We start from the raw sequence: 251,486 nt of genomic DNA on the forward strand, positions 1-251,486 counted from the left end.
TGTGGAGTGGAATGAGTAGACATGAATTGCTTGTTTACTATTTTCCAAAATACAAGGCCTAGGGGATCATATGCAACGAAACTACTGAGTAGTAAATTTAAAACAAACTGTAGAAAATATTTCCTCACTCAACGTTTAATTAAATTCTGGAATTTGTTGTTCCTGGGAAATCTGCTCTGTGTACAGTTGATAATATTGCTGCGTCTCTTTACTGCATCGCAAACTGGCTAACATTAAAGAAAGTGGCTGTACACCCCCCCCCCCCACCCCCTTTTACCTTAACATTCTAGTTTGAGTTTTCTGAAAATAGCTGTCTGCTGCCCTCAAATCCTTCAAAAAAAAAGATTTTGAAACCCTAAAGTTATAAGATTATAATCCTGAGTGAACCATTTAAAACAATGGTGAATAATGATATGCATACTGATACTGAAGGATCACACTCGAGTCTATGAAAATGCTCCATCTTGCAAGAAGGTCTGTATTATGGGCTGATACAACTATGAATAGTAACAGAAATTATGCAGCGTGTGTGTGTATATATATATATATATACACACACACACACCTTCCCTTCAGCCTTCCTCCTCACCCCCTAAAAATTATATATATATATATATATATACATATATAATATATTTTTTAAAATTTAAACATCTATTAATTGTTCCTGATTGATACTCCTACTGGAGCAAACCATTACAGTAAAAGCAGATTAACCAGCTGGCATCGGTGATGTGAAAATCGTTGGGCACTGAGATAGAAACAATCACCAGTTTGGCCACAGCCACAGACAGTTCCATGTCCTTCCTCACATTTTAGATGCATTCAGAACGGTGGCTACTGGCATACACCCTATTGTGAGACGCACAGGAGAGCCAGCCATGTGTTTTCGGTTCCTCCCCTCCCCGCCAACAAGAATACCCTCCCTTCGACCCCCTTCCTTAATCCTTCCCCTTCAAGTTCAAACAGAACAGAAGTAGCCTTTAATCTTAGGCTACCCAGACGAACACAAATGATTTTAATCTTAAATCCTACCTCGTGATTCTCAGCAGGTTATGTGCCAGCTAAGCAGGGCAGCAAGGGCACAAAAGGACTTGGAGAGACCACCAGACGACCGTCACCATCCAGACGCTGCACGCTGCAGCCTCGTCGTCGACTCGATTTATATGGCGAAAAAGGCGGCAGGCGTGCAGCAGGATCGACGACATTACATCAGCTGATGCAGGCAGGCGCTGGCTGGCACGCACATGCACATACGCTGCCTGTAGCCTGCCTGCGTCGGCCCACGCCGCCGCCGCGTGTGCATCAGGTGACAGGTCGGACGTCGGACTTGGAGCGGGTCATGTGATGCGATGACCCGAGAAACCCGGACAACTGAAGGGAAAGCGGAAATCCACCCGGACTCCCGACGGCGCCCTCAAAAAGAGGACATGTCCAGGGAAATCCGGACAAATGGTAACCTTATGCCTGGTGGCACGTCTGAATCCTGTCTTCTTTTGGCTTCCTTTCCCTCCTGTCTGAGTACCCTGATCCCCTATCTGCCTTGCTTTCGTCTAGGTGCCTGTGGGCACTTCTGAACCCTGTCTGCCCTGCTTTTGTCTAGGTGCCTGTGGGCACTTCTGAATCATGATTCCTGGTGTTCCAGCCTGCTAGTTCCAGTACCGGTTTTCCTCCAAGCCCTGCCGGCTGCCTGCACCCAGGGGCTCAACCCCCGGGGAACGGCGACTAAGTGTAGGTGAAGCCTAGGTCCAGTCCTGTGTGTTCCTGTCCAGTGTGTTCCAGTTCAGTGCGTACCAGTCCGGTGCGTTCCAGTTCAGTGCGTAGTAGTCCAGTGCATTCTAGCCCAGTGTTGGTTGATGGGTTTTGCCTGATGCTGCCGCTTCTCGTCAGCAGCCCAAGGGCTCACGATTGCTCCAGAGTCCGTGCCTGCATGTTTTGAACCTGAGAACCTAACAGTGGGTTGTGTCCCTCTACCAGCAGGTAGAGATAGAGAGAACCTCTGAGGTTTGCTGTATGTGAACCTGTGCAGCCAGCTGAACCTCAGTATGAACGATACCAAAGCAGTGGAATGGAAACAATAGAAAACTCTCCTGACATTGTGTCACGTACTCAAAGCTGGAAACTGGGTTGTGAGCCCTTGGACCACTGCCGAGGAGCGGCAGCGGCAGGTAAAACCACCCCACACAGGAGACTAAGCAGAACAGGACTGGACCCCGGACTGGAGTCGCAGCAGAGGCAAACAAGCAGGACTAAAGCAGAGCAAGTACCTTTAAATGTCACCTGCACTAGGCCACTTTTCACCAAGAGTTGAGCTCCTGGCTTCAGGTGGCCGGCAGGACAAGACTGGATAACAGCTAGGCAGCACAGGGACTGAGGGCCAGAGGGAAAAGGCACAAACAGGGACAGCAAGGCAGGGAAAGGATGGGCCAAATGACAGGACTGAAAGCTGCCAGCAGCCACCGAAATAGGGAACAAACACAGATAGACAGGAGACTGAACTGAAAGCTGCAAGCAGCCACTGAAGCAGGGAACAAACACAGACAAACCCAGAACTAGGCAAAGACATACAAACAAAACACCAGACTGGGAAACAAGCAATACAGTAAACAAGCAATACCCCAAAAAAAACATAGACTAACTAGTACAGGCAAGATTTCAGGCAAGAACTAGAGCAAGGAAACAAAACTCAGGCTGAAGTGCAAAAGCACCAACATACCAGGGCCTTAGACGCAATGCAAAGGCAAAGGCAGAGAGTATCAAAATGGCTAATAAGCCCAGCAGCATCTGGAGCTCAAGCAGCAACAATCACCAGGCAGGTATGGGTGCTGTGCAGGGCCAAACAAGACAGACAAGTCTGGCAGCCTGGAAGATACGGACTGGACTGGGCTAAAGTCTGGAACGGATGATAGTCCATAGCAGCCACTGGTTTTGGCCACCAGAGGGCGAGGTGAGCACAGACGTAACACATTGTCAGACCAATTGCCCAACATACTTCCACCACTTCTATATTTATTTGTTTTATTTTATTTTTTAATCAAACGAAGGAACATTCAGAACAACCGAACCTGAAAAAACTAACCAACCGCAAAAAAAAATCGCAGACAGTAAACCCAGGGGGGCCTCTGGATTGATCTGTTGGGACTAATGGAAAGAAAATTATCAGGTAAGAATTAATTTTTCATTCCATGGTGTCCCACAGATCAATCCAGAGACTTGTGGGATGTACCCAAGCTGTCCTCAAGTAGGGTGGGACACCCCCAACCCGACAGAAATCACAGATGAGCCAAACACTGCATCTTGACGAACTGCCACATCCACCCGATAATGACGAATGAATGTATGGACTGAAGCCCATGTAGCTGCCCTGCAGATATCTTCCAGAGAAACCAAATGGAACTCTGCATAGGAGGAAGCTTGAGCTCGTGTAGAATGAGCACAAACTTGCAAAGGGGCTTGCTTGCCCAATGCCACGTATGTCGAAGAAAAGGCCTCCCGCAACCAACGGGCTATGGTGTCCTTGGACACCATATGACCCTTCTTACTGCCTCCAAAAAGGATGAAGAGATGGTCAGAAAGATGAAATTTATTCATCACCGCCATGTACCTGAAAAGAGCCCGTCTCATGTCGAGGCAGCGAAGAGCCCGAAATTGCTCAGGGTAATCTACCCGGCGGAAGGCCAGCAAATGCAGGTACTGCCCCAAGTGGAAAACGAAGGAACTGTCCTAATCGATACCCCCGCCTTTGTAAAACACAGGAAGGGGTCTCTGCAAGAAAGGGCCTGCAACTCTGAAATTCTCCGAGCGGCAGTAATGGCTACTAGGAAAATCGCCTTCAAGGTGAGATCCTTAATCGTAATCCCCGATAAAGGGTTCGAAAGGAGGACGCTGAAGCGCTTTGAGAACTAGATTAAGGTTTCAGGATGGAAGAACTGGCACGTGAGGCGGGCGCAAATGATTTACGCCCCTCAAGAAATTAACCACATCTGGGTGGGAGGTGATGGACGCCCCCTGAAGCCGGCCTCTAAAACATGCCAGAGCTGCCACCTGCACCTTAAGAGAACTCAATGAGAGTGATTTTTGTACAGCCTCCTGAAGAAACGCGAGGATAACCGATACTGAAGCCGAAGCCGCTGACAATCCCAAACTTGCACACCACAAATCGAAGGTACACCACACCCTAGCATAAGCTATCGAGGTAGATCTTTTCCGAGCCTACAGCATCGTAGCGATAACCGCATCCGGATACCCTTTTCTTTTCAACCTCGCCCTTTCAAGGGCCAGGCCATAAGACCAAAGGGGGAGGGATCCTCCATCGTGACTGGCCCCTGCAACAGGAGACCGTCCTGCGCCGGTAGCAGAAAAGGATGATCAAACAGAAGCCTGATTACAGCTGCGTACCAGGGTTGTCTGGGCCAATCCGGGTCCACTAGGATCACTCGACTGGGATGACTGGCAATGCAAGTCAGTAACCTGCCCACCATTGGCCACGGAGGAAAGGCATAGAGCAGGCCCCTGGGCCAAGGTTGAAGGGCATCGATGCCTTCTGAGCCCAGCTCTCGTCCTCTGCTGAAGAAACGGGGAACCTTCGCATTGAATGCGGTGGCCATTAAGTCCATCTCTGGCATCCCCTAACGGGCAGTTATCTGATCGAAGACCAGAGGGGAGAACCTTGTTTCACTGAAACGAGCATGCATGGCGTGACTGAGAACACAGCAGGGCAGGCAATGCAAGACCAGCACAGGACAAACGTTTCAGCTGGCGGGGGTTGGGGACCCCCGCTAGCCAAGGTACCATCATACGGCGGGGGGTGGGGGCGACGGTGGGGAGGTGGCCCAAAATGTGCCTCCCCCTTTGGGCTCTGGCCCCCCTGTCGAGGTCTGGCTACATCCCTGCCTGCAACTAAATTTAGTTGCGCAGACCTGTGCTCGGCGTATTATATAATCTGTGTGGAACTTTAGGCTTATTCTATAAAAGTACACCTAGGGCTTTTTTTTTTCTGCGCAGATTTTTCAGGCGCCAAATATAGAATCTAGTCCATTATGGGCCAGCTACAGTAAAAGGTGTCCAATGCTAGGCACTGGGCAGAATCCACGCTAAGTGCTTTTCTATAAAACGTTCTCTGTGTAGATTCGTGTGCCCAACTGTGGGTGTGTAGACTTAACATTTGCTGAAACCAGGTGTAAATCCTAGTGTGCAAGTATTCTATAACACTGCCCCTAAATTTTGGGAATGCCCCTGACTCACCTATGCCCCTCCCATGGCTACACTCTTTTGAGTTTCACATAAGAAACTTTAGATGTGCAGTATTATAGAACAGTGCATAGGTAGATTCATGCACAAATCCTAATTAGTGCAAATTAACATCAATAATTGTTAATGGCTTGTTAACTAATTAGATCTGACATTTGCGCCCAAATATGGGCAGCCTATATTGAAGCTGGGAGTATGGGTGTATACTTTCAAGCTGCTGAAATTCCATTCATCCATACATAGCCGACTTACCCGCATAAAAAAAAAAAGCTACATTTGTAGAAATATATGCCCGAAAGGGTCAGGATGCGGCATTTTTGTCCATGAAGAGAGTATAGGTACATATTGCTAGGAGGATGGAAAGAAAATAAAGTTGAAACAGATATAAGGACATACAGAAAGAAGTGAGGGAAGAATATGGGAGTGCATGAGAAAGAAGGGGAGGAGAGAAATGGGTGGGACCTGCCTCGCCTCAATCTCACCCAGGCTGGTGGCCAATCAGGCCCCCGAAACATGGTATCTCACTATTCTATTCATAGTTTTTGTTGTGTGTATGATCTGTGTATGTAGGTTCAGGACAAATATATTCCACGTATTAGAAAAAAGGGAAAAAAGACTAAACGTCAGCCGGCGTGGCTAAACAGTAAGATAAAGGAAATCATTAGAGCCAAGAAACAATCCTTCAGAAAGTGGAGAAGAGAACCAACTGAAAGTAACAGGATAGATCATAAGGAATGCCAAGCCAAATGCAAAGCGGAGATAAGGAGGGCAAAAAAGGACTTTGAGAAGAAATTAGCGTTGGAAGCAAAAATACATAGTAAAAATTTTTTTAGATACATTAAAAGCAGGAAACCGGCCAAAGAGTCGGTTGGGCCGCTGGACGAAAATGGTGTTAAAGGGGCGATCAAGGAGGACAAAGCCGTAGCGGAGAAATTAAATGAATTCTTTGCTTCGGTCTTCACCGAGGAGGATTTGGGGGGGACACCGGTGCCGGAAAGAATATTTGAAGCGGGGGAGTCGGAGAAACTAAACAAATTCTCTGTAACCTTGGAGGATGTAATGGGTCAGTTCAGCAAGCTGAAGAGTAGTAAATCACCGGGACCTGATGGTATTCATCCCAGAGTATTAATAGAACTAAAAAATGAACTTGCGGAGCTACTGTTAGAAATATGCAATCTGTCCCTAAAATCGAGTGTAGTACCGGAAGACTGGAGGGTAGCCAATGTTACTCCGATTTTTAAGAAGGGTTCCAGAGGAGATCCGGGAAATTATAGACCGGTGAGTCTGACGTCGGTGCCGGGCAAGATGGTGGAGGCTATTATTAAGAATAAAATTGCAGAGCATATACAAAAACATGGACTGATGAGACAAAGTCAGCACGGATTTAGTGAAGGGAAGTCTTGCCTCACCAATCTAATGCATTTTTTGAGGGGGTAAGCAAACATGTGGACAATGGGGAGCCGGTTGATATTGTATATCTGGATTTTCAGAAGGCGTTTGACAAAGTGCCGCACGAAAGACTCCTGAAGAAATTGCAGAGTCATGGAATCGGAGGTAGGGTATTATTATGGATTAAGAACTGGTTGAAAGATAGGAAGCAGAGAGTAGGATTGCGTGGGCAGTATTCTCAGTGGAGGAGGGTAGTTAGTGGGGTCCCGCAGGGGTCTGTGCTGGGTCCGTTGCTTTTTAATGTATTTATAAATGACCTAGAGATGGGAATAACTAGTGAGGTAATTAAATTCGCCGATGACACAAAATTATTCAGGGTCGTCAAGTCGCAGGAGGAATGTGAACGATTACAGGAGGACCTTGCGAGACTGGGAGAATGGGCGTGCAAGTGGCAGATGAAGTTCAGTGTTGACAAGTGCAAAGTGATGCATGTGGGTAAGAGGAACCCGAATTATAGCTACGTCTTGCAAGGTTCCGCGTTAGGAGTTACGGATCAAGAAAGGGATCTGGGTGTCGTCGTCGATGATACGCTGAAACCTTCTGCTCAGTGTGCTGCTGCGGCTAGGAAAGCGAATAGAATGTTGGGTGTTATTAGGAAGGGTATGGAGTCCAGGTGTGCGGATGTTATAATGCCGTTGTATCGCTCCATGGTGCGACCGCACCTGGAGTATTGTGTTCAGTACTGGTCTCCGTATCTCAAAAAAGATATAGTAGAATTGGAAAAGGTACAGCGAAGGGCGACGAAAATGATAGTGGGGATGGGACGACTTTCCTATGAAGAGAGGCTGAGAAGGCTAGGGCTTTTCAGCTTGGAGAAGAGACGGCTGAGGGGAGATATGATAGAAGTGTATAAAATAATGAGTGGAATGGATCGGGTGGATGTGAAGCGACTGTTCACGCTATCCAAAAATACTAGGACTAGAGGGCATGAGTTGAAGCTACAGTGTGGTAAATTTAAAACGAATCGGAGAAAATTTTTCTTCACCCAATGTGTAATTAGACTCTGGAATTCGTTGCCGGAGAACGTGGTACGGGCGGTTAGCTTGACGGAGTTTAAAAAGGGGTTAGATAGATTCCTAAAGGACAAGTCCATAGACCGCTATTAAATGGACTTGGAAAAATTCCGCATTTTTAGGTATAACTTGTCTGGAATGTTTTTACGTTTGGGGAGCGTGCCAGGTGCCCTTGACCTGGATTGGCCACTGTCGGTGACAGGATGCTGGGCTAGATGGACCTTTGGTCTTTCCCAGTATGGCACTACTTATGTACTTATGCCTTTCTTGACTTGACTATAAACTCCAGTGAACTGTGAGTGTCCATTTTGGGGGTAACTTTATAATGGAACACTTAGATGAAAAGTCCAAAAAGGCTCCCAGATTCAGCCTCAATAACGTACAAATGCCAATGCACAAATTTACAGCTGCTCCGAGAATTTGTGCATACCCATGTGCATATGCATTGCAATTCTGCCTCTGTTCTGCCCAAGCTTCGTCCTCAGGTTGCATAAAACTAGGCACACATTTTCTGAGTATATTTATTTATTATCTCATTTGTACCCCACAGTTTCCCAACAGTGTTAGGCTCAATGTGACTTACAGCGCACCACAGAGGCAGACGCCAATGCAGTGAAATGAAGCTAATATAGCAGAAAAACCTACAAGAGAGCAGGGGCATAGCCAGACACCCAAGTTTGGTTGGGCCTGGACCCAAGGTGGGTGGGCAGAACTCCGCCTTGTCCTACAAGTGATTTGGTTTCTCCCTCTCTCGCCTGCATGCCATACAGTCTTTCAAGCATCCCCTCTCCCCTGTATACCTTTTAAATAGCAGATTTTCATCGGCAGCAAACAGTTGTTGGGAGTTTTTGGCTGGTGGGGCTTGGGGTCCCTGCCAGCCACATTATAGGTGTTCTGGTACTTGGTGGGCCTGAACCTAAAGTGGGTGGGCCTGGGCCCACCCCAGCCCACCCTTGGCTACGCCACTGCAAGAGAGAATGGGGAAGAGTAGGAATGGATGGAAGGAGTAGGAAAACCAGGAGGGAAGAGGGAAGGGCAATGTGTCCAAAATGTCTCTAAATCGATGCGCATCCAATAGTGGAGACACATGCAGAGGTCGTTGGATAAGAATTTCCAAATAACATGGTCTTTAAAGATTTCCTGAAAGTTAGATGGTTGGGGATGGTTTTTATGGTTTTCGGCAAAGAGTTCCAAAGCTGAGTGCTGATGAAAGAGAAGGATGTAGCATACGTGGATTTGTACTTGATGCTGTTGCATTTTGGATAATGAAGGCTAAGATACGAACGAGAGAGTCTGAATGTATTCCTGAGAGGTAGGATGATGAGATCTATCATGTAGCCAGGTACCTCACCATATAGAATTTTATGAACTAGAGAGCAGAGTACACTTGGGAAGGAGGTGGAGGTGGAGGTGAAATAAACATAATCAACTATCAAATATATATATACATATCAAACATGGGTATACACGTCACAGAGCTTATGATATAGAGAAGAAAATCCTCGGGAAGCCTTGACCTACAATCTAGGTCTGTATAGGCTTAAGTTTTATCATCGGCATAAAAAAACATCTTATCCAAAATTCAATGTACAAATATTTAATTGTCATAGGAAAAAACAGTATTTAAAGCAACTCTCTCAATTTTAAACAACCACTTGCCCGCTTCCTTTTTTCCATTTTCTTAGTGCAAACTTTCACACATGCAATATATGTAAACCACTTGGATTGTAACCACAGAAAGGCAGTATATCAAGTCCCATCACCTATGTGAAGTTGGTCGCAAACTTTTTTTAAAAAGCCCTTTTCTGCAGGTAATACAGGTTTTACACACAGAAAGAACGCTATAAAATTACTCCATGTGACTATGTAAGCACTGCATATCTATCATGCACTACACAAATCATAATAGTAACATAAACTTTGGCCTGGCCCACATTTTATGGACTACCAGTAAAAGAGGCCCATTTCAGACACAAATGAAACGGGCGCTAGCAAGGTTTTCCTCGGAGTGTGTATGTTTGAGAGAGAGTGTGTGTGAGAGATGGAGTGTGTGTGTCAGAGAGAGAATGAAAGAGAGACAGAGACAGCGTGTGTGTGTGTGTGTTTGTGTGAGAGAGAGAGAGAGAGTGTGAGAGACAGTGTGTTTGTTTGTATGTCTGACAGAGAGATAGAGTGTGATAGACAGGGAGTGTGTCAGAGAGAGTGTATGTGAGAGACAGTGAGTGAGTGTGAGCCCCCACCCCCCCCTCTCGCAGGGCCCCACTCCCCACCCCCACCTCTCTGGTCTCAGGACCCCCTCCCCACCTCCAGCCATCCATGTGCAGCGACCCTCCTCTCCCCCTGCCCCCCCTGCAGCTACCCATGCCCAGCGGACCCTCTCCTCCCCTCCTCCAGCGACCCATGTCCAGCGATCCTTCCCTCCCCCCCCATGTCCAGCGACCCTCCCCTTCCCCCCCCCCCCCCGGCGCATCAAACCCCCTCTCCACCCGCAGCTGCAAGTGGTAACGTTGTCCGGCCGCTGCTGCTTCTCCTGTTGAGCAGCAGGGCCGCTTCAAAAAGAAAAGAAGCAATAAATGTTTTTAAACCCAGCCCAAATCATTTGGAAATGCCCAAGCCTTAAAACGCAGTCTCTGCATCGGCTCCTCCGCTCCTCCTCTCGCCTCCACGTCACTGTCCCTGGAGGAAGACCCTGGAGGAACGCAGTGACATGACAGGCGAGAGGAGGAGCGGCTGCAGAGACTGCGTTTTAAGACTCGGGCATTTGCGAATGATTTGGGCTGTGTTTAAAAATATTTTTCGCTTCTTTTCTTTTTGTAGCGGCCGCTGCTGCTCAACAGGAGAAGCAGCAGCGGCCGGACAGCGTTACTACTGGCATCTGCGTGTGGCGAGGGGGGTTTGATGCACCGGGGGGGGGGGGCTTGGGTGATGTGCTGAGGGGGGGGGGTTCTGTGGTGCCGCGCTTGGAGGAGTAAGGAAACACGTTAGTTGGTTGCCTTGCCTCTCACTGTTCCGCCCTCGACGTCATCACGTTTTGACGCGAGGGCGGGACAGAGAGAGATGGTGACAGACTGACGAACCTAACGAACCTTACGAACCCTTCACTTCAGTGAAGCCACGGAGTCAGCTTCAGAACGTTGGCGGTGGAAATTATTATAGTAAGATATTCCTGTTAGTACACATGCAGACAGAAGGATCACTAGCACACTCTACTGGATCAAAGTGCAGAATGAATACAAGTTCATGTCAGGTCAAATGAGGAAAAACAAACCAACCACTGCCGGCTGCATAATCTCTATTGTTTTCAAAATGTTACAAGAATAATGGATCTGCCTGGCAGAATAAATGTTATAACTACTGTATATGAAAACTCACAGATTCGGCATTAGTGGGTTGGGGGGGGGGGGAGCGATTTAGGTAAGGAAACAGGAAATTCTAGAGATTACAGATAAGGCGACAACCTCTCCCATGGGCCGATGCAAAAAGCTACCATGTGCCAAACTGCAGGCTGCTGTGGGTTTAGTGCAGGTTACTGGCCGAGCACTGCATAAAGGAGTTGATTGCTGACGTATAATTCACGCAGTAAACATGGCTGCATGCTATAGTAAAATGAATAGAACTGTGGTCGTTACCAAATCCCCAGGAATGCAGAGAAAAAAAGTTTTTTGACATGCCACCAAGTAACAAAAGAGAGGGTTCGAAAGTACACAAACATAAACAGCAAAAGAAAAAAAAGCACAGCAGGGCCTTCAAGACTGGAACAACTGAGAGTCCTTTATTCATAAAGTCCTGACACGGGCCATGTTTCGGCGTACCAACGCCTGTCTCTGGGGTCCAAAAGTTCTGATGCTCTCAAAAATAAAGAAAAGGGGACAAAAAACACTCCCTTAAGCAATTTTACAAGCAGACTCAACTGGATGGATAAGAAACGCCGTAGCGTATCTATAGTATCAAACCTTTTCCTGCAACGATGGCAATTCTAACATGAATATCGCTACCGCATCAAGTGAAACCTCCATTGCAAACACTGTCAGTTATTTTAAAAAACACCAAATGTTAAAACTAATCCGGAAAAGCTGGTGATTGGTTTTTTTGCATGCAATATGCCACTGGCTTTTCCGGAGCAGTTTTGACATAACAAAGTAGAAGCACTTAGCTTTGACCGTCACTTTTACTACCTGTTTGGAAGTTTTAAGGTCATCAGACACAATCATCCCCAAGTCCCGCTCTTCCTTCGTACACTGAAGCACTTCACCCCCTATATTGTACTGTTCCCTCGGATTCTTGTGACCCAAGTACATGACCCTGCATTTTTTAGCATTAAATCTTAGTTGCCAAATATCGGTCCATTCCTCCAACTTTGCTAGGTCCTTCCTCATGTCATTTACACCCTCCAGGGTGTCCACCCTGTTGCAGAGTTTGGTATCATCAGCAAAAGAACCTTACCAGACAGCCCTTCCACAATATCGCTCACAAAGACATTAAAAAGAGCCGGCCCAAGGATCGATCCCTGCGGTACTCCACTGACAACATCCCTTTCTTCAGAGCAAGCTCCATTTACCACTACCCTGTATCTCCTTCCATTCAACCAATTTTTAACCCAATCAGGTACTCTAGGTCCCATACCGAGGGCACTCAATTTATTTATCAGTAACCTGTGTAGAACCATGTCAAAGGCTTTGCTGAAATCTAAGTATACCACATCTGGCGCCCCTCCCACGTCCAACTGTTTGGTCACTCAGTTGAAGAAGTCAGTCAGATTCGTCTGACATGACCTGCCACTAGTGAAGCCATGCTGCCTCTGGTCCTGCAGTCCATTCAGTTTGAGAAATCTCAAAATCCTCTGCTTTAGTAGCGTTTCCATTAGTTTATTCACCACCGAGGTCAGACTGACAGGTCTATAATTTCCAACCTCCTCCTTACTTCCACTCTTGTGCAAAGGAAACACATTGGCCCTTCTACAGGCCTCCAGAAACACTCAAGTCTCTAAGAAAGCATTGAAGAGGTCAGTCAGCGGAGCTGCCAGAACCTTTCCGAGTTCCTTGAGCACCCTCGGGTGTATCCCATAAGGCCCCATCACTCTGTCTTCGTTTAGCTTAACTAGCTCCTCACGAACACAGTCCTCCAATAAACAGGTCTTGGTCTACCATACATCCATCCCCTTTAGCATTTGTTTTCTGCAGCTCTTCCCACGGTCTTTCATTTGTGAACACAGAGATAAAATAATTGTTAAGCAGTTCAGCTTTATCCTTATCATCTTCCACATATTTCTCTCCCTCAGCTTTGAGCCTCACAATGCTATTATGGCACATCCTCCTGTCACTTACGTATCTCCCAATTTTACTGTATTAGCTATCTTTTCTTCCATATGCCTCTTTGCTTTCCTGACAGCTTTTCCAACTTCTTTTCGCTTATCCAGGTATTCTTGCCCTTCTTCATCTTTTTGAGTCATCTTATAACATGTGAAGACTAACCTCCTTTCCCTTATCTTTTCAGTTACTATGTTTGAGTACCAGAGCAGCCTTCTTTTCCTCTTACTTATGTAATTTTCTAAGTCTTTGAGTCTTATCCATTGTTGTTCTACTAACTTCAGCTGTTCTCATTGTACTAACTGTTCCTTGAGAAATTCCCCCATCTTAGCAAAGTTAGTTCTTTTGAAATCCAGGACCTTCAATCTCAAATGAGCCCTCTCTCAAAGGAAATCGGATGCAAATGAGTTGAACAGAAATTCTGCAAGAGGCACGGTAGGCAAAGTGCTTAGCACATGCGTAGAACAGTCTTGCAGTAAGCGTCAATGTTATATGCATGCCCAGGGAAAAAAGGTGACAACTGAATCATAGGGTTCCATGACTGTAGCAGCGCTGTTATGTGTGGAACACACACACAAATACACAGCACATTTCCCACACACATGCAGATTCTATTAACAAATGTTCCACAACAACTTTTTCGCACTAGTACGTGCAGAATACAGACATATAATACACACACATGTAAATACTAAATACTATTAAAAAATGCAAGCAGACTGCTCTGACGAGAAGTCATCTTCATGCAACGACAGCTCCAGACCTGCCGGAACATTTTGAAGTTGAAGGTAGGCGCACGGAATGCTCATTTTAATACTAATGAGCTCGTTGTAATACATGTGCATAGGATTCTCGGTAGTTGCTACCGCAAACGGTAAAAGCGGTGCAGAACCCTTTGTGTATTAGGCACTAAATAACACGTTTGCTAGACTGGCTACAACCAGTCTAAATCAAATGTTGGAAGCTTGGTAAGCTTTGAGCATCAGGGCCTAAGTCTAGGAAACAAATGTTGAAAGAGTGTGGTGCCTACCTGTTGCTATTCAAACATTCTGCAATTGCCCATTAATGTCTCCTTGAGGTCAACATAAGACTTAAATATAAATAATTTTTGTTTTCCCTAGTTAACTAACCCCCCCTGTTTACTAAGCTGCGCTAGTGGCTGCCCTGCGCTAATGCCAACACAGCTCATTCACTTTGAATGGGCTGTGTTGCATTGCCGTGCGGCTTAGTAAACAGGGGTGTTAGTTTTTGTTTGGATATTTTATACAGGTAACATAGATGCCTTTATAAAATACACACCCTGAACTATCCCCAGCAGCACACTCACACATGAATTTACACCTGCTCCAACGAAAAGGTAAAAATGGGTATGTATAGTTTATATGTACTTATGTATTTTGTTGTTTTTTATTTTAAAATAAAAACAAAAATCACAATAAAATATCATGAAAACATTTCCTGTGGACACTAAAGAGCTGCATGGGAACGGGGTTAGCAAGGATCCCCCTCCAGGCCCACGGGACTCCTGCGGGGATGGACACAGGTCCTGCGGGATTCCCGCGGAAGTGTAGTGCAATGCCAGCTTACCTATCCTTTCACTGCAATTATAATCGCATTAAAAAATTAATGGATATGATTGATAGCTTTGAAATTCCCATAAGCACTGAGAAATTCCCGTAAGCACTGAGAGGGAAGTTATCAATATGGGCTTCTATTAAATTGGGTTATTTTACCACAAGGGATAGGCGGGGATGGACACGATTACTTGCAGGGTCAGGTTAGATTTCAGTGGGAATGGTGGGGACAAGTGAAATTTCTGTCCCCTTGCAACTCTCTAGTGGGGATCCCTATTTGCGAACCAGAATGCAGTTTTCAGTTGACCCTCAGGAGGGCGCTTTATGCAATGTAAGCCACTTTAGCATCAAAGTGAAGGAATCAATTAGTTATTTATTTTTACCCAGCTTTCTTATGATTGGATGGAAATTTATTTTTAAGGAGTCTGAAGGAAAACAAAAGTGTATAATGAAACACCACAATTCTGACTGATTCATTTTAATCTTAATGATGTTGAAGGTGTCTTTAAAGAAAGCTGTCCACACTCCACCCTATGCAAAAGGTCAAACAGCTGTTATGATTTAGAAGCTCATTGCTTACAAGAAAGTTGTTTCCTGTGTGGTCCATGTAGTATTTTAAAGCGACATAACACTGACTGGAGGAGAAGCTCAACATTGTTTTCAGCTTGGGTCACATCAAAAAGTCTTCCCTGCTTCCAGTGATAATCAGGGGCATAGCCAGACCTCGGCTGGAGGGGGATCCAGAGCCCGAGGTGAGGGGGCACATTTTAGCCCCCCCCCCTGCCACTTTTGACCTCCCCCCCACCTCCGACCCTCCCTTGTCTCCGCCAGGTACCTTTGCTGGCGGGGTCTCCAACCACCGCCAGCCGAAGTCCTCTTCAGCGCCGGTCTCCAGCGCATTTGCTGATCTGTTTCTGTGAGTCCTGACTCCTGACATCCTGCACATTCCTATGTCAGGAATGGTACCTGGTGGTGGCGGCGGCGGAGGGAGGGGAGTTTGAAAGTAGAGGGAGCCAGGGCTAAATCTGTAGGGGCCCATGCTCCCGTGGCCCCACCTAGCTACACCCCTGGTGATAATCTGATTTGTATTATCCCCTGTTTCGGTGGCAATTTTTGAAGTTTCATTTCCCCCAACCCTATCAATTTTTCACATTTTGCTGTACCCTCTTCCTCCCCCACCCCAGGTGATACTCCAGTTTTTCTGGGGTCTTCCAATCCACCCTCTTCCAAAATTTACAGTTCCACGCTACCCTTCTCCAATCTTCTGCTTTTTTTACTGCCCCCGCCTGCTGCTCAGGACCCTCCAGTTTTTCTGTACTCTCTCACTCTCCCCATGAAAATTCTCCAGTATTTACTATCCTCCCTCTTTCAGTCTATCTTCTCCTTTTCACCTCTTCTGATCTCTAAATTTTACTGCCCCCATCCCGAGTCTATTTTTATTGCAATCTGTTCTTACCCCAGCACTCCAATTTTACTGTTGCCCAGTGACCCTCTAATAATTATTGCTTCCTCCATTTACCCCCCTCACTTCAATTGGCCAGTCCTGTGGTACTCTCCTGGGATTTTGGTCTTCAGATAGTGACAGGTGGAGACAGTGAGAAAGAATTATAGACACTAAGAGCTGCTCCTCATTCCAGGCATTGTGCTACTTCTGTTTCACTGCTTTTGTTTGAAGATAGGTATCCTGGGGCAAGAGTATCATGTCAATACTCAAATATTAATAAACCTAAACCTTAATGCAGCCCTGGAAAGGCCTATGTAGCCTTCATTTATGGACTGAACAAAGACTTGCTGCCAGGGGCTGAATGAAGAGCTCCCATGAGCTGAGTATGCCCACAGGCTGTAATCTATAAACCTCTTAATATCACACACATTATGATGGTAATTTCCAAAAGCATTTCCACAGGTTTTTGTAAATTATCCATCCAATATGCAGGTAAACGTAACCATGTTCAACTCGAATGCACATTAGTTTACCTGGACCAGTAACAGGTTCAGGAGGTCTTTGTACTTATGTACATATTTTTGAAAATTCAATTTATATGCTTAAATGAACTCTGAACATTTCTGTGCACCAAAGAGCAGGTGCAAATGTAAGCACATCATTTCCCTGGAGTAAATTTCAAAGCTTCTTCTCAAGTCTAAAAAACCTCCTTCAATTTTATTTTATATTTTTCTATTTTAATCCTGTGTAATTCTTCCTCATTTATTTTTCAAACCATTTTTTGCATTTTTTTCTTATATTGATTGAAAACAGTCATTAATACAAGGAACAACTTATCTGACAAAAGATGTACTCAGATGTGCTCAACAGAACGCTGCCATTTTACAAACGAGCTTCATCAGTAGCAAGCACCAGTGGACTCTGACGTCAATCACAGAGTAGTTTTCTTTACCTTATTCTGTATTTGCACTACTTCCTAAAACAGAAAAGACAAGCCCAAAAGCTTGTCTCGATGGGCCCCAATTAACCGTTGGCTGGGCCATCTTGCCCAGGGCTAACCCGGTTGGCTGGCGGCCAGTGTGGGGCGGTGACAGCATAGGCAATTGGACACATTTAACAATAATGGGTTGCCCGCGAACCTGCTAGCAGGGTGATTGGACAATCAAGGGAGTGAGGCTGGTCGGGTACTGGCACATAAAAGCAGGCTCCCTCCGAGGAACAGAGCGTTCCTGCTCCTCGGAAGTGGCTTAGGTGAGCGATATAGCATTCAGCCCTACGGTGGAGGTCCACGGGTCAGAAGGAGTCTCCCTCTATGATAGTGGCTCCCTTGATGCTCGGACAGTTCTGAGTGGGTCCTCAGCTTTCTCCATGACCCATAGGTCTGAGGGGAGCATCTGGTGGCCAATGCAGCCCTTGGTGTGGACAGGAAGTAATCGGGAACCTTCTGAGTTGGGCCTGCAACTGGTTCGGGTCTACAGTCAGGCCTACCATGTCCGGGCTTGCTGTCAGCTCTGGGTGTGGGTCCCGCGCAGGTTGCTCTGCAGGAGCTGGAGGGGTCTTCATTGGTTTTACAGGCTTCCCTTCCTCCCCCCAGTGCTCCTACATGTTTCTTTGGTGCAGTGGTCCTGGGTTTCCTTTGCACTGGTGTTGGGGTTGGAGTGCGCCACTTCAGGAGTTCAATTCCTGCTGGCGCTGGACTGGGGAGGGTGGGACTCCTGTTGCCTCCTCGCTCAGCTGGTGCCTCAGCCAGGGACCCCTTGCATGCAGGTCACAGGAGTAGCCAGGTGGTAAGTGATGTGTGGACTGTGGCCTGAGGAACTCAGGTGATAGCCTCACTGCAGCTGGTTTGCTTCTCTAAGTGGATAGCCTCCCTCCCTCCCTCCCTCATGTAGAGGTTCGTACAGTCACCTGTTATTCTGAGGTTGCAAGTTCAAATTCCACCGGAGGTGCCTTCTCCTAGTCCAAGATAACCAACGGTTTTTTGGACCCTCCAGAAGTGTAGGGACTTGGCAGCCCTATTTTTGGCCTCCTATCTCTAGCCCCATGTGGCCCACAGGAGGGTTTTTCTCCCACAGCTTGTGGCAGGTCTGTCTCTCCTTGGGCCCTATGATATGGGGGAGGGTTGTCTCACGGGGCAGGGGCATGAGCAGGAGAGTTGCGGGTTTTTTCTGCTGCTGTTCCTTTTGTGTCTCCACAGGTACTGTCCTCTGGAGGGTGGGATCTAGCAGGCTCCAATGCAGATGGCGAGATGGGGCCATTGGCAACACTGCCTACGAACTTGGACACAGGACCATTGGCAGCTCGTAGAAGCGGCTATGCTGGTCCTGGTCATGCTCAGGCTTTGGCCCCTAGGGTGTCTGTGACAGCTGATTCATGGGAAGGTAGACTGAAGAGGGCTCTGCTGAACTTCTGTGGCAGAAATATGGTAAACGATCTACACATTCTTCTGAGCAGAAGCACGACCTGGGTGCAGGTAGTAGGGGTACAGAATGTGGTATATGGGTTCTTCCTCTTCTGATGTTTCTTCTTTGTCCTCTTCTACCTCTTCTTCGGCTTCTCCTCCTGCGCTGTTGTCTATGCCTTTAGGCTGCCACGGCTGGGGGGGATAGTGCCTGGGGCCCACTTGTCATGGGGGCCCTCTACAAATTATGGGAGCAGGTCCCTCGTGATTTGCATAGGTAGATTAGGAGGGGGGGGGGAGTATGTTGCAGCTGTTGGAAAGGCAGGTGCATGGAAAAGGGCAAGAAGGTGGCTGCGAAGGAAATGGGCCACAACCGTAGTTAATTGGAGGCGCTCCTTTGTGAGACTGGCCAGTGGGGGGGGGGGGGCACAAGTACCCCAGTCAATACAACCTTATGTTAGCATCCACGGATGCAGTGCCAGATGCCTTTCAGCGCAGTGGCTGATGGTTGTGGTTCATTTACAAGGAGGCATTTTGCAATGGGATGGAGGAGAACTTCCGCATGTTGTGGAGGATGCAGGTTAGTAACCTGTGGATCATCAATCTGGCTACTAGGTCTTCATCAGTAGGTGCGAGTGGGTCAGGGGCAGCATCGTCGGGGACCATGCGTTCCTTTGTCTGTCCGGATCTGGGGGGGGGGGGGGGGGGAGCTTCAGGGCTGGATGGGCCTTCGACTCTAGTCTCTTAGCGTATCAACAGGTCTTCTTGCCCCCTTTCAGGCTTGTAAATTTGACATGACTATGCCTTGTGTGGTCAGGGACACTCTCCAGCCTAATGTCCCACATGTGCCAGTGGGGTTTTCTTTGCAGGGCAGCACTGATTCGTTTCTTGGGCACTGACCCCAATGTAGGTGGATATTATGTGGCCTGGGTGCATCAAGGCTCAGCTCGGGAACTGGCAGAGTTCCAGAAGAGAGGGTTCCGGGTGGGGTTTCTTCTGTTCTAGGGTGTTTTAGCTTACACTTTGGTGCAGAACTCTGTGCCTACTGATCGGTTGAGAGAGGTTGTTAGTGAGAAGCTGCCAGAGGAAATCGGATTTGCTAGAAATGCTGTCTCCCTTGGGATTGCTGTCCTGTTTCAGTGTTAATTTCACCTTCAGCAGTGGCCCTGAGAGGGCAGCCAGGCCCCAAAAAATAAATAAATACAAATTTTAGCTTACTCCACAACTTCTTTCACCCGCTTGGTGGGTCGGTCAATGTGGGCATTCACATAGAACTTGTTTGGTGCTGTATACTGGTCCACCAGTGTGGTGTTGGGGCACAGTTGGCGAAAGTGGACAATGAATTGGCCTTGTGGTTGCTGCCTGTACACCTTCCTCCTTCCCATTGTTGGGATTCTGGGTTGAGGAGGCCTTTTATTTTGTCCAGTGTATGCTACCTGGCTGTTCCATCTCCTGTGCCTTCGTAGAACAGTTCAGCTCCTTTTTCCAGGGGATGAGCCTAGATAGTATACTGAACTTTTGAGTGACTTTCTCTTAGGAGGCACCTCTGAGGGTGCTGATGGTAGTCATTTCCAGGGTGTTCTTGGAGATAGCCAGTGATATTGGCATTTCTTGGACAGTGCCTAGAGTGGGGTCCCTGTTTTTTGGTACCAACTTTTCTGGGCACTGAAGTAATGATCAGTTTACAGTGACCCAGGTGCCTAGGGCCAGGGTCGAGAGGTTGCAGATGCAAATATTGTCTGTTTGGCGGGCACAGAAGGCCCCCATTGCTTATGGCACACTTGCTCATAGGTGGCCTCAGTTTTGTTCATGGAGTCATTCTGATGGGTCTACATTTCTTGACACTTAGCCTTCACCATAGCAGGTATGCTGAAATTGTACTATTCTGCGAGTATGGCCGCTGGCATTCAAATGAATCTTCAAACGTGGCTGGGGTTTTTGGTCCTCCTTCTATAGCACCTGGCATTACAGTGCACTGGGTGTCTGGTGTGGATATGGAGCTATTTCCAGACACGGAGTTCAGAGTTTCTTAGGCAGGCTCTTCACAAGCAGCATTGTGGCCCAGGTCTTGGATGGACACTGGCTTGACGAGGAACATCACCTTCCTTAAACTATTTCTTTTGTTTGTTGCGTGTGAGCCCTGGCCTAATAGGATGCGACACAGGCATATTCTGGTGTGGTGCAACATTTGGGGCGTGGTTAGCGAGCAGACTGTCAGATGTTTGATGGTGAATTCCTCAATCAGGGATTTGGTGCTCCACTGTCTTCAATTGGGTATATATGCCAGGACTCAGCACTTGCTGAGGGCTACTATTGGGCTGGCTGATGCATTTTCTCATTTTCAGTTTCAAGCTGTCAAGTCCCGGCACCGGGTATGGCAGTGGCAGGAATGTCAATGCAGGCCTGTCTGTGGTGAAGTGGTCTGATGTCTGGGGGATGCTGAGGAACATGGGTGGTGCCTTCCACGCGGTCTGTCTCTATATCCAGCTTTGAGCGTGTTGTGGATTATCTTTATAGTGAGGGATGGGACACTGGTTATGTGATGGCTGTGCTACTGGCAGCATATGTAGTACACGCCAATGTGCTGGGGTGTTCGAAGAGTGCTGTGAGTTAACACTTGGTGAGATTTGCCTTTTGGCATGGATTTGGTGGTGGTCACCTGCTGTTGGATTTCTGTGTCCTATTCATGTGGGTCTTGTCCTCCCATTCCTGATTCTGGACAGTCATGTCCACTCAATCTTTTGCATATTGTCCCAGATGTGATGTGCTATGCTTCCGGGACGAGTCTGTTCTGTGCGGCATTTGCATTGGCCTTCTACCGTGCCTTCCGGGTGGATGAGTTGGTGCCTGGAGTCAATCAGCTTCTGTCCTTAGTGGGCTCCTGTGGGAGTACATGATCATACAGAATGTAGTTCTGAGGATTTGCTTGCCGTGTTCCAAGACTGATCAGGCAGATGTTAGGGGCACTATGGTTTTGGATCGGGTGCCAGGGATTGCCTCCTGTCTGGTAACCTTGGCTGCAGCATTTCTGAACATGTGTCCTGTGGGTCCCTTGCCTCTGCTTGTTCCAGTGGATGGAGAAGCATTGCTGAAATATTTGGTTTGCTGCCATTCTGCGCTTCTGCCTACCTTGTGTAGGGGAGGATCCCAGGCATGTTGGCACTCACTCCACATTGATGTGGCAACTGATGCCTGCAAGGCAGGCTTGGAAGTGCCAGACTATAAAAAGTTATTGAAGGGTGGTTGTCCAGGGCCTTTCAATGCAGTATCCAGCTCTCCTAGTTTTGCTAGGGATGAGTTGGGGGATTCCCTGGTTTTCTCTTTGGGGATGGCTGTTGTTGGCCCGGCTATGGGCTCTTAAATTTCCCCTTTCTGCATCAGGGCCCCCTTGTAGCTGTTGGGGGATTGCTCCAGGTGTTCATCTGCCTTCCTTGCTCTCTCCCATTTGTATGGTTGTTTTTCCAGGTGCTGTTGGCCAAGACAGTGTGGTCAAGTCTGGATAAATCAGATGTTCTTTTGTTCACTGGGGTCTTGATGCTGGTTGGGAGTGACTTTTGGTTTCTATGGGAATGCACTGTCAAGCAGGGTGCTGGCCTGTCAGTAGGGACAGTACTCCTTTCCCAGGCGTTGGGTTGGACCTGTTCCAAATGACATTCAGGGGATGATTGCCCAGAGTGGTCTAGGTGGGTGGGTTGCTGTAGGCTGCAGCTTGGTTTTGTGTGTGTGTGTGGGGGGGGGGGGGTGTCTTTGACAGGTGTCAAAGGCCCCTGTGGCGGAAAACCCGAGCTACAGGGCTGGTGGCTCATGGGGGATGAACCAGGTTATTAATCAGGAGTCAGAATACTTGGTTAATGAGTGTGGAGGCCACACCTGCATCAGGGCTTTTGCTGTCAAGGTGGAGCTGGAAGAAGGAGATTGGCAGCGATAGACTGGAAGCAGATTTGCTGCTCTGACATGGCAAGCAGCGGCAGAGGTTTGGATATTCTTACACTTGATAGCTGTAGCTTAGGGGGTATCATCTATTTATGAAAGATGTTGCAATGTTTAAAACGTTGTTTAATAAACTAAGCTGTGGCCTACTGTTATCCCAGATAAGTGTATTATTGAGTTATTTGATGTGTGCTTATTGGGGTAGTGTGGGAATTGGCAAATGAGTTTAAGGATACAGGGAAGGGGGTATAGAGTGCACTGGCAAGTTAGTCCCAGCTCCAAGAGTTGAAGAATGACTCAGTGACTCCAAATTCCACTTATTACATCCTTCTAGACAGTAGCGTGTATACATCCCCAACACAGGAAGAGATTATCATCCCAAAAATAATTTTTAGTTAATTTATCTTTTTGGATAAAGCAGCTGATATATTCGTTATCTCTGCTGTCCCTACTTTCAGCACTACTAGTGAAGCATTTTCAAAATGGGGCCCATATTATACATTGGACGCTGTCAGAGAGAAAGCCAATCATGCATCAGTGAATACCCCTTTATCTCTGATTGGTTTATACTCATAGCATTAAAAATGCTATCAAAATGTAGTTGTCAGAGTTGTGAGTTCCTTAGGCCAAGTAGAGCGCTGCCGGGTGCGAAGACACGAATCCAAATACTGCTTGGCGGCCAAGCAACCCCGAAGTTCACCTGCCGTGACCACCGTTCCCCGGGGGTTGAGCCCCCAGGTGCGGGTGGCCGGCAGGACTTGTGCAGCGAGACGAGAGTAATCCAGGTGCAGGCAAAAGTCAGTAGGCAGACAGCAGATCAGAGAGTAATCCGGGTGCAGACAGGAATCAGTAGGCAGGCAGCAGGTCAGAGAGTAATCCGGGTTTAGGCAGGAGTCAGTAACGAGGAACAAGTAAAAATGGAAGCAAAGCGTGACACCTACCTCAGTAGAAGCTGAAGCCCCGAGGGACAGGGAAGGCTCATGGAAATAGTGGCGGTGTCTGACGTCAGCCGGCTGCGCTGGGACAGAGAGCCACGTCATGCTGGGGCGTCGGCATCGGTGCATCTTTGGGCCAGCGTCTGATAGCTGCTCCAGTCTTGGGTGTCACATTCATGTCTACGGAAACCTTATCTCCATGCTGCTCCAGTCTTGGGTGTCACATTCGTGTCCAAGGAACCCTGCTCTCCATGCTGCTCCATTCTTGGGTGTCACATTCGTGTCCAAGGAACCCTGCTCTCCATGCTGCTCCAGTCTTGGGTGTCACATTCGTGTCTACGGAACCCTGCTCTCCATGCTGCTCCAGACTTGGGTGTCATATTATTCTTCTGCTGGACTGGAGATGTCTAGGGAACACTGCTTTCTACAGTTTGCATCTTAGGTGTCAACATTCGTGTCTAGGGGACCATGGTCTCCATGCTTCTCTGGTCTTGGGTGTCACATTCTTTTTGTGCCAATGGTCTTAAGGAACCTCACCCTGTGCACTGCTCAAGTTCTGGGCCTCTCATTCTTCTTGTGCCAATGGGGGAATGTAGTCAGTCGCTCAGCTTTTTCTGTTTTCCTTCCTTTCCCAGAGGCTTTGAATGCATGAAAGGAGAAGCCTGCCATGTGCACATGTGGTATCTAATCTCACACCTAATGTGTAAGACTTGGCATCTCTGTAAACTCCTGGCAGGGATATCAAGATAGATGGCGGGATGTGGAGGTCTACAAGTCCTAGAATTTTGCTGGCAGCTTGTTGCACAACCTTGCCATATTGAACTCTGCTTTGCTTATTTTGGCTCTTAAACCAATATTGATTTTAATCAACGATGAACAGTGTTATTTCATTAGATGTTTAACACGATGGAAGTAGGGGGTTTGAAAGCATATTTGAGTAACCTAATTCAGAGATGAATGAAGTGCTGTGTTGTGGCTGCTAACAAGTCCAATAATACTGGGCCCTGTTTACTATGTTGCACTATAGTTATCGTGATAACACTAGAGACATCAATAGGAATATATAGGCATCTCTAGCATTAGCGCGCGCTAAAAACGCTAGCGCACCTTAGTAAACATGGCCCACTATTTGTAAAAGAGAGAAATAACCTGAGAATTAATTTTATAATAACTAGAAGTCTCTCATTCTATGGGTTAGTAAATTATAAATTTTTTATTCATGTCAGGGACAGCAGAATACATCTTTGATTGGAGGGATCAACCAAGCCATCTCCTGCTCTGCCTCAAGCTCTCTCGTTGCTGAAATTTTGTTGAGCAAAATATTGCTTGGACCATGTCCCCATTGGCCCACCCCATTCTGCTTTCTATGATTCATGTTATACGCTATGTGGTGTAGGGATGGGTAACCTTAAAATGTTTATTTTGTATTGTTTCCTGTGTCATTTATGGAAATTTTCATGTTATTCTTTGTTTTCTAGCCATTTTTTAGTCAGTTTCTGATATTACTGAGCACTATGTGGAAAAAGGTGCACTCTTTTGCTGAGTTTCCATATGTACACTAGTTTATGCATGCACAATGGTTCACACATGTGTGGTAGCTCCACTATTGGGAAAGTGTGCACACTATTTCAGAAAGAGGTGCACTCTTTCGATGAGTTTGCGTACGTACACTGTTTACACGTGCATAATGGTTCACACATATCTGGTGGTTCAACTATCGGGAAAGTGTGTGCAGTATTTCAAAAAGAGGTGCACACTTTCACTGAGTTTGCATATGTAACATAGTAACATAGTAGATGACGGCAGAAAAAGACCTGCACGGTCCATCCAGTCTGCCCAACAAGACAACTCATGTGTGCTACTTTTGTGTATACCCTACTTTGATTTGTACCTGTGCTCTTCAGGGCACAGACCGTATAAGTCTGCCCAGCACTAGCCCCGCCTCCCAACCACCGGTTCTGGCATAGACCGTATAAGTCTGCCCAGCACTATCCCTGCCTCCCACCACCGGCTCTGGCACAGACCGTATAAGTCTGCCCAGGGCTATCCCTGCCTCCCAACCTCCAGTCCTGCCTCCCACCACTAGCTCTGGCACAGACCGTATAAGTCTGCCCCGCACTATCCCCGCCTCCCAACCTCCAGCCCCGCCTCCCACTACCGGCTCTGCTATCCAATCTCGGTTAAGCTCCTGAGAATCCTTTCCTTCTGAACAGAATTCCTTTATGTTTATCCCACGCATGTTTGAATTCAGTTACCGTTTTCCTCTCCACCACCTCCCGCGGGAGGGCATTCCAAGCATCCACCACTCTCTCCGTGAAGAAATACTTCCTGACATTTTTCTTGAGTCTGCCCCCCTTCAATCTCATTTCATGTCCTCTCGTTCTACCGCCTTCGTATCTCCGGAAAAGGTTCGTTTGCGGATTAATACCTTTCAAATATTTGAACGTCTGTATCATATCACCCCTGTTTCTCCTTTCCTCCAGGGTATACATGTTCAGGTCAGCAAGTCTCTCCTCATACGTCTTGTTACGCAAATCCCATACCATTCTCGTAGCTTTTCTTTGCACCACTTCGATTCTTTTTACATCCTTAGCAAGATACGGCCTCCAAAACTGAACACAATACTCTAGATGGGGCCTCACCAATGACTTATACAGAGGCATCAACACCCCCTTTCTTCTGCTGGTCACACCTCTCTCTATACAGCCCAACAACCTTCTAAATACAGCCACCGCCTTGTCACACTGTTTCGTCACCTTCAAATCCTCAGATACTATCACCCCAAGGTCCCTCTCCCCGTCTGAACCTATCAGACTCTCGCCACCTAACACATACGTCTCCCGTGGATTTCTATTCCCTAAGTGCATCACTTTGCATTTCTTCGCATTGAATTTTAATTGCCAGACCTTAGACCATTGTTCTAGCTTCTTCAAATCCTTTTTCATGTTTTCCACTCCCTCCGGGGTGTCCACTCTGTTACAGATCTTAGTATCATCCGCAAATAGGCAAACTTTACCTTCTAACCCTTCGGCAAGGTCACTCACAAATATATTGAACAGAATCGGCTCCAGCACCGATCCTTGAGGCACTCCACTACTCACCTTTTCCTCCTCCGAGCTAACTCCATTCACCACCACCCTCTGGCGTCTGTCCGTCAACCAGTTCCTAATCCAGTTCACCACTTTAGGTCCTATCTTCAGCCCATCCAGTTATTTAAAAGCCTCCTGTGGGGAACCGTGTCAAAAGCTTTGCTGAAATCTAAGTAGATTACGTCCATAGCTCGTCCCTGCTTCAATTCTCCAGTCACCCAATCAAAAAACTCAATGAGATTCGTTTGGCACAATTTCCCTTTGGTAAAACCATGTTGTCTCGGATCTTGCAACTTATTGGCTTCCAGGAAATTCACTATCCTTTCCTTCAGCATCGCTTCCATTACTTTTCCAATAACCGAAGTGAGGCTTACCGGCCTGTAGTTTCCAGCTACTTCCCTATCACCACTTTTGTGAAGAGGGACCACCTCCGCCATTCTCCAATCCCTCGGAACATCTCCCGTCTCCAAGGATTTATTAAACAAATCTTTAAGAGGACCTGCCAGAACCTCTCTGAGCTCCCTTAATATCCTGGGGTGGATCCCGTCCGGTCCCATGGCTTTGTCCACCTTTAGCTTTACAAGTTGTTCATACACACTCTCTTCTGTAAATGATGCTGTATCCACTCCACTATCATTTGTACTTTTTCCAGTCCATCGCGGTCCTGCTCCAGGATTTTCTTCTGTGAAAACAGAACAAAAGTATCTATTTAGCAAATTTGCTTTTCCTTCATCACTATCTACATAGCGGTTCGCAGTATCTTTTAGTCTCACAATTCCCTTTTTAGTCATTCTCCTTTCACTAATATACCTGAAGAAATTTTTGTCACCCCTCCTTACATTTCTAGCCATTTGTTCTTCCGCTTTCGCCAGACGTATCTCTCTCTTGGCTTCTTTCAGTTTCCTCCGGTATTCCTTCCCGTGTTCCTGTTCTTGAGTTTTTGTGTATTTCTGGAACGCCAACTCTTTAGCCTTTATTTTCTCAGCCACTTGCTTGGAGAACCATATCGGTTTCCTTTTTCTCTTGCTTTTATTTACTTTCCTTACATAAAGGTTTGTAGCCCTATTTATAGCTTCTTTCAGCCTGGACCACTGTCCTTTCACTTCTTGTACTTCCTCCCCGCCCATCAGCTCCTTCCTCAGGTATTCCCCCATTTTAGTGAAGTCAGCATGCTTGAAATCCAGGACTTTGAGTTTTGAGTGGCTGCCCTCCACTACAGCAGTCATATCAAACCAAACCGTTTGATGGTCACTGCCGCCCAGGTGGGCACCCACTCGGACATTTGACACGCTATCCCCATTTGTGAGCACCAGATCCAGCGTCGCTCCCTCCCTCGTGGGTTCCGTCACCATTTGTCTGAGCAAAACACTTTGGAAAGCATCCACGCTCTGTCTACTTCTCTCCGATTTCGCCGACGGAACCTTCCAATCTACATCCGGCAGATTGAAATCTCCCAGCAACAGCACCTCCCTCTTCTTTCCTAACTTTTGAATATCCGCGATCAGATCCCTATCTAGTTCTTCCAGTTGTGTCGGGGGTCTGTAGACAACACCCACATGGACTGAGGTTCTATCGTCTCTTTTTAAGGTGATCCATATCGCTTCTTCTTTTCCCCAGGTCCCTGTCATTTCAGTCGCCGTGATATCATTTCTCACATACAGAGCTACTCCTCCACCTTTACGACCCTCTCTATCCTTCCTAGTTTGTGCATGCACAATAGCTCACACATGTAGTGGTTCCACTATCGGGAAAGAATGCACACTATTTCAGAAAGAGGTGCACTGTTTCACTGAGTTTGATTATGTACACTAGTTTATACATGCACAATGGTTCATACATATATGGTGGTTCCACTACCAGGAAAGAATGCACACTATTTCGGAAAGAGTTGCATTCTTTTGCTAAGTTTTCATATGTACACTAGTTTACGTATGCACAATGATTCACACATGTGTGGTGATTCCACTATCGGGAAAGAATGCGCACTATTTCAGAAAGAGGTGCACTCTTTCATTGAGTTGCACATGTGCACTAACTTGTGCATGGCAATGGTTCACACATGTGATGGTTCCACAATCGGGAAAGCATGCACACTATTTCAGAAAGAGGTGCACTCTTTCGCTGAGTTTGCATATGTACACTAGTTTACACATGTACAAGAGTTCACACACACGTGGTCATTCCACTATCGGGAAAGAGTGCGCACTATTTCAGAAAGAGGTACACTCTTTCACCGAGTTTGCGTATGTACATTAGTTTATGCATGCACAATGGTTCACAGATACGTGGTGGTTCCATATTGGGAAATAGGGTGCACTATTTCGCTGAGTTTGCATATGTACTGTCATGGCTGTGCTCCCGCATCCAGACTCACTTTTTTCCAGTGGTTGGGCTCTGTAACTTCTCCAGACTGCCTTGTCCTTGCATTGATGCATCTGCTGTCTGTTTTCCTGTTATCCAAGCCTCGCTCTGGTGTTCCTGCATCCAAGCACCACTCCAGTCTATCCAAGCCTCACTCTGGTGTTCCTGCATGCAAGCCTTACTATGGTGTTCTTGCATCCAAGTCTCACTTCAGAGTCTATCCAAGCCTCGCTCTAGTGTTCCTGTGTCCAAGCACTTCCAGGGCACCAGAGGTTCTGACATCATCAGTGAGGACCTTTATAAGGAACTCTGGGACTTTCCTGCTTTGCAAGAGGTCTCTTAGCCTTGTCTTTCTGTTCCCTGTTTGGATCCAGTTCCTGCTTGGCTTTGTTCCTGTGTGTCTTGTCCCTGAATCAATGTTCCTGAACTTTGTTCCTGAAAGCCTTGCTCTTGCAAACCTTGTTAATGGAAGCCTTATTCCAGTGTGTCTTGTTTCTTGCCTAGCTTTGTTCCTGTGAGTCTTGTCCCCGAGTCCTTGTTCCTGAAAGCCTGGCTCCTGCTATAGCTAAACCCAGTTCCTAGTTTCTGTTATAGTCTGACCCTGCTCCTGGCTCCTATTACAGTCTAATCCTGCTCTTAAGTCTTGCTACAGTCTAACCCTGCTCCTGGCTCTTGCTACAGTTAAACCTTGTTCTTGGCTCCTGCTACAGTCTAGCTCTGTTCCTGGTTCTTGTTACAGCCAAGCTCCATTCCTAGTTCCTGCTATAGCCAAGCTCTGTTCCTGCCTTTTCTTTAGTCTTGCTTCTGTTTGCTCCCGTTGCCTAGCTCTAGCCCTGCCCTGTTTTTGCCTAGCTCCAGCCCTGTTTTGTCTGCTGTATCTTTTGCCTTGTCTTGTTCTGCTCTCTTCTCATATCTCAATCCAGTTCTTGCCCTGCCTAGCCTTGTCTGAACTCAGTTCTAGCCTTGTTCCTGTCTGGGTTCAGTTCTAGCCCTGTTGTCTTGTTCGCCTTGCCTTGTTTGGATCCAGCTCGTCTTGCCTGTCTGCTTTGTCCAATTGTGCCTAGCCTTGCCTTGCTCAGTCCTGTCTGGATCCATTCTTGCCTTGCCCGTGTCTTGCCTTTCATGGACATAGTGTTTACTTAGTTCTGTACCTTCCCTTGTTTTGCCTAGGGTTCAGTTCTGTCTTGCTTATTCTGAACCCAGTTTTAACCTAGTTCTGCCTCATTTTCCCTGGGTTCCAGTTCTGCCCCTTTGCCTTGCTTTCCTTGTCTGGATCTGGTCCTTGTCTTGTTTGTTATACCTTGTTACTCCTGCCCTGTGCAGCCCAGAGGACTTGTCTGCCATAGCCCTGGCTGTGGCCCAAGGACTCACCATCCCTGAATCTGTGACATGTACACTAGTTTATGCATGCATAATGGTTCACACATGCGTGGTGGTTTTACTATTGGGAAAGAGTGTGCACTATTTCAGACACAGGTGCACTCTTTTGCTGAGTTTGTATAAACTAATGCACATACACAAACTCAACAAAAGACTGCACTCTTTCTGAAATAGTGCGCACTTTTTCCCTATAATGGAAACACCATGCATGTGTGAACCATTGCGAATGCATAAACTATTCTCAACAAACTACACAACACAAAATGTCCTTTTTCTGCTCATTTTCATTTGGTAATGACATGCAGCAGCATAGAATATGTAATTGCAAATGGCATCCGATCCCTAATGGGGTGTCTCTCTAATCCACAGACCAACCCAGTGGTGCACCACGAAATGCTGCTGCTTCTCAGGAGTTGTTTTAGTCCAGTAGGTGGAATTGGTTTTACTGCACCACTGGGTTGTTATAGGCTAGCTCCTGACAAAGCCCTTTAGGAGGGTGAAATGCGGCCGTGTCAGGCCTATTTTAAATAATGTGGTGAATAAATTATTTTTCTCAACATTGCCACGGGCGATTCGCATCTTTTTTTTTTTTCTATTAGGCGCTAACCAGGCATTTTCAGTGGTACTATTCAGTGAGGTGCCACTAAATATGCCTGGATAGCCCCATAAAAATGATTTAAATGGGCAGGAGCCTCTCCAGACTGTTTAATTCATTTTGAATATTGACCTCATAGTATCACAGTAGATGACAGCAGATAAAGACCTGAACGGTTCATCCAGTCCATTCAGCTAAACAAACAGCTTATCAGGACAGTGACTGAAAATAGCTGCTATTCAGGTAAATTTTCTGCTCTGCCCCTATGCTACATGGATAGTATTAGGCCAGTTAGAGAGATTTTTGGTTTAATACTATCTATATAGCGGCCAAAAATCAACAGATAAGGACGTAATTTGTTCACCAGCCAGCTACCCGTAAACATATAACTTCCTCTGAATATGGATTGGACAGAGCCAAGAGCCCTATGAGACCACTGCTGCTTGTCTGATGTAAATAATCTACCCTCCAGTAGGTATTCAAATGGCTAGATGGCCAGCTGCCTGTTGTACTCTTCGAAATGTCAGAGGAGGTTCACACAGGTTCCTGTCTCTGGATGATTCCTCAGGGAATGCAAGCAAACTGATGCCTGCATCACAAAGTGCTATGCCATCCAACTAGAATATAAAATATAATAAATCTTCTCATTTCCTTTATGAGCAGTCTGTAAAATCTTCTGCTGTCAATTTCCTGGTCTACTCTCTGTCTCTGATTTTTTTTTTTCTTAGATGCTACTGCAGGATGTAGTAGCATCGACCTGATAAGGAACACAGGAAGCAAGGTAATTTTATAAACTTCAGGTGGTAAACATGCTCTCAGATTCCTTGATTCACATAGACTCGTACTAATGCCAGTTACCAAAGCCCGTTACGAATCTACACAAAACTCTGCCTTTTTCTTTCTGGCCCCTAAACTTGGAAACCTTCTATGCTAAGGGCGAAAACATTATTCACCAAATGTAAAACTATTGAAAACTCACTTTTTCAATGTAAGATTTGGGGCAATACCTCAAAAATAATAGACTGTCGTGTCATGGCCACAAAGACTGCATTACACTGTGCCCACTGACTCTTACCTTCCTTCAACCTTTCTTTGTTGTGAATGTTCACTTTTCTGTCAGTTTTATGGCATTCTTTTCCTCGTTTTTGTTATATTATATATCACTCTGACCCGCATAGCCAGTTAAGGGTGGTATATCAAATCCAAATAAACATAGTCCACCAAATATATACAACCAATGATTTTATATGAGGTACTGCATACACATGTACATGGCTACACACAGACCCCCTGATTCTATAAAGTTTGCCAAAAATTGCACACACAGATTTAAGCACATTCCTGATCTGCGTGTGCAAATTAATTGAACAAGCCAATTGGCTTAACAAGCAATTATTGGCAATTAGATTTAATTGGGACCGCGTGTAACGTTAGGCTTGGGATCCGTGCCTAAAACGTACATGCATTCCAAAAGAGGAGATGTGGAAATGGGCGGGTCATGGGCATTTTAGGGCACAGTGGGGGTGTGGCTTTGAGTTACATGTGTAATTACAGAATAATGGTGCTCCACATGTAAATTTAGGCACAGGCATTTGCACCATGTTTTCACTGGTGCAAATGGCCACAACTAAGCAGGTTTTTTTTAATGCCTATTTTTTAGGCGTCATTCATAGAATTTACACCAGACGGGATAGGTCTCTAAGGAGCCCCCTAGCTTTAGGCAGCGATAACACGTTAAATCAAACAATTCTTACCGCTAATATCCCCTTTCCAGGGTTCAGAGCGGTTTACATTCTAGGTGAGACAAAAGCCGATAATATTAGTATGAAGTATGAGAACAATTAGAGACCATTGGTGTAATGCATGAGACCAAAAAAAAAATTATAGGAAAGGATAATGGATGATACTAGGAGCTAGAAGGCAATGGATTGTTATGAAGCAGTCTTTGGGAAGAGAAAGGTTTTTAGCCACTTTCTCAAGCTAAGCTAGCTATTTTCTGTTTTGATGGCAATAGGTAGAGAGTTCCATATTCTAGTCATCTAACATGCATATATGAATACACGTTTGTAAATGAGTTTTCCCAGCTAAGCGCTATTCCGTACAATTGCACCTAGATGTGATGGCACATACTTTGTAGGTGGGTGTTCCCATGGGCAGATTTAGGATGGCCAAAACAAACAGGCCATCCGCCTTACAATCAGCTGGAAAACAGCAGGAGTAGAGGATGACAAAAGCACACCCAGCCACTGTAAAGGGATCAGAATCGTTTAATGAATGCACCAGAGTTGGACCCGGCCAACACAGTCTTTGTTTCGACGGTGGACAGCTGCCTGCCTCAGGGATCACATGCAAACTTCCTCATGAAGGTAAACAATTGTGCTTGGTACAGTATTTCAAAAATAAATGACTTGGGCAATGCTGGTCAGAGAAACAAGCTGTTGGAACAAAGTTCTATCACAGTTAGGGTAGAGCATTGGCAGGGCAAACAATTACGCACAAAAGGACCGATATTCAGCCAGTGGTGCACAGCATTTTGCTGACCACCACCGGCATTAAGCCCAAAATTCAATGCCAGTTAAGGGGCCCTTTTATCAACCGGTGGTAGGGCTACCGCTGGGGTAGTGCACAGCAAATCAACCCTACCTCCAGGCTCGGGGAGTAGGTGTGGCCGGCGGTAATTGGGCAGCGCTACATTTTCAAAGGGTCCACTTTAGGAGCGTAACTCTTCTTTTTTTTTTTTCAAAAGGCGGAGGTGGCGGCAGCGATTCCCATGGGTTACCCTACCATCGGTCCCGGCCACTTCTCTCTACTGCGGGCCACCTCCAAGGAAACAGGAAGTTACATCAGAGAGGTGGGCCACAGTAGAGAGAAGGAGCCGGGACCAACAGCAGGGCAGCCTATGGGAATCACTGCTGGGCCGTCGCCTTTTAAAAAACAAGAAAAGAAAAGGTAAGTTTGAGGAAAGGGGTTGGGGAAGGAAGGGCAGGGGGTGATGGCGCCTCAGAAGAGTGCTTGCTGCCTGAGGTCCCCACCTCAGGTGGCCTAATGGTAGGACTGTGTCATTCCATGTCAAGTGGTCTGATGGTCCCTGCGCGAAGGCTGCAGTCTGGGGTCAAACAGATTACTATATCTCAGCAAGTATTGCATCAGCGAACGTAAAACTTTACCAATGTTCATTGGGGACATGTATGAATGTGCAATGAAATCGAAATCTGTGATGGTCGCGCAGGGACCACCAGACCACTTGACATGAAATGACCCGACTGCTACTGCCCCTGGAAGCCCAGTGGTAGAGTCAGATTGCTGCGCGCCAATGCTGTGGTAGCTCTACTGAGGTGTTGTGAAAGGGCCCTTTAACGTGGTACCTATTGGGGGTATTCCCACTATCTTTAACTGCAGGTCATGCATCGACATTCAGATTAACGTGCAGTACCTGCTCCCAATTAAAGTAGAAGCACTTAGCACCTCCTAATTAGGAAGAAGTAAGTGGTCCCATGTTAACTGTGCATTAGAAAGATAATGTGTGGTAAGTGAAAGGTATTAACTGCCAAACACCTTTCATACCCACTTTCTGCTCATGCCATGCTTTGTGACACAAAAAGCACTTAATGCTGGTTTACTGTGTTCTAAGTATAAATCTACCGTAAAGCCCCTTAAACCTCGCTCTGCGCTAGCAGTTAACATGGCATAAACTAAGCGTTAAGTACTTTGTCTCATCCTCTCATCCCAACACAGCACAGACATCCCCACAAGTATCAACACCCCAGATCACACCCTTGCTATCTCAGACAGCTTGAAAATCCTCGGCGTTACAATGGACCATAACTTAACACTTGAGAACCAAGTGGCATCCACAACAAAGAAAATGTTCCACTCAATGTGGAAACAAACGTGTGAAGCAATTCTTCCCGAGGGAAACATTTCGCAACCTGATACAATCAATGGTACTAAGCCACTTAGATTCCTGCAATGGAATTTATGCGGGATGTAAAGAACAAACCTTAAAGAAACTTCAGACCGCTCAAAACACGGCAGCTAGGCTTATATTTGGTAAAACGCGATTTGAAAGTGCAAAACCCCTCCATGAAAAACTACACTGGTTCCTAAAGAACACATCGCCTTCAAAATCTGCACCCTGGTTCACAAAATCATCTACGGAGAAGCCCCGAGTTACATGACAGACTTGATCGACTTACCAATTATCTGAATCAACACGATCTTATCTAAATCTGCACTACCCAAGCTGCAAAACAACTTACGCATCTAGTTTTTCCTACATAAGCACACAACTGTGGAACGCATTACCAAAAGCCTTGAAAATGACGTACGACCACCTAAAATTCCGGAAATCACTAAAAACCAACTTGTTTAAAAAGGCATACCCTACCGATCCAACTTAAATGCCTAATCTCTGCAACACAACCAAACTAAAGCACGTAATGGACATAACGCTTCCGTTCTCCGATTCCCTAATGAGGCTGTGCCACATGAACTTGATCTTACCATAACATCACCCTGTATTTGTTCACACCGGAGCCTGCAAAGGCCTCTCCGGTACTATGTAAGCCACATTGAGCCTACAAATAGATGGGAAAAGTTGGGATACAAATGTAACAAATTAATTAACGTTGTTTAGTAAAAGGGCTCTTTAAAGAGTTAAGCTCCTAAATTGGCCCCTTTGAAAATTTACTAGGGCTGAATGTGCTTGTGAGGCCCTGCTGGTCCTGCCAGAGGGAGGAGGACCACCAGGGCCTCACAAGCACATGGGCTCAATGGCTTAGCTGGGGCTTTATAGATTACCACCATGTCCCGAGCACACAACAGCAGTGGGGGCAGCAGAAGTAAGAGAGGTAGGTGTGAGGAGATTATGTTGGACTGGAGGGGATAGGGAGTGAGAGAGGGAGTGATGCCAGACAGATAGGTGGGAGGGACAGAGAGGGGAGTGATGGTGGATGGGTGGGTGGTTGGGAGAGAATAAAGAGCAATGCTGGATGGGGAGAGGGGAAGAGAAAGGGAGATGCTGGACCAAGGAGATAGGGGACAAAAAAGAAGATGAGAAAACGGAGATGCTGGACCTCTTGGAATGGGGAAGGAGGAGGGTGCTGAATTACAAGTTGCAGAGGGAAACAAAAACACTAGCACCAGGATGCAACTACATTTCCTTATGGTCCTGCCTCTTGTTGCTAGGGGCTTAGTGATATCTGGGCCTCATAGATTTTTGCAGAGTATAGAGATGCCCAGTTCTAGGCTAAAGACTTTTTTGAAATTGAAAAAATATTAAGGGACAATTACTAGATACTATTCTTCAAACTATATATACCCCTTAAGTAATAAGAAGAATAGTGTATTATACATCTACTATAGTGCATTCATCTCACAAGTATTAACATGTGTCATTCTCCACAATGCTATAAAAAACTATGTTATTAGCAGTATGATTACTATTCAATCTTATATCCCTTATTGTTCACATTTCATCTATTATACAAAAACATAATTCTTAATGTCTATAGTCCATGTAGAGCAATGAATGAAAGAAAAAATCCTCGTTGTGCTGTTACATTTGTCCACAACTGTTTCACAGTTCCAACATGTTGATGTTCAGTTCCTACGGTATTTATAGCTTCCTGTGGATTAGTCTATGAAGATCTTTATATGACCGTTCTTACAGCTCTACACAGGACTGTGTTTCGCCTTTGGCGTCTTCAGGAGCTGTTTATAAATCACTGTAATCGAGCGCCATTCCAACAGAACTTCCGTCTTAAGTAGAGTGGGAATACTGAAAGGTAATTTTGGAACAATGCAGGAATGTGAGACCTTTGAAATAGGAATGATTGAATATTTTGACACCCAACAAACAGGACTTGATGGGGATCTGGGTTTTCTAACCCATTGTGGACCACAGAGCTGTATTTCTCTGTTTATTGCCCTCCTCTCACCTACCAACACCCATTCTGTTAGAATATCAATGAAATGCTTTGATGTCCCCATGCATACCCCCACCCTCCCACTCTGTCTGTCAAAGTAATGCTTTGATGTTTCTCTACTACTACTCATATATACTACTAGTAAAAAAGGTCCGCTTCTGGAACGAATGAAACGGGCGCTAGCAAGGTTTTCCTGGGAGTGTGTATGTTTGAGAGAGAGAGCCAGAGTGAATGTGCGGGTGTGTGACAGAGTGAGACTGTCTGTGTGACAGTGTGTGTGTGAGAATGAGAGTGTGTGACAGGGCCCCCTCCCCTGTTCCTAATGCCAGTCACCCCGTTCCCTCCCCTCCCTTCCTCCTCCTTCCCACACTTTGGGTTCCTTAAGGCTTTCAAAAGTCTATGTACCCCCGTGGCCCTAACGCCCAGTATCCGGATACCCCACCGCTTTCCTCCTCACCCCTCCCCCAAGATGTAATACTTTCACGTCCTTCATTTTTAAAAAAAAGTGTCCTATCTACCCTGTGTACAAATGCCCGGCATTTAGATTGTGTTCCTCTCATAAATTTTCATTTCTTTCATTCATTCAGAACTTGCCCCCCCCCTTGAACACTTTTGGTTCCTTCAGCCTTTTAAAACTCTCCTATGTACCCTGTGTGCTAATGGCCAGCATTGAGATTGTTTTCCTGTCCCAAATGTTCATGTCTTTCAGTTGTTCAGAACTCCCCCCTCCCCCCATTTAACACTTTCGGTTCCTTCAGGCTTTTAAAACTCTCCTATCAACCCTGTGTCCTAATGGCTAGCACTCAGATTGTTTTGCTTTGCCAAATTGTCTGTCACTGATGTCACTGAGGTCAGTGCGTGCCTGCCTAGCAGACCACTTCCGGCAGGCAGGCAGGCAGGCACGGTCCCAAGCACATCCTGTTGGAGGTGAGAATTATTATATAATATATAATAAAAAAATAAGGAGGATCTGCTACCACATTTGCTTATTTCCGATCTGACGAAGAAGGGCAACCTTCGAAAGCTAATCAAGAAATGTATTAAGTTATGTCCAATAAAAAAGGTATCATCTTACTTTCTTTTCCATGTTTTATTTTGTTTGATTTCTATTGATAACAACAGAACTTCCAACTTTCTCATCCCACAATAGCTGTTCACAATCCATACATGTTATACAAGAAACTACTCTATTAATTATAACTAAATAAATCTTACCTACATTATATAACTTACTCATCATTTCACTTTTCAGCGTGATCCCTCAGATAGGAGAACCGTTCTGGTTGCCCCATCCTTTCCCCCAATTAACTATCAGGACCGCCTTCACATGCGCAATAGGACGGAGCCCTCTGTCTTTAAAGAACCTCCTATCTTCTTGCTCTGTGTCGTCAATATTGATTCCACCTGTGTTTAAGTGTCAACCCTGATTCTAATTACCCTCATATTATATTATTTCTGCCCACTCTCCCTCCTTATTCAATCCGTATGGATGAAAGGTCCTCCAGGAGAATATGATTCGTTGTTCGATAGTTAAACAATTTTTGACTCACATCACCTCCCCTACCTCCCATGTCGATCTGAACTAAGATAGAGAATTTAAGGTCCTTACGTGTGTGATTTTTTGTCCATCCAATGTCGCACCAAGGGTGCTTCTACATTCCCCCGTCTGATGTTACTTAAATGTTCCCCAACTCTGATTTTTAACTTTCTACTTGTTTGACCGACACACCACAGTTTGCAGGGGCACACAATCACATAAATTACTCCCTCTGTACTTTGGCATCTGTCTGTGAACAAAACGGAAGGGGAATCAGGGGATCCCTTATTAAAAAGTATTTGCATTATGAAAAACAAAAACGTTTTGTGTGAAAAAATAACGAAGGTTTAGAAAGAGGACGAACTTATTGACAGAGCCAAGAAATAGTAAGGTGCCATGCAGATTATAAAGTTAAGAATCCGTATTAACTTGCATTGACGGTTGACCAACATTTTTTTGCAAGAGAGAAACCCTTAGCTATATACACGAAGCGCCCATCAGAAGTCATACATGCTCTAAGAACACCAGTAGATGGCGCTGGTGCGGGGATGTAACGCCTAAAGACACAGGCGCTAGCGCAAAGCGATCTCTTTCTGCTATTCAGAGGGAGCCGTAAGGGTAGCGCTTGGTACGTTGCACAGGGCTGGGCTAGGCCTACGCAAGCGCAGTAGTACTACTAGGACGGCGGACGGATCCGGGGCAGCTTCTTGTGCGGTGCGGCCTGTGCATCTTCAGGCTGTGAACGAGCAGCGGTTTGCTGCGTCTTCGGCCCGTATAGGGCAGAGACCGAGTCCCAGCAGCTGTTCCTCCCGTGCCCACGTATGGAGGCTCAGGCGGTAGCGGCAGCTTCCTGATCCCTAGCTGACGTGAGAGACGGGGCCCGGCAGCGGTGAGTAGGTTGTCCGCCTCTCTCCTGTCAGGAGCGCCTGGGGAAAGGGAGAGTGCTGCTGCTTCCGCTCCTATCGCTCTTTGCTTGCTCTCGTAGTCACTCATTTCTGTGTCTGTCTTTGCTCTCTCCAGCGCTTGCACCCACTTGGCCGCCCCGTCCTCTGCATCCCCACCTGCTCTCCTGCCCCTTCATTCCGTATTCACGCTCCCCTTTCTCTGCATTCTGTACCCCCTTCTACTGCCTGCATCCTATTTCCACCCTTTATACGTTTCCTTGCATCTGTGTCCCCCTCACCCTAACTTGTCCTGGCCTTGCAACCGTAGCCCCACCCTCGGAAACATTCACCTCTGCCTTTTATATCCGTGCCCCCCCCCCTTTTTAAACGTACTTTCTAGTGCTCCTCCTTTCACCCCCCCATAATATTTACTCTCTACTACCCCTTGTATTTACAATCTACTTCTCAGCTGCCCCAGCACGTACCCCCCATCTACTTCTCTGCTGCCCCTGTACCCATGCCACCATATTTGCTGTCTACTGCCCTTTCATGTATATCAACTCTCTACTGAGCCTTCACCAATCTCCCCCTGTATCTACTCTCTATTACCCCTGTAGGCTCCCTTCCCCCTGCATTTACTCTCTACTCCCCTGCAACCATCCCCCCCCCCCCCGTATCTACTCCCTGCTGTCCCTGCACCCATGCCCCCGTATCTACTCTCTGCTGTCCCCGCACCCCCGTATCTTCTTTTTGTTGCCCCTACACCCATGGCCCTGTATCTACTCTCTGTTGCTCCTACACCCATACCCCCTTATCTACTCTCTGCTGTTCCTATACCCATACCTACTCTCTGCTGTTTCTGCACCCATGCCCCTGTATTTAGTCTCAACTGACCCTGCACCCATGCCTCCGTATCTACTTTTTGCTACCCCTACACCCATGCCCCTGTATCTACTCTCTACTTCCCCCATACCCATTACCCACTCTCCTTTATCTACTGCCCTTACACCCATTCCCCCTCTCCAGTATCTACTCTCTACTGCCTTCCCATATCTACTCTCTACTGTCCCTGTACCCTGTCCTCCCGTATCTACTCTCTACTGTCCCTGTACCCATTCTTCCCCATGTATCTACTGTCACTGCATCCATGTCCCCATATCTACACTCTACTGCCCCAGCACTCATCCTCCCTGTACCTACTGTCTATTACACCACCTCCCCTGTACCTACTCTCCACTGCTCTCACACCTACCACACCGCATATCTACTCTCTACTGCCCCCGCACCTATCCCACTGCATTTCTACCTCTACTACCTACACCCATCCCACAGTGTATCTACTCTCTACTGCCGCCTTACCCATCTCACCGCATATCTACTCCCTACCCCCGCACCCATCCCACCGCATATCTACTCCCTACCCCCGCACCCATCCCTCTGCATATCTACTCCCCCACTGCCCCCACACCCATCCCACAGCTTATCTACTCTCAGGTTCTCCCACACCCATTCCCTCCTCTCCTGTATCTACTTTCTACTGCCCTCCCATATCTGCTCTCTACTGTCCCTATACCCTGCCCTCCCGTGTCGTATCTACTCTCTACTGCCCCTACACCCGTTCCCCTCTCGTATCTATTCTCGACTGCCCCTGCACCCGTTCCCCTCCCCTATCTACTCTTTACTGCCTCTGCACCTCTCCCCCCCCTCACTTCCCCCCCCCCCCCCCCCCGTTCTCATTCTTTTATATTCATGCTCTTTTGTCTTGCACCTGTTCCCCTCCCCCTGTATCCTCACTCTCCTTTCCCTGCATCCCCCCAATCTACACTCTCCTGCCATATACCCTTGTTTCTTCCCCTTCCCCCGCATCCACACACTCCTGCTTCTACATATACCTCACCCCTCCCCCATATTCACACTGTTCTGTCCCCTCACCCTTATTCTCCCCCCTCCCCCTTCTGAAGACTTATCTGGTCCTAAATCTTCAAAACACTACTGGATATCTGGGCTTGTCACTCCTTCTATGTTCCTTCCCACTCTGTTTGGCCTCCCAGTGCAGCCAGTTGATCAGTTTAAGTATCTAGGAGTGGTTATTGATTCCAAATTTAGTTTTTCCTCAAAAATTTAATCAGTTCTGAAATCTGGTTTTCATGTACTTGGTAAAAGTAGAGCTGTTTGGAGTTTCCTTAATTTCTCCTCATTGCATACTCTTATTTCATGCCTTCATTGACTCCCATCTTGACTATTGTAATGTGGTCTATGCAGTTATCTCTAAGTCCGAACTCAAGAGATTCCAAGCGCTCCGGAACACCACAGCCCATGTTTTGTGTAAGGCTAAGTGTGGGGATCATATTAAACCTCTTTTTAGACACCTTCATTGGTTACCAATAAACCAGAGGATTGAATTCAGGATCCTGACTTTGACCTACAAGGCCTCATACTGGCCTTCCAGAATAGTTAGCCAGACTAACTATTCCCTACTTGCTTACTACGCTCCCTGAATGATCATAGATTGACTTTCCCCAGCCCATTTCAAGTGCACTGGACAGCCATGTGAAAGAGTGCTTTCTACTTCTTGTGTCCTTTTTTTTTTTTTAATAAAATAATCCTCCACTTGCTCTAAGATTAGAGCTATCTTTTTACACCTTTTCAGAGTAGCTTTTGATTGAAATGTTTTTTTTTTTTCCTTTTATGTATTTCCTGGTAATCAGCAGGGTTGGTTGACAGGTTCCTTCCTAACTCTGTTTGGCTCAGTTTGAATGAATTTTGACTTTCTGGCCTATATTTTAATGGAGTTCCCTTCTGTATTACTTTGTTGCTGTTTTTTTGTCCTGATTTGCTGTGCAACTAGGGTGTTTTTATCAAATCCCAATAAACATAAACTGTCCTCGCCCTGCTTTTGTGCCCCTACACGTTTGTCCCTTCCCCCTTGTATCCATACTCTCCTTCCCCCGCACCCTTGCTCCTTCCCCTGTATCCACGCTCTCCTGCCCTGGTGTCACCCCTGCACCCTTCCTCATATCCACAATCTCCTGCCCTTGTACCCGTGTTCCCCCTTCCTAGATGCACTCTGATATATATTGGTAAGCCTAGAGACATGCTCTGTTATCAGTTGGCTTCTGTAGCCGTTTCTTGTATAGGAAGTGACTTGTTTTTGAGCCTACAGATGAGAAATTTTTTTTTTTGCTCTGATGTTATGAGTTGATAGATATATGGCCTTGTTTACTAAGCCGTACTGTAAGCAAGCAAACTTTTTAGTGTGTGCTAAAAATTAGCACGCACGCTGATAGACCCATAGGAATATAATGGGTGTCTATTGTTAGTGCGTACTAAAAGTTAGCAGTAAACAGGACCCTTAGTTTTGAGCATTCATCTCTCTGTTTAGCAGTGGTCTTTCACCTGCACCCCTCCTTCCCCTCATATTCACATTCTTGTGCTCCCTGCACCTGTGTCCTTACTCAGTTCTCCCTGCATCAGTCCTGTGTGCACTCAGCCCACCTAGGGTTGCTACCTGACTCCACATTATAAGGAATGGGTTAATCCAGTCTTGGTTTTACCTATTGCGTGCATGGATTTCTATTTGTGAGTTGATTTTTGGGTAAGCTCAATGGGACAATCAGAACTACAGGTCCATGCTTCAGTAGAGTAAAATCCACTAAACAATATCAAAAGTGGTTGTAGGAGTAGCAAGTGTTGCCTGCTAGCCGGGCTGGAGAAATCACCGTTCATCTGAGCCATCTTTCTTCCTAAGTGGACCCTGACGCAGCTAGAATCAGCAGCTAGTATAGCGAAACGCTGGCCAACGTCGGTCAAGGAAGAGCAGGCTGTGGCAACCATTTGGACAACAAACCAACTGAGAAGCTAAGTCATTTATTGAATATCTTCTTTTTGGATTACATATATGGTGTTTGATGTTAACTAGTAAGTTTTTCGGCATTTTGATTCTAAAGTGCTCCATTTTTCTTCAGCTCTTTAATGAGAATTTTGGGGCGGTTTTTGTAGCCTATGATGAGGAATAGATCCTCTTAAGACCGAGTAATTGGTCACCAGGATTGATTGATTGCTTAAGAGGTTGTGTGGATCCTAAGCACCTTGAGGCTTTTTTCCCCCCTTAAAATTTCAAACATTGCAAGATTTGTCACATATGACCACTATATCGTTCATTCTTCTTTTTTTGATTTAGCAGTGGGAGTTACTAATTTTGTATATGTTATTCAGTAGAGTAAAACCAGGACTGGATAGACCTGTTAAGACATGGAGTTATGTGAGCACAGGACTGGTTAGGGTTACTACATCTTTAACACCTGTATGCTTTCTCTCCTTGGGGTTCGGGAGCTCCAAAGGTACCCTGTTTATGACTAGATTTGTCCAGAATGGGTTACAGGATAAACATGCAATTATAAAATAATAAATATATAACATACATATACCCCCAGTGGTGACTAACCCCCTCCCACCCTGAAAAAAACTACTTTAAAAACTTTTTTTGCCAGCCTCAGATATCATACTCAGGTCCATCGCAGCAGTATGCAGGTCCCTGGGGGCGGGGGAGGTGTGTGTGTGTGTGTCAGCGGAGACAGCGAAGGTGTGGACGTCCTCCTTTCAAACATTTTGGACATCAACTGCCCCCCCCAACAGCGACGGCCAAATTTCAAGGGAGTGGAATGGAGGAGTGGCCTAGTGGTTAGAGCACTGGTTTTGCAATCCAGAGGTGGCCGGTTCAAATCCCACTGCTGCTACTTGTGATCCAAAATCCAAATAAATAAAGGTGGTGTCGGAGGCATAGCAAAGGCATGGACGTCCTCCTCACAGAAACATCCACATTTTGAATATCCTCAACTGCCCGTCACAGGGACGGAGGCATAGCAAAGGTGCCTAACACTTGGACGTCCTTCACCCATACTAAAAAAAAAAAAAAAATTTCACCTGGACTTGTAAGGTTGTAGACGGCTATTATACATGCAGCTTGTCTGTGTGTATGAAGCCGTCTTTGGCATGCGCAGAGCAGCCAAGCATAACGCTTGGCTGCTCTGCTCTGGCTTCCCCTCCTTAGGAAGGAAATTGTGTGCAAATGAGCTAACAGCGATTAGCTCATTTGTGCGATTTCCTTCATGTATGCCCGTTCCTTTCCGAATCACTAAGGGATCAGTAAGGGAAGGACTTCTTCCATTCAGTTTGTGCATCAGTTAGTCCATTGCAGTGCCCCCTTCGGTGCCCGGTTGGTGTACTGGCATGTCAAGGGGACCAGTGCACTATGAATGCTGGCTCCTCCCTCCACCAAATGGCTTGGATTTGGTCGTTTTTGAGATGGGCGTCCTCGTTTTCCATTATCACTGAAAACCAGGGACGACCATCTCTAAGGTCGACCATCTCAACATTTAGGTTGATCATCTCTAAGGTCGACTTAAATGTTGAGATTTGGGCGTCCCCGACCGTATTATCGAAGCGAAAGATGGATGCCCATCTTGTTTCGATAATAGCAGTTTCCCCACCCCTTCACGGGGCCGTTTTGCGGGGGACACCCTCAGGAAAACTTGGGCGCCCCGTTCGATTATGCCCCTCTTTGTCAGTTATCTCTGCTGTACCTTAAAGGAGACACTTCTGAGAAGAAAAGTTGCTCCTCCTCCTGTACTATCTTATGTGGTGGTAGTGTTGGGGCATCTATCAATTCATTTCACCACTTTTATCATCTTGAACTGGATTTGAACCAGTGACCTGGAAGGCTCTGATTTTTATTTGTTGATGAAGGGAGGGGGGAGCATCAATTTGAGACAAATACCTTGTTTTTTTTCTGGGTTTAGGAACTACAGGGAGAAATGGTTAATAGTGAGTTCTTAATCCTGAATCACAGTGCGAGACTGTAACTAGCAACCACATCCTTGAGAAGCTGGCAAGAAGTATTTTCATCTTTGCATGTTGATTACCATAATACTACCTTGTATCCATGCTCAGATACTAGTTAAAGTGCATTTCCTCTTCTGCTGTTGGAATATTGGAAATCCTAGTGTGTTTGGTCATTCATTAGCAAATCATATCCATAGATTTCTTCCAGGCTACATTGCTGCGGAACAGTTGGTGTAAAATTCAGTGAATACCTTTCTTAAGAACACAAAAACAGGAATAGCCCCTTGCATCTGACTCTAAAGTTCCCTTCCAGAATGGCAAATCTAGGCAAGGCATGGTGGTCACCTGGCAAAAAAAGTTACATAAAGCCAGTTTCTTCAGGGTCGTCATTGATTTTTGTATTTGTGCCACGTTGATTTTGTGGTTCTTCAGTGATGAAACTGATGGGCAGGTTGGCCACTGGATTCCTGCCACACTTGTGAGCAGGGAGAATTTAGTTTGTACTCTCTTTTCCCGAAAAGGACTGAGCCTTGTAGAGGGCAATTTTCAAAGCCATTTTCATGGGTAAATAATGATTTACACATGTAACTAGGTTGTCTGACAATTGCTATCCCTCAGTATGGTCTCATTTAGGGGAGGCAAAAGTGAAAGGACATACAGACTTTCTCTCTGAAACTTGTGGCAATTAAGGGTTAAAAAGCACCCATGGGCTCTGTCCCAATATGGATAGTTGCTGCCTTAGAACCAACAGAACCAACGCTTGAGACTTAAAAAAAAAGTGTTTGTAAATAGGAGAGGGAATGATGTCACAGCACCGAATGGCTGCCTAGCTCTTTCGCTTTCGCCTGTACCACACTCACATTAGTGTTATCCTGCTCCATCCGTGATTTTCTTTTGCTTACCTTGTGGGTCATGCATTGGAGAAGCTGCCTGGCCATGAGTAAGGTTTATTTTAATTTTTTTTTTTTGTTATATGCTTTTGTTTATAATTATGTGTGCTGATTTAAGTGTTGTCTCAGAAACATCAAAAATTGTTTAGAGTTACTTTACCTGACGCCTCGGGTGGTGTTTCCTTGTCATCTATACGAGACCAGTCCAGACTAATGGGTTGTGTCCATCTACCAGCGGAAGGAGACAAAGAAATAGTTCCAAGTAAACCGCCCCTTAAGGGTATCGTGCAGCCTGGAATGTTCAGTATTTTCTCTTTCTCCTAGCGGATGGTGGACAGATCGTTTAGCTGCTCTGGATTGCTGGCTGGTAGTTCCTGTCCCAGATTCTTCTGGTGACAGTGGAGCCAGGGGTGTGCTGTTAGCCGTGTTGGGGCTAGTTTTAGATGATACTCAGTAGATTGTAAGCTCCTTTGAGCAGGGACTGTCCATCTTGTTAATTGTACAGCACTGCGCAACCCTGGTAGCGCTTTAGAAATGTTAAATAGTAGTAGTAGTGCCTGAGTTCCTCATCTGCCAGCTAGGGTGATATCCAATGACCCTGGTTCCCTCCCCTCCCCTACCTCCCCTGACTGTCTTTCTAGCAGGGTGATGGTTGATTGTGGCATGTAGTAACTTGTCTCCCCTGTGGGGTTCTTCTCTTCTGTGGTGGCAGGTATATCTGAATTTCTGCCTCTGAGGGAAGCCTTTATTTATTCCTGTCAGTAGTGAAGAAGGTTATTAAAAAAAAAAAAAAAAAAAAAGGAAACTTTGTTTTTCCCTCCTTTTCTGCCTCTGAGGTAAACGTTTATTAATTCCTGTCACTAGTGAAGAAGGTGGTTTACAAACAAACAAAAAAAAAAAGGAAGAAGAAGAAACTTGGTTTTTTCCCTCCTTTTCTGCCTCTGAGGTAAACCTTTATTCCTGTCACTAGTGAAGAAGGATGTTTAAAAAAAAAAAAAAAAAAAAGGAAGAAGAAGAAACTTTGTTTTTCCTTCTTTTTCTGCCTCTGAGGTAAACCTGTCTCTAGTGAAGAAGATTGTTTAAAAAAAAAAGAAGAAACTTTGTTTTTCCTTCTTTCTCTTGCCTGTTACCTGATTTATTTTCCCGCCTTTGGCAGCGTATTCTAGGGGGCCGCTTGTGAAGTTTCTTTGAATTTCATTGGCTGGCGTTTGATTCTGATCTTGGACCGTTCCGAGCTGGTACCAGTTGCTTTGATTTTTTTTTTTTTTTTTGTGGGGCATACCTCTTGTCTAGATCACGAAACTACAGACATTCTGGTCTCTGCTGCTTCAGACATCTTGCTTGTGACGCCCCTGCTATTTGATTCTTGTTTTGGCAGTAGTTTTTCCTCCCTTCCTTAGGGAGGTTCTGGTTCTCTCGGCCCCGTGGATCCCTCCTGTCTGCTCTGGTTTGTCTGCAGGGTACTTTCATTCTGGCGGGGGTCCGAGTTGCCCTTGGTTTGCAACTGCTAGCTCAAATCCCTCTTCTGAGTACCCTCGGGAGCGCCATTCTTGCCAGTCTTTTGCTTGGACTCAGTTCAGTGTCTCTTTATGGGAATGTGCCTTTTTAGAACTAGTTTGCCACAGCTCTTCCTTGCTTCTCTTGCTTTCGGGTGGGAGTTTTAGCCTGGCACAGGCAGATTTTGCCTTTTCTAGTTTCAGGCGTCTCTCTCCTGGCACGTTTGGCACTCCTTCCTTTTTCTGTAAGGGGCGCGTTCTTTCCTGCTGTGCATCTGGATTATCACCTCTTAGCTCTGCGCTTTTCTCTACTTTTCTGCAGGGAAGTGGTTTTGTTCTAGGTCTGGAGTTTACTCTCCCTTAGCTGGTTTTTCCTCAGTTTGGTGTTACTGGCTAGCTTCCTCTTTGTTCCTGGCCTGGCGAGAGTTGTTTCTTCCTCACTGCCTTACGGTTGCATTTTGCTCCCTACGGTCCGAGGATTCCAGATCTGTAATGCTTACCTCCCTCTTTGCGGGAGTTCTTTCTCTACGTTGACTGCTGCTCCGTATCGGTTGCCTAGGAGGGCGGTCATTGTGGCTCAGAGACCACTTGGGGGCCGAGAGTGTCTCTTGGGGCACGGAGCTTTCTCTTCTTGTAGTTTTAGTCCCTCTGGGCCAGGGGAGTGCAGCGCCAGGTCTGCATTTCCACAAGTTGTGCTCCTTTCCTGTTGCCCTCCTGGCAGCACCTGCTTTTCTGGCTGGCCCCCGGGGCTCCATTTATGCATTTTGCTTGTTGAGCACAGCTCCATCGCTGCATGTTGAGCGCGGCTCCATTATTCCATGCAGTTCCACCGTTCCATGTTGGGCACAGTTCCACAGTTCCAGGTTGGATTTAGCTCCATCACTGTATGTTGAGGACAGCTCTATCATGGCATGTTGAGTGAAGTTCCTTCGCTGCTTATTCTGCAACCTTTCATCTCTGCATGTTGAATGCAGCTCCATTGTCACATGTTGAGTGTAGTTCTTTCTCTGCAGGTCTCAGTGTGGGGGCACAGTCCTGTGTCTGCGTGTAGAACACGGCTCTGTATCTGCCTGTGGAACGTAGCTCCTTGTCTGTGTGGCATACAGCTCTCTCTTTGCGTATGGAACGCAGCTCCCTGTCTGCATGCAGAGCGCAGCTCCACCGCTTGTTGAGTGTAGCTCCATCTCTGTGTGTTTAGCACAATTCTTCTCTGCAAAATGGGCGAAGTTCCAGGGTGGTATGTGGAGCACAGCTCTGTGACTGCAGGTGCTGCACAGCTTCATGTCTGCGTAGGAAACATAGCTCCTTGCCGGTGTCTGGAGTGCTGCTCCTTGTCTGCTTTTTATACACAGTTCCATCGCTACCGCAGCTTCAGTTCTGCAGATACCTCTAACATCCAGCTCTTTCAGTAGGGCACTGCTCATCCTCTGTCTGTTACTCTCAGCTTTTTCTCTGCTTGTTCAGCACATTTCTTTCTTTGCCAGAGGTGTGCAACTCTTCTCTGTCCGTGGTGCGTGACTCAGTTTGAGTACAAACCCGTTTGTTCTCGTTGAGCACGGATCCTACTCTGCCTGATGAGTGTAGCTTTATTTCTGTCCCTTGAGCACAGTTCAGTCTCTGACTGTGGAGCATATTTTCACCTTTGCCTGTTGGGCACTGTTTCACCTTGTCGGTCAACCCCAGCTCTTTTCTGTGGGTTGGATACACTAACTTCTCGGCAGCTGTGGCATACCGCAGTTTAAATTGCTAGACAAGGCTGTCTTGTCTCCTGTTAGTTACCATTCCTGTGGCACCTTTCTTGCCGTAGCCTCTTGATGGCTGGTGAGAAGCTTCTCTATTGCTGGAGTTTGAATTCGTCTCTGCTCCTTTTGTGGCTACTTGGCACCTTGTGGGTCTTTTCTCCACAGTGTGGCTTTCAACTCTTTCTTTTTATCTCCTTTTGATCTCTTGGCTCTGTTCTTTCATCCCTAAGTCCAGAGCAAGCTGGTTGAGGAGTACTGTCTTTCTACGGTTGTACCCTGGTATGCTGCTGCCCTTTTCTTCATGGTTCTCCTGAAGAGACTAGCACTCCAGTTAGTTGGTTCTCTCGACTCTGGAGTCTCTTCTTGTTCTGTGGAGTTTGATTCTCTCACTAGGCGCAGGTCTGGGTGGTTCCTGGGCCTTGCTTCCTTTCTTCTATGAAGTGTGGCGCACTGTTTGGGGTTGTGTACTCCTAGTACTTGTTTGGGTCGCTTTATCCGACCATCGTGGACTCTAGGCAGACTGGCAGGTTTGGGAGTTAGTCCTGCCAGGGTTCAGAGAAGTGAATCCCGGTCTAGGAGAGACAGTTCTTCTCCTTGTTGCTCGGATACGACTGCTGCCTTCCTTCCAAGGGGGGTCCTTTGGCATGAGTATCTTTTGCTGCTTCTTTTGCTCTCTTGGGACAGGGGTACGTAATCTTTCTTTTGCTCAGGACGTTTGTTTTACGTCCTACGGCTTCAGTTCCTTTTCTAGTGTCTAACTCTGTACAATTTTGGTAGCCTGGTGGTTCGGGTATTCAAATCCTTTTCTGCTGATCAGTTGTTTGCTGTGTGTATAGCTTTGTTGATTTTTCAACCTTCTTCATTCTTCTTTTCTCCCCCCCTCCCCCCCCCCCCCCCTTTGGGAAACTGCTTTGCTACATCCCATTAGTCTGGACTGGTTTGATATAGATGACAAGGAAGGAAAAATTATGTTCTTACCTGATAATTTTCTTTCCTTTAATCATACCATACCAGTCTAGATGCCCTCCCTGGCCAAAGTCTGTCAGTGTTGTTTCTTTTAGGTATCCCTGGCTGTTCCACAACGCTTCAATACGGTGGGATGTCCTACAGCACTGCCTACTTCATCTTCTCTATTTAATCTCCTGCCACTTGTTGTTCTGCCAGCTCTGTATGACTCCTGTTACTTGGGATCAAGGAGTTATTTCCCTGGATTCAGGGGTAGATCTCTATGTGCTTGGGCAAGCTCAGTATGGACCATTCCCTCCTGCTTACTTTACTGTGAGGTGAGGTTGCAGTTGCCTTTGTCCAAGCAGGAACAGTGAGGTTCTGCATATTGGCTCCAAGAGTTTGCCTGTTTGGTATTAACTGTGTTTTCTTCTAGACTTCAGAGCACCATTGCTTGGCTATTCAAAATACTGAACATTCCAGGCTGCACGATACCCTTAAGGGATGGTTTACTTGGAACTATTTTCTCTGTCTCCTTCCGCTGGTAGATGGACACAACCCATTAGTCTGGACTGGTCTGGTATGATTAAAGGAAAGAAAATTATCAGGTAAGAACACAATTTTTCCTTTTACAAGAAACTCACCTTCAACGTGCTCATGAAAAATTCCTCTCGTGTCCTCGCTATCCTTATGTTTACTGTGCCTTGGTGGTAGATGATTCTTTATTTTATTTTATTTTATTTATACTTTTAATCAATTATTCAAGGATATCCTTGTACAGAAATACAGGCTAAATTAAAATACAAGAACTATGTTCCAAACATTCATATTGAACAATTTAAATCACTATAAAGAAAAATCTCTATTTGAAACATTTATACAGAACTAATATATTTAGAAACCTTTCTTAGACCTCAATTGGTGGTAGATGATTCTAAGAAGCATGGAGTGGCTATTTTGCTGCATTCCTCCCTTAAGGTGCAGGTTGTCAAGACCAGACGAGATCTGGAGGGGCATTTCTTGTTTTGCATTTTTTAAAAGATCAAGTTAAAATCACTTTGGCTTCTGTTTGCGCTCCTAATGATCATCAGGATTCTTTTTACATCAAGATCCGGGATATCCTGTCTTCTTTCCTTCAGGTTAAATTAATTTTAGGTGGCAACTTTAATGCCACCTTTAACTCTTCTCTGGACTGTTCTGGTGCTGCTGCAGGGATGGACTTCTGGCTTTTGAGTGCATTGGCTTCTTTTTCATAGGCATTGGGTCTCGGTGACATTTGACGCACTTCCCATCCTAAGGTTCAGGACTACTTTTACTATTCTCCTACTCATGACTCTTACTCTCGCATATATTACATTCTTCTTGATATTCGGTTGGCTGAGGGGGCCCCTTCCTTTGGTATTGGGAATATCACTTTTTTGGATTATGTGCATATATGGGCTCTTGTCCCTTCCCTACAGGAGGAAAAGAAAGATCAGAGATGGACTTGAAATACCTTCTTACTACAAGACGAGGAGTTTCTTGGATATAGATCTCTATTAAAAGATTATTTAAATGTGAACTTTCACTCTGGGCCTTCATTGGGCATCATTTAGGATGCTCTAAAGGCAGTTTCCTTGGGTTATTTTCTTCAGCAGGCTAGTAAGTGTGCTCAGGTCCAATGATCCAGTTGGCTCAGTGTTTAGATACTATTAGTCGCTTGGAAGACCTTCATATAGCCACCGGTTTGGTTTTGTGGGAATTGCAGGCTGCTAAATTGCAACTGGGTGATATTTATTCTGAACAGTTGTGGTTTGTTCAGTCTCAGCACAAGCTGATTCACTACAAACATACTAACAAAGCCGGCCGTTCTTTAGCTGTGAAGCTTCATAAGATGTGTGCTGATCATACTATTCTTTGTTTGAGTGATAAGGTCACTTTGTGACTAAGTCATCTCTGATTCGTCAGTGATTTCAGGATTATTATCAGTCTCTTTATTCTCACGATGATAGTATTAGTTCTGAAGCTATTGAGACTTATTTGTCTTCCTGCAATCTCCCTATGCTGACCAACGTAATGTTCTTGACCATCCAGTGACTCCACGGGAAGTCCAACAGGCTATCATAGAGTTTCCTACAGGTACATTTCCTGGTCTTGATGGCTTGCAGAATGACTTTTATAAGTGCTTTGCTGTTGAATTGGCTGCTCTTATGCTGACCACCTTAGTGCAGTCCGTAGTGGGAAGGTATTTGCTCCCTTCTGTGATGGAGACCTGGATTGTGGTATTCCAAAACCAGATAAAGATCATATGGAGTGTGCTGCTTCTTGCCCTATTTCCGTACTGAATGTGGATATTAAACTCTTGGCTAAAGTTCTGGCCATCTGTCTTGCGGTAGTTTTGCCTTCCATTATCCACCCTGACCAGCCACCGCCAAGTGATGGATAATGTTCGGCGGATGGTGGATTTACTTTACTTTGCTATACATGAACGGATTCCTATGTACCTTCTCAGCCTGGATGCCGAGAAGGTCTTCGATTGTGTCCACTGGGCTTTTATGCATAGGGTTGTGGAGAGCTTTGGTTTGAGTACATATTTCTGTGTTTGGATTCAGGGATTTATTCTTCCCCTAAGGCTTGTGTCCGTATTGATGGTGGGAACTCGGCTATGTTCTCTTTAACTCGGGGCACTCGACAGGGTGCTCCCCTATCTCCTATGCTTTTTGACATGGCGATGGAGCCTTTTGTGGTTGTGGTTTGCTCGGATCCCGCTATATCAGGAGTTTGTATAGGTGGCTGGAAATACAAAATGAGTGTTTTCAAGGATGATCTTCTCTCTTAGACGCGACCCCTCATTTCCTTTCCCAATCTTTTGCAGGCTATAATGAGTTACTCGCCAGTTTCTGGGTTTACGATAAACGTGAGCAAATCTGAAGCCTTAAATGTTAACATGCCTGGGTGGTTTTGGACTCCCTGCAGTCGTTTTTTTCCTTTTCTTCTGGGTTTCATATGGACTTCAGTACTTGGGTGTACTTCTGACTCCTCCTTTTCCTTGTTCTCTGCTAATTATCCTGCCCTGGTCAAGGGTCTCTGTCGTGACTTGGAGCGATGGGATGAGGTTGAATTGTTGTGGTTTGGCCATATACCCACGGTTAAAATGAACATTTTGCCTTGCTTGCTGTACTTGTCAGGTTCTTCCCATTCATTTGTTTCGGGGATTTTTAATCTAATTTGCAGGAGGAATTTTTTATCTAATTTGCGGGATCGCCTGCTCCACCTCATTTGGCACAGTATGAGACTGCATCTTCCCCGCTCCTTTCTTTATCGAGATAAGTGCAAGGGAGGTTTGGGAGTTCTAGATATTTTCTGGTATTTATAGGGTGGCTTAGCCGTGTGCGGCTTTGGAATGGTTTTGGGTGCTTCTTCATAAGTTGTGGGTTCACCTGAATCAGGCCTTTGTTGGTTCTCGACCTCTGGGATCCTTAATATCACCTCCTCAGTGGAGATCCTTGTCCTTCTGTTTCCACTTAATTTTATTAGTATGTTTTCTTCTCAGGAACGGATTTTGTCTCATCTCACACCTATAGCTTTTAATGTTTTGTTCCATCCAGGCTTGTCCCGGGGCCCTTTACTAGATGACTTTCCTTGGGTTTAAAGAGTTGGGGTCAGTTGTTTGATGACGAGGCCTTACTTTTTCCTCCTTAACCTAGGACTACCCAATTCTGCCCCAAGACCGGTTTGCCTACATCCAGCTGTACCATTTCCTTTCATAGGCTTCCATCCGCTTGCGGGTGGTCTGGGAAGATTCCTTTTTGGGAGATTTATGTAAGGACTCCTGGGGCACTCTGGGCTTGATTACTTGCCTTTAAAAGTATTGCTGTTCCCTTACGCTCCCTTACACTTTGCACTGTCTCAGTTGGCAGCGTGAGCTGGGGATGGCTTTAGAGGATAATGAGTGGAATTCCTTGGAAAAAGTATTGTTGAAGGTCTCTATTTCAGTGCCATTTAAAGAAAATGCAGTTAAAGTTATGTACCGATGGCATCTCGTGCCTACCCGCCTTCCACATATCTACCCTGGCACTTCTGCTTTATGTTGGCAGGGTTATGGGGAAGCTGGCACCATGGGACATATTTGGTGGACTTGTGTGAAAGCACAGACATTTTGGAGGGCGCTTCAGCATAGACTCCAGGTGTGGCTGGCTTGCCCAATTCAATGGTCCCCGGTGTTCTTTTTGTTTCCTAAGAAAGTACCTGGACTTAAGCTACCTCAAGCTCTTCTGGTGCTTCTGTGTGTGCTGCCAGGTTTACCCTGGTTACTCATTGGAAGCAGTGGACTGTTCCATCCTTGGTGAAATGACTTAACAAGCTTTCGTATATTTGTGACACGGGACGTCTTTTACCTGCTTGTTGCCGTTCTTTGGGAATCTTTTCTGAGACATTGTTCAACTTAATTGTTGGATCTGTACTTCTGTGTACTCTTCTATTTTTCTGGACTTTCTGATGATAGGGTTGGAGGTGAGGGGGGTCTCTTTCCCCCCTCCTTTTTTTCTTTTTTTTTTTTGTAACTCTCCTGCCTTTTGATTTTCAATAAAGACTTCTAAAATATATATATATATATTTATTTTTTATTATTTTTTTTTATTTGTAGCATTTGTATCCCACATTTTCCCAACAATTTGCAGGCTCAATGTGGCTTACATTTGCTGTAATGGAGGTTGCCATTTCCGGGTAATAGAATAACAAATGGTAATGTGTTAAGTTGTATACATACATGGTAACATACATGTAACATAACATACGTGAACAGATCATGGTATAGATATAGATTATGTGCATATATATGTTAAGGAAGAATAAATTATGGTAATACATGAAAGTTCCTGAGTAAGAAATTGGAAGAATAAATTATAGTAATACGTGAACGTTCCTGAGTACGAAATTGGGTTGTATTATTCTTTAGGTCATCGACTATGGAGAGACCATATTCGACATAGAGACTGAAGTGGTTATGCTTATTCATTAGTGGTAAGGAGGTTGATCAGTCAATGATAAGATTTCAATTATGTCTATGTCGTGTAAAGTCTTATTTTTTGGTGTTTAAGATGGGTGTTTATGGTATGCCTTCTTGAACAGATCTGTTTTCAGTAGCCTATATATATATATATATATATATATATACTTAGCATAGCACAACAGTTTTTTTTAATTGAAAAAAGCACTAAAACTGGGAGTTGTAGTTTGTTTGCTTAATAACATAAAAGTTATGAATCCACTTTTCAAACTTTACAGTATTTGATTCCTCACCTCACCAGATAAATCCTAGTCAAGTTACAATTAAAATAATAACATTAAATTAATATACAAAAAATGTTGTCTCTGCTACTTATTCCCAGCAAAGACTGTTTCCAGACCCTTAAGGTGTAGCCACAACACAAATCCTTCTTAAGTCGGACATTAGTACTTAGTCGCAAACATCCTGTCATAAAACTATGTTTTATTTTACTTTTTAAATTTCCCGTAACATTGTATATTTTGTTGTTTCAAATGAAGGCTATTCCCCAGCTTGGGATCCATTGGCATGAGTGTTTTATGGATTAATGTCTGTTGTATACTTGTATATTGGAAATGTAAGATAATGTGGGCAATTTTCAGAAGCATTTTCAGTGGGCAAAAGGCAGAGCCGTTTTCAAAATTGTCGTCCCCAGTTCATGCATAGTTGTTAATTCTCCATGCATAGTTCATGGCATGGAGTTTTCTCTTGAAATCTTCTTGCCCCATGGTAAGATTTGCAAAGAGGAATTGCATGACATATGTTCAGTGATTTCCCATATGATACAACCGTTTATGTATTTATTAACCACCTATATGAAGAGATTCACCCAAGGCGGTATACAGCAGATATAGTTTAACATAAACTTACAACTTTGTTAACAGCATAACATATATATTTTCCTTCTGTAATAAATCTGTTTCTGGATGGTGACTTTGGACTGCCTATGTCTTCTACTGTAAAGGGTAGACAGATTGAGAGTAAATTTTAGTCTTGGTCAAGTTTGCAAGCTCGTTAGCATATATTTTTATGTAACTTGGTCAGGGCCTTTAATTGAGTGTGCAGTCAAATTGAATAAAATAAATGTTAGCATTCTCTTTCCAATAGACACAGTCTGGTTGAAGGTTGCTCAGAATACATCTGCACCATTCATTTGTTTTTCTTTGTTCAGCCTTGCAAGTGTAATAGGTGAGTTCTATGCATACTTAAGAGAATTTTGACTTTGGCATCTGCAGTGACTGCCTCTTCATATCGTCCCACTTAATAGAGAGGGCAAGTGATAATGTTAATGTGTCTTCAGAGCTTGTCCCTATGTTCTCTGTGTATGTTGAAAGAAGTTGTTTCTACATTGTTTAATCATACTTGGTGACCAGGTGATGGTGCCCTGCTTTAACAGTGGTACATTAACTTGTTTGATAATAAAGCAGTCAATTCAGTTTGATTGTTGACATGAGTAGAAATCCATCCTAGTTCAGTGAACGTAGTTGCTACATGTGGGGAAAACTTCCATACACCTTAATGCAGTCTTTTTCCTATACTGTCGAAAGAGCATTACATTGTGCAGCTAGTGAAAGCATGGAAGAATATAAACGCTTGTCAGTTCTAAGAGTTTTGGCCAGCTCATAAATAGAAAATCATTTATCTCAATGATCCTCAAGCCAGTCTTCATGTAGCCTCCACCAGTATGATTCTAAAGATACCCACTGTGATTTACGTATACTATCTTTATTTTTTATCTATACAATCCTTGACTCTGATCTCCCTGTCCTATTGTTTTTTTTTTTTGTTTGAATATTGTGTTCATTTTAAAAGTGTCATGCTCATAATTTTATAATGCTATTCCTTCCCCTTCCTTATGTTTTTTTTGAATTGCAAATTTTTTTTATCTTATTCTGCTGGCTGTAATCTATTGATTTGTACATACTGCTGAGATACTATTATGACTGTGCAGTTTATCAAATACCCAAATAAATGTGTAAGAGATTTGTATATACAGCCTCTGCTATATGTACATCACATACTCATATCCTGAAAATCAAACTGGTTTAGGGGTATTTGAGGTCTGGATGGAGAAGCAGTGCTATATCCCCACTCCAGTAAAGTCTATAGCTCAGTTTGTTGCAGGAAATAAAATGTGGTTGTAGCTATAAACAAAATAGTGGCAGCTGTCTGTGTAAATGACATCAGACTCCTCATGAGAGCAGGGTTCAAGTAGTGATGTATTAGCAGTTTGGTTGATTTGTTAACAGTTTGGTACAGTTGATGGAAACTGCCCACTTGTCTGTTCTGAGTTCGGTGACACAATTTTTTAACTTTCTTGATAGATATAGCTAAGCCTCTTTGGACAAAGTCTTTCCAGTTGCATTGAGCAGCAATGGATATTAAAACATATCACTTGAGATCTGTCCCTCTTTCCAGTTTTCTAAGTAATTGCTCTACATCACATCCAGCTGTTTTTCCATTTTCAGTGTGTAAATACCACATCAGCTATGGGTTTTATTTTTAATTCAAAATGGTATAATCAGGAATATCAAACTACACAATAACGTAGATAAAAAATAAATACTAATTAACCCACACCTACACAGTTGTTTTCCTCTCTGTGTTCCTGAGACTATACATTTGCATGTGCAAATAAACTTTACCTCTTTCCCTTCCCATGCTTGTCTTTTACCTGACCTTTCAACCTTCTTCTTACCACTATTCTTCTAACAGACCTGTTAAAATTCTATTTCATAGCATCCTATCAGACTAGTCCAGATGAATGGGTTGTGTCCCTCAATCAGCAGAAGGAGACAGAGGAAGAAAATAGTTCTTGTGATTTGCCCCTTAAGGGTATTATTAAGCATAGAATGTTAAGTATTTCATCTGTCTCCCAAGTGGATGGATGACGGGCTAACAGCACTGTTCCTGACCTGGTTTATAACTAGTTTCAATTGAGCTTTCACTACCCTTTTGAGGTTTTCTGCTTTTTAGCCAGTTTTATATTGAGACTCAGTTGAGTTTGGGGGTGCTTATTAGGGTTGTTCTCCTGAACCAGCTTCTCAGCTGTGTTCCATTTGAGGTGGGGGTGCCCTCCTGGGCTTGTTCATCTGTCCGGGTTTAATGCCTAGGGTTCAGTTGAGTTGGGATGCCTTCTGTGGCATACAGGCTTATTTTCGAAAGAGAAGGGCGCCTATCTTGTGACACAAATTGGGAGATGGGTGTCCTTCTCCCAGAGTCGCCCAGGCAGCAGCGCTTTCACACGGAGGTGAGAGGTGATGTCAGGTCAGTGCAGGGGCAGGTAAAAGTGGGACGTTCGAGTTCTCCGTTGTATTGCGGATTCTTCTGAAGGTCAGTGCAGGGGGCCCGGCAGGGAGGGGGGAGGGAGCGGCGGCGAGGAGGGTAGCTGGAAATCTCGCCCGTTTTATCGGGCTTAACAGCTAGTGTGACTATAAGCAGCGAATATTTCTTTGAGTTGTTATGTGGAGGATTAACTACAACTGTTTGTGCGACCTCAAATGTTCCTCAGTGTTCCAGACTGTTACAGTTTTTCCCGCCAAAATTCTTTTTCCATTTCTGTCATTTGATGTTTGTTTTTTTTTTCAAGTGTTTCCTGGTTGTTTGATTCACAGTAAGCAAATCCAGACATTTGTTAGCTCTCAAGTCTTAAAAAAAAAAAAAAAAAAAGAAAGAGAAAAAGATTTTATCCCTTTCTATGACGTGTGCTCCTATTCCTTGCTGTATGCTGCAATTTGATTTCATTTTGTAATTTCTGATGCAGTCACCTTAATGGTTGTAGCTGCCTGAATAGTAGATACAGATTCTATTTTTCTCGCTGTACAATTTGACTATCAGGCTAAGTCTGTTCTTATGGCAACAGTCAGTCATTAATTACAGTTAACTGTATTTATTTTTTCCTGTGTGGCGTTCCTAAGAATTAACTGTTCTTATCTTCTTCAGCCAGCTGACTATATTTTGGCATAAATAGTCAAACTTGCTTTTCTTCCCCCCCCCCCCCCCCCCCCCCATCACCAGCATTATTCTTAATAAAATTCCTATCTGGTCAAAGCTGTACAATTCAGCTCTTGGCTGTGTTCTACCACTCTGTTTCAACATGTGTTACTCATCTGTCTTGCCGGATTCAGGATAGTCATAAAGAGTAACAATAAGTAATGTCCACGTACAACACACATACATACACATACATTTCTAATCCTATTAAAAAGTAAGAGACAAAGCAGAGGGGCATCAGACATTTACTTATAAGAGGCTATTGGATCTGTTATAGCTCTAGCTGTTTCAAATCCCAGCCTATATAAAGAAATCAGATGCCCCCTTTCTCAATACTTGTACTGACCAGCAAGTTCTAAAATCACTAACTTTATTAATGTTCACAAAAATGTTTTTTGGAGAACTAAATATAGAAAAAAGCGATCACTTATCTGCTACTGCAAAGTCTGCATCTTAGCAAAAATATAGCACCCAACGCCCACAAACATTACTATTGATGTTTCGGCCGGGGCTGTTAGGTGGAGTGCTAAAAATTCACAGGGTAGACTAACAACATTGTTTTCAAAAACGGCTCAAGTAAATGTTGGATGCTCCTCTGCTTTGTCTCTTCTTAACAGGATTAGAAATGTATGTGTGTTGCCACGTGGGCATTACTCTTTGTTACTCTGTATGATTATCATTATTGAGAGCAAGTCTAGTTTCCCTTTTATTGTGGGATTCAGGATAGATGCATTAGTATTTCAGTTACAGAAATAGTGCAGACAAAGAAGTTTGGTAGCCATTGATAATTCGGAGCTGGCCCAATTGTACAGTTTTTCCATTCAACTGTGGTTCACTGCCACATATACTGTACAGCTCTTTCAATATCTTCTTGGGCTTCTTATCCCCTGTGTATGTAGTTGCTCACCTGGGTTGCACACTTGCACCCAATGGCATGGTTGCCCAGTGGCACTGGTATTATACACTAACTGTACCCATTGGTATTGCACAGTGGTGACATTTAGCCCAGTTGTAGCATTCCTCTGGGTTGCTCTCCTATAGCAGCTACCACCAGTATTGCTCTCCTAAAGCAGTTGCCGGTCTATCTGTCCTGCAACATGTCGCTCCTGCTACCGTCACCTCTGTTGTTTAGTTGAAACAGTTGAAACAGTCACTGTTTGCTTACTTGCAATAACTAGCTCATTCCATAGCTGCAACAGCCGTTGGTACTGCTCAGCTTAAGCAGCTGCTTATTTTCTGTGCCTGTAATAACTGCATGGGTTGTACAGTACTGGTATTTCATGGATGCAACAACCATCTGTCTTATATGGTTACACAATCTGTTGTACTGTGCAGCTGAAATAGCCAGATTTCTTTACCTTCAATAGTGCCTACATGTTCTAGTATTCCAAATCTTTCTGTAGCGCTGTTTTAGTAGCCAGCTGTGTAGCATGGTTACTCTGTCACCTTATATGGCAATGCACCAGCTGTCTGTGTAGCACAGTTCCAGCAACTGTCTGTATGGCCCAGTTATGGATGCTGTGTGTATGGCAGTTTCAGAACTGCCTGTATGGGATCAGATGTTCCAGCTGTTTGTGGTACATTGGATGGACATTTATGTGGCATCCCAGTCAGCAGTTGACTGTGTGTCATTGGCTGTGGTAAACCATAAGTAGGGCATTGAGAGTCAGCATCCACGCATATGTCAGTTATGACAAGTGCATGTTCCATCATATTGCATGCAGCATTTGCAGATATGGCTTCAGTCGCAGCATGCAAGCGTATGGCTTCAGAGGCAGTGATCACCACCTGTGTGTTGCCAGTTACCATAGCTAGCTACCTGCATCACTCTATTGCCTGAATGGCACCAGCCACTGCTGTTGCCTCACCTCTAACTCCTGCTCTAGCGATGGTCTGGATGTCTCCAGTTTTGTCAGCCGTGTCTATAGCTCTAGCTACTGGGGCTACACGTGTAACATTTCTTGATACATTTACTTATGGTGCATGACTGTTTCAGTAGACTACTTCACTGGTTTTGGTGGCTGACTGTGCCTCATCTACTCTGCAAAACTATTTAGTACAGTTTGGCCATCGCTTATATGGCTTGGGCTATACTAGCCATTTACTTTGTGATTCTACAGTCTAGCTGTTTTACATAGCTAACTTGATAGTACTGACATTAGCCACCGCTGTTATACAACTGCTGGAAGTCTCTAGTATTGTGGTTTTTTTAAAAATCAGACTAATAGACTCCTATCATGCGTTGTCATGTCTGAGTGTCTTATGTCTCATGGCCTTTATGCCGTCTTCTTGCACTTACAATGATATTTGGGTTTTCATGTCTGAATAGAGCACTGACACCAGGTCAGTAGCTATTCTCATTGGTCTCCCTTTTTTATGCTCAGTGAAGGGTGCTTCTTAATTTTCTTTGGTTGTTCTAGATGTAGATAGAGAAACACAGTGGTTTTTCAGCCCCTGATAACTTTCTTACTATATTTCCTTCTCTGGGTATTCAACTCCTCCAGGGCTTCCATTTTAGTTGCAATATTCCCTTCATAGATGTACCTTAGTCTTAGGCTGTTGCCTTCAAAGTCTCTTTCAAGGAGAACATCAGTTGGGTTTGTTTCTTGGTCTGTGCATCTCTTCCATGGTTTATCAGTACTATTGTCTGTTATTCCTTCTGATCATGAGAATCGCTTCCTTCCATACATTTTGTCTTTCCAGAGCCCTTTTGATTGCTCTTGGCGCTCTCTATTAAGCACTGCTGGAAAGGACTGCTAAGGTTATTCCAGTTTATCTATGTCTCTCTGTCAGTTTATTAGACTAGGGAGATTAATGATGCTTCCATATCATCATGCTGATCAATCCATAGACTGGTGGGTTGTGTCCATCTACCAGCAGGTGGAGATAGAGAGCAATCCTTTTGCCTCCCTATATGTGGTCATGTGCTGCCGGAAACTCCTCAGTATGTTCTCTATCTCAGCAGGTGGTGGTCACACACAGCAGCAGCTCTGGCTAGGCCTCCAAGCCTAATTTTTAGGTTTTGTTGAGTGCCTGGGGTTGAGGGCTCTTCTTGAGCAAGTGCAAACCTGGTGGCGCCAGGTCCCTCCTTTTCTCCCCCCTCCCGCTGGCTCCGTTAAAAAAAAAAAAAATTTGGGACGTCCTTAAGGGCGTTTATTTCGACGTTTATTTAAACGTTTATTGCAGCTACTCACTGGGACACCAGGTCGTTACAACTCGGAGCGAGAAGCAGGTAATTTTTACCTTTTTATAGCGGGCAGGGGGTTCCCCGATTGATCTCCACGTGGCCTATGGCGTCGGAGGGCGAGGGTGCGAAGAATCGCTCCCCGGACCGCGTGTGCGCTTCTAGCGGGGATGCGGGGGTTTTAAAATCTGATTCGCCCTTGTTGGGTGTCAGTTTGGAGGCCGGTCAGTGTCCCGGGTCTTCCTATGGCGCGGCGGTTTTTCCCGCCATAAACGCCCATCCCCCGCTGCTCGTCTCCGCCATCTTGGCCGGCCACTCTGCTCGGACGGCTTCTTCTTGGGCCGCCCTTGAGCTGGGAGACGTGCATGCCATGGCCGCCCTTGATTTGGGCGACGGCAAAAAAGCGGCTAAAGTTAAGCGCCGTTCTTCCCGCGCGGCTCCTTCGTGGAGTGTCGCGCCGGACGCCATCTTGGATGCGCAGCATGGTTCTCCCCCGCTCTTGCGAGCGCCGGTTGAGGGTGCTTCTAGGGCTGTGGCCCAGGCTGCTGAATTGCACAGTTTGGGGGGTTTCTCCCCCGAGTTTATTTTGCTGCTGCATCAGGCCTTCCTTATGCAGAACGCTGCCCCTTCTCCCTTGTCCGATAAAGGGGTTGAGGCCCCCGGAAGCAAACGCCCTCGGGTGGATGCCCAGGCCTTAGAGGACGCTGTTTCCTCTGATGTAGATGAGGGCAGCGTATCTGAGTTCTCCCAACGGTCCTTTGGGGATTCCTTGGAGGAGACGGATTCCCGCTCGGATGGAGCGGATGACCCCTCTGCAGCACGGATCTTTCGCTCAGAGGATTTGCCTAACCTGTTAATGCAGGCCATGAGCATTTTGAAGATTTCCTCTCCGGAGGATGTCTCTCCCTCAGCCCCTGTTGGCTCCGCCATTATGCTGGGGACGAAGCGCCCGCCTAGAACCTTCCACGTGCATGATGCCATGCACACCTTAATTTCGGCTCAATGGGATGTCCCGGAAGCGAGCCTCAAAGTGGCTAGGGCTATGTCCCGCCTCTATCCTTTGCCTGAAAGTGAACGTGAGGCCTTTCTTTGGCCTACCGTGGATTCTTTAATCACTGCGGTGACTAAGAAAACGGCGTTGCCGGTGGAAGGTGGCACGGCACTAAAGGACGCCCAAGACAGAAGATTGGAAGCGGCTTTAAGGTCGTCCTTCGAGGCGGCTGCCTTAAGTTTGCAGGCCTCAGTTTGCGGCTCCTATGTGGCCAGGGCGTGCCTGACGATGGTGCAGCGGGCTTCCCCCTCGGATCCTTCCTTGAGGGCTGACTGGCCGGCCCTGGAATCGGGCTTGGCTTATTTGGCAGACTTACTGTATGATGTCTAGAGAGCCTCGGCTAAAGGCATGGCTCAGACAGTCTCTGTGCGGCGCTGGCTTTGGCTGAAACATTGGTCTGCGGACCACGCCTCTAAGTCCCGCCTGGCTAAGTTGCCTTTTAAAGGCAAGCTGCTCTTTGGGGTCGAGCTGGACAAAATCGTGACCGATCTCGGCACGTCTAAGGGCAAGAGGTTACCAGAGGTCAGGGCTCGGGCCAGTGCTCGCCCCGGTATCTCCAGAGGACGGTTTCAAGAAGCCCGTCGGTACCGCCCGGGCAAGTCGGGCTCCTCTGCCCCCTCTTCCTTCAAAGGAACTTCTCCCCCAAGCAGCATTCCTTTCGCAGAGACCGCCGTCCCGGAGGTACGCCCTCCGGTCCTCCCCCAGGGTCTCGTACCTAATGATGGGGTCCTGGTCCATGGCCCAGTGCAGATTGGAGGACGCCTGTCCTCGTTTCTGGGCGAGTGGACCAAAGTAACTTCAGACGCTTGGGTGCTGGAAGTCATCAGAGACGGCTACAAGTTAGAGTTCTGCCGACCCTTAAGAGACGGGTTTGTACTCTCTCCCTGCAAGTCTCCGGTCAAAGCTGTGGCAGTGCAGCAGACCTTGGACAACCTGATCCGCCTGGGTGCGGTCGTTCCGGTGCCAGAAAATCAGATTGGCAAGGGACGTTACTCCATTTACTTTGTGGTACCAAAGAAAGGAGGTTCTGTCCGGCCTATCCTCGACCTCAAAGGGGTCAATCGGGCCTTGAAAGTGCGGCACTTTCGCATGGAGACTCTCCGCTCTGTTATAGCGGCAGTGAAGGCAGGAGAGTTCTTGGCTTCTTTGGACATCAACGAAGCGTACCTGCATATTCCCATCTGGCCTCCTCATCAACGCTTTCTGCGTTTTGCAGTCCTGGGCCGACACTTCCAGTTCAGAGCCCTCCCTTTCGGGTTGGCTACTGCTCCGCGGACCTTCTCCAAAGTAATGGTGGTCATCGCGGCCTTCCTGCGGAAGGAAGGAGTACAAGTCCATCCTTATCTGGACGACTGGTTGATCCGAGCCCCCTCTTATGCAGAGTGCGGCAAAGCTGTGGACCGGGTGGTTGCTTTTTTGAGCTCCCTGGGGTGGATCATCAACTGGGAGAAGAGCCAGCTGCGCCCGACTCAGTCCCTGGAGTATCTGGGAGTTCGATTCGACACCCAAGTGGGCGGAGTGTTCCTGCCAGACAATCGGATTGTCAAGCTTCAGGCTGAAGTGGACCAGTTCCTAGTAGCCTCTCCTCTTCGGGCTTGGGACTATGTGCAGCTGTTGGGCTCTATGACGGCCACGATGGAAGTAGTGCCCTGGGCCAGGGCTCATATGAGACCACTACAACACTCTCTGCTGCAGCGCTGGACTCCGATGTCGGAGGATTATGCTGTGCGCCTTCCCTTGGACCCAGCAGTGCGCAAGGCGCTGAGCTGGTGGATGCAGACAGACAAGTTGTCTGCAGGAATGCCTCTGGTGACCCCGGAGTGGATTGTCGTCACGACGGACGCCTCTTTGTCGGGCTGGGGAGCCCACTGCTTGGGAAGGACAGCGCAGGGGCTCTGGTCTCCTGCAGAGGCAAAGTGGTCTATCAACCTCCTGGAACTCAGAGCCATTCGGTTGGCGCTTTTGGAGTTCATCCCGGTACTGGCGTTGAAGCCAGTACGGGTCCTGTCGGACAATGCCACGGCTGTGGCCTATGTCAACCGCCAGGGAGGTACCAAGAGCGCCCCTCTAGCCAAGGAGGCCATGAATCTATGCCAGTGGGCGGAAGCGAACCTGGAACAGCTGTCAGCGGCCCACATTGCCGGAGTCATGAATGTCAAGGCGGACTTTCTCAGTCGCCATACCTTGGAGCCCGGAGAGTGGCAGCTATCTGCTCAGGCGTTCTTGGACATCACGAAGCGCTGGGGCCAGCCGAGCCTAGATCTGATGGCGTCATCGGCCAATTGCCAAGTGCCGCGCTTTTTCAGCAGAGGACGGGACCCTCGATCCCTGGGAGTAGATGCTCTTCTCCAACAGTGGCCGACACAAGAGCTTCTCTATGTGTTCCCGCCCTGGCCCATGTTGGGCAGGGTGCTAGACCGGGTGGCAAAGCATCCGGGCCGGATAATCCTGGTGGGTCCGGACTGGCCCAGACGTCCCTGGTATGCGGACTTGATCAGGCTCTTAGTCGACGATCCTCTGCGGCTGCCAGTGGAGCAGGGCCTGTTACATCAGGGTCCCGTGGTGATGGAGGATCCCTTCCCCTTTGGTCTTACGGCCTGGCTATTGAGCGGCAGCGTCTGAGAAAGAAGGGCTTCTCAGACAAGGTCATCGCCACTATGCTGAGAGCGAGGAAGCGCTCTACTTCTACTGCTTACGCCAGGGTTTGGCGTATCTTTGCAGCGTGGTGTGAAGCAGGCTCACTTTCTCCCTTCACTGCTCCAATTTCTTCAGTGTTGGCGTTCCTGCAAGAAGGCCTGGAGAAAGGCCTGTCGCTCAGTTCCCTTAAAGTCCAGGTAGCGGCTCTGGCTTGCTTCAGGGGCCGCCTGAAGGGTGCTTCCCTGGCTTCGCAGCCAGATGTGGTGCGCTTTCTCAAGGGAGTTAATCACCTGCGCCCTCCTCTGCACTCAGTGGTGCCTGCGTGGAATCTCAACCTGGTGCTAAGAGCCTTGCAGAAGCCGCCTTTTGAACCCTTGTCGAGGGCATCTCTGAAAGACCTGACGTTGAAAGCAGTCTTTTTGGTGGCTATCACTTCAGCCAGAAGAGTTTCCGAGCTCCAGGTGCTCTCATGTAGAGAGCCTTTTCTGCAGTTCACTGAGGCAGGAGTGTCTATTCGCACAGTGCCTTCCTTCCTGCCCAAGATTGTTTCTCGCTTCCATGTGAATCAGCAGCTCTGTCTCCCTTCCTTTCGTAGGGAGGACTACCCAGAGGAATACTCTGCTCTCAAATATCTGGATGTGAGACGAGTCATCATCAGATACTTGGAAGTGACCAATGATTTCCGGAAATCGGATCATCTGTTTGTCCTGTTTGCAGGTCCTTGTAAGGGTCTGCAGGCTTCTAAGCCTACAGTGGCAAGATGGGTCAAGGAAGCCATTGCAGTGGCTTATGTGGCCGCGGGGAAGGTGCCGCCTATCCAGCTGAAAGCTCACTCCACTAGAGCTCAGGCGGCCTCGATGGCAGAGGCCGGGTCCGTCTCCTTGGAAGAGATTTGCAAGGCGGCAACTTGGGCATCGGCCCATACCTTCTCCAGGCATTACCGCTTGGCTGTGGCTGCTCGGGCGGAGGCCCGGTTTGGAGCTTCAGTGTTGCGGTCAGGGATTTCTATGTCCCGCCCTGGGTGAGTACTGCTTCGGTACATCCCACCAGTCTATGGATTGATCAGCATGATGATATGGAAGGTAAAATTATGTATCATACCTGATGATAATTTTCTTTCCATTAATCATAGCTGATCAATCCATAGTCCCTTCCAGATATCTGTATTGGTTCTATTCTGGTTGCATTTCAGGTTCAAGTTTAGTCTTCAGTTCCTGTTCAGGAGGACTTTGTGTTCAAGTTTTTCAATGGATTCTTCAAGAGTTGAGACGAATTTGTGTTACAGTGAGCTGCTGCATTCCTCTCCCCTCCGTTTTACGGGGCTGGATTGAGACTTAAATTCTGCCGGCGCTCCCTCCCGCTTCGTGCGGCAGTAGGGCAGCTTTGTACCCCTCCCGCTTCGGCGGTGTTAGGGTCAGTCAGCTCCTCCCGCGGTTGCGGTTGCAGGATAAGCCAGATCCCCCCGCATCGGCGGGTGTGGTGTCCCTCCCCCGCTCCGCGGGGATGAGCTGGACGGATTCCCCTCCCCCACTTGTGTGGGGATGAGCTGGGTTAATTCCCCTCCCCCGTTTCGGCGGTGGTGAGCTGGGCAGAGTGTCCCTTTGTGGGTGTAATTCTCTAAGTGCTGAGTCCTGCGGATGGAGCTTGGATATCGACATACTGAGGAGTTTCCGGCAGCACATGACCACATATAGGGAGGCAAAAGGATTGCTCTCTATCTCCACCTGCTGGTAGATGGACACAACCCACCAGTCTATGGATTGATCAGCTATGATTAATGGAAAGAAAATTATCAGGTATGATACATAATTTTACCATTTATTTGCAAAATGATTTCTCTCTTTTTTGAGTGTTTAGTGCTTTTAATCCCACTTCTTTGCTACATCGGACTGGTCTGATAGGATGCTGTGAAAGGAAAAGTAATGTTTTACCTGATAACTTTCTTTCCTTTTCCAATTCAGAATCCCTCCCTGGTTGATTAATTTTATTTTGCTTACAAGCTATATTTTTCAGGTATCATGACTTCTTATTTACATGTTTTTCCTAAACTATTGTATGTCACATGTCTCCTGAATCAGTGAACTATCTATAAGTTAGTAGAGTATATGCCTCACTAGCTGTAAAGGTTATTACCTGATTGAATCACTTGGTCTTGAAGTTTCTATATTGGCCATCAGGCAGATTTTGAGCGCCATTGCTTGGCTATTCAAACATTCTATGCTGCATAATACCCTTAAGGGGCGAGTCACAAGAACTGTGTTCTTCCTCTGTCTCCATCCACTGGTAGAGGGACACAACCCATTGGTCTGGACTGGTCTGATAGGACTAAAGGAGAGAAAATTTATCAGGTAAGACGTAACTTTTCCTTACAGCGTTGGAGTCCATGATTACTTCAGGTTTTGTTTTCCTTTTTAAGATGTGCTGTGCTGGGTAGACCATTAGTCCAATGAGCATAGTATCCTGTTTCCACGTGTGGCCAGTTCAGGTCATTTGGAGGATCCTACAAGCCCTATACTTAAACTATTAGCTAGACTCCCTCCTATTTTTTGCCACCAAGGGTTATACTAGTCCATATAGTAAAGGATATCGGGGTCAGACAGGAGTCTTTGGATGGAGAATTTCTTAGTTAAGGGCACAATGATAGTTCAGGGTCTGTTGCTGAACAGAGATATATTAGCACCTGTTTTGTACTAAATCTGGAGCAGAGAATTGTGCTTGTCTTGTTAGTCTGCTTATATGTATTTACTCTTCCACTCTAATAAATCTAAACTCTTATTTCTACTCTAGTAAATCTAGAATAAAGCCAATAGGATACTTTATTGTCCAGTTGCACGCCTTGGACAAATAATTGGCCATTCGTATTTACATTATAATTTAACATTGGCTCTACAGAGGAATTTGTTAAGCTTGTGGTTAGGTCTCTATAAATCAGTATTTCCTTAACATCCTCAACAGACCAGTCTAGAACTTGCAGGCTGTTTCTTATCAACCAGCTGGTGGAGATAGAGAAGCACAAAACTGCAGCTTAGGTGACTCAGTATTTCTCTATATCCAGCAGTTGGTGAACTTATCCCTGTGCAGTTTTGAACTACTCTGTTGAGGCTTCCTCCAGTGCTTTGCCTGGTTTCAGTTGAGCTGGGAGGTGTGAGATTTTCCTACACAGCCTTTGAGATTTGGGGGTATACCTGTTTGTACAGGGGTCCTCCCTTCTCTCCCTCCTACATTCATTCTCATTTCTTTTGGTAATCAGCACCATTAAAAAGACAAAAACAAAAAAAGAAAGGAGGAGGAGGAGGAGTTAAACAGTTTGTGAGAGTAGGATTCAATAGATATTCTCTGCTGTACCTATATATCTTAGTGTGAGTGTAACTGCTGCTGAAGACTTCACTTCTCTCTAAGGAGTTGGGGGGGGGGGGGGGCTCAAGGTGGTGAGGACACACCTTCCGTGCTCCTTTAATTGTACTTTGGGATTTCCCTTCCACTTTATGGCTTTGTTTAGTTTTCTTCACTGCTTGACTCTGTGCTCTGCTCCCGCTATGGCACATGGTGAGCAACTTCTGGACATTGTTCCTTCTGTCTTTCATCCCCATGATGTCAAATGGAGGAGCTTGGCAGTTTGAGGCAATGCCAGGATAAGTTCTAGATACAATTTGACGTCTTCAGGGGATGAGTCTATGGCTGGGAACAGTAGCTATTTTACCTTCGTGCACTTCTGCTCCCAGTCTTGTCTGTCAGCTGTTACAGGCCCCTCCTTCACTGTTCTGTTAAGGAGTATGGATTCTTCTGAGCCTGTACGTTTCTTCTGACTTTTTTCTTCTCATACAGCAAGCATATTTAATGAGAAGAATAGCTTCCTCAGAATTTTCTAGTTCTTCAGGATGGCTTCCAGAGGTGTCTACTTTGAAATGTAGAAGGCTTGATCAGATTTCAGAAGAGGATACAGAGTCCTTGAGTTTGTTGCCTCAGTCTGCTGTTGCCTTCTCTAGCTTCTAGATCTTCTTGCTTAAGGGAACCTTTGGAAGAAGGTTGTTCAGGTAGATGAGGGGAAGGACCCTCCCATTGTTTTGGCTTTTCCACAAAGAAAAACTTTCTACCTTGGTTTGCTAGCAACTTCATATAGCCTGACAGTGATGGAGTCCAGTTGCTTTGTAGGTCTTTGTGTGGTATATCAAATGTACACAAATAAATATATATTTTCAGGATGAGCAGCAACTGAATCTACCTCCTTTTCTGCTTCTACTTCCTTTTGGGGACCCTACCAAGGCAGGGACTAGAAAATCTCGCTTTTCCTGTTCATCTTGTAATTCAGGAATTAATTTCATTGGAATAGAAATCTCTGGGTGCAGGGCTTCAGGTGACTAGGTCTGTGTCTAATCTGTATCTCCCGCTGCATGAAAAGAAAGAGAGGATTAAGCAGCCAGCAGTTGGTAACTGCATTGACAAAGAAAATGACTGTTCCAGTGGAAGATGTAACTGCTCTTAAAGACTCTTACAACTATAGGATTGAATCTTCCATAAACCTATCATTTGAATTCATTGCCTTAGTGCTCCAGGCTTTGGTCTGTGGTTTTTTTCATTGCCAGAGCCCATCTGTGTCTGGTACAGCAAGCGACGGCGTCTGACCAGGATGAAGGCCTTGAATGTCATTTGGAGCTTCCTTTTCTTGAGGCAGGTCTGGCGTATTTGGCATCTAGATGCTCTTTATAATTTGATCTATGCTTCAGCTAGGAAGATGGTCTTGGTAGTGTCTCATAGATGGCTTCTAAAAATCAGGAACTGGAATATGGATGCTGCTTCTAAATCTCATATTGATAAGTTTCCTTTTTGGGTTAAGCTTTTGTTTGTGAAGATCTAGAGAATTTGGCTAAGGATGTAGGGAACTCAAAACCTCAGAAGCTCCATAAAGATAAGCCTAGGACTTCAGTGCATTCCTCTTCCAGTCATTCTTGTTTACAGACATGAATTGTTATGGCTTTGGACATTCTGGGAAGTACTAGCGGTTTCAGAACAGGCAGTCTTCCTTTCAGAGGGATAGAAGGGGTTCAGCCTAAACTTCTCTCATCTTTTCAATGCTTCCTGACCTCACAATGAGGAAGTCCAGGCCTATTCCTTAAGGACCTGGATAGGAGGTCACCTGTTTGGGTTTCTCAACAAGTGGGCTCAAATAACAACCGACCAGTGGGTACTGGAGGTTATCAGGGTAGAATACAAACTGGAATTTTTCTTCCCCCTTACAGATTCCTTCTTAGAGTCTGTTTGCAAAGCTCTGGTCAGAAAAAAAGAGGAATTGGTCCGCTTTGTAGAACCTCCTCAATCTAGGGGTGGTAGTTCTTTTCCCAATGGCAAAAGGGTACTGAGTGAGATTTTCCATATATTTAGTGGTTCCAAAAAAGGAGGGTTCCTTTTGACCTATCCTAGATATCAAAACAGGCAATCACTCCCTTTGTATGACTCATTTCACAATGGACCCTTTGGTGATAACCTCTGGTTTTCCAGGTGAATTTCTTATGTCCCCAGATCTCATAGGTTCATATTTTCGTATTCCGATTTGGCCTCTTCATCATTTCCTGCATTTTGCAGTCCTCGTTGATCATTATCAATTTTGAGCAATGATCTTCTGCCTTGCCACAGCTCCCAGGACATTTTTGAAGGTCATGGTGGTCTTAGCAGTAGCTCTTCAATGCAAGGAAATCGGAATTCCTTCATATCTGCTCCTCAGAAAAGTGCCCGAGTCACCTCCAAGTTAGTGAAATTGCTGCTGCAGTCTCTAGGTTGGATAATGAACTTCTCCAAAAGTTGTTTTTCCTCCCTCCCTGACTATGTAATATTTGGGAACCCTGTTTGATATGCAGGTAGGGAAGGTCTTTCTCTCAGAAACTAGAAGGGAAAAGTTACAGTCTCAGATTTGAGTATTCCTACTGCAAAGCAATCCTCAGGCATGGGAGTGCATGCATGTTTTGGAATTGATGGTGGCGATTTTCAGTATAGTTCCATGGGCAAAGGTTCATGAGACCCCTATGGCAATCTCTTTTGGGTTGATGGTCCCCGACTTCTCAGGATAATAACTGCCAACTTCTCTGGATCTGTCAGGCAAAATCCAGTATTGAGGTAAAGGTGTCAGAATCACAACCTTCAACAGGGACTCCTGTAGCCACCTTAGATTGGATAGTGATAACAGTTACCAGTCTTTTTGGCTGGGGAGGCACACTGTTGCCACTAGACAGCCCAGGGCAAGTGGACGTCCAATGAGGCGTCTTGGTACTTCAATCGCTTCAAACTGTTTGCAGGACACATGTCTTTGGGGGAAGCCAGTAAGGATGTTATCAGATGATGTGACAGCAGTGTCCTACATCGACAGACAAGGAATGATGCAGAGTGATGTGCTAGTGATAGAGGCTCATCTGCACTTTAATTGGGTGGAAAAACATCTGATGCACACATTGTAGGAGTGTTGAATATCCATGCGGATTATCACAACAGGAATTCATCAGGCCTAGGCAAGTGGGGGCTCTCTAGATAAGCTGCCTCCCTCATCACGGCCAAGTGGGGGCTTCCATTGATGTACCTTTTGGCCACCATGTACAATGCCAAGGTTCACAGGTTTTTTAGTCGGAAAAAATTGTAAGGTTAGGAAGACCTGGATGCCCTGCTTCAGCTGTGTCCATTCACCACTCTCCTGCATGTGTTTGCTCTGTGGCCCATAGTGGACAGAGTCTCAAATCCTTGCAGTGGACACTTTGAACATCTAAAAAAAGGCTTTGTTAAAGGACTTTCCTTTTATAGGCAGTGGGTTTGTTTGCAGTTGCTTCAGCCAGAAGAGTGTGGAAAAAGTGTAACTGGCACAAAGTGCCAGGTACAACGCTGCCACCATGTTAGGCAGACTGGAAGGACTATACAGATCTTTATCTGTTAACATTTGCTGTGTACTGTGTTAGAGCTACAAGCTCTATCTATAGAGATCCTTTCTTACAATTTTCAGAGGCAGGGGTCTCTATTCAAACCATACTTTCCTTTCTTCCAAAGGTACCTTTGATTCTACCTTCATTTCAAGTGGAAGATTTTTCTACTTTGAAGCTTTTAGCAGTCTGTCGAGTTCTCATCTGTTATTTTGGAGGTTACTAATGGATTTTGGAGATCAGATAAGCTTTTTATCGTCTTGGCTAGTGCCAATAAGGGTGGACCAGCTTCAAAGGCTACAGTAGCATGTTGTTTGAAAGATATGATTTCATCAGCATACGTTATGGTAGGTGAACTGCCACCTCTAATAGCTCACTCCACTAGGGGGCTGCATAGTTCTCTACTTCTTTGTCTCCACCTGCTGGTTGATGAACATAACCCACAAGTTGTGAACTGGTCTGTTTAGACTAAAGGAAAGAATATGAGCTGGTAAAATCTAACTTCGCTATAGTGTTGCCTGCAGGGGGCACTTGTCTATGCTTCACTCCAAAAGATGTGGATCCAAACAGTTTCAGACTCCAGAAAATATTCTTTTATTTATTTATAAGGCTTTTTAATACAATTTTAGAGAATAATTATTCAACATGGTCTCTCAAGTACAAAAATAACCCATTTGACATTTCTTCTTTCTCCATGCTCACCATCCATCTTCCATCTCTGTGTATCTATTTTTTCCCATGCTCAGGATCTCTCTTCTCTATATCCCATATACTCCCCAGTCCAGCATCTCCACTGTGTCCATCTCTCCACATTCATCATTACCACTCTGTCCCTATTTCCTCCACATGTTTCCAGTATCACTCCTCTGCCACTGTGCCCCCCCATCTGCCTTCTGTGTTCCTATTTACCCCCTCTGTGTCCATATACCATCTGCATGTGGCACCTCTCCTTTGTGTTCCTGTCCCTATGCTCCCCCTCCATTCCCATCATCTCCCCTCTGTTTAAATCCTAATAAATAAATATGGCCCTCTGGGCTTTTTAATATTGTTAGAAATGTACCCTTTCCTTTTACAAATTGACCTGAAACATCTTTCTTTTGGGATGATGGTTCCTTTCCACAGTGGGCAGTTCCAATATATAGATGTCTTTTAGAAAAAGGGGTTTCCACAGGTATGAAATTTTATCCCTTCCAGTCTGTCGGCGTTTTGCTGCTGTTTGACCATGGTGAAGTTCATATAAGAGAGACAAAAAGAGAGAAAAAAATTAGTCTCCTTTTTGGCTACAACATCCTTACTTTCCATTAGGTGCATAAGTCTCTAATCCACAAAGTTCATTGGAGTTTCTTGAATGGGCTTTAGCCCTTAATCTTAAGTAATAATTCCTCCCAACTCTTGTAAATGTGCAATAGCACTACTCTGGTACAGTTCCTACTAGGGCAATACCTAGATTTAATGTTTTTAATCGCACGATTAATCGTGATTAAAAATTTTTTAAATCACACAGAGTGCCTTCCTCATATTTCCTCCTGTACAGTACAATATATAGGCAGCAGATGTAAATTCTCAAAACTGATATTTTTCAATTACTAAACCAAAAATAAAATAATTTATCTTGCCTTTGTTGTCTGGTGATTTTTTTTATCTTTCTAATCATCTCATTCCCTGTCTCTAGTTCTGCTTCCCTGTGTTCTGAACTCTGTTTCCACGACTTCCTGGCTATTCACTATTTCTTTTTTTCTACTTCTTCACTTCCTGCCCCATATCTATATTTCACATTCAGCTTTCTTCCATTTTTCTTCCTCCTCAACTCTTATCTATTTTCTCTCTCTTTCCTTCACTTCCCCTCCATTCATGGGCACCGTCTCCTCCCTTTTCTCATCCCTTCCCCTCCATCCATGGGCACCATCTCCTCTCTTCTCTCTCCTTCCCCTCCTCAAATAAGAATATAAGCATTGCCACACTAGGTCAGACTGAAGGTCCATCAAACCCAGTCTCCTGTTTCCAACAGTGGCCAGTCCAGGTCACAAGTACCTGGCAAGATCCCGAGAGAGTCAAAACAGGTCTTATGCTACTTATCCTAGAAATAAATAAGGCCACCTTAATAATGGCTTATGGACTTTTGTTTTAGGAACTTGTCCAAACCTTTTTAAACCTAACTAAGCTAACTTATTTTACAACATTCTCTGGCAATGAATTCTTTCTAGAGGTTAATTAAATGCCAAGTGAAGAAATATTTTCCCTGAGTTGTTTTAAGTGTACTACTTAGTAGCTTCATTGCATGCCCCCATGTCCTTGTATTTTTGGAAGAGTAAATGAATAATTCACATCTACTATTTCCGCTCCACTTTGTATTTTATAGACCTTAATCATTAGCTCCTCTTCAGCTGTCTGTTCTCCAAGCTGAAGAGCCCTAGCCTTTTTAGCCTTTCTTCATAGGGAAGTCGTCCCATCCCCTATATCATTTTCATCGCCCTTCGTTGTACCTTTTCTAATTCCACTGTATCTTTTTTGAGATGTGGTGGCATAAAATTGCACACATATATGCGAGATGCAATTGCACCATGGAGTGATACAAGGACATTATAATATTCTCAGTTTTCTTCTCCATTCCTTTCCTAATAATTTCTATTTGCTTTCTTAGCCACTGCTGCACACTGAGCAGAGGGTTTCAATGTATTATCAACAAAGATACCTAAATTCTTTTCCTGGGTGGTGATGTCTAATGTGGAACCTTATATTACATAGATAATAAAGCAAAACCGTACAATACTAGAAATGAATCTATTCAACTACCAAATTAAAGAATATTAAATTTGGAACAATTACAGATCCAAAAACACTGCATTGCTCAATCCCACATTAAGAAGTGGGAGGGTCTTAAGCCTGTCTTCCTAATAGCTATTAATGGAGTTACCCTCCAAAAATTTGTTACAATTACTTTAAACACAGCTATACTATTGGCCATAACCACAGTCCCTGGGAGTCAGGGATTTTCTGTCTCAGTTTATGAAGTAGAGCATCTCGCCATAGGTAATGTATCTGTGTACAACATGATCAATAATAGCCTACAAGATTGTCAGCAAAAAAAATATTTTCAGTTGTTAGCCCTGTTCTGAGGAATGGCCGAATCTCAATGCTTCAGTTTGTATTCGGATTTCAAACCCCTGTCAGCGTACTCTGAAAAGGGAAACAGGACTTACTGGACACAAAAATAGCTACTACTGTTTACCGTGTTCAAATGGAATCATGCCATACCCCAGGAAGGGTTATTAACACACCTCAGCCATATCCCTAATGAGGGGTAGTTACATAGCTAATCTGGGCTACAAGATTACTAACAAAACATATGTTCGAGGAAAAGGTATTAACGCACTGTCATGCCCCGGAAGGGGTTAATAACAGCTCACAGTGGTTCATATTCCCTCCTCACCTGCCATCCTTTCTTCATGCAAAGAAACAACTATTACAGATCTACCTGCAGACCAGAGCCACATGGCCTCGCCCCAGCTCCCTGCAGATACAGCAGCGGAGACAGGGCTGGGAAGTGGCAGCCCATGGATCACAGTACAACCAGGAGCAACTCGGAACTACTTTGGCTTCCCGCATTCACTGGGGCCAGGAAGGTGGGACCCACAGAGCACAGGGGCATCCGGCAGCAGACTCCCAGCAAATATGGGCACCTTCTCTCACCTGCCCAAAGCCTGTCTCTGTGGTGTCCTGCCTCTTCTCACAGAACTTTCTGCTTTTAGGGGGATGCTACATAGAGAGGCTTTGGACAGGTGAAAGAAGCAGTAGATAATTTAGTATGGTGGGGAGGGAAGTGAAGTAGTGCTGGATGAGGTGAGAGACCTGCAGTTAACGTGTTAAAATTTTTTACGCTTGTTAAATATGTAATGAGTTAATCGCATTAACACATTAAATATTCAGCCCTAGTTTCTTCTACACGTTAGGTGATTTCTGCTCTTTCTTTCCTTTATCCCAATAAATGCTAGGAGAAGACAAGGTTAGGAGGCCTCACCCACCACCTGTTGCATCATTCACTGCACACTGTTGCAAAACTTCTTTACAGGCCTCCTTTACATAAGAAAAAAGGAATAATGTTCTGTACCGCATTCCAAAAACTCCATATAAGTACATAAGTATTGCCACACGGGGGTAGACCAAAGGTCCATCAAGCCAAGCTTCCTGTTTTCAACAGTGGCCAATCCAGGTCACAAATACTTGTCAAGATCCCAAAAAAACTCAATACATTTTATGCTGCTTATCCTAGAAATAACCAGTTGATTTTCCCTATGTCAATTTAATAATGGTCTATGGACTTTTCTTTTAGGAAGCTGTCCAGACCCTTTTTAAACCCCACTAAGCTAACCGCCTTTACCACATTCTCTGGCAGTGAATTCCGGAGTTTAATTACACGTTGAGTGAAGAAACATTTTCTGTGATTCGTATTAAATTTACTACTTTGTAGCTTCATTGCATGCCCCCTAGTCCTAGTATTTTTGGAAATACTGCTTCTGTCTCCTTGAAGCAGTTGTCTAGCAGATTCTACTTCTGTAACCTCATCAAGATACTTCAGGTGCAGCCAGTTGGAGAAGGGAAAGATTTTGCCTCCTTCCTGACTGTTAGGTTCTAATTTAACCTAGGCTCATTCACCATACCTGCTGTGCCCTTCACCCAACCAAATGCTGACTGGAATTGGTCCCCATATTTCCTGGGCCTAAGGGACCATTCTCTGTTCCCATGTCTAGTACTAGAGTTGGAACTGACTAGGGGATATGGTCTTTAAAATACTTAAATGCTGTACTACTCCCTCCTCCTGCTTCTCCAATCTTGTGACTGTGCCATAATAGACAATTTCATTCATTCTTTGCCTTATGCCACTCCATTAACTGGACAGGAAAGGGGCATGCAGTCTTCTGGAGTGGAGGAGTAGCCTAGTGGTTAGTGCAGTGGACCTTGATCCTGGGGAACTGAGTTTGATTCCCACTGCAGCTCCTTGTGACTCTGGGCAAGTCACTTAACCCTCCATTGCCCCTGGTACAAAATAAGTACCTGAATATATGTAAACCGCTTTGAATGTAGTTGCAAAAACCTCAGAAAGGTGGTATATCAAGTCCCATTTCCCTTCCCTTCCCTTTCCCTTCCCTTTCTGAGAGTGAGGGAGCCTCTGGATTCTTTTTCTGACTTAAGTATTTTGTTTTTCTGTAATTTTGTTTAAATTGAAACTGAGCATTTCTCCAGCTGCACAGTTTATTTCCCTTTTGGTGACCAGGTTTCAGATCTTTAGACCCCCTCATCTTTAAATAGGTCTTTGAGCCAGCTACAATCAGCAAGGTGTACACACAGAATGAAAGTAGGCATAGCCATTCTCCCCCACCCTTTCTGCACCTTCTTTTGTCTGAGTTGTTTATAGGTGAGGGAGTATTTGCATGGTGGAAATTTCTGACAGAGGCAGACGTCTTTGTTCATGTTCACACATATCTCCATGCTGAGGTCCAAGAATACAGAAGCTTTCATGCAGTAGCAGAGCTCCTGTGGATGGTGAATCCATTTGTCTCCACTGCTGTAGGGTTAGGTAACAGAAGATGAACTCTCCACTTTCCTTTCTCTTCCACATCTGCTTTTTCTTTCACCTGTTTAATTCATAAATATTTAAAATGTGTTGAAAGACCTAGTGCCATGGACCTTCTGCACTGGTGTAGCTACAAAACTCTGATCTTGCAGATTAACAGAACTTGCCTGACTAGGAACTGCTATCCATATGCGAGAAGGGGATGGGAAGTGGAAGTTTCTACAACTGGTAGTGAGGAAAGGAGGGAATAGTGCTTAGAAGTCTTGGTGAGCTTCTGTGGCTGGATGCTGTTGAAGCTTGTTGTCTACACCAGTCTTTGTAGGTCCCATAATAATGTGTTTTAACTTGTAAGTTCTGCTGATTGTTTGATCATTGCTTGATGTGAATAGATGTTGCAGTAATTTATTCACAGAAGCAGATGCAAACATGGGTTGTTTCTGCTAACCAAAGTAGGATGCTGCACTGTCACTCTTTGCCTTGTTGCTTTGAGATTGAAGCTGGTATGTCCAGCAACTGGAATGTTGTCCTAAAAGGCCGGAAGTGAGACCACATGATGTGCTGAGAGAGCAGGACGTGTTTCACTGCTCTACGAGGCTCCTGCTCCCCTTTCTTATTTTATAATACCTACAGCGCACATTAAAAACGCTCTTATACTTAGCTTGAAACTCAGCAGATGGACAAATATTTAGAATCACCAGTGAGTGGCATGGCAACTAAAAGAACAAGGAAAGAGAAAGATAAATCCCGTGCAGCGGAGAGCAAAATGGAGGCGAAGGCCTTACTGAATGGCGAAAGCTTTTCAGCGGAACAACTTTCGCAGCTAACCATGGCAGTAGAAAAAGCACTGGAACCCAGGCTAGAACAGCTGTCAGAGAGATTTACCACTTTTGAAATGTTACTTGCAGAATCCAGCAAAAGAACTGGGGAATTGGAAAGATGAATGTCAGCTCTAGAGGATGACCTCCCCCCCCCCCCCCAGGCCACTATAGGCAAACTACAAACACTAATAGATGACCTAACAGCGAAAGTGGATGATTTAGAAAACCATTCCCACAGAGATAATTTAAGAATAGTTGGGTTACCAGGAACTTTGGGGGAGAAAGTCCTGTCTTCGATCCTGGAGCGATGGTTGTTGGCAGAGTTTGCCCTATCGGACCATGTGGGACCCCTGTGTTTAGAGAGAGTTCACCGCCTGGGCAGATTCCAAAATGGCCACCAGACATCGAGCACGGTGATAATAAAGGTGCATAATTACATCCATAAAGTCGAGATATTATGTGGATATCACCAGAAGCAAGAGAACTTGGAATATGATGGACACAAAATACAAATTTTTCAGGATTATTCAGTTGCACTGCAAGAGCGTCAGAGACAATTTGGACCAGTTTGTTGTCAGCTACATGAGCACAAGGCTAAATTTGTTACTCTATCCTGCAATATTGAAGCTACAATGTAGTAAATTTAAAACGAATCGGAGAAAATTTTTCTTCACTCAACGTGTAATTAAACTTCTGAATTCGTTGCCAGAGAATGTGGTAAAGGTGGTTAGCTTAGCGGAGTTTAAAAAAAGGTTTGGCCGGCTTCCTAAAGGAAAAGTCCATAGACCATTGTTAAATGGACCTGGGGAAAATCCACTATTTCTGGGATAAGCAGTATAAAATGTTTTGTACTTTTTTGGGATCTTGCCAGGTATTTGTGACCTGGATTGGCCACTGTTGGAAAGAGGATGCTGGACTTGATGGACCTTTTGGTCTTTCCCAGTATGGCAATACTTATGTACTTATGTAGGTAAACGGACGGTGGAAATCATTTGACAAGCTGGAAGACGCAAAAGTGTGCGTAGCAGAAATAAGTAAATATCAAAACATGGACTCCTAAAGGATTGGCAGATTTAACATGGATGGCAGTGGTAATGTTATTTTGACAAAAATGATGTTAATTTAGTTTTCTGTAAACCTCAGAGGTTCCTGTGAATGAGCAGAATAATTTGAGCGTTTGTTTGGGGGGGGGGGGGGCGCGGGGCCTCAAGCATATACGTGTGGACTCTCTATCCTAATTGCAGGATGGATGGCCTAGATAGGAAGTGTTTCGGAAGGGGGGAGGAGGGAGGGGACAGAGGCGGGAAGGAAGCGGGGATGGGAAAAGAGATAAGAGGGAACGGAAGGATATACTAGGCTATATGAATTGGTTGGAACATGCTGTGGCTGTTGTGTGCGAATGTGCTGATAATCCTAGGGGGAGACTGGGTGCCCCGGGGCAGGAGTGGAATGTACATGATCCTGTTCTGAATTGGCACTGGGATCCTGGCTAAGTCATCAAGTCAGACGATACATGTTGTCTCATGGAATGTGGGGGGGGGGGGCTAACATCCCCCATGAAAAGAATGAAAATTTTAGCTACTTTAAAACAACATACAGCAAATATAGTCTGCCTACAAGAGACTAGACTGTCGGCAGAAGAACACTTAAAATTGCAAAGACAGTGGGTGGGGGAAGTGTTTAGCTCACCAGCAGCAGGCCGTAGAGGAGGAGTGGCCATACTATTCCATTAATCATTGGCATAGCAATCAAAACTCTTATTGAAAGATTCAGTAGGTCGATATGTAGGCCTGCAAATCAACTTACAGGGGAAAAGCTTTCTATTGGTGGCAGTTTATGCGCCAGTAGTTTTTGATAAAACATTTTATCCACATTTTTTGGCCGAGTGTCGGCGATATGGGCACCTCCCGTTGATCATAGCAGGAGATATGAATTTAGTATTTTATGCAAATATAGACTGCTCAGGCATGTGGGGAGGACAGATAGTCTTAGGCCCATCAGTTTTGGAGACTTTTTGTACTATGTTAGATCTGGTGGACCCCTGGAGACTGTTACATCCTGATGAAAAAGATTACACCCATACATCATGAGCTCACCAGACACTTGCACGCTTAGATTATATCTTGCTATTACAACAATTGTTCTCACAAGTACACACAGCAATGATAGGACCAGAGGAAATATCGGACCATGCCCTGATCTGGGTTGAACTTGAGCCAGCAATTGCTTATCAACAGACCAGGGGATGGCGATTCCCAGCATATTTATTCCATTCTGCAGGCTTTGCTAAATACTTACAAAATAAATGGCAAGATTACATGGAGGCAAACCAGGGCCATGCGGATGATCCAGTGTTGTTCTGGTCTGCTGCCAAGGCCATGCTCCGCGGAGATATAGTTGCCTATAATTGCAATAAGTGCATCCAGCAGGGAATTGTAGTCCTAGAACGAAAATTGCGAGCTCTTAAACGCAACTATACACGACGCCCTTCCCCCATATTGTTTGAAACACGGCCACTAGGGTGGCCTTGAATAGTTTAATACATGAGAGGACACATATATATACAGTGGTGGAAATAAGTACTTGATCCCTTGCTGATTTTGTAAGTTTGCCCACTGACAAAGACATGAGCAGCCCATAATTGAAGGGTAGGTTATTGGTAACAGTGAGAGATAGCACATCACAAATTAAATCCGGAAAATCACATTGTGGAAAGTATATGAATTTATTTGCATTCTGCAGAGGGAAATAAGTATTTGATCCCCCACCAACCAGTAAGAGATCTGGCCCCTACAGACCAGGTAGATGCTCCAAATCAACTCGTTACCTGCATGACAGACAGCTGTCGGCAATGGTCACCTGTATGAAAGACACCTGTCCACAGACTCAGTGAATCAGTCAGACTCTAACCTCTACAAAATGGCCAAGAGCAAGGAGCTGTCTAAGGATGTCAGGGACAAGATCATACACCTGCACAAGGCTGGAATGGGCTACAAAACCATCAGTAAGACGCTGGGCGAGAAGGAGACAACTGTTGGTGCCATAGTAAGAAAATGGAAGAAGTACAAAATGACTGTCAATCGACAAAGATCTGGGGCTCCACGCAAAATCTCACCTCGTGGGGTATCCTTGATCATGAGGAAGGTTAGAAATCAGCCTACACAACTACAAGGGGGGAACTTGTCAATGATCTCAAGGCAGCTGGGACCACTGTCACCACGAAAACCATTGGTAACACATTACGACATAACGGATTGCAATCCTGCAGTGCCCGCAAGGTCCCCCTGCTCCGGAAGGCACATGTGACGGCCCGTCTGAAGTTTGCCAGTGAACACCTGGATGATGCCGAGAGTGATTGGGAGAAGGTGCTGTGGTCAGATGAGACAAAAATTGAGCTCTTTGGCATGAACTCAACTCGCCGTGTTTGGAGGAAGAGAAATGCTGCCTATGACCCAAAGAACACCGTCCCCACTGTCAAGCATGGAGGTGGAAATGTTATGTTTTGGGGGTGTTTCTCTGCTAAGGGCACAGGACTACTTCACCGCATCAATGGGAGAATGGATGGGGCCATGTACCGTACAATTCTGAGTGACAACCTCCTTCCCTCCGCCAGGGCCTTAAAAATGGGTCGTGGCTGGGTCTTCCAGCACGACAATGACCCAAAACATACAGCCAAGGCAACAAAGGAGTGGCTCAGGAAGAAGCACATTAGGGTCATGGAGTGGCCTAGCCAGTCACCAGACCTTAATCCCATTGAAAACTTATGGAGGGAGCTGAAGCTGCGAGTTGCCAAGCGACAGCCCAGAACTCTTAATGATTTAGAGATGATCTGCAAAGAGGAGTGGACCAAAATTCCTCCTGACATGTGTGCAAACCTCATCATCAACTACAGAAGACGTCTGACCGCTGTGCTTGCCAACAAGGGTTTTGCCACCAAGTATTAGGTCTTGTTTGCCAGAGGGATTAAATACTTATTTCCCTCTGCAGAATGCAAATAAATTCATATACTTTCCACAATGTGATTTTCCGGATTTAATTTGTGATGTGCTATCTCTCACTGTTACCAATAACCTACCCTTCAATTATGGGCTGCTCATGTCTTTGTCAGTGGGCAAACTTACAAAATCAGCAAGGGATCAAATACTTATTTCCACCACTGTATATATTGCAAATACCAGTTTCATAAGTATGGAGAGAAAGCTGGAGGTCTATGCACGCTTAGTAAAGCAAAGCCGTAAAGCACAATTTATACTGTTATGATTGGGGTCAGAACCCCTCTCAAACTTACCTCTTTCCTGGGAGTCAGCTTCTTAGCTGGCTTCTGTTTCTTTTCTCTGTCCTTTCTGAGCTGGCTCTGTCTCTCTGTGCTGGCAGCTTCCAGCAGCATGGGGTTAATTGTTTTACTTTACTACAGCTGTGTGGGTGGACTGAGTTAGCTCTACCTCTCTTTGGGTGTACTGGCTTCAAGTGCTTCACGGTGTTGCATTGGTGTGGGTTGGGCCTCTCTGGGTCAGTGTGCTTTTGCTTAGGTCTAGGGAGTGTGACATCATCAGGGAGGGCCTTGATAAGGAAGTGGTGGTGTTTCCTTCAGAGCCTTTGCGACGGTGGTGTTTGCTTTAGGTAGGGTGGTGCAGTGTGCACTTCTGACTTTGTGTCTTGTTTCCCTGCTTGCTTTTGTTAAGGGCCAGGTTAGTGTTAGTGCAGTGTGCACTGGTGACTGTGTGTTTAGCTTTCCTGCTTTTCCCTTTGGTTCCCCTGCTTTTCCCTCTTGGTTTTGGAAGCATTGCTGTGTGTAGGGCTTTGGAAGCTCTGTTGCTGTTAGAAGTACTTCAGGGTTTGGTGGTGTTAGGAACACTACAGATTTTGCTGTTAGAAGTACTTCTGATGTTTGTGCTATTGGGAGCATTGCAGTCTTTGCTGTTTGGGTTTTGGGTGCTGTAGAAAGCACTTCAGTTTGCTGTTAGAAGTACTTCTGGGTTTGGTGCTGTTAGAGGCACTTCAGTTCGCTGTGAGAAGTACGTCAGTAGCTTGGTGCTTAGTGGAACCTGGGTTAGGTTAGTGCGGTGGTGCACTGCTGTAGCGTGGGGGCTTAGGAAGCTCCTTTGCTAGCGTGTGTTTGCTTTCCTGCTTTTTCCTTGTGCCTTCCCTGTCTTCCCTTTTAGTGCTAGGAGCTCTTTTGGTTGTTTGGTGCATAGGAGCACCTTAGTTAGTTTAGAGTTGTAGAGCACTGCTTGTAGCTTGGTGCTTAGTAGCACCTGTTAGCTTGTGTATTTAGTTCCCTGCTGTGTTAGTTTAGGGCTTAGGAAGTCCCTTTGTTGAGCAGGGCTTAGGAGCTCCAGTTTAGTATAGGGCTTAGGAAGTCCTTTTGTTAGTGTAGGCCTAGGAGTGCCCTGGTTAGTCCAGTTCCTTGGAGCACTGCTGTCTCTTCTGTTTCCTGTCCTGGTCCCTGTGTCATCCGGTATCCGGTAAGTCCTGCCGGCTACTCAAACCCAGGAGCTCAACTCCTGGGGGGCTTAGTAGCTAAGTGCAGGTGAAACTGTTCGGACCAGTCCAGTGTTCCAGTCCGGGGAATTCCATTCCGGGGGATTTCAGTCCGTGTGTTCCGGTTGCTGGGCGGTGCCTGCAGTCCCTGCCGGTGCCGGTGTGCTTGCCCAGCATTGGTTGGTGGGTTTTGCCTGCTGCTGTCACTCCTCGTCAGCAGCCCAAGGGCTCACGTTTGCTCCAGAGCCCGGCCCCCGTGGGCTCTGAACCTGAGAACCTGACACATACTGGCTTTATGTAATGAAAAAGGATTGATTGCCACTAATTTTGAGGAAATTTCTGAGATTTTTCTCCGTCACTTTACAGGTCTTTGATTCTACCAAAGTGGATAGTAGGGAGGAGGCAAAAATACGAGCATACTTGAAGGCCTCGGGTCTGCCTAGTCTTTCCCTAGAAAGCTGTTGGCAAAAGAAGTACAAAAGGCGATTAAAGCTTTAAAGCTTTTTTTCGGCCCCAGGGGCCGATGGGCTCACGCAAGAGTTTTATAAACTTTTGCAGAATCAACTAGTATGTCCCCTTCTAGATTATTATGATACCGTGATAGAGGGAAGGGATCTGCCCCTTTATGCCAACACTGCCCTTATCACACTAATACCGAAGCCAGGAAGAGACCCCACACAGGCACATTCATATCAACCAGTTTCGCTAATAAATGTGGACTTAAAAGATATTGTCAAAGATACTGGCAGATCGACTGGCGCCCTTTATCCCAACATTGATTGTAGAGGATCAAGTTTGTTTTGTGAGAGGTCGCCAGTCAGTGGTAAATGTCCGGAAACTATTAACAGCAATAATACAGGGTCAGACGACTGGTACTGCACAACTGGTTGCGAGTCTAGATGCAGAGCGGGCCTTTGACCGCATGCTATGGCCATTTTTATTTGCCACAGGTGGGTTGGACTCCGGGGCTGGTACTTGCAGGCAGTCCTAACATTATACACAGACCCCAGGGCGAAATTACTGGTGAATGGAGTAAAGACCCCTGATTTTTCAATTGGAAAGGGAACACGGCAGGGATGCCCGCTGTCCCCTCTGTTGTTCCTACTAGCGTTAAAACCTCTTCTGTGTACAATCAGAATGGCGGAGGAGATAACTGGGGTTCATATCCGAGAACATACAATAAAAGTATTGGCATTTGCAGATGACCTGCTGTTGACATAGAGGACCCACAAAACTCGATCGCGCCACAAAACTCGATCGCGCTTTTGAGGAGTATGGAACGCTACCTGGTTTTAGACTAAATGTGCAAAAATCTTTAGCGCTTCCATCTTCTCCAGAGCTAATTCAGGATTGGAAAGGGCAATTTCCACTACAGTGGGCTACCCAACAGATTAAATATTTGGGAGTTACCATTCCAATAGACCTACAGAAGCTATATGATAAAAATGTAAGGCCTTTATTGAATTCTACAAAGCAATGGTTACGCCTCTGGGTGGCACAGCCCCTGTCCCTGTTGGGACGGGTTTCACTGTTTAATATGTTGCTGGCTCCTCAGTGGCTTTATGTATTTCAGATGTTACCATTATTTTTAAAACAACGGGAGGAGCATCAATTAAACAGGGCCACTCAGACGTTTTTATGGGGAGGGAAGCACCCTAGACGACCGATTATGGTACTACAGAAACCCAGGGCGGGTGGAGGACTGGGACTTTCAGTATTCGTTATCTAACTATAGCATGTTCCATGAGACACATAAGGGACTGGCTGACAGGATCGAGTGCATTCTCGGCTACTTTAGTCGAAGGCGCTCTTTCACCAGGGGTACACATGAGTTGGCTTCTGCACACCATTCCAGGCAGTTCAGATGTAGTGATACATCATAACCCAATTTTCCTTACAGCTAGGACTGCCTGGAGGTGGTTGTGTAGGAGACATAATTTTTCTACTGCAACAACTCCATATCTGGCGATATGTCGAAACCCTGACTTTCCGGTGAGCACGACTTCTTTGGTTTTTGCCCGTTGGAAGAGGCGGGGAATATTGTATTTGTACCAGCTGTTAAATGAAGAAGGGAAATTAAAACCCTTGGTGGATTTACAAAATGAATATAAATTGGACTGCAATTCACAGTTTGCCTACATACAACTGCAGCACTATGTCACCAATTTAGGTTGGACGAATTTGACTGAGGATGTGCAAGATAAGTTGAATGCAGCTCTCACCTTGGGGTCCAAGAATGATGTCCCCTTTCGATAACATCATAGGTACCTAAAAGACTCTACTGAGGACTTGGACTTTCGAAAGTTAGCACAGGCATGGACATTAGAGTTAGGAATAACACAGTCTGAAGAGCAATTCAAACATTATGTCCTGAACATACCGCGTTGCACACCTTTTAACCGCTTGTGGGAGCTACAATATCGTTTTGCACTTCGCTTGTACATCTCTCCCTATAGGGAATGTAGAGCGAAGTTAAATCCCACGGGGGAGTGTCCAAAGTGTCTACATAGTCCTGCTACACTGAGTCATATGTTTTGGACATGCCCACAGGTACATAGATTTTGGAGCCAGAGAGTGACAATAATATATTCTTATGGGGCCGCAGGATTGAAATGCATCCGTTACTAATTTTTACTAAAGGCTATTTGGTTGGGTAAGAAAACGATATTGGTGTGTTGGCGGGAGCCTTCAGCCCCTACAGTTGGAATGTGGCGCACACAAATGATAGGATTGTTACAGATTGAGCGTTGTGTGGTTGGGGGCGCTTCCCTTTTGTCTTAGAGGGGAAGGCGCTTTCGACAGACCTGGGAACATTTTTGGGACACATTGCAGCCTCAAGCAAGAAGCAGAATTTTGAACCAGCTGTAGATAATATATATCTATCTCTTCTGGAGATACAAGGAGGGAAGGGATTGGGAAGGAAGGGGGGAGAAAGGCAAGAGGGGTTGTGGGGTAAACTGGATAAGTTGTAAAATGTATGGCCATGAAAATTGCTTGTTCCTGTGAAATACTTGTTTGAGTGGCTTAATAAAGATGAGTTAAACATAAAAGGCTGAAAGTGCAGTTAAGGTGACTCTGTGAAAAGTAAAATATAGCAGAAGCTTCCTTAAATTGCTTTATGCTATTTGATTGTGTCTTTAACAGTCCTCTTTGGTTAATGAAGTTTTGAAGTGTAGATGTTCAGCTCTAGAGAAGAAGAAAGCCTGAATTTTAGTTGATGGAAGGAGCCCGGTTTAGACTTTGCCTTAGTGCATGGACCCATGAAGTTTCCATTGTAAGAGGAAGGATCCTTAATACATCTGGAAACTTTGTATGTACCAGTAAAGAGGCATTTGTACCCACCTTTATCTATGTTATTGACTCTGTTAATATATTTTAAGCAAGTTAGATGCTTTATATTTTGTAAACCGCCTAATTTTTTAAGCAGTATAGAAATTTGGAAAATAAATAAATACATTGATAGTGAAAGCACTCCACACTCTTTGGTGACGTGTGAAAATGAAGTTTTATAACTGCAAAGCTGGGTCATTCCAGTGGCTAAAGTGAGATGAGTCTCTGGGACTGAATGAATACCCTTAAACCAGGGATGCTTAACCAGTGATCTAGTCAGACAGGGTGCAGAGAAGGGTCTTGAAATCTAAGGCAAGTTATTGAAACATTCTAGAAAGAGTGAGGCAGTTATTAGAACAATTATTGGTAGTATAACTGTACTACTGTAATTCTGGTGATGTTAGCAACTAACGATAACATATGTAGCTATGAATAGTAACTAGAGGACACATGGCTTAGGAAGGAGGTTCAAGGGTTTCATTGACCAGTTAAAGGGGAACAGAAACCAGTTTAAGGTGGGGTTTTTTTTTTAACCTTTATTGATCAGCTAAAAGCTTGCATGAAATCTTATGTCCGCTCTCCCCTTTTTCCTGAGATAAATTGTTCTTGTTCTGTAATTCCCACACAATACAGCTTGCAGTGCTAATCTGGTTTTGTTAATTTCCTATAGATACTACTAGTGACTGGCATATTGTCTGGTTTGTTTTGGTAGGTGGCAAGAGCTGCCGAGCTGAATGCATAGGGATTTCCCAGCAGTTGCTTGTGGAGCTCGCTGGTTTGAAGTCAGAGGAGTTGCAAGTTTTAAAGCTTGAGGTTCTCGGCAGTAGGAACAGCACTGCAATGAGTGTAACTCTCTCACATTCACACTTCCCTTTCTGTACTGTCATCATGAACACTTCCTCATTAGGATACTGTCAATTCACGGTTCAGTGTTTTAAGAAGCACTGAGCAGTTTCAGTTGAGCACAGCACATATATTATGATTACATTCTCAGTATGCTGACTTTTTCCAAGAAAACCTCTCCATTTTAGTAGTCGTAGCCAATGTTGTTCTCTTCTCTTCCCACCTTGCCTTCACAGAACTCTGGGCTATACCCACATCCCCAGGCTAAAATAGTAGATCTACAGGTCAATCAGTGTCTGTCTGTAACATCATTTCAGTGGTAGTTATAGTGGTTGCAGATTACTGCCTGCTGGTCTTAAAAGGAGTCAGCTATTCTGCTATTACATTGTTCTCCTTGAGCACTGCTTTTACTTACTGGTTTTCTAGCTGTCCAACTGGCATTCTGCTTTGAATGTACATGAAAAAGTTATTTCGTTTTGCCTCTTCAACAAGCATATTTTCAACTTTTCTGTTGGCCTGTGGTGGTGGTGTTTTATATCTAACTTGTCAGTGCTTATGCTCATCCCTCTTTTCCTTATTTCAAAAGATGCACTTCTAGTTTTAACTGCCTCTTTCCCCTCACAAACATGCTGGCCTTCCTTCCATTTTTTTCTAAGACATGGAATATATTTGATCTGGGTTTCCAAAATGGTATTTTTAAATAGTGCCCATGTCATATTTAAATTTTTGACCCTGGCAACTGCTCCTGTTAGCCCCCCCCCCCCAATTTCCTTATTTTATCATAGACTTTCTTTTTAAACTTTAACAGCAACAGAAGTAGTTTTCTTTAGTGTCCTTCTCCTAGTGATTGACATATTTGGATTATATTGGAATCTCTGTTGATAAGCACTCCCTCCATAGTTACCCCTTGAGCCAGGTCCTGCATTCCAGTAAGGAATAAATGTAAAGTAGTTTCTCTTGTTGATTTCAGGGATCAGCTGCTACATGAAACAGTCATTTACAGATTAGCAAATTTGTTAACCTTTCTGATTTCTGTTGGCATTTCATTGTCCATCTCTTTATCCTGTTCAGGTGGACAATAATACGCCCCTAATACTTCTTCCCATTACACATGGAATTTCTGTCCATAAGTATTCCACATTGCGATTTGATGCTATCCTTAACATTGAGCACCATCCTTCCACCAATTTCACTGACCCTATCATTTCAGTATAATTTGAACCTTGGCCTCACAATGTCCCATTAGTTGTCCTCCTCCTACTAAGTGTCTGAGATGCGTATTATGTCTACATCTTCATTTAGAGCTATACGTTCTAATTTTTTTGATCTGAGGCATTTAATCTGGCTTTTATTTAAATACATCTCAGTTACTTCAGCCTTTACCATGACCTCTCTGTTGAAATATACTGACTTAAGTGTTTTGACAGTTTTAATTGAAGATGCTTTATTCTGACCCATGTACTTCCTGCCTGAGTAACGCAATTTCCCCTTAAGATCTAGTTTAAAAGCTGTTCTATCACCTTTTTAAATGTTAGCACCTTTTGGAAAAGGCTCCCCCTTCCCCCGCAATGCTATCCAGTTAATAACAAATCTAAACTATGTTCCATGCATCATTGTCTCATTCAACCATGGAGGTTTCGGAGCTCTGCCTGCCTCTGGTATCCTGTGTCTGGACAGGGGAGCATTTCTGAGAATGCAACTGGAAATATTCTGAATATCAACTTTCTACCTAAAAGTTCAGATTTGGCTTCCAGAACCTCCCTCCCATATCAACTTACATTATTAGTACTCACATGCACCATGGTAGCTGGCTCCTCCTACCACTGTTTAAAATCTATCTAGTCTGAGGAGGAAGTGACGTCACCAACAGAGATGGACGCCTGAAAGACTGGCTCCGGTCCCCCCTCGGCGGCAACGGTGAAATTCGCATAGTTAAGCGAAGCTGAAGGGTTAAAAATATAACTCACCAGACAGCGAACACAGCGAGAACTCGCACATGCAACCGCCGTCCTCGGGGGTGGATTTATCCCGGTTTGCGTTCGAAGGAGCAGGACCGCAGCATACAAACAAGATGGCGGACGCGAGGAAAACAAAAAGCGCAACGGAGGCGGGAAGCGCCTCACCCCAAGGCAGCAAGCTGGGGAAACAAAACGGCGGAAGAGCCGTCTGAGATGGATCAGCTGAACCTGCAGCAATGGTTACAAAATATCAGCTCCGATCTCAAAGCCCTACGGGCAGAGGTGGCGTCAATGGGGGCTGATTTGAGAGGAGAAATCAGAGAGCTGGGAACACGTCTGGAAGAGACAGAAGCGCAGGTGGAGGCACAAGGTGAGGCCCTCGGATCGATGGATCAGCAGGTCGCGGGGCTGCAGAACGACCAACAACAGCTACTGGACAAGGTAGAGGACCTGGAAAACAGGGGGCGCCGCAGCAATCTTAGATTCCGGGGCCTCCCTGAAACCCCAACCTACCAGGACTGTGAGAAGGTGGTACAGGAAATAGTGCGTGACTTATACACAGCGAATGGCGAAACGGTGGAGCCTGAGGCTATCCAGATAGAAAGAGCACATAGGGCACTAGGAGCAATGCGCAACAATAAACCAAAAGATATCATTGCCTGTTTTACCAGCTATAAGCAGAAAGAAAAGGTGCTGAAACTAGCACGCCAAACACAGGAATTTAAGTGGGACTCATATAATATCGAAGTATACCAAGATCTGGCGGCGGCGACGCTAAAGCGAAGAGGAGACTTGAAACCCTTTACACGACATCTTAGCGATTTCAAGATCCAATACAGATGGAGGCATCCCTTTGCACTGGTGTTCTATAAAGATGGGAAGCAGCATCAAATCAGATCACTGATGGAAGCACAAGAACTTTTCCCGGAGACAACGACCACAGAGACTGGGCCGGGCATGAGCACCAGACCAAAGCCTGGATCGCACCCACCCCCACCGAAATGGCAACGGGCTGGAAAGGGACCGAGAAGACTGCAGCGCCAACAATCTGCAACTAGAATTACCTGAAGAAACATGGACATTATTGGTGGTAAAGTTATATGATGTTAAATAAGAGTTGTTTCAATTATGGTGAGCTGTTAATCAGCTCAGGACAATAAGAGAAAGTTGAGAAGCTGCTGTTGTGGAGGGGGGACTGGATTGAAACAGGTTGTTCCTTCCTCCTAGACTAGGCATCCTCTGAGGTATAAGGGATGCCTAAACTTTATAGAAGGGAAGGGAGAGGGGAATTTGGGATGGGGGGTGGGGAAGTAATAGCTTAGCATGGCATGGGATGCAGGCTGATTATAAGATAATGAACCAAAGGGGGGAGAAGATAAAGAAAGGATTCATGTATATTAAAAGGCATGGGGGACATTAAGTGTTTGGTGCTAAATGCCAGGGGGCTAAACATACCCAGGAAAAGACAGCTGTTGTTCCAGGAACTGCAGCGCCACAGGGTGGACATAGGGCTGATACAGGAGACCCATTTAAAAACCAAATATGAGCGACTATGCACACACAAAGCATATCCTATTGTGCACTTTGCTTCGAGCACAGATAACACAAAAAGTAAAGGTGTCCTTATAGCATTTGGTAGAGGGAAGCCATGGGAGATTTAAAAAGTTATTAAGGATAAAGGGGGGCGATACTTGCTGATTGTCTTTGCTCTGGCGGGGCGAACATATACTTTAGTGAATATATATGGCCCAAACTCACAACATGGGGAATTTTTCAAAGCACTAGACCAAACACTCACCAGACACGTTGAAGGGCCCCTATTGATGGGAGGGGATTTTAATCTTACACTGAACCCACAATTAGACAATACGGTGAGAAGGATAAACTATGCAAAAAGTGATAGAAGGCAATTTCATGAATTTATAACCCACTGGCAACTACAGGATTACTGGCGGAGAGACAATCCTAACCAGAGGGCATATATATACTTCTCCACAGTACATCAATCCGCATCTCGAATTGATATGTGGTTGGGGGACTCATCTTTATTAGGAGCAATAGGAGAACATTCTATTTTACCGAGGACCTGGTCGGACCATTCCCCGGTGCTCTTGCGGCTCCCGGGGGGTGGGCCCGCCGGGGCCAAGGAGGCTGTGGCGCTTGGACAATGCCTTGTTGTCGGACCCAGCAAACATAATACAGATAGAGCAACATATCCGAGAATATATCCAATTTAATAATACTGAGGAAGTTTCTCCGACCATGATATGGGAAGGGTTCAAAGCAGTGATCCGAGGTCATTTGATAGCGTTGTGTTCTAAATGCTGGAAGGAAAGATGCGCGAAAGACAAAGATTTACGTTCGAGGTTAACACAAGTAGAAAGACAACTGCAAGAGGGGACAGCCCAAAATCCGTTACAATTAAGGGGACAGGCATCTGAACTGCGTACTCAGCTGCAGGAGCTCGAGTTAGCCGAAATAGCGGAAAAATTACAGAGAGTACGCCAAATATATTTTGAATTTGGCGACAAACCAAGCAGGCTCTTGGCCCACAAATTGGCACAACACACCAATAGGAATATGATAGGGGGACTTAGAGATGCAGGGGGGGAGATACACTCGGAACCAGAGTTCCTGGAATCGGCATTTAGAGGATATTATCAAAACTTATACAGGGCAGAGGAGGGAGGCGGAGAAGAGGAAATAAGGGAATGCTTGGCGAATGTAGATCTCCCGAAACTACCGGAACAGGCCGCACAAACCTTGGGCACACCCATCACATTAGAGGAGGTGGAGCAGACAATTCGAGCACTATCCCCAGATAAAGCTCCAGGACCAGACGGGTTTACTCCCAAATTTTATAAAATTTATGTAAAGCTACTTGCCCCATTGTTACTACAAGTGTTTAACTCACTAGATAAAAATACGAGCTTGCCCTCAACATGGAATATGGCCACAATTACGGTTATACATAAACCAGGCAAAGACCCCCAATTATGCAGTTCATATCGACCCATTTCGTTATTAGGGGTGGACTACAAAATATTTACAAAGATCATGGCCACACGACTCCAGAAAATTCTCCCACAGCTAATACATGAGGATCAGACGGGCTTTGTCCACACCCGTCAGACGTTTGATAACATCCGGAGAACACTACAGGTGATCCAAGGGGCCCATATACTTAACTCCCAATTATGTATATTATCTTTAGACGCAGAAAAGGCCTTCGATAGAGTCAGCTGGCCTTTTCTTTTTGGGGTGCTCAAAAAGATGGGCATAGAAGGGAAGTTCATGGAGTGGATACATCTCATTTACCAGACCCCATCAGCAGCAGTACGCGTCAACGGGACGCTGACGTGCCCGTTTTCTTTACACAGAGGCACCAGACAAGGGTGTGCACTGTCGCCTTTACTATTCGCATTGGTGATGGAACCATTAGCTACTAGAATCCGAGGGCATGGAGAGATTAGGGGCCTTCAGGGAGGGGGTATAGAAACTAAGATACTCCTCTTTGCAGATGACATTTTGCTGACATTAAAAGACCCTCGGGTTGCCTTACCGGTGGTGGGAGAAGAGATACAAAAATATGGTGAGCTGTCAGGCTTTAAGATTAACTTTGATAAATCTGAAGCACTCGACATAAATATACCAAACTCTATCCTAACCTTTTTGAAAAAACGATTCCCCTATAAATGGGCTAAAAAATATATTAGGTATCTGGGGATAAATATACCTCGTCGGATAGAAGATCTATTTGAATACAATTTCCCTGGGAAGGTACGAGAACTATTTCAGGAAATAGAAAGATGGGAGGGATTGACAATATCATGGGTAGGCAGAATCAATGCTATCAAGATGGTCATACTTCCGAAACTGCTTTACTTGTTTATGGCATTACCAATAGAGATACCAGATAGCTTCTTTCGGGGCTTGCAGGATAGAGTCTTTTCCTTTATTTGGAGGAAGAGACCACCCAGGGTGAGGCGGGACACGATGTATCAACCCCGAGACAAAGGAGGTATGGGAGTCCCATCATTTTATGATTATTACTGCGCGGCACACCTTAGACTATTGGCTAATTGGTACCAGAGCACAGAGAAGTTATGGGTTGGCATAGAACAACATTGGCTAAGTCCGTACCCACTTAGAGCAATTCTATGGCTGCCTAAGAGTACACTTAGGGAGGTACTTAGAAGAAGCCCCTCTCTCCTACGGTGGCCTTTGGCAGTTTGGAGCAAGATTAGGGAACAGTTCTTTCCAGAACGCACTTATTTTCAACACACTTACCTTAGATTTGCCCCTCAATTTGGCATGGGCAGATACGATAGAATATACAAGGACTGGGAAGAACTGGGATTGTATGAATTGGGACAAATGTGTAATGAAGAGACGATCCCCACATATCAGGAGCTATGTCAGGACTATGGGCTCTCCCCGCTACAGGCTTTTCATTACTATAGAGTGCAAACCTTTCTTAAACGAACAGCGGGAGAGGAACTGGAGTTAACAGAAACACAGCTGGAAAAAGGGATGATGGGAGGGGGTGGTCGAGGGAGTATCACTAGAATCTATGGAGCTCTGTTGGCAAGGAAGTGCCCAGTGGAACATTATACACAAAAATGGGAGCTAGCGATAGGAACAATATATGATCCCCCACAATGGGCACAGATATTTAAGTCCTTACTCCGGGTATCGGTGTCCAGCAAGATGGTGGAAAATGGCCATAAAATATTATATAGCTGGTACTATACACCCACCCGCTTGGCTAAAATGTTCAGATTAAGCTCGGCAAGTTGTTGGCGAGAATGTGGGGAAGATGGGGATATGTTTCATATCTGGTGGTCATGTATATATGCACAAAGATACTGGGCAAGCATCATAGACTTTATCAGCTCAGTGACTACTATACAATATCAACGGAAAATGGAATACTGTTTGTTGCATCTTCGGCCGCCCAAGGTACCACGGCATATACATCAATTTGCCATACAAACATTTGTGGCGGGCAAATTAACATTAGCAGCAGCATGGAGGAAGCCGAATTTGCCAGACATATCAACTGTATTAGGGAAATTGGAGTATATTCAATTAATGTCTAAACTCACAGCTATGAGGACAGGATGTATGGCTAAATACCTAAAAACTTGGGAATCTTACACAGCCTGGAGGGAAACCTCTGTGAAATCCTAATGCCGCATATTTAGTAGGGGAGGGAGGGGAGAGGGTGGGAAGGGGAGGGGGGATAGTAAGTGAAATATCAGAAGACATTCTACGGGAAATGAATCAGAAAAGGAGACTATGTATGCGTATTAGAATGGTATATTTTGGAGACAAGTGATGTTTAAATCTGGTTTTGTACAATTCTGCAAAATGTATAAATAAATGATTTAAAAAAAAAAAAATCTATCTAGTCTGATATCACATGGCTTTTATTTTGGAACCCTTTCTTTGTACCATCTCCAGCCCGTGTATATCCTTTGGGGAAAAAGCCTCCAAAACTGGATGCATTGTACTGAGTGAGGTCTCGCTAATCACTTGTATTGTGGCCTTATTACTTCTTTTCTACTGAATGTACATCTAGCATCCTTCTGGTCCATACCTTATCACACAGTTTCACAGTCTTGAGGTCAGTAGACAGAACCAGGCTTAGATCTTTTGGATGGGTTGGTTCCTCACCTCCAATCATTTACTCTACCCTAGATACATGAATGCACTTTTTTATAGGGAATTTTAAGTGCAGCACACAACCACTCCTCAGTCTTTTATGTTACTTCTTATTCTGTCCACTCATTTTCAGATCTTAGTGCCATCTGTGAAAAAAGAAAATTTTTATCATTCCATCACTTCTGCATATTGCTTATAAACATATAGAGAAGAACAAGCTTCAGGACAGAGCATTGAGGCACTCTTGACTGATCATCCTTCAGAGTGAATTCCAGTTTACCGCCACATTCTGTTTATACTCAACCAGTTGTCTGCTCAGTGGATCACTCCAGGACAATATCAAATGCTTTAATGAAATCCAAATACACTGCTCATTCCTGGCCTAATTCACAGGTCAATTAAACAAATTGATCAGATTTGTCCGACTTGATCTTTCTTTGCTAAACCTGTGCTGCCTCAGATCATACATCCTACTGACTTCAAGAGCTACTACTGAAAAAGGTGTGAGCAAAATGTAAATAAATAGATACTTTACTATTTTTTTTCCTTTAGTAGAGTCTATATTTAATTTATCCACTTTGAATTTCTCACAGAACCACTCTAGTCTCCAAAGATAGATAAAGCAGGTCCATCAGTAAACCCACCCACCAGATCTTCTCTGAGCTCTACTCGGATGTGTTCCATTTGGCCTTTTCGTTTTGTTAGTTCCATTCAAACACTGGTCTATAAATGGTATGGCAGGTACTACTACCATACATGCTCCTTCAAGTTCTTTCAACTCTTGAGACACATAATTGTAATTAATGATCCTAGAGAACAGAGGCCAGGAACCTGCAGTAGTGCCAAGAAACAAGCAGTGAGTATTATCCTTGGGCTGTAAGGATGTTGTACATACCCTTGGAAGGTTCCATCAGTTCAGTGTGCCCTGATTTCTCCCCTTATTGCTACCAAGAAAAAGACTATCGGGCTCATTTTCAAAAGAGAAGGACGCCCATCTTTCGACATAAATCGGAAGATGGACGTCCTTCTCCCAGGGACGTCCAAATCGGTATAATCGAAGCTCGATTTAGGACGTCTTCAACTACACTCCGTCGCAAGGACGGCCAAAGTTCAAGGGGGCGTGTCAGGCGTAGCGAAGGCGGGACTTGGGCCTGCCTAACCCTTGGACGTCCTTGACCCATAATAGAAAAAAACAAGGACGTCCCTGATGAGCACTTGGACGTTTTCACCCAGACCTGTTTTTCTTACGACTAAGGCACAAAAAGGTGCCCGAAATGACCAGATGACCACCGGAGGGAATCGGGAATGACCTCCCCTTACTCCTCCACTGGTCACTAACCCCCTTCCAGCCTCAAAAAACATCTTTCAAAATATTTTGTGCCAGCCTCAGATGTCATACTCAGGTCCATCACAGCAGTATGCAGGTCCCTGGAGCAGTTTTAGTGGGTGCAGTGTACTTCAGACAGGTGGACCCAGCCCCCCCAACTTATGTTTGTGGAGGAAACAGCGAGCCCTCCAAAACCCACCGCAAACCCACTGTACCCATATGTAGGTGCCCCTCTTCATCCATAAGGGCTATGGTAGTGGTATACAGTTGTGGGTAGTGGGTTTTGAGGGGCTCAGCACACAAGGTTGCCAGCAATCGTTGTCTAGGGTGGTCCCGGGGTCCAGTTCACAGAGGCAGTGGGTTCCCAAAGAATACGCAATCCACACGGATTTGGATATATAAAGTATATTATATTTGCATATATGTATTGGCTCACAGCACTTAGTACAGGTAACTGATACAGTGCTGTATCTGTGTGTGTTTAGGGAGAGAAAGAAAGGAAGGATAGGGTGTTTGTTCAGAGGAAGAGAGAAGCCTTGGGGTTGTGCTGCAAGAGGTATATATGTGTGTAGAGGGAAAGGAAGAGAGAGAAGCTGCCAGCCACCAGAGCTCTGTTTTCTGGTGGCTAAAGATGGAGGTGTGTAGAGAAAGAAGAAGGAGAAACAAAGGCAGCCTAACAGAGTCCTGTGCCCTGCGGGCTCAGAGACCGAGAGAGAAGTGCCCCCCCTCCCCCCTCCCCCCCCCCCCCCCCCCCCCCCCCCCCCCCCCCCGTGCTCTGCTTTATACCTACTAAGAACAGAGCGCGGGAACAGGAGCAGAGAGAGATCAAAAACTTCTCTCCTTCCCAGTTATTTCCTTTACAGAACTCCAGATACTTTCTGAAGTCAGGAAAAGTGACAACTTTCACAGGTTGTCCTGTTTGAAGTTACTAGTCATGGAGCCTCACTGTCTGGCTTTGGTTGCTCTGAAGCCCTGCTCCCAGATGGAACAAAAGGTATGTTAATCAAGAGTAATTGAGAAACCAAAGGGCTATCAGGCCTCTGACCACCATTTGGTGCCATCCTCAGTGCTTCCTGAGGGAGGGGGTGGTTCTCAGAGGTCAGAAGCTGGTTTAATATTGTCAAGCTGGTTTCATATTACTATAAGTATGTCCAGCAATAATTTTGACTTCCAGCACTCCTGACATCTCCACACCTCTTTTTTCTTTTTCTCATGGTCCCATAACTCCAGTTAAATTGTTCCTGCTAATTCATATCTCCACAGTAGTGAGATGTTTAAATCCCATTATGAGTCCAAACCTCGTGTCTTAGGTTGGGCAGTCCTTAATATGCCACCTTACCCGTCTTAGAGCAGAATGGACAGTGCATAAGGGATGCAGGCATTTGGGAGGTTAAGATCTACAGGTACCAGGATGCCCGTTATACAAAGCTCCAATTAACCTGCCAGACTAGAGTGGCTCCAAAGTAGATGATGGGACTGTTAAAAAAAAAGCCAAATTACTATGCCAGATTAAAAATGTAAATGCTGGGAAGAAAGTAGTTAAAAAAAATTCAGATGGGAAGGAAAGTAGTGTGTGTATGTGTGTATAGCTGCCTTATAGGGGTGAGGGTATTTTATAGGTTAAACTTTGCAGAGAGTTGTACATATGTCTAAGTTTACAACACATGAAAATCATAACAATGCATAGCAATACTTGTACACTAGTTAAAATAATGATAGGGTGAATTAAGACATTAAAGACATGATCAGCAGTAGGTGAATATCCAAAGAATAGTTCCCACACTGAGACATGGGAGTCTTGTACCAAATTTTGAACAGTTTGTCTAATTTGTCCATTCTCATAAGTGATGGTATGATTCACTTCTGTGGAGGTTGTTTTCAAATGGTCCATATAGGCATGGAGTTTAGTAAAGTTCAGTAGTTTATGTAAAGTTTCTTCTCCCGTGCCCAGAGGGAGTGGATGGACAGCGTATGGAATAAAATCTGGAATGTCAATAGTGTCATTGGTAACCAGAGGTGCCGAATATGTTGTCTCATTAATGATGATGGACACCAGCGGTGTATGACTGCACCAAGTATTGTTCTGTAAATAGTTCAAACTGTACAGCACAGTGTTCTTAGTGAGGCGGATGTCATGTACTTGGGGAGCAATGGAAAAGGAAATATTTTGAGGAAAGAACAGATTAAAACAAAAGTGTCCAGCTCCAAGGTAGTACACCCTATGTGAGACAGTGGGTGAAAATAAAAGTTCAGCAGTCAGAGTACAGGAGGATGAATTGTTCCAGCAGGAGCTGTCACTCTCTTTAAACTGATGAGGTTCACACTGGAAATGAAAGGATGTCCGCTGGCACAGGCTAGGGTCCATTGGTCTGAATGATGTCCAGTCATTGTCCAGGGGCTGCACCCATGTGAGATGGTCCAGAGGATACATTATCACATTATTAATTTGCACACCAATATTAACAACAGGGTAAATAACTGTATGTTGTCCTGACCATGGGACCAAAGTACAGATAGAACATCCTTATTGTGAACAGATTGGAACACTAACCGTCCACCAATCAAGGTGTGAGCTATAGCAAATTCTGGTAATTTGGTGCTAGCCATCTGAACAAGAGATGGTGGCCAGTGGCCTAACTTAGATGTGATTAGAATTTCCTTTAGGATAGTAATAAGGTCGATCTGTATTTGATCACAGGCCATAGCCCATGAAATATTCTTTCCTAACCTGTATTCATGTGCTAGTGTCACAATTTTCTGTTCTATAATGGGTGATATAAGAGCAAAAGATCTACAATTACATTAGATAGTTTAGCTGAAGCCTCATTAATAATATGTTGTGATGTAAACCCTTCAGAAGCATGTTGTGCTGTGGATCCCATCTTATTCCGGAGCACTTCCATATCAATTGTATTAAGGGCTCCCAGTACAGTTCCTGTGCCTCCTAAAATGGTGTCTAATAATTCCCGCTTGTATCTAGAGGGATTGGCTGGGGGTGTGGCTGACTGCATATCCACCCATGTATTAAGCATATCTATGTGGTTGGCAACAAATTGAGAGCAGTTTGGATATTTGGTAGTGACTAGAAATACTTTAGGATACAGATACCAAGTAAGAAAGTGGTATTCTACATCATATAACACGTCATGGGGTGCATCGTATTTAATCTGAAATGGTTTCCCCTCCTGGAACAAATTAATATCTGAGAGGAACAGAATAGGAGGAACTGGAGTGGTAGGGGAGGTGGGAGGAGGGGTGGTAGGTACCAGCAATAATTTTGACTTCCAGCACTCCTGACAAAGGTAAGGGAGCTATGTTCCTGGGAGCAATTTATGAAGTTCACTGCAGTGCCCCCTAGGGTGCCCGGTTGGTGCCCTGGCATGTCAGGGGGACCAGTGCACTACAGATGCTGGCTCCTCCCACGACCAAATGGCTTGCATTTGGTTGTTTTTGACATGGACGTCTTTGGTTTTGAAAATTGCCGAAAATCAGAAAAGTCCAAATCTAGGGACAACCAAATTTAAGGATTTGGATGTGCCTGACGGTATTTTTGAAACAAAAGATGGACATAAGTAATGCCACACTGGGAAAATTAAAAGTCTGTGCCTAGCAATAAATTGGCCTCAGCATAAAGTTGATCCAGGCTTTCAATGTAGATCTTATAATCCATATTGGGGGCATAAACATTAACTACCATATAGGTAGTATTATCAAAGGACAAAGCTAATAAAATATATTGTTCCCCTTGATCTCGATTCACCCGTCGTGTTTGCCAGGTTTTATTTCCAGTCAAAGCTATCAAAACCCCTTTAGTCTTAGATTGAAAAGTATTAGATGCAAAATATATTTTCGAGTATTTAGTATGTGCGCAGAGTCGCTCATGCTCAGGTCTCAGATGAGTTTCCTGGACTAAAGTGATATCTGGTTTCAAGCGCACTAACTCCTGAAAGAGCAGACCCCGTTTTATAGGGGAGTTGAATCCCCGCACATTAAAGGTCACTAGTATACATCCATCTATTGGTAAAACATAAGCAAAGCAGAAGACCTCAAGTATACATTCTGCCTAGTGAGTCTCCATACATTCCAACATTCTCCTATTCAACCCCCTCCCTCATCATCCTTCAGGGTAATAGTGATCTCTTTCATATAGGAGCAAACCGTTACCTGCAGCCACAAGCGCAGAAAGCTCACAAAAACCTGAGTGTTTATAGGGCAGTCCAGTGATGAGCGGATAGAGTCTGGTCTATGACTTCAGTCAAATAACTAATATGCATCCAACAAGTGGAGCCACAATGATAGAGGCAACAGCAGTTGAACCTGTGGCAAATCCAGATCTCTAGGTGTTTTGGGTGAAAGGCGAGAGTCTAATCGTTGATGCTGTAAGCATTTGTTGCCCTTTTTTCGCTCATAAACATTTGGGTTTCTCTTGTTGGCGAACGCATATCGTACCAGGTTGGGAAGGTGATAGTGAGGTCACTGTTTTTGGCAAAATTTCTTTGGCCTCCGACGTGTACCGTATCTGGTAGAGCTTGCCATCTTTGTAAAACAATAGGGCAAAAGGGTGCTTCAATTTGTACTTGATTCCCTGTTCCCAGAGATGTGTAGTAAGGAGTGGTAACTCTGACCGCTGTTGTAGTGTGGCGGAATCTAGATCTTGATATATTTCAACAGGGTAAGAATCCCATTGAAACTGCTCTGCCTGGCGTGTGGAATGTAGAGTTCACTGTTTGAGTTTATAGTCATAGAAGCACACAATAATATCTTTGGGCTTGTTGTTTCTATTAGGTTCCAAAGTTCTATGTGCTCATCCTAGTTTGAGAGTGGACGGATCCAGTTTATGTTGATCTTCAGATAAAAGTGTGCTAACTATTTTTTGGACCACAGATTCACTGTCCGCATAGGTGGGAGTCTCTGGAATGTCCCGGAAGCGCAATTTGCGGCAGCGGCTTCTATTCTCAAGATTCTCTAATTTATCTAATATTTGCTGAGTCTGTATTTGAGCTGCTTTCATATTTTTATCTAGCGTCCTAAGATTCTCTGCTTGCTCATCCAGGCGCAATTCCTCATCTTTCAACCTGTGCCCCAACTCGCTAATTTCTCCTCGTAGGTCAGCTCTCAGAGTCGTGAACTCCATCCACAGTGTTTTCACATCAGCCTTTATTTCTTGAAGCCAAAGACTGATCTCACCCATTGGATTCAGGGCAGCATCTTCACTCGAAGGCTCCATAGCAGGTTGTTCGATGCATGAAGGCATAGGATAAGGCTGATCAGCAATTGTGGACTCCACAGTTTGGCCCGCCATGCGGCTCATCTCCGAAGCTCTGAAGCTGTTAAATTGATGGATCACAGTTTCTGAAACATTGCTGCCGACTCTCAGGCAGCAAAGAAGAACAAATCCAGTAAAAGAAAATTGCGATGACACTGGACTGCCCCTAATGTAGCCTACGATAGCAATGGCTTGCCCAGAGCTAGGTACCCAAGCGGCTATTTCGCAAGATGTCATCACTTCCTCAGCACTAAAATATTTTAAATAGTATATCTCCTTAAGAATGATATAAAGTAAAACAGAAAACTAGGGGAATCTCATTTTGTATACATAACTGCAACTGAATTAGCAAATTATTATACTGGTACTGTAGCTTTAATAAATTTGTCTATCCAGTAATTTGAACTGTAAGTAGAGTTTGAAGGTGCCTTGGGAGAGGAAAGATGGAGAGAACCAGGTGCTGGAGAGTAAATTAAATTAGGACCAGTAGCTACAGGCATCCGTATTCCCTGGAGAATGGAGATTACTTTAGCTGTGGCCATTGCACTGCTTTCTGCCTGTCATCTTTGTAGTATTTCAGATCTCATGATGTGCTGAAAGGGCTATAGCAGGGCAGACATTGAAGAAAAGATTAGAAGGCGCAGAAAGCTTTTCATCAGTAATGGCTCAGCATAATCTGCATATTTCTTGTGCTCAATTTGATTTTGTCATTTCTGAGACAAAATCTACTATAATAAAACTCACCCTCAACGTTCTGAGGACACTGACGTCAGTGAAGCCAAGCCCTGACTTCCTTCAAAAAGGTTTGAAGGTTCGTGGTGGTGAAGCCACCAGAATCGCTCCGGGCCCCGCCCTCGAAGGCGGAGCAATGGCAGAACAACGAAGGGGTTGGCAGGGAGGTGGGGGGGGGGGGAATCGCTCCGGGCCCCGCCCTCGCGTCAAACGTCATGACGTTGGGGCGGAGCAATGGCAGAACAACGAAGGGGTTGGCCACAGAGGGAGGGGTGTTGGCGACGAAAACCTTGCTAGCGCCCGTTTCATTTGCTCCGAAACGGGCCTCTTTTACTAGTTATATTATAAAAATCTAACAGGAAGAGCTGCAAAACCATTGACCAGTCATTGTTTCATTGTTCCCTTGTGTTCTCTTGAAACTTTTCAGCAGATCACAGAGAGACTCCGAACGCATAGTGGAAACTGGAGAGCACTTGGGAAGGAGTGCATTTACTCTTTTTTTTTTTTTTTTTTTTTTTTTTCCCCTTTCACTCTTTTCTCATCATTTTTGGCAGAATGCATTCTTCTGCTCAGTAATAACAATGTTCTGGTAGCACACAACAGGAGACAGGTTTAGGTTGAAGCTGCCCTCTTAAATCATTGTTTTGTTTTGTTTTTTTGCTGATGTTACCAAGAAAAGAAAACTGCCAGTGTACTGTGACTGAGAGTATACACTGCATGGTCTGACTGTGTCGGCAATTTAGGGTAGAACAGTGGCTATTTCTGGGTGGAATTAGCTCCTGTTGATGAATGTGCATTCCCGTTTCAGGTTGGATAGACCTCTAATCAAAGACTTCTAAGTTTGATAGACTTATAATCTAAGCAGTTTACAGGCATTAAAACAAAGATAATCAAAATGTTTGTTTATTTGAGCTTGATATACTGCTTTAACTAACTGGTAGGATAGAGTGGTTCACAAAATGAAATAAATCATAAAATCAGGAAAGGGAATGCCATATGGGGAAATTAAAGAAGAAAGATAGTGAGGAGTGTTTGAATAATAGGCCTTATGAGCTAAAGATAGTATCAGAAACTGAATTCTGTAGTGGGTAAGGAGCCAGTGAAGCCTGATGAGTAGAGGCATTACTCAAATCAACCCGTTTTCAGTTAGATATAAGGCAAGCGGCTGTATTCTGCAGAGTTTGGAGGTGTTTTAGTTGGAATTGAGGGAGGCCGGCTTAAAGAGCAGTACAATAATCCAAGCAGGAAGTGAATAGGGCATGTTATCAGGGTTTGAAGGGCCGGAGAGTCAAGGTAGGTGTGTAATGAACGTATCTTTTGAAGAATATAGAAACCTGTCTAAGATATTGAAAATGAGAATCGAGAAGTACTCCAAGATAATGAAATGATGTTGATGGCGGAATAGAGAGCCCAAATATTGAGGAGGTGGAGGAAGGTCCCCATATTGAAATAAAGAGGAAAAAAATAACAAACTGAAAAACAATGAGAGTAATGTGTAATTTGATATGAATGACTGAAGGAACATGGTGCCCCTGGGTTCCTCAGGTGCCTGTTAGTAATAACTTGTTGATTTTTGATTTAGAGTTCAGAGCCAACTTGAAGAAAGGCAAGAGGAAAATCAATAATAAAATAGTAATGCCAGTCTGGTATGGCCCCTATGGACAAACATCTCCAGGCGATTTCAGGTGCATCAGTAGTAGGTTGTATTTCTTTAACACCTGACTCTTCCCAGCAGTTTGAGGCATCTTGAACTTCCTGCCCCTGGGACTGGTGCATTTCTCACGTGGAGACCAAATTGCTTCTGGAGGTTTTGATCTTAACACCAGTCAGAGAAAAGAATATGCCTCTTCCATAACTTACATCAATACATGCTCTGAGCTCTCCTTTAGAAGATCTGCTATGTGTGATATTACACTGCTTGATATTTGGAAGATTCTTTTCCACACTGATTCCTTACCTCAGGGATTTATGAATAATTTTGCGCCTTTCTGTAAGGAGACAGTGAACATGAGGCCGGAATTGGTCATGTGGTGGAAGCAGTTTATCTAAGTTGGAATTCTAGTTGCTAGTCACTAGGTGAAAGGGGTGATCATTACTAGAGAACTTTGTACTCCTCTGTCAAGCAGAGACTATGAAACGTTTAGTGCAATCTAAGAATTTTCATTGTTTAAAAAGACTTGCCTTCTGTCCCCTTTTGAGTTACTTAAGAAATATTTGTCCATTTCTCCCATGTTGAAGCAGTAGGTATTTCTAAACTATGTTACTTGTCAACTAGGAGTACAGTGGGAAACATTTTGAAAGATGCCAAGATGTTTTAACTGAGCACGATACTTCAGATGTTCCAGCATTTTTAGAATCTTCATCTGATATTTCTAAGAGGGCAATTCTCTTGATTACATTTCGTAAAAGTTGCAAAATTTATGACACAAGCTGATCCACAGTTCCAGCATTTCCCTTACCATCCTTCCTTCTCGGGGTGCAATGTCTCAATGTCTCAGTCCCTCATAGTAACTTAATAAATGTCAGCAGATAAAGAAGGCCAGAGTTCAATCTGGCAGTCAGCCCAGGTTCTCCGTGTCTTCATAATCAAAGGCTGGTATACTTTAATCTCTGTTCCTGCCAATTTTGATGCACAGACCGTAGAAGTCTGCCCATTTACGAGACCCAGACCATAGAAATCTGCTCAGCTTTGGTCTTATTTCCTAACCTCTTGAAACTGCCTTAAAGCTCACTCCAGTATGAGGCCATTTAAGTTATGCTTTAATTGGACTCCTTCCTTTTCTTATATAGTGAACCTCTGTGTTTATCCCAAGCATTCTTGAATTCCATCACTATTTTTGTCTTCACCTCCTCCCGTGGGAGGGCATTCCAGGCATCCACCACTCTTTCTGTGAAAAAGTTATTTCCAAATTGTTCCTAAGGCTCTAACCCTACAACCTCAACTCATGACTTCTAGTTCTACCCTGTCTCTGGAAATGATTAGTTTACATATTAATACGGTTTTAAGTATGTAAATGTTTGTATCATATCCCCCATCCCACCTTTCCTCTAGGGTATGCATATTGAGGTCTTCAAGTTTCTTCTCATACATCTTTTGGCACAAACCTCATATCATTTTTGTTGCCTTCCCTAGTCCTGTGGTCAATATCTTCTATCCCTTCCCTTCCCAGTGCATTTCCTGTTGAGGAGAGGGCATATTGTGGCAGCACTTGAGCACGGATCTCTACTGGAAGACTGTGCATTAGGACAGAGCACCGTTGGAGTGCTGGAAGAGGTATAGGGGACAGCAGCCACATTGGGAAAGGAAAGGGGAAAAGATGGTGGCCATGGGACCGGGAGATGAGATGCTGTACTCTGAGGTGGGGGGAGTGCTGACCACAGGACCAAGGGAATAACTGGAAGAGAGGATGCTGTTCTGCCATGCTACCACCCCCAAGTGCGGCCACCCTAGGCAGATACCTATCATAGTAAACATAGTAGATGACGGCAGAAAAAGACCTGCACGGTCCATCCAGTCTGCCCAAGAAGATAAATTCATATGTGCTACTTTTTTTATTTGTACTGTCCTCTTCAGGGCACAGACCGTATAAGTCTGGCCAGCCCTATCCCCGCCTCCCAACCACCAACCCCGCCTCCCACCACCAGCTCTGGCACAGACTGTATAAGTCTGCCCAGCACTATCCTCACCTCCCAACTACCAGTCCTGCCTCCCACCACCAGCTCTGGCACAGACCATATAAGTCTGCCCAGCACTATCCCTGCCTCCCACCACCGGCTCTGGCACAGACCGTATAAGTCTGCCCAGCACTATCCGTGCCTCCCACCACCGGCTCTGGCACAGACCGTATTAGTCTGCCCAGCACTATCCCTGCCTCCCACCACCGGCTCTGGCACAGACCGTATTAGTCTGCCCAGCACTATCCCTGCCTCCCACCACCGGCTCTGGCACAGACCGTATATGTCTGCCCAGCACTATCCCCGCCGCCCAACCACCAGCCCCGGCACAGACCGTATATCTATCAGGCAGAAATGATCATATGATGCTGCTTTTAAATTTAAAAGTAGTAAAATGCACTCTCTTCCCAATCCCCATTCCCAGCATCTTCCAGTATCAGCTCCCTTCTCTATCCCAGGCATGGTGAAGATCAATTCAGTGCTATTTGCACTAAGCTGGCAGTTTCAAGACTGACTTGTAGGTGAGTTGACTTTCTTGGTTGATTGTTTCTGTAATGAAATCTACTGTCAGTCTTTGAGCATCCTGCAGTCAAAAAAGATGTTCATGGCCTACTTGCTGGCCACATTACCAGGCTTCATGAGATGCTCATTGACAAGAAAGCATCAACAACAACCTGTAAGTCTCTTGTGATTGCCATTTCTCTGGTCTATTTTACTCTAAAGCAGTTGTAGCAGCAGTTCTGCATCCCAAGTTTAGCATAGGATGGATGATAAAATATCCTTTTATAAGGAAGACAAGTGTTTCACACAGATGTACTTGATCAATACCCGCAGACCCAGTGAGAAGACATCAGTAGTATTACAGCCTGGCCTGATTTGAAGGAACTTTTTATTAGTCTAAAGGCATCACTTCCTGCCTCTGCAGCTGTTGAGCACCGTTAGCTGTACTGGTTTAATTATGACTCACAAATGCACCCGCGCAAGTGAGTCATTTTCAGAATTTAGTTTTACAAAAAGTAAACAAGTAGCTTGAATTTTAGAACAATAACGTTGTTGAGATAAAAACGTTAACTGCAGTTGCATTCAATCTAGTCTCTGTACTTTTACTTTTACTCCAAAAGTATTATAAGCATATAAGTATTTTTTCATTGATAATTCTCTGGAGCAAAAACAAGCGGATTTTGTTGCTGTTAACCTGTATATAAACAGTAGACATAAGCAGTATTTGATTAGGCATAAGGTATCCATCAGAACCATTATATTCAAACTAGTAAAAAAGGCCCGTTTCTCAAAAAAATGAAACGGGCGCTAGCAAGGCTATCATGTAATGGCAATTATGTTTTCAAGGCTCTCGTCGAAGCGATTTCTGCTCTCTCACCTGCCCTCCCCTCCATGTCCAGTGATTCTTCCCTCCCCTCCCATCCCCTCCATGTGCAGAGATTCTCCTCTGCCTTGCCGTCCCCTCTGACCCGCGATTCTGGCTTCCCCTCCATGTCCAGCGATTCTCTTCTGCCCTCCCCTCGGTGTCCCGTGATTCTGCCCTCCCCTCCATGTCCAGTGATTATCCTCTGCCCTGTCCTCCCATCCATATCCCGCGATTCTCCCCTCGCCTCCCATCCCCTCCATGTCTAGCGATTCTCCTCTGTCCTGCCCTCCCATCCGTGTCCTGCAATTCTCTTCTCTCCTCTCCTCCCATCCCATCCATGTCCATCGATTCTCCTCTGCCCTGCCCTCCCCTCACCTAGTTGTCCTGCGATTCTGCCCTCCCCTCCATGTCCAGCGATTGTCCTGTGCCCTGCCCTCCCATCTGTGTCCTGCGATTCTCTCATCTCAACTCCTCCCATCCCATCCATGTCCATCGATTCTCCTCTGCCCTCCCCTCACCTCGATGTCCTGCGATTCTGTCCTCCCCTCCATCGTTCCGTGGCCTTCACTTGCTTGCATTCGTAACATCCTGACGTCAGTTCGCCTCCAATGTTCCCTTCCCTCTCACTGTTCCGCCCTCCTCTGACATCATTTCATCTTTACACGAGAGCAGGAACAGTGAGAGGGAAGGGAACGCTGGAGGCTTGCTGACGTCAGGATGTTACGAACCCAGACAGCCAGCCAGCCAGCCAGCCGTAGAACATTGAGGTACAAATTGAGGTACAAATTATTATATAGGATGTATTTAGCCTTAATTTGAACATAATGGTTCTGATGGAGATCTTATGTAACTTTTTGACCAGCAGCACGTAAAGCATGTACAGCAAATCGGGTACAAGAGTGTTTTTCTGTAGCTTTTTATATGTGAGGCATCTCATTTTCTTGCTTCTTAAGGTTTAAAGTTAGAATATTACTTACATTAGGCTGTCCTTATGTATATCTACTGTACCTTTTTGTGGTCAAAAACTTTGTGTTTTCTGATATGTGTAAAAAAAAGTTCATAGGCCTTTCTGCAGTTGAGACTTTGGGTTTTAGCTGCTGGGCTACGTTTTTCTTAAGTTTCCTTGAGATGCTTGGTAACTTACACGGGGTTTAGACATGTTTATATGGATTTTTGAAACATTTTTCTTAAAAGGTAAACATTTTGTTGTTTTGAGATGTCTGTATGTTGGGGCAGTATAGAGAAGTGAGATCAAGAAATTTTGGAGTCTTTTTTTTTTTTTTTCTAAAGTTTAGCCATGTTATTGGACATTAGCATGTTCTGAGTGCCACGTGGCCCATAGGTATAAATAGGACATTACGCTAATGTCCGTTAGGGCATGCTTATCTTTAGTAAAAGGGCTCCTTTGGAGGATGTGACACTCCTTCAGTTTTTATTTTCTTTTGTTTTTTTGCTGCTCTTTCTCTCTGTAATGCGGGCTGGGCCATCATCCTTTTTATTTTTGGTTGCATGATTTGCAAATTACTTCTATTAAAGGTGAGCCGGTTGATATTGTGTATCTGGATTTTCAGAAGGCGTTTGACAAAGTACCTCATGAAAGACTCCAGAGGACATTGGAGAGTCATGGGATAGGAGGTACTGTCCTATTGTGGATTAAAAACTGGTTAAAAGAGAGAAAATAGAGAGTAGGGTTAAATGGTCAGTATTCTCAATGGAGAAGGGTAGTTAGTGGGGTTCCCCAGGAGTCTGTGCCGAGACCGCTGCTTTTTAACATATTTATAAATGACCTAGAGATGGGAGTAACTACTGAGGTAATTAAATTTGCTGACGACACAAACTTAATCAAAGTCGTTAAATCGAGGGAGGATTGTGAAAAATTACAAGAGGACCTTACAAGACTGAGAGACTGGGCGTCTAAATGGCGATGACGTTTAATGTGAGCAAGTTGAAAGTGATGCATGTAGGAAAGAGGAACCCGAATTATAGCTACATAATGCAAGGTTCCACGTTAGGAGTCACAGACCAAGAAAGGGATCTAGGTGTTGTCGTCGATGATACGTTGAAACCTTCTGCTCAGTGTGCTGCGGTGGCTAAGAAAGCAAATAAAATGTTAGGTATTATTAGGAAAGGAATGGAAAACAAAAATGAGGATGTTATAATGCCTTTGTATCGCTCCATGGTGCAACTGCACCTTGAATATTGTGTTCAATTCTGTTCGCCGTATCTCAAAAAAGATATAGTGGAATTAGAAAAAGTGCAGAGAAGGGTGACGAAAATGATAAAGGGGATGGGACGACTTCCCTATGAGGAAAGGCTAAAGTGGCTAGGGCTCTTCAGCTTGGAGAAAAGGCGGCTGAGGGGAGATATGATAGAGGTCTATAAAATAATGAGTGGGGTTGAACGGGTAGATGTGAAGCGTCTGTTTACGCTTTACAAAAATACTAGGACTAGGGGGCATGCGATGAAGCTACAATGTAGTACATTTAAAACAAATCTGAGAAACTTTTTCTTCACACAACGTGTAATTAAACTCTGGAATTCATTGCCAGAGAATGTGGTAAAGGCGGTTAGCTTAGTGGAGTTTAAAAAAGGTTTAGATTACTTCCTAAACGAAAAGTCCATAGACCATTATTAAATGGACTTGGGGAAAAGCGGTATAGAATGTTTTGTACTTTTTTGGGATCTTTCCAGGTATTTGTGACCTGGATTGGCCACTGTTGGAAACAGGATGCTGGGCTTGATGGGCCTTTGGTCTTATAGGTAGGCAATACTTATGTACTTATGTGCTTTTTAAAATATTTATTATATCTTATTAAATATGAAAATAAAAAAAAAAACAATAAAGGAGTAATTGCCAATCAATGTGTATCACATCTTATAAAAAATATAATAGGTAAACTAGATAATCTAATCTCTGTGTAGAATGCGCAAATTTACACATACAGGAAATAGAGAGAAAAAGCATTTTACCAAACAAACAAAGCCTTCCACTCCCCCCCCCCCCACCTCATTAAAATTTAAAGAGGGAGTCTCTTCATACTATATATGGAATGCATTATCTAAATAAGACATTAAAAGAATCTTTGTAAACATTGAGCAGGAGCTAAGGCACACAGCTAGCATCGCTCTCTGTTAATCACGGACCTGAAGATTAGAAAAGTCTGTTGGTAGTCTTCTAGAAACAAAAGTTGCTGTAACAGCTATTGACTCATAAAGCAAAGACAACAAAGCTGGATGCACACATGTGGACTGTTTCATTAGGAATTTGCATGTATTTTTGCTTCCATGAATCTTGCCACTGTCAAATTGGAGCTGGTTATCTAGTCAGAGCACTGATTCCATCACAAAAGGAGAGAGGTGATAAAAATTTGAAAAATCAAAGGGTCACATTGGTAGCCGTATTGAAAGCAAGGAAATACGGACTCTCACCTATTTCATTTCATCTTATTCATAGATTTTTCTTTCTTTCTGTATTCAGAAGCAGAAAGATTTCTGAAAACTTGAGTGCCCAGCTAACAGGGTAAATATTTTTTTTTTTTTTTTTTGCTTTTTGTGCTCATTTTGCTGTTTTAAGCAATTACTTTTGTAAACAAATTTTTGCTCAGTTTGTAGTGTTTCATGCCTTTTCACTTTATTCTTCCTCTCTAAATCTGTAGAGCCTTCTAAACCCTTTTGGCAAACTTGGCCAGCAGCGACAATAGCAGCATTTCTCCCCTGTAGCAGCAACAGTGGCATTATTTTTCCAACCTTGACATCTCTCCCTGGGTTTAGGATAGTGACAGCAGCTCCTCTGTAGCTGCCCAGTTGTAAAGAACCCAGCATTTGAAATTCTTCCAGTCGTCTCGTGATGTATTTTATTTTCCTTACATTTATCCTTTCTTGGAATATAATGTATACATTATCTACTGTGGCTATTTTCATTTGAATTACCATCTTATTTTGTTTTCTGTATTCCTACTATGTATTTAATATCTTCTTGGAGTTGGGGTCAGCACAACTCCTTGATTTTGCTGCATCGTGGTGGGAGTAATAAAGTAGAAGGAAATTCAAATCTTTAAACATTGTTTCTCCAGGAATTAAATGTATTTGGACAGGTTTAACAAGTGGGGAAGGCATGCTGCAGAGCATGGCTTACAGAATTATTTCCAAATCATCTGCAAGTATGTGTGTAAATAGCTCTGTCTCTGTGTGCACTTTTGGCATTTATTTATTTATTTAATAAGGTGGAGATGGAGGAGGGAATGACTTGAATGGTGTGGTGACCAAGTAGTCTGTTGGTTATAAAAGCATTATATAAAATGAAATGTGGGAATAATATCAAATCATTAGATGTCACTGATATCAGATGTCAAAGGATGGATTTTTATAGTTTAAAGGTCAAGGGTGCCACTGTTCCATGGTTAGGGTCAAATTAACACTGTATTGGTTTCTTCGTAAAACCCACATTTGTGGGTCCCCACTATAATAAGGAGAAAAAGAAAAAAGTTAAATAATGCAGGCTTGCTGTGAGTAGAGCTAGGCTGAGCTGGGTTGCTGGCTACTGGGGTGGGGGGGGGGGGGGTGCGGAGAGTGGAGTGCAAGTCTAGGGATTGGAACATTGTCCCAGCAATGCGTCACGGAAGTGCTTCTTAAGTGTGCGTGCACAGGAGGTTCTCCAAGCCCTCTGGGAAAAGAAGGGCCATATGTGGACGGAACTGGGTTCCAGGGCTGCTGGGAGTGGTTAGCAGTGCTGAACCAGGGCCGTGATTAAGATTCAAGCTGTTGAAGATCTGGATGAAATACAGTCCTCCCACCTGAACCTGGCAGTGTCATGTATGTGTATGCATGCAGGTGCAGGCACTACCTGGGTCGACAAGGGCAGCAGAACAGGAGGTTTGAGCCAGGTCTGGCTGGGATGAGTAAAAGTGCCCGGAAGAAGTATGAAGCGCTGGGAGCCAAGGTTCTTTTAGGAAGAAAAGGGTAATCTGGGGCTGGAGTTTACTATGTTGTGGAAAAGTGTTTTGGTTTTATTTTTCTCTGGAAGTGTCAGGGTTTACCTAGGCAAGCTGTGGAAAATTGGAGCGTGAGAGTGTTAATTACCATCCCTATATTAATTTTTTGAGGACTATGTTTGATTTTTTTTTTCACTTTTTATTGTGAGCTAGAAGTAAATATGAGAGGGTATGTCAGAACAGAGATTGCTATTGTGCTGCTGTTTATTAAAAATGTAAAGGATTGCATTACAAAAAATGTAAAGGATTGCGTTACAAAAAAAAAAAATCTTTAATCTGAATTCTAGCTATGCTGAAAGCCAAAAACTAGATCTGACTGTAGAAACAGTTTAAAAGTACAGACAATCTGTAAAGTTGCAGAAGGTTCTGTTGGCTGAGCACCAGTCAACTATAACAAATTTGAAGCTGAAACTTGTCAGTGGCTGGTTTGGTCTTTTATTAAATGGCAGAAGAGTGTATTTCAGAATTGGTGAAGTGAAATTCTCAAAATAAATTTGGTCACACAGCCAAGTGTGACTTAATTTTCTGTGCAGTGAAAAATTAGGTGTGGCTGAAACCTTATATAGGTGTGAATGAGCAGTCTGTTGAAGTTACAAGGATTTTTATTTTTCTGCATCTGTCAGTGACTAGGAAATAACATATGATACAGGAATAGGATATCCTGAAAACCTGACTGGCAAGGGTGCCTCGTGGACTAGGTTTGGGCACACCACTGGTATATACTATTCATTCAAATTGTAAAATTATTGAACTATTACTAAGTAAGCAAAGTGATAAAAATTATTCCTACTTACCTGTAATATTTATTTATTTATTTTATTACACAATTTATAGACCGTTCTATCCTATATTCTAGGCGGTTTACAAAATAACATTCATAAAATTATAAAAGCAATCTCCATCACACAAAAACTAAAGCTAGAATAACAGATTCCAAACTATGATTAAAATAAATCATCCAGAAAAGCCTGAGTGAAGAAATAGGCCATGAGTAACTTTCTGAACTGTAAATTTTCAATGTCCACCTTCCTTAATTCCACAGGTAAGTTATTTCACAGTCAAAATCCCTCAATATAAAAGGTTTTGGACCTGATATCCTCCAGTCTAACATGTTTATAAGAAGGAACGGTTAGCTCCATTCCTGCAAAAAGAGAAGAGAAATTAATGTTATAAGTTTATAGAATCTGAATTTAAAGTTATCTGTTTTACTGAGATAGTAGAAACCTGTCCAGGTATGTGTTCATTAGAGAATGACACATGGACAGTGTCTGTGGGACGGGGACAGACTTTGTCTCTGTGTCATTCTGTACTATGCAGGCTGTTAGTAAATTGGACAGTTATTTATGTTTGAGCGAAGCAGATGACGGTGTTTTCATTTTTCAGGAAAGCAAGTAAAAGTGCTAGCCACAACTGGCAAAATTTGAACGGGGGATCCTGTGCATTTGTGCTACCAGCACATCTTCTGAAAAGACATTTTCTATTGCAGGAAAGACTGGGGAAGACAGGAGAACTAGGTTGAGTCCTGAGATTGTTGATAACTTATTATTCATGCACAGATTAAAAAATCATAACGGTTCTTCATAGGGCATATTTCTCCCCTGCTAGGGCATACAGAGCGGGTTATATTTTGTACCCCCTGGACATTTTAACAGGGTGGATTAGGGTTTCTTGAGGTAGCAAAAGTCAGCTGTTGTTGGCATTGGAACGGTAGAAGGTGGTGGGGGAGGTGGTTGTTATAGTTGCTTGTTGTTGTTATTGTTTTCTATTTGTGATTTATAAACAGTTGCACAGATTATTCTTCCTTAATAAAAAGATTTAAATATAAAATCATAAGTGTTAAAGGCATCTGCAGATGAAGACAGAACTGATGGGGCTGGGACGGGTTGGGGACGGAGTCCTAGGGGTATGTTCCTTCAGCTGTCAGCATAGAAAGTACTTGCAGAGGAACTCCCTGGCCTTCTAAAGGCCAGGTTCCACACTGTTGAACACGGTCCACCAGGGGAGGAAGGGCAGGGATTCTATTCCAGGTACTTCCTTGTCTGAAAAAAAAAAAACGGGGGGGGGGGGGGGGGTGGTCAGCCCATCTTAGACCTAAGGGCCCGGAACAAAACTTTCTGGACAAAGAAGAGTTCAGGATGGTTTTCCTGAGCACCTTTCTCTCAATGATTCAGGCTCAAGACTGTGATGCTCTTTGCACTTAAAGGATACCTACATTCATATCCCAATACTTTCAGGCCACAGGAAGTATCTCAGATTTCAGGTGGGAACTCTTCACTTCTAGTACTGCGTGATGCTGTTTGGCCTTGCGTCAGCTTCCAGGTTTTTCACCAAGTGTCTAGCAGTAGTTGCAGTGTCGCTACGCAGACTGGAAGTTCATGTGTTTCCTTGCCTGGATGATTGGCTCTTAAAGAGCACATCGAAGGGCAGTGCTCAGGAGTCCATGCGGAGAACTATTCGGGTGCTGGAGCTACTAGGGTTCATTTTAAACTATCCCAAGTATCATCTGCTCCCAGTTCAGCAATTGGAATTCATTGGAGCCCTGCTAGATACACAGCAGGCACGAGCCTTTCTCAGTGTGCTATGGGCGGATGCACTAGTAACACTTGCAGCAGGGGTTTGAGCCAGCCAGATAGCAGGTTACAGCTTGGCAGATGTTGAGGTTGCTGGGCCACATGTCTGCCACAGTGCATATTACTCTCTTGACATGTCTACACATGAGAACCACCCAGTGGAACCTAACTTCCCAGTGGTGTCAGGCCTCTGGGAACCTAGCGGATGTCATCTGAGTAACACCAGAGGTAGTTCAGTCCCTCTTCTGGTGGACAGTCTGATCCAATTTGACTGTGAGACTTTCATTTCAAATTGCTTAGCCTCAGAAGGTGTTGATGACGGATGCATCCCGCCTGGGGTGGGGAGCTCATTTAGATGGCTTCACAAACCGGGTGCATGGTCAACGCAGGAAACAGACCTTCAGATCAACCTTCTGGAGTTATGGGTGATCTGGAGCACTATAAAGGCTTTCAGAGATAGGCTGGTCAACCAAATTATACTCATTCAAATGGACAATCAGTTTTCAATGTATTACACCAACAATAGGGGGGTACCGGATCATGCCTTCTGTGTCAGGAGGCTGTGGGGATGTGGCAATGGGCCATCCAGAACAGGATAGTTCTCAGAGCCACATACCTAACAGGAAAATCCAACACCCTGACCGACAGACTGAGCGGGGTCATGCAACTGCACGAGTGTTACCTGCGAGATCTTCCAAAATTGGGGCACCCCCTCATGGATCTCTTTGCTACTCCAACCACAAAGTATCATTACTGTTCCAGGGTCATGGCAAACAGATTAGCGTTGGATGTCTTTTCTCCATTGGGGGGGGGGGGGGGCAGTCTTCTGTATGCATGTCTTCTCGTGAAGAAGACTTTTTCTGAAACTCAAGCAAGACTGAGGAACCATGATCCTATTTACCCCTTATTGGTTCTCTCTCCTTCTGGAGTTATCCTCCGAAGAACGTTGGAGATTGGGATGTTTTCTGACTCTCATCATGCAGAAAGAGGGATTTTATCTGCATCCTAACCTCCAGTCCCTGGCACTCACAGCCTGGATGTTGAGAGCTTAGAATTTGCTTCCTTGCATCTTCCTGAGAGTATCTCCAGGGTCTTGTGGCTTCCAGGAAAGATTTCACTAAGAAATGTTATACTTTCAATTGGAAGAGGTATGCCTTCTGGTGTGAGGGTAGGTCCATAGATCCTATTTCTTGCCCTACAAAGATCTTTTTTGAATACCTTCTTCACCTTTCTGAGTCTGGTCTAAAGACCGACTCTGTAAGGCTCACCTCAGTAAGATTAGTGCTTACCGTCACCGTGTAGAAGGTAAGCCCATCTCTGGACAGCCTCTAGTTGTTCATGAGAGGTTTTCTGTTGACAGAGCCCCCTATCAAACCTCTGCTTGGGTCATGAGATCTCAATGTCGTCCTCACCCAGCTGATGAAAGCTCCCTTTGAGTCACTTGATTCTGTCATCTGAAATACTTGACCTGGAAGGTCTTGTTTTTGGTGGCTGTTACTTCAGCTCGCAGGATCAATGAGCTTCAGGCCCTAGTAGCAGATCCACCTTACTCTACATTTTAGCACAACAGAGTAGTTCTCTGTACACACCCTAAGTTCCTGCCCAAGGTTGTGTCGAAGTTCCATCTGAACCAGTCAATCGTTCTTCCAACATTCTTTCCCAAATCTCATTCCCATCTTGGCGAAAGCGCACTGCACACTTTGGACTTCAAGTGAGCATTGGCCTTTTACTTGGAGTGGACTAGGCCCTACAGACAGTCCACCCAGCTTTTTGTTTCTTTTGATCCCAACAGGATGGGAGTCACCATCGGGAAATGTACAATCTCCAGTTGGTTGGCAGAATGCATTTCACATACGCCCAAGCTGGTCTGACTCTTGAGGGTCATGTCAAGGCTCATAATGTCAGAGCCATGGCTGGGTCACTTTCTGTAGAAGAAATTTGCCAGGCTGCAATGTAGTCTTCAGCCCACACATTCACATCTCAGTATTGCCTTGAGCAGAATATCTGATGCAATGGTCGGTTTGGCCAGACAGTTCTGCCGAATTTGTTTGAAGTCTAGAATCCAACTTCACCCTCCTAGGACTGTTTTGTTCTATTCAAGGCTGCACTGTCACACAGTATGTATATAGTTTCAGATTGATTAGTGTTTTGAACTTGCCATTGTGAGTTCCAATTTGGTACCTAGGGATTCCCACATGTAAGAATTATCTGGCCTGCTTGTCCTCAGGGAAAGCAAAAATACTTACCTGCAGCAGGTATTCTCCGAGGATAACAGGCCATTAATTCTCACATACCCTCCCACCTCCCCTTGGAGTTGTTTTTATATTGCTAACATACTGTACTGCTGGTCCTACGCTCTCGTGGCAGGCGAGAAGGCACTCACACATGTGCAGTGGGGATGCTGGCACATGGCTTTTAAAGATGTATTTGCTATAAAAGCATTCAGCACTGGGCGAAGTGGATGATGTCACCCACGTGTGAGAATTAATGGCCTGCTGTCCTTGGAGAATACCTGCTTACAAGTAAGTATCTTTGCTATATTGATGTTTCGTCTCCCATTGAAATGCATTGGGCCATTTTCAGGGAGCTTATTTTTCTGGAACCCCCAGCCAGATCTGTCCCATTTTCCACCTTGATCTGTCTTTTCCCCCCATACCAAATATGGTCCCGCACCATAAAATTTGCAAGAGTTATTTTGTCCTCTGACCCCTTAGATGGTATTCTTTCCTATATCTGTTAGGATGGAAAAATGAAAGTGCTAAAAAGGGAGCACTTAATGAATTTGTGTACTTTAGCTACAAAAGAAATTTGTGTACAGATGCTTTTAGTTAGGACTGCTGCTTCAAAATAGACCACCAGCAATTATGGTGAAAGAGATTCTGCTTCTAATTTTGATACAAATGGAAGTGAAAGTAGTGGCTAGGCTTACTCAACCATAAGAGAAGGTGGTCACTGTATGTCTCACTCAGATTTGGCAGAAATGGAAGAGTTACTACTGCTTTAACTTTGTATAGTATGTGTTTTAGGTTATGTTAGTGAATGGTTTTGTATCACAGTTTATAGGAAATGAATGATATAAATAGAACAGACTGTCTAGTATGTAAAGTGAGTGATATGACAGTAGCACAGAAAGAAGAGGAAGTCCAAGAGCAGGAATAAAAAGCATTGCAGAAAGATCTACCAGCCTGAGCTCTGCTGCTGCGCTTGAGTGGCCCTATGAACTCGGCTTGTTTTAACTTGTTCTGAACAGTGATACAGAAATAGAAATCCCAACGCTTGGAATGTGCGGGGGCTGTATGGAGACATTTCTGTTTTTGTGTTCTTGGCTGTTGTCTGTCATCCATTCATTGGTGATACATGCTAATTTTCCAGAATATTCCTGATGTCATAACCTTCAAGACATAAAATATTTTCAGCAGCAAGGGGATATAGATTCTATTCTGTCTGGGTCTTGTATACCGACCGCTGTTCCCAACAGGATTCACAGCGATGCGCAAAAGAGAAATTCTAAAAATAAGGATAAAATTTAGAAGAAAGAAAACTCGCTAATACAGGCCCAAACCTAACATTTGTATCAATAAGTCATTAACATCTTCCTAAACAACATATAAGAAGATTGTGTTTTCATATTCATATGTAATGCGTTCCAATGATGTTCACCCTGAAAAGGAAATGATTTTTCTATTATTGATTTTAATCTAATATTTTTCGTTGTAGCATAGCCTAATGTTAAGGTCCGATAATAACAAAGGTTTCTGCTAGAAGGGATCTCTAACAAATCTACCAACCCTTCCACATTTGCCCCAAAAAGTGCTTTGGAAATCAGACATATCATTTTGAATCTAATACACTGTTCTAGACAGCCAATGTAACTCCTTTAGAATGGGTGAAACCTAGCAAACCGACCCAGGCCTGAAATTAGTCTGGCTGCCGTATTCTGTAATAACTGCAAACGATTTTTCAGTTTATAGTTGATTTGAGAGTATAGCGAATTACAGTAATCCAGCTGAGGAAGAAGAATGGCATTTGCCAAGGTTCTAAAGTCTTCTTTCCACAAAGATCATCTAATTAATTGTGGTTGTCTGAGCTTTAAAAAAATCTCTTACTGAAAGCACTGACCTGCTTTTCAAATGAGAGAGTGGAATCTAAAATGACTCCTAATACTCTGGAAAAGCCCTCAATTTTCAAAATTTCACCTAAAACCAAAACAGAACTATTTGGTACATTTTTGCCAAACCAAAGTAACTTAGAAGGGGCATAATCGAATGGCGCCAGCCATCTTTGGGGCCGGCTCCGCAAAGGGGCGGAGCAAACCGTATTTTCAAAAAAGATGGCTGGCCATCTTTTCTTTCGATAATACGGTTGGGGCCGGCTAAATCTCAACACTTAGCTCAAATGTTGAGATGGCCGGCTTCAGTTTTCGGCCATAATGGAAACCGGGCCCGGCCATCTCAAACCCTGCGAAATGCAAGGTATTGGGTGAAGGGGGGCACCTACATGTGGGTACAGTGGGTTTTGGGGGGGTTGGAGGGCTCCCATTTACCACCACAAGTGTAACAGGTGGGGGGGGGGGGGGGATGGGCCTGGGTCCACCTGCCTGAAGTGCACTGCATCCACAAAAAATTGCTCCAGGTACCTGCATACTGCTGTCAGGGAGCTGGGTATGACATTTCAGGCTGGCATAGAGGCTGGCAAAAAAATGTTTTGGGGGGGATGGGAGGGGGGTTGGTGACCACTGGGGTAGTAAGGGGAGGTGATCCCCGATTCCCTCCCATGGTCATCTGGTCAATTGGGGCACTTTTTTGAGGCTTGGTCGTAAAAATAAATGGACCAAGTGAAGCCGGCGAAATGCTCGTCAGAGCCGGCCATCTTTTTTTCCATTATCGGGCGAAGCCGGCCATCTCGTAACTATGCCCCCGTCCTGCCTTCTGTACCCTGCTGAAACGGCCCCATTGAAGTTTGGCCGGCTCCGCAACGAAAAGCAGTTGGTGCCAGCAAAAATCGTCTTTCGATTATACCGATTTGGCCGGCTTCAGGAGATGGCCAGCCATCTCCCCATTTGTGTCGGAAAATAGCCGGCGATCTCTTTTCGAAAATAAGCTGGTTAGTCTTTTGTTTATTCAAACATAAAAGATGTCTAATTTCCCAGTTGTCAATATAAGAAATATAGTATTTATTAGAGTTTAGAGTACTATCCAAAGTCCCCCACAGGGCAAAGAAAAATATCAGCATATGATAACATTGTAATTCTTTTCTCAGAAAACAAATTACCCAAAGAACTGAGATAAACATTGAATAGTGATGGAGAAAGTGGAGAACCTCTCGGTATGTCCCTTAACACTATATGATCTATTCTTAAGTTTCAAACCAAATAAGCACTTTCCCTGACACTTCTAATTCAGAAAGCTTAGACACAAAAGTATGGTATGATTTATAGCATCAAAGGCAGCTGATATATCTGGGACTGAACAAGCATTGCATCCTATGCTCCCCAGGGAATTCTTCATTCAAGTTCTGAACATCGCTTATGCATTCCATCAGTTTTCTGCAAAATGCGTTTTTCTAGCACTGGCATTATGCGGTACACTCTGTCTTTCAATCTGTGATGAGTTATCTTTATCAAAAATGTAAGACAATTGAAAACATTCTTGTTTTCCCCAGTGCTGCAGTGTGAAGAGATTTGGAAGTGGTGATATGGACAGTTGTGTTCTGTTTCTCTCTCTTCCTCTCTCTCGCTTTCTATTCTTTTCTATATGTTACTCGGTCCTGTTTATTTTGTAGTTTTTTGTAAACCGCCCTGCTATCACTGGACTAAAGGCAGTATAGTATGTTCATAATAAATATAAACATGGTGTATGACTGTTTGAAAATGGGCAGAGATAAAACCCTATTAAGCGCTATTGAATATTGGGGAATAACACTGGTGGTAGTTAAAAGAATGCTCACCTCAGCTGGCTGAATATTGACTCCGGTATATTATGGGGGCCCTTTTACTAAAGCTCCATTTTAAGGACTGATCCCCCAAAACCAAAAGATTTCACACCCTGAGGGATGGAAATGGGAGGCATCTGCAGTGGGAGTGGCAACAGCAGGTTTGTCTCCCAGATGTGAGTGAACAAAGTGGATGTGTAGCTTCTCTCCCTCCAGTCACGCATTGCTGTCTATAAAATTCCACGCTCCAGTAAGGAAATTACAGATGGTGATGACGATGGGTGTGGGAGAGCAGCTGCCACCTACCCCCTTTGGGCTTGTGCTGTTCTCACAAGAGGAGGGTTAGGTTCTAACAATGCCTTGAAAACTTCCTGGCTCCTGCTTTTGCAATAATAGAAGGACATGAGAAAAGCACACAGTGATGCGACAGGTGATGTCATCACATGGAAGGTTAGTTGTTTGGGATTTATCTGTGGCACACTTGCAGGGCACAGTGTAGCCGATCTGAATGCAATAGCCTTAAACAAGCACTGGCTAGATGTTTTGGTAACTGAGCCTCTTAAAACTGAATATTAAAATCTTAAATTCTGTTTAGGAAACAGCCAGTAGCCAGTGAAGGCTCTTTAAAACTAGTCTGCTGTGGCTGCTGAATTTGGAAACTGTTAGCCGTGTAGCAGAGTGTTGAGTAAGCTGGAGCTCACATATACTCCTTTTGAGATTGTCCCACATACAAGTTACAGTAATCTGTCCTTCTGATCCTGAACTGAATCACTTTAGCTAGTGTAGCATACTCAAAGAAAAGGTGAAATTTGTCTTAACTCTCTGTTGGAAGTTCTTATAAGTACATAAGTATTGCCATACTGGGACAGACCGAAGGTCCATCAAGCCCAGCATCCTGTTTCCAACAGTGACCAATCCAGGTTACAAGTACCTGGCAAGATCCCAAAACAGTACAATACATTTTATGCTGCTTTTCCTAGAAATAAGCAGTGGATTTTTCCCCAAGTCCATTTTAATAATGGCGCTTAGACTTTTCTTTTAGGAAGATATCCAAACCTTTTTTAAACCCCACTAAGCTAACTGCTTTAACTACAGTCTCTGGCAACAAATTCCAGAGTTTAATTACATTAGTAAATCAGTAATTAAGAAGAAAAATAGTAAATCAGTTGTTCGGGTGGAATACATATTTCTGGAACAAAAGGGTTTTCAAATTTTTCCTAAAAAGAATATAGGACTGAGAAGATTTAAATATAGGTGAAGTCGTAGTCCAGTTGCTTCCTGGAACCTACCCCCTCCCTCTCTGGAGTCATCCTATACAATATCCCTCCCTCTACCATGAAACCTCCCCCTCACCTCTCTAAGTTCCCCCAACTACACCTACCTTACATGTACCTTATCTACCACAACATCACCTTGTATTCATTCATACCATGTATTTGTTCAGACCGGAATCGGCTAACGCCGTAACGGCAATATGTAAGCCACATTGAGCCTGCAAAAAGGTGGGAAAATGTGGGATACAAGTGCAATAAATAAATGTTGAGTGAAGAAATATTTTCTCCAGTTCATTTTAAATTTACTACTTTGTAGCTTCATTGCTTGCCCCCTAGTCCTAGTATTTTTGTAAAGAGTAAACAAGCAATTCAAGTCTACCTGTTCCACTCCATTGATTATTTTACAGACCTCTATCATATCTCACCTCAGCTGTCTTTTCTCCAAGCTGAGGATCCCTAGCCACTTAGCCTTTCCTCATAGGGAAGTCATCCCGTCCCCTTTATCATTTTTGTTGCCCTTCTCTGTACCTTTTCTAATTCCACTATATCTTTTTTTGAGATGCGGTGACCAGAATTGTACACAGTATTTGAGGTGCGGTCGCACCATGAATCGATATAAAGGCATTATAACTTCCTAATTTTTGTTTTCCTTTCCTAATAATACCTAACATTCTGTTTGCTTTCTTAGCTGCCACCGCACACTGAGCAGAGGATTTCAATGTTTCTATCATCAACGATGACACCTAGATCCCTTTCCTGGTCAGTGACTCCTAATGTAGAACCTTGCATTACGTAGCTATAGTTCGGGTTCCTCTTCCCCACGTGCATCACTTTGTGTCCTGTAATTAGCAGAGGTCATACATTCACACCTGTGGTATTGTGGTATAGTATAATGTCATGCAATTATATGTCAGTGCTGAAAGTTCCAAGAAATTTTATCAGTATATTTGTGGATGAGATTATAGGGGAAGATTTCTTCCCCTTGTTTCCTTGTTTACTTTCTTGAGATTTATAGTTGTAATGTTAATTGAATGATTTTCCAAGGCATATGAAAGAGTAGCTGTGATATTCAGTCTCTGGTGAATACTTCATGTTACACAGAGTGATATCAAAGGAGGGAGAATTGAGAGACCACAAGCCTTATGCTTGATACTAAGATTTCCAGCAGCTGTTAAAGTTCTGGTATTGAGCATCATTGCTCATAAGTTGTGTTACTGCAGTGCATGTAATTGGCAGACGAGTGTAGTGGGGGAAAGTTGAAAGCCATCATCTCTGGGCACCTGCCAGTGGTCAAGTAAAGGTCTGGCTCTTGATTGTATGCAGACATCCCTGGACATCCTTCTTCATTTTTATGCACTGTTGTTGCAAGCAGTTAGCATCCTTATGGTGTCCTTGGCAGGCAATTCATTTTCTGCTAGGGATGTTTTATTGATCTCTGTTCTTGGTTTTAACCATACTATATTAATGCATAGAAAAGGTCTGAATTGGATGGGCATGAAACATGTGTGAAGGTGAAGACGGAGATGGATTGGAAAACATGGTATCTAATTAATATTAGATTGGCATTGTCATAAATTGTTTGGAAAGCAGAATTTTGCAAACTGTGCTTCTGGTATTGGATGAGTAGGAATTTTCAATACATGCATAAATCTTTCATGTGGTGTCTGCTCTGACTCTGAATTACACATCGTGATATGCAACTGTATAGAAACTTGTTGTCAGAGAGCTTAATTCAGTAATTCAAAAATATTATTAAACATTAGGTTTATTCCAGGAGCTCTTGCTCTTTTAATAAACTGTCTTTAGTATTCATGGTATGTATTACATATGTTATTTAGCCCCTTCCCTTTCTCCTCATTGTAAGTCCAATATCCTGGAGGTTTTGCATCTGGTTCTGTCATCTTCTGCCCTCACATCTTTCTCCTGCAGTATGAATAAGTTGCTATTCAGAGGAATGTTATCAAACGTTTTTAAGATTACTTTTTAAACTCTTAGGGCCCAGTATTCAAGAGATTAATACTTCTTACTTAAATTGGCCTCTTTGAAAATTTATTAAGGCTGATTGCATACATTTTTACTCAGACTTTCTCTAAACTCAAATTAAGGAGCATAAAAAGTGAGTGGCAACAGGGTTGGATTTAGGGCAGAAAATAGCAGTTAGGAGCTAGGCTCATAAAGCTGGGCTTACGTTTATAAACATAACTTTTAAGCTTGTAAATTAAGATGAATTTTCAGCTGAAAGGTTATTCTCCATGTTTGGCTGAAAATACAGCACACATTTAGGGGCCTTTTTACTAAAGCTCACTGGGTCATCCAGATCAAGTGGTCTGGTGGTCCCTGCGCGAAGGCTGCAGTATGGGGTCAAACAGATTACTATATCTCAGCAGCAAGTATTGCATCGGCGAACGTAAAACTTTACCAGTGTTCTTTGGGAACATGCATGAATGTTCACAGAAAATTTCATCGAAATCCGTGATGGTCACGCAGGGACTGCATGCTAACGGACATTAGTGCAAGCCAACATGCAGATGATCAAAAGCCTTGCGTTGTTCCAAACCGCTCTAAAAATAGCACTGGAACAGCACGGGGTGTTATTGGACCTATGATCAGAGATAATGATATGCTAATTTAAGCACACAATTCTCTCTGATCATAGGGAAGAAGTGCAGGAGGATTGTGCCCAAGCATGTTCTCAGGCACAATCCTCCTGCACTTATTTGACAAGTCTGGGCTATCAAAAGCCCAGACCTGTCAAACACAGGGGCTGGAGGTCCATGGGACCACCAGACCCCAACTACCCGAGCAACGCAAAATGGGGACCGGCGGTCCAGCAGACCTCCGGTCCCCCCGCCCCAGATTCAGGGAGGGCTGGAGATCCGGTGGGTCTCCAGCCCCCCCCACCCCCCCCCCCCCCCCAGCATTTCTAACAAGCCCCTGGTGGCCCAGTGGGCGACTGACGACCCCACCTCCCCTAGCAACAGGGAACTGGAGGTCCGGCGGACCTCTGGTCCCCCGACCCCCCCTAAACACAGGTTATGGGGGGCTGGAGATCCGGTGGGCATAGGGTTTGCCGCAGCCAGCGTGCCAATCTTTGGAGCGCTAGTCACTGATCATTGGGGATGAATAGGTTTAGCATGCATTTGCATGTTATTTGCGCTAAGAGCCCTGTTTTGCATGCATTTGCATGCTAGTTGCATTCAGAGCCCGTGAGCGCATTGTTTCATGCGCTTGGGGGCTCTGATCATGGGGTGGTAGCAAATGTAGGCACTAGTATGGCGCTAATAGCCTCTAGCGCCTGCGTTTGCTTCTGATCATCGGGCAGTAAATGCTGCATGTCCTGTTTTATACCTGTGGGCCACATAGCACTTAACGGATGCTAATGTCCTTTAGCACGTGCTAAGCTTTAGTAAATGGGCCCCTTAGGAAGCTAATTTAGGAGCATAAATTTAGGAGCTTAGCATTTTCTGAATATTGTGCCATTAAGCACCAACTCTTTAAGGTCTTAGCCTTCTTGATTTTAAACATGTTCTTGTAATAAATATATTTTCTGACGTCTCTGTGTCTTGACTAAATTGTAAGCTCCATGGAGCAGGGACTGTCTGTGATATTTATTTATTGGGATGTATCTGCACTGCCCTTTGCATGTCTAGTCATTTCAGTAGCAGTAGTAACTCAGAAGTTGTGTTGAAAATGGAGTCAGGATGTGCTGCGTGTACAAAACCAAAACAAATCTTAGCCCACCTGTTTGTGGCTTTTGAAACAAAGCTTATCATGTTGCAACCAGTTGTTTTTAAAAGCTGTGTGCTGTAGCATGTTTCTCAGCAGTGCATCTACCCAGAGCACAGACTGGTTTCCTTTGTGATGTTTGTGCAGCCATGGTGAGTGGAGATTGCTTACCTCAGCATTGCAAACTGACCTCACATTCACTCATAGTTAAATTGACTAGGATGCCATCAGAATGAAATGATTGCACAGGTGATAACATAAACATTTTTCTGCCTATGTATCAAGACAGAACCAGTACCACTGGAGTGAGGCTGGTGTCTGAGTTGATGTAAGGTGCTGGCAGGTTGTAGGATTGGGTTCCATCACTGTCTTTGGCTTGTCTGCCTTAGGCTGGAAGTGCTTCTAAAGTAGACACGCCCTACACTGCCTGAAGTATATAACAGCAAGATTGGTTTTTCTGTTAAGCCTTTTTAGGGCTCTCTTTATGCCATTGTAGTCTAGAAAGACTATGTCAACTCTCACCTGGAGATTCAGTGCAGCTGCTTTCAGGTTTTGTTTTAAACTGATCTACTAATTTTAGTTTCAGCTGTTTGTTTGACTGCATACCACATGTTCTTTGACTGGGTGACTGAGTATAATGATGCAGATACTCGGAGGCATTCATCTGCAGGATTCTGGCTTATATCCAATTTTGGTAACCTAAGGTCATTAACGTTTGACCCAGTGGCGTAGCCAGACCTGACATTTTGAGTGGGCCCAGAGTTAATATGGGTGGGCACTGTGTATATAGGTATGAGTAGTGTTTCTTGGGATACTACAAAATTATGCTTTAGAATGCACTTGATGATGGATTTCTAAGTAGTGTACCCAACAGCTGCACTGCAGAGTCCACCTGAACCCAGAAACCCACCTACATAAAATTTAAAACTTTTTAAATTTTAACCTGGGCACTGCAGACCATCCCCACCCAAAAAAAAACACCATCTGTTTAAAATTTAACCTGAACTCTATTAAAATTTATTGTTGGTGGGTTTCTAGGTGGGGGTGGGCTCTTCACTGCCTAGGACAAAAGTATATTTAATGATTAAATATACCATTCTTTGCCCTAGGCAATGAAAAGTTCACCCTCCACCCAGAAGCCCACCAGCAGCCAGCATTCATTTTGATTACACGTCGTACATGTTAAAATTAAAACCATTTATTTTACCTGGGCAGCTGCTTGCAGATGGTGCAGGGGGGGGGGGGGAATCGATCAATATCAAAAGGTTGATTGTAACTTGATACAGCGAGGGCACCCGTGATCTGGCACAGTGGAGGAGCTGCGACACAGCCGGCAGCCTTTCCCATGCAGCACTGCAAGGAGCAACAAGGTTGAGCAGCTTACAAAATGGAAGTTAGCGAGGCGAGCATGGACGTAGTTTGACTGTTTCATTCTTTACAAGATCTCCAGTCCATCTCCTATTTTTTTCTCTCCCTTTCTGTCTTCTTCACTTCTCCTATATCCATCTCTAACTTTGATCTTTTCCCTTCAGCTTTCCTTCATTTATTTTTCTCTCTCTCAGTCTGCTCAGACTTCATTTGTAGTATTCAATCTCCTTTATTCAACCACATCTACCTACAGCTTTTCATGTCCCTCACTCCAATCATCCCATTCTTCATCCTGTTATTCCTGTTTCTTTTTGTTGCTAACTCTCCCTTCTTCCAGCACCCTCTCTTTCTATTTCCTCCCTTCTATACAGCACCCTCTCTTCCTATTTTCACTCCTCTTTTCTCTTCCCTTCCTCCTATCATCCATTCATGGTCCAGTGTCTCTCCCTCTTTCCCCTAATCCAGTCTCCCTTCTTCCCTCCTACCAGCTAATCCACATCTAACAATCCCTTCCCCCCACCCCCAAATCCAGCACCTCTTCCTCTCTGTCCATCACCCCCCCCCCCCAAATATACAGCACAGCAGGACCTGCACCTCTCTCCCTCCATCCTGTAGATCCTCCTCCTGCCCTCCACTCACCCCTACCCACATGGTTCCATCACCTCTCTCCTCCCAAAGGTCCAGCAGAACAGTGCCTCCATCTTTCTCCTTTTCTCACCCCTCCCCCCAATCCCAGTTCCAGCATCTCTCCCTTTTCCTTCCGCCTCACAATCCGATTTTCCCTTGCACTTGCGTTGATCGCTGCCGGTAGTGGCACTGCAGCCAGCAATAACAGCAGTCTGCCTCGGAGCCTCGGCCTTCCCTGCTACACGTCCTGCCTCCTCTGGTACAACTTCCTGTTCCGCATAGGCGGGACGTGTGGCAGGGAAGGCCGAGGCTCCGAGGCAGACTGTTGTAATCGCTGCAGCGCCGACACAACAGCCCTTGGTACCGAAGTTGCAGCAGAGAGCGGGCGGCCGACGGTAGTAAAAGCAGTAAGCAGCCAGGTTCAACTCAGTCCTTCACTTCCCTGCCCTCTCTGCGTCCCGCCTTCCTGTGATGTCATTTCCTTTCGGGCGGGCGGGACGCTGAGAGGGCAGGGAAGTGAAGGACTGAGTTGAACTTGGCTGCTTACTGCTTTTACTACTGGAGTGGCGCCCCCCCCCCCCCCCGCCAGTTCGCCGCTGCGGTTCGTTGTCATTGTATGGGGGGGGCAATGCCCCCTCGCCCCCCCCCCCCCCAGTCTACATCCATGGAGGCGAGGGAGTAGCAGCACTAACATGCAGCCCTTAATGGCATACCGAGACATCCGCATTCAGGACCCGACCCGCACTAAAAATAAGAACATTTTAGGAGGAAGAAGACCGCCTGGGAGAGCTGCTGGCTGCCTAAAAGCAGATGGGAGGTGGCTGAGCTGCAGAAGAAAGACTGTGGACTTTGGTGCCTAAATTGGGTGGGCCCGAGTGGAGATTGGGTGGGCCTGGGCCCACCCAGGCCCACCCGTAGCTACGCCCCTGGTTTGACCTTCATTGGCTTCTGTGGAATGAGTTAGCTGCTTAATTCACTTTCCAAAAGACAGAAATTTTCAGATCCCAGTTTTTGATTGGCACCTTTGGTGTGTTGTGGATTGAATCTTTGTAGGAACTAAGTGGCTGATGCTGTAAGCTGTGCTGTCCTTTAGTGCAGTGATTTACATTTGATTTCCTTGTGCTAATTTTTCTTCCTGCATTGGGACTAAGATTAGTACAGGGAAATCAGTGTAAAGCTGCTGCAGTTAAGGGTAGCCTAATGGGCATGTAAAACACAAGTGGTTAGGTTGGTGGACTTTGGTCCTGGGGAACTGAGGAACTGAGTTTGATTCCCACTTCAGGCACAGGCAGCTCCTTGTGACTCTGGGCAAGTCACTTAACCCTCCATTGCCCCATGTAAGCCACATTGATCCCCTGCCATGAGTGGGGAAAGCGCGGGGTACAAATGTAACAAAAATAAATAAAAAAATAAAATAAAAAACTGTGTTAAATCTAGTGCTGAATCTTAACACTAGCTTGGGCCTGACAGAAAGGGGTGAAGTGCGGCACTTCCAAAGGCTGCCTGACCCTCGACCTCACAAATGGTCTGCACTCCCTGACCCCTCCCAACCCCCCCCCCCCCCCGACACTAGAAACAAAATCCTTCCTTGTATACTGAACCGCCTCCCACCTGCAGACCCCTTGGCCCCCTCATGCACTTTCAAGTTGGGAGTCAGGAGTGGTGTCCACTTGCTCCTGCCTCTGTGCCACCAATTTAAAAAATGATAGTGGCTGAATCTGTGTAGTGTATCCCAGGATGCACTGTGTGGGGCCAGGTTACACCATTTCTGTTTTATGTTTCTCTGATGTCTCCCTTCCTGTTAACATGAGCCAGTCCCCACTCACATACTGAAAGGAAGGAAGAAATTCTACTTTTAAATGCAGCAAACATCTGCATATTATTGCAGCAGTGTGCACTGTTTTTTTCTGACAATGCACATCATTTAACATATTTGTAATTTGCATGCTATTTGTTTATAGCGTTGGGAGGGGCTAAAATATTTGCATTAGGCTTGGCTTACATTATCCCCTCCCCCAAAGTTTTCCTGTCACCCCTGAAGTGAAGAACTTTGCAGTGCTGTTTCTAAGCTGTTCATCCCCCACCCCAATACTGTCATCCAGTACTTTACTGCTGTGTTCCACTTCCTCTTTTTCTCTGCTGCTGAAAACAATGAGCTGAGATAACCTGACTACCTCTATGCAGAAAGCCCTTTCCTGTCTCTTTGACACATCTGTGTTAATATATGCACTATTACAAGAACACAAAACTTTTTTTTTTCATGAAGCCATGTATACAGGTGGGAGGCCCTCAATCAGACACATCTTGTTGTCAGTTGGGGAAATGATTGCATTTAGATGTGAGAAAGCATTACCCTGAGTGATCTGAGTTCACTGTAATTCTGGCTGGGTACAAGGCTTGAAATGATTCATAGAAGCAGAGGATGGGGGGAGGGGAGATGGTGCTTACACTCATTCTCTGGTTCCATCCTTACACTTTTTTAATTAATCTTTTAGGAAATTACATGGATAGGGAAGAAAGGGAGCCTCAAACAGCCTTTGTGTCATTGAAGGACTTATAAAGTCATGGGCGTAATATGCTAAGTATGCAGTGGACTTTTCAGGGTCTGGGGGAAAACTCTCAGCCTTTTTGGAAGAAACTACAAGAATGTGACCTTTCAAGTACAGAACTAACCCCATCTATATTTGGATCACTCTCTGTGTGTTTAGGAATCTGAATTTGTCTTGGGAACGGTAATGTCATTGCAAGAGCCTTCAGAGCATTGCCTTATCTCAGCTTTTCAATCTCAGTGTTTCAATCTCAGCTGGGACCTCTCTCACCATACTTCTGCTTTTATATCTTAGAAGCCTCCAGCTATAATTGAAAGTGCTGATCCCCTCCTACCAATTAAAGGTATCTATTTATTGTTCAAGTTTGCAACATCTGAGATACATGCCATAGACTGCTTCTTGGTCTTTTAATTTCCTCTCCCTGTAGCTTCTCACAGACCCAGCCCTTTGAGAACAGGATGTTTTCAGAGGGAGGTGCAAAGCTTGACTGCCTGCAGCTCAGGGCGAGATGCACTAAACTTAACTAGCCAGCAACATGGTTTTTAAACTGGTTCTAGCCAGTTTAGCGCTCAAGTAGTAAACCGGGACATGCACAAAAGCGTTCTCTGAGCCATTTTCCTGTCACGGTAGCAGCTAACGAAAACAGAATGCAAATGAGCTAATTACTATTATAATGTGAATGCAATGCGATGCACTACCGTTTCCGACCCCATGCACCATGGAAAACCTAACGAGAGGTCTGCTCTTCTCGTTGGGGCTGCTGTGAGCAGGACCCATGCAGAGGAGGACGTCCATCGCAAAAATCGGAAAAAAAAAAACGTTGACGTGCTTGTCAGGGACTTCCTTCCAAGTGCCTAACACTTGGATGTCCTTCACTCGGGAAAAAAAAAGGTCATCCTGGACGAACACTTGGACGTTTTTTTCCTTCAGATTTTGTGATGGGCGTCCTTCTTTTGGACGTGTTTTTCTTAAGTGCCTGAAAACCGCCGGAGAGAATTGGGGATCGGGACGTGCGAGGACGTCCAAATCAAAATTATTTGGACGTCCCTTTTCGATTATGCCCCTCCAGGTCTCTCTCAGCCAATCACAGCACATTTAGCTGTCTCTGCTGTCAGCTAAATGCGCTGTGATTGGCTGAGGGAGACCTGGAGGGGCATAATCGAAAGGGACGTCCAAATAGTTTTGATTTGGACATCTTCGCACGTCCCGATCCCCGATTCTCTCCGGCGGTTTTCAGGCACTTAAGAAAAACACGTCTGAGAGAAGGAGGCCCATCACAAAATCTGAAGGGAAAAACGTCCAAGTGCTCGTCAGGGACGTCCGTTTTTTTTTTTTTTTTTTTGAGTGAAGGACATGTATGAAGCTGTCTTTGGCATGCGCAGAGCAGCCAGCATAACGATTGGCTGCTCTGCGCATGCTCAGCTGGCTGACTGGCTTCCCCTCCTTAGGAAGGAAATCACATGCAAATGAGCTAACAGCGAGCAGCTCATTTACATGCGATTTCCTTCATGCATGGCCGTTTTTTACCGATTCGCTAAGGGATCGGTAAGGGACGGGCTCTTTCTGTGGGGTTAGTGCATTTGGCTCTCAGTGTCAGCCTGAAGGTGTCATTCATGATGTGACACCAGATCTTTCTCTCTTTGGGATGTGCATTATCTATGGCACCCCTGCTGCTTAAATTAGTAGCTATTGATCCAAGCTTAATTTTCCAAGGTTCATTTTATTTGATTACCCACTTAGGGTCAGACCATCAAAGCAGTGTACATATATAAAATAATAAGCGTAAATACAGCTATAGGGTGTAGACAGCATTATAGACAGTAATACATAAACAATACATAAAAACAGACGGTTCTGCTGGTTCCCGGCAGGCCCCCAAAAAGATCAACTGTGTGTCCCTGTAAATGGTCCGTTCAGCTGTTGAAAGCCTTCCTGAAGAGATGGGCCGTAAGCGTAGCCTTAAACTTGTCAAGATGGCGCCGAGAGCGCGGAGGTTTGGTAAGCTGCTCCAGCTTAGCCTCGGAAACCTCTCTTTTTTCCTCCTATTGAAAATGCCTCACTCGAAACGGAAAGGGGTTGTCCAGATAGTTCCCACACCTACCAGTACGTCCACGCCGAAGAGGCCAGGTCTGGAGCGCTTTTTCTCTGCTCTCCCTCGTGGAATTAGCGGGTTGGAGTCCATAGCGGGACGAGCCGGTGAAGCGGCCACCTCGCTGGAAACGGAAACATCTCTATCCCCCCCCGCCAGACTCTACGATTCCTCCGTGCCCTGCGCACACAGCGAGTCGAGAGGGGAACCCATCGCAAGCCGGAAAGGCTGACGCTGGAGGACCTTGTGGGGTAACCGACCCTGTGGAAGTAACAGCAGCAGCGGGGACACAGCTGGAGGTCAGCCTAGGTCAGATATGGCTGAAGTTGCTGGATATAGATAGTCTTCTATGGAGGTAAAAACTTTGACTACCACTGTACAAGAATTGAAGGACTCCATAGAAGTTGTTAAACAAGATTTTTCCTCTAAGAGACTTTACAGAAAGAGATGACTCAAATTACAGAATTTAAAAGGGCTGCAGTAAAAGATAATATGGAATTAAGAAGAAAATTAGAGCAAATGGAGAACTTTAACAGAAGATTAAATCTTCATCTACTTAATTTTCCTAAATTAGCAGGGATTCCCCCATTAGAAATTTTTACAAGATTTTTGAGAGAGAATTTAAATTTTCCACATGAGGCAATCCCACCACTAAATAAAATATTATATACCTAATACAATGAAAAAAGTAGAAGGAGAGAAATCAATGGATTTAAATAATATTACAGCCGTTTTGGAACAATCTTTAGAAGAGGCAACCGAAAGGGCAACGTTGATTGTCTCTTTTGTTTTCTAGCAAGATTTGAACTCAATAATGAGACTTTATTTCAAAACTACAAATCGCATATTTGGAGGACAAAAAATTTGGATTTATCCAGATGTGACTAAGATTACCCAACAAAAAAGAAAATTGTTTCTTTCTATGAGGTCTAAAACAATAGAAATAGGAGGATCCTTCCTTCTTGCGTACCCATGTAAATGTGTTGTAAGGTTAAGTCAAACAAAATATGTGTTCTTTAATCCTGATCAACTTAAATCTTTCCTGGACTCAAAACAACGATAGAGACTTGGTAGGAGTAAAACAAGAATGTAGGCGGCATCAATTTCTTTCTTTATTAATTTAAAGATAATATAATGTAATCTTCACAAATTCCTACCCCCCCCCCCCCTTTCTTTATTGAGGTCTAATGAAGCTAAACGATATGTTACCATTGAGGAAAGTAATTCCTGTTTGTTTAGTTTGTTTCCAATGCTGTATTTTTCACTTAGCAGTTTTTTTGTCTGTTTAAGTTGCAAAAATTTAATAAATAATTAAAAAATAAAAAGCATAGCCTTAAACTTTGGGAGGGTGTCCACTGTTTGTACTGATAATGACAAGCAGGGGCGTAGCCACGGGCGAGCCTGGACGGGCCCAGGCCTAGCCAGCTTCCTTCCAGGCCCGCCCAGCCAATGTCCGCCCCGCCCCGGTGTCAGCAGGTGGGGAGGGGGGTGCTCTGTTGGCGCTGCAGTCCCCACCTGCCTACCAGCTCCATGATCGACGAGCAGACAACCCTCATCTTCCATCCGGCACCGAGCCTTAAAAAAAAAAAAACTCAGAGAAAAGCCTCGCGTCTGCTGTGCGCTGCTGTAAAGCAAGCAGCAAATCGCTTCGTCGCGTCAGCCCTTCCTTCACTGTGTCCTGCCCTCTGATGTAACTTCCTATTTCCGCAAGGGCGGGACACAGTGAAGGAAGGGCCGACGAGACGATTTGCTGCTTGCTTTACAGCAGCGCACAGCAGATGCGAGGCGTTTCTCCGTTTTGTTTTTTTTAAATGCTCGGTGCCGGGTGGAAGACGAGGGTCATCTGCTCGTCGATCATGGAGCTGGTAGGCAGGTGGGGACTGGGTAGTGCAGGGGGGCTCAGATGGGAATGTCTGGGTGGGGTGGGTGGGTGGGGAGGGGTTCAGATTTATAGTATTTAACTTTTAAAGTTCATGATGGGTGGTGGTGGTGGGCGGGGGGGTGGAGAAGGGAAGAGGAAATGCATGCCCACCCAACCTTCCCACTGACCCACCCAAAAATTACATTCTGGCTACGCCACTGATGGCAAGGCATTCTACAGAGTGGGGCCCACAACATTAAACACTGAGTTATGAAAAGTGTGCAGAGGCACCTTGCAAGGTCCAGGAACCACCAACTGATGTTGGCTGAAGCGCAGTGGTCTGGATGGAACATAGGGAAGTAAATGGGAGGGCAGATAAGCTGGAGAGCCTGACTGTAACACTTTGTAAAGTAAGAGCAGAATTTTGTATTTAATTCTTTGGTTCACTGGTAACCAGTGTTCATGCTTTAAAAGGGGTGTCACATGATCAAATTTATGAGCTTTATGGAGCAATTTTACAGTGGTGGTCTGAAGTAATTGTAGCCGCTTGGTTTCTGTCTGACTGACACCCCTCCCCCCCCCCCCCCCCCCCCCCCCCCCCCCTCCCCCCCCGAGAGCATTGCAGTAGTCTCTGTGTGATGACAAATGCATGAGTGGTGCTAATACTGCTAGGTGTATTCTCTCCTCGCCCATTTCTTAGCCTCTTACCTCAATTAATGGTGGAAACTTGAACTTGCTGCCCATTGAATGCTGCTGATATAAAGCCTTTTGTGTTAGAAATGGCAAAAGAAATGTTTTTTTTTCTAGGTCAGTGTTTTGTGCTTTTATCTTGGTTGTTTTTGCAGCATGTTTCAAGTTTATAGGGAGTTTATATACCGCCAATCAAGGATATCATCTCAATTGCTCACATTAGATAAAAATATACAAATCCAAAAAATTAAGATGTGTAGTTCTTTCACTGTTACTAAGGTCAATAGTAGTGCTCCTGGGGGCATGGTCTTCTGTTGCCCAGCACTTGCATTCCTTGTAGTGAGGTATGCATGGAATATATAGGAGTTCGTTTTCTGAGGACTTTGAGCAATGGAGATAATGACTTCTACCCCAGGGGCTTCTAGAGAGCCCATCGAGTGGGATTTAGTGAAGGAACAGGCATGGTGCTTCCACATAACCGCCTCCTTGTTTCCCTGTTCAGTCGAAAGGCTGAGGGCACTATGTTCAGAGCTAGAAGGGGTCTTCAAGTTGGCTTATAGCCTTGTTGTAGCTGCCAATGAATTGCCTGAAATGCTGAGAACTGAGAGTGAGTTAAGGATAGACAGCTTGATGAAGATAGAAGTCTTTGGGGAGAGAGGGGAAGGAAATAGTGATGTTTTGTTTTTTAAATTTTTTTAATTTACTACATTTATATCCCATCACAATATCCATGTATTTTGAAAATAGGCTGGATCATTCCCAAATATACGTTGATGAGTCAGAACAAGGGTCCTAAATTGAACTCTGTATGTCACAGGGAGCCATTGTAGTTTTTTTTTTAATGTTGGAGTAATGTGTTCCAACTTTGAGATTTCAATGATTAGCTGTGCAGCTGCGTTTTGGATGACCTGTAGAGCTTGGGCGGGATGATGATATTCCCAGAAATAAGGTGTTGCAATAATCAATCTTTGTCAGTATCAAGCTCTGTACAATCATCCAATAATCATATGGTGTCACCATATCTTTCAGCTTGCTCAACACGCACAATTGAAAGAAGGAAGCAGAAATCACATGGCCTATATTTTTTTGCATTGTTAGATTGGTATCTAGGAAGATGCCTAAACTATAGATATAGGGCTTCACAGTCACTTTTTCACTCCGATATTCAAACATTGCTGGTAGGGATGGGTTCAGAGTCTTACCTACATACATTTTTCTGTCTTTGCAATATTTAATGACATTTTGGCCTGTCCCATCCATTCAACAATTTTGTCACACACATTTTTTAGTTGTACATATAGATCCTGGTCATGTTTGTTAACAGGGATAATGAATTGTATGTCGTCTGCGTATATTCTATATGATATGTGTAAATCTTGGAAAATATCTCCTAGGGATGCCATAAATAAGTTAAATAGTACTACTGAGAGGACTGAACCTTGCAGTACACCACGTGTGATTGGAAAGCTAGTTGTTACTGTGTCTAGTATTTTAACATGGAACTTTCTTCTCTGTAAACATGAGAGAAACCAGGATAGGACTTGCCCATCAGTGCCAAAGTCTGACAGCTTGTTGAGCAGGAGTTGATGGTCAAGTGTGTCAAATGCTGATGCGATATCAAGTGTGATAACACAGAAGTTGGTGTTCTGGTCCATTCCGATCTTTAATTCATCCAGCATTGGTTTAACAGTTTCTTCTTTAAGCGAGTCTACCAGTACACCTTCCTGCAGTGATTTATTCACAAGAGTTTTTAAAAACAGTGCAGTTATCTCCAGCATTGATGTAAATATTGTCAAAGAGCAGGGGTCTGCTTAAGCTGTGGTGGGTGATAGGCTCTTCACCAATTTCTCTATCATGTCATCTATAATGTGGCATGAATTCCAAGCATTATCCGCTGCTTCTACCCTTGATGTGGGCAGAACTAGAGCAACAGATTCTGAGTTTGAATTTTTTGTGTTAAGTTTCTCAAGGCTTGCATGACACTGTGTGGGTTTCTTCTGTATTTACGTATGTTATGGAGAGACCCATAACAGCCTCTGTTCGATATTAACTCGATAGGCTTATAGAGAGACACATATGGTTTATGTTTGTGTATTGTTTTACTACAGAATGTTCTGCTTTGATATCCACTTTCTTGCTCAGATCATCATTGAAAGTGAGGTACAAAGGGGCTCGTTTTCAAAGCACTTAGAGTTACAAAGTTTCATAGGTTACTATGGGGTACATTTTCAAAGCACTTAGAATTACGAAGTTCCATGGGTTACTATGGTACTTTGTAAGTCTAAGTGCTTTGAAAGTACGCCTCAAAGTGTCTTAAATGAAGTGGTTAGATCACAGAAGAACTTGGCACATGATACCCCTGGCTTTTCCCTTTCTACATATGGTAGTATATCCCCTTGTTTTTTTGCATCTTACTTATATCTGGGGCTTCTGATTTTAGATTTTAACCAATAAAAACTGATAATGCCCTTCCCCCAGCACAGAATAAATAAAATAGGTGGTTATTAGACAAACCTCCTTCCCCTAGTATCTTCTCACCCCATCCCCTTGCTTGTCTTGGCTCCTCCACTCTGTTTTTATGTCTTTTATTCACAAATGTGTAGATTTCATTCATATGTAAAAGTACCCAGCAATAGTACCTATGCTGCAAATATAGCAGTTTCTTGTATCTTCCAAGAACTTCTAGTTAACTGGAAAATAAGCACCTAAAGTTAGTTCATAACCATCTAGAAATGCAAGTTCTATTTATAGCCCTTCGTGTAGCTGAAGTTTGTTGTGCTGATTCCACCTGCCATTGGTCTATTGGGCTGTCTGCTTCCTGACCCCTGTCTCATCACCGTATTTCTTCCTCCTCACTTTTTGATACCTATTTCTATACCCCTTCATTTTCTAGGATTTAGTCCACATTTGGATCGCCATTGTATGATTCAGGCACGTAGATCTGGAATGCACTAGTCTGTTCATGCATTGACAACACAGAATGTTGCCCTTGTTTGAGACTATGACCAATGACCACCCTGCCCCTCCTCTCTTTCAAAGATGAAAACAAAGTGGAAATTGTTAGGATGGTTCTTATAAAGGGCATTTCATCATTGGCAGAGACAAAGAAGTAGCTGAGTGAAAAAGGAGGGGCTCAAGGAAGAGAGGTTGGGTCTCTGAACATGCAAAGGTTAGTTTTAGTATGTTTTCAATCCTGCCACAGCTCCTTCTACCCAAGGTCAGAGAGGAATCTAGAGCTACAGATTACTCCATAATGCCTCACTTAAGCACATCTTGAAAAATTAATGTAGTTTAGGACTAGGAATGTGTATTTTAATTTTATTACAAACAAAACTAATGCTATTGAAAAATCTTTCTCACGTAAGCTCCTACCCAGGACTTTACAGCAAAATGGGTATCAAAAGAGGTTAATGTGTTGTACACAGAAAACATGACCACAGTTTCTAAGACGGTACTAAGCTTGGTATCTTTGAATTCTTAATAGCGCAATGACCTTATGGTCCTTATATGCTGTCAAATTCTGTGTGACATTATAAACATTTCTCTTAAGTTGTAAGTTGCGACTTTATAAACAGAGGTGCATAGCTATATTGGAAGACATTCAGCAGTACAGAATAAGAATCTTGTTTCCTGGAGAAAAACAAAAGAGGACCTGAAAAACTGAAGAAACCTGTCCATGAGATTGTATTTTAGTGTTTTCCATAAGATCCCATATGGATACTGAGCGAGAGAGGAAATGTAGTTCTGGTTGCTTGCAGATTATTCTTAGTGCATGTGGAGCAGGTGGCAGAGTTTTAGAAGAGATATACACTGGATGGCTTGCAGGGTAATCTGAGTGCTCGTGGAGCAAGTGCCCCAGTTTTGGATGTAAATGGGAACAGGTGGCATGATCGTCTAGGAGGTGGTACCTGGGGAGAGGTGGTGTGTGCTTGAGGGAGAATGAGCCATATATATATCCATGAAAACAGAAAAGTCTGGTTTTCTATGCTTATGTTATAGATGCTATCAGTTTCAACCCTATTTCTCCTCTTGAATGGTAAAGGATCATGTTTCCTGCAGAAAGGAGGATTTCCAGCTGTCAAGAGGTTTTAACAGATTCTAATTTGATATATTTATAGCTCTTCCCCACTTCTCCTCTTTGTGTTGCAGATTTACCAAATCTAAGAATAGTTGCTGGAAGCACTTAGATAATGATTTACACTCCATTCCCTTCAAGTTAGTTGGAAGGGGGAGAGGAACATAGACTAGTGTTCATGCTTTCAAAGCCCTGTGTTGGGATAAAGGCTTCACTCCCAACTCTATATTGTAATGTGATTTTCCTCTCATTTAGGAAAGTGTTTTTGTACCTGAAAAATATATATATCTTTAATATCCTAATAGTATCTAAGAAGAACAGCCAGACATTCTTTCAGTGTGTGTGTTAACTAACTGAACATGGTTTTTTTTCAATGTTTATTTTCTTTTATTGGAAAATGTCAATAGCAACAGAGACAAAGGTTATCATATATATATATATATATATATATATAAAAACAGCCATAAATCAACATTGCAACAAATAAGGTCTCAGTATTAGCACAACACTTCAGCATCCTTCCCTAATATATTCCAGACCCCCTCCTCCCCCAAAATAAACTCCCTCCCCTTATTTTTAAATGATCAAGGAAGGGTCTGGATTCGTGGCCCACCGAACATATGGGTCCCAAGTTTTATGATGATAGATGTCCTGTCCTCATAGCTGTCAGTTTAGATATCAAATGAATATAGTCCAACTTATGTAGAATCACTGGAAGACCAGGAAGGCAGGGGCTCCTCCATGCTACCGCAGGAACCAACGTGCTGGCTACAAACACTTGTGAGGCAAAGCGATGAATTGAAGATGTTTTTAAAGCAAGCAAGCTAAGCTACTCCATGAAAATGTGAGGGTTCTGCCCTGTGCCTGCTCGCTGACTTATGTGCCTTTCACATAAAAGAACACACCTTTTTTTCTGAATATCACTGTGTGGCCACTTGGTATTTCCACAAACCACACACCTGACACTCCTAGGTATCTCGTATCACTTTAAGTGACACCTGGCTCTTCTGTCCTCCTGAGGATAGTGGGTGCATATTGGTTATAGTTAAACAGAAAACTAGACAACTAAAAACCAGACAGGTTGGCCTCCAGGATAGGTTTGGGAAACATTAGCCTAACCAACAATGTGTAACTATAGGGAAATTGGAGGCAAGAAATTATCTTCTGTTTGTGATTAGTACACAGTCTGCTGTATTTGTAAGTAATGCTACTGTTTTTTGTTTTCACTGCTGAATTGGGTGTGTAGCCCAGGGGGAAGGAGTGCTGGTAAAAAAGAGTGTATAACCTTTGGGAAGAGGGGGGCAGAGTCTGGTAAAGCATGTCAGAGAAGAGTAACTGGCTGATCAGGAAAAAACCCTCTCTTGCTTCCAGCAAGCTCATGTGCTGTCCTAGACTAAGAGTGCCTAACCTATACATCGGCAAAAATGAGGGACATTTGGAGATTTTCTGACCGGGGGGGGGGGAACCAAGGAAGCTCATGAGGGTGGATTAGAACAGTGTGTTTAAGATCCTTGTTCTCTTGACTGTGAAAAGTCTCTTTTTGTTAGTAGGTTAAAGCCAGTGCTACAAGTTGTTTTGAGTGTATGTTAATGTCTGTGTGCTGATTAATGGAAGCCCTGTGATTGTGTTCCTGAGGATGAAAAGTATTAGTCAAGACTCAGAGCCTTCTACACCTGCAGCAACATCTGTCAGGGTCGTGTAACACCACAGGACCTTCAGAGGGCCTTTATTACTATCACAAAGAGCAGCAACGAATGAAAGGGCTGGGCACCCTCATTTGAAGAAGAATTATAAAACAGAACATAAGCTAAGCGTCATACTGGGTCAGACTAAAGGTCCATCTAGCACAGTATCCTCTGTCTGACAGTGGCCAAGCCAGATCAGAAGTACTGTCAGAATCCAAAGAAGTAATAAGATTCCATGCTACTTACCCCGACTTCACCTCCAGGGATTAGTCCATATCTTTTTTTTTTTTTAAATACTGTCATGATCTCAGAACGTAACTTATGCATTGAGTGAAAGAAATATTTTCTTGTATTTATTTTAAATATATTACTATATAACTTCATGGAATGTTCCCTAGGCTTTGTACTTTCTGAGAAAGTAAATGAACAATGTGCATTGACTCATTTTATTCCTCTCAGGATTTTGTCATATCCCCTCTCAGCCACCTCTTCTCCATGCTGAAGAGCCTCAACCTCTTTAGCCTTTCCTCATGTGAGAATCATTCCATCCCATTAATTATTTTGGCCACCCTTCTATGTACCTTTTCTAATTCTTTTCTCAGATGCGGTACCCAGAATTGTGTGATTGCACCATGGAGTGATACAGAGACCTTCTTTATTTTATTCTCTGCTTTTTCCCTAATAATTCCTAACATTTCTATTTACTTTTTTGGCTACTGCTGCACAGTTAGCAGAAGCGTTCATTGTATTGTCCATGATGATACCTAGATCTTTTTCCTGAGTGGTGACTCCTAATATGAAGCTACAATTTGGGTTATTCATCCTAATATACATTGATTTGCACTTGTCCACATTAAATTTCATCTGCCATTTGGATGCCAAGGGTTCTCCTGCAATTTCTCACAGTCCACATGCAATTTAACTGCATTGAATAATTTTGTGTCATATCATTTAGCGCATGCTAATCATTAACATGGGCAGACCGGTGGCTCTTGAAGAAATTTGTAGGGCAGTGATGTGGTTATCGCTCCATTCATTTGTCAAGCACTGCAGATTGGACATTGCAGCCAAGGTCCATTCGGATTTTGGCAGGGCTGTCATTCGGGAATCTTTGCCTTCCCCCACTCAGTAGATCTGCTTTGGCTTATCCCACTTGTGCAAAACAGTAGAGCTGACGCTAAGGAAGGAGAAATTATCTTATCTGATCATTTTTTTCCCCTTTAGTCAGCTATAGTGTTCTGTAACCCACCCTTGGAATACTTGGGCCTGGGACTCTAGGTGTGCTCTGCAATTTTCTTTTCATTGTGAAAAAAAGAAAGAAAATTATGAAGAGTCAAATCTCGAGTGTTACAGTTTCCTGCAGTACGGGTGTTATGCTTGCTTGATGCAGGAGAGTGCCACTCTATAATGGTATGCTCGCCAGCTGATCATTACAGCTGCACTGCTTGATGGGGAATGGGTGTGTTACCAAAAACAACCTTCTGCTACATTGGCAGATGCATTCAGGATCTTTTCAGGGAGCACCACCAGCTAATACCAGTGAGGCCACTGGTAAAACTTGGGTTTTTTTTCTCTACCTCCATCTTCTGGTAGAAAGGGATAAGACCTACTTGTGCAGAATAGTGTAGCTGACTAAAGGAAAAAAAAACTTATCGGGTAAGACACAATTTCTTCTTTGCTATAAGGACATCGGTTGTTTCAGACAGAGATTCCCTTGATCAGTACCTGTAGACCCAGTCAGAAGACATTGGTAGTATTGCATCCTTGTCTGATTTGAAGGAAGTTTATATCAGATGGAACACTTCACTTCCTACCAGTGATAGTCTTTTACAAAGTGAATTGAATTGTGGAATAATAAAGTTGTTGGGATGAAAACCTTAACAGTATTTGCATTCATTGTAGAAATGGTACTTTACTCAAAAAGTATTGTTAGGTCTTTTTTTTTTACTTTCATAAATAAATTTTTTTCTTTTTCTTCACTGTACTTTTATTTAAATATATAAAACGTGCATTTATTTTTCCTTTTAATTTTATACTTTGACCTAGTGCTTTGAACGCTATCAATAATAACCTAAAATACAGAACATTATCTTTCCTATATTTACAACAGAAATCACTCACTGTCCAAAAGGCTCTTGAAGAAGAATCATCTTTAAATATTTCCTAAGTTTTAAATAATCCTCCAGTCTGGGAATGACATTCATAATTTAGGGTTTGCAGCAGAATGAACATATTTGAGTCTTGCTAGTTTAAATGAAGGACGTGCAAGGAAAAAAAGAGTGGAGGAGTGGCCTAGTGGTTAGAGTGGTGGGCTTTGGTCCTGGGGGACTGGGTTTGATTCCCACTGCAGGCACAGGCAGCTCCTTGTGACTCTGGGCAAGTCACTTAACCCTCCATTGCCCCAGGTACAAATAAGTACCTAAGCCGCATTGAGCCTGCCATGAGTGGGAAAGCGCGGGGTACAAATAAAAAAAAAATAGAGGCAGTTGGTTGTGTGCAAGGACCTTGGGATGTTTGTTCAGGCTTTCAAGTGTCTGGTAAAAATGTATGCATTTTATTAAAGCCTGTTGCTCTAGTCTGAACAGGGGATAACACAGCTGCTTTATATCCTTCCTGCTTGTGGGCATGGGAATAAGTGATTGGTAGTTTTCTTCAGTGTTAGGAGCGCTCTGTTGTGTCCTCATGTCACTCTAATACATTCTCTGCCCAGGCAGCCTAAATGCTGCCTATGCAGATAAAGTACTTGCCACATGTCACCATACTTCCTTGCCCCGCCTTTCTGCAAGGATGAAATGGTTTGGGACTAAATTTGTCTGTTTGGAGTGAGGGGGCATAGAACCAAGTTCTGTTGTGCTAATATTATAACCACTTCCTGTTTGTCATTTAGTAATAGAGAATTTATTTTACCAAGTAGTGAAGAGCTGGTAAAATTGTCTTAGGGTGGTATCCCCAAGGATTGGAGCAGAAATGGGGATATGTATTAAATGCTGTATGGGGGAAGGACAGCGTCTTGGAACTGTGATAGACTTGCCAGTTTTAGGTTACTAAAGGTGACAGTTAGCCTTATAAGTGCTTTGGATAGTGGATTGTTTCTGTTCCTTCATCCCTTTGCTTTCTGATATTGGCAGCTAAAAGTATGTCCCAAATAATGTTTAAATACCTCTATGGGAGATTTTTGAAATCCTAGTGCAGACCATCCTGAGGCCCTATCACCTGTGTTGTGAAAAAACAGAGGTTCCCTAGAGTTTTTAATGCAAGTATTTTCCTGCTAGATTGTAATGTATGGACTCTGGTGCAGAAGGCTGTCTCTCTAATGAATTTCCTTGTGTTCTTCACTAGGTCTGATGGTCCCAAGTGGTGTAATCTTCCTGTAATACTCTGCATCCTTTGTAGCCTCTCGCCATGTCTACAGTACAGGTAAGGCCTCTAAACAGCTGCCCCCCCCCCCCCCCCCAATCTGTTGTGCTTACCTCTAGGCTTTGGTTCCAGTGTATGCTAGATCCTTTCCCTTATTCAGAGGATGCAGAACAGTGGAAAAATGCCTCGAGTCTCTCCCACCCTCTGCGTTTAGTAAAATACTAGCTGCATCCTGCATGTACTATACATCAGAAATATACATAACAGCAAGCAGTAACCTGCCTCTCTCTATTGCATAGTAGTAGTGCTAAAACAGTGTCTGCTCTCCCAAACTCTTGGGTTCCGCCAGGTTGGCATATGTGATGTGATATTGACAACATACTCAAAACGAGCCTCTCAGATCCTCTGGATATGAGGTAATATGTGACTTTCCAATATGTCTAGAGAAGTCAGGGGGACCACAGAAAAAATTGTTTAAGGAATGTTTATCATGCTCAAATTGTTTTATTTGTAATCCGTCTTGCTGAAGGTGGTGATCATCATAAAAAACAAACAATAAGTACAATAGAGGGATAATTTTATAACGGGGTGCCTTTGTGAAATGTACAGATAAGCTCCTGTTTATATATTTGCCATTGGCTCATTCAGTGACATCTAGTAGCGCACAAATTTAGATCTATTCCAAAGAAGGTGTAAATGTGTGCACATATTTTTATGTACATGTGCGTTTTAATAAAATGTCAACTGCACTCCTGGGAATAGCTATGTGCAAAACCAGCTTTACATACGGAAATAGCTGTATAAAATTACCCCTAAATATATAATAAAACCATAAAAACAAATAAGATCATGGCTACTTAGCACAGATACTTGCGGTACTCAGAGTACTGTTAATTGTTGTGTTGGTGCACACAGGCTGTAACTTTCTTTTATACACATATGAGTTAGAAAAACAAGAGATACTTTATGACCAAACTGAAAGCAGTGGGTGAGCATGAGTTTTGTTTTCTTTCTTTCCAAAATCATGGAAGTTGGGAAAGAATTGGAAAAAAGGAGATGGCAATGTCTGTATGTCTGAGGGCAAAATAACTGTCTATAAATTTAAGAGAATGGGATATGAAATTGCCATTAGGGAAAAACTGGTAAAAAGACACAATGAGTTAGAAAATGTTCAAATCAGATTGGGGGTCTCAGAGAAATGAGCCCCCCCCCCCCCAAAAAAAAAAAAAAAAACCCAGTTAATTTCTGTGGGAGGAGGAGTTCATAGAAACATAGAATGTAGACAGCTAAAGATCATATAGCCGTACTTGTCCCAAGCGCTCTTGAATTCAGATGCTGTTTTTGTCTCCACCACTTCCACCGGGAGGCTGTTCCACGAATTCATCACCCTTTCCGTGAAGACGTATTTCCTTGGGTTACTTCCAAGTCTATCTCCTTTCACTTTCATCATATGCCCCCTCGATCCAGAGGTTCTTTTCAATTGAAAGAGACTCACTTCCTGTGCATTTATGTCACGTAGGTATTTAAACGTCTCTATCATATCTCTCCTCTCCCGCCTTCCTTCTAAAGTATACATATTAAGATCTTTAAGTCTGTTCCCATACTCTTTATGATGAAGACCTCTGACCATTTTGGTAGCCACCCTCTGGACTATCTACATCCTGTTTATATCTTTTTGAAGGTGTGGTCTCCAGACTTGTATGCAATATTTTAAATGAGGTCTCACCAGTCTTATACAGGGGCATCATTACCTCCTTTTTCCTTCTGGCCATTCCTCTCCCTATGCACCCAAAAACTGGCCTCTACAACTGCCCTACCACCCTACATACTGCTACCATGTGTAACAACATTCCTAAACTAGCCCCCCCCCACCCCCCAATAAAAAAAAAAATACCCAAAACTGGCTTACCACCCTGCAAATTGCTCTTTCATTGTCACTTGCAGCAGATGAATCCAGCAACTAGTGGGTTAAGTCCGCCTACCAGCAGGTGGAGATAAGAGAGAAACAAACTAAAGGCAGTGATACCAGACGGCCAGCTCCTTCCTTAGTTAGTATGTCTCTATCTCAGCAGGTGGTGGACGGCTTTTTCTTCAGCTCCTGGGCCCAAGGCCTCTGAGGGTGCTCCTGGGCCGGTGGTCAGTTTGAGCCAGGAGTGCCGGAATGGTGGTGTCCCCTTTGGCAGCATACGCAGTTGCTGGGTCCCTGCTGCACCTCAAATTCCCTTTGAACAGGCTTTTGCTGTTCCTTTCCTTCCCTGTTTGTTTCTGCCTCACTAAAAAAAAAAAAAAAAAAAAAAAAAGAGAACCATAGAATTTATTTAAGAGAAACACAGAAGCACAGGGAAGTGTGTCAGGTTTGTGTTACTGCTGTCCGAGTCCTGTTTTCTGTTGCCTGCTTGTCTGAGCCTGCCTCGAAGTGGAGTCAGAGAGTTTTTTTTTTTTTTTCTTCGGCTCAGCTATCAGTTCCCGCACTTTCCCATTCTGGGGTAAGTCCTGCTGTGTTCCTGTTCGGGGACGGGTGATGGCAGCGGAGGCGGTAAAACGCTGTTCCCGATGCGGGAAACGATGTTCGGCGGCGAACCTGTGCAGTGCTGATTTGGCGGGACTCGACGGAGCGGTGGGGCCCCCCGGGAGCATGCTTTCCCTCCCAGAGCCTGGCGATTCTCACGCCATTTTGCGATCAGTTGTGGAGCCGGCTCGGGTAGCGGTTTTGGGCAAAGCTTCTTCTTTGCTGGTACGGGAGTCGGGGGGGGGGAGGCCGTCAGGCACTGTAGGTGGTGGTGCAGGTGCCATGGCTGCGACCTCCTCTGTTGCGGGGGAAGGGTTTTTGCCAGAGTTTATTTTGCTACTCCATCAGCCGTTTTTGTTGAAAAGGGCCTTGCCTCCCCCCCACCTCACGCGGCTGCGACAGCTTCGGCCTTTGATTCTCTCAGGGGGGTCTGGGGTAACCAAGAGATTTTGGGTTTTTCCCCAGAGGATTTCTCCTCCCTTAAAAACCCTAATCTTTCTTTGGGGTCTGAGGAGGGGTCCTGCATACGGTTACCTGCAGCTTCCTCCATGGTGGCTCGCTCGGAGCAGACAGGGGTAGAGGACGTGGAGGACGGTGTCCTCACTGACCAACTGGAGGACTCTTCCACCGTGAGGATTTTCCATAAGGAGGAGTTGTCCTCCTTTATCTCTCAGGCGCTGGAAGCCCTGAATATAGAGGACCCTGAGGTTGCGGCTTCTCAGGCGGTCAACCCCAAGATGGCTAGTACCAGACGACCTTCTAAGGCCTTTCCGGTACATGAAGCTATTGAAGAGTTGATTTCGGCCCAGTGGGCGGATCCGGATGGGGGACTGAAAGTAGCCAGGGCTATGGCCAGGCTGTATCCGGTTTCAGCGGACAGTTTAGGGCAGTTTGCTCTACCTAGGGTGGATGCCCTGGTGACGGCGGTCACTAAGAAGACTACTCTTCCAGTGGAAGGTGGTGTGGCACTTAAGGATGTGCAAGACAGACGGCTAGAGGCCTCTTTAAAACATGCCTTTGAGGTGGCCGCTTTGACACTTCAAGCTTCTGTTTGTAGTTCTTATGCGGCTAGAGCTTGTCTCAGTTGGCTACATTCTGTCATGGATTCGATTTCGGAGTCTGATAGGCCAAGAACTCCTCAGATGTCGCTGATGGATATTGGGCTGGCAGCGGATGCCTTGTATTATTTGGTCCGTGCTTCGGCCAAACTCATGGCCTTGACCGTTTCCTCTCGGCATCTTCTGTGGCTCCGTCATTGGGCCACAGATATGGCCTCTAAGCAATGGCTAATTAAATTGCCTTTCCGAAGGAAATTGCTTTTTGGGGAAGACCTGGAAAAAATTGTTAAAGATTTGGGGGATTCCAAATCTCAGCGTCTTCCGTAGGATAGACCCAAGTCTACTTCCAGGCAGGGAGCCTCAAGGTCACGTTTCAGAGGGACACGACGGTATCGCCCGGGGCAGTCCAACGCAGCCTTTCAGCGTCCTCGTTTTGGGTAGTATTCTTCCTTTCGCAACGAGAAGCTTCCAGCTGGACCCCCCCCCCCCTCTTGTCAGGGGGCTCCTTCTCGGGCCTCCCAATGATGGGGCGCAGGTCCACTCAGGAGGAGAGCAGATCGGTGGTCGGCTTTCTCTGTTTCTTCCAGAGTGGGCCAGAATTACTTCAGACCAGTGGGTCCTCGATGTGGTGCGAGAAGGTTACAAGCTAGAATTCTTCTCTTCCGTCACATACTTTTTTTCTGGAGTCCCGCTGTGTATCGCAGGCCAAGAGGACAGCGGTTCTGCAGTGTTTGCGAGACCTGCTAAGGATAGGGGCTATCGTGCCTGTTCCTCCTCTCGAAAGGCGCACAGGTCAGTGCTTCATCTTCTTTGTGGTTCCAAAGAAGGGAGGGGCTTTTCAGCCTATTCCTGATCTCAGAAAAGTAAACCAGTTTTTGCGGGTTCATCACTTCCGCATGGAGACATTAAGGGCAGTTATTGCTGCTGTTCAACCAGGTGAGTTTTTGACTGCTCTTGATTTGAGGGAAGCTTACCTGCACATTCCCATTTGGCAGCCGCATCAGAGATTTGTCAGATTTGCGGTGTTGGGTCAGCACTTCCAGTTTCGGGCCCTTCCTTTCGGAATGGCCACTGCCCCACGCACTTTTTCCAAGGTCATGGTGGTGGTGGCGGCATTCCTGCGGAAGGAGAGCATTCGAGTGCATCCATATCTCAACGATTGGCTGATTCGGGCGACGACAGCAGAGGAGAGTCGAGTGGTCGCCGACCGAGTGATTGCGGTGTTGCAATCCTTAGGTTGGGTGGTCAATATGGACAAGAGTTATCTGGTTCCTACTCAGAGTCTGGAGTGTCTTGGAGTGCAATTCGATATGAAGCGGGGGAAGGTGTTTCTTCCCGAGGGACGAAGGATCAAATTGCTTTCTCAGGTACGGACCTTACTGATTTGTCACACTCCCCGAATGTGGGACTATGTTCAGCTCTTCAGTTCCATGCCGGCGACCTTGGAGGTCATTCCATGGGCAAGGGCTCACATGCGGACTCTTCAGAATTTCCTTTTGAGCAGACAGTCGCCGATGTCGCTGGATTATCAATGACGTCTTCCTTGGTCGAGATGGGCCAGGGACAGTCTCGCGTGGTGGCTCCGATCAGCCAGTTTACAGAAGGGTGCTTCTCTGGCGTCTCCCAATTGTGTGGTAGTCATGACGGATGCCAGCCTTGCGGGCTGGGGAGCCCATTGTCTTCATCGAGTAGCCCAGGGATCGTGGACCCCTCTCGAAGCGACTTGGCCAATAAATCGTCTGGAGTTGCGAGAGTCATGAATGTGCTGCGGAGTTTTTAGGACCTTCTGCAGGGGCAGGTGGTTCGTGTATTCTCGGACAGCACCACGATGGTGTCCTACATAAATCGGCAGGGGGGCACTCGCAGTCTTCCCTTGACAGTGGAGGCATCTCGTCTTCTAGTATGGGCGGAAGCGCATGTTCAGAGTCTGTCGGCAGCGCACATTTAGGGTCAAGACAATGTTCAAGTGGATTTTCTCAGCCGGACTCTTTTGGACACAGTGGAATGGACGCTGTCAGACTCTGCTTTTCGGCTGATCTGTCAACGTTGGAGAAGACCAGTAATGGATCTCATGGCCATGGCTTGCAATGCCAAAGTTCCCCAGTTCTTCAGCCGCAAACGGCAGCCAGGATCCGCAGGATTGGACGCTCTGCTCCAGCCGTGGCCAGAACAACAGCTACTGTATGTTTTTCCTCCGTGGCCTCTGATAGGGAGAGTTCTTTGCCGCATAGGGCGGCATCAGGGGCCGGTCGTTCTAGTGGCCCCAGACTGGCCCCGAAGGCTGTGGTATGCGGATCTCGTTCGAGCACTCTCAGAGCCACCATTGCAACTTCCAGTGACTCCCGATCTACTTCATCAAGGGCCAGTTCAGATGGAAAATCCCTCCTGCTTTGGTCTTACGGCCTGGCTATTGAGAGGCGGTAGCTGAGGAAGAAGGGATTTTCAGGACCAGTCTGTCACTCTTTTGGGGGCACGGAAGCAGTCTACTTCAGCGTACGCGCGAGTGTGGAAAGCTTTCTCGGTGTGGTGTGCTCTGCGTGCTGAATCGCCTTTCGGGGTGGACATTCCGGTTATTCTGGAGTTCCTTCAGGATGGTCTTCAAAAGGAATTGGCATATAATTCTCTTCGAGTGCAGGTGGCCACGCTAGCTTGTTTTAGGGGCAAACTGGACGGTTCCTCTTTAGCAGCTCACCCTGATGTGGTCAGTTTCCTACGCAGGGCTCTTCGGCTTCGGCCTCCTCTGCGGCAGCCGTGCCCGGCGTGGCATTTGAATGTGGTACTGCGAGCCCTCCAGGCCCCACCGTTTGCACCGTTGAATAAGGTTTCTGAGAAGGATCTAACACTTAAGACAGTGTTTTTGGTGACCATTGCTTCGGCTAGGAGGATTTCTGAAATTCAGACTTTGTCTTCCAGAGATCATTTTTTTGCAGTTTTCTGAAGCAGGGGTGTCGATCCGGACGGTGCCGTTGTTTCTACTTAAAGTGGTTTCGACTTTCCATGTCAATCAGGCGGTTTATCTTCCATCTTTTCAAAGAGAGGATTATCTGGGGGAGTTTGCCTCGCTACGTTTCCTGGACGTGCGGAGAGCCTTGTTTTGGTACTAGCAGATCTCTAACGAGTTTCGATGCTCGGATCATCTCTTTGTGCTCTTGTCGGGATTGAAAAGAGGTGAGGTGGCTTCTAAGGCTTCCATTGCTCGCTGGGTTAGGGAAGCCATTGGAGCGGCGTATCTGCTACAAGGGTGGGCGTCTCCAGTGGCCCTGAAGGCACATTCTACTCGGGCACAGGCGGCTTCTTGGGCGGAAGCGTCGGCCTATCTCTGGAAGAGATTTGTCGGGCGGCTACTTGGGCGTCCTGTCATACTTTTGCAAAGCATTACAAGCTAGACACGTCTGCTCGGGAGGATGCGAGTTTTGGGGCGGGAGTGTTGGCGCGGGGAGCGTCGGCTTCCCACCCTACTTAAGGAATGCTTTGGTACATCCCACTAGTTCATGGATTCATCTGCTGCAAGTGACAAGGAAGGTAAAATTGTCTTACCTGATAATTTTCTTTCCTTTGACACAGCAGATGAATCCAAGATCCCTCCCTATTTGAGCCGACAGTTTTTTCATTTTCCGCGCAGTGTGGCTATTTTTTCCTTCCGGGTTCTCTTTTGCAGAGTTCAGACAGATATGGGAACACGGAAAGGATTCTGATTTCTGGATCAAGTTGCAGTTATTTCACAGTTCTTATTTGGTTCTCTGTTTTTCATAGTGAGGATGGTTTCTGGTTGTTATTGGTTTCATATTTTTGGCCTTGGCAAATGCTTACGAATGACATACTAACTGAGGAATGAGCTGGCCATCTGGCATCACTGCCTTTTGTTTGTTTATCTCTATCTCCACCTGCTGGTAGGTGGACTTAACCCACTAGTTCCTGGATTCATCTGCTGCTTTAAAGGAAAGAAAATTATCAGGTATGACATAATTTTACCATCTCCCGTCTGCTCTTGTAGACTGCCCCACCACCCTGCAAATTATCCAACCCCCAAAATAACACCCTAACCCCCAAAACTACCCAACCCACAACTGACACAAACCTTACAAACTGCGCCAACCCCAAAACTAGTCCCCCACAACTACCCCTATATAGTCCATACTACCCCCCCTATAAGCTTACTCCCTCAATCACAGCTACCTCCTCCACAGACACAGCACTTGCCCAACGTGCACACATGTAAACCCAGAGATGTACGTGTTAATATTTCTCTATCCCTTTATTTTATTTTCGTTATTACTAATTCTAGTGTGAAAACTTCTTCAGGAGTCAGACAGTATTCTTATTGGTTGCTATGTGTATTGCCAAGTTTCATCTGTTGCTGTGGGCAGGGTCAGATTAAGCCGTTTAAGAAACATAAACATTGGCAAACTTTGTACATACTTTGTGCCCACAAGTTTAGGAGGGCCCTGTGAGATGTGCTCAGCGCTCAACCCAGGTCTTTTTCAGAAGTCAGCAGAGTTTTATATTAATGGCCAAAAGTTAGAATAAGTAATATGTCTTCTTGTGTTTCTCAGTTTAAAACCCATCTGCAGTTTTCTAGCACCCTTCCCCCTTTGTCCCTGTGTGAGTGCGCCTGCTCTGCCTGCTTCCACTGTAACTAGCAGCAGAGACTTAGGTAGGATCCAGATAATGGGAAGCAATGGAGGCACAGGACTGGAAGGCAGCTCTGACCCCGTGAAGAGAGGAAGTGTTCTGGAGGAGTTTCTGTGTTATAGAAGTAAAGTTTCTATATCTGTTGGGAGGTAGAAGATAAATGACCCCCCCCCCCCCCCCCCAAAAAAAAATAAATTTGCCACAATACGTTTCTATGGGAGAAGCAGATCCAACAGCTGCAGTATACATACACTGATTCACTGTAGCATAATAATTAAGGAATTGTACCTTTTCAAATTGCTGTACCCTGTCATCATCTCGCCTGATCAGACACAGAGAAAGTACAGAGACACACAAATATGTAAGGCCCCCCCTCCAACATATATCCAAGCATGCATGTATTCATACCAACACACAATGCACATGTACATATACTCACCAGCCCGCCCCCAAACACAAACACACATGAATTTATATTTAGGGGGGTTGGAAAGAATTCCATGAGCCATGCTCCACATGCTTTTTCCACTTGTCTTTGTTTAGCACAGTGCTTCCCAAACTGTGAGGTGGGATCCTAAATGGGGTCACAACCAAAGCAGGCACTACGTAGGCACAACATGACATTCCTTTGTGGTGTTGTGGGTGTAGCTACGGCTGCAATAATGGGGTCATAGCTGGAAAAAATTTTGAGCATCACTGACTTTGCAAGTCTTTCCCATTTTGCTCCCTCTCCTTAAAGCTACATAGTCATATGGAAAGGTGGAGATTGTCATTACATGGGAATAGGTACAGTGTGGTAAAGCGCAAAAAGGCAGATGAAGGGGCTGTAATGTGCAGCAGGGCAGGAAGAAAAAAGTGAGAAAACGTGAAAACAATGGTAGTGTTTTGCCATCCTTTACCTAACACTTCATCTGACAGCCCTCTGCTGGCTTCAAGGGGCCTTCTAGTGTACTTTGAAGAGGCTTCTGTTTGCTGAAACCAGCATTTAACACAACTTGATCACAAGTCAGCATTATTGAAAGGTGCTGTCTCACTCAGGCGGGTCTAGTGACTTCAGACAGATGTATTTTTTCTACAAACATTTTACATTTACTTTTTCTTCCTTTGGGGTGGTCATGCTGAATTTGTGTTGGCCTAATTACCTGAGAACCCCTCACATTTTTCTTGGGGAAGAACTTGCAGAATTTAATAAAAATGTTTGTAGATTTCCAGTTTCCTATACAGCAAGTCAGCTACAGTAAGTTAGATAAGAAGCCCTGAAGCCTCAGTAGACATGACCAAAATATTTCATACACCAGCATATGAATCCAAACAAATCAAACACCAGTGTCAAATTGTTTTTTCCTTTTTTTATACCATACTTTTTTTTTCCTTAATGAACCTTGAAATGCATTGGAAAACATCAACAGCATTAAAGCTGCCAGGACTGTTTGTTTTATCTATTGTAGCGCTATAGAAGTGTTAAGTAGTACTAGTATTTATTTACAGTATCTGTAGCCTGCACAATCTGCATAATTTGACTATTTCCTCATTCATTCATGCATCCATCAGTAGTACATATGTGAAATTTCCTGGCGATACTGCTTTTTAAATCATTTTCATTAATGAGTATTTCTTCCCTTTGAAGAAGATGTGGACATATAAACCTTGGATTTGATATGTAATTACTAAAATTTGTATTCTCCTCTTTTGGGTAGTCGCCATGGCCATCTGGTACAGAATGTATTGCCAAGTACAACTTTCTCGCCACTGCGGAGCAGGACCTCCCGTTCAGCAAAGGTGATGTCCTCACCATTGTCTCAGTTACCAAGGTAAGAGAAGCAATGATGATCTACTTTAAAGATGGTATAGATATAGGTTGGTAGCGGTGTGATTATACCTCTGTGTGAGTGCTTTTACTGCAAGATTTTACCAGGTTCAGTATAGTTGGGAATCTCTTTGAGGGGCTGTTACCTACTGCCATGGTCTTAGTGTGCCCCTCTCTCAGCTCTGCAGCAGTGGCCTTGGAAGCAAGGTGGCCTGTCTCCCAGTCTTGCTGTCAGGACCTGTTCAGGGCTGATGGTGGCAGACAACCTCATCACTGATGTGCCTGCAACCTGTTTTCTCCTTCCAGGATCCCAACTGGTACAAAGCAAAGAACAAAGTGGGACGTGAGGGCATCATCCCAGCTAACTATGTACAGAAGAGGGAAGGTGTGAAATCTGGAACTAAACTCAGCCTAATGCCGTAAGTGTTTTGCAAGAGGAGCTGCTGGGGATTGCCATCATGCACAGGGATCCAGGTGTGCACAGGATGGGGTTTCTGTAGTGCAAAGGATTGCAGAGGCATGGGAGATAGGATTGCTGTGAGCTGTATGGGGGCGGTTAGTGTGGTGCAGCAGGGCTGCAGAGGTATGTAGTTTTGGGTTGCTGTGATGCAGAAAAGTCAGGAGGAGGTTGCTGTGCTTAACAGATGTTGCAGAGACATTAAGGGGGTTTCTTTCATATTGGACCACTGCGGAAAGATATTCAGCAGGGTGATTTGCTTTCTGTTATGTGGCAGTTTGCTGAATGAAAGTCTCTGCACATATACAGATAAAGAAAGGCTTTGTTAACTATTTGCAGAAAAGTCTCCTACTTCCCTGTTCCACAAGTAGCTCTTTGTGACGTTTCGGCTTCGTGCATTTTTTTTTCCATTGTACTTCCTGGTAAGTAGCTAGCAAAAGTGCTCAAACCAGATGTACAATTCTAGAGAAGCAACAAGAAAACAGGAGCTGCACGGACTGTGCTATGGGGCCTTTGACCAGTCAGGCACCACATCTGAATGGAAACACAGAGTATTTTGAAGCATGATTTTGCTGACAAATCGAGAACATCTGCAAAAGTTGTAAATGTAATCAGTTGATTCACATTATCTCCATCCCTTCCTGCTCTTAGCATCCCCTTCCAGTTGCTTTTGGCAGTACTCTCTCCTATCTCAGGGCCCTTCTGTGTCTTGTCCTCTGGGGGGGGGGGGGGGCAGTGATAAAAGCACAGAATAGTGACAACCGTGTACATTGAGCATATCATTGCACCTGTCCTCCTCTCATTATCACATCATCCCTCTAGTTCTCTTCCTTGTTACTTTTCAAATGCTGCAGAAGGCTTAAATTTGGCATTGAAACACATTGATTGTCCTTTAACAATTAATACAAGTATCCCAATTGGCAGTTCTCTGATGCCCTGGGGCTGCCCTCACCTGTGCAGCAGCATGGACATATTGTTAGTAGAGGAATAACCAGCTGTACAGTTTAACCAGGGTCACAACCAAAATTACTTGTACTTCAGAGTGACCTGATACATTTATTATGCCCTGCCCAAAGTTGTGCATCCAGACTTAGGGAGTGAGCTAGAATTTTCCTTCAGCCGCAGAGTCCCACAGGACTGAAGAGAGCAGGTGTTGTCCTCCTTCATAAAAGTAGCAACAGAGGGAAGGTTAGGCCATTTAGGAATGGAGTCCCAGTGGAGGTGATGGAGATGATAGAGTCCAGGAAAGCATGGGAGGATCTTTACAGTCAAAGAAGTTAAAAAAAAAAAAAAAAAAAGAAGGGCCAAAGGTCAGTTGAAGCCTATGGCTTTGTACTGGAAATGAAATTGTCATGGCTACAGTACAAAAAGTCAATAGGGCAGACCATCTGCAAGATTCAGTGTGTTAAAGCAAAGAAGCAGATCTGAAGAAATATTTAAAAGGACTATAGTGAATAAAGGCCTTTTTTTAAATTTATGTTTGACGTCAGTACAGTAGGAACAAATTCAAAGTGTAACACGTTACACAACAGTTCGCCTGTGGTACACAAAATGGTTCAACTAAAACAGACATGAGATAAAACAATCTCATACTAATACAACAGTTGTCCTGAAAAACATCCCATACTGACCTTTTGTTATTTTATATATAGATAGATAGATGTACTCTAAACACATTCCAGTAATTCACTCAACCAATTCTAGGCGACATACCAACCAGCAAAACACCATACATACCTACATACATACATACCCCCCTCCCCCCTGCCCTCCTTGTCGTACCCCCCCCCCCCCCCCCTCAGTCTTGTAATATCTGGAAGTCTGGGGACAAAATCTCACCCAAAAATCTTTGCCATAGATGGGCGTATTGCCTGTTATCCACGTTAGGGGATTTTCTATAAATCATACACTCATAGTTAGCCACATCTGTCATTTTAGCCACCCAGCATGAAGTTGGCACAGGATCCTCACTTGTCCAGAACTGTAAGATCGTTTTTTTTAATCACCAAAGTTGACATGTAAAGAAATCTTCTTTGCGGCTGGGAAAAACCTTGAGCAATCAAATCGGACTGCTCCCCCAACAGCAGCGCAGCATATGACCATTCCACTGTTGACTGCAATACCCTGTTAAGAACTTGGAAAGCCTTATTCCATATAGTTAATTTTGGGCATTCCAGAAAGGAGTGCAAAAGATTGCCAATCCCTGCCCGACATTTAAGACACAAATCTGAATCCCACATCTTCAGTTTTACTCCCCTTTCCCAAGTAATATAAGTTCTGTGTAAAATTTTATATTGAGTTTCTTGCAGATCTGCAGCCTTAACCATTTCGTAAAGTGTCGTAAACAGAGTGTAAAATTGTGTACTGGAGTACTGTGTTCCTAACTCTGCATTCCACCGATAAAGAACACTCTCAATCCCACCCTCTGAACTGGTCATTTTTACCAACTTGTACCAAGTGGGGAGTCTATTCCCAGCCTCTGGCATGGCCTGGGCCACCTGGTCCAAGCTACCATATGTCCATGCCTCCCCATGTTTCACCTTTATCTGCTGCCAATAATGCCTTGCGTGCATGTACTGTAACGTGAGTATTTGGTATCCGCCAGCGCTCTTTCGCCTGAGAAAAAGATATAAAACTGCCTTTAATCGGGGAAAGCATATGGCCTAATGTATTGCACCCCCCGCCTTGCCCACTGCTGGAATGCCGAAGGGCCCACACCAGCCAGAAAATCCACATTTCCCACAAAGCGCAGAAAAGGAGACACATTAGGGCTACATACCTAGTGGGTGCGCCATCAGCTCCAAGCAGTACGCAAGGGTCTAAGATAACTAGAATGCACATTAAACTTTGTGCCCAGACCGGGGGACGCATGTACTAAATTTATAAACGAGTATGGGGAACACCATCTCTCCCACCATTTGCCTGGGGTGAACTTTGACTGCCCACTGATCCCTTCAAAAATGATTCTCATCAATGCTGCCACATTGTACAGGCATAGGTCCGGCAAGTTAAGTCCTCCTCGCTCCCTGCATAAAATTAACGTTTCGTGTCCTATACGTGATCCCTTTTGCCTCCATATAAAAGCCTGCAGTACAGAATGAAATAAACGTTCATCTTGTCTTTTGATCCAAATAGGCATCGTCTGCAAAGGATATAACAATTTAGGGAGTAAGATCATCCTAGCCAACGCTTACCCGTCTGAACAGGGAGATCGGTAAGTCCTTCCACCTTAAACACAGTTGCTTGATGTTATCTATCTGATCCAGTATATTAACGCCTGTACACCACGTCCGGGTTTGTGCTAAGATAAATACCTAGATATCGCATCGGGTGCTGCACCGGAGGGATAAGCAAGCTCGCAAATCGAGGGTTGTGATAGCTACCCGACAGGGGAAGGAGTTCGGACTTGTCACAGTTAACTCTTAGGCCTGATATAACTCCAAACTCCATAACCATGGTTAATGCTTCCCCTAGATGTGAGGGAGCATCTGCAAGGTAGAGCAAAATATCATCAGCGAATAAATTGATATGGATCTCTTGCCCTCCTACTTGGAGACCTCGGATCTTATCACTCTGGTGCAATTTAATTGCAAGTGGTTCTATGGCTAACAAAAACAACAATGGGGACAGTGGGCACCCCTGTCTGGTACCCCTCTGCAAATTGAAACTCTCCGTCAGTTTGTTGTTAACCAATAATCTCGCTTGTGGTTCAGTGTATAAAACCTGAATCCAGTCAACAAAACGACCCTGTATCCCATACTTCTCTATAACCCAGAAAAGATATTGCCACGAGATACTGTCAAACGCTTTCTCCATGTCCAACCCCGCGATGGCTTCTGTCTTCCCCTTCCCTCGATATGTGTGTATTGCCGCTAAAGCCCAGGTAAGGTTCATATTTTATTTATTTTATTTTTGTTACATTTGTACCCCGCGCTTTTTCCCACTCATAGAGGCATACCTGCCTGGAACAAAACCCACCTGATTCTCATGTATAACACTGGGAAGAAAGTTATTCATCCGACGCACAAGAATAGCTGCTAGGAGTTTGACATCCTGGTTAAGCAAAGAAATTGGGCATTATGAACCCACTTGGGTGGGGTCCTTCCCCGGTTTGGGCAACAATATTATGTGGGCTAGATTCTGGTGGAGTTCTACCCCTCCTGGTGCTAGGCTGTTATACGTATCGGCCAGTGGCCGTGCCACCACATCCGACAGAATTCTGTAGTACTCTGGGCCGAAACCGTCCGGGCCTGGGGCTTTCATCAACTTTAAAGCCTTAATTCCCAGTCTGATCTCCTTTACAGAAACGGGCCTACTCAGAGTCTGTGCCTGGTCCATGGTAAACCAAGGGACCGATAAATCCCGAAAAAGGCCTCCCTTTTCTCTATATCTAAATCTCTTGCCTCATATAGTGATTGGTAATATTGGACGAACTGAGATTGTATTTGGGATTCCTTGTGAAATCGCCTCCCAGACCCATCCTTGATGTAAGTAATGACCTGTCGTTTCTTATAAGGACGCACCAAATTGGCCAAAAGTTTCCCCACCTTGCTACCCCACTTAAACAATTTGAATCTTTGGTAGTAAACATCTCTTTCTGCCCGACTGGTCAACAGCTGATCAATCTGGCGTCTTAGCTCCATCATAGCATCTTTGGAGGGCTTATCCAACCGGTACATATGTTGTCTGCGAAGGGATTGGTATTCTTGTGATAACTGTAATAACTCTGCCTCTAGCTTTTTCTTCTTACTAGATGTGTATGCCAATATGTATCCCCTTAGCACTACTTTGGAGGCTTCCCAGAAAGTTACAGGACCCACGTCCGGGGTCTCATTGGTCGATTGGAAATCCAGCCATTTTTCCCTCCTCAAGTATGTCCAAAATGCGGAATCTTTGTACAAAGAGGGCAAGAATTTCCACACCCTTTCTGTCAAATCTGCTGTGTAAAATATAGCAAGCGATATTGCAGAGTGGTCTGATAAGGAGTTGTCAATAACTTGAACCTCCTTGGCTACTGAGAAAAGGGACTCTGATATAAGGAAATAATCTAATCTAGAGTAAGTGTTATGCGGGTGGGAATAGAATGTAAATTCTGTGTTGTGCGGGTGTAGAAGCCTCCATATATCCACTGTCCCCAGCTGATGTGTGATAAAATTGACACCCTTGCCCTCAATGGCCCCTCCCCTTGGTTTAGCAGGTTTACAGTCAACAGTGGGGTCAGCACACGTGTTAAAGTCCCCTCCCAAAACAAGTGTGGTGTCAGCTTAGCCACTATTTCAGAAAAGAATTTATGGCTGTATACATTAGGGCCATACAGATTACAAAAGCCTGGTTTGCGACCCCAAAGTTCACTTAGCATTATAACATAGTAACATAGTAGATGACGGCAGAAAAAGACCTGCACGGTCCATCCAGTCTGCCCAACAAGATAACTCATATTTGCTGCTTTTTGTGCATACCCTACTTGGATTTGTACCTGTACTCTTCAGGGTACAGACCGTATAAGTCTGCCCAGCACTATCCCCGCCTCCCAACCACCAGCCCCACCTCCCAACCACCGGCTCTGGCACAGACCGTATAAGTCTGCCCAGCACTATCCTCACCTCCCAACCACCAGTCCCGCTTCCCACCACCGGCTCTGGCACAGACCGTATAAGTCTGCCCCGCCTCCCGATCTTGACTAAGCTCCTGAGGATCCATTCCTTCGGCACAGGATTCCTTTATGCTTATCCCACGCATGTTTGAATTCCGTTACCGTTTTCATTTCCACCACCTCCCGCGGGAGGGCATTCCAAGCATCCACTACTCTCTCTGTGAAAAAATACTTCCTGACATTTTTCTTGAGTCTGCCCCCCTTCAATCTCATTTCATGTCCTCTCGTTCTACCACCTTCCCATCTCCGGAAAAGGTTTGTTTGCGGATTAATACCTTTCAAATATTTGAACGTCTGTATCATATCACCCCTGTTTCTCCTTTCCTCCAGAGTATACATGTTTAGTTCAGCAAGTCTCTCCTCATACGTCTTGTAACGCAAATCCCATACCATTCTCGTAGCTTTTCTTTGCACCGCTTCAATTCTTTTTACATCCTTAACAAGATATGGCCTCCAACATATCTACCTTCTCTATCTTGAATTATTTTGTGAATGTTGATCGGAAGTTGTTTATGAATTAATATAGCCACCCCCCCCCCCCACCCACCCCCACCGTTGCCTGGTGTTATAAGAAGAGCTAACTACCTCCCCCACCCAGCCCTTTTTCAACTTTGCATGCTCAGCGCTGGACAAGTGAGTTTCCTGCAAAAAAGCAATGTCAAGCCTTTTCGGATTTCAACCATGCTAATATTTTTGTACGTAACAGGAGAGTGTATGTCATCCACGTTAAGAGATATAAATTTTAGATTAACTATGGAAAGAAAACAGACCTATGTTAAGCGTGACATACTCCCTTTCCATCCCACAGGCCTCCCAGCTGAGCCTGCTAGACTTTTTCAACCCCAGTACAACAACCCCCAGTAGAAAACAACGAGATTTCCAGTCTCCGTTACCCACCCCCGCCTCCCCTCTTACGATGGCATTCACTACAACTACCCCGTGTTCCCCCCCATTCACACTCTCTCTCCCACACAAGCATATCATTCATACCTACCCTATCCCTCCCCCCTCCCTCCCCCGTTATGAACCTTCTCCTCCTTCTTAAGTTGCTCTTTCATCCTCCCCCCCCCCTTCCCGAACAACACAGCGAAGATTTATTCACCCCGTACCCTCTCTGCCCTCGTAATATAAAAATTATTCCTCCCCAATTAGTCTCCCCAGACACTTTGAACTTCACCCCCAGAAACAGACCTCCAAAAACCTAAAAGTTCTTATGACCCTCTGTGGTAGATATTCCAAGCAAAAGGTTCAATGGAATCCACATCCGTAGAACCCCCCCCCTTAAGCTTGCTGGGTGGGGTGCTGTCCAGAGAGAAAAAAAACACAGCATGGTGGCTTTGGCCTGATCACTTATCAGGTATTACCTTCACTCAGCAGGCTCATTCTATCCCTCTTTATTGTCCAGGAAGGCCTGAGCCGCCCAGACTTCTGAGAACAGGACCGATTTCCCTGCATGGCAAATCCTGAGTTTAGCTGGGTACATAAACGAGAAGCGAATACCTTTTCTGTGCAGTGAAGTGCACGTTGGCACCATGGCTCTGCGCAGTTGCGCTACTCCGGCTGAATAGTTATTAAACATTAACAGTCGGTGTCCTTCATACTCGAGTGGCGATTTCTTAGAATGGAAAGCTTTCAGCAATTGTTCCTTTTCTTGCCAATTTATGTAGTGTGCGATGGCTGTACGCAGATTACTGTCACGCTCTCCTCGCAATCCAATCCGATGTGCACAGTCACATTGCATTCCATTTGTACAGCCTTCTATGCCTAGCTGTTCTGGCAGCCATGTGCTGAAAATCTGGTATAGCTCCCTGTCCTGGACTGATTCAGGCAGACCAGTGACCCGAAGGTTGTTGCGACAGTTCCTATTCTCCTGTTCCTCCAAGTGCTCACGGAGGGCCGCAGCCTCTTTTTGTAAATGCACAATCTGCGAAGCCATGCCCCGTGTTGCATCCTCCTGCTCCGACACACGCTGTTCCACTTCTACAATTCTCCGGGTCTGAGTATCAAATTTCTCACTTATCTCCTCCACCGCTGTCTGCATTTTATTTAACCGGTCTTCCAGCACCATTGCCACTGTCTGTGAGATCTCCCTGGCCCAGTCTCCTGTTTGCCTTTCTGTCGCCTGCTGGGACTGTTGGCCTGCCGCCATCTTAGTTGCTTTCAACAGGATAGCTTTTTTGTGTTTTAGGCCTCTCTGGCTCCTCGTGGGCATGCCTTCTCCCAAAACGCTCTCTCAGACGCTCAGCTATGCCCGAGCACTGCCCAGTCGAATCGGAAGTCTAATAAAATCTGTAAACCTGGGAAGGACATGTATAATTAGCAGGTATGTGCAGAGATATGACGGAGCTCACTTTCTTGCTGCCGTTCAGGTAGCAGGCATCACATGACCCCCCCCGCCCCCCCCCCCCCCCCCCCCCCGCATAACATTCTTTTAAACATAAGATTTTCTTCAGATGGCTACAAAACGTGCAGCACATAAAGATCATCAGGCCCGTCTCATCTGCCCATACAAGGTTGGGAGGTTGCAGTATTGCAGTAAGCCCACTCTTAATGTCCTCGAGCAGAAGCAGAGGGACAGCTGAAAAGTACAGAACAATGGGTGAATAATCACGACCTAGTGATACTGCGACACCAAGATACAGTTTCCAAGAAAATAATCAGATCAGTGCCTGCAGGTTGGCGGTGGCTGGGTACTGTCCAGTAAAGCCACAGGAATCTAGGAGGCTGGGTGTTCGGGCAACAGCCTCACTAATTTTGATAATTGTTTGTTTATTTATTTATTTATTTATTTATTTATAGCATTTATACCCCGCTCTCTCCAGCTCGATAGCAGGTTCAGTGTGGCTTACAAGGTATGGTACAAAGTATCACAGAGATAATACAAAGTGTGGTACAAAGTATCACGGAGATAACCCAGTTGTAGAGAGTAGGACAATAGGAAGAGATGTGGGGGAGAGGATTGGAGTATGGGTAGTGGTGTGGTGTGTTTACATTACAAAGACTGGTTTCAGGGGGCTGGTTGTTAAATTGACTATAGGATTTTGTATGCTTGTTTTCATAGGATGGTAGAGAACTAGTGAGGAAGAAAACAAATATTGACCTGGTTAAGGAGTGCTATTCTGCTACAGGCAGCCATGCTTCTATGACTGGGTTAGGCCTTTACAGTATAGATAGATCTCATGAACCATTTTCTATGTTACGTCAGGCCTGCCATAGGGGAGAGAGGGTTGCTAACAGGGCAGTTGCATTGGGCCCACATGCCACAGGGAACCCCAAGCCTGCTGACAGGCCTTGGGGACCCCTTCTAAATTTCTGCCCTGGGCCCCAGCATGTGTAAATGGGAACTGTGTGATAATTAAACCCCTTTCTAGCTCTTGTGACAACCACTGTTTGAGAGCTGATTTAAGAGGCTAAGAGAGTGCTTTCAAAGGACAGAGCAGTCTAGGCCATTGTGAATTCCTTAGAGATCGTGTTTAATCAGGAAGTTCTAAATAGTGCCTCTGCTTATTCTCCTTGCTCCCCATTGACAGGGATCTCTCTTTCTTCTCCACCCTTTTACAAATCCCCAGTCCCTCCAGTTCCCTCTCCTGGTTGTTTTTGCATCCCTAATCCTTTGCTCTTCTCCTCTCTTCTCTCCCCGTGCCCAGCTGGTTCCATGGTAAGATTACACGGGAGCAGGCAGAGCGGTTGCTGTACCCCCCAGAAACTGGCCTCTTTCTGGTGCGTGAGAGTACCAACTACCCCGGAGACTATACGCTGTGCGTGAGCTGTGATGGCAAAGTGGAGCACTACCACATCATCTACTCCTCCAGCAAGCTCACCATTGATGAGGAGGTGTACTTTGAAAACCTCATGCAGTTAGTGGAGGTAAGTACAAGCAGGGGAGCGATGCATATTTGCTTTCTGTCTGATGGATCTCTAACCAGAACCTGACTTGACTGTACAATATGTATGAGGAAAGTGTTTAAGGCCTAGTTGATTTTATTGGCCTATACATAAGCTTAAATTGAGATGCTTTACGCTAGAAAGTCCTATATTATATTCTAATGATGAATTGATGCTGTTTTTTTAGAAATTGTGGAAGTAGCTGAACTTTGCAACTTCCATTTTATTTTCTCGTCCATTAATTTATTATCTGAGTTCATTTAGGTAGAATTTTGGTGGTGTTTGCGTCAGTGTTTTTGTCATCTGTTTCTATGCATTTTTATTGTAAGCCACAGAGAACAGATGAGTGTGTTGTAAATGTGGAATGAATGCCTGGGCTGAGAAGGTAACTGCTATTTTATTCCTGTGTTGTGGGTTGCAGTGAAGAGGCTACCTAAGTGTCAAAGTTCAAATATATAGTAGATGACGGCAGAAAAAGACCTGCACGGTCCATCCAGTCCGCCCAAGAAATGTGCCACTTTTTTGTGTATACCTTACCTTGATTTGTACCTGTCTTTTTCAGGACACAGACCGTACAAGTCTGCCCAGCACTATCCCCTCCTCCCACCACCAGCTCTGGCACAGACCATATAAGTCTGACCAGCACTATCCCCGCCTCCCAACCACCAGCCCTGCCTCCCACTACCGGCTCTGCTATACAATGTCGGCTAAGCTCCTGAGGATCCATTCCTTCTGAACAGGATTCCTTTATGTTTATCCCACGCATGTTTGAATTCCGTTACCGTTTTCATCTCCAAATGTGCGTTTAAATGTAATAGAGTAACTGTGCCCTAACTCGTCAGAGTAGAACACCCAAAATCAGAGGTGAACCAGATGACCTCTTCAGATTTATTCCAGCCCTGTCTTTGTATCTTGCTTTGATCTCCCTAGGAATTTCTCTTGAACTTTTCCCAGAATGGCACCATAACGTACTGCATTCTGCAAAACTACTGTATAACTCCTCTGTCCATCTCTCACTGAATCCCATCCTCTCTGGTAAATTGAAAGTTGTGGGACAGATACATTGTAGTTCTGATGATTATCTTGTGCAACCACATATGTTCTCATGGTCTCTGTAAATCCTCTGAATTATTTTCAATAACCAGTATTTAATTTTGATTCATGATAAACCATATATGATTTGGTAAAGATAAGATTCATAAAGTGGCCTCTGTGCAAGGTTCACCCATACCTCCTTTGTTGTATAATCTTTATATGAGTACACTACGATTTGGCTGTCTCCAGAAGAATGATTTTTTTTTTCTTATGCTGCTGATATATCCATGAATATGGATCGATTTATTAGAGTATCAGGGGTTATGAATCAGATTAGACATTGGTCTGACAATTATCAATTAAAGCATAATACTGAGAAAATGAATTTTTTATGGTTTTGTTTGAAGAAGGATTTTATTCCAGTATCCAATTGTTTGATGGTACAAGTTTTAAGATTTATACTGCAAGAGTATTGGGTGTCCTTCTAGACTTGTTTTTGACTTTGAGGCACAGGTTAATTAAGTGGTTCAAAAAGTCTTTTTTAAAATTGACAGCTTCAATTAATTTGTTCATTTTTTTCACCAACAGCATGTTAGTTCAGTCTTTGATTCTATTCTCTTTGGATTATTGTAATTCTTTGTATGCTGGGTTGTCAATGAAACTTATGAGGAAAATGGCATTTGATTCAGAATTCGATTGTGAGATTGATATGCCGAAAACTGAGGTCTGATCATATAACTCCTTTGTTGCTGGGTTTACATTGGTTACCAATAGAGTTATGTATTAAACTTAAATTGTTGAGTGGTTAAGATATTATGTGGAGATGGGCCTGATAACTTTCCTTTGTTGATTCGTTTCTTTTGCAGCTAGAATGATTTGTATAGTGTGAGCTTGGTTATGTTGTGTTTTTTGATCATTTTATTGCCAAATGCTTTTATGTAACTCACTCTGAACCTGTATTCAGGGATTTTGTGGGATATCATTTATCATTCGCTCAGGTCTCAAAGGTGGTCTTGAGCATCTTCCATACACTTTATAAGCTAAAAAGGTTGCGACCTTTCTTCTCAAGTTCCACACTTCATACTATCACCCAATCTCTGGTACTATCCAGATTTGATTATTGTAATTCCATATATGCGGGTATTAAAATCTCACTCCTTAAAAAATTACAAACAGCACAAAGTACCACTGTCAGCCTTGTATGCAGTGCTGTTCGCTTTGAGAAGGCATCCCCTCTCTTGTTAAAACTTCACTGTCTTCTCATAAACGCAAGGATCGCCTTTAAAATACGCGTGATTGTTTACCAAATCATATATGGTTTATCATCCTCCTACAACTAATTGATTTACCTTCACATAATACAGTGAAAACATCTAGAGAATAGCTCACACTCCATTATCCAAACTGCAAAGGCCTTTCTTGCAAATCAGTTGCAGGTTTCACATATCAGCGTACCAAACTTTGGAATAACTTATCCCCATTGTTAGCTACTGCTCCCCATGCTTAGTCACCTTTAACTGTATTATCTCAATTTGTAATTTTTTCTTAAATTAACTGTAAGCCACATTGTGCCTGCATGTGTGGGGAAATGTGGGATACAAATGAACTATAAATACATAAATTATCTACCCAAGCAATCAAGGTTCTTAGAAGATTATCAGAGATTCTGTAAATTACTAAAGGCTTTTCTATTAATGACATATCTTATCAAAATGCAATAAATTAATGTTGCCTTTCTCTTATATGTTTCAACATAACCAATACTCTAGCCTAGCTTCATGACAAACACACAATTACTCCTAATATGTTAAATGTTTTAATTAATTTTCTGACTATCATATTTTTGATGTTTTTCTTGAATGTAACCAACATTCAACCTGAGCTTGTTCGGGATAATGTGGTATACAAATGTCTTAAATAAATAAATATAAGACTCTAGTAGCATAGCATAATATGACAGGTGGGAAATGAATGGAAACAACTGTTCAGAAATATTTATTTATTAGGATTTATTTACCGCCTTTTTGAGAGAATTCACTCAAGGCAGTGTACAGTAAGAATAGATCAAATATGAACAATAGGCAATTACAGCAATAAAAATATTCAATTAACAGTACAAAGTATGGCATAGTATATTAAGGCATTATGTAGTGCTCTAAACCAGGGTCTTTACAGCCAGTTACATATATGGTACAATGAGTCCCTTCCCTAAGAAGCTTACAATCTATGCCAGTGGTAGAAATGGTTATGAACTAAGCTTTCCAAATTCCTGGTTCACCTTTCGCCCAGTAAAAGATCATTCCCAAGTGAAGAAAGAGTAACTGGTGTGGAGTTTGTTCTTTACTGAAGATTGAAGGCAAGAGTGGCAGAGATGGGTTCCTGCCATTTCAGTATCTCTCTGTGTCGTCGTCTTTATTCTTGATTAGTGAGTTTCAGTTTTAATAATCTTTTGAGCAGAGCACCAACTTCCTTGCACTCTGCATCTCATAGCAGGAAGCGTTCTGGGAGGGCCGAGATGTTTATCAGAACCACAGCCTGCTATCATTATGTGCATCATGGTATCAGAGGCAAACTCTTGCCTGACGGAGCAGGATGAACTGCATATGTTACCAGCTTCGAAAAGCAAATCTTTATGCAAAGCATGCTAATTTTAGCTTGATGTGGTGAGGAGCTATGTCAAATGAAGTCAGCCATGGAAGCAAGCTAACTCTGAACCCAATCTGCACGTGATTTAGTCATTTGCAAATGAAACAGTAGTCTTGGGAGCATAGCTCATGTTCCCAGTACAACAATCCTGCAGGATCTGTTAGTGCATACTCCCTTCCCCCCATTTGTCACAGTGAAGTAGCAAGGGCTCTGAAATTACCCTCTGATTTTGGCAAACTGCCTTTTTTATGGTTCACTAACCATTACTGCTTTCCTTCTTCACTGTTGCTTAGGCTGATCTGGTGGAAAGATTTCTCATGTCTTACTGCTATTTCTCAAGTGGGTCTAGTGGGGCCTACTCGTTTCCTCGTACTGCTGTTCTCGAATGATTCAGCTGCCATTCTCTTGGTTCTAATCGGGGGGGGGGGGGGGGGGGAGAAATTTCTCTTAATAGGTTAGTTTTCTGTATACCATGTTGGGAATGAACCTCATTTGTAAGCCAAGGTATGTGGAGTATGATCTCGGTCTCTTAAATTTACTGCTAACGTTTGCTCTAGTATTTGCACGATTCTATTGTAAGTTGCTGAGGATGATCCAGCAATTGCCCTAACCCTTCTTAGTGCACATTATTATCCCTTCATGATGTGACACAAGAGGGAAGTAACGGTGGGCGATCAAGTGAAGCTGGTAAAGAAACTGTGGGGTCCTTTTACTAAGGTGCGCTGAAAAATGGCCAGCTGTAGTGTAGATGTGTGTTTTGGACACGCGCAGATCCATTTTTCAGAATGCCTGTAAAAAATGCCTTTTTAACATTTTTACCGAAAATGGATGTGCATCAAAATTGGTGCTCATCCATTTTGGGTCTAAGACCTTACTGCCGCCAGCCATTGACCTAGCGGTAAAGTCTCACACGGTAACCGGACAGTAATGACCTATGTGCATCAAATGCTACTTGGCGCTCGTCCGATATGCGCGTCCGAAAATAAAAATTATTTTTTGGACGCGCACCAAAAATGAAATTACCGCAAGAGCCACATGATATTCGGGCGGTAACTCCATGTTGGGTGCGCGTAGACGCTTACATGGCTTAGTAAAAGGGTCCCTGTGTGAAGCTGGGCATGGGAGGAATGAGAGGCAAGGAACCAAACAGAAGAGAGGTTAGAGGTTTCAGACTGGGAGCATGAGAAAGAAGATGGGGTAAATCTGGAGGAGGGGGAGGAAGGACTGCAGGAGGGATCAGTTAGGAGAGACTAGTTGGAAGAAAAAAAAAGAGAGAATCCTGATGTGGAGGTAGGTGATAATAGAGGCATTTTTGGGAAGGAGGTATGCTGTAGTGATTGTGTGTAGTATGTATGTGTGTGGGGGGGGGGGGGGCGGAGAGGAGACAATGGGAGAAAAGAATGGACAGCAAATCTGAAACAGAAAAAAAAAGAACATGCAAAAATTAAAATGATCAAAAAATGTAAGAAAATGGGAAAACTGTTTAGATGAAAATATTTTTGAATAATCTAAAGGGAAATGGGACTTGATATACCGCCTTTCTGTGGTATTTTGCAACTACATTCAAAGCGGTTTACATATATTCAGGTACTTATTTTGTACCTGGGGCAATGGAGGGTTAAGTGGCTTGCCCACAGTCAGAAGGAGCTGCAGTGGGACTCGAACCCAGTCCCCAGGATCAAAGTCCGCTACACTAACCACTAGACTACTCCTCCACAGTAGATATATGCAATTGTTGCAAAATTTAAATGAACTTCAACATAGAATTTCTGCTGCTTGCCATAGAATCTATCCCTGAGCTGCTGCAGGAAACTGGAGGCCTAGGTGTTAATCCTCCAGGGTGTCAGACACAGGTGTTAATAATTTACATGTATGAGACCATCTGGATGGTCTCTTTCTCTCCTCCTCTAACTGCCTAGGAGTGCTGGCCTCTCCTTTGGTTGTGCCGCCCAGATCCTGTCTCCTAAGATTCAGGTGCCTGCTCCATTTTCTAAGTTCTTGGAGTCTGTACACAAGCACTGCCTTGTTCAAGGAAAGTGTATGGATTCTGAAGCCCTGTTGTTTGTGTTTTTTCAGCCCCTTCTGAGCCAGTCCTGCAATGTTTTTCCATTCATTATGGAATGTATGAGTCTGCTGTATCAGTTTATGTATGACTGGTGTTTATGTAATCATGTCTTACTGCACAAAGAGGTGCCGCAGTGGGTCAGGCTGCCTCCTGTCGTCTTTATCTCTCTACCTCCAAATATGAATTGTAACCAGCAAGTGAAACCCAGAGGGCAAAGGAGCTCTGTCTTGCAAAGGTTTGTTTGTAGGGCTGCACATTAAAAATTTTTAATTGCACGATTAATTGCATCCAGCGTTGCTCCTTTCTCTATCATCCTATTTCGTCCACCCCTGTTTATCTCCCCTCTCATTATCACTACAATCCAACATTGCCCCATCTCTCCCCCTCTCAGTCTCCCCACCACCATCATCCAGAATGATTGCATCTGTCCCCCTTCCTCCCCACTCCTCCTTGTTCACTCACATGGCTGGGTTCCTGCTTCTCCCAGTCTGCATGATGGTGGGACAGCACCAGCAACAGAAGGAAGGTAGATATTGGGACATTACCTTTATGCGTTGCTGCTTGCTCTGCTGGTCCTAGAAACAGGAAGTGACATTAAGCTCTGATATCACTTCCTGTTTCTGGGACCAGCAGAGCCAGTGGCAGCATGTAAAAGCAGTGTCTTTTCATCTGTCTGCCTTTTGTTGTTGCTGCCATCTCACTGCTGTGCAGATCGGGAGAAGCAGCAGCCTAGCCATGTGAGAAACGAGGGGTGGAGGGGAAAGGGAGAAAGACATGACCATGTAGGATGATGCTGGTAAGTGGGAGAGATGGGGGCCATGCTGCATCGTTGGAGGGGGGAGGGAAGAGAGACAGGTGATGCAACTGTTAACGTGCATTAACATTTTTATTATTATTATTAGCATTTGTATAGCGCTACCAGATGCACGCAGCGCTGAACACCTGACACAAAGAGACAGTCCCTGCTCAAAAGAGCTTTTTAATACACTTTAACATTTTCATGCATTAATAGCATTATTGTGATAAATGTGTAGCCCTAGTTGTTTGGTTTATCAACGTAAGTTTCAGTGATGCAGCCTTCTTTCTCCATAGACAAAGCAGGATGAGTTCACTACACACTGGTGGTTATGTCCAACAACACTACGGTTGGAACAAATTTCCTAATGGTTAGATAGGCTTCTAAATATGTGCCAGGTACACCCCCCCACCCCCCCCCATCATAGTGCCCCACATTCTTCTTTTCCTCACCCGTTGTAATGATAAGGATCCAATAACCAAGACAGAATAGGATGACGTATATATCTCACTTGTCAAGGCTGAATATGGTAGTAATACCCTGTAGTTGTGCTTGGTGCTATCTTTTTTCCTGTCCCATGGGGGCTGTTTTCATTTCTTCCTACCACCAACAACACTGGTGGGGGGGGGGGGGGGGAATAGGGGCTTAAGCTAGGCAGTGAACCCCTGTTTCCTTTCTACTGCTGGCCTATCATTGTAACTCTCTATTTAATTTGCAGTTGTGAGAATCTAAGTTAAAGTGGCAAATTCACTCCAGAATATTTAAGGAAGAGTGAAGCCAAAAATTGAGCCCTAGCAGTAGTGCAAGGAATTAAACATTCTCCTATAGCAGATCTCCAAGAAGAAACTTTATAACATGGTGGCTTTTACCTACTTTTTCTAGTCATTAGTTTGAGATTTCCCAAATCCTTTAAAGAGGAGCGTTTATCCATTTTCATTGTACCCTCAGAAATAGGTTGTTTGAAAATTGCTGACCTTCAATGGAGTAAAATTAAACGTCTTGTTCTGCATCATGTGTAATTTTACCCACATTGTGTGGAAGCAGTCTCAAGAGTATATTTAGGTTTGGTAGGAAAATAACATGTACTGCAAACTGCTTTGATGCTATCGTAAAAGGCAGTATATATCAAGTCTAATATGCAGAAAACCATATGTGACATTTTCAAATGAATGTACCGACAGAAGAAGTAGGCATTTTTTCCCCAGGGCAAATCCAAAGCCAAACCATGGTCTTGGTTTTGCTTTGATTACTGATGTAAAACTCATGGGTAAAAAGTGCTCATAATCTTTGTACCAGTATGGGCAATTTGATTATTGTCCTGTAATGTAGTATTTCTAGAAATGTTCCTTTTGTATGTTTGAGTTTGATGTGCCTCCATAGCCCTTTGCTGGCCTTGGTGGAAGGACCATCTGATAGAGCCTAGTTTATTTATTTAAAAAATTTGTATTCCACTCTACCATTCTAGATGGAGTGCAAAAAAATTCAGGGTTTCCAGTCGGTGCACATAGGTAAATCCTCCTTCATAGTTGACTTCCATGTGGCTGTAATAAAATACAGCTTTATCTGTCTAGTGGTGTTCTGTGTTAGAGAGTTGCACAGGAACAGAAATTTCCCTACCCATCCCCGCTATTAATCTCCTCCATCCCCTCTTTACCTGCAGTATTCCCAACTTCATATATTCACTATTCGGGCAATGAGTGTTGCAAGCCTCAGTCTGGTGCTCCAATAGCCTCTATTAGTGTGTTCCAGGCCTCACTGATGCTTCAGTGGCCTCTATCAGTGCATTCCAAGCCTTACTCTGGCATTGCCAAAGATTTTGATTACACTCTCATGGCAGTTTTTCATCCCTGTGGGAATTGTGCAAATCCAGGAGTTACACCCATGGGACTCCGTGAGATTCCCACGATCCCCATTCCTGTATACCTCTATACTCTTGAGTTGCATTTCTGTGTGCATGCCATGATTGATCTGGGGATATTCTGGTTGCATGAGGTCCACATCCCAGGGAGTAGCTGGTGTAGACATTTAGGTTAGGGTTTTTATCCTGATGTAGTCCTGTACTAACTCAGAAATAAACCCAGTCAGAATATAATCTGCCAGGTAACGATTTTTAGTCATTGGTTCAGAAAAAAACTGCTCAACTAGTGATTTTCTTTTCTCCTAAGACAAGCAGGCCTATATTTCTCACAGATGGGTAATGTGGGGTCCACGTTGCCGGTCCGGAGCTTGTAACAAGCTTAAAAATAGGTCTTTGGGCGTGAAACATGCTCCATCGCTTATGCACGAGTGCCTTCCCACCCACTGCAAGAGTGTGGGACCAGCAGTTCTCTGTTTTCTGCAGTGAGGATAGGATGTGTTGTATATACACCCCTCATAGCTAGTTTGGTTGGTCTTTGTATCTTCCTTTGTTTTCTCTTCCCCCCCCCCCCCCCCCCCCTCTAAGTTTTCTTTGTCTTTACCGTGCTCGCAGGTATTCTCCGAGTACAGCAGGCCTTGTATTCTCACGTACCCTCCCACCACCTCCCCTTGGAGTTGTCTCCTTTTTATTATGCTTTTTATTATACTGCTGGTCCCTCACTCTCATGGCTCACACATGCGCAATAGAGTGCATCTCGCACTGAAAGACCTATTTTTAAGCTTGTTACAAACTCTGGACCGACAACGCGGATCCCACGTTACCCATCTGTGAGAATATAAGGCCTACTGGCCTCAGAGAACACCTGCTACAGGAAAGTACCTTTGCATTTCAGTGTTGTTACATCATAAAGCTTTTCTTAGCACACATCAATTAGTTTCAACATTCTTTTTGAAGGAACTTCTTTGAATGTATTTATGTATCTATGTAACAGCCAAGTTGATTTGGATATACTGTAGTTATTCTTTTCTGTACCCTTTATTTTTGTTCACTTCACTGATGCTGTTAGTTGCAATTTATACATTTATGTGTTCTTGAGAGAATAAGCTTGCAGTATTATGACGTGCATCACTCTGACAGGTCCCCTGACGAAGATACATGTGCCGAAACAAGGCCTGTGTTGGGATTTCTACATTGAGAGAATATCTTCATTGTGTTTTAAGAATAAAAAGACTTTTTATCTTGGACTTTGTCTGGGTATCTTCCACTCTTTTGTTTTTGAATGGCTGCCTGAGGTAGTTTTTTTTTTTTTTTTTTTTAAATTTTGTTTAATGTGCTATACCAGGGGTTCTCAACCCAGTCCTCAGGATACACCTAGCCAGTCAGATTTTCAGGATACCCACAATGAATATGCAGGAGATATATTTGCATGCCTTACCTCCATTGTATGCAGATTTGTCTCTTGCATACTCATTGTAAGTATCCTGTAAACCAGACTGCCTAGGTGTGTCCCGAGGACTGGGTTGAGAATCCCTGGTCTATACTATGACATGCAGTTATTCTGAAACTGTAGAATAGCCCTGAACAGTCCCAGGGAGTGGCTGACTCTCTTTTTCTCTCTTTCTCCTGGAAGCACTACACCTCGGATGCCGATGGTCTCTGTACTCATCTAATTAAGCCTAAACTCATGGAGGGTACTGTGGCTGCACAGGATGAGTTCTCCCGAAGTAAGGAAGAAGTGGTGGAGTAGTCATGCTTTCCTTTTAACTACCCTTTTCTGTCTTTTCACCATTTTCATTCGCCTCCTCCTACGAATCTCTCCTGGCCTCCTTAACCACCTGCAACTGTGTATTCTTGAATTACTGATCAATTTATTTTATGTATTTCATTTATTAGTTACTAAATCTTTCTAACAATTTAAGGTGGCACATAGTCTGAAACAAAGAACAATTACATACAAGACAAACAAACTGTGTGTGCGCGCACACACACACACACACACACGCGTAAAACCAACACATGATAATCTTACTATAACGTCAGCATATTTATTCTGATCTGTCTGCTCCCGAATCATTGACAGTTTGTTCTCAGCATTTATTTTCTCTTTCTTCAGGTGGTTGGGCACTCAACATGAAAGACCTAAAATTACTGCAGACCATCGGAAAGGGGGAATTTGGAGGTAAGTCAGCATATTCTCGCTCCAGTGACCCTGACAGTAGCAGCTGGGCCTTCTGCCATGCCCCATGGGATATCATCCTTTGCTGTTAAGCGGTTTAGTCTGCTCTTATGTGAAGTGGTTTCTCATACACTGGGGAAAGGGAATAGGACTAGGGAATAAGCAGTTTACATATTATGTACAGGTACTTATTTGTACCTGGGGCAATGGAGGGTCAAGTGACTTGCCCAGAGTCACAAGGAGCTGCAGTGGGAATCGAACCCAATTCCCCAGGTTCAACGTCCACAGCACTAACCACTAGGCTACTCCTCCACTCCACTGCCTCTTTAATAGCAATTCCCAGTGGGCCATGGGTTCCAACATTGGTTGTCATGAGTCCATATCCCTGTTCTGTTTAATGAGTATAGTCCCAAGTGCGCCCATAAATCTGAGATGTTTGTCTTTAAAGGCTGTGTAGCATTGTTGAGTTTTGCAACAGATGTTGTATAAACACACATTGAGCCACCTCAGATGAGAGGTCCAGGTCTGTTTGCAGTGTTTTTCTGGCTAAAGAAAGGAATACTGTTTTTTGTTTTTGTTGGGGGGGGGGGGGGGGAGGGGGTTGTGTTAATTGGTGTCTCCAACCTGATGTTGCCAGGCCTCGTTTATTCCAGCATGAGCCAAAACTAGGTTAGTGAGGCAGTTGCTGGATATTGTCTGTGTTAATGGATGCCCCTCCAGTACTTTGTTCTAGAGTCTCTCTCTCATAGGCACGAAGTGATGGGATCACATGTAGCAGTAGGTGTTAATAACATGCCCAAGAATCACATGAAATTATTCTGATCTCACTAACAGTGTTCATAAGGAAAAAAGCTGTGTAAATTTAACATGAAAGTTCCTTGTTCAGATTCATTTCAAAATATAACACAATATCTATGTAAGTAACACTTCTGTATCGCAAATGTCTTTTTATGTTAACATGAAATACAACAGTGTGATTCAAAATGTTACAAAATGAAAAAAGGTTATTTCTGCAGAAACTGAGATGTGGGTTCCTGGGTCTTCCTGAGTCATGTTCACCATCAGTGTAAATACACTGAGCAGGTGGTTTGATCAGTCATTTCACAAGGTGTAAAAATTATTTTGTCTGTCATATGAAAGACTATTAATGATTTCCTCCCTGCCCACCCAACCAAAGTAGGCCTCCCCTCTGGTCTACCTTCGAAGCCTTGGTGGTCCAGTGGTGAAGTTGGGACAGGAAGGATCCCACTGCTTTCAAACTGACTGACGTGAACTCTGGCACTTGAGGGGGCATTAATATCTAATTAGTAAAATAAACATTTCTTCCCTGCAAGGCAGGTTTATCTACTTCTTAGTATATGTTACTTGTTTGTTTTAACTATTTATATATCCTGGATAAACTGGTCCAGTTCTTAATGACTGTAATCCATCCTTGAACTGAATAGGTATAGGCAGAATACAAGAACTGGCATAACATAACAAATATTACCGACATGCCACTGAAATGCCACAGAGGTCCGTGTATATTCTGGCTGTGGTGGTGAACTTGGCCAGAGCATGACAGGGTGTGCACTGAAGAATTTTAATGAAGGCTTGTAAGTGTGAGGCATGAAGCCAAAATTGGAGTACCTACAGCATTTAGGCTGTGTACCAGTCCCTGAAATTGTTGCAGTTATGTAATGCTATAAGTTGCAAAATCAAACTCTCATTCTTTCATTTGAATATTAAAAAAAAACCTGGCTTTTCTATTCCATGATATTTGTATCCAGCTGTCTCTGTTGGAATTCTGATAAAATTAGAGCACATTGTAGTATCATCACACATTGAATTAGGGTTTGTTGGCCGTTGTATGCAATAAAAATGTTTCCATTTGTTTACATGATACTGTCTGAAGAATCCCAGCTTCCAGTTCATGTCACTTTTCCAATTAGGGTATGTTTGTGAGAGATCCTAGTTTAACTTACAGCACTTTCATATTGATTAGTGCTCCTGTTTATGGTCCTGGGGTGTGACAACTTCTTTCTGCTTCTTCTAGATGTGATGTTGGGAGATTACCGAGGGAACAAGGTGGCTGTAAAATGCATCAAGCATGACGCTACTGCTCAGGCCTTCCTGGCTGAGGCCTCTGTCATGACGTAAGTTTTAGTACATAAGCAGTGAAAAGAGGACTAGTTCAGTAGCTGAGGGTTAATGTTTGGCCTTTGATTTCTACTTGGTTGGCTGGGTAAGACTAGTGTTCATTCATTCAGTTTATTTCCTATTTTTTCTATAGGTGCTCAAGGGAAGTACAACAAAAGTTTAAAACAAAAAAAAAAGGGGAAAAATTAAAAATAGCTAAATGAGATGGCCATATGATGCTCACCTAAGAGGAAGATGGCTGCATCAGAGCTCTTTCCAAATGTTGATACGTTATCTGTTTTAACTTAACAAAAAGTCATTAATAAAGCTCTTCTGGGTGAGGTCTAATTATGCAGGCACAGCTGGAACAAAGAAGGTCATTAAAACCACAGTTGGCATTAGCAAAATCACCGAAGTCTGGATGCCAGCAAACTAGTACAAGATGATGCAATGGCCAAATGCAGAGGGACCGCCCCGAGGTCCATCCACAGCGATTCCTTGCGTGAATATAGTTTGGTCCTGGATGGAGCAACACAAATTTAAACACTATAAAAGTGGGGAATGTAGTCTTGAGTGATAAACTCAGTAAAATACAGGTGAAACTCAGTGGAGTCAGGGCAGAATAAAACGGTGGCCAACAGGCTGAGGATGATATCACAACTTTGAAGAATCAGCCTGGCACTTAAGAAAAGATAATTCAGAGACTGTTAGAATACTGTGCACTGCCACCATGCTGACTTTCTCACCCACCTTCTTAAATAAATTAGTCTCACACTTGGACATACCAGCAGACTTCTGTGATTGAGAAGGCTTATCGTGTGCCCAGGAAGCCCCTTGCTTTGGGAGATAGACCAAGATTGTCTTTGATGAAAATTCTAAATTTTCAACACAAGGAATTATTTCTGGCTGTGGGGAGAAAGACTGGAATACTTCAAGTTTATTAAAAATTTGATATACCACCCAATTAGAAAAAAACACATAGGTGGGCCACAAGACTAAAATCTGAAATCACAGGAGCGCCATTGTTTGATAGGACAAGACTTCATTTTGGTGCCATTTTGTTAGTGCTCATTGAATGAAAATGAATTAGAAAGCATACTGAAAAATTTTATCCTCCTGAAGCAGCGGTATGCCTCCATGAAAAGATGGGCAGCGTCAGGGAGACTAATACAGCTGTTATATCGAAGCTAAGTAACTGATTTTGATAAATGTTTTTGGATTAAGTTTATAAGTAAAAATTAAAATAGTGAAAAAGTGGAAGTAAAGATAAATTTTCATGTTCAGGATTGATTTTTTTATGCCAGTGATTGATGCAGCAGGCTCGTTTGAAACACCGGATTGACCTGCAGTGTGGGAGGCTTTTTCCACCCCTTTTTTTGAATGATTTGTATTCGTATATGTATGTCTGTATATATTTAAAGTGATGATTGAACTGGATGGACACTGTTCTGGTGAAGTGCATTAGATTTTGATATTGTGAAACGTCACTCCTCTGTGTCTGTGAGAAAATTCTAGCACATAAGTGAAATTTATCTCATTTGATGTCCATGGAATACAATCTTATATAAGCAAAAGAAAGTTTTGTTGGAGTTGGAGACCATAAATGTGGATGTGTACTTAGTCCAACATATCTGGAACTGCAAAAAGAATTACAAAGTTTTTGGAATCAATTTAAAATAGAAAGGAACAAATATAATTCTACTTCTGTCCCTTGGGACTATTCCTTCAAGAGCTGCTTCTATCATTTTCAAGAACTACACTGCCTCTCTCCTTACATTGAGAAAGCAAGTCTTGTCACAGTTGTGCATGCCATGATGACATCAAGACTGGATTACTGTAATTCACTCTACAGTGGTCTGCTTACAAAGGATTTGCACCAGCTCCAGTTGATTCAGAATGCTGCAGCAAGACTAATAGAAGGTTGTAAGCAACATGACCATGTCAAACAATTTTTGCAAAATCTTCACTGTCTATCAGTACAATACAGGGCTAAATGTAAAACTCTGTTTGATCTTCAAGGTCCTTGAAGGAAATGGCCCAGAGTACTTGAAGAACAGGATCTCTCTTTACACACCTCCAAGGTCACTAAGGTCCTCCCAAGGAGTATTCCTAACCACACCCTCTCAAAAGGATATCGCGCTATGTGATACCTGCCAGCAAGCCTTCTGTGAAGTAGCCTTCACACTGTGGAATATACTCCCTGAAAGGGTTTGCTTAACCCAAGACTATCTTTACTTCAGGAGGCAGGCGCACACACACACACATGCAATATTGTAGCTAGACACATTTATCCACTCCTACCCTAGCTGAGATGATATTCATGCACCTTTCTGACTTCATGTGCAACTTTCTTTAAATTAGTCCCCTTATTTTCTAACTCCTGTTACTCTATCTTATCTACATGTTCCATCTTTTTATTTTTTTTTTTGTTACATTTGTACCCCGCGCTTTCCCGCTCATGGCAGGCTCAATGCGGCTTACATGGGGCAATGGAGGGTTAAGTGACTTGCCCAGAGTCACAAGGAGCTGCCTGTGCCTGAAGTGGGAATCAAACTCAGTTCCTCAGGACCAAAGTCCACCACCCTAACCACTAGGCCATTCCTCCATTTACCCTATGCTATTAAAAGGTTTTATTGCATATTGTATTGACATTGTAATGTAGCGTGTTATGCCATACCTTTTATTGTTATTGGAATATTTTTACTGTTGTATTTGTCTGTCTATGCTTGACTTATTTTTGCTGTATACCGCCTTTAGGGAATTCCTTCAAAAAGTTGGTAAATCTAATAAATAAGTTAGGCATCTTATTCCTTATTTCCTTGTGTGAGCCTTATATTCATCTCGGCAAAACCTTTTCATTGTACCTACTTTTCTTCAAATTTGTTCCCATTCTACTAGGACATCCTCCTTTTCTGTGGTTCCCCCACACTGTGAAATAATATCCCCCTTGACATGAGATTAGAATTATCATTCTTAAAATTGAAAGTCGCTCTTAAAAATTATTTGTTTTCAAAAGTATTTCCCATGCAACCTAGATGATTCAGTTTTCACCACCTTTTCAGCAAGACTGCACACTTCATTGTCCTTGTCTACTTTTCTTTTTGCACTACCCTCCCCTCCTCACCTGTATTTTAGATTAATCCTGATAATTTTATCTTATTCTACTCTTTTATAATTATTATATTGTAACATAGGCATCCTTTTATTTCTCTCCGTTTTCTTCCTCTACTACTGTTTTTAACAGATTTGTATACTTCTTAGATAATTGTTTTGTTTGCAGTATATTAAGTTTGAAATGCGAAGATGTGATTTAGGGTTGTCTTAAATTTTTGAAAGGAAGATTAAAAAAAGGAAACTCGACTTACCTTAAAAAGTTGCGTTGTGAAAGAACACTTTCTCCACTTGGGTTAGTTTTGCTCATACCATGGTTGGAATGCAAATGTCCCTAGTGATTATAATCTCTTCATTCTTTTGAATTCTCTTTGAGCTGTGATCCTGTGCTTTTTCGGTATAGCACTGTTGTAATGTTTAGAAAGTTTCCAGGGGATGAGATGTGCTATCTTATTGTGCCTTTCTATGTAGAAATCTGCCATCAGAAATTAACAGCCACTGCAAGACATTGTACCCATTTTTTTTCTGTGCTTCCTGTGAATCTCATCTGTAATCCACTGTGCTGCAACTATCAATTGCTCCTCCTTTAGGTTTCAATTTACCTCTCCTTATCCATTTGTGTGGCTGGTTTTTGATCAACAAGTGGTTCCTGGAGTAACATTTGTATGTCCTACTGTACTTATCATTTGCCACTTGTTTTTCTTTTTTGCTGATCTAATTTCTTTGAAGAGTGTTTTTTTTTTTCTTTTTTGCAAATTGTGTTGCTCCTTCCTTATGTGTCCTGGTAGGTTCTCACTCATTCCTTCTACTTGTTGCAGATTTGGGACATTTACATTTCAACAACTTTTGTGTGTGTGAATCTGACCACGCTGTTAAGTAAGCCTGGAGGCTTATGATAGTAGCTTGATAGGTATTATCTATTTCTATGAGACCCATTCCCCCTGCAGTTCAGGGATTGTGCAGTTTTGAGATACACTGATTCTCATAAATGACCCATGGGAATGGAGTTTTTTGTTCATCCAGTTTTTCAAGATCTTTAGGAAGCCAGTCTAAAACTCCAAAACTGTATATGAGTGCTAGCTGATTAATGGCTTGTATCTTATTCTGTGATATTAATGCACTCTCCTTGTTTTGTCTTTTTGGGGGAGGGACTGTTTTCCTATTTTTTATTAATGTGGAACAAAAGACAAAGAGCAGACCTTGTTGAAGAAATTGCACTCTTTATTAATGCTCCTAGGATACACTCTCAAATGCCCAACATGGAAACATTTCACCTTCAATACAGTCTGTGTCAGGGGCATACAATACCAATTGGTGCAAATCTGAACACTCCAACAGACCCTGGAAGATACACAGTGATCCATGTTGGTAGAGTGTTCAGATTTGCACCAACTGGTATCGTATGCCCCTGACGCAGCCTGTATTCTAGGCGAAACATAAGTAGTGACATACTGGGACAGACCAAAGGTCCATCAAGCCCAGCATCCTGTTTCCAACAGTGGCCAATCCAGGTCACAAATACCTGGCAAGATCCACAAAAAATACAAAACATTTTATGCTGCTTATCCCAGAAATAAGCAGTGGATTTTCGCCAAGTCCATTTTAATAATGGTCTATGGATTTTTCCTTTAGGAAGCCATCCAAAATGGTAGAGGCTATTATCAAAAACAAAATTACAAAGCACATCCAAGGACATGGATTACTGAGACCAAGTCAGCACGGCTTGTGTGTGGGGAAATCTTGCCTGAACCAATTTACTTCAATTCTTTGAAGGCGTAAACAAACATGTGGACAAAGGGGAGCCTGTTGATATTGTGTATCTGGATTTTCAAAAAGCGTTTGACAAGGTACCTCATGAAAGGCTACAGAGGAAATTGGAGGGTCATGGGATAGGAGGAAATGTCCTATTGTGGATTAAAAACTGGTTGAAGGATAGGAAACAGAGAGTGGGGTTAAATGGGCAGTATTCACAATGGAGAAGGGTAGTTAGTGGGGTTCCTCAGGGGTCTGTGCTAGGACAGCTGCTTTTTAATATATTTATAAATGATTTAGAGATGGGAGTAACTAGCAAGGTAATTAAATTTGCTGATGACACAAAGTTATTCAAAGTCGTTAACTCGCCACAGGATTGTGAAAAATTACAGAAGGACCTTACGAGACTGGGCGGCTAAATGGCAGATGACGTTTAATGTGAGCAAGTGCAAGGTGATGCATGTGGGGAAAAAAGAACCCGAATTATAGCTACGTCCTGCAAGGTTCCACGTTAGGAGTTACGGACCAAGAAAGGGATCTTGGTGTCGTCGTCGATAATACACTGAAACCTTCTGCTCAGTGTGCTGCTGCGGCTAGGAAAGCGAATAGAATGTTGGGTATTATTAGGAAAGGTATGGAAACAGGTGTGAGAATGTTATAATTCCATTCTATCGCTCCATGGTGCGACCGCACCTTGAGTATTGTGTTCAATTCTGGTCGCCGCATCTCAAGAAATATATAGTAGAATTGGAAAAGGTGCAGCGAAGGGCGACTAAAATGATAGCGGAGATGGGACGACTTCCCTATGAAGAAAGACTAAGGAGGCTAGGGCTTTTCAGCTTGGAGAAGAGACGGCTGAGGGGAGACATGATAGAGATATAAAATAATGAGTGGAGTGGAACAGGTGGATGTGAAGCGTCTGTTCACGCTTTCCAAAAATACTAGGACTAGGGGGGCATGCGATGAAACTACAGTTTAGTAAATTTAAAACAAATCGGAGAAAATGTTTCTTCACCCAACGCATAATTAAACTCTGGAATTCATTGCCGGAGAACGTGGTGAAGGCGGTTAGCTTGGCAGAGTTTAAAAAGGGGGTAGACGGTTTTCTAAAGGACAAGTCCATAAACCACTACTAAATGGACTTGGGAAAAATCCACAATTCCAGGAATAACATGTATAGAATGTTTGTACGTTTGGGAAGCTTGCCAGGTGCCCTTGGCCTGGATTGGCCGCTGTCGTGGACAGGATGCTGGGCTTGATGGACCCTTGGTCTTTTCCCAGTGTGGCATTACTTATGTACTTAAACCCCACTAAGCTAACCGCCTTTACCACATTCTCTGACAACAAATTCCAGAGTTCAATTACACGTTGAGTGAAGAAACGTTTTTTCCAATTCGTTTTAAATTTACTACTTTGTAGCTTCATTGCATGCCCCCTAGTCCTAGGAAAGAGTAAACAAACGATTCAAGTCTACCCATTCCACTCCACTTAATAGACTTCTATCATAGCTCCCCTCAGCTGTCTTTTCTCCAAGCTGAAGAGCCCTAATCTCTTTAGCCTTTCCTCATAGGGAAGTCGTCCCATCCCCTTTATCATTTTCGTTACCCTTCTCTGCACCTTTTCTAATTCCACTATATCTTTTTTGAGATGCGGTGACCAGAATTGAACACAATATTTGAGGTGCGGTCGCACTATGGAGCAATATGAAGGCATTACAACATCCTCATTTTTGTTTTCCATTACTTTCCTGATAATACCTAACATTCTATTTGCTTTCTTAGCCGCAGCAGCACACTGAGCAGAAGGTTTCAACGTATCATCAACTACGACACCTAGATCCCTTTCTTGGTCAGTGACTCGTAATGTGGAACCTTGCATTACGTAGCTATAATTCAGGTTCCTCTTTCCCACATCACTTTGCACTTGCTCACATTAAACGTCATCTGCCATTTAGACGCCCAGTCTCGTGGCCATTTGAGACTGTATCCTGGGAGCATTACTAAAGACAGCATTTTCTTCAGCAAGGTCTGCTCGCTCTTTTGTTCCATGGTGGATATTGTGGACCAATTTCCTTCTTGCTTTCTTACTCCTATTTTTTATTAATGACAACCCTTAGCTAGGGAGTTCTATGTGTGTATGACTGTAGCAAACTGCTTATCTTTGGCGGAATCAAAGTTGCTGATCTCTAACAGGTTTTTCTGAAGATAGCAGTTCACCAGTTATGCAGACTTTCTGTCAATCTGGAGTTGAACTTTTAAGCTTACTTACAGAGCTGAAATATAGTGCATGAGCACAGGCACTCAGGGATTACAGTGCTTATCCAGAGACATCTTAATGGTACCAGTTGGCACCAAGTGATCATGATGTCACACCTGTGATTGGTGAGCTGCTGTCTTCAGAAAATACCTATTAGCAGTATTACTTTATAGCAGTGGCAGGAATTGTGCACTTTTAGGTCACAGGGTAGAAGTGTTGGCATATTGTGGTTTTCTTATTCTAGTGTTAATGTCTGCTCAATTTTCTTGACAGGCAAATGCGGCATAAGAACTTAGTGCAGTTACTGGGAGTGATTGTGGAAGAGAAGAGTGGCCTGTTTATTGTAACTGAATTCATGGCAAAGGTGAGGACATACCATTCCCCCTACGTACTTCACCCATTTCCTTGTAGGCCTTAGCATTCTGACAGTTCAATGCTGCTAGCTTTAATTCTGAATGTATTTTTCCATTGTTTTGTCTTTCAGGGAAGCTTAGTGGATTACCTGAGATCCAGAGGAAGGTCTGTTCTAGGTGGTGATTTCCTCATTAAGTTTTCTCTGTAAGTATCAAGTTTGATTCAGGGCTTTCTTTTGCTGCCCTGTGAGGGGCCTCATTTCTCCACTGATTATAGTGTATTTTTGATGCACCCCTGCACACATATTAAGGTCAGAGCAGGGATTTTGATATTTTTCTCACTATTTTTACTGATGCAGATTGTTGTGATCAGTAATGTGAAAAAAACCTATTCTGGAGATTTTTGATTTCAGTCAGTGATCGCAGTTTTCATTTCATGTCATTTCTACTAGGAACCCTTTATCTATGCAAGGGTGTCTTGATTTCTTCTGTAGGAGCTGTTTTCCTTTTTAAAGCTATTCAATGTTTTCAGTCTCCCAGTGCTTCCCCTCTCTTTGGTTGGCAGAAGCCTCGCACATGAAGCAGAGAGAAACCTCACTACCACATACACAACAGTATGCATGCCATGTGTAACTCCATCCATGTACACAGTACTGTACAGGGGAAAACAAAACTCACATGGTCATGAGGGCTTTACCCAGTAGTGTGAGCATGGGGAAGAGGATGGTGCATAGGTGGTTTGCTCAAGGCTATACAATGTAGTGTCATGTAATGTAATGTGGTTCTTGTATTCCACTAACTCCCTATCAGTAAAGGTTCATAATGTGTAACATAATAAAAAAAAACAACAACAGATCAGCAAAAGATGGATTTATGAAATTAAGATCATTATATTAAGAATTATTTTGAATAAGTAAGTTTTCAAGGCTTTATGAAATGAACGGTAAGACGGAGAAGCTTGTAAATTCAGTGGCAACGAGAGCCAAAAATGAACAGACTTAAACCATATTCCTGAAAAGGAAGTCCACGATCTAGGGGTAAAGATACATTTTTAGAAACTAATCTGGGGAACAGCCATCGAATATCCTAAAAATCATGCATGCTAGTTTGAAGTAAATGCGGGCCTGCATAGGAAGCCAATGAAGTGATATTAATGCAGAAAGTAGCACTATCAAATTTTCTAATATGGCATATAAGCTTGGCAAGGGCATTATGAAGAAGCTGAAGCCTGGTTAGTAGTCTGACTGAAAGGGAAAGAATAGACTATTACAATAGACTAAGGGCCCTGTTTACTAAGGCGATTTAGAGTTTTTAACGCACCTACAATTAGCACACGCACTAACTGTGTAGGCGCGTACACGGTTAATGTACGTGCATGGTTAACATGCGTTAAAAACGTTAACGTGCCTATAACGCAGCTTAGTAAACAGGGCCCTCAATGGGATAAAACATAGGCCTGAGCTAAAGTAGTGAAACATTTTTTATCAACCTAACAACAAACATTTTGTAATTGTCGAAGTTTTAAAAAAGCCCAGTTGAACAAGATGGTTTACCTGGGTGTGGTTCAAATGAAGGTGTAATGTTCAAAATAAAACCAAGAATTTTAGAAGAACGTTCAACTTTTAAGGACAATCCTGTCAATGAAAGTAAGGTGTCCGGGTTTGAGCTAGTGTCATGATTGAGCCACAGCAGTTTAGTTTTCGCAACATTTAATTTAAACCCATGCATTTAGCTAAAATGTTCAATCATGGAAATGCAGGTTGCATTCTGAGATGTAGTGGTAGTTAGATCCTCATGAACTTGTACCAGTAAAAGCATATCGTCTGCATAGGAATAAAGATTTACTCCTAGCGGAAAGAAGCCAAAGTCTGTGCAAGACATGTAAACATTAAACAGAATGGGCGAGAGTGGAGAGCCCTGAGGGAACCCTCAAGGAGACATCCATTCCTTTGACAATACAGCTTTCATCTTATTTATTTATTTATTAATTAGGATTTATTTACTGCTTTTTTTGAATGAATTCACTCAGTAAGAATAGATAAAATATGAGCAATAGGCAATTACAGCACTACAGATATTCAAATAACAATACAAAGTATGGCATAGTATACTACTTACAATGTCAACACAATACGTAATAGAACATTTTAATTGATAGTGAAGGGTAAAGAAAAGATGTAACATTTTGATAGGTAAAGCAGGAAGAGTTAGAAAGTAAGGTGACAGTTAAAGAAAGTTGCACATGAGGTCATAGAGATGGTCAAATATCTCAGCTAGGGTAGGAGTGGATAAACATGTCCTGCTGCAGTATGTGCAGCCCAAGTCTCTCCTTGTGTGTGTGAGTGAGACTAACAAGTTAGTTACTTCTTCCATTAAAGGCCTGGTCTTAACAATATAGTGTCTGTTACGTAGGAACTGTCTAAACCAGAAGAAAACTTTGCCCGAAATGCCTCTAGAACTTAGTTGATTTTGATATTTTTCTGTTTAAATTATGTTGAATGCTTCTGTAAGATCAAATTGAAGAAGTGTAAGAGTTTTTCTTTTTGCTAACAGAAGAGCATCAGAAATAAGTGTCTCAGTTCATTAAATTTGGCTTTAGAGTCTTCCATAAGGCAGACTCTGTACTATGGAAGACTCTAAAGCCAAATTGTGAGAGTCCAGGTAGTTAGTCAATTGCTCTGCCACAATTGCTTCTGAGTTTTTCGAAAGAAGGGGGATACTAGCCACCGGGCTAAAATTAGAGGGTAGGCTAGAGTCTAAAGTAGATTGTTTAAGAATAGAAGTAAAAATGAGCTTACCCAGACTTGATGGATATTGCCTTGATGTTGTGTTTACTAATAATGTAATCCAGTCAATTATGTATAGTGGAGCATCCTTCATAAGATAAGAGGGGCAGCTGCCTAATAAGCAAAGTGAGAGGAGAATGTGTTCAATGAAGTTTTTAATTTATCTCTGCTAACATGAGAGAAAGATAACCAGGATCGATCAGCAGGGATCCTTAATGAATCAGTTAAAAATATAGAAACATGTATAGCTGTCTAACAAGGTCACTGAATTTTACATTTTATCTAAAAAAAAATAAATAAATAAGTTGCTAAGTCAAAAGCTGATGGAAGACTGTCATAATCGTCAGTCTTTTTGGACATAGATTTAAGATTATTAAAAATATCAAAAAGTTGCCTAGAAGGGGAAGGAAAATTAACTATAGAGGCAGTAAAATAAGACATTTTGGCATTGCTATTTTATGTTTTTAAGATGTTTTTCCAGTCTAGCTTCAGTGTGGGATTATGTGATCAGCACAAGTAGCAGCTCCGGGAGTGTTTTATAAGGAGATCTCACACGGATAAAATTCCAGGAAAAACACCTTTATTTGACACCAGTATAGACTCAACACAGGGCCGTGTTTCATTGGGACCTATCCGCCTGCCTCAAGGGTTGAAGGAACACAATAAATAAAACAATATATATAAAGAAATAAATAAAACAATATAAGATTACAAAAGCTAAAAAAAAAAAAAAAAAGTTAAAAAAAGGGGGAAGTTCCACTTTAAAGAGTATTAGTAACAATGGACTGCAAATATAATAACAAAATGACACTTCCTACAACTCACACCAACCAAATTTACATACATATTGTGAATAGCGAAAAATAAAAAACATTGATGCAGATATACATACTTGATGTAGATGTACTTAAGTTACATTTGTACGTACATCTGCGTCTGTGAGTTGGTGTGAGTTGTAGGAAGTCAGTCATTTTGTATTATATTTGCAGTCTGTTGTTACTAATACTCTTTAAAGTGGAACTTTTGTTCTCCCTTTTTTAACTTATGTTTTTTTTAGCTTTTGTAATCTTAACTTGTTTTATTTATTTATATATTTTGTTTATAGTGTTCCTTGGACCCCTGAGACAAGCGAGTAGGTCCTGCCGAAACCTGGCCCCGTGTCAGGTCTATACTGGTGTCAAGAATTAAGTTGCACTAATTCCTTAGTATACCATTTAACATTATGGCTAAAAGGGATCTTTTTACTAACTAAAGGTGCTAAACTATTCATAGTTGTGGATAATACATCATGCCAATTCTGATGTGAACCAATTGGGTCTGAAGAAACAGGTGGTAGTTGAGATATAACAGTATTCCAAAAAATATCAGCATCAATTCTTTTCCTGGTGAATTTCGTGAGAGAGCGAGAGCTAATAGAAATATTCTTAAGAGAGAGTATGAATTCAGACAAAAAAATTATCTAATCATAAAACCAGTTTCCAACTAACATGGGATATGTAGAGAAAATATGTAGAATCTAAAAAAATCCAAGCAGTGACCTTTCTCATGAGAAGGGTGGATAGAGTGTATCGAAGGCCCACAGAATTTAAAATAGTAATACAGTGTAAAACATCAGGGTCACTGTTGTCCTCTAAATGTAAATTCATATCACCCAACAGTATTAAGGAACTAAAAAGCGGCAGTTGGTGAGACAAAAACTCCACAAACTTCTCTTGAGACTTTTTTCAATTTCCTGGTGGACAATAAATTACAATTAAACAGGCGTTCCCTGTATGGTTAGAATCAATCAGCTTTACAGCACAATAGTTCTAGCTCTGGTCTGGAAATAGAATCTACTAGTGATATTTTTTAGAAAGTTCTTATAGTTGATGGCAATCTCACCACCTTTTTTTTAGAAAATCTAGAATTATGTAGGACCTTATAACCAGGGGGACATAATTCAGCTAAAACAACAGGATCAAGAGGTTTTGCTGGGATTTGGAATCAGGCTTCAGTTGTAGATGATGTGGAAGCACACAGCCTCAGAGTAAAAGGTGCTGCTGCCAGTGTCTCTGATTATCAGTAATGGTGTGTGTGTATATATATATATAGAGAGAGAGATATATGTATATATATTTATTCATTCTTTTTTTCCTCCCTATTTATAGGGACGTTTGTGAGGCAATGGAATACTTGGAAGACAATAATTTTGTACACAGAGACCTGGCTGCCAGGAACGTCTTGGTGTCAGAGGACAATATTGCCAAGGTCAGCGATTTTGGACTGACAAAGGAGGCTTCAGCCACACAGGACATGGGGAAGCTTCCGGTGAAATGGACAGCACCAGAAGCACTTAGAGAAAAGGTGAAATTTTATCATCTTTTTTGGGCTCTTTCCTTTCATCCCTGTCTGCCTGTTCCGTTCTGTCTGACTGCAAACCATGACATGCCTTTCCTTGCCCCATCTGGAGGAATGTGTATTATCTATGCAGCATGGTCTGCAGTAAGCACATGTCTGTATTCTAATTGATTTACTCATATTAGTCATCTCATCTGTGTCCATGCCGACTCTTGGTACATTGTTTCTCTGAGGACAAGCAGGTCTGTTCTCACAGGTGGGTAACGTAGGCAGCGTTGCCCGGTCCGGATTGTATGACGAGCATAAGAAGTGCTTTGTGGTTCATGAGACATGCTCCACCGTGCATGCTCATGTGCCTTCCCGCCTGCCACATGAACGCAGTCACCTCAGTTGCTTTTTTACAGTGGTGAGGAGAGGGTGTACTTTTTCACCATCTCCACACATTACTCGGTCCAGGAGCTTCTTTTGTGCTTATCAGCGTGTTTTTCTTCGCCTTTTCGGGGGTTCTTCCATTCACAGAACTTTGCTGTTTTTGACTCCTAACCACTTTTCACTTGCCCTGTACCCTTTTATCTCCATACCTCTCAGTTGTTCTGTCTGTGTGCCTGTCCTCTTTAGATTGTAAGCTCTTTGAGCAGGGACTGTCTTTTTCATGTTTGGTGTGTAGCGCTATAGAAATGATAAGTAGTAGTAGTGTTCCCTTTCTTTTATTTTCTTAGGGGTTTTTGCCAATTTTTAAGTTTTCTTATTTTTTCGTCATCACGAGGCTGCTTTTGGGCCTTGGCCACAGCCAGATTCACTCCCTATTTTTGGGGGGTGCCTTGCACCTTTTTTAGGCACCATCGCTTCCTTTAATTTAGCCGACGAAGCTTTCCCATCCATGTCCACTAAAGCTTCCAGTGGCTTCAAGCACTATACCTGGTGCAATCGGGCGATCTCTGGAACAGACACCCGTTCTTGGGTGTCTCCAGTGTTTAGGGCCCAACCATAGCCCTTTGAACTGCATTATTTGACTTTGTATGAAGAAAAAGACACAACTTTCCAGAGATGTTCAATGCAAGAAACATTTTGGAGCCAAGTCCGGGTCCACAGCGTCAGCATCAAGGTTGGAGGTATCTGCATTGATGTGAAGCATCGCACTGGCGTCAGGAGCATTGGTAAGCATGGCTGCTGCTAAACCTGCAGATACTGGGAGCAGTGGTGCATCAAGTGGGGCTCCACCTGTTTCGAGGCTTACTGCTGTGCAGAGCCCCCGTGACTGTCCATTGTCTGACCCGATCCTGAGGCAGCGTGAGGATTCGAGGTCATCCTTGTCAGCACCGAGGAGCCTCAGTGACAAGCTAAGGTCAAGAAACATCATCATCAATCCCCCTCAACGCATGGTGCCAGGAGTTCTGGGGCATTGAGGGATTCGGCACCCGAGAAGCGTCGGTGCCGGGAGGACTGCTGTTCCTCCATACAGGAGGTACCGATGCACTCTTCTACCACCAGCCACCAAGCCAGCTCCAGTATCGACCCCAACAGACCTGCAATGTGTCTCTCAACTGGAGCCCCAGCTTTTCCTGATGTCGGCTCTCAATGAGCGCATCTGGGCCTTACTTCTTGAGCTGCTTGATGGCCTTATGCAACGGTGTGCTTCAGCACTGGGGGTGCTTGTGCCTAGCCCTCAGCCTGCGGTGCGGCCTCCGACACCGGTACCATGTGTGGCCCCAGTGTCAACTGCCACCCAAGCCGGGACCCCCTCGATATCAGTGGAGGAAGGTTCGCCGGAGTCCAGACGGGAACTGACTCCTCGATGCCATTCTTGAGAACATGGCTTCTCTGCATTGAGGCAGGCTCGGTCTTGACACTCTCATAGAGAGGTTTTGAATGGCACCGATGAGCTCTCATGGGAGTCTGAGGAAGATCCCAGGTACTTTTCCTCAGAAGAGTCCTTTGGGATAACCTCTGAACCCTCCCTTCCACCTGAAAGGAGAAAGTCTACCCCGGGAGAGCCTTTCATTTCCATCTTTTGTAAAGGAAATGGCTAACGCCATTCCATTTTCTTTACAAGTGGAGGACGAGCCCAGGACCAAGATGCTAGAGGTCGTGGACTACACATCTCTTTCTAGAGAGGCTGTGGCTGTCCCTCTCCATGAGGTACTCCAGAAAGTCCTCATTAGGAATTGGGAGTTCCCTCTGTCTGTTCCGGTACTGCCCAAGATCATTGATTCCATGTACCGGATCCACAGCATACCTGGATTTGATAAGCCTCGGTTGCCTCACATTTCCATAGTGATGGGTCCACTCTCAAAAGAGCCAGGAGTCCCAGGGACTATGCCTTGGCGCCCCCAGGTAGAGAAGCTAGAACCCTGGATTCTTTTGGGCAAAAGATGTTCCAGGCCTAAATGCTCATCTTCCAAATACAAACCTACCAGTTCTTCACGAGCATCTGCTTGCAAAACGTGGTGCACAAGTTGATGGACCTGGCTGAGACACTGCCTCTGAAGCAGGCTGAGTCACTTCGCCAGTTGGCCAAGCAGCAGAAGGTGTGTCATAAGTACTTGGCCAGGGGCACTTATGACACTTTTGATGTGGTATCCAGGATCTCTGCCCAGAGTACAGCAATGCACAGGCTCTCATGACTGCATGTTTCTGACTTGGAACATTCTGTAAAGCAGCGGTTGGCGGATGGCCCATGCCAGGAGGATAACGTTTTTGGAGAGAAGGTTGAGGAGGTCGCAGACCAAATCGAGAAACATACTGATACCATCTCTTCTCTCTCTCACCGGGCGCCTTTTGCATTTACCTCCTCAGCTAGGAGGACTTTTGGCCAAGGAGGGGTCCCTATTACTATCAAAGGCATGGGTATAACCCCTCAGCTCACCAGCCTGCTTAGGCTTGTTCACATCAACAGCGTGTGCCTAAGGCCCCTGCTGCTCCCTAGGCAAAGCAAGGGATGAGCTTTTGTCTGGATCCAGCAGAGCATAGCCGCAGTAAAAATGTCTGTCCCAGACGACTTGCCGGTCGGGGGGGAACCTGCCATCTTTACAATAAAGGTGGCCCCGTATAACTTCCGACCGATTGGTTTTTCAAATAGTCCATCTCAGATACACCCTCACTTGGTATCACAAACCTCCAAATTTCCCACTGAGAGCTCACTCATTCAGCTCTCAGCACAGGCAGGTACTTGCAGAGGAACTCTCAGCCCTTCTGAAGGCCCATGTAGTCAAGCCACCAGGAGAGGAAGGGCAGGGATTCTGTTCCAGGTACTTCCTTGTTCAAAGGAAAACAGGGAGAATGAGACCTAGATCTAAGGGCCCTGAACAAAATCATGGTCAAAGAAGGGTTCAGGATGGTTTCCCTAGGCACCATGATTCAGGAACACGACTGGCTATGCTCTCTGGACTTAAAGGATACATATACTCACATCCCAATACGTCCAGCCCACCAGATGATTTTGGCTGGGAACACATCACTTTCATACCGCGTCAGCTTCCAGGGTCTTCACCAAATGTCTAGCGGTAGTTGCAGCGTTGCTACGCAGACTGGAAGTCCATTTGTTCCCATATCTCGACTATTCACTGGTGCTCAGGAGTGCATGCGGATGGCTGTTCAGGTGCTTGAACTACTAGGGTTCGTTTTAAATTACCCCAAGTCCCACCTTCACCCTGCCCATCGATTGGAGTTCATAGGAGCCCTGCTCAATACACAGAAATGTTCGAGCCTACTTCCCGGAGATGAGAGCGGACACTCTTGTCGCACTCGCTTCCAGGGTTCGAGCTTCTCTGCAGGTCATATCTTGGCAAATGTTTAGATTATTGGGTCACATGGCTTCCACAGTGTACTTTACATCCATGACACGTCTTCACATGAGATCAGCCCAATGGACCCTGACTTCTCATTGGTGTCAAGCCACGGGGAGTCTGGAAGATGTCATTCAAGTGTCCCCGGAGCTTGTACTCTCCCTTCAGTGATGGATCAAATGGTCCATTTGATCCAATTTGACTCTGGGACTTCCATTCCAAATTCGTCAGCGACAAAAGGTGCTGACGACGGATGCATCTCTCCTTGGCTGGGGGGCTTATGTCGATGGGCTTCACACCCAAGATGTTCGGTCCACCCAGGAAACAAATCTTCAGATCAATATCCTGGAGCTCCAGGCAATCTGGAACTCTCTAAAGACTTTCAGAGGTTGGCTATCTCTTTGAATTGTGCTCATTCAAACAGATAATCAGGTTATTACACCAACAAGCAAGGGGCCACCGGATCATGCACTTTCAGTCGGGAGGCCATCTGGATTTGGCATTGGGCTCGCCAGCATAGCATGTTCCTTCGATCCACTTATCTGGTGGGCAAAAACAACAGCCTAGCAAACAGACTGAGCAGGATAATGCAACCACACGAGTGGTCTTTCAATATGGGCGTTGCCCGCAAGATCTTCCGAGTGTGGGGCACCCCCTCAGTGGATCTCTTTCCCACTCACATCAACTACAAGGTCCCTCAGTTGTGTTCCAGGCTTCAGACCCACGACAGACTAGTGTCAGATGCCTTCCTCCTCAGTTGGGGGACAGGTCTTTTGTATGCATATCGTCCCATACATCTAGTGGGGAAAACTTTGCTGAAACTCAAGCAAGACCATGGAACCATGATTCTGATTAATCTGTACTGGCCCCGGCAGACATGGTTCCCTCTACTTCTGGAGTTATCCTCCGAAAAACCGTGGAGATTGGAGTGTTTTCTGATACTCATCACGTAGAATGAGGGGTCTCTTCTACATCCCAACCGTCAGTCTCTGGCTCTCACAGCTCGGATGTTGAGAGCCTAGAATTCGCTTCCTTAGGTCTTTCAGAGGGTGTCTCCCGGGTCTTGTTGGCTTCCAGGAAAAATTCCACTAAGAGGTGTTATTCTTCAAAATAGAGGAGGCTTTCCATCTGGTGTGAGAGCAAGGCCCTAGATCCCCTTGCTGGCCCTACACAGGCCCTGCTTGAATACCTACTACACCTATCAGAGTCTGGTCTCCAGACTAAATCCTTAAGGGTTCACCTTAGTGCAATCAGTGCTTATCATCACCGTGTAGAGGGTAAGCCCATCTCTGGACAGCCTCTAGTTGTTCGCTTCATGAGAGGTTTGCTTTTGTCAAAGCCCCCTGTCAAACCTCCTCCTGTGTCATGGGATCCCAACATCCTTCTCACTCAACTGATGAAAACTTCTTTAGAGCCACTGAATTCCTGCCATCTGAAGTACTTGACCTGGAAGGTCATATTCTTGGTGACTTGTTACTTCAGCTGGTAGGGTCAGTGAGCTTCAGGCCTTAGTGGTGGGTGTGCCTTATACTAAGTTTCATCACAACAGAGTAGTCCTGCAACGCAAACTTAGTTCCTGCTGAAAGTGGTGTCGGAGTTCCATCTGAACCTGTCGATTTTTTTTGCCAGTGTTCTTTTCCTGACCTCATGCCCCTCCTGGCGAACACCTTGCACTAAAGAATGACATGGGGACAAAGTTTGTCTCTGTCCCCGCCCAATCCCCATAGGTTATGTCCTCACCCCGTCCCCATGGGTTCTGTCTCCGTCCCCGCAGGTTCTGTCTCCGTCCCTGCAGGCCCTGTCTCCATCCCCGCCCCATCCCCACAGGTTCTGTCCCCGCCCCATCCCCGTGGGCTCTGTTTTCATCTGCAGAAGCCTCGAACACTTATGGTTTTATATTTAAATCTTTTTATTAAAATATAAAAAGGAACAATATGCTGTGCAACGGTAGTGTATAATTACAAATAGAGAACAATAATAATGAGCAGCTATAATAACCCTCCTTCCCACCACTACCCTTCCAACCCCAACAATAGGTGATTTCTGCTATACCAAGGAATCCTAATTCACACTGTTAAAATGTCCAGGGGTATAAAATACAACTATATGCCCTAGAGGGGAAAAATATGCCCTATAAAGCACTGATGTTTTTTTAATCTGTGGATAAATAAGAAATCATCAACAATCTCAGGATTCAATCTAGCTCTCCTGTCTTCCACAGTCCTTCCTGGAATAGAAGTTGTCTTCTTAGAAGACGTGCTGGTAGCAGGATGTACAGGATCTCCCATGCAAATTTTGCTAGTTGTTTCCAGTGTGTTGGTTGTTTTTCCAAAAAATCAAAATATCTTTGTAGGCATCACTTAAACATAAATAACAGTCCATTAACAGGCTTCAAAATAGAAAATGACACAGGGACAAAGTTTGTCTCCTGTCCCTGTGGGCTCTGTCCCCGTCCCTGTGGGCTCTGTCCCCGTCCCCGTGGGATCTGTCCCTGCCCCGTCCCTGCGAGCTCTGTTCCCGACCCCATCCCCGCGATTACGGCGGTTCCCCGTCCCCATGTCATTCTCTACCTTGCACACCTTGGATTGCAAGAGAGCATTAGCCTACTACATGAAGTCGACCAGGCCCTACAGACAATCCACCCAACTTTTTATTTCTTTTGATCCCAACAGGATGGGAGTCGCCATCGGGAAACGCAGCATTTCTAATTGGCAAGCAGATTGCATTTCCTTCACTTATGCCCAGGCTGGGCTGGCCCTTGAGGGTCATGTCATGGCTCATAATATCAGATCCATGTCTGTGTCGGTAGCCCACTTGAGGTCAGCCTCCATTGAAGAAATTTGCAAGGCTGTGATGTGGTCTTCAGTCCACACATTCACATCACACTACTGCTTTAAGCAGGCTGCACTATCACTATCATTCAGTTATATAGCTTTAGATTAATCTGAGTTATGTCCTCGCTGTTGCAAGGCCCAGTTGTCCAATGTTTGTTATTTGTAATGAGCCTATATGCTAGGGATTCCCACCTGTGAGAATAGATAGCCGTGCTTGTCCTCAGAGAAAGCAAAGATACTTACTTGTACAGGTATTCTCCGAGTACAGCAGGCCTTACATTCTCACAATCCCTCCCACCTCCCCTTGGAGTTGTCTCCTTTATTATTTTTCCTTTTTGTTACACTCAACTGAGGTGAAAGCGTTCATGTGGCAGGTGGGAAGGCACTCTCGCATGCGTGGTGGAGCGTTTCTCGTGCTCCACAAAGCTGTTTTTATGCTTGTCATAAGACCCAGACCAGGCAATGCGGCCTGCATTACCCACTTGTGAGATTATAAGGCCTGCTGTCCTTGGAGAATACTTGCTACAGGTAAGTATCTTCGCTTACTGTATGGACTGCACTTCTCATCATTTTAGGAAGTAGCCTAAAATCTTCAGATCCCCTAACAGACTAAAGCCTACTTTCCTTGAATTAAGGAAACAAACATGATTAATGTAAATGAGAATATTAAGAAAGTGGTAATATGACAGCACAATGTAGGCTAGTTTGTCATAATAATCAGGGGAAATGAACACATAATCTAATATAATAAAACGCACCGTGAACGTTCTGAAGACAACGTTCTGAAGCCACTCAAACACTCCCTGTAGGGTTCGTGGATTCGTGGTGTGAAGCCTGCCAGCCGTCTCTGCCCCGCCCTCGCGTCAAACGTCATGACGTCGAGGGCGGAAAAAAAAACAAACAATTCCGGCAGCGTCAGGGAAGGAGGCGGCGCTCCCGACGTCTCTAGCCTTCCCTTTGCAGTGTTCCGCCTTCTTCTGACGTCAAGGATGACGTCAGAAGAAGGCGGAACACAGCGAAGGGAAGGCTAGACGTCGGGAGCGCCGCCTCCTTCCCTGACGCTGCGCTGCCGGAACCACCACGGAGGTAAAAAAAAAAGGGATGTTGGGGGGAGAGAAGAGGGTGGGCAGTAAAGTTGAACAATGGGAGCGGGAGGGCAGGGGAGAAACGACAGCATGGATGCGAAGGGGGGGGGGGGAGAAGAGGGCGGGCCAGGCTGGGACATGGGAGAGAGAGGAGCATGGATGCGAGGGGGGGGTCATGGAAGGGAGAGAGGGGAATTGCTGGAAAAGGATGAATGGAGGGGGCAGGGGACAGAGGAGCATGGATGGGCATGGATTGGGAGGGCAGGGCTCAGGGAGAGAGGGGAATTGCTGGATAGGGATGAATGGAGGGGGCAGGGGACAGAGGAGCATGGATGGGCATGGATTGGGAGGGCAGGGCTCAGGGAGAGAGGGGAATTGCTGGAAAGGGATGAATGGAGGGGGCAGGGGACAGAGGAGCATGGATTGGGAGGGCAGGGCTCAGGGAGAGAGGGGAATTGCTGGATAGGGATGAATGGAGGGGACAGATGGCCATGGATGGATATGGATTGCAAGGCAGGGCTCAGGGAGAGAGGGGAATTGCTGGATAGGGATGAATGGAGGGGGCGGTGACAGAGGAGCATGGATTGGGAGGGCAGGGCTCAGGGAGAGGGGAATTGCTGGATAGGGATGAATGGAGGGGACAGATGGGTATGGATGGATATGGATTGCAGGGCAGGGCTCAGGGAGAGAGGGGGATTGCTGGATAGGGATGAATGGAGGGGGCAGGTGACAGAGGAGCATGGATGGGCATGGGAGGGCGGGGCTCAGGGAGAGAGGGGAATTGCTGGAAAAGGATGAATGGAGGGGGCAGGGGACAGATGGGCATGGATTGGGAGGGCAGGGCTCACACTCTCTCTCTCATATACAATGTCTTTCTGACTCACACTCTCACACACTCTGTCTCACACTGTATCACATTCACTCTCTATGTGCCACACAGTCACTCACACACTCGCTTGGTCTCATACACTCACTCTCACAGAGAATCTGTGTCTCACACACACTCTCGCCCACACACACACACTCTCACACTGTGTCTCACATACACACTTGCACACACTCTCATTCTCACACACACACTCTCTCACAAACACACTCACACCCAGACTCACTCTCTCTCTCACACACATACACTCACACTTTCACTCTGACTCTCAAACAGTCACTCTCACATACACTCTCCCAAACATGCACACTCCGAGGAAAACCTTGCTAGCACCCGTTTCATTTGGTCAGAAACGGGCCTTTTTTTACTAGTAATTTATATATGCTTGGTAAAAAAGGAAAAAAAAACTTGTGAGCCCATCAAACTTTCCTCTGACTGTTACAATGGATTTGTGGAGTCATTTGATAAAGTGGCCTATAATGTAATCTTCCATGTCATTAAAAAAAAAAAAAAAAAACTAGCAGGGTGGACATTTCCTAGCGGTCAGGAATTCTTGCGAGCAGTGTTTGCTAGGAACCTTAACTGGAGCTGCCCCTGGGCTAAAGGTAATGATTAATATTATAACATTGTTGCTTAAAGTTCTAAAGTAAAACAGAAGCTAAATAGATTCCTAAAACTGTTTTAACATTAATAATTTTATAGGCAACATTCTCTTTGCCTTTCAGGTATTGACACTAAAATGAGCTTGAGCTCTGAGGGACTGATGTAACTGAAATCCCTGGAATGGACCATCTGCTGCTTACACCTTAGTAAAAATTAACCGAGGTGGAAATAGCAGGTGATGCACTAAAGAAATCGCATACAAATGAGCTGCACAGACTTTTACCATGCAGCTCGGTAGGGAAGGCTGCCGGGGCATGTATAGAGCAGTCAGTTGCTAAGCGTAGCTGCTCTGCACATCCTCTGGCTAGCCCTGTGTCGCTGAGCTGTCAAATGCATTTGACAGCTCCCGGTTCCCCCTTCCCCCTGGCAAAAACATTCCTGGTGGACACTGAACCCCCTCCCAGCCCCCCCCCCCCTTGAGGCAAGAAAGGCCCTAGTGATCCAGTGGACCCCCCCCCCCCCCCCCCGGTACCTGAAAAAAAGATGCCTCGGGGCCTTCCCTGCAGAAAATGGCAGCTCCCAGTGCGTACGGTGCTTAGCCCCACCCAGTGCATCCCAGGATGCACCAGGCAGGGATGGGAGCCACCATTTTGTGCTGGGTGGGCCCCGAGGCAAGAGGGTGGGAGATGTTGCTCCTGTCTCCATCTTTTTTTCAGTTACGGGGGGGGTGGGGGGGGGGGTCGGGAGAAGAGGGCCGTTGTTTTTTGGGGGGGAGGGATCAGGGTCCAGAAATTTTTTTTTTGAGGGAGGATCGGGAGGCACGGGGGGATTGGCCTTTTGCGCTGGGGATTGGGGGCATGGGAGGGAGGAGAGTGCATGAGCACAGGAGCAGTCAGCCGCCCTCGGCATCGTCTGCCCCTCTGCACTACTTCCCAGCACCTCCCATACAGAAAAGTAACCCTAGCAGCACTACCAACAACTTCTGACCGCTTATAAAAATTTCCACATTTATGGTAAGGGCTGCTTTTTGAGCATCCCACAGAATGCATATTTAAATACTAATCTCATTTAAATAAATTTGCATAGAATTCTCATTGTGTGCTGCCGCGGACATTAGAAAGCCCACAGAGCCTCTTTGTGCATTGCCCACTTTATACAGTCGTTGCTAAACCGGCTAGAATGAGTCAAAAACGCACAGTGCTGGCTCGGTAACTTTTGTGCATCGGACTCTGAGTGTCAGCTGTTCTGAAAATGCCATTTATCTCAGTATTTTAGGCCACTCCTTTGAGATCAACAGTTTAGCAGCAAGGTGCAATAGGGTCCATATTGTGGTGGATATAATAATTTTTGGGTTGTGTTTAACTAAGAGTCTAACTGCAAGAAAAGTATTATCTTACGTTACATGCACCCTTGAGTGCCTCTCTGTGACTTTAATAGGGAGGCGGGGGTTCAAATAATTTTTATGGTGTGTAGGGATACAGCTTGTACAGTTTGGTGTTGGAACCCTCTCCAGCTAACCAAAATTCTTTTTAAGCAATAAAGCACTTATTTTTCTTGAAGATTGGCTGCAGAAATTTTCAACACATGCTAATCACAGCACAAAGATTTTTCCAACCATTTTATGATAAATGGTCTTGGATTTTGTCTTGTAGAAATTTTCTACAAAATCTGATGTGTGGAGCTTTGGAGTCTTGCTTTGGGAAATTTACTCCTTTGGGCGAGTGCCTTATCCACGGATTGTAAGTATAATTTGTAAAGTGGCATGACTATAATACTGTGTTAACATGGGTGATAGTGTCACTGATTACGCATGGACCAAAAATCTTTTTCCTCTCTTTGTAAGGCCCTGTGTAACTTTGGCAAGAGCGATAAAAGGAGTGGGTATAAAAACATATCATGCATCTAACTTCCCCTACCTAGGATCCCAACTCTGGAATGCTCTACCCAGATACATACGATCAACTAGTGAATACCTTCCCTTTAGGAAATTATTGAAAATCCATCTATTCAAACAGATTTACCCAAATGACTTGACCTACCATAAGCAAACATAAGCAACCCATCCAATTACCGGTTCATCTAATCATTAACAACAATGGCTCAGAAATTACCTCCTACCAATCTTACTACTACTACTATTTAGCATTTCTATAGCGCTACAAGGCATACGCAGCGCTGCACAAACATAGAAGAAATACAGTCCCTGCTCAAAGAGCTTACAATCTAATAGACAAAAAATAAATAAAGTAAGCAAATCAAATCAATTAATGTGAACGGGAAGGAAGAGAGGAGGGTAGGTGGAGGCGAGTGGTTACGAGTCAAAAGCAATGTTAAAGAGGTGGGCTTTCAGTCTAGATTTAAAGGTGGCCAAGGATGGGGCAAGACGTAGGGGCTCAGGAAGTTTATTCCAGGTGTAGGGTGCAGCGAGACAGAAGGCGCGAAGTCTGGAGTTGGCAGTAGTGGAGAAGGGAACAGATAAGAAGGATTTATCCATGGAGCGGAGTGCACGGGAAGGGGTGTAGGGAAGGACGAGTGTGGAGAGATACTGGGGAGCAGCAGAGTGAATACATTTATAGGTTAGTAGAAGAAGTTTGAACAGGATGCGAAAACGGATAGGGAGCCAGTGAAGGGTCTTGAGGAGAGGGGTAGTATGAGTAAAGCGACACTGGTGGAAGATGAGACGGGCAGCAGAGTTTTGAACCGACTGGAGAGGTGGGAGGCCAGCAAGAAGCAGATTGCAGTAGTCTAAACGAGAGGTGACAAGGGTGTGGATGAGGGTTTTGGTAGAGTGCTCGGAAAGAAAGGGGCGGATTTTACGGATGTTGTAAAGAAAGAAACGACAGGTCTTGGCGGTCTGCTGGATATGAGCAGAGAAGGAGAGAGAAGAGTCAAAGATGACCCCAAGGTTTCGAGCCGAGGAGACAGGGAGAATGAGAGAGCCATCAACAGAAATAGAAAACGGGGGGAGCGGGGAGGTGGGTTTGGGGGGGAAAATGAGAAGCTCGGTTTTGGTCATATTTAATTTCAGGTGGCGTTGAGACATCCAGGCAGCAATGTCAGACAAGCACGCTGAAACTTTGGTTTGGATGCAAGGTGAGATATCAGGGGTAGAAAGGTAGATTTGGGAGTCATCAGCATAGAGATGGTAGGAAAAGCCATGGGATGAGATTAATGAACCAAGGGAAGAAGTGTAGATAGAAAAGAGGAGGGGACCAAGAACAGAACCCTGAGGTACGCCGACAGGCAGAGGGATAGAAGTAGAAGAGGATCCACCAGAGTGAACACTAAAGGTGCGGAGGGAGAGGTAGGAAGAGAACCAGGAAAGGACAGAGCCCTGGAATCCAAGTGAGGACAGGGTATCAAGAAGTATGCTGTGATCGACAGTGTCAAAAGCAGCGGAAAGATCAAGAAGAATGAGGATGGAATATTGACCTCTGGATTTAGCCAGTAATAGGTCATTGGAGACTTTAGTAAGCGCAGTTTCGGTTGAGTGGAGAGGGCGAAAACCAGATTGTAATGGGTCAAGAATAGCATGTGAGGAGAGAAAATCAAGGCAGCGGTGGTGAACAGCACGCTCAAGTAATTTGGAGAGAAAAGGAAGGAGGGAGATGGGTCGGTAATTAGAGGGACAAGTAGGGTCGAGTGAAGGTTTCTTATGGAGAGGTGTGACCACAGCATGTTTAAAGGCAGCAGGGACAGTCGCAGTGGAAAATGAGAGGTTGAGAATGTGACAGATAAAAGGAATAAGAGTAGGAGAGATGGCATTAAGAAGGTGGGTGGGAATGGGATCAGAGGAACAGGTGGTACATTTTGAGGAAGAAAGGAGAAGTGTAGTTTCCTCAATAGTAACTTCAGGAAAGGAGGAAAGGGAATGAGGGGAAGGAGAGAGAGGGGAATGGACTAGTGGAGGGAGAGGTGGTGAGGTAGAGAAAGCAAGGTTTATCTTTTGAACCTTGTTGTGAAAGAATTCAGCAAGGGTCTGAGGAGATAATGAAGGGGGAGTTGGGGGAGGGGGCACCTTGAGGAGAGAGTTCAATGTGGTGAAGAGAAGTCGAGGATTAGAGCCAAGAGAGTTGGTCAGTTGGATATAATAATCCTGTTTGGCACATAGAGCAGATTGGAAGGAGGTCAGCATGAACTTAAAGTGTAAGAAATCAGCAAGGGCCCGAGATTTCCGCCAGAGGCGTTCGGCGGAGCGGGTACAGGAACGTAGGTAGCGGATATTAGAAGTCAGCCAAGGTTGGGGTTTTGTACGCCTTACAGGGCGGGTCATCAAAGGTGCAAGAGTGTCTAAGGCAGAGGATAGAGTATTGTTGTAAGAAGAAACAGCCTCGTTGACAGACGTGGATGGTGCCACAGTAGAGAGGAGGTTTGAAACATGGGAGGATAGAGATGAAGGGTCAATATCATGAAGATTCCTAGATAAATTAGATAGGATAGGACGGGACTGGGAGGGAGGAGATTTAAGTGTGAAAGTTATAAGATGGTGATCAGAGGAGGGATGATCAGAGGCAAGGAAACTAGAAGGTGAACAGTTGGAGGAGAAGATGAGATCAAGACAGTGACCATTTTGATGAGTGGGGGAGGTGGAGCATAGTTGGAGATTAAAGGACGACGTTAAAGCGAGTAACTTGGAAATATAAGAGTTGGAAGGATCATTAGCAGGAATATTAAAGTCACCAAGGATGAGAGAGGGGGAGGAAGGATCATGGAAGAAGGCAAGCCAGGCGTCAAAGTCACTGAGAAAAGATGAAAGGGACTTATCAGGGGGACGATAAATGACCGCTATTCGAAGAGGCAGAGGAGAGAAAAGGCGGATAGAGTGGACTTCAGAGGAGGAAAAACAGTGAGATTGAGGTGGAAGAAGGGGTTGAAATCTGGAGGAGGGAGAGAGAAGTAGTCCAACACCGCCCCCACGGCCAGCAGGGCGAGGAGTATGTGAAAATAGATAACCGCCATGGCACAGGGCTGCGACTGAAGCAAAGTCATCAGGGCAGAGCCAGGTTTCTGTTATGGCGAGCAGATGGAGGTGACGCGAGATAAAGAGGTCCTGGATATAGGGGAGTTTGTTACAGATAGAGCGGGCATTCCATAGGGCGCAAGAGAAGGGCAGAGAAGAGGAGGGGAGTAGAGGAATAGAGATGAGGTTAGAGAGGTCACGGTGAGATCTGTAGAGTTTGGATAATAGTTGGTGAGGAGGGCCAGGATTGGGATTGATGTCACCAGCTGAGAGTAAGAGGAGTAAAAGAGAGCGGAGGAGAGTAGGAGAGGTGTGGCCACGAAGGCGTCGAAGGCGAGAGGTATTTAGGTGGAATGGGGAAGGCAAAATGGAGGGAAGAAAGAGACGGAGATTAAAAGCCAAGAGGGAGGAAGAGGGTAGGAGAGAAGGTGAGGTGATGAAGTCAATGGATGGGAAGTGAGTTCCTGTAGCGGAGAGAGGTAGGGGGTGAGGGAAAAGATTAGGAAGGGACAGAGCTAGGAAGAGAATGTGAATAGGGGCCATAAACGATTAAGGTACTTTAGCAACTGGAAAAAGATTAGATAGAAAGAGAAAAATGCCCGGCACCTAGAGCGGAGACCCTGAGTGGATCGGGGTGGACCTGGGTGTCACCCCGGAGAAGGCTGTAAGGATATGCAGATGAGCTGCAAGTCCTCCACAGCACCTGAAAGGCAGCCAGTGGTAGAGGTGGGCACCTCTCAGCTGAGGAAAGGCTTACCAGGGGTTAGGCCGAAGCCAGCATTCCTCCCCCTGAGGGTCGCCTGATCCTAGCCAAAAAGCACCTGGAAACTCTGTGCACTTGGAGAGAAGGCCCTGGGAAGCTCGGGGTGGAACTGGAGTCACCCCGGATACAGCTGTGAGGAAATGCAGAAGGGCTGCAAGTCCTCCACAGCACCTGGTGGGAGCGCTGGGCACCTAGAGCGGAGGCCCTGAGTGGATCGGGGTGGACCTGGGTGTCACCCTGGAGAAGGCTGTAAGGATATGCAGATGAGCTGCAAGTCCTCCACAGCACCTGAAAGGCAGCCGGTGGTAGAGGTGGGCACCTCTCAGCTGAGGAAAGGCTTACCAGGGGTTAGGCCGAAGCCAGCATTCCTCCCCCTGCTCTTCCCCTACCTCTTCTTCATCGCTCCACTTCCTTATCTATCCCTATCCTTTCTCTCATACCTCTTTTATCCCATTTACCCTTGTTCATTTGTCCTACCACATACCTCCTTTGTTGAGTCAGATACTACAGATTGTATTCTCTTGTTACTATGTAAGCCGCATTGAGCCTGCGATGAGCGGGAAAGCGCGGGATACAAATGTAATAAATAAATAAGCAGTAAGAATATACAATGTGCTATGCTTGTTCAGTCCAAAGATCCTTCACCATTTGATAGTAAGATGTCTAGGTTACAAGGAAATAAATGTTGGTTCTCAAAGAGAAGATCCATCCTTGTTACTCCCTTCCAGCACTAAGCGATGATTTACCCAAAGTCTGTGTGGCTAATAATTGTTCATAGACTTTCTCCTGCTTTTTAAAAATGAACAATGCTAGATGCCTTGACCATATTCTCCAATAACAAATTCCACAACTTAATTATGCATGAAGTGAAAAACATATTTTCTTCATTCACAAGTGAGGATGATGATATCCATTGTCATCCAACAGCACCAACATGGATTAGTTCCCTTAGTTTTTCTGGGCATGTATGGGAACTCCCTTGCAGCTACTACTTCACATGTTCTCTGCGTACTTTTTAAAATTTCTTTATGCCACAGCCCAGATGCGTGACCTCTCTTTGAAATAAACTTAAAGCTGCTGAGAACAGACTTTTCCATAGCTCCATTAATATATCACCCCAACACCCACTCAGAGCTGCTGGGAGACAGAGACGAGCCTGAGATGGGATAAGACCGCCGCTGCCTCCCCCTACTTGGTCCACCACCCCCTACCTTCCTTTGTCTGCTCCTTCCTCAGTCTGTCACACTCCTGCACCTGTGTGCCGTGACCCGGGTTATCGTGTTAACGCAAACACCCGGGTCCGGACACAAAGGAGCAGGAGAGAGACAGACTGAGGGAGCAGAACCCTCTCTCTGCTTCCGGAAGCCTTGCTGGCGCCAGGTTCCTTTGGAGGCTGGGCCCAGGGAATCTTGCCCCACCCCACCCCACCCCCTCGGTGGCCCTGCATCTGCTCCATTCCCTACTTCTCTAAATTCCACCCCCAAAAAGGAAAAACTTTTATGGAAGAACAAATATTTTCCTGGCAGACTTTATGAACTTATTCAGACGCTGCTCATGTGGCTGAAAAATGATCAGTACAAACACCAATCTTACTAGCTACCTATATTTAGGATTAGGTTATGATGATCCAAACTATTCTTTTTTAAAATACCCTGGAGAGGAGGAAGTGATGTCACTGCATGAAATGGCAGCCTAGTTGCTTAGGTCCTGACCCTCTGCCACAACTATTTGCAAATCCAACGAGATCGACACCTACATTTTGTAGAAATAGGCTTGGATGGACATACTCCTATTTCAATCTATATTTGTTTACTATTACTTGACATTTCTAAAGCGCTACTAGGGTTACGCAGCGCTGTACAATTTAACATAGAAGTACAGTCCCTGCTCAAAGGAGCTCACAATCTAAAGGACAAATGTACAGTCAGTCAAATTTGGGCAGTCTAGATTTCCTGAAAGGTATAAAGGTTAGGTGCCGAAAGCAACATTGAAGAGGTGGGCTTTGAGCAAAGATTTGAAGATGGGTAGGGAGGGGGCTTGGCGTAAGGGCTCAGGAAGTTTATTCCAAGCATAGGGTGAAGCAAGGCAGAATGAGCGGAGCCTGGAGTTGGCGGTGGTGGAGAAAGGTACTAAGAGGAGGGATTTGTCCTGTGAGCGGAGGTTACGGGCGGGAACGTAAGGGGAAATGAGGGTAGAGAGGTAATGAGGGGCTGCAGACTGAGTGCATTTGTAGGTAAGAAGGAGAAGCTTGAACTGTATGCGGTATCTGATCGGAAGCCAGTGAAGTGACCTGAGGAGAGGGATGATATGAGTATATCGGTTCAGGCGGAATATAAGATGTGCAGCAGAGTTCTGAACGGATTGAAGGGGGGATAGATGGCTAAGTGGGAGGCCAGTGAAGAGTAGGTTGCAGTAGTCAAGGCGAGAGGTAATGAGAGCGTGGACGAGAGTACGGATGGTGTGCTCTGAGAGGAAAGGGCAAATTTTGCTGATGTTAAAGAGAAAGAAGCGACAGGTCTTGGCTATCTGCTGGATATGCGCAGAGAAGGAGAGGGAGGAGTCGAAGATGACTCCGAGGTTGCGGGCAGATGAGACGGGGAGGATGAGGGTGCCATCAACTGAGATAGAGAGCGGAGGAAGAGGAGAAGTGGGTTTTGGTGTAAAGACGATAAACTCGGTCTTGGACATGTTTACCCCTACCGAACTTGGCGTTGGCCTTTATGGTATTTTGTAAGCCACTTTGAGCCTGCTAATGGGTGGGAAAATGTGGGATAGAAATGTAATAAACATAATACATTTGTGAAAATGAGTAAATCCGTCTCCTCACAGAAGAAGGACCTGGAGCGCACGGCAGGACGATCGGGGAACAGGGCGGTGAGTCGCCACGTGTCGCAGGAACGCTTGTCTCAATCTGACTTGGACTCAGCGTTATCCTTGGCAGAAACGCAGTTACCACCATCAAAGAAGGGAATATCAACTGAGCTGCGAACGTTTCTGACCAGAATTCAAGGAGAGATTAAAACGTCTAAGGAGGATATCCTGGAAAGCATGGCGGCGCTAAACTCTGACCTCCAGGAGCTGGGGGGAAGGGCTGAGGACGTGGAACCGAAAATGGAGGAACAAGCTGAGACGCGTAATGCTCATACTACTAACGTAAGTGATTTGGATAAAAAGTGTGCTGAGATAACATACAAATTGGATGACTTGGAAAACAGAGGCCACTGGAACAACCTTCAGTTTAGAGGGGTCCCGGAAGGTGGCCTGATTGAGGAAGTACAGGTGATTGTTCAACTTTGTTGGGCTCGGCAGCGGGAGCAGCCCCGATGGAACTGGAGAGAGCACATCGGTCTCTGGGCCGACACACCAATAACAAGCCACGGGACATAGTCGTATGCGTTAGTAGATTTGCGGAGAAAGAACTTGTAGTCACCCGGGCACAAAATATGCCGGACTTGGAGTTCAGCGGATCTAAGGTAGCAGTGTATCAGGACCTCTCTCAATATACACTGCAGCAGAGGAGACCATTGAAACCAGCACTGGATATTAAACAAGGTGAAGATTACATATAGATGGGGGATTCCCGTTTTCGCTGCAATTTACATTGAAGGGTGCAAAACACCGAGCTCAGTCACTGGCGAGTGTCTGGGAGTTGCACGCAGCAGGTTTGGCGGCGGCTGCTCCGCCAAACACGATGGCACCTACAACGCGAGCCAAGCTTCAAAGATGGCAGAGAGTGCCCGCATCTTCTGAGAAGTCCGTGCAAAACACCACCCCTTCTGCGGCAGAGACATGAATTGGACAGTTTCTCTATTCATTGCTGAAGATTCGTTGATTCATTTGGAGGACTGAGCCCTGTGTCACTGTTCTCTTGGGAAGGTTGTATACTGTGCTTGTATTTAGTATGAGAGGGCAGTGTATGGGATGTAGGGTTGGTAAGGTGATGGGCTGTGAGAATGGATTCTTGGGGAGGGAGGGTGCAGGGGAGTTGGCTAGGTGTGTTACATAAGCGAAAGTGTGAGGAAGGAGAGCAAAGTGTTTGGTGTGAGGATGAGTAGGGGGAGGATGGTAGCTGTTGGATGTTAGGGTGGATGAGTAGGTGGTGGGGGACATATGAGTCTGAAGTGGGGTGGTTCATTTCCTTGAAATCCCATTCAGGGGACATAGGTCCGCTGTCTGGTGGGTGTAGTGAGACAGAAAAGGGGGATGGGGGGGAGGTGGAGAGATGTTGCGGGGGGGGGGGGGGGGGGGGGGGTGCAGGATATAAATATGCTTGTAATGCAGACCAAGAAGCCTACATGGTTGAAGTGGAATGGGTTCCCCGGACTTTTCATTACCATGTGCATCATACGAAATACTGATTGTTGATGAGTGTTGATTTAAAGGTATTGTCTTACAATGTCAAAGGCCTTAATATGCCACAGAAACGACAAAAGCTCTTTAAAGAACTATTGCAGCTTAAGCTGCATGTTGTCTTATTGCAGGAGACACACCTTCGTCAGATGCATGAGAGGCTTCTCACTCATCCTAGTTATCCACTTGCTTGGTTCGCCTCGTCTGAATCCTCCAGGAGGGGTGGTGTGGCGATATTGATTCACTCGGTACATGCCAGGGTTATTAAAGTAAAGAAAGACCTAGGAGGAAGGTTCTTATACGCTCATATAGTCATTGATGAAACAGATGTTACAGTGGCGACCATTTATGCCCCAAATGAGAAACAACAGTGCTTCTACAACCAAGTGTGTAATACCCTCTCTGAATTTACTCAGGGATCATTAATAAAGGGGGTGGGGTGGGATTTCAGAGCAGTAATGGACAATGTGAGAGATCGCACTAGGGTATCATCCATCGGAGACTCCAAGTTGTCATCTGCTTTGGGCTCCCTTGTGCACTCCTTAGGCCTCCTGGGTATATGGCGACTTACACACCAAAGAGATAGGGACTACACATACTACTCCCACATCCATGACTCCTATTCGCGTATTGACCACATATTTCTAGATACTAAATTGGTTGAGATGGGCCCGGAGGCGGGTATTGTTAATATAACCATATCAGATCACATTTTGGTATGGGCAACCTTGCCGTCTATTAGGTCAGAGGTCCAGGATAAAAGATGGACCATGAATGTGGGTGTCCTGCAAGATGTGGGGATGGTGGAGGGTTATAGAAAAGTGCTGAAGGAGTACCTGGAAATTAATATTGACTCTGGTCCCCCTTTAAGTACAGTTTGGGGCGCCATGAAAGCAGTAACTAGAGGATACTTCTTACAAGTAGCGAGCAGACAGGCCTGTCGCCGAAGGCGCAGTTGGTGAAGTGTCTGGACAGAATTAAATGTTTAGAAGCAAGCCGGAGGGCAAAACAGTCTCCCCAAACAATGCAGGAGCTGCGTGAATTGCGGCTCCAGCTAGATGCCATTTACTCAGAACATCTGAACATGGTGCAAGCTAGACAGAAAGTATGTGCATTTGAATTTACTAATAAAGCAGGGCGTACTCTCGCCATAAGGTTGCATAAACAAAAGGTGGACCACACAATTGTGAGAATTCCAGATGGTAAGGGGGGCCTGCTTAACACAACCACCCAGATACGTAAGCAGTTTAAGCAATTCTATCAGACATTATATTTACAGGAGATCTGTCCCGCTCCGGAAGCTATAAATAAGTATTTGACAGCTAGCAACTTACCAGCACTTAACCCAGTCCAGGTAGCTGAACTAGATAAAATGATAACACCAGTGGAGATTCAAAATGTTATTAAGGAGTTGCCCTCTCACAAGTCACCTGGCCTGGACGGTCTTTCTAATGAGTTTTATAAGAAATTTGTGCTTGACCTTGTGCCAGTGCTTACGGATTTACTCAATCAGATTAGAACTGGAGGGCTTTTACCATCTTCAATGATGGAGGCCTGGATTGCGGTAATTCCAAAACCAGATAAGGATCAAACAGAGTGTGCCTCATATCGCCCTATATCCATCTTGAATGCTGAAGTTAAAATTCTGCAAAAGGTCTTAGCAAATCGTCTAACAGCCATTTTGCCAACTCTTATACACCCAGACCAGGTTGATTTTGTGCCACAGAGGCAGGCCATGGATAACATCAGGCGAGTGGTGGACTTAATGTATTTGACCAGAAGAGACAGGATGCTGATGTGTCTTCTTGGTCTGGACGCAGAAAAGGCCTTTTTTGTATCGGGTTCTGGAAGAATTTGGGATAGGGCCTCTATTTTGTGGGTGGATTAGGGCCTTTTATAGCTCTCCTAAGGCTTGTGTGCGAATTAATGGGGGGAACTCTGAGATGTTTACATTACACAGAGGTACTCGTCAGTGGTGCCCACTATCCCCGTTGCTTTTTTCCAGTGGTAATGGAGCCTTTTGCAGCAAATGTACGAGCAAACCCAGATATCTCAGGAGTGCAAATAGAGGAGAGAGAGCATAAGATGGCACTCTTTGCCGATGATGTGTTGTTAACTGTAACCCATCCGGTTACCTCATTCCCTAATCTTCTGCGCAAGTGGATGATTATGCAGTGGTATCTGGATTTAAAATCAACATGGCTAAGTCAGAGGCTTTGAATGTCACTTTGCCACCAGGGTTAGTGAGTACTCTGCAGGACTCATTCTCATTCTGATGGGCAGTGAAAGGAATTCGTTACTTGGGAGTTTGGTTGACCCCGTGTTTTTCAGAGTTGTATTACACAAACTATCCAGGAGTGATTAGAGCAATAGTTCGAGACTTGGAGCAATGGGAGGATTTGACTCTGTCCTGGTTTGGTAGAATAGCCATGATTAAAATGAATATCTTACCCCATCTTCTGTACTTATTCCAGATACTCCTGTTGCAGTTACCAAGGAGGACTCTTATCTGCTTTGCAAGATCGCATAATGCGTTTCATATGGGCAGGAAAATGTCCGCATCTCCCTCGGTCATTCCTATATCAAGATAGGAAGAAGGGTGGGATGGGAGTCCCTAACATCTATTGGTACTACAGGGCAGCTCAGGGGTGCAGCCATAGAGTGGTTTCATGCATTGCCGCACAAATTGTGGGTACAGTTGGAACAATTTTCTTTGGGTAGAAGGCCATTAGGTGCGTTAGTATGGCTCCCCCGAAAGTATAGGCCTCTGGGGTCAGGGTGTGCCCGTTGATTTACACTACCTTTTATTACTGGGATACCCTTTTTATACATGCCTGTAGAGTAACTTATCTCATCCGTCGCCTATAGCATACAATCCTCTTTCCCGCCAGGGAATGTGCAGGGTGTGTTTTCTAGATGGTACAGGGAGGGCTTGAGGACCTGGGGTCAGATGTTCAATGAGGAGTCTCTGCAAACATTCTGTCTTTTGAAAGAGGAATATCCATTTATTGTACACGATAGGTATGCTTATCTCCAGATCTCGCATTTCCTGAGGGGGAAAATCATCTGTCCGCTGGTAACAAGGGAGGATTCATTCTTGGAGGACTTATGTGAGGACTCCAGGTCCACGAGAGGCTTGATAACTTGTCTTTATAAGCATATTTGCTCAAAATACCTGTTATACACCCTCCATAGGAGAAACTGGAGCCGTGAACTGGGCTTGGAGCTATGGGAGGATGAGTGGGAGACTATAGAAAGGGCCTCGATGAAGGTGTCTCTTCATGTGCCTCTTAGGGAAAATGCTGTTAAAGTACTATTTCGTTGGTACCTAACACCTGCCTGACTTCGACGCATTTACCCAGCGCAGTCGGGTATCTGTTGGAAGGAATGTGGAGAAGTTGACACAATGGGACATGTGGTGGTCTTGTATAAAAGTAAGAGCCTTTTGAAAAGCAGTACATAGTAGATTACAATGATGGCTGGGGTTAGCTCTGCCTTGGGCACAAGTCTAATTTCTTTTTCCTAAAAAATTTCTGGGCCTACCACTTGCCCATGCCGTTTTGGTTCGATACGCCATGAGCGCTGCTCGTGTAATAGTGGCTGCTCATTGGAAGCAGAACTCAGTGCCTCCACTAACAAAGTGGCCAAATTGTGGTATATCTGTGAAATGGAGCGGCTCTTAGCAGAGCGTCGACACTTGAAACACAAGTGGGAAGCTATGTGGGAACCTTTTATTTCACATTGCTCAGTATAAATACTGTTGGGCTTTGGTACAGGAAATTATTAACCTGTATACATGAATGAATGTGTAGGGCTGAGAAAGGGGTGGTGGGTGGGAGCAGGGTTACTTGTTACTGTACTAAGTTGTTCGGGGGGGGGGGGGGGGGGGATTGAAAAATAATTCTCAAGAAGTGTGTTTGAGCAATAATACACTAGTTTGGATTGGGGGAATGACATTCTGTGAATACTATTTTCCATCAGAGTCCACCACAATTGGCAGAGGTTGTCCTAATGGTCTCTTAGTTACCAGAAAAGCTGTGAGGTGGGAAGGTTCAAAGAAAACGTACTTCATAGATTGCTATCTTATGATGCATTTGCAGGGATATCTTAAAAAAGAAAGTAGCATCAATCTGAAGAACACCTGGTCTCAGGTATAAATTGCTTATGGTTTTTCTTTGTATCCCAAGAAACAACAGGAAAAATTCTGATCTTGAATCCCCAAAATAACTTTTTCCTCTTTTTGAAGTACATTTTCATCAACCAGTCTTTATCAGGGACAAGTGCCACCGTAGCAATTAAGGTTGTAGAAATAGCAGTATCTGTGTCCGAAGATCAGCAGAAACATCACTTTGCACTTGTCCAAATTAATTTTAATTTTCTACTTAGATGTTTTGTCTCCGAGTCTCATGGTACTCTGTTTTTAAAGATCAAATAAAGTAGTATCTGAAGATTTGGTCACTTATGCTTTTCCCGAAGTCACTTATGAATATGTTAAACAGCACAGGTCACAGTATAGACCATTGAGATACTCCACTGGTAACTTTTTTTCCATTTGGATAACTGACCATTAGTCCTACTCTGTTTCCCATTTTTTAGTCAGTTTCTAATCAGCAATAGGGGATTATTTTTTTCCTCATGACTATTTAATTTTGTTGGGAGCCTTTCAGGATGGACTTAGGTTTAAAAAAACCAAATTGGAACTGGATCTTAGGTTCTCTGTTAGGAAACACTGACGATCTGAAGCTGGGCTGTTTCTCATAGAATGTGTATCTCAACTGTACCTTCCATGAATGCAAAATGTCCCCACAAATGAGCTCAGCCTGTGTCAGCCGTACCTTCCAAGAGTGCAGAATTTCCCCACAGATGAGCCCAGCCATTGTCTCTTGAATAGTCTATTATCAGGAGATAATAGAAAACATCTTTCATCATACCGTTCTGGATCAAACCAAAGGGTCCATGAAGCCCAAAATGCCAGTCCAGATCATTAAGAAATGCCCCACAGATCCCAAACAGTAAATCCATTCCTTGTTGCTGTGGCTTTTCCCCCCGAGTCAGTCTAGCTAATGGACTTGTCCACAAATAATTTGTTCAAACCTCCTTTAAACCCAGCCATACTAGATGCCTTGACAACATTCTTTGGCAATAAATTTCAGAGTTTAAAAGAAGCAGCCTTGTATCCACCCCAGAAGACTAAATCACTGTAGCCTAGTGTTAGATGCTTTCGGTATATATTGAGGAAAGCATCCAGTGCTAGGCTGCAGTGGCTTAGTCATGTGGAACAAAAACAAGGATGTTTATCCCCCTTATTCCTCTAATACCAAGAACTTTACAGAATATGAAACATTCAAAGCCCAGGGAATCCTGGCCACTTCAATTCTAGTTTTCTTGACTGTACTAGCTGTTCATCAGTATACCCATATGCCAGAGTTCCCTTGTTTATTTATTTATTTCAAGGTATTTCATATACCCCCCCCCCCCCTTAATTTGCCATTATCAGAGATCAAGGGAAAGTTCTGTATCTAAACCAGGCTTATTCAAGTTAATTACTCAAGGATCACAAATAGGCTGGATTTTCAGGCTCTCCAGGGGATGGGATGACTTCGTTGTGAGGAAAGGCGAAAGCAGTAGGGACCTTCAGCTTGGAGAAAGATGGCTGAGGGGAGATTATTATAGAGGTCTATAAAATAATGAGTAGAATGGAACGGGTAGACGTGAATCAATTGTTTACTTTTTCCAAAAATACTAGGACTAGGGGGCATGCAATGAAGCTATAAAGTAGTAAATTTAAAACGAATTGGAGAAAACGTTTCTTCACTCAATGTTTAATTAAACTCTGGAATTCGTTGCCAGAGAATGTGGTAAAGGCGGTTAGCTTAGTGGGGTTTAAAAAAGGTTTGGATGGCTTCCTAAAGGAAAAATCCATAGACCATTATTAAAATCGACTTGGGGAAAATCCTCTGCTTATTTCTGGGATAATCAGCATAAAATGTTTTGTACTGTTTTGGGATCTTACCAGATACATGTGACCTGGATTGGCCACTGTTGGAAACAGGATGCTGGCTTGATGGACCTTCGGTCTTTTCCAGTATGGCAATACTTATGTACTTATATTTAAAACATTTTATTGAACCAGAAAAGAAACAAATACAAATACTGCAGATTCATGTCATCATTTACAACAATTTCCCCCCCCACCCAGTTCCCCTTCCCCTTCCCTCCCCCCTTCCCATTTCTGATAACCTTTATCATGAGTCTAGTCCGGTGAGAAAGTTAGTCGTTTGCGTGCCACTGGATGGAGTGTCATCAAAAAACGCTGCCACGTATATTTAAACTGTCGTTGCTCGGCAAATGAGGCCTTTTGCAAGCTACATCTCTCCAATCGTACCAGGTCTATCATGTGTGTTCTCCACACTGACACCGAGGGTCCATGCACCTCTCTCCAATACAATAGAATCACTTTCTTCCCCATCAATACTGACTTGCGTAAGAATTGTAGCAAGCCTGCTGGGGGTCTATCCTCCAGCTGAAAGTCCTCAAATAGAATCAACTCTGAAATTGGAACAGGTTTCTTCCAGAGCCGAGATGCGGTTAGGATGATCTGTGTCCAAAAGCTGGTGATGTCTGGGCACTGCCAAAACATGTGTGCTAAGGTGGCCAGGCCCTGCGCGCATTTAGGGCAGGCTCCTTTTGTATCCAACCTCGCTCTGTATGCCCTCCTTGGCGATATGTGAAGTCTTAAGGCAAACTTATACTGTAATTCCCAGTATCTTGGAAATGTCTCTCTCCTTTGAATGGATGTGAAGTGCTGACGAAATCTATCCTCTGTTATGGTAATTTGTAAATCCTCTGTCCATTGATCTATGAGTTTCTTGAAGTTTATTTCTTCGGTCGTATCCTTAAGGTATCTGTGGTGAAAGCGCAATGGCACTGCAGTGCTAGCGTTTAGGGTGAGTGCTTCGCTCAACACATCCCGCACATCCTCAGTCAGATTAGACCACCCCAAGGAGGTAATGTAGTGTTTTATCTGTAAGTATGCAAGCCAGTCAGTGTGCTTTAATCCAAATGACTGTCTAAGTTCGGTAAAGGGTTTGATAGTTCCTTCCTCTGTTATCAATTGGCTTATATATTTTATCCCCTGTATTGTCCAGTGCCGAAACCCTCTCGACTCGGTACCTGCTATAAAGTCTGGATTGTGGTTGAGGGGCAGATATGGGGTGCTCGCTGCAGAAAATCCATGCCTCCGGCAGAGCCATCTCCAGGCCGCTCTGGATGACCGCAGCATTGGATTGTTCCTTATGCCCTGAACCCGTCTTCCAGGCATTGTGTGCAATAGCCAACTGAGATGTGCAGATGGCATCAAAGCACCCTCCACTGTTCTGTCCGAAAAGTCATTGGTCTCTGCGATCCAATCTCGTATGTGTCTCATGGCACATGCTACTGATAAATATTTAATATTGGCTAGTCCCATACCTCCTTGTTCTTTGGGTTTTTGTAAACTAGTGATTGGCAATCTTGGTTTCCGTCCTCTCCATAAGAATCCTTGCAAGGCGTTGTGTAATATTCTTTCTTCTTTTCTCCTCAGCGCCAGTGGTAGCATTTGAAACAAATACAGCCAACGAGGCGCTAACATCATGTTAAATAGTGAAATGCGTCCTACCAGCGCCAAGGGGACCCCGCCCCAAAGACCCAACAATCTTTTTGTTTCCATAAGTAATGGTGTTACATTTTTCTCATATAATTTCATAGGATCAACAGTAATGGTCACCCCTAGATAAGTAATTTGTTCTCTAGCCCATGTTAGTGGAAATGCCCCCCTCCATGTCAATTGAGTCTCCTCTTGTATTGGCATTGCCAAGGATTTGAGGAGGTTCAATTTGTACCCCGAAAGGGTACCATATTCCTCTATCACTTGTAGCAGCCTGGGTAAGGAGCTCTGTGGTTTACTTAAGAGGATAAGGAGGTCATCCGCATATGCGAGCACTTTAAGTTTACTATCATTCAGGCACACTCCCCCTACATCCTCATCTGCGCGAATCATGCATAGTAGTGGCTCCAATACTAAAAGGAACAGCACAGGAGACAGGGGGCAGCCCTGTCTGGTCCCTCGGCCAATGGGAAAGGAATCTGTCTGCACTCCATTTACTAACACTCGAGCCTGGGGCGTAGAATACATAGCCTGTATAGCATCCAGATACCACCCATGCAGTCCCACCCTCCGCAAGGTTGTGAACAGGAAAGGCCAGCCCACCCTATCAAATGCCTTTTCTGCATCTAAACTCACAATCATATATGGGTTACGGCCGGCCCCTCCATGTAGTAATGCCGCTATTAGTCTCCTAACGTTGATGACAGACTGCCTTCCCTTCACGAACCCCGTCTGATCTCCATGTATCACCCGGGGTATCATCGGTGACAATCTCTCCGATAAGATTTTGGACAAAATCTTTATATCCACATCGATCAATGAGATTGGTCGGTAAGAACCCGGGTGCATATGATCCTTCCCTGGTTTGGGTATAAGGCTAATCAGCGCTGTGTTGGTGTGTTGAGGGAATTTCTTTTCTTCTACTACTGTTGTATAATAATCTAATAAGGGACCAGTAATCTGGTTCTGTAAGATCTTATAAAATTCTCCCGTGTAGCCGTCTGGCCCAGGGGCTGAGGAGTATTTTAATGCTTTGATGGCCCTCTGAATCTCCCTAATGGAGATTGGTGCGTTTAATGCCTCTGCCGTTTCTTCCGACAAGTGTAACATGCCAGATTTTTCTATATACTTCTTCATTTCTGCTTCTGATCTTTGTGAGGTCTCTGGTGCATATGTTTTTTCAAAATGATTCCTAAAAATCCTAGCAATCTCTGTGAGATCTGTAATGGGAGTACCATGCTCATCCTTCACCACTGATATGTAGTGAGGTCTCCGCATTCTTTTAGCTAGGCGTGCCATCATTCCCCCAGTTTTTTCCCCAAATCTAAAAAATCTATATTTCTGGTACATGAGTGCTCTAGTTGTTCTCTCATGTATGAGACTATTGAGTGCCACTCTAGTGGCTATCAATGTTTCATATGTGCTCTGTGTGGGCTGTCTTGTATATCTCTTTTTTAGTGCTCTCAATTTGTTTTCCAGTTCCACTATTTTGGCAGTTATTCTACGGTTTCTCCCACTAACATACGATATTACATTCCCTCTGATTACTGCTTTTGCAGTTGACCAGAACAGTACGGGGTCTTCTATATGTTGGCTATTCGTGGACTCATACTCTTGCCATTTAGCCTGTAGGTAAGTGACAAACTCCCTTGAGGATGATAGGTAAGTTGGGAACCTCCAATGCGGTGTTCCCTGGAAGTAGTGGGGCGCCCGTAAATCCACCCATATCATCACGTGGTCGGAGATCCCCTCGGGCCCTATTGTGGCTTCAGATATATGTTGGAGAATGTGCTGCGTCACAAAAATATAATCCAGTCGAGATTGTGTTTTATGTGCCCTGGAAATGTGTGTAAAGTCCAGCTCCTCCGAATGGAGGAGTCTCCAAGGGTCCACCACCCCCAACGCTGTGGTGAACAATTCTAATTCAGTAGGTGAGTGTGTGGGCCCATGGGACCCCTGCCCTGTGCGGTCCAATGCTGGATCCATCACCGCGTTCATATCTCCAGCCAGTACCAGTTGCAGGTTTGGATATTTCTGGCATTCCCTCAATAGATGTGCAAACAGCTCTGTCTTGTTCCCTACTGGGCCATATAGGGCCACCAACAAAAACTCTCGTCCCTGCACGTTTACCTGAAGCCCCACGAATCGGCCCTTTACATCTTTAAAAAGTAACTTAGCCTTGTATTGTAGGGATTTACTAAACAGAATGGCCACTCCCCCTCTGCGCCCATCAGCAGGAGAATCATACACTTCCCCTACCCAATAACGTATTAATTTTTTGTGTTCCTCTGATGAGAGCCTCGTTTCTTGGAGGCAAACAATGTCTGCCTGTTGCCTTTTCAGAGCTTGCAAGATTTTTGTTCTCTTAGCTGGCGAAGTAATGCCACAAACATTCCAAGATATCAGTCGTACACATCTACCTTTTTGTTTAACCATTATCTATGGGCCAATATTCTTCTAGGTGTAATACCTTACATCTCGACCCTAGGGCGCCCAGCCCCACCCCAGAGCAGTCCAGGTTATCCATGCCAGTATATTTATTTGTTATCCCCCATTTCCCGTTACTATTTATTCGTCCATCTCTTCTCTCTCTCCAGACTATATTAGGTTTTTCCCCCCTATTGCCTTCCCCTCCCCCCCTTCCCTCCCCCTCCCCTATCTTCCCCTTCCCCTTCCCTTCTTTGCCCTTTACATGCATCCGACCCACTAATGAGTCAGATACCCAGGTCATGTTCAATGCCATCGGTCCCAACCCTATCTTATAAGGTATCATTAACTCCCTCAAGACAGTTATTTATAACATTTCCAGCTATCTTGTTTAACAGTGAACGATAAACTCTGTGCATTTTCTACTCATTTTGCATTATCAATCAAACCACATTACCAGTCTCAGCATTGGATGATAACTGTTTCACTTATCCAATAATTGTGCCACATACTCTTGTGCAGCCTCCGTGGCGGTAAACGATTTCCACTGATTATTGTGATGGATTTTGAGAATCGCTGGATATAGCAGCAAAAATTTTATGTTATGGTCGTGAAGCTTCTTGCACAGAGGAGTAAACTGTTTCCGTTGTTCCTGGAGCATCATTGAGTAGTCCTGGAATATTAGAATTTTATGCCCTTTGTATTGTAGTGTGTCGCGTTTCATGCGATATCCCCTGAGGATTTCTACCTTGTGGGTATAATTGTGGACTTTTATTAATACCGCTCTTGGTGTTCGGCGGCCATCTTGAAGCCTCCCCACGCGGTGCGCTCTTTCTAGGCACAAGGGCCCGAATGTGTCCGATAAGGCCAGTTCTTCAGCCAGCCACTTCTCTAGTATTGTCGAGAGATCCCTTTCTCCTATTTCCTCTGGGAGTCCTATGATTCGGAGATTCGCTCGGCGGGACCTGTTTTCTAGGTCGTCCATTTTCTCCTCCATCCTGTTCACTTTCTTTTGAAGCTGTTCCACTGCCGTTGCTGTTGCTGGGCCCGTGTCCTCTAGCGCGGAGACCCGATTCTCTAGTTCTCCTGCTCTTCTATTAATGTCGGTAAGTAGTGTTTCGATGCTTACTATTCTCTCTTCTAAGCGATTGATTTGCGGCTCCAGCGCTTTCTCAACTGCAGCTGTTATTTGTGAGACTTGTTCCTCGGAGAAAACCGGCCCCTCCTGTTGCTTTTTCTCCTCCATTTTCGCTCCCAGCGCTTTCGTTTTCTCCTTCTCGCGTTTCACTCCCTTGCCTACCATTCCGCTCGGGGAGCTCTCCAAATATTTTTCCATTCACTCCTCACTCTTTCTGTTATCAAGATTTGCACCCGAGTTGTCTCGTTTAGAGTTATAAAGTTCGATTTTCGGGTTGGGGCCTCGGAGAGCTAGCTCTGCACGTCTGGCTCTCTCACAGCATCACGTGACCTCTCACTTATGTACTTATATACCCTTATGATTATGCAAGAGAACAATTTGCATGCCCACTGCCTCCATTGTATGTAGAGCCCTAACATGCATATTCATTAGGGGTAGCCTGAAAATCTGACTTGTTTGTGGACCTTGAGGACTGAACTTAGACATATCAGATCTAAACATCTATTTGTTGTTAATGCTTCAAGTGGAGGTGATTCTCTGAATCACGTATTCAGGAAAATGTGAACCCTTTTTCTTACTTCCCTAAAATCTGCTTCAGTATGTATTGTACCTTTTTTAAATCTGGAAGCAGCATACTATTCTCAATTGAAAGGAAGCTCTGTATTGCTGCACCCATTTGTGGCCAAGTTCATCAAAGGCTTATGGAACACAAAGCCCCCACTTAAAGTAAAAAAAAATGCCAGTTCTGTGGGATCTCAGCATGGTTCTGGCCCAGTTCATGAAACTTCCTTTTGATCCTGTAGAATTAACAGAGCTGAAATAGCTGTGTTTGGAAAGTTCTGCTCTTAATATCATTAACATCAACTAGAAGTGTGAGCAGGCTGTAAGCACCCGTCTCATGCCTCATTCAGTAGCGCCTTAAACTCACCCAAAATTCTAACCAAAAGTGGTTTCAGATCTTCACATCAATAATTCCATTGTGCTTCTCACTTTTCATTTCCAAGGCCTCATGCACAGAGAAGTAAACTGGCCCCACTCATACTGGTCTGTGAAAGAGCGCAAGCTTGCTCTATGAAAGAAACATCCACATCCAGTCTGTGGAACTTTTTCTTTCTTTTGATCCTAACAAAATAGGAATTACAGGGATAAAAAGTACCCTACTGCCAGTGTTAAAGTAGGCATCTCTAAATTTGAGCATATCACACGCTTTCACTTGTTTTAATTCAGCTTCATTGGTTGCATATTGAATGGAGCACTCACTACAAGATTCTATTTTTTTTTAATTTTCAAAATTGTCAGTAACAATGCACAGTGTTTTTTTATTGCCTTGAGTTTGCATACATACCAACCAACTAGGTTCCTTAGATCAGCAACACAAGACCAACTATGTTCCTTCCTTTCACTTAAATTGGATGAATATAGGAACTTTATTTATTTATTTTTACATTGCCAGCCCGAGATTATGGAACAGCTTAACCTGCCAACAAGAGATTATTAAAAGCTTAGAGGTTTTCAAGAAATCCCTTAAAACATTTTTATTCCAGCAAGCTTTTGATGGTACTTAATTGTTTTCCTAGGTGGATGACATTAACAGTAGCTTTGGGCCCTGTTTACTAAGCTGTACTATAGGTGTACTAACGTTTTTAGCCTGCACTAAAAATTAGCACATGCTAATGCTAGAGATGCCCGTAGGAATATATGGGCGTCTCTAGTGTTTAGCGCACGGAAAAAATGCTAGCGAACCTTAGTAAACAGGGCCCTTTTTGTTATCTCATGATGTTCTGTTTTTGTTTCTTTTTAATTTTATTGGGTATGTTTTTAGTACTTTACCTAGAATTTTTAGATAAAGCATGTTATAGATGAGTATATACAGTATGCAGTATGTGCAAATTAATCCTGTCAGAGCATGTTGAGGTCTATATATCTTGTGGAGGAATAGCCTAATGGTTAGTGTGGCAGGCTTTGATCTGATGACCAGGGTTTGATTCCCACTGCAACTCCTTGTTACCTTGGGCAAGTCACTTAACTCTGTATTGTTCCAGGTACAAAAACTTAGGTACCGATGATTAGTTCCCCGTGCTGTTACCACAGGGAAAAATACCGCCGGAACAGCACAGGGAATTAACTTCCCAATGAAGAGCACTAATAACATACAAATTTATGTGCGTTATTTGCGCTGATCATAGGGGGAGTTCTGCTTGAGGATTGTGCCTGAGCGAGACCTCTCGCAGAAGAGGTTTGACAGGTCCTGGCTATCAAAAAAAGAAAGCCCAGACCCGTCAAACCTGAAGCCTGGTGGGTCTGGTGGACCTCCACACACCCCCTACACCTAAAAAAACATAAGCCCGTCAACCACAATTTCAAAACACCTGGTGGTCACTCTTAACAGATACCCACCCACTAGCCAACACCCCCCCCCCTCCCCAATGCCTTGAGCAGGGAGGGACTAATGCTCCTTCTCTCCTCCTATGGGAGCCACTTCAAATTGGTTGCACCCAGCCTGGTGCATCCTGGGATGCACTGGGCAGGGCTGAACTTGGAAATTAAGCCCTGCTCAGTGCATCCCAGGATGCACTGGGCAGGGCTGTTCCATTTTTAAGTGGCACTAGTAACCTGTTCGAGGTTTGGGGGGGCTTGGCTAGTCTGCGGGGGGGGGGGGGTCTTTTAAGGGTCCCACTGGACCACCAGATGTTTTGAAATTGTGGTTGGGGGACTTACGTTTTTGGAGATAGGGGGTCTGGTGAACCTCCAGGCCCCTGTGCCTTTGGGGGGGGGGGGAGCCTGGAAGTACCAATGGCCTCTAGCTCCCACGTTTACTTCTGGTCATCAGCACCTTAGATTGTGAGCTCACTAGGGACAGAGAAAGTACCTGTGTATAGTGTGTACAGCACTGCGTATGTCTAGTAGCACTATAGAAATTATTCATTTTTTTGTTTTTTTAAGTTATAAGTTTTAAAATAAATAAAATCAAATTGGGTACTACACTACATTTGATAATGCTACAGTATAGCAGGATTGCCTGTCCAAAGTGGGATGTGAAGGTGTCATCTGCAAATGTAGTGCGCACCTGGAGTATTGTGTTCAGTACTGGTCTCCGTATCTCAAAAAAGATATAGTAGAATTGGAAAAGGTACAGCGAAGGGCGACGAAAATGATAGTGGGGATGGGACGACTTTCCTATGAAGAGAGGCTGAGAAGGCTAGGGCTTTTCAGCTTGGAGAAGAGACGGCTGAGGGGAGATATGATAGAAGTGTATAAAATAATGAGTGGAATGGATCGGGTGGATGTGAAGCGACTGTTCACGCTATCCAAAAATACTAGGACTAGAGGGCATGAGTTGAAGCTACAGTGTGGTAAATTTAAAACGAATCGGAGAAAAGTTTTCTTCACCCAACGTGTAATTAGACTCTGGAATTCGTTGCCGGGGAACGTGGTACGGGCGGTTAGCTTGACGGAGTTTAAAAAGGGGTTAGATAGATTCCTAAAGGACAAGTCCATAGACCGCTATTAAATGGACTTGGAAAAATTCCGCATTTTTAGGTATAACTTGTCTGGAATGTTTTTACGTTTGGGGAGCGTGCCAGGTGCCCTTGACCTGGATTGGCCACTGTCGGTGACAGGATGCTGGGCTAGATGGACCTTTGGTCTTTCCCAGTATGGCACTACTTATGTACTTATGTACTTATGTTGCTCCCTTTTTCCGATCAGTAATAAATATTTTAAACAAGGAATCTCTTCCACCTTGCATAATATAATCTTACTGTTACACTAGGTCCCTTTTCTTATTTTAGTGTTGTTGTAATTGCTATGTATCTTATGAATAAATAAATAAAAATACTTGGACAAAAATAAATATTTTACACAACACTATTCCCAGTACAGATCCCCGAGCCATTCCACAATTTACCTCTTTCTATTAAGAATACTGAACACTTAATAGTACTATCTAGTTTCAAGTTTATTTAAGGTTTGATACACCACCCTACAGCTGGACGTTTGGGCTAGTTTACAAAATCAATTTAAATTAGAATAAGAGACAGTGAGGTGAGGAGGAAAGGAAAGCAAGAGAGAAGGAGGAAACTGAAGGAAAGGGGAGGAATTCCATTTAATGATAGGAAAGAGGGTCTAAAGAGGGGAAGGGTAAAATGTCGCCAGCTCCTAACTTGTTACCAGTTCACAGTAAGATATTGCCTTTTGTCCTAGGACTTTAATTTCCTGATGAGTTTCTCATGAAGGTTAAATACAGTCGATTCCCAGTGATTTCCTACTGTGTAGGTTATCACTTTGCTTCAGCACCTCTTCCGGATTCACAGTAATTTATTTTGGTGCCTCTGAATCATCACTTTCAGTGAATGGTTCCTCACAGTGAAATCTCAGGCAGTCAGACACCACATATAAATGAAAGGTGCTATTATTTTCTATTACAGAATAGATGTATTCTTAGCCAGAGAAACTGGTACATGTAGAGGGAGTCTGACATTCCAGTTCCAGATAACATAAAGGCAAATTAGAACTAAAGAATACAATCCCATCCTAGTTAAGGTATTGGGGGGAGAAGAGTCATCAGCAACCTAGAAGTAAAGGGTTAGTCTTTTGTTAGATACATGTTTGAGAATTGCATTTTTGAAGAAAAAAAAAGTGATTTATTTATTTATTTATTTATTTTAGGCCCTAAAGGATGTAGTTCCACGAGTGGAGAAAGGCTACAAGATGGATGCCCCTGACAGTTGTCCCCCTGTTGTGTACGATGTGATGAAACACTGCTGGAACTTGGATACCTGTCTCCGACCTTCCTTCAGACAATTACGGCAACAGCTAGAGCATATCAAAGCTAAGGAACTCTACCTGTGAGCCTGGGTAGGGGGCAAATGCCCCCTCTTCCATCTGACCCTGCCCTCACTGGTGGAGGGGAGATAGAGCTGAACAGAGACTGAGCAATATCAAGACTTTTAAAACTTCTTACGAGTCCCTTTGGCTGATATCTAAGCATACAACATATTAGACTGTGTGTATCCTGTGGTCACCTGATCAGCCTCTGCTTCTTTCCTCCTGCCTCTCCCTTCTTTAACCCCTTCTTCCCAGCTCCTTTGCCACCTTCTAGAGTGAGTGAGCGGGTACTTCTCTGCCTCTGTTGCGTGCAGGAGAACGCGACTGGGCGAGTAATGCAAGAGAACATTTTAGCAGCATGCTACTTCCTCAACTTCGATTTTACCTTCCCTCTAAATGCCATTCCTTCCTTTTTTTTTTTTATACCTGTCTCCAGCATTTTGTGTCGCTTGTGTGTTTAAAGCTTCCAGTGGACACCAGTGGCAGCCCAGGTTGGGAGCACACTCTCTGTGGATCATACTCGCTTCCCTGGGAGAAGAACGAGGAGGATCCAGTGCTCATTCAGAGCTGTTGCCTGCAGTAGAAGACCCAGTCACTCTGGCTGCTTTAAACTTCATGTCCTCTTGTGCTTTGGGTTGTGTTTTATTTTATTTTTTTTTTTAATTTTGTATTTTGTTGTTGGGGATTTGTTTTGCTACAAATCAAATCAAAAAATACTGGATGTTCTGGTTTTTACTGAAGTACGAATCTTATTTTTTATTGTATTAAAAAAAAAAGTCATGTACAAAAAGACAATTGTTTAGCTTAAGCTTTGTTGAACTGTTTGCATGTTGTTTTTGGAGGCCTGTCAATTCCTGTTCAGTGCTTTATACTCATGTATATGCTGCCAGTGTTGAGATTATACTGTAATAAACCATTCCATATGGATTGGTGGCCCCAGTGCAGGCTGATAATATTTCCCTTTTAGTAGGGCCTAACCTTTGAATGTAGAGGTTGTCAGGAGCTGGTACAGCAGAAGAGGGGGAGGATAATCTAAACAGCAGTATAACAGGATCCTGCCAACCAATCAGAAGCCTGAGATTTGCACATAGCAGGTGCAGCTGCTCTATCATATAGGAATACTGTGAGGCAATGGGGAATGGCTTGTGCCTTCCACATAGGCCTCATTGACTTTGATTGGACAAAGCACTGATTGGCTGCTGTTTTCCCAGTTTCACAGCTGAGTGTTCCCAGTTGCAACCTCTTGTGGTTCGGATTCTGCATGGAATACGTTTTGAAGCAATATTTAAATGATTAACTTCTGTCATACTAGCTCATGGATAATTCCTACAAAAATGGGAAATAAAGGTCCTTGCAGCCTGCTCTTTGACATCTCCCTGTCATCCTATTATTTAAAAGAGAGGTGGGATGGGTTGTTGATGAACTTTGTTTGAGCTCGTGCTATTTTACCAGCAACAAGACAGAATTCATGTATATGCACTATAATCTTATCCTTTTGGCTGAAAAACAAGTGCAAGGTTTATGATCTGAATTTAAGATGGTCCCTGACACTGCGAACCCAGCTATCCAACCCAATTGGAGATGCAATGATTCGATGACCATTGTCAGTGTGGGATAATTTAAACTTGAATTAAAATAAATAAAGGTTGGAGGATATTATCACAGCTCAATCTCCTGGCATTTATTCTTTATCTGCTTAGATTGTGCACCCAGGGCCAGATTTAAGATTTTGATGCCCAGATAGATCTGTTGGGGGAGGGGGGAGGAGATGAAGGCCAGAGTGCCACAGAGGTGCCCTTTTTAAGCAGCATATTCACATGGTCCTAAAGCAGTGGTGCCCAAACCTGGTCCTGGCAGTGGCGTTCCTAGCCTGGATGACACCCGGGGCGGATCGCCGATGCGCCCCCCCCCCCGGTGCACGCCGCTAGGGGGGGTGCCGCAGCGCGCGCCTGTCGGCTCTGAGTTCACTAACTTCACTCGTTCGCTGCAGCTCCCTCTGCCCCGGAACAGGAAGTGACCTGTTCCGGGGCAGAGTGAGCTGCAGCAAACGAGCAAAGTTAGTGAACTCGGAGCTGACAGGCGTGCGCCACGGCACCCCCCCAGCAGTGTGCACCCGGGGCGGACCGCCCCCCCTTGGTACGCCATTGGGTCCTGGAGACACCCCAGCCAGTCAGTTTTTCAGAATATCCACAATGAATATTCATGAGAGATTTACATACCAAGGAGGTAGTGCATGCAGACCTCTCATGAATGTTCATTGTGGATATCCTGAAAACCTGACTGGCTGAGATGCCTCCAGGACCAGGTTTGGGAACCACTGTCCTAAAGTAAGCAGGAGAAGGCTCCTTGGCACCTTGAGAATTTGGCACCCTAGGCAGTTCCTTATCTCTATACCTAACTCCAAATCTGTGTGCACTCCTGCCCAGCATGAACAAGAATTCTTGCCAGTTACATTGATTCTTTACAGAAGAAATATAAATCCTTTGTTTACTTGTATGAATTGAGACTAGATCATAGATCCATTGTGGGAAGAGAAGTGGCTTATTGGACTCTTTTCCAGGTCTATTTTTCTTTCCTGTTATCCTCTTGTATATGGCTTCCTCTTGCCCGCTGGCATGTTTTGTGTTTAGTTATATTCAGGTCATCCTATATTTTCCCATAGTGAGGCTCTACTGTTACTGGCTACTAAATGCAGTGTTAGCTATTATCTTTCAAAGGGTTAAATGTAACTTAACTGAGCTCCCTGCCTGGGAAGTAGGGGGCTGAACAAGCAATGAAGTTCAGGTCTCCTATATGGCAGTAATGAGATATACTTGCCAAGATATTTGGGGTCCAGAATTTGGCCATACCCAGAGTGTTTATTTAAAATCATGTATTGGGGTGGATTAAGATCCTAGCAATTTGCTCTGGAATTGTATATTTTGGGGAAGGGGGAATACTGATATCAGGTTTGAGTGGTTTTGGAGTAGGGAAGGAATAGTGTAATCAGATCCTAGTGCCATTCTGGATGGTGGGTCCTTTTATAGAATTTTTGGTAGGGAATCTTATCACCAGATCCCAACAGTATATTTTATGGAGAAAATTCATACTTGTGGGTCTCTGGCTTGTTTTGAGTATGGGTTGTATGATTGGATCCTAGTGATTTATTTTGGGAATGAGTATAATGTCTGGGCAGCCTAGTTGGGGTACTTTGGGGAGGGAATTCATAGGATGAAAGTGGTGCAGATGGTGGGTTGGGGGAGAGAGATAATACAGTCAAGTGCCCCCCCCCCCCCCCCAGTGGTCGTTTTGGGATGAAGGCTAGTTAGTATTACTGAATTCTAGTGGACTATTTTTGTGAGAGGGATCCAAATATGTACATTGGAGAAGCGAATACAGTTGGGTAAAATGGTTTGCCTGTTTGCAAGTACTTAAGCGATTCCGGTGATTCACCTGGACTAGTCTAGGAGAATGGTATTATTAAATCTCAAAATGGGGTCTTTTTGGAAAAGAACATAGGGTTAAAGACTCCATTGTTACATTATGGGGATGATGATAGTATTAATGGAACCCGGTGCTGTACTTTGTTAGAGTGCCTGACTGACGTTTGTGGTCCATTCTAGGAAGAGAGGAATTATCTTTTCTTTCAGAAGGCGCTCTGCAGGCCCAGCGGGACAATACCTGACCTGCTGATGATTGGCTGAGATCCGGGAGGGCTGCTGGATTTTTAGCCAGTCACGGACCGCCCGGTGTGTGCTCGTCTCTTTCGGGTTCGACTGTGGCACTTGGGGACAATTGGGTGTGAAGGGACAAGTTGATCCCTCTTTGCTCTGGAGCTCCAGGGATCCTCTCTCAATCTGACGCGGCACCTTTAGTTGTTGGAAGTTTTGCACCCGCAGTGACGTCCGATCACACAGTTCTGCAATCGGTCCGGTGAGAGTATACGTACTGCTTTGTGTAAACGGATAGGCATGGAGCGCCTCCTGGCCGTCTTTTTCTTCCTCTTGCTCCCGCTTCACACCTGCCTGGCCGAGGACCCAGCACCTCATCGCAGGTTTGAGTACAAACTAAGCTTCAAGGGACCTCACTTGACGCTGCCAAATGGGGATGTGCCCTTTTGGAGCCATTATGGGGGTAAGCAGGGATACGACTTTCTATCACGTTTCCTTCAAAGGTTTCGTTACACGGAAACTGGTTACTGAAAGATAACGTTTCTCAAGCTCTTCAGTGTATTCCTTACACTAGTATATAAAAAAAAAAATCTGCCCTATTCACACGTGCAGATTTTTATTAAACGAGAGGGGCCCTGTGCAGGCCGAGGTATACTGGATGAGTATCGTATTCATTTAAAAGGCGGCTGATGTTCCAGCTGTTTGTAGTAAGTGTACTTTAATCCCTACTTAGTAAATTTGGCTTATCTGTTTTTAATATGTAACCAACTGAAAATTGTTATTGGCCGAAAAATGAAACAAAGAAAATGCGATAACATGAAGCTATAGAAACTTAATCTACCAATGTCAATACATAAATCAATTTTTTTCCCTATAGGTACGGAATAGTAAGGCCCTGTATTGGCAAAGGAAAAATTCACAGCTGTAACCATAGGCTACTGCTAACCATTTCGAAACTGGGAAATAAAAAAATGACAGTTGTAAATTCACCAAGAACCAGGTTAATTTTCTGTTTATAATTGGAAACTTTATTTCTTTGTATTTTATAACCTGAACTGGGATTCAGTAAACATACAGAGAACTGTCACTTCTCTTGACTTTTTTGTGAGACCTACACAAGGAGGAGAGGGAAGGGGGTGGAATTTGACCTTTCTGTGGTTACAATAAGTGTTTTCCATATTACATACAGATACTTTTTTTGTACCTGGAGCAATGGAGGGTTAAGTGACTTGCCCAGAGTCACATCATACCCAGTTCCCCTGGTTCTCAGGCCACTGCACTAGTTCTGAGGAGGAAAAAGAAGAGTAGTTCTGCATAATCACTTGTGATAATTAGCACATAAATAAATAATCTACAAAGCACATGAGCTATCCATCATTAAAAAAGAGCATTCAGAAAAATTACATTTAAGAAAAGACCAGTGATAGAAAGACCATAGTAAAGATTAGTCTTTCCTTACTCTATAGGAAAAACATAACCTCAGAACTAGAGAATGGGGAGGAGACATAATGAATGTCAGAAACAGGCAGACATGATCTTTTAGCTACATTAGAATGGGAATTTCATGGGGCTGCCACAGCCCTGTTCCTGACACTTTTAAAAATTATAGTACTCCCTCCTAGAAACACAATGGCTGGAGAAAAAAAAACATATGGCCTATCCAATCTGCCCACCCAAGTACATAGGCTGTATCTACAACCCTTTTGCTCTCGAATATCCTCTGTACTTGTCCCATGCTTTCTTGAATTCTGATTTATTTTCTCCATCTCCTCCACTAGGAGGCTGAATGTTCCTTGCATCCACTACATTTTCTGTAAAGACTGGGCAGGGCAGGATTAAGGCATAGTCAAAGTAGGCACATGTCTAGGGCAAAAAATGGGGGGGGGGAGGGATAAGATTACTGGTGAAAAGAATGTGTGTTAGAGGGGTTGAGGAGTAAAGGAGGGAGGGAGAAGATCATTACTCTCTGGAGAGGTATTTCTCTTTTTCTCACCCACTGTGCAGTGCAGTGGCATAGCCATGGGTGGACCTGACTTGGCAGCAGTGGTGCATCTCTGATGTGGTGGCTAAGACAGTAAATAGAATGATAGGAATCATTAGGAAAGAAACGGAAAATAAAAATGATAATGTTATAATGCCTTTGTATCGCTCCATTGTCCAACTGCACCTTGAATACTGTGTGCAATTCTGGTCACTGCATCTCAAAAAAGATATAATGGAATTTAAAAAGGTACAGAGAAGGACAACAAAAATGAGGATGGGGCAACTTCCCTGTGAGGAAAGGCTAAAGCGACTAGGGCTCTTCAGCTTGGAGAAGAGACAGCTGACAGGAGGTATGATAGAAGTCTATAAAATACTGAATGGAGTGGAATGGGTAGATGTGAATTGCTTGTTTACTCTTTCCAAAAATGCTAGGACTGGTGAGCAAGCAATGAAACTACTAAGTAGTAAATTTATAACAAACCGGAGAAAATATTTCTTCACTCAACATGCAGTTATTGCCAGAGAGTGGAGGAGTAGCAGCTTAGTGGTTAGTGCAGCAGACTTTGAGCCTGGTGAAGTGGGTTCAATTCCCACTACAGTTCCTTGTAACTCTGGGCAATTCACTTAACCCTCCATTGCCCCAGGTAGAAAAGTAAGTAACCTGTATATAAAAACCACTTTGATTGTAACTATAAAAAGGCAGTATTTCAAGTCCCATCCCCTTTTCCCCCCTTGCCAGAGAATGTGATGAAAGCAGTTAGGTTAGCAGGGTTTAAAAAAGGTTTGGATAATTTTCTAAAAGAAAAAGTCCATAAGCCATTATTAAGATGGACTTGGGAAAATCCACTGCTTATTTCTAGGATAAGCAACATAAAATCTGTTGGGAAGTGCATGAAAATAGATCACATGCATATTCAGTAGGGACATCCTGAAAACCCAACTGCGTTATGGCCCTTGAGGACCAAGATTAGACACCCCTAATCTACACCATTCTTCAAACTTCACTAGGTGCCCCTCCCCACCCCATTCCTTTGTGTTTTCCACCCGTTCCAGGTGTCTGTCCTATTCAGATGTTGGTATCTGCAAAAAAAAAGGAAACCTTTCCTACCAGTTCCTATAAAACAACAAGGCAAATGATCTGCAAAATCCAATATGGAAAAAGAAGCCATCAGATTAATATAACTTCAGATTTTATTGAAGATACCGTATGTAAACAAATTGCCCGACACAGGCCATGTTTCGCCCACCAAGGGCTGCGTCAGGGGCTACAATAAACAGATTGAATTATAATAAATAAAGCATCAAATTTAAAATATAAAAACAACATACTTAAAATATAAAAACAACATACCACCATAGTTTCTCATATATTCATGAACAAATAGATAATGTATAAGGTATAAAATGATATACCAATTAGATATGTGTCCACCACTCCATTTTTATTATTTAATGTTACACAATATTTTCACATATATATGTTCAAGGTCTAATGCTGTATATCAGTGCCCTTGCTTTGCTGTTTTTATGTATATGTTCTTATATATTATTTATTATATATATGTTGGGAATCGTATACATGTTTATATATATATACATTTTTTAAATACATATAAGCGTTTTTTGTGATGGGATGATTGATTTATTTATTTGTATTAAGTGGTCCTTTCTATGTACACCACATACTTATTTATTCATGTTTAGATTTTACATACATGTATGTATAACATTTTATTATCATTTTATACCTTATACATTATCTATTTGTTCTTGAATATATGAGAAACTATGGTGGTATGTTGTTTTTATATTTTAAATTTGATGTTTTATTTATTATAATTCAATCTGTTTGTTTATTGTAGCCCCTGACGCAGCCCTTGGTGGGCGAAACACGGCCTGTGTCTGGCAATTTGTTTACATACAGTATCTTCAATAAAATCTTTCTGATGCTATATTGATCTGCTGCCTTCTTTTCCCTACCAGTTCCTATGCCAGTACTTCCCAAATTGTGGGTCGCATCCCCAAACAGGGTCTTGCGTGCTGTATTTGAAGTTGCAATCCACCCAAGATCTACATCATTCTGACACACCGTGGCAGGGAGCTGGAGATTGCTGGCATCATTGTGGCCCAAATAATTTGGAAAGTGTTGCCCTATGCAATGTTGTTTACAAAAATATTTAAATCCAACAGACCTGAATCCAATCCATTTCACCAGTGGTAACACCCTTTCGCTTAGTATGAACTAGAGAGCTGCAAGGTAATGGGAATTGTGGGAATCCTGTGGAACTCACGGAATTCCTGTGGGGATGGAAGGAGTTGCTGTAGGATTCCCATGGGAGTGTAGTCAAAGTCTCTGGTGACTCCATAATGAGGCTTACAATGCACTGAGGGAGGCCATTGGAGCACCAGAATGAGGCTTGGAGTGAATGGACAGATGCAGTTGGAGTGCCACAATGAGTCTTGGAATGCTCAGAGAGACAGCTGGAACACCAGACTGAGGCTTGGAACACTCATTGGTTGAATAGTGAATACCATCCAAAAAACCAAAGGAGACTACTGGGGTTGGGAAGAAACAGGGCTGCAAGCAAGTAAACAATATAATAGTGTCAACTCTTATGGGTATGGGTGGGGATGGAAGGGATCTTAGTGGGTACAAGTGGGAATGGGTTACATTCCATTGAGGATGGGTGGAGATAGGTGAAATTTCTGTCCCCTTGCAACTCATCACCACCCTTTGGTACCTCCCACTCGACTAGTTTCTAACCCAATCAGTCAATTTCTGTGCCCATACTAAGGCCTCTCAGTTTATAAGTTGCTCATGTAGACTGCTGGGGACAGTAGTGTATGGAACTAACCTATGACTTTAACATTCATAACCTGTCACTAGAGAACAGCATCAAAATGTAATGAGGAAGGAAATGTGAGGAAACATGACTATAATCTTTTTTTATTGCTTTTTTAAAATGTGCTGTTTATGCAATTTTGAAATATTCAATCAAGATATAAGCTCTTGAAAAAATGAAATAAAAATACAGGAAATATAAATCCAGAGGGAGAAAATATCATTCCTGTACTGGATTGAATGGAAGACCTCCCAGGTGAAGGGATGGTGAACCTATGAAATCAGGCTCATGACATTCACATAATCCAGGAAAAGGACAGCGAAGGAGGATCCACTCTAATTAAATCCCTAATTCAGTGTTTCCCTTTGAACTTCAGAATATAGAAAACAGGAAATTCGTGTCTGACATTTGTTGAAATCGGGATTTTTTTCCCCCAGCTCTCACTGATTTAAATATTGTACACTAAAAAAAAGAAAAGATCTAGACCCTGGCATCTGCTCCCATCCTGAGTTATTAATCACTGTCCTTGCAGCAACCTGGAGGTGACCTTGATGTCAACAGCTGGTATTTTTTCCCAAAGTTCAGAACTGGCACATTAGTCAGGTGTTTCAACATGCAGGACGCCCAGTGTCCATGGTGCAGCAGATTGGATTGATCTCTAGGGAAAAGAGTTAAAAGCAGACAAACAAGATTGCAGAGAGCAGCATGCATGGCAGCATTTCAGAAGTTCAATCAGGGAATATTAATTGTAGCAATTAAAAATGCAATTTAAATTGATTTATAAGCCCTTTACGGTAGATGATATTTATTTATTTAAAAGATTATATAACTATACATAAATGTTGCTCAAGCAATGTGCAGCACATTATAAATTGCAAACTTACATCAAAAAGAAATAGGCAAGCCTCTAAACATACATCTCTAAGGGGCCCTTTTACCAAGCTGCAGTAAAAATGGACTGCCTTAGTATTGGTGTGTGGAATTGCCATACCCCAGGCCACTTTTTACCATGGTGGGAAAAATACTATTTTTATATGTAAATCTTTTTTTTTTATTAAACATTGAACCACATACAAGGTAATCAAGAAAATACAACGGAATATATTAAAATAAGGAGGATGACATCATCCCACATTTCAATTCCAAATCACTCTCCTCCTCTTCGGGTGAAATTAACTGCAAAATAACTCTCATACAAGAGCTAAGGCTAAAATTTTAGAAGGCAACTATGAGCCTGATGAGACAGAGATAACCAGAAGGGCTTCTAAGTGGTTTGAAAGTCTTGATCCTGAGTGTCTGAAAATAGGTCACTGGTACCCTTTCAAGCAGGGCTGAGTTCTACTTAATCCAGAAGAAGTGCTGTGAGAACAGTTCCAGAGAATGACAGATTTTCATTGATAAGAGTTTGCTGGGAAATTGCTTTTCAACTTGGGGAAAGTTAGAATTAGAATTAAATAGGTAACCTCAGGGATCTTATTTTTCAGATACTCTGCTCACTTAAAAGGGACAGTTTTTCTTAGTATATGTGGAGGGGCATAATCGAACGCAAACGCCTATCTTCATGGGCGTTTATCTCCGAGAACGGGTCCTTGAAGGGGCGGGCCGAACCATATTTTCAAAAAAATGGACGTTTTTGAGCTGGGCGTTTGTTTTTTTTTAGCGATAATGGAAACTAAAAACGCCCAGCTCAAAAACGTCCTAATCCGAGCCATTTGGTCATGGGAGGGGCCAAGATTGGTAGTACACTGGCCCCCCTGATATGCCAGGATACCAACTGGGCACCCTAGGTCAGTGCAGTGGACTTCAGAAAAAGCTCCCACATGCATAGGTCCCTTACCACGGGTGCTGAGCTCCTAGCCCCCCTCCCCCAAAACCTACTACCCACAAATGTACAACACTACCATAGCTCTTAGGGGTGAAGGGGGCACCTACATGTGGGTACAGTGGGTTTTAGAGGCCTCTTATTTACCAGCACAAGTGTTACAGGTAGGGGGGATGGGCCTGGGTCCACCTGGCTGAAGTGCACTGCGGTACCCACTAAAAGTGCTCCAGGGACCTGCATACATGCAGGCCTCTAGGACTTGTTGCTGCTGTATAACATTGGCACACCAGTTGACACCTGAAGACTAATCTCTCCGAAAACGTCCTTTATTGGAATAAGCACGTTTACTCACAGTTAACTGCAGAGGTTGTGCCCCACTGGCAACGAGTCTCCCTGAGATTAGCAGTAGGTCAGAGCTGGCAGAATGCTGTACAATGCCCTCTTTCAGCCATATTCAAGGTAAGAACTAAGTTGTCTAACGTGGCTAACACAGGAAAGGGAACTAAAACTGGCTTACAAAAATGGCCACTACCGCATGGACTACAACAGGAAACACAACAGGGCACTCTGACCCAGTAGGCAGGGGGAAAAGCACCATGGGAGAAGAGCCTACCAACTACCAACATCGTGAGACTGTAACACAAGCTAATGAAATCACAGAGCCCAATACCCTACACCCACCACAATGCAATGCTGATGTGACCCTGTAGTGCACCTGAGAGCCACATCTGACCCAGGGAAAGGTTGTGAGAGGATCGAACACATTCTGCTGTCATGGAGGTGGGTATGGCATTTGAGGCTGGCATAGAGGCTGGGAAAAAAGTTTTTAAAGTGGGTTTTTTTTTGGTGGGAGGGGGTTAGTGACCACTGGGGGAGTCCGGGGACGTCATCCCCAATTCCCTCCAGTGGTCATCTGGGCAGTTGGGGCAGTTTTTTGGGACTTGTTCGTGAAAAAAAAGGGTCCAAAAAAAGTGACCCAAAATCGCGATAAAAACGCCTTTTTTTTTTTATTATCAGCTACAGACGCCCATCTCTCCTCAGCTATTAACCACGCTCCAGTCCCGACTCCGACACATCCCCGTCAACTTTATTCATTTCCGCAACGGAGTGCAGTTGGAAACGCCCAAAATCGGCTTCCGATTATACCGATTTGGGCGCCTTTGCGAGAAAAACACCATCTCCTGATTTGGGTCGAAATATAGGCGTTTTTCTCTTTCGATTATAAGCTGGAAAGTCTCTGTTACAGCTCCATAGACTAGCATTTAAAGGGGAATTTACAGTTACTATAGTATCAGTATAAAACACAGCTAATAGGCACAGGAAGCCTCAGTTTAGACTTTCAATGGAAGTAAAACCTGGACTGGATCAATCTATCCACCTTTTTCTGGAGCCATATGGTAACCCTACACTCCTCTAAATCTCAATATGTGGTGTGGATATCTATCAAAAAATTCAAAAATATAGGGCAAATCCACTAAGTATGAAATAACAAATAACCCTACACTCCTGCCATACTTATACATTTTATATTTATAATATAGTAATCCCGTATTAGTTTTTTCATGAATTAACAAATTCAAGGTAACTTGTGTGGAGATGAGTTTATCTTTAGCCTCTCGAGTTCATTCCCTAATGTAAGTTACCCTAGCCCATAGTTGCCTCTCCTATTGATTTATACTAGCTGCCAGAATCTTCTTTCTACAACTGATATAGGCTATGATGTCCCTTCTAAGGACAACCTTAGCCGTGTCCCAAAACAATGTGGGTTGGTCTGTGTGTTGGGATAGATAATTATCCCATTTCTCTTGTTGACAACTAGGAGCTTCCTAACAAAAATGTAATCCAGCCTGGATAAGGTGTCGTGTGCCCGGGAGCAATGTATGAAATCCAGGTCCCCAGTATGGAGAAGACACCAGGCGTCTACCACATCCAAGGCTTCGCTAAACAAACTCCTTTCCCATGTGACTCAAACCTGGGGTCCTCACTGCCGAAGTACTATCTAATGATGAGTCCAAAAGACAATTCATATCACCAAGGACCACTAGTTCTGGAGCTTGATACGTTTGCAGTTTCCTCAGCAACGAGGGTAAAATGATCTATCGTACATAATACAGCCATAAATGATAAGCAAATGCAGGACTCTACTTTGTACCCAAACTTTCAAAAAGAGAAAGGGTCCATGTGGATCGTTGAAAAGGGTCTGAGCTTTATAAGCTAAGGAGTTTTGAAAAAGAACTGCCATGCCCCCATGCGAGCGCAGGAGGAGGAAAAAAAGGACTTCTTCCATCCAGCTCCTTGCAAGCTTCTGGTGTTCAGAGTCGGTAAGCTGGGTCTCTTGCAAGCAAGCAATGTCTGCCACTTGCCTGTTTAAAGCTCCCAAAATATTTGCCCTCTTGACCAACGATTTAATACCACCCATATTTCACATGATAATTTTGCATGTAGGAGAAGTCATGGTGGCTGCCAGGACAAAAAGGTAAAACAGAAAAGCAGAATAGTGGAACCACTCAAGGGGTGCCCAGCCCTCATCCCCACAAACCAAACCCAATGGGGCCTCAAGGTAAACCTATGCAGTGTGGACAGTGCACCCTGCAGATACAACAAACAGTTCAGAACTTTAAGACATACATTGCTCCCCCTCCCAACCCCCCTTTCAACCAATCTAGCATATCCCAACAGTCTCCAATCCAGTACTCCAGCCATTCTCCCTCCCCCCCCCACATCATCCATCCACCTCTTTCCCTACACCCCTCCCTCCCTCCCTCCCTCTCTCTCACATTACCCAGAAAACCATCCACCACAGAACTGTCAGCTAGGTAGAACCACGAAAGATGCAAGGGGTTCACACCTCAGCCACCCCAGACTGATGAAAACAAGTTGTAAACATCTAACGTGTGTACATAGAATTTTACAACAACAACAACAACAACAACAACAACAACAAAAGGCAATTGCACTGCACAGCAAATGTTTTAATATCCCCCTAATGCCAGGCAGATGTAGCACTCTCCAGAAAGGGATCCTCAGTGAAACCACTGTACAAGTCAGGTAGTGCCCTCTCCAGGAGCTAGAAGTTGATGAACACAGTCTTGTGCTAGGAGCACCACTGACCGTTGTCATAAATGTTGAGCGTCGCTGGAAATAGGAGCATGAATCTTATATTTTTGTCATAGAGAGCTGATCAAAGCAGTGTAAACTTCTTCTGGCGTTCTTGCAGGGACTGTGAATAATCCTGAAAAGTTCTGACAGATTCGCCCTCATACAGAAGGGTGTCCCGTTTGAGTAGGTAACCCCTCAATATCTCCTTGTGCAAGTAATTGTAAATTTTAATAATTACCGCTCTCAGGCACCTATGGCCTTTGTGCACGTGGCCAAATCTGTGAGCACGCTCTAAGCACAAAGGACCGGCACTATCAGGGCAAAATCTTGTGCAAGCCAGCGTTCCAACACTGGAATTAGTGAGCACTCCGCAATTTGATCTGGCAGACCGATCAGCCGACAATTGCTCCAGATCATCAAGCTTCTCAGCCTGCTCCTGCACTTGTTTTTCTAACGTGCTGAGTGCTTTGTCTTTAGTGTCTGTGGTATCCTCCAGAGAGGAAACACGCTGCTCTAACTCTCCCATTCTTTGTTGGGTATCGACTAATGATGATCTGGCTTAAAAGCTGTCCCAGTCACTGCTGAATGGCTTTTTTTACCGTCTCTGTAACTTGGGTAAGTTGCTGGTCTGAAAAGCTGATGGTAGCGCTATTTTGCTGCACGCTACCCATACAGTAGGCTTACTGCCACTTGATAAAAGGGCCCCTAATTTTGAGGGACAAAAATAAAACCATATGACTGAATTTTAGATCTGTCTATTTATTTATTTAGTAACATTTGTATCCTGCATTTTCCCACTTATTAGCAGGCTCAATGTGGCTTGCAAAATACCGTAATGGTGAACACCAAATATGGTAGATATTAAACAAATACAATTAGAAAAAGGGTCAGGTAAGGTAGGGGTAAATGGATACAATAAGGGACAAGGAAATAAGAAATAAAATGTATATAGATAAAAATCTATATAGATAGATATGGATATAAACTAAGGATAAGAAAGATTAAAATTAAGAATTTCTAGGACCAGAGATCAATGAAAAAGCCCATTCATTTATCAAAAGTTAATCAATTGTATATTAAAAGTTTGTAACAGGAACAATTTCCCCAATCTTCAGCTTGCAGTGCCTGGCATTCTTCAAAACACCAGCCTCTCTGGGCAAATAAAGTCCAGATAGTGGATGCCGCTAAATATCCGCATACTGCAGTGAATGCTCAGCACTATCTGGGTATCAACAATATTCAGCCAATGTCCAAAAAGCATATCTGGACACACTTAGGACTGCTGCTTTGCAGTTATCCAGTAGTGGCGCTGAAAATCACTTATTCTGATGCCACAACTCTGCTTCCGGACCACCCCAGTATTATCCGGATAGTACTGCTGAATATCATTATATGCCACTGTGGCACTATCTGGATGATGCAGTGGCAGTGTATAAAAATATTCAGCTGTATTAATTTATCCAGATAGTGCTATCCAGATAGTGCTATGGATAAAGATTTTCAAGCTGTATTAATTTGTCAAGATAATGCTATGGATAAAGATATTCAAGCTGTATTAATTTCTCCGGATAGAGCCGTGGATAAATATATTCAGCGGTACTATCCAGAAAGCGCTGCTGGATGTCTTTGTCAGCATCCAGGTAGCAGGTGCCGACTAGAGAATGATATGAGTGCACATCAAATTCTCTGTCTTTTTTTCCTGTTCCCAACTCATTGGAATATTTTACCTTAGGGGCTCATTTTCAAAGCACTTAGACTTACAGAGTTCCATAGGTTAAAGTTTCATAGGTTACTATGGAACTTTGTAAGTCTAAGTGCTTTGAAAATATGCCTCATGTGACTTAAGTGCAACTATGAACCAGGGTACAAATTGAAAGAGAAATATGAGAAGACTAACTTTGGAGACTTATGGATCAAATATTCACTAAATAAATTAAAAAAATATATATTTGAAGACCTAAAAGAAAAATTTATTTAAGGTAAGGAGAGGTTCTCAGAGTGTTAACTCACCCAAATGGAGCAGCACACAAAGGTAATATCTGCTCCTAAGGGTGGACAAGTTTCTCAATCATTGAGCTTCTCCATTGGACAGCAGCGGAACAGAGGACAACGCAGATAAGCACAACAATATGTCCAACAACAATATTGGACAGGACCAGTGATATGATCAGGACTACAAGGACATCAAATGTGATTAGTCATCCACTAACCTTACCCCCATTCAGCTTTGGGTATTGAATTATGGGCTGTCTTTTGTCCCGACTAATTTTCATCATAAGTTTAATGCGAGAGTGGAGCTGGCACGTATTTTTCAAAATCTCCGAGTACATCTACATTTTTCCCTACAACAGGACATTTCAGAAATAGGATCCAATAATAAGCCTGTAGTATGCCCAAAGTCATCATGGATACCTCCGGGTCCAGTTGATCCATATATTTCAACATTTAAAGCTTTAGTCCTTAGAGATGTAGAATGTCTGGAACATCCTCAGATTCAGACTGTAACAAAAAAGTTTGTTAATTTTTCCAATGGTGAACGAAAAGCAGTTCAACAACTTGCTTCTAATTCTGCCATCGTGATACATCCAGCCAATAAAGGCGGATCTGTCGTCATACAAGATACTACTCAATATTACAACGAAGTTATGAGACAGATAACTGACACCACGTATTATATTTCTTTGGATCAAAATTCGACTCCGGCATTACTAAAGGAGCTAGCAGAAATTATACAAAATGCAGTTACTGATGGCATCATCATCATGAAATCAGAAGCGAGATATCTTCTTAATAAAAATCCTAAGATACTAGTATTTTATACTGTTCCTAAGGTTCACAAGAGTCTTACAAATCCACCCGGGCGCCCGATTGTATCTCTTAGAGACACGGTGTTGGAACACACGTCTCACTTTTTGGATCTACATTTGCAACCATTTGTAGTTTCTGCCCAATCATATATAAAGGATACTTTGCATTTTTTGCGGATTCTGACTCAAGTAGGAGATATTACTTCCAACATGATTTTTGTAACCTTAGACGTTGAATCTTTGTATTCTAATATCCCTCAGTCTGCAGCATTGGAAATAGTACATAAATCTTTGTCTCAAAAACCAACTATGAATCAAGTGTCTACATCTTTTTTGATGCAGTTGTCCAAACTGGTTTTATTGAAGAACTAGTAAAAAAGGCCCATTTCAGTGAGAGATGAAACGGGCCCTAGCAAGGTTTTGTTGTCCTGCGAGCCTTCTGTTCCCTGGGCCCCCCTGCAGCCACCCATGGCCACCGACCCAGCTGTCCCTCAGCCCCCCTCCAGGCATCTGTCCGCTGCTGGCACTCCGTGATGCGGGTTCCGTCGGAAAAATGGCCGCGGAGGAGCAGGGGGAGATGGCGTTTCATCGAGTGTCAGTGCTCCGCCCTCATCGTCATCACATAGTGATGCGAGGGTGGGGCACACACTCATGGGGAAAGCGGATATGTCGACGCTTCAACTTCCGGTGGTGGCTTCATTTAGAACATTGGGGTTGTGAATTATGTGCGGATGGGGCGTGGCTGAGGGCGGGTCTGTGAGTGACAGTGAGTGGTGCATGAGTGAGAGTGAGTGTTGCTGACAGCCTAGCCTACCAACACTGCAGGGCTTCAGTGTTTCCCTCCCACAGAGTGAGCTTCAAAATGTTGCAGGTGAGAATTATTTATATAGATTACTTTTTATTTGATTCTACGTACTGTATACAGGTACGCAGAGTCGCTATGGGTACAGCCGCAGCTCCGAGTATAGCAAATTTGTACGTAAGTACCTTTGAAGAAATACATTTATATACTTCCATTTGGTTTCAACACATCAAAATTTGGCATCATTTCATTGACGACATCTTCTTCATCTGGACAGCATCATACCACTCTTTGTAGCAATTTATAGTATGGTTGAATTCTTTAGATATACATCTTAAATTCACAATGCAGTGCAACAAAGAAAGCATTTCCTTTTTGGACACTTTGGTATATAAGACTGAGACAAAAATAGCAGTAACTATATTTCGAAAAACCACTGATCATAATTCTCTCCTCCAGTACAACAGCCATCACCCTTGGCGGATGAAGGATTCTTTACCAGCGGGACAGTTTCTACGTTTATGGCGCATCTGTTCTTCAGATGAAACATTTCAGAGTCAGGCTGCATACTTATCTGAAAGTTTAAAAGAAAGAGGATATCCTGACAGAAGCATACACCGTGCTTATAAACGAGCATGGTTTGCCCAGCGCCCTCTATTATTCCTGGATAAACCTGAAGAAGCATTGGACAAATTTGTCTGTGTTTTGACCTATACTAACCTTGCTCCCATCAATCAACATTGGGATGTACTTTCATTTCACTCTATTTTTCAACAGTTCCCTTGTATTGCATATCGTAGGGGTCAAAATTTGAGAGACAAATTAGTTTGTTCCATGTACCAAACGTCTGTTGATCAGGAAGCTGAGTCCACAGGACACAAAGCATGTGGTTGTTGCCAGTTTTGTGCCTCAACGATTGAGGGCACTCAGTGGTGACATCCTTTATGAAATGAGAAAATCTATAGACAAAGGACAAAAACCACATGCGAGTCCACATATGTTGTATACACCATTATATGCCCTTGTGGCAAGTGGTATGTGGGACGCACCAAAAGACAAATTAAAATCCGTCTAACAGAACACAAAAGCAGACTTAACTAACAAATTTTGACCGTTCCTCTAGTCAAGCATTGTATGGAAGAAAATCATCAATTTGTCCAACTGAAATGGTTAATCATTGATCAAGTAATATGTTCAGTTAGAGCAGAAGGTATGGACAGCATCCTATATAATAAAAACCAACCTCAATGTTCTGAAGCTTACTCAGTGGCTTCAGTGAAGGGTTTGAAGCTTCTGAAGCTCAGGCTCCATCTCTGTAAGCTCCGCCCTCGAGTACTTCCGGGTTTGTCACAAGCAGATGTGACCAACCACATGAGGTTTCTCGGCTTCAGAATGTTGGAGGTGCATTCTATTAAATAGGATTGGTCCGTTCCTTGAAGCACATCCAGAGCTCAGCGTCCTGCACAGTAACGCTCAGACACCAGAGAGAGAGAGGGGGGGGGGGGCCTGACACCAGAGAGAGAGAGGGAGGGGGGCCTGACACCAGAGGGGGGGAGGTATCTCTGTCACACACACACTCTCTCTCACAGTCAATGTCTTTCTCTCTCTCACTCTCACACACTGTCTCTCACACACTCTGTCTCACACTGTGTCTCACATACGCACTTGCACACACTCTCTCTCACAGACACACTTGCACCCAGACTCACTCTCTCTCTCACACACACTCGCACATACACTCAAACATACACACTCCGTGGAAAACCTTGCTAGCACCCGTTTCATTTGTGTCAGAAACAGGCCTTTTTTACTAGTATTAAATAAAAAAGAACAGTTTTGGATTTTTGAGCTTGACACTATAGTTCCAAAGGGACTGAATGATTTTGTAGAGTGGAATACTGTTATTTAATTCATTTTCATATTTTATGACTTCTTTATGACATTTTCAGTATCATTTTTATATTTTGTTGGATTTATTATGTGAGGGAGGGTTGGTGGGTCTGTTTTTGAAGCAATATTTACATGATTTTTGCATATATAGGTTATAGTGTTACTTCATATTGTTAGCATTTCATTGATGAATAGATATTAGCATTTCTCCGAGGACAAGCAGGCTGCTTGTTCTCACTGATGGGTGACGTCCACGGCAGCCCCTCCAATCGGAAACTTCTCTAGCAAAGTCCTTTGCTAGTCCTCGCGCGCCCGCGCGCACCGCGCATGCGCGGCCGTCTTCCCGCCCGAAACCGGCTCGAGCCGGCCAGTCTTCTTTTGTCCGCACTCGGTACGGTCGTGTTTCGCCGTGTCGAGCCCCGGAAAGTCGACCTCGCGCGTCCAAATTTATTTTGACGTGTTCTTTTTCTTCGGAAAAGTCTTTAAAAGTGTCGGGAAGTGCTCCGGAAACCCCCCCCCCCCCCGGGTTTCGGGCCAACCCCTTCCCGTACTTCCAGCTTTTTGCCCCGATAAGTTTTCTTTCGTCGTCGGGGTAAACCTCTTTTCGGCCTCGGTCGAGATTTTCTCCCTAAAAAATTTTTTGGTGCTCTTTTTCCGTCATTTCGGATTTTGATTTCGCCGGCGTGATTTTTCCGCCCATGACATCGAAGCCTTCCAGCGGCTTCAAGAAGTGCACCCAGTGCGCCCGGGTAATCTCGCTCACTGATAGACACTCGTCGTGTCTTCAGTGTCTGGGGGCCGAGCACCGCCCTCAGAACTGTAGTCTGTGTTCCCTGCTTCAAAGGCGGACTCAGGTAGCGAGATTAGCCCAGTGGAACGTGTTGTTCTCGGGCTCTTCGTCGGCATCGGCGCCGGGATCTTCTAGTGCATCGACGTCGTCAGCGTCCAGACCATCTTCCTCGGCCGCCACTGCATCGAGTGCATCGAGGCATCGGGCCTCTGCATCGGCGCCAAGGTATCGGGCGACTGCATCGACGTCGGTGGTCCCGGGACCTCGTCTGCTGATGTCGTCGGACGGTGGTGCATCGTCAGGAGTGCAGGTGAGGGCTGTCCATTCCCCTGCTGGTGGCGGTGAGCCTTCGGGTGGGTCTCCTCCTACCCTGAGGGCTCCTGCGGTACAGCCCCCCCGAGACCGACCTCCTTCGGCCTCGGCCCCGAGGAAGCGACGGTTGGATTCTACGTCCTCCTCATCGGTGCCGGGGAGCTCCGGTGACATGCTTCGGAAGAAGTCGAAGAAGCATCGACACCGGTCGCCTCCCCGCGTCGGCACCGAGAGCTCTGGGTCGCCGAGGGAGTCGGCACCCAGCAGGCATCGGCACTGAGAGGACCGCTCACCCTCTGTTCAGGAGGTGTCGATGCGCTCCACTCTGGACAGCCCGGAACAGCCTCCTCGCCCGGAACAGGTTCTGACGTCGACGCCTGCATCGACCTCTTTGCCTTTCTCTGCAGCCGCTCTGAACGAGAGCCTCTGGGCCGTTCTCCCAGAGATTCTGGGAGAGCTGTTGCGCCCTACCCCTCCGGTACCGGCGGTGCTTGCGCCTCCGGTACCGTCGAGCGTGGCGCCGGCTGGCCCATCGCCCGGGGTGAGGTCCCCGACGTCGGTACCGCATGCGGTGCCGACTGCGGCCACCTCCCAGGAGGGCTCCCCGACTACGTCGGCGGAGGGAGCTTCGCCGATGCGGGCGAGGGAGTCTACCTCTCGACGCCCCCATCGTGGACGTGGCTCCACGGAGTCGAGCCGGGCGAGGTTGCAGACACAGGTTCGTGAACTTGTGTCTGACACCGAGGGTGAGGCCTCGTGGGAGGAAGAGGAAGACCCCAGATATTTCTCGGACGAGGAGTCTGAGGGTCTTCCTTCTGATCCTACTCCCTCTCCTGAAAGGCAGCTTTCTCCTCCTGAGAGTCTGTCTTTCGCTTCCTTTGTCCGGGAGATGTCTACGGCCATCCCCTTCCCGGTGGTTGTGGAGGACGAGCCCAGGGCTGAAATGTTTGAGCTCCTGGACTATCCTTCTCCACCTAAGGAAGCGTCCACTGTTCCCTTGCACCATGTCCTAAAAAAGACATTGCTTGCGAACTGGACCAAGCCACTAAGTAATCCCCACATTCCCAAGAAGATCGAGTCCCAGTACCGGATCCATGGGGACCCAGAGCTGATGCGCACCCAGTTGCCTCATGACTCTGGAGTTGTGGATTTGGCCCTAAAGAAGGCTAAGAGTTCTAAGGAGCATGCTTCGGCGCCCCCGGGCAAAGACCCTAGAACCTTAGACTCCTTTGGGGGAAAGGCCTACCATTCTTCTATGCTCGTGGCCAAAATTCAGTCGTACCAGCTCTACACGAGCATACATATGCGGAACAATGTGCGGCAGTTGGCGGGCTTGGTTGATGCTCTTCCCCCTGAGCAGGCCAAGCCTTTTCAGGAGGTGGTCAGGCAGCTGAAGGCGTGCAGAAAATTCCTGGCCAGAGGGGTGTATGACACCTTTGATGTTGCGTCCAGGGCCGCTGCTCAAGGTGTGGTGATGCGCAGGCTCTCATGGCTGCGTGCCGCCGACCTGGAGAATAGACTCCAGCAGCGGATTGCGGACTCGCCTTGCCGTGCGGATAACATTTTTGGAGAGAAGGTCGAACAGGTGGTAGAGCATCTCCACCAGCGGGACACCGCATTCGACAAGTTCTCCCGCCGGCAGCCTTCAGCATCTACCTCTACAGGTAGAAGATTTTTTGGGGGAAGGAAGACTGTTCCCTATGCTTCTGGTAAGCGTAGGTACAATCCTCCTTCTCGACAGCCTGCGGCCCAGGCTAAGCCCCAGCGCGCTCGCTCTCGTCAGCAGCGTGCGCCTCAGCAAGGCCCCGCGGCTCCCCAGCAAAAGCAAGGGGCGAGCTTTTGACTGGCTCCAGCAGAGCATAGCCGACATCCAAGTGTCAGTGCCGGGCGACCTGCCAGTCGGGGGGAGGTTGAAAGCTTTTCACCAAAGGTGGCCTCTCATAACCTCCGACCAGTGGGTTCTTCAAATAGTCCGGCAAGGATACACCCTCAATTTGGCCTCAAAACCTCCAAATTGTCCACCGGGAGCTCAGTCTTACAGCTTCCAGCACAAGCAGGTACTTGCAGAGGAACTCTCCGCCCTTCTCAGCGCCAATGCGGTCGAGCCCGTGCCATCCGGGCAAGAAGGTGCTGGGATTCTATTCCAGGTACTTCCTTGTGGAAAAGAAAACAGGGGGGATGCGTCCCATCCTAGACCTAAGGGCCCTGAACAAATATCTCGTAAAAGAAAAGTTCAGGATGCTTTCCCTGGGCACCCTTCTCCCCATGATTCAGCAAAACGATTGGCTATGCTCTCTGGACTTGAAGGATGCCTATACACACATCCCGATACTGCCAGCTCACAGACAGTATCTGCGATTTCAGTTGGGCACACGCCACTTCCAGTACTGTGTGCTACCCTTTGGGCTTGCCTCTGCGCCCAGGGTGTTCACAAAGTGCCTAGCTGTGGTAGCAGCGGCACTTCGCAGGCTGGGGGTGCACGTGTTCCCATATCTCGACGATTGGCTGGTGAAGAACACATCCGAGGCAGGAGCCCTGCAGTCCATGCAGATGACTATTCGCCTCCTGGAGCTACTGGGGTTTGTGATAAATTATCCAAAGTCCCATCTTCTCCCAGTGCAGAAACTCGAATTCATAGGAGCTCTGCTGGATTCTCGGATGGCTCGCGCCTACCTCCCAGAGACGAGAGCCAACAACTTGTTGTCCCTCGTCTCGCGGGTGCGAGCGTCTCAGCAGATCACAGCTCGGCAGATGTTGAGATTGCTGGGCCACATGGCCTCCACAGTTCATGTGACTCCCATGGCCCGCCTTCACATGAGATCTGCTCAATGGACCCTAGCCTCCCAGTGGTATCAGGCTACTGGGGGTCTAGAAGACGTGATCCACCTGTCCACGAGTTTTCTCGAATCCCTGTATTGGTGGACAATCTGGTCCAATTTGACTCTGGGACGTCCTTTCCAAATCCCTCAGCCACAAAAAGTGCTGACAACGGATGCGTCTCTCCTGGGGTGGGGAGCTCATGTGGATGGGCTTCACACCCAAGGAAGTTGGCCCCTCCAGGAACGCGATCTGCAGATCAATCTTCTGGAGTTGCGAGCGATCTGGAACGCTCTGAAGGCTTTCAGAGATCGGCTGTCCCACCAAATTATCCAAATTCAGACAGACAACCAGGTTGCCATGTATTACGTCAACAAGCAGGGGGGCACCGGATCTCGCCCCCTGTGTCAGGAAGCCGTCAGCATGTGGCTCTGGGCTCGCCGTCACGGCATGGTGCTCCAAGCCACATACCTGGCAGGCGTAAACAACAGTCTGGCCGACAGGTTGAGCAGGATTATGCAACCTCACGAGTGGTCGCTCAATTCTCGCGTGGTGCGACAGATCTTCCAGGTGTGGGGCACCCCCTTGGTGGATCTCTTCGCAACTCGAGTGAACCACAAAGTCCTTCAGTTCTGTTCCAGGCTTCAGGCCCACGGCAGACTGGTATCGGATGCCTTCCTCCTGCACTGGGGGGAGGGTCTGCTGTATGCTTATCCTCCCATACCTCTGGTGGGGAAGACTTTGTTGAAACTCAAGCAAGACCGAGGCACCATGATTCTGATTGCTCCCTTTTGGCCGCGTCAGATCTGGTTCCCTCTTCTTCTGGAGTTGTCCTCCGAAGAACCGTGGAGATTGGAGTGTTTTCCGACCCTCATCACTCAGGACGAGGGGGCACTTCTGCATCCCAACCTCCAGTCTCTGGCTCTCACGGCCTGGATGTTGAGGGCGTAGACTTTGCCTCTTTGGGTCTGTCAGAGGGTGTCTCCCGCGTCTTGCTTGCTTCCAGGAAAGATTCCACTAAGAGGAGTTACTTCTTCCAATGGAGGAGGTTTGCCGTCTGGTGTGACAGCAAGGCCCTAGATCCTCGTTCTTGTCCTACACAGACCCTGCTTGAATACCTTCTGCACTTGTCTGAGTCTGGTCTCAAGACCAACTCGGTAAGGGTTCACCTTAGTGCGATCAGTGCATACCATTACCGTGTGGAAGGTAAGCCGATCTCGGGACAGCCTTTAGTTGTTCACTTCATGAGAGGTTTGCTTTTGTCAAAGCCCCCTGTCAAGCCTCCCACAGTGTCATGGGATCTCAATGTCGTTCTCACCCAGCTGATGAAACTTCCTTTTGAGCCACTGAATTCCTGCCATCTGAAGTACTTGACTTGGAAGGTCATTTTCTTGGTGGCAGTTACTTCAGCTCGTAGGGTCAGTGAGCTTCAGGCCCTGGTAGCCCAGGCCCCTTACACCAAATTTCATCATAACAGAGTAGTCCTCCACACTCACCCTAAGTTCCTGCCAAAGGTTGTGTCGGAGTTCCATCTGAACCAGTCAATTGTCTTGCCAACATTCTTTCCCCGTCCTCATTCCTGCCCTGCTGAACGTCAGCTGCACACATTGGACTGCAAAAGAGCATTGGCCTTCTATCTGGAGCGGACACAGCCCCACAGACAGTCCGCCCAATTGTTTGTTTCTTTTGATCCCAATAGGAGGGGAGTTGCTGTAGGGAAACGCACCATTTCCAATTGGCTAGCAGATTGCATTTCCTTCACTTACGCCCAGGCGGGGCTGGCTCTTGAGGGTCATGTCACGGCTCATAATGTTAGAGCCATGGCTGCGTCGGTAGCCCACTTGAAGTCAGCCTCTATTGAAGAAATTTGCAAAGCTGCGACGTGATCATCTGTCCACACATTCACATCTCATTACTGCCTGCAGCAGGATACCCGACGCGACAGTCGGTTCGGGCAGTCAGTTCTTCAGAACCTGTTTGGGCTTTAGGATCCAACTCCACCCCCCGAGGGCCCTGTTTGTTCTGTTCCAGGCTGCACTCTCAGTTAGTTGGTAAATTTTTTAGGTCAATCTCAGTTATGTCCTCGCCGTTGCGAGGCCCAATTGACCATGGTTGTTGTTTTGAGTGAGCCTGGGGGCTAGGGATACCCCATCAGTGAGAACAAGCAGCCTGCTTGTCCTCGGAGAAAGCGAATGCTACATACCTGTAGAAGGTATTCTCCGAGGACAGCAGGCTGATTGTTCTCACAAACCCGCCCGCCTCCCCTTTGGAGTTGTGTCTTCCCTTGAAGTGTATTGTCTTGCTACATACTGGACTGGCCGGCTCGAGCCGGTTTCGGGCGGGAAGACGGCCGCGCATGCGCGGTGCGCGCGGGCGCGCGAGGACTAGCAAAGGACTTTGCTAGAGAAGTTTCCGATTGGAGGGGCTGCCGTGGACGTCACCCATCAGTGAGAACAATCAGCCTGCTGTCCTCG

General features: G+C 44.6%; 1 protein-coding gene across 1 annotated transcript; it reads left to right on the plus strand.

Annotated features, from left to right (window-relative positions):
• Window positions 1-38,802: 38,802 nt before the first annotated feature.
• Window positions 38,803-226,981, plus strand: CSK (C-terminal Src kinase). Its single transcript, XM_030186510.1, has 13 exons — window positions 38,803-39,080; window positions 145,587-145,664; window positions 155,501-155,614; window positions 155,917-156,029; window positions 165,368-165,587; window positions 175,636-175,729; window positions 176,119-176,184; window positions 178,217-178,316; window positions 185,692-185,782; window positions 185,903-185,976; window positions 190,705-190,900; window positions 201,740-201,826; window positions 226,039-226,981. The coding sequence occupies exons 2-13, from the start codon at window positions 145,650-145,652 to the stop codon at window positions 226,219-226,221; spliced, it is 1,353 nt and encodes a 450-aa protein (XP_030042370.1). The 5' UTR covers window positions 38,803-39,080; window positions 145,587-145,649; the 3' UTR covers window positions 226,222-226,981.
• The last annotated feature ends 24,505 nt before the right edge of the window (window positions 226,982-251,486 follow it).

This window comes from Microcaecilia unicolor, chromosome 1 (assembly GCF_901765095.1).
Source record: "Microcaecilia unicolor chromosome 1, aMicUni1.1, whole genome shotgun sequence".
Classification (NCBI taxonomy): Eukaryota; Metazoa; Chordata; class Amphibia; order Gymnophiona; family Siphonopidae; genus Microcaecilia; species Microcaecilia unicolor.

Bases quoted from the DNA above. Each gene is read 5' to 3' on its own strand.
- CSK (XM_030186510.1), top strand. The intron at 156,030-165,367 runs GTAAGTGTTTTG...CCCCGTGCCCAG, and splicing joins ACTAAACTCAGCCTAATGCC to CTGGTTCCATGGTAAGATTA. The intron at 201,827-226,038 runs GTAAGTATAATT...TATTTATTTTAG, and splicing joins GAGTGCCTTATCCACGGATT to GCCCTAAAGGATGTAGTTCC.